Genomic DNA, 288358 nt, shown 5'->3' on the forward strand with positions numbered 1-288358 from the left:
CTCCTAAAAATATTGGCTTCCCAAGTACAACCAGGGTTAGACCAACACTAAACTGGTCTGAAACTGAGCTATAATGGACTGAAACCTGTTGTTGATCATGAGTAAAATGGGTAAATCAGACTTAAAAATGCCCACAATCCATAATTGCATTATGGAAGTTTATTTTAATAATTAATATTAAGTCTAAACTGACATCTTGAGTACCACCAGGAGAAGCCAAAGTACCACCTCCGGTGATAAAATACCACAGTTTGAGGACCACTAATTTATGACACATAAGGACATGCAAGTGGTTTTGTTCTTTTTGTTTTTTGTCAGGAGGTTCAGCGTCACCGGGAACAGAAGGTGCACTGTGCAGGCACATGACACAGCATACACCCGCGCACAAGCTGTGCCACGCAGTCTAGCCTTCAGTCTTCCCTGTTCTTTACCAAGACCCAGTGCCCACTGCATGAAGGAAATTACGTTTGTGTGAAGTCATTTAGGGGGGGGTGAATATATGGACCATGGGCAAGCAAGTTGCCTACTGTATATAGTCATTTTGAGAGAGGAGGATTGTGTGGATAACAATCACTGAATAGTACTGTAACTTGCAATGAATTGGCTGTGATGACAAACCAAAGGCCTTTGATCTTAGTTTATTCTTAGCTGATTTTGTACAGTGTTGAACTAGTTCTAGTGTTTTTGCAAACAGGAATCCCACTTAAAACATAGCCACAGATAAGGCTGGCTGCATGCCTTGTAGGTGTTGATGTTGTGAGTTTGTCCTTTATGTGTCAGTTTTCACACCTAACCTCATAAAGACAGGGATGGCAGTTAATCCACCACAATAGCGCAAATGTATGATGTAGGGGAAAAGAAAATACTTCTTGATATTTCTTGTGAATGGGCTGGAGGATAACCTTTGCTTGGCTGTCAGTTCATTATCTCTCCTCTCTAGATAGACGTTTGACAATTGGCTGCAATAAACAGTCTAACCTTGAAGAGCCTATTAAAACCTTGGCCTCAAATAACTGACTAACAGACAGCTGCAGCCACACTTAGGAGGAAGATTTCAAAGAGTAGCACTAATGCAATCTCACTAATCAATACGACTTCAAATATTTTGTGCCCTAAAAACATCCTTTTATTTTTACATATTAAATATTGTATCTTAACTGTTGGACCTTTTCTTGGAAATTTTAAAAATTATGTTGCGTCAGAAAATTCCAGTTGGAATTCTTGGTTTAGGTTGGGAGTTTCCACATGCTAATTGCTGTTCTGTGCCATGGCTTAATACTATCCAAATAGCTGCATGAGCTGCCTATCACATGAGGCAGATGAAAGTCTTCAGGCTATCAAAACTAAATAGTAGACCAAAACTGGAAATATTGATTTGTTCAGGAAAAGCACAGAAAACGTGGCAATCTCACATGCTTCAGTGATGATTTAGGCCTATACACGTAACAATTGAATTTTGCATCCCAATTTCATTGAGTTTTCTTTTAGCAGAAAACGATGACGCCAATCAGCCGGCGTAAATCCTCTTTTCACCTTCCTACACAGCATGTGCACTGTCTACCAGGTCAGAAGAGGTCGTGCCTCACCAAGATCACCCCACCTACAGCCTGGCTCATAGGGGGAGGGGGCACCTTACAGCATACCACCTTACCCATACCACATGTCCATAAGCATTTGTTCAAAATCCTCACGTGTGTGTTTTATAACGTCTTTGTAGTCATGTCCAAAATGCCTCACCTATAGACAGATAAAATGGATTAGGTGTGTCGTGATCACAACTTGTGTTTATATTGTCTCAGGTGTAGCATACAACCTCGACGAAAGCAGTATTGGGTTTCTTACCTGACAGGGGCAGGACGGCCTCCTCCAGCTATTGTTACCAGGCTGCTCTCATCACTAATTCATGTGGTAGAGCTCTGGATGGTTAGCTGGTCGAGCAGAGGGGACAGACATCACCGTCTCAGCCGCAAGAACAGTCCCACAAGGCCCCCTTCACCCATGCAGAACGGGGACCCAATGAGCCCGCAGGAGACCAAGCCATCCGGGGCCGCAGAGGATCCAAAGGCCCACAACCTGAACGCTGTGGAGCCTTCTGCGCCGCCGCTGCCGCCCCCCTCGCCCCCACCTCCGGGGCCCCCAGACTACCCCAGGCCCAGGCTCATCTTCCACACACAGCTGGCGCACGGCAGTCCCACAGGCCGCATCCATGGATTTACCAATGTCAAGGAATTGTACGCCAAGATAGCAGAAGTCTTCAACATATCGCCGTCAGAGGTATAAAACAACTGATGGTTGGTTTCATAATTGTTTGTATTTGGTTGTGTTACTCTATGGTTTGTTAAGAAAGTTTTGAGATTGATGAGCCAGAGAAGCAAGAAAAGGGGGGGGGTTACAGATATTGAGTAACCACATTTGTTTGATTGAATTGCATTATTTACACTGTTACAGTAGGCTATATACTGTAACTTGTAAAACTTTAAATTTAATGCAAATGTTACATAATTATTTTAGATTGGAAACAGCTTTTCTTCCAGTAATGGCACGACTCATTACAGCAAAGCCATAAATATTTGACATTGGCCTTATACACTTATCTTTAGTATTCTGAAGGACATATTGAGGCATTTTATCAAAGGCCGTTCATGCACACCATAGTACAGTCAAGTATACAATGGAGATTATGTTTGACTGAAATGTCAAGCTATAAATTAATATTGTAAATTCTCAAGTACTAGACATACAAAGTTGTTTACGTTTGCATGCATATAAGTAATCATAATCTTATTCTGTTTTCTTCTCAAGAGCTCAGTCTAACTGTTAATTACCCTCTTTCAACTCATCTACTGTATGTACTTTGAACATTGGGCTGTGCAATGAATTGAATTGAATCCAATGCAATTGAATTTACGGCAGATTGTTGCACTGTAAATAATATAAAGATTACTTACCTTAAAGGTGCATTATGCATTTTTTTGTGGAAAAAAAGGTTTATATTTGTGCGTATTTGGCCATGTAGTGACCCAGCGGCTGTATGAGTGATCAGTATGCCGTATTTACTTTCCATTGCAGTGATCTCTAGGACACTCCAGATCAGTTTTTTGGAAGGTTTTCACTGCTGACAGACCCTCTCACCAGAAAACCTTCCATACAATATATCCTGGAGCGTTGTAGAGACCACCGTGATCGAAAGAAAGGCACCATGCTGACCGCTCATCAACTTTTTTTTCTCACATATCAAGTTGCATAATGCATCTTTAAAGGTACAGAGAACTTTTTCCATACTGAGATTGATATGTTCTTACAGAGCTTAGACATGTTGATACGTACCTGTCTGGTCTTTGTGCGTGCCCGTGAAAGAGCACGGCAGCTTCTGACTTCACCCCTGTTTGGAGCTATAGGAAGATGCTGGGAGACGCTAAATGCAATCAGCATCTTTGGTCGCACAAAGACCAGACAGGTACGCATCAACTCGTCAAAGCTCAGGTAAGAACATATCTCAGTTTGTAAAAACGGTGGCCTGTTCCTTTTAAGGCAATGTGAAATAAAAATGTACTGTAATAATTTGACATAAAAAAAACAACAACTTGAGCAAACGTAAAGCAGTACTAAGTATCTTGTTTACCTTAATAAATCCTTTCCGTAGTGCCTCTGGGGGTAATACAAGCGTTAATGGGATGATTGGGGGTCTTTCATCTCCCCCTTGTGTCTCTGGCCAGAAAACCACAATTGCAACTTCGCCTGCACCGGGTCGGAGCCACCAATACACAGTAATAGAATCACGAAGAAGAGGCTAACAGGCGAACAAGCAAAGCTAACTGTGGGCTAGCACCACTTGAACAGTATTTACAGCCAAGTTTGAGTGAAAAAAAAGTATCTTGATTTGTAATTGTACATCCAATTGTCTTTTCTGTCAGCATAGTATTTACTCTCAGGGACGATTAATGAGTAAAAAAAACGAAACATGCTACGACACCTGCAGTGGTGCTGAGTTACTTAGTAGCAAATTGTATAGCCAGTTGCCTTATATTCTTTAGTTGACTCATTTATTTTATCTTTTTTTGGAGTTTTTTTTTAATTTTTATTTTTTTTGCAGTGTGTCTAAGCTGAGGTTTTACTATAAGATAAATTCATATTAAAAGAATTCATTGAAGATTGAGATTGATTGCTACTGAGCAGGAAATCTGCTTAGACGCTCTTTCACTTCTGGTACCAAAGATATTTGTTCACAGAGAAATTACTTTTTCATGTTTTTTCAAACTCATACTTTACTAGAAAACACAAAACATGCTTTAATCAGGCCTTTTGTAGAATGCTGAGAAGTATAGCCCTGGGGATTCCCATTATAAAAAAGATACACTCTGAAGAGGTATCTCACGTTCATGTTGACAGACATTTGTAACTACGCTAACAAAGACCTTGAACTCTTCTGATAGCGGAAATTCTTTCGCACAGATAACACATGAAGGACATCAAGTTTCCGGATTGGAAGAACTCTAAAACCTGATTACGGCCAAATACTTGACATAAAATACACATAGATATATTTAAGGTTATTAAAGGTTCAATTAAAGTCATTTTTATAATAGGCCTAAATGTGTATTTTAAAAAGATGTGCAAGTTGCCCAGTTCTAAAAGTTTTATGATGAGTTACAACAAAATGTCTGCTTAGAATGTTGCAGAATACTTTTTGTATTGCTGCCCTCTGCTGGTCAATATCTGGACCTACCTCCTCAGGACAGAAGAACCACTGCTGCTGCAAAAAATGTATAAATAAATAATGTTAAAAAAAGATTTTGCTCTGTATTTTGGAAAACTTTCAAACCCATTTGTTTCAAATACTTTATGGAACTCAGTCAATGACTGTCCTCATCATGTTCAACCTCTTTAGATCTTGTTTTGCACCCTCAACTCTCACAAAGTGGATATGCAGAAGTTGCTGGGTGGTCAGATTGGACTAGAGGACTTCATCTTTGCTCATGTTCGCGGGGAAACTAAGGAGGTGGAGGTCACCAAAACAGAAGATGCCCTGGGTCTTACGATCACAGACAATGGCGCCGGTTATGCCTTCATCAAGGTAAATGAGATTAATATATGTTGTGTCAGTTTGTTTCCATCTGTAAAAGCGTGTATTGTTTCTTCAGAGAATAAAAGAAGGGAGCACCATAGACCAACTGAAGACAGTGTGCGTAGGTGACCACATTGAGGCCATCAACGACCAGAGCATTGTCGGCTGTCGACACTATGAGGTGGCCAAGATGCTAAAAGAGCAACCCAGAGGAACACCCTTCACCCTGCGCCTGGTTGAACCCAAGAAGGCTTTTGGTGAGTGCAAGCTCTTCACTGTCAAAAAAAACAAAACCAATTTCAACCTTTCACATGTCTCCTATGACCTGCAACATCGCCATTTATATGCCTCCAGTATGTGTTAAGTTGGTCTTTATATGCACCACCTTTTGAAAAGGTTTAAAACACACAACCTTTGGAATTCAGCTCCTATGAACAGTGTGAAATGATCCAAAGTCAAGCTCAGATTAGTTTAGACATGGACACCAGGGTGTTACGACTTTTATGCACTAAATTTAGCAAGTATAATAATCAGGCAAGCATACACAAATGTATCTGTCAACTTCACTACAAATACAGTATGTGCAGAAACTGTAAACAGAAAGGTATAGGCTGAAGTCTACGTATGTGCCTTCCTCTACTTGAAAAAGCAAAACATGTTCTAAAACTTTGCCCTCTTCATTCAGCTAAACTAATAACAAAATAATTCTGGAGAAAGCATTGTATTCCTGGTAAAGTAATTCTAGAGAAAACATTGTATTCCTGGCAAAAGAGTGAATAACTGTGACTGTACACTGTTGCCGTCCGGTCATTTTGTAATTTTAGTACATTCCTGTTCTATTAAGTGCTTTGGATTACTTCGCTAGAAATTGTGCTGGTAAAATAAACTTGTCTTGCCTCGTTGATCGCAGAATTGTTCAGCTGGGACTCTGCACAAAACAGCTGTAGCTCTAAACAGAAACAGGAAACAACGATGAGAGAATTGGGACCTTCTATGATTTGCCAAGTCAAGTCGAGGAAAGATCATCCAAATATGGAAGTAGATAATTAATCAAGAGTGCTGTGGGTCTATGGCATCTTGTCATGAACCAGCCTCCAAACTCCAAATATTTATTCCAAGATGTGCCATACCAGTTGTGCTGTTGTCTCTCAGCGCTGCCACATTGTTGTTTGCTTTAACTCTTCCCATTGGAAAAGTTGCAGGTCGTTGTCTCAGAAGTTTATAATGCTCTGTGGGATAAAGTAAATATAATGTAGCCTGCAGTTGATTTACTGGGATACATTTCTTACATAACCTACAGCCATGTCCGCTTTTCCGGGAAAGCCTTATCAGAGCCTTGCCCTTTTCCCTTACGTACTGCAAGTGTTTTTACTGTCACCATCACAAATTATATGTGATACGTGGAACCAAAAAAGGAAGTCTGTTTAGTGGCCAAGCATATTTGATGAAGAGGAACAATAAAAATCTTGAAATGTTTATGCTATTTCTTTTTTTTAGCAAGGTTTTGGCAAGTATTTTATTTGTATTTATCCATTTTAATAACTCTCTTGGGAGATTTTCTGTGAACTGTTAAAATTGAGCTGCTTGACCTCCCTCATTGCCTTATAGCGGTGGAATTTCCCAAGAAAAAAAGCTGCATAGTTTTATTTTCAAGTTTCAAAGCTACATTGTCATTGTGCATTTATGGTTATAAAGTGTTCTGAAAGTTGTTTTTAGCCATTTGAGTTTGAAATTATCCATAGAGATTGTTTTAAAATTTTTTCTATCTTAAGTTTCTAAGAGCTGTACAGAGATCATGTTTGAATGGTATAAATTGAACATTACTCTTCGACCATTTAGGGAGGAACAAGCAAACAGAAGCTAAACAGTATTTTAGATTGGAAAATCGCCATGGTTGGATACAATCATGAGCTTTTTTAGTTGACAGAGCAGATATAGTTGTAGTTGGCAAGTTGTATTGATAGCCTAGTTATACCTGTATTATCCATGTAGTGGCATGTGAAGTAATAACAGTGTACTATAACAGCAAAGTCTTTTAATTTGTCTCCTCGGGTTACCTAATTGTGATTTACTTTTTTCTTGATCCTTGACTATTGGGCTGTTTCCGTATAATAACCACTGCTTCAAATGTGACTAGATATGATCGGCATGAGGACTAAAGCTCCCAAGTCGAGCGAGGGTAAGATGGTGAACGGGAAGGAGACGCTTCGCCTGCGGTCCAAGGGAGCAGCCACGGTCCAGGAAGTGGTAAGTTTCCCCCAGGTCAACGAACTTTATGGTGCATTGACACATTACAGGCTCGGCCTTTTATTTGGGTCATTACGCTTGGAACTATGTGCTGTATCCTCCATTTTGAATGCATCCTAAACTGAACTAAACACCTCCACTTGACTACTGGAAAACTTGAACCAACCTTGCACAGCATATCTGCTTCACATGTCACTAAATAATGTAAGACATACAGAATTTCACCTTGACAAACACAAGGCCCAGCAGCGCTCGTGACACCTAAAACAGACTTCGGTATAAAATAAATTGACACGGTGCAGGGCTATTTCAAAGTGCATATTGAGAGATTTAATATTTACAAAGCAAAGCCAAGTGGTAAATATTAAGAGGTGATGCAACATATTTGGCGAGCATGGACAAGGGAAAGTGTTTTGTCTCCATATTTGGAAAAGAAGTGTTAAACATTTGTGACTTTCCACCCAGCAGAGTGAGTTTGAAGAGCAGGCAACTAAGAAGGTGGATGACCTGTTGGAGAGCTACATGGGGATTCGAGACCTAGAGCTTGGTAAAACCCCACACTTTACAACTGTCAGTGATGGCACACTTTCTAGAAACATTTTTTTTTTCAATTCAAGTAGGGACAACACTAGAAGATACAATTCAAGTGGTGGCGTTGCAAAAGTACACACTTGAATCCCTGTAGATCAGGGCAACAAGGGGCCACATTCGTAACCTGGATTGAGTTAGAGGGCCGCGCCAATGACAACTTGAATTTTAATCGAATCTTAATTTTGCTCCATTTTCTCCCATTGCATAATGCACTAAATGATGTCTGGAACTCGCATGACAGTAATTGAAAATATTGCAATAAAAAAGAAAAACAGGTCTTAGTTGACAAAGTTTTTGAATATGAAAAATATACAGTAATTTGAGCCCACTCTGGCAGGGGGATGGTTATGGTGCCTCTGATGTATGCAAATCGGCATGGAAAATGTTAATGTCCCCCAGGAGAACAAGTAGCAGTTGTGAAAGTACAGTTTAGTAGCAGTTGTAGTTACTGTTGCTGAAAAACTGTGCACATTTTAACACATTTAACACTTGCCAAATCAATACTGCTTTACTGTAATTTACATACCATTTGAACATAGCAGGCATTCGTGTACTCATGTATCAGGGTCAAATCAGTTCCTACAAGATGAATTTAGGATAACAGTGATATTTAACCATAGTGGCCATAGTTTTTAATTTGACTGTATTTGTCTCTATAGCTACGACCATTGTGGAAGCTGGAAAAGACAAGAAGAACCCGGATGACTTTGCTGAGGCTCTGGATTCTGTGCTCGGTGACTTTGCTTTCCCAGATGTGTTTCTCTTCGATGTGTGGGGAGCTATCGGGGATGTCAAAAATGGCAGGATCTAAACTAAGGTTTGAGTGACACATTTGGGTTGATCCGCTTGAGACTGTAAAGTGTATTGTACCGTCTCAAATCTTTCCAGCTCGAAATACAGAACGATTCCCCTGCTGTTTTAAACTTGTGTTAGACTCAGGCAGGAACCCAGCCCTCGACTTCCCAAGATAATCATCAAACAACAAAGCCATTATGTTTGTTTGTTTTGCTACATCAATGTGTATCCTGAAGCAGAATGATTTCTCTTTCGATTTTTGCCATGAGAACATTTTTGTCTGTTTTTGATGTTGAAACCTTGCGATAATGTAAATAAAGTATATAACATGCAAAATAAAACAACATTTGGTTTACTTTCCCTTAAAATAATAAATACCCGACTGAATTATGATTCAGGACCTGACACATTTGATTTTATTTGTGGTTTTGCGGTTCTGTTGCACACGTTGCACATGGATGCTTAACAATCACAGAAGTCAACACTCGTGCTTCATAGCAAGAATGTCCCAGATTCGATCCCCGTTCGGGGGTTTCTGTGTGGAGTTTGCATGTCCTCCCGTGTCGTTTCCTCCCGATACGCCGCTTTCCTCTACCACTCAAAACACGTACAATAGGCCGGGTTGAATGATGTGTGTGCGTGACTGAATGGTGGTGGTCGAAGGGACCATTGGTGTGAAGTCGCACTACTGTCAGTCTGCCCCAGGGAAACTGTAGCCACACACGTAACTTACCACCACAGTGTGTTGGGTGAATGAAGTATAAATCCCCTTTGGGTGATTCGTGTCATGTGAAAATATGGCTAAACAAATAAGCTTCCATTCCAATATAAACAAGGTATGTGATTATGTTCAGTTTACAACAGCATTTTCATACACACAACGTTTTATGCATTCACTTTTACTCTTTTTTCCATAGAATGTACTTTAAAGTAGCAAGTAACACAAGACACATCAATGACATTGACATTGGGCTTCAGTCTTGTCTGGCTACTGTAAAGCCAGACAGGGTCAGTATTGCAAGAATATACAGCAAATACATATTTGTGCAAGTTCTACTTCAGTTTTCCATCATAACAAACGTTATAAAGTTATTTTCTGTTCTGTTTTGATTTGAAAACGTTTTGCTGCTCACCTGGAAAGACTTCCTTAATTACATGTTTACTTCTGGCTACTCTTTTATTATTGGTATTCATGGCTTGATTATATCATCTATAAAATAGGACGTTTTTGTCACCAATACAACAATAGTCATTGTGCTGCATTAGTCTCATTAATTGTGAGTGACACATCTGTGCCATAGATTTAGTCCATATCCTGCTGATTGTGTCCACTTCTTGTTGAAGACCTGGTGATGCTGCTGATTCTTCTGCTCAGAGACGGGTACATTGTTAGGATAGAGTTTCGGGACCAGTTGGGATAGATCCTCTTAAAAACCGCTCTTCGGAAGAGTATGTACACCCAGGGGTCGAGGATTTGGTTAAATGTGGCAAAGCGAATCCACAACAGTAGGTACTTGATCGCCAGTGGACCTCCAGACAGCACAGTTTGGGCAACAAAGATCTGGAAGAGGACAAAGAAAGAGGAAGAGCGTAAGGAATCAGGAACAGATGGAAAATGGAGGAGAAAAGGAAAATTATTTATTCATTCAACAAACCAGGACGTGCAGTTAAGTGTAAATTTCAAAAGACAGTATAGACAGTATATACAGGAAGTTGACAAGAGAAGCCAAAGAGTTTTGAATTGGCCAGTTGTACAAAATGTGTGTATTTAATAATTCAAGATAATTGTTACATTTCACTTCTGGGACACTGCTGGGCTAGGATTAGCGTATGTTGCATGCTTTATGTCAATGATGGAACCAGTGGTTCTCAACTGGTGGGGCACAAGTTTTCCACAGGGAAAATGTCTTTAAATGTCTATCAACTTAATGAAAACACTACATGTTGTTTTGATAACGACTTCAGCTTTTGTGGTTTATTTTTATATATTACAATTTTTATATATGATTAATATTCATTAAATTATATGTGTGGGAAAATTTAGTATTTTACCTTTATTAAAAATTCTATTCTGTACTAGTTGAGAAGCACTGATCTATACGACCAGCAAACTTCAAAAGGAACTTAACATTTTCATCATTGCACCTTTGTGAGGCGAGAATGCTGACCGATATTCCACCAAGTATTAAAATGGCAACACTTCATTTTTGCACTTTTCAGAAGCAGAGAATCAAATATGACATGACTTGTGCACAAAATAATGTCATAATTTAATCGTTCAATGGAAACTGTTGCCAAATATCATCAATGTTTTGTGTCTTTTACGTCTCTGCGTATGAAAATAGCGCTGTTAGATGCATAGTGGTAGAAACACAAATCAAACCATTATTAAACAAGCGATGAATTAAAATGAATTTTGCTGCATGCACCAAATTACAGTGAGTTCATGGCCAATTAACAAAGCCATATGAGGGAAACTTCAGCAGTCAAGTTGGCAATTGCCTATGACGGTGTCAGGGAGCAGCCAATCACAGCCTGGAGCCATGGGTCAGGAATTATGGCACGACACACTCAGCTGAATGCACTTGCCTCAGTTTGGGCCAATGACACATGATGTAAATCCAGGGGTCAAGAATCTGATTGCAGGTGGCCATTCGGAGGTAGAACAACAACCTTTCAGCAGGTACTGGATCTCCCATCACAGCACTGATCAAAGTAGCACCCTATGGCAAAGAGCGGCACAGCCCTACTAGAAATAATCTCCAACAGATGCCATGGCAAAGATAAAGGAAAGTATTCCTCTCATCTGGTGATATGTGATTTTCAAGAGGGAGTGATTTAAGTTATTTAGATCAGAGATGAAAGTGTCTTCCAAAGGAAAACCATTTGACACATTCTACATTGCCATGGACCCATCATTATTCAACATTACTCAACAGTCATCGGTGTTGCTGTACATGACTTAAACGGGTCACGGATCTCAGCGAAAATACATTTGGGGCATTTTCCGCTTAAAAGCACATTTCTTCTTATGTGCAGCTGCGGTCATCAGTTAAGGCTTCTTTCATCTTAACCATGTCCAGAGAACCTTCACTGAGCATTTGGCATTGCTAAGAGGAAATGGAGCAAGGAGATAAGAAACTGGAAGAAGGTGATTAGAGCCACAAAATACAAGTGCAGAAATACTGTGTGATAATGCAAAATTCTAAATCTTTATCAACTCATTTAAGCATGTTCTTCTCTGCTCTTGCTATTCCAACGAAAAATCCTTTGATCTATTTTGAGTAGCAGGTTTTGTCATAAAAAAATCAACTGAGACAAAATCTTACCAGTAGTGGACACCAGCAGACCGAAGCTATGACCATTATCAGAATAAGCTGCACCATCATCTCCACTTCATGATCTCGACGCCTTTGGCTGCCTCCGGGTCCACAGCACACCCTGATGAGGGTAACCACGCTCACAGTGTTCAGCAGAAACGAAATGATCAGGCTCAACAGCCCGACCAGGGAGAAGATCAGTGAGAAGATCTTATCAGACCCATGTGAGCTTATGTTGAAGAAACACCACGACCCTGGCATCTGCATGTGGTAGCTGCCAACTCCAACGATTGGTAGTAGAGAGATACAGCCTGCGATCATCCACACCATCAAAACCATGGAGATAGTTCTCATTTTGGGCATGGCTCGGGATCGAGAAAATGGGCAGTTGATTCCTATGAAGCGCTCAATGGCCATCGCTGCACCAAGCAGTAATGGACATAACCCGTAGAAGACCATAGACATCCCCATGAAGTTGCAGAAATGACAGCCGGGGTCCAATTGGCGCCAGTTGAAATGCGAGATATGGAAGGACACGACAATAGACCCGGTCACCAAAAGCCCAAGGAAATCTGTGACGACCAAACCTCCGAGGAAAACCAGGAAGAAGGAGCGTGACCGGCTTTGGACCTGTTTGAAGGACTGAAGGAGGACCACGAAGGCAATGAGGTTCGAGGTGAGTCCGAGAGCGCTGAAGATGGCGGAGTAGTATGCAGAGGCGATGGTGGGGTGGTACTTGAAGGGTGGGCTGTTGATGGAGTAGCACAGCGGGGTGGAGCCGTTGAGGTGGCGTTCTGAAGTGTTCATGGTGAAAGATGCAGGTATCTTCAACCTTCAAAACAAAAAAAGGAGATATGGATGCGTCAGTTTTGGTAATACAAACCAAAACCTTCAAAATGAACAACATGAAGAAACGATGATACAGGTGGTCTGGTTTGGACAGGGTTTCTGATTTTACTTTACGTGTGCGAGTAGAAATGTGTTGCAGGCTTGTCGGGCCTGGCTGAGCGAGTGTTTTGTGAGAGGGTTGAGGGGAGGCCATATCTTGCAGGAAATGCACTAGTGTACTGACAGGGGCTAACAGGAAGTGCACACTGCATTACAGCCTGATGGCCTCCCTTGTGATCGAGCTTCGTAAATGATGGCCATGGTCAGTGAGTTCATGTGGGAAATACATGTCCACCTTCGAGATTAATGAAACAATGTATCAGCTGCGACAGGAAACAGGAAGAAAATGTTTCTGAAAACAATAAAGTGAAAGAGAAAGTTGGAATCTCTATAACCTTTCTGATACAATGTCCTACTTTTCAGTTGATGATTAATAATACGGTTCATCCACAACATTTTACAAAAGAAAACTGCAAAGTGCTAAGCTTTGATTGACATGTTTGAATGGAAGCGTTTAGATCTGCAACTTGGCACTAAGTACACCATTATCATCATGTATCCTCTGGGGGCACAACAATTGATACTAAGTGGCAGCTAGGTTATGACCTTGAATGCATATACCATAAGCTGAAAATGTCAGTATTATTCACTATTATTCAAAATGCTCTGTGCACTAGAAGTGGTCCTCAACGTGTTTCTCAACCAAACCAAGAGGCAAAAAGAATTAGTTTTGTAGCAAATAAAAGGCAGGTTAAGCCATATACTTTACAATACTTCAAAATACATCAGTTCAGCAACCTGGAAAATTGTGTTAGCCTCATTCAGACATTTGCTTGTTTTGAAGGCTTAATTTACCAGATTAGGACACACAAATGAATATTGTGGATTTGTGCGTGTCATGCTTTTATTAATATACCCAAATCTTCGTTCATTTGATTTGTTTCTGCATCATTTTGTGAAATATATGTTTGAATAAATACTGTAGACTCTACATAATAAAGTACCCGATTAATTCCTGGTTTACATCATAAGTTCTACTCCTTTCTTTTCATTCAGGCATTACAAGGTTGTACATGATGTGATGATATCAATATCTGCCGTTAACAAGTGAGACTACACCAGCATTTCAAATACTTTTTTTTCTTTCTTTTTTTTCTGTTTTTTTGAAAAAAAAAAAAAAAAAATTCTTACCATTTAAGGAATCCTTAAAATCTGCACAGTTCCATCACAGGAGTCAATACTCCTTCTTCACCCCAAAACACAATAAGCAGAGATTTTGCCGGTACTGATTGTGGAGAGATTCTGTAGGAGATCACTTGAAGAATCCTGCACCCTCAGGTCCAGTCCCTTCTTGTTCTGTTTTTTCTCCTGAAATGTGCTTCCTTTTGCTCACTATGACCCTCCCCAAAGGAAAAGAGGGAGGGCACAACAGATGCTGCACACTACAGCCAGGAAAACATGCTTACTATGTGTTCAGATGCTGCACAAGATACTGAATAACTTTAATCACACATTGCCACCCTCAAATCTGAAAGTACAGTTAGTATAGACAACCTGCGCACAATAAACACATACATACCGGTATATGTAATTGATATTAAAACTGTCTGAACTTAATATCCATTTGAGCAGGTTATTGATGTCAATGCCTCCAACACAGTGATCCAAACCATCACTGCTACAGTTGTAAGCTATTGCAAAAGATAAATAAATGAATAAAAAGGTCAATATGAGACATTTCTTGAATACTAAATATGCTAAATATGTTGATTTTTAGTACGACACATGTTTTTGTGTGATCAAGAAAAAAAAACACCAACTGATTTGTCACAATGCGAGGGTATTTATCCTCCTACATCTCAGATTGAGTCAAATATTTATTTAGCCAGATGAGATGGCTGGAGGCAGGAGGCCGGAATGACGGGATGTGAGTAAATACAGTTTGCGTTTCAATTGAGCCTGTGGTCTTAGGGTCTGTTATTGCAATAGCAGATGTAAAAAACAAACATGCAATGCTGTTTTAAGAATATAGGCTTAATAAAAGGAATTAAAAGCAGCTGTTTCAGTTGTAATAGTGTTGGCAGTATAGTGCAAAGTGTGCCCTTTCTGATGTTACACACATCTGAGCTTCAGAACTTTGTTAGACTAAATTCTTTTCCCTCCTGCGAAACAGATGTGGGTTAACTGTTGCTTGCATGCTCGTCCATAAATCTCTGACAGCAGGGAAAAAATAGAACAGACTCATACACACAGGGCAGCAAATGCGCTTAGCAAATGTCCACTGCTGTGACAGACCACGGCTTCACCTCTCAGGGTGAGTCCTTGCACATTCTCCTTGAAAACCATGTATGTATGTATGCATGTACAGTGGGGAAAAAAAGCATTTGGTCAGTTTCACATAGACATTGTATTGGATTTTGGCCAAATATTTTTTTTCCCCACTGTATGTGTGTGTAACTCTGACAATAACGATTAGAATTTCTTAAAAGTAGATTTACTGGATTTCGCAGTGTCTGTCTTGCATCAGCTGACTTTTTTAAGGAGATGACTGATTACTGTCCCTACAGTACAACCAAGCAAAAGCACATTCTTCGTTCTTATATGGGCAGACTGTATGTAGGGAAAAAGATCACGTCATCTCCTGTTCCCATTTATTTATTCATTCACTAAAATGAAAATGATCAAAATATACAAATGTAAACAAAACAAAAGAAAACAAAACAAAATAAAGAAATAAATCACATGTTTTTTTTAAGATAAGATAAGCCTTTTCTGATCTCACAGTGAAGAAATTCTCTTGTTACATCAGTTCTCAAGAAAATAGAAAATGTGAAATGTGTGAACGATTAAATAGTAAATATATATACAATGACTGCCAAAAGCTTTTAGAGGGCAAAAAGTATAAACAAAACAAAACAAAACAAAAAATATGCTATAATAATAATAAAGTGACGCAGATAAAGTGACGCAGATACAGAGATTAGTGCCTGCAGTTTTGCAAAGAGGTTATTGCACATGTTACTTTACAGTGTTGTACAGTCTGACAGCAGTGGGGATGAAGCTCCTCTACAGTCCTGTGCAGTGGGTGGGAGGTGTTGTCCATGATGGAGGTGAGCTTGGCTAACACCCTCCTGTCCCTCACCTCCTCCATAGAGTCCAGTGGGCAGCCCAGGACGGAGCTGGTCCTCCTGACCAGCTTGTTTAGTCTGTTCTTGTCCCACTCTGTGCTGCTCGGGGCCCAGCACACGGGAGCGTAGTGGAGAGCAGAGGCCACCACAGAGTCACAAAAAGTCCTGAGCAGAGGCCTGCTCACTCCGAACGACCTCAGTCTCCTCAGAAAGTGGAGGCGACTTTGGCCCTTCTTGTACAGGGAGTTGGTGTTGTGGGACCAGTCCAGTTTATTGTTAAGGTGTACACTCAGGTACTTGAAACTGTCCACCTTCTAAATGTCCTCCCCCTGGATGTTCAGCGGTGTGTGCGGTAGTGTCTTCCTCCTGAAGTCGATCACCATCTCCTTCGTCTTACTGATGTTCAAGCACAGGTGGTTGCGCTCACACCAGTCCACAAAGTCCATGATAACCGATTGGTACTCCAGGTCGTTCCCCTCAGACACACATTCCACAATGGCTGAGTCATCAGAGAACTTCTGCAGATGGCAGCTGTTGTGTTATATGTGAAGTCCGACGTGTGGAAGGTGAAAAGAAACGGTGCGAGGACTGCACCCTGAGGGGCGCAGTGCTGCAGACTATCACCTCAGACTCACAGCTGCGCAGCCGCAGATAGTCGATGGTCCATGCAGCGAGATGTCCGTCCACTCCCGTGTCCTTCAGCTTCCCCCGCTGCTGCGCCGGTCTGATGGTGTTAAAAGCGCTGGAGAAGTCAATGAACATGACCCTCACAGCGCTCCCAGCGAGCTCCAGGTGGGTGGGTATATCTTTGCATAATTTGTCATTGCCAGGCATTTACCACCAAAAACTAAGGAAAAAAAGAGAGAAAATCAACAAATTGGGCACACCTTGCCCAATAATTATAGGGTGAAGAAGAGTTATATATATATATAAAAAAAATAAAAAACTCTTCCTCACCCTCCGCGGGCGGTTTCTTTCCTCTACCAGAGGCCTAGGAGCTTGAGGGTTCTGCGCAGTATCTTTGCTGTTCCTAGAACTGCACTTTTCTGGACCGAGATGTCTGATGTATTTCCTGAGATCTGCTGGAGCCACTCCTCCAGTTTGGGGGTCACTGCCCCGAGTGCCCCAACGACCACGGGCACCACTGATGCCTTCACCCTCCAGGTTTTCTCCAGCTCTTCTCTGAGCCCCTGGCCCCCTGGCATTTCTCTAGTTTCTCGTGTTCCTTTTTCCTGACGTTGAAGTCACTTGGTATTGCTATGTCGACCACAACGGCTCCTCTGCTCTTTGTCACCACCACAATGTCCGGTTCGTTCGCCATTACCATTCTGTCCGTCTCTATCTGGAAGTCCCACAAGATCTTGGCTCGGTCATTCTCGACCACCTTGGGAGGTGTTTCCCACTTTGACCTTGGGGTTTCCAGCCCATACGCTGCACAGATGTTCCTGTACACTATACCAGCCACTTCGTTATGGCGCTCCATGTAAGCTTTCCCTGCCAGCATCTTACACCCTGCAGTTCTGTGCTGGATTGTCTCATTGGCCTCTTTGCACAGTCTCCACCTGGGGTCTTGTCTGGTGTGGTAGATCTGGGCCTCTATTGCTCTGGTGCTCAAGGCCTGCTCCTGTGCAGCCATGATGAGTGCCTCTGTGCTGTCCTTTAGTCCGGCTCTGTCTAGCCATTGGTAGGATTTCTGTATATCCGCCACTTCAGTTATGTTTCGGTGGTACACGCCGTGTAGGGGCTTGTCCTCCCATGACGGGACCTCCAGCACCTCATCTTCTGTTCCCCATTGTCTGAGACATTCACTGAGCACGTCATCTGTCGGAGCCTTGTCCTTGATGTACTTATGGATCTTGGATGTTTCATCCTGGATAGTGGCTCTCACACTCACTAGTCCTCGGCCTCCTTCCTTACGGCTAGCGTACAGTCTCAGAGTGCTGGATTTGGGGTGGAACCCTCCGTGCATGGTTAGGAGCTTTTGCGTCTTAACATCTGTGGTCTGTATCTCATCCTTTGGCCAGCTTATTTTTCCTTTGGCATATCTGATTACTGGTAGGGCGTAGCTGTTTATTGCCCGGGACTTGTTCTTGCCATTGAGCTGGCGTCTTAGGACCTGCCTTACTCGTTGGAGGTATTTGGCCGTAGCTGCTTTCCTTGTCACCTCTTCGAGGTTGCCATTTGCTTGTGGGATTCCGAGGTACTTGTAACTGTCCTCAATGTCTGCTATTGTTCCTTCTGGGAGTGAGACCCCTTCTGTGTGGACTACCTTCCCTCTCATAGTCACCATCCGACCACACTTCTCTAGTCCGAATGACATCCCAATGTCTATATATATATAGACATTGGGATGCCTATATATATATATATATATATATATATATATATATATATATATAAAAAAAAAAAAAAACTCTTCCTCACCCTCCGCGGGCGGTCTCTCTTTTTCCTCCTGCTCGTGTCCTCTACCAGAGGCCTGGGAGCTTGAGGGTTCTGCGCAGTATCTTTGCTGTTCCTAGAACTGCACTTTTCTGGACTGAGATGTCTGATGTATTTCCTGGGATCTGCTGGAGCCACTCCTCCAGTTTGGGGGTCACTGCCCAGAGTGCAGTGATATATATATATATATATATATATATATATATATATATATATATATATATATATATATATATATATATATATATAATATATATATATATATATATTATATATATATATATATATATATAATATATATATATATATATATAATATATATATATATATATAAATTTAAATTTTTAACAGAGGATGTATCTAAATAGCACATGTGCAAATATTACAGTCATTTTCTGCATTTACAGTATTGTTGCATAATTGCACTCAGGAATGAAATAAATATCAAGTGAAATTGTCGATAGATAAATGACCACTATTGTGTAAGAGAACAGATAGCTTGGCAAAGTCAAAGTCAGTCTACCATTTTTCTCTCTAAAATTTCCGAGGGTGTTTGGACGTATAAAAGAAGTTTAAAAGCAAATGGACTGGGTTATCAGAGACAGGGCCGCTTTAACTTGCCCCGGGGCTAACCCTAGCTTTACTATAACGCCTGTTAAAGAAAAAGGAAAGAGAGTCCCTACCATTGAATGTTGTAGAGTTCGATTTTATCCAGTAGATGGCAGCAGTGCGCTTTGAAAACTTATGCTGTCTCTTGTTCCTATGAAGTCATGCCAAGATTTCATTCGGTCTGATATGATGCAGTGCGCAGAAAGCCTGACCGGATACGATCTTTAACGACTCTTCTCATGGTCCTATCGGTGTGCACAGTACAGCACAGTTCAATAGAAGTATACACGTGTCTACCCAATACCCACATGTTCCAAATTATTATTATTATTATTATTATTATTATTATTATTATTATTATTATTATTATTATTATTATTATTATTATTATTATTATTATTATTATTATTATTATTATTATTATTATTATTATTCATTTAACTTCCTTTGGTTCTCAAACTGCAGTAGCCCACGTACCACTGGTGGTATGTGGACTTCTTCAAGTGATAGGCTACTTAGGATCATCTGTACTTCTGTAACATTCATTTCATGAATGTTACTTTCATTTCATTCATCTGTAGCCATTTTCAGTCTCATTTTGGTCGTCAATCAGCTGTTTGGAACTCCACTACAGAGTTGTTTGATTAATCCATTTATTTGAGGCTCCATTTTAATTTATATCTAAATAGGCAGTCACGTGACGGAGAATGGTCTACATTTCAATCCAAGCATATTCAATTAAGGCTTTAGTAAAGCAATTGAAGGCACACTGCCAAACATTTTGGATTCTACTGTTGCCATCAATACAAAATATGCTCCTAATGACCAGCTCGACACAGAAAATGCTATTTTTTTTTGCAGTGGATGATCAAAGAATGGATTTGGATGAGGATTGCCTAACCTATTTAAATCTCATATTTGTCTGCCTTTTGTCAACATCTCCATGGAGACGAGCTGGAGACGTCCTCGCCCCTGTGTTGTTTTTTATGGTATTTATTGGGTGAAATGGTACTAAGATCAAATATTTACTTATGTAAAAAGCTTGAGAACCCCTGGTCTCCTATGTGACAAACCTCGCAACACAAAGCTCCTCCTGAAATCATTTACTATTCTGGCCGAGGTTGAGAACACGTGTAAATCTCTATAATAAAAGGCGGTCATAAACAGCAAGCTAATGGTCCATCATGAATATTTCACAGCCTTGAATACCACGCCGAAAATGACCTCTGGAAAACTTGAACAGGGAGCATCTTTCCACAGATAGGTTTGAAAGATAGGTCCTCAAAGTCCTCTCTATCTCTGGTTTGGCCCTCCTCTCTCTCTCTCTTTTGGTGTGATTGGATTGATTTGTCATTTGCAAGAGGGGGAAAAAAAAAAGAAGAGCTTTGGCCATGGGGCTGTGGATAATCCAATTTATCGCTTTGCCATTTATTACAAATTTCTGCGGCTTTCGGGTCCACTGTCACATCGATTCGTTGATTGCTTGCTTAGCTGGGTCCTAATGAGCTGCTGTCTGAATCACTGCATAATCACCGCCCTAATTCACTTCCTTTGCCCTTCCCTCGCACTCGCTCCGCTGGCTCGTCTCTATTAGGGAAGAAGACCGGACTGGAGACGACAATTAGAAACGCCATCCCTTTTTGGAAATGCTTGTCATATGCATATTCCCTCTTTATGTGCTTCAAAGTGTACATCTTGAAACGGTCCCCCCCTTGAGAACACACAGCAAAAGCAAATATCCCAGTGCACGATAACGGACACGCCTGTGTGGTATTTATCGAGTGTCTGAGCGAGCTATGGATGCAAGAGGAGGTGTTTGCAGAGAAGTTAAGAGAGCAAATGCAAAGGGGAAGCTAATCACGGCATCCATCGACAAAAGAGCCACATCTGCCTGTGCCTGGTCCTGAGTGACGGCTCCATGGTGCAAAATGAGTGGATGAAAACAACACATTTCATATAATTGTCTTCCCAATGCATGTAGTGCAAAAGTAGACTATATTGTGTCCAAACAGGATATACTTTGCCTTGTGTGCTTGGGAACAAATGTTGACTGTAGGCCTGGTATGATCAGAAAGGGGCAATAGCTGCCAAAGTATAGTAATAGTATGCATGCTTGTGTAACTATATAAAGTAGGTTACGTCCTGGTGTAGTTATATAACACAATTTACTTTGTTACCCTACTTTATCAATAGGCCCACTATTACTTGAGCAAATAAAACAAAACTCTTTCTGTTGATTAAATGCAAGAACCTAAAAACTACTCCTTAGAGCTTCTACCAACTTAAGTTCTGCGCCAACATACAAAAGAGACATTCAATTTATTTTGCATTTTATCTTCATCTTTTCTGATTATAATTTTGACTCACAGCTAAGCTAAGCCACACATGCCTTCTATTGTTCTGGCTAATGGAGAATAAAACTGATTAACTGCTAAGCTCTTCCCAGAAGACAGTGAAAGACTGTTGTGGAGCGGAGGGAGCTGCGCAGGAAGAGGAAGGAGGAGGTGGAGCTGACCAGTGCAGGACCCCACGCTCTGAAACAGGGACAAACCCAGGAGGAGCAGCACCATTTTTAGAGGAGACTGAAGGCAGCCAGCCAGGTTTCCTCTGGGTGCTACGGTTTGGTTGACACACAGCGGTGGCGCGGCTCAGTCGCAGCGGCTCAGGACTAACAACTGAACACTATTTCGTAGTACGCTTGTAAAATGAAAAATAAAGCACTTACTTACTTAATTAATTAATTGTTTGGATGACCACTTCATCCTTCTACATGAGTAATATGTTTTAATATGCTCTGCTGACCTTTTCCATTCTGATTGACCAAAGGGCTGGTTCATACTATATCAAAAAAGCAGCAAGTCACACATATCTCACACTGATCATGCATCTAAAACCCATCTCCATTGTTCGCAGCATTGTCCACCACGCCCAGTTCTTAAAATACAAAACTCATTGTGAGTGATCATTCACCGGGCAGCAGATAAAACAGTCACGTCATTTTCAGACAACATTTCTTTAATACAAAGTCAACATATCTACATACACAGTGGCTTTTAACCAATTCTTATTCAGTCCATAGTAACAGTTTGAGGGTGATAGTGCTTGGCCTCATACAAAGGAAAACTACCAAATTTGGGTTCTTTTTATCGCTTATGCTCGATATTTTATGTACCTTTTTGTCTCCATAAGCATTCACACATTTCACAGATTTTGTAGTTTTAAATGGTTTAGATTAGAACCTTTACATGAAAATAGCAACACATTGCACAAGCTTCCAAAAAAGATTTCCACTGTTTTGGCATTGGGACCAGCCTTTTTTTTTTTTTTTTTTTTAAGGATCCAAAAGTTCAGGTTTTGAGTTCATTTTTAAGGAAACATCCCACTGCATCGGAGAGAACATGCTCAGAATGATCAATTCTCAGCAGGTTTTGGTTGTCAGTCTTGTCTTGTCTCCTCTTGTTCATCGAGTCCTGATTTGAACTGCATCCCATAAAAATAAAAAATAAAAAACACGGTTGAACATAATCAGACAATAGAATTTCATACAATGTTCCAAAACATAAAATAATGACACGATGTGCATGTATGGTTCACACAGATAAGGCATTTGGACCTTTTGGGATCTGGATTATAGTGTCTCATTGGGAGATGTTTTATCCCAAATCTTGACCCATAGTTCACGCACCAATTCTCATCATGTGATTGAAATAATTTCTTTTACCAATATAGTAGGTCTTGTCTGAGAATTCAAAACGGCGCGCAACCAGGGTTAACTGCTTTCAAGGGAAATGAGAAAGAAAAGAAAAATGCAATTGTTTATCAAATGATTGGGAGCAGGCTTTTAGAGGAGTGTGTTCTGTTTGTAGAAAACAGGGAGTCCGAATCAATCATCGTGGGTCCATTTAAAAGAATGAGATCTCGAGGGTCAAATGGTACAAATACATATAATCTATATATTTGTTTATTTACAGGAATATTTCTAGATAGTTGTGGATTTCTAACCAAAAAAAAGGACATAAAAATCAACTGAAATCAGAGAAAAAAATGACGCCCTTAAGACACCTGTACACAATCATACAAAAGTACAGCATGTCGAGGAGGATGTAGAAAACAAATGACAGACCTGTTATGAGATTTTGGTTTATAGATATTTTTGTTTCTAACATAATAGAAGAAAAGGAAAAAAAACAAAAAACTAACTTCTACAAGTTAATAGTAATAAAGTGTAAAAATGGCATCTCCTTTTCAGCACGTTAAGAATAATATCACTTTCAATTTCACGCCAAAAACAAAAACATATCTTTAGAACTGGCAGCTATTTTAACATTGATGCGTTTTATACTAAAAGTTTGGATATATCTTTATATTTTGCTTTAAATATATATGCATGTGTGAGTGTGCAGTGTATATACATAATATAATATATATACATATGCACACATGCACACAGACATGCTATACTTAACATTTCTACAGTGAAAAAATAGAATGTCTTTTAACATAATATGAACAAATATGCATTTCTTTTATCTGGCTATAAAAACAAAAACAAAAAAACAAACAAACGTGATACATTATCTCTGTTAAAAAAAAAAGGACAGGAAAAAAAATATAAAATGTATTAAAGTATAATAAGTTGTCATAATACAACATTAATGTTCCATGATGTTACAACAACAATAAGGCTTTTTTGGAAATAAGAAGAGATAAAACACAGTTCTGTCCATCACTTGGATTTTTGCGCACACCCGTCACTCACAGAATCCGCACGCTCACGTCTCTCTGGCCAGAGCTCGTGGAAAAAAAACAACACACATTTTCACCATGGCGTTCGGGATGCAACCTGCTGCTGTTCTGGGGTCTTGGTTTTCAAGTTTGTATATTCTTTCTCAGAGGGGGTATGTGCAAGTGCCGAACATTATCACATAGACTCATTTACTTGAAACATGGCTGCCAGGTCTGGTCCTTCGCAGAGACGTTATTTAAAAAAAGAAGAAAAAAAAAAATAAAATAAAAAGACTTCTTTTCACGCACACTCACAAACAGATGATCCACGGCCTGTTTTTCGCTTTTACACTCGCTCTTGTATAGTTCGCTGTAACAGGCCTTTACCACTCTCTAAGAGTCTTTACAATGAAACAGATGAGTATAGAGAAGGCTTGGGGGGGCGGGGGGAACTCAGAGGTGCAGAATGTCTTGATGAGGATGCTTTTTCAGTCACTCGTGCTTTAGCGTTAAGCACAAGCCAAGTCACACATACAGCATACACAATAAGCAGCATGTTTGGTTTGACAGAAATTAATAATAATAATAAAAAAAAGAAGATACTGTACGTCCTTGTAAGACAAAGGGTTCCTAATGATGATGTTGGTCACTGTTAACAAGGAGGGCCAAGTCGTGTGGCCATCCTTGTCGTTGCTTCTCGTTCCACTGATTATGTCCTCTTAGATAGCAGACACCAAAGCCCCTGATGCACTTTCGAGAAGAGGAGTGATTGTAGAAATTATGGGACATGGCGCCGTCTCTCCCCGTCCTCTTGTCAGTTTCTGAACATCTTAGGACCTTAAATGTATATCATCAGTTCACTACTCTGTGTTAATCTGAGTGTATGGATAAGAAAGTGAGCGCTCCAAGCAAACAAAGAAGCTATGCAACTGACTAAAAGGAGATTCGCTTCCACTTCAAATGTTTGTTGTCTCAGCCCCTAGCCAACCAGTGCTTACTCAGGCAGCCATCATTTTAGTAGTTCTTCTGAATATCACTCACAAAAAAGTGCGTAATATAGAAAAGGCCATTTTCTACAACCAGGCATATCAAAAGGAACGAGAGAAAGTGACCTGGCTACATCCATCTGCACTGATTGATTTTGCTGTTAAACCTTCTCCTTCATGAACTGCTGCTTGTGTAACACGGGAGATATTTTTGAAAGGAGGAGATATCCACAGATGTTTACGTCCTCCACACTGAAAGAGTTGAGGTAAGGTAAAAGCACTCTGACACTTTGATCGATGCGCTGCCCCACAGTTTGAGCCTGGATCCTCTCCCGGTGAAGATTCTCTTTTTGATGGGTCATGTCCTCACTCCCTTACGAGAGGCCACTTAATCCAATTGTAAATCTGGTTGGTTGGGCGTTATATTTTGGAATCAAAATTTACAATGTGATCCATTTTGGTGTGTTGTTGTCTTCTTCTGCAGTCCGATTGTATAGTTTCTATGGCTCAGGATACTGTCGAGGGTGGGGTGGGGGAGTGACAAGATTCTGGTAGGGGTAGAGATGGCTTTTTACGTTGCATAGTGATCAAAGCTTCCTAAATACTCCAGAGCTGCGTGATAGCAGAATTGGTATTCATCCTTTAGGGAGAAACACAAAGAGAGAGGGGAAAATAGAGAAGATTAGCGGCAAATTAAAGCGATTTCAGAACTCATTACACTGCGTAAATTGTTTATATCATTTATTAGATAACTAAATAGGCTGATTATTTGTCTCAGTCATAGTGATTAATGTGTTTTGGGATCGTTACCTCAGTCTGCACCATGGCGGGCCTCTGTGTCCGGAGCATCTTCACTGTCTGGAAGATATCGACCACGCCTTCGTACCTCATCCGCTCCAACACAATGCTGAGGGTGATGAAGACTCCGGTTCTACCCACACCAGCGCTGCAAACATACAAACAGTCGATGCATTTTTTTTACGCCGTAACAAGTCTCCTGGCTAACACACAGTAGTATAAAACTGCAACGTGATACAGGCCGCGGAGTCTGTGGGGAGATGTTGGGGCTGGAAAAAAAGGACATGGATATGGAATGGTTCTTTAATGGCCTTGCTAAAACAGTTTATTATCCAGGTTTAGGGGTAGCATCTCACAGCAGTACTGAATTTAGTTAGATCATGCGGCAGTCTCAAACCTGGAAAAATGGAAAGCAATTAAAAAAAAGTTATGACAAAAAGAATTACAACTCTTCCAGCAGCTTATGTCTGTTGACAATGTGTGCGCCATGTGCTGGTATTCTTCCACCTTGATATGCGCCGAATGTCTCCCCAGTCACAAAACAAACCCTCAAGGACACAAGTGAGTAGCCGCGCACACACACACACACACACACACACCAAAACCATCGGCGCTAACAAGCAAGTAAACATTTAGTTCCATTAAGCCCCTCCCATGTGCTGAGACTCTGCCACCACCACCACCAGCACTGCTGCTGCCGCCGCGCTCTCCACAAATACAGCCTCCGAGACTTAGATCCTGAAATACTTTGAGAGCTGCCTCTCTAAGCTGCTTTGCTGTGAAATGACTTCCACTCCACCAATGGAACAATAATTGATGTGACAACAGATTTATTTGGACTTCTTCCAGCCTCTGATGCCATTTTGTCGGATGCAGAGTAAAAGCGGCGGCTGTGGGCACTTGAAAGAGGGTGCACATTACTAACATTGTGCCGATGGACACCACTGACGTACAATTGAGGAGAATCCCTATTGTGTGCTTAAAGTTACCATCAAAGGTGTACCACTTGTATACCTAATTTGAGTAAAAAAAAAAAAAAAAAGTGTATGCTACGACTGAGAGTAAGTATATTATGCTACTGGTTCTACTGGTTTCCCTGTAAGTGACAATTCACATTTAAAAAAGTAATAAAGTGCGTGTCTTCTCTGTAAAGTGTAAAGTACTCAATTCATTATGAAGAGAGTGAAATCACATTTTAAAATAATGCTCCTACCAATGTTGCTTTAGTGACTTCTTCTGTTTCAAATTCCTGATTTTCTCAGCACATGCAAAGGCAAAAGTCATTTTAAAACATTGTGAGTAAATTACCTGAGTATTAGTTCTTCCTACCACCAGCTATACACCTATTACTGCCGCTCCACTCCCAAAGCCTCTTCCTGGGAGTCACGCACACAGACTGCTCCTAAAGACCCTCTCGATCCCTTCTTTCTCCGCGTTCGCCTCTCACTCAAACATCAACTGCAAATCTCAATGTTCGCTGAGCCGCTGCAGACTGAGAGGATTTGGTGTTCCCATTCATAGGAACTAATCAGGCAATTAATGACAAAAAAGCATGTGGCTTTATTAGATAGTGGCTGAGGAGAGGGGGAGAGGAAATGCAAGGAGGGAAGTGTTGCTCCAGAGCGAGGGTCGGGATGTATGGATGGAGAGGATTAGGAAACAGACAGCGGAGTGACAGGCAGGGAGGGCAGATACCGAGGAGCAGAAAGGGAGGTATAAGCTCTACCACTGTCACTGACAAAGCCTGAAGGAAATGGATGACAACAGGGAGTGGCGCTAAGTGACACGTGATATAAGAAAAATTAAACACCCGCCGAGAAGAAAAAAAAAAAGAGAACTCCACAAAATAACACCTGCTCTTAATCCATCATACTAGAAATAACTTAATTAGGCAGAGAACCTGAATCAGTCTGCAAGTTCAAATGATATTGTGGTAATAATCCTCTTAACGACAAACCTAAAAAAAAAGCAGAAATCTCAGAGCGTGCCAGACACTTTAAAACATTTATGAAAAAGGCCTCCGTGCCTTTCATGATTGCTGTTAGTGTTACTAGTCTAGCTGCAGTAACTGACCTTGGAGAGCAGTGTGCATGTGGCGTAGTAAATGTACTATGTAGCTACAACTCATTATATTGCCTGTACAGGGAGGAATGTGCTTTACGCTTGGAATACCAACAATTTCAATGTTTAAACTACCTGATCCAGGGCAGCAACTTGAAGTGATGCTGTAGTGCTAATCTGCTTATGATACTTCAAAAAATCAAAAGGAACTTCACCTCCTTAGCTGTGCTACACACCGCTCGATAGAACATTGATTTAATAGGCTCAGCTGCTTCGCTCCCATTACTCCAGCAGTACCCTTGAACAATCTCTGACAACAACTTGAGTTTTAAGGAGAATGTTGCATCCAACAATGTAGTAGGGCGATACCGACTTACGTTGGAAGATGCTATAGCCAGACATGAATGCCCGATAAACAACACTAGCTATTTTGATGTCATTTTGTTATTATCTTATAAATTTCTTTCACTACAATATGTATATTGTTAACTAATAGATTTGGAGCAAAAAACTCAGACGTAGTGAACATTAAGTGCATATTTATCAATCACTGTACACTTAGGAATTTCTCACATTTCTAAATTGGTCATAAAATGTGGTCTGATCTTCATCAGAATCATAAGAATGAGTTAACAGTGTCTACTTTTCTGTAGTTGCAGATTAGACGCTCACAGCGATAAGGGTGAATCTTGGACCATTCCTCTTTCCAAAACTGCAGCAGTTCAGTGAAATTCAGGCGGTGTACTTACTTATTCCTCCCTGTCCTGTGAATGTTATGGCCAATAAAACAATGATAAAATGTAAATGTTTGGGTGGTATTAGTTTAAGCAGACACTGTTTACTTACTCATTCCTATGATTTTAATAAAGATCAGACCACATTTTATGACCAATTGAGGCAGAAATGTGAGAAATTCCACTGTTTTCTCATGAAGGTTCGCACTGTTTCACTTCATCATCTCATAAACCTAAACATGTACCTTAAATGGTGTAAAGGAACATATCTAAAACATAATCTGATCCTGATATGATGCTCCTGTTATCAAAGAAGCCTTTTCAGTCACAAGCCGCTCAATACAAACAAATGTAACCAACTGTGGTCTTTTGCACCCATTACTCTTGTACGGTCATTCTTTCAGCAATAATCACCCCTTTGCCTTTAAGATGGCTCTCTTCCTATTCTGCAGTAGCAGACATACAGGGGTGAGGAATAACTCAGTCTTATTGGAGCTTCCTTGACATGTCTTACAATCCCCGTAGGGCCCCTTAATAGCCGATGACATCATGGCTTTTTAACACACACGAAGATGAGGTGATGTTTGGTGAGGTCATGGCGCCGGTTGGGAACGGTTGGGGACTCCTGATGAAAAATTAATACAAAAAATATGCACTGTGGTAACTGAAAACTTTTGGGGAAACTCCTGAACCCAATTGCAAAGTTAGACATAGGAGGTATACATTGTCCCTGATTGCAACTACTTTAGTAATGGTTGAGTCCTGTTTACAACATATAAACCCTTGTTCAGGCCAAATTCAGTCAAAGATTTGATATACTAGTACAGGGGTGTCGAACTTGTTTGGGTCGAGGGCGAAAATGCTACATAAAGTCATTATGCACTCAGTTACTATTGTAGCCACAGCCGCTTGGGACAGACTGACCATTTACTGTGGCCATAATATGCTGTTTATATCCTAATCTCTTATGTCAGTGCCCTCTGCTGGACATACATGGAATTCTTTCCTTTTTAAAAAAAAATTAAGCTGCCCCCTAGTGGCTGAAGTGAGCAAACTGGTTATTTCGTTAAAAAGTCATAACTTCGCACAGGAATGGGCTAGAGACTTTTTTTTTTGACATGCTCAGGAGGAATTCATGCTCCTCAAAGGGCCACAATCATCTCGCCGCATGCGGCCCGCGGGCCGCGGGCCTTGACCTTGACACATGTGTACTAGTATAAGTAATACTGTTATAGACCAAAGATTTGGTGGTCTCCAGAAAGATGGTACTTGGTGTGAAGAGTTTCCAAAACACTGCTCTAGCATTTCCAAATACATATATCATGATAGTACCCACAAATAAGGAATAATCTATTTTGATTTGAATAATCTATCCTTACTCATAATCAATACTCATAGTTTATTCTGTTTTTTGCCCTTTTGTGATGCAAGTAAAACGTTCTGCTTTAACACTTTTCACAACTTGATAACTATTGTAGCGAGAGTTTTGGAAAAAAGACATCTTCTAGGCCCTCAAGCGCTGAACTTTTAAAGATTCTCCCAGTGGAATGGCGATTGCAATTTCAGTGTCCCTTTTCAAAACTTGCACCCTTTCTCATGTTTCACCCTTCCAACAAATAGAATTTGCAAATCGACGGGGCTTCAGTCAACCTGTTACTGGTTTTGACTTGAAACTATGCCTTTGAAAAATGGGAGCCTTTACAGACATGTTTATCTGCTGGCTGTTATAAAGTGTACGAGTGTGTGTGTGTCTGTGTGTGTACAGGAGACGAATACATTTCAAATCCTTCCATGTGTCTGCAATGCAAAAACAGCAATTCCTTTGAAGAAAAAGAGATGCCTTACTGGTGACCAATAACAAATACCATTTCCTCCACAAGGGTCCAGCTTGTCAAGATAATGATGAAGGTTACCTTGAAAGCGGCATTCTAAGCGCTAAAAATGCATCATGAGCACTGATCATAAAACCCCAAAAGAATGGCTGTATCATTTCATGTGCCGCCTCCTTGCAAATGCCAGGCCACATCTCGAGCCTTATCAATTATGGAGCAGATTGGCCTGTGGAGGTTGAGAGGTAGTGTTCGGCGCCGGCAAAAACATGGGAGGGGAATATCTGATTATGCTGGTGGGGCTGCACAGCGGGACGTGGTGCGGCAGGAAAACAGCCGCCACCTACACAAGTGTCTCCATCGTGTCCTCATGCATAACGCCTTACGGGGCCTCGGATGGTAGTTAAAAATATCCTCATAATGACTGCGGCATTTAAACTTTTAATGCCAAAGGTCCATGTCTTAAAGTTGGACTCTTGAAGCGCATAACGGCCTTAGCATGCAGTCTCACCTGCAGTGGACAGAGATTGGTCCGTCTTGTCCAAACTGTTCCTTGGTTTTGTGCACTTGACCAATGAAATCGATGAATCCCTCGCCAGATTTAGGGACACCTTGCTCTGGCCAGTCGGTGAACTGGAACTGCCGAACTGTCCGTGACTGCCCATCCTGTAGCACAAAATGGGTCAGATTAGAATACATTTAAAGAAATAAAACATGTGATATTACTAGTCCAGCACAAGGGTAAAGAATCATAACTCAATGGTGAAAATATCAAAGTCTGTAGCTTTCCAACGCAAAGCCTTTATTTACCTACTTTATAGACAAAAAGAAAAAACCCATTATCAATAAAAAAGGTAGAGCACCGTGCACTTTGTTTAGCTTCAAACTCTGTATCTACTTTGCCACTGCTGCTGTGTGCTTGTGAGCGAGGCACGAGTTAAAGCTAATCAATAGTGTATCTGCCGTGACAAGCGTCTTCTCCCAGACACCATGTTGAATAGGATAATCCTGCTATTGGATCGATGGCGCTACCTGATGGATGAGTGGAACGAGTTGAGCAAAGAGTCAGAAGGATGGCGCGCTAACAGAGCGATAGAGGGATGTTTCAAGTTGAAAACAAATTCCTGACAGACTGACAGGCCAGAAGGCAAAATGTCAGCTGCAACTGTTTATTTGAGTATTGATATTATTTAGCTGCTGAGAGCAAAGCGACATCAATACACAGATAAAAGCATTTGCTCACAACATGCACGGCAATACATTTTGTGTCTTGGGTTTCACACTTCAGAAAGGATGAGGGATTTTTGTTTTCAGGAAAATTCAATAGTAAATAAATAGAATTACCGTGCACATACAGGAGTTTTCCATTGTAGACAAAGGCTTTTATTTCAACCTTGTTATTAGTTCCACCCGTCTAAGTAGAGTAGCTTTTAGTATAATGACGAGTGAAAACCATAATAAGGTAAATCCTTCCTGACTACATAAGAATAAAGTCAGCATGTTGCTAAAGAAAGAGTTGCTGAAAAGGCCTCTTGACGTGATATGTGTTCAACAGTAAAACAACAGTGAGAGCCGCTTGAGAACCCTTGTCTATGATGCTGAAGAGTGCGTCATTCTGCAGAAAAGTAAATATCCCTCTCTCCAAAACAAACTTTACAATCAATGTATAGTTTTCTTTAGCATTCAATATTTTACTAAATTGTTTACAAAAATGTGCGCATTAAAAAAGAAATAAAAGAAATGCGAATAACACGGCGCTATACCATGTACTGTATGTACAGTATGTCAGAGGGTAGGCCAAACCAAAGAACTATGGGGATGGTTTGCAAACCTGCCGTCTCTTTGCCAGCTGTTGTGTTGTCATCTCAGCTCCTAAAGCCAAAATCTGTCACAGAACTGCACTTGACACTCACACAGATGTGGGTTTCAATAAGTCAGTCTCCAGCATGTGGTGACTGCTTTTGTCTCATGCTCGGTGTCCATGCCTGTAACATGACGCGCTGCATGTTGCCTTTCTTATTTACACATACATTTATTTTTGTCTCAGCGGGAGGGTAGAAAAAAAAAAAAGAACGGTCAAAGCAAAGACAAAAACAAAATCAACCATGCTAATTGAAGAAAGAGAAAAGCGGAAGAAAAAAAATTAACACACAACCTGAGGCCCTATGCTAGCGTGTCAAATTGTGTGATTAAATACGTGACTGGCTCGCTAGATGTGACAGTCGAGGCGTGGAGTTTATGCTATTACTGTGCAAAGGCATGTGATGTTCACCAAAACAACAACCAGTTTAACACACACACATGGAGCTATAGTGAGGCAGTTGAGGCCTATGTTTCATTCATTTTGGCATAACTGTTGCCTGGGCACTTGTGTTTCAGAAAAGCCTGTTAGCCACCCAAAAAGTTAAATGAACTAAGTAACTTGTTTACCTTAATAAATCCTTTTTGTAGGCCCTCTGGGGGTAATACAAGTGTCTCTGGGAAGAAAACCACGCTACAACTTTCCCTGCACCAGGTCGGAGGCGCAATACACACTATTAGAATCACAAGAAGCTAACAGGCTAACGGGCAAATCTAACTGCGGGCTAGCGCCACTTTAAACAGTATTTACAGCCAAGTTTGAGTGAAAAAAATGATCTCCATTGTGTAATTGGATGTACAATATCCCTCTCTCCCTTTGTCTTTTCTGTCAGCGTAGTATTTACTCTCACAGACAATTAATGAGTAAAAAACCATAACATGCTATGACACCTGCAGTGGCGCTTATGGCCTCTAGGGGCATGAGTTACTTTGTTCTGCTTTATCAAATGTATAATGAACATTTTTGTTTTGGTCATATTGATATTTCTGGCGATTAACAGGCTTTTCTGAAAGAGTAGGACCCAGAGAACATTCATACCAATTTTGGCGCTTGCGTCACAAACATAAAGTGATTTTTAAACTTATTTTTCATTAATCTGTCCCGCCTAAGAAAGCAGAGAATGTTTTTTCTAAAACTCTTTCAAATAGAGTTCAGAAATTCTCCATGTGCCGTTTCCTGTTCCTTTTTCCTCCCCCCCCCAGTACACCACTCGTATATACAGCTGTATAAAGTATGTGTGTTTATGGTGCTCATAAAATATTCAAAATTTCAAATGCACAAACAAGATTGCAAGAACAGAAAACTCAATAACCCCCGGTCTACGGAGAATGCATCGATTGGATACTTGTACTCAGCAGCTGTGTTCTTTCATACAGAGGAGGATGTTACAGCAAAATACATGACGTGTGTGTATGCGTATTGTGGATATATACCAAAGTTATGATGTTATCGGCCTAAAATATAAACCAGAAATTATACAAAACTGTGAAAAAGCGGTCTACTTCATCTTGGAGCATCATCTTACATCTCAGCACAGGGTTGTTTGAGCCACAGATCCATAAGGGCTCTACAGTTAAGTTCCCTCGGATTAGACTTATTTGTCCACCACAACCCACAAAAGCTGTCACTGGTTCACTGCTTTTCAGACCCTTTAGCACTCTTTTTTCCCCCCTTTTTACTGGCCGCGACAGTCGATCTGAGGCTAGCAGAGTGTTACAAGAAACTACCTCAGCAGTAGTTTTTAAAAATACAGTATGTGTATATTTTGGCTTTGTACAACATTGTATAATAACCATGCAGTAATAGAGCCTTACCCTTGCGTCTGTGACCTTGAACTCCCTTAGGATGTACTGGGGCATGTTGTATTCGGCCATGGGATCTACCACAAAGTACTGGTATCTGGCTGAGCGCTCTGCTGGCCAGTACTGGTGGCACTTTTCCTGCATGAGAAAAATGTTGGGGGAAAAAATAAGACAAAACGCTTTGACATTGACACTTAAGCTCCACATTGATTTTGCATTAAGCTGCACCCTTACCCTTCCCATCTCCCTCAGTTTGGTCAGCATTACTACGATTGTTGAGTTGTTCTCCCAGAGCATTCTCCAAAAGTCCTCTGTAGTCTCTGCGAGAGGGCCTTGTGTGGCAATGTAAGCCCTCTGTTGCCTGCAGAAACATAGCAGTTATGATATAGAAGTAGAGGAAGAAGATTACAATGTACAGTATAAACAGGAAAAATCAGTAACAAAAATGAAAAAAAGCAAGAAGTTCATTTTTTTTTTGCAATTTCGTACCGGTATCCATCAATAAAACTGGAATTGATGTAGTCCGAGCCTTCCAAGCCTCTGATAGGCTGTAAGCAGACACGTGTGGTTTCGTAGGGCATGATGTTAACCAGCCGATTCTTGAACTTGTTGCAGGGGAGGTTGGCACTGATGAAGCGCGACGTGTGGGCTTTGGAGTTGGCTAAACGCTGGAGGGAGAGAGATAGAAAGATTGTCAAAATAAGAGAACCGAAATGGCGGCACAGGAAAAGAAAAAAACCTTATAGAGAGCGTGGAATGAGAGGTGTGGAGGACGGAATAAGATGAAAAGGAAATGAAAAGGCTGAGAGTTAGACTGAATTGGAGAGAGTTGCTACAAAGAGGAATGCCGAAGCAGTGAAGATTGAATATCATTGCGGGTAAACATGGTCAAAACAATAGGAAACTCTATACTTCATAAGCAATCTTTGAGGCCTTGCTAGTATGCTTAAAACGACAGAGAAGATTTAACACAGCCAGACTAACAATGCTGCAGATCAAGCTGACGGAAAAGACGTCAAAAAGTGGGTCACCCGTGTCTTTGATAATGCTACTTCGATGCATAAAAGATACCAGAGAATCACACAGCTATGATCACAAAAGATATCAAAATTGCCTTATGATCAGAGTAAAATATGTGGCCTATGACAGAAGAATACGGAAGGTGTTAGTATTGCTTCTACATTATATAGAGTATTGCTCGAATTTTCAGGTTCGTATTTGGAGGCAAAACTAAGGTCAAGATTGAGCAGGATAGAAGGGCTAGAGAGTAACAACTTGCAACAGACCCTGCTGAAAATCGAGGTGGAAATACATATTTTATTTGAGATTGCGCGAGCAGAATTGGAATGAAATGCTGTATCAGTAACAACACATTTCCTATTCCCACAATCCCTTGCTAGTGTTCTCTCTTTGATCCATGTTTCACAAGGTGGCCTGGCAGCGCAAAAAAGCTGCACAATGAAACATTGCAACTGGGAACAAGGAACTGTGCCAAACCTGGCAACATCGACGCCGACATGGCAACTCATACAGTGCACCAGTCAAATGAGATTACACTTTAGTCTTTGTAACATGGGCTTGGTGTGTAAATGGAACAAAACAATCAATGCATTTAAAATGCAACGGAAGACAAGGGAAAGAAATTGACGTTACTCATGGTCAATAGTGGCGGCCCTCTACAGTAATTACATTTTTCTGATTCCCGTGCTCTTTGGAGTGTACATATCCTGAATGTTCTGCAACCTATGACAAAAATGCTGGCACAGTTAGGGGAGTATCATGAAAAAAAACTAAAATCTTTCCAGAGAAACCACAGGCCTTGTATGATCAGTGGGAATTGTTGTCACTAGAACTTTATATATTAGAACAATTTGACAACTTGTCAATACAAGCTAACATTGACTCAGAGTTGAAAGTGTCACATCGGGGAGCCTTTAAAAATAAAAATAAATTATTAATGCATCTAAATTATGAATGTCCCAGAAGCTCAGATGCCTTTTGTTCCTCTAATCTTGTTTGTGTATTCCACAAATGTCAGTAAGCGCTCGTTTGACAAAATGTTTCCTCTGTCCCAGCTGAACCGCATGTCCCAGCAGTCCCGACTTAACGCCGTACAACTCCGTTTTCCCACCTGAGATCGACAGTGCCCTCCCATCCGGTCCCCGTAGAGCCCCGTTCTGTCGGAGCGCTTCCTAAGTGCCACCTTAGCATACAGCCGTTCCTTTGTTCATTAGCCAAATGTCCCTCCCTCCACTTGCCCCGCCATCCACCTCCATTTGTCATCATCAAGTATTAATTACTTCGCTCCTCTATTCTCATTCACACACCTCTTTCACTATCCTCGCAGCGTGGACGTTATTAATCCCTGCTCTAAGTCTGAACGCCAGCTCAGCATTCTCCATGATACAGATGGTGCTTGAGATTCCATCACCGGTGTGCGCCAGTAAGTCCAAAAAAAAAGGTCAAAATACACCAGCACTATTATTGTTTCTTGGCAGGGGGCTGCCTTGATGAATGGCGATGGGAACATGACGGATGATTTTCAAAGTAGTGAGCACTTGTGCAGTCCAAGGTCAGCAGATACGAGCGAGAACGCTGAGGGTAAGGTGTGTTTAGAACTTGATGATTGTTGAGATATTTAATGGAGATCCATGTAAACATTTTGCATGGCTGTTTCTCTTCGCTAACTGCTTTGTCGGGATTTCTTTAGAAGCTAGCACACACTTCAAATCCACAGCGCTTCCAGCCAAAGTAAAATCCTTTGTCTTGTGCCCGCTAGATTTAACTCACTCTCAATGCTTAAGCATATTATTCTAAATCCTCAAAAAATGAACTTTCAGGCCAGTCATGAAAAGCTTTGATGATTCCATTTTTCTTTCAAGGCAAAAATACTATACAAATTGGAATGTGGTGTGAAATGATTGAAGTGGGGGCATGTTGGAATAAACAGGCTCTCTTTCTAGCACTGCTCTGTGATCTTATTACCTGGACAGCACAAAGGAATTGACAAATAGCACTAATGTAAATAAAGCTTCTTTAATCTATTTGCTTCTTACCTGTGGCAGAAAGGTAATACATCTTAAAGACAAGTGCTTTTATCTTAAATAGAGATTTAGGATTATTCTCTTTGATTACTTTGCTTGTTAGATCCTTTTTCTAGTATCAAAGTCTTTGTCCCTTACATGTTCACCTCCTGTATTTCAAGTACATTCAAATGAGCAATATCACGAGAAGCTCAGCTTTTGCTGCATAATATAGACATTATGATAATTTATATTGACATTATGCAACATAATGTTGTTATGGACATATTAGATGACCTTTGTTGAAATGTACCTTGAACTCTAACTCCATGCCAGTGACGTGCTCGCCACTCTCCACCTGGGCCAGCTTCTGGATGTAGGAGTAGAGGCTCCGCGCGGCGACCTCAGTGTTCCCGCAGGCCACTGCCTCCAGCAGTGCATCATGAATGAAGCTGTACTGGTCCTCAGTCTGCACCATGTAGTTTCTCTGTGAGCGCATTAGTGTCACATGACCATAAATGTCCACCGTTTTCTCATGCTTGATGCGCTCCAACATGGCGTCGATGACAATAAAGCAGCCAGTCCGACCCACACCCGCACTGTGGACAAAAAAACAAAATATTTGCAATTTAATATCTAGATTTTAGAGGCAGGGCTATGTAGGAACATGCAGTTACTATTACAGTGCCTAGTTTAACATATTACTGCGAGTCATTGGAAGATGACTTCCACTTCACTGCCACACATTTCCCCACAAAATGTTAAATCATCCACTGGCAACTGCTCAGACCTCAAAAGCTAAGCAGGACGGGCCTGGTTGGTACTTGGATGGGAGACCGTTTGGAAACACCAGGAAACCTGGGTGAATGTAGTGTGTGAGTGAGTGGTTGGAGGGGCCGATGGCGCAGACTGGTTGCCTCGCTTCCGTCAGTCTACCCCTGGGCAGCTGTGGCTACAAAAGTAGCTCACCACCACCAAGTATGGAGTAAATGAATAATGCAATGAAAAGCATCTTTGAGTGTCCAAAAAAGCGCTATATTAAACTGATGCATTTATTATTAGTAGTAGTATTCACTAATAACACACACAATAGCTTGAGATCTGTGTTTCAGTTCTCTTATAGCTGACTGGATATTAAAGTAATGCAAAGCTTGCACAGTAATTGTAAAGACAAATCCTTTTATGATTTGTTCTTATACTAATTTTGTAACAAGCCAGAATTTGAAATAGAAAATTAAACTAAATAGAGATGGAGACTGGTTGAAAGGACCAACAACAAAGACACCATGAAGAAAGTAAGCTATCAAATTTCACAGTTATCATCTTTTGTTTTGGAGCCACGGCAGCTGTGCTTTTACAAAAGGAAGGTTTCAATTTGAATAAGCCCTTTGAGGAAAGTTGCTTGTAAAAATAGGGAGAGTGAAAATAAGATAGAAGGGGATTACTGAGAGCCTTTTGACAATGAAAGTCGGAGGACAAAATATGCCTTGAAGAGATAGATGATGTGACCAACAAAAGAAAAGAAAAGGATGTCTGGAAGAATAGAAGCATGTGTTGGAATAATGTGTGTTGCATAATGTGTGGCAGCAAATTTTCCTTATGGGCATGCTCGCACAAACCCTTTGAGAGGAAAGGCCACTCTTTGAAGTGTAGGTTAGCCTTTATGTTTACCCTTAAGTCAGTCTACACCACAGCGGTGCATGCATGAGCCCTCAGAGCAGGGGAACTGTCCTACTTATAGACATAAACACAACACACTGTTAAGGCTTTGTTATAAAAGACACGCTGGTTAATGAATTGAGGGCTGACCTGCAGTGGGCAATGATAGGACCGGCATCGGGAGGGTTGCAGGTCTTCACCCTGCGGAGGAAGGCCAGGAACGGGGTGGGGTACTCGGGCACACCATGGTCAGGCCATGCTGTGAACTGGAACTGACGCACCTCACGCTTTTCACTTGAACCATTCTGGAGAGAGGAAAACGTTGATAGTTATTATATGAATTTAAGGTGGGATGTATAGTGAAAAGAAAAACAAACAAATATTAGTGGCTAAATTGTTGTGCAAAGGTTTGGCAGTGCATTTGGCAGTGGAAATAGAGCTGGACAATGCTCCAAAAAATTTATCAACATTTTTTTTCCACATATTGATTGTCTCACCCAAACTCCAAAACTAGAAGCTGTTTCTGCCAAAGAAATGTCAGTAAACCTGATGATTATAAACTCCCATGATGATAATTGAGATCGACCAAAGTGGAGATTGTGACTTCGAGTAAATTTCGATGAATTGCCCAGCCCTACTCGGAAGTAGTTCAGCTGCATATTAATCAATCCCTTTTCAAAATGTCAAGATCACTTTTTTAATGTATACTACAAGGGCACTTACATGTCAGCGCTATAACATTCCTTCAGCTATGGGAATTTCGAGATACATGCAACACCCACATTACACAGTGGTCTGTCAGCTCCCGTCTCCAACTCAACTCTTGAAGTATCAAAGATACATGCTAGAATCCAGAGGAAGAGGATAAGAGGAAAGAAAAAAATCTCTTGCATCTTTTGGTCGTCCTCTCTTTCCTCAGAAGATCGTCTAATGGAGGTACTGTTTGCATTTCAATGCAGAGCTGCTGCTGCTCTGACAGAAAGATTTTTTTTCCTTTCTGAATAAATGAATAAATGAGTGCAGTAATTAAGAGCAAACTGACCTAGTTCTTCTTTTCCCTTATATTTGGACATTCCCTGTTTTGGAGTTAAGGTGGAGGTTTGTTTAGAGTTGGTGCCCGGGTTGTGCCGTTCTTTCCTTAAATTTATAGATGAGAATCCTTCTGCTTGATTGCACATTGCACATGCGTGACATAGAGGGATATCATGGCTGCTGCTTCGCAAATGCACTATGTCTGTTTGTGCTGGAGATGTGTATTGAAAACAGGTCAGTTGGAATAAACAGCACTGGTGAAGGTAAAGAAGTGGGCACTGAGGAAAGGGCTAGATTCTGCTGAAAAGACACTCAATAGCCTTCAATGCCAACCAGATGGGTTTTTGCCTCGTTGGACCTCCGTGTTGACTTTGTATATGCTCCTATAAACTGTGCTTCATATGTAAAGCTTCCTGCAGCGTGAATATGTGAGTGTCTTTGCTGTGTTTGGGTGTGGGTTATTGTGTGAATGTGCGCGTATGGCCACAGAAGGCTGAGAGCAGTCTGCCAATTATGTATATTGAGTTTCTTTTCTGCTCACTTTACCTAAGTGCTCCTATTTGGCAGCCGCACATAAACAGATGATCTATTGAGGAGGGGGAAGGAGCTTGACAAGGTAAGAGACGAGGACCACAAGGACAGTGGCTAAGAGCGGTTGTCCGAGTACAGTAAAGCAGTATTCCAGTTACATATAGAGCAAACGCATCATGTTTATCGCCCTCTTAGTATCCAAAAGCATGTATATTTCATAATACAGCACATATAGATTAAGGCAGTGTTAATGCAGGTGTATGAGTCACTTTACCTTGTGCAAGGAGAATGTGCGAACGCAGAAAGTGGCCAACTCTATCGTATCCAGTAATGTCACTTGCGTCATGCCATACGTTTCTGTGCCCCTACTAGGCCAATACTGGTCACATTTAATCTGTAAGAAGAGGGGGAGAAAAGGTTAGTTTACTTCAGAGGATTCAAATAAGATTCAGAGACATGCTTTGAGTCATTCATGCATCTCCAGGCATGTTTGTAATGAGGGCAGCAACATTGTAACGCACAGGCCAACTTCCTTCCCTTAACCTCTTAACTCCCACCTGAACCGAACACAAGTGTGTTGAAAGTAAGCGCCAGAATAGAGATGAAAACGAGACGTAAAAAACCCCAACAAAAAGTAACATAAAATGGGAACAAAATTGCAACAGTTACAAAAAAAACTGACAAAAAATGTACAAAAAAGTGACAAAAAAAGAGAAAAAATGTACAAAAAAGTGACAAAAAATAACAAAAAAGTGATAAAAAAAAAGGGGCAAAATAATGACGCCTGACAATATAGTACCCCTTTTTATCGGCTTAGAAAATCGACATAATTTAATTTTGTGTGACTATACTTGAATCGTGTAACTACTCACGTAACCGTATTTGAATAGGGAAAACGTTGAAGAGCTTGGTCGCTTCTAACTTCACCCCCGTTCGGCCCCATAGGAGAGGAGGAGAGGCTAAACGCTAACAACATCTTTGGTCTTTGATCTTTGGACTGAGCGCACGCACAAAGACCAGAAAGGTACGCATCAACTCGTCTAAGCTTAGGTAAGAAAATATCTCAGTATGGAAAAACAGTGGCCTGTTCCTGGTGACTATTGTTGATGTAATGCAAGCTACCTGTAATCCTGTCAAATGGATGATTAACAAGCAAAGTGTAACAGTTTGGAAGACAGTTTTGTCCATATATTTCAGATAAGGTGAATTATCCAGGTCACAGGTTCGAGGTATACCCAGCGCTGCCTCACTAGTTCCCTAATGTTCTTAGGTCAGCCTTCAATATTCATGAGCTCTATCTTGAACAAACATGTTATTCCGAGCTTGGGAGCGCCTCCTCTTCCCAGCGAGGCGTCCAGTTCTACATTTGAAAGACAACACCTGCTTTTCCCTGTCTCTCCCTTAGCCCTGTCAGCGCACCTAATAAAGCCTCAGTCTATACGAGCAGTGACGGACCGGTGGACATGTGATGAGATGTGACAGCCAGTGAAGGAGACGTGCTCCTCTACCGGCTCTCGCTCCCATTTCCTGCTCGGTCTGACACTCAAGTTCAGCCGCGCGCTAATCCTGACGCCGTTTGACAGCTGGGGGGAGCGTTGGGGGGGGGGGGGGGGAGTGGAACGCGCGTGTCACGAGACGGCCTAGGTAAACAATCGAGGCGAGGCATCGGAGGCGAGGCGAAGATGAGCGGAGACAACTGGGGTGAATGAGCCTGATGTTGACACGCGTTGGCTTTGACACAAGGAGACCACACGCACAGCTTTTTGACACTCAGACAAGCTCAATATGGAAAGTAAAGGAATGTTTTGGCTGCGAAAGTAGGCGCGGAAGTCTTTTGGGGTTTTATTCGAGTAACTTTGGACACAATAGGGATTAAAAGTGGCGTGCTTGATCAATCAGATTCTGAATATATACTCATGATTAAAAATCGCGGTCTAATGTGACTTATGATCAGTGTTAATTTTGACAACATATTTTAATTTAGTTTTAGTCTTAGTCTTTTGACTAAAATGTAATTTAATTTTAGTCGAGCTTTAGTCAAAAAAATCATTTCAATTTTAGTCTAGTTTTAGTCGACTAAAATTGCAAGTAAATTTAGTCGACTAAATTTAAGACTAATTTAGTCGACTTTGCATTGATAATATTCATTATAATCATATTTAATCTTGTTCCTCTGCTTCATGTTTCTGCTCCACATGATAAAGCTCAGAGCTGATCCTTTAGCAGTGATTGTAAATGATCTGAGGCTTTTTCAGACGGTCAATAGAAGTTTGGATGATTTTAGTCTCTACTTTTCATTTTTATTTAGTCTTATTTTCGTCGACTAAAATATCTGGACATTTTAGTCATAGTTTTAGTCTCATGAACAACTTTTAATTTAGTTTTAGTCCAATTTTAGTCTTCAAAAATAACACTTTGACAAAAATTAAGACTAAATATTTTAGTCGACGAAATTAACATTGCTTATGATGACAATTTGTAAAGATCTACTGGGATGCTTCCTCAGTCATCCTTATCTTGAATTACACATTTTGAATAACTGCTTTGTTCCTACTGCCAGATTGATGTGGGAGGCTCTGACCGCAGGTATCTCTCTGTAGCACCATGCTCCTTTAAATAAAGTTTAGCCTACACAGTGCACCACCGTGCTTCTCACGCTCTGCAGGGAATGTGCAACAGCTTGTAGTTTCCGCTGCAAATAAGGACTGAAAAACACCAGCAGGTCCCTGAACGCCCTCACTTATGTGGTGTGTGTAGATTTAACAGTGCAAGCACCTTCTACTTTCAATCACGAGTCACTCAAAACTCAAAATCAATCACGTGCTGAAAATCTAATCTGATTAGTCAGCCAGTGAAGGCCAAGTGGGCTGTGGGAGACTCAATGTGAAGCTGAGCGTGTCTTAACTAGGCCTGTCACGACAACAAATTTGAGGTTCGATGTATCGGGGGAGGAAAGTATCGCGATAAACGATATCATTGACTCTAACGATTCGAGATACTGTCAACTCACAGGTATAAAAATGACAGTAAACCTTTGTTCTAACATGAAATATAATGTAACTCAATTCAAAAGAAAAAATAGGGGAGAAATGCTAAGAAATGTATAGACGATAAATATGGAGCCCAAAAATATATGTCATTTACCTACTATTTAAAGAACGATAAGTCGATATAGTAATTATCGTGACAGCCCTAGTCTTAAAGGGACTATACGGAGTTTAAATATGTTAAAATTAAGCATTTACCTCCCCCTACATGTTTCAACAATGTCCTAAGGTGTAGAATGAGCCCAGACATATTTACCACAACTGCCTCTAAAATCCTGCACTGTCACTCAAAAAGGTGTTAATTCGGGACCGAAGTGCCGTCATGCACGAACTTAATATAGAAGGTGCAGTTACATGTATGACCTGAGGTGGCAGTAGTGTGTACAAAATGGCTAACTTGCATCTAGCCCCTTTAAGGTTAATTTATTTAAAATGTATGCAAGAAATGTAGGATAAAGTGGTAGTTGAAAAGTGGGTGAAGGAAGTACAAATATTGAAAAAGCAAAACTAGAATTAACTAGAATGTCAAATGTTTTCCTTGTAGCAATACAAATTGTTAATTAGATTATAGATGAATGAGTGAACAGAATTTAAGAATAATATAAACTAAGGATAGAGTTTTGTTCATAGTTAAAAATATTTATATATATATAAATATTTCAAAAGGATGCTTTATTTTTGAGTATGTTCTATGGTACAGCAAAAACTAAGGACTGCACTACATCTACTATAAGCTATTACGTGACCACTATAGTGCACTAAACAGGGAATAGTGTGGACATTCGGACACAGCTTCTCCAGCATTAGTCTCTGCAGTGCCGTGTGTTGCTGCCTACCCGTGACTTCTCCTCCAGTTTGGTCATCATCACCACCGTGGCCGCCCTCTGCTCCCACACCATCCTCCAGAAGTCACCAAAGGTCTCAGGCAGAGGACCCTGGGTGGCAATGTAGGCGTTCTGCTTCCTGTATCCGTCAATGTAGTTGGCGTTGATGTAATCGCTGCCTGTGATCCCTGGTGAGCACAAAGCCGAGGGCAAATGTTTTTGATTTTGATTTTTTAATTAACACACATATCATTCTTGGTAAACTGACAGCATTTTGTTTGGCACCAGTCGTCCTAATAATTCCCACTACTCACACGCTTATCCTGGTCTCTAATCAAGGGAGGTGTAAAAATTCAAGATGGAAAATGATTTTTCACACCATTTTCTGTTAAAATGGGTGAAAATTGGCAATAGGAAATTTGTCAAAAATGAGACTGCCCAGAGAGGTTAGAGGGAAAGAGAGATGGTGTGATGGTGTCATTATGAACCACTTGTTTAAAAGTAAAACAGGGATATAATAATTATATACCGTAAAGTGCAATGTGTGTCTGAGAGCTTACACAAACATTACAAATACATTCAGACTGTCAATACGAGTGATCGCGATGTCGTCACGTTTGCATACAAAACGAGTTCACTTATTTAAAAATGTTTCTATCACAGGATGAAAAAGTCACTGATGCTCTTTGGATTTTACATACTATTTAGATTTCCGTCTTATTCCTTAAGCCTTTTGCTCCAAACCATTGTGAAACCCCATAGTTTATTGCACTAATTTGTGTCCTTATCACAGTGCACTCTGGTGAGGTCCTATCATGTTCCTCTCCTCCTCTGTGTGCCTCCGTTGCCTGTCGATTTGGCACAGCGTCTGTATCTGATTTAGCTCCACGGCTGGGGAGCGCTCACCGACCGGGGGACAGCGAGAACTAAATCAGCCTCAGCCGCTCAGCCGTTGCTCTGCTCCTGCCACCGCGCTCTGTCACACGCCCGCGGCTGCACCCCACGAACGAGGGACCATTCTGCTTTTTGGATCGACCAATGCGTGCGCAGATCCCGCCTACATGTAGCTATCAAAGTACCGCTTGCTATTCTTTAATGTGTCGAACGCACTTGCAAAAAGCCGGAATGCGCAGTTACTTGTAAAGGTTCTCTCTTGGTTCGCTGGTGATCAAAAGAGTACAAGCTTTTATTCCCATCATGTGGTCCAAAACTGTCATCGAGCTTTAATCTCAGAGAAAAAGTTAGCACTTAAGCTACAAAGCAAAGATCGTATGACTGCGCTGCAATGATTCTGAAAGGAATTCTGAGATCCGGTCAGTCATCGGGGATTTGGAGGTCAGGTCGGGACACCGCGGAAGAAAACAAGGCCGAGCGGATTTTGCCTTATGAGGTCCGGCATCAAACGGTTACTTGAACTTGTTCAAACCTTAAATGTGACATGCTGTGTGTTTTTTTTTTTTAAATAGAAACAAAACTCTGTAGCTTCTGATATGATAAGTTATGGTATTGACATCCACAACAGATTTCAGGATAACTCACAGGAGGATCGTTCTGTTGCGGGTGCTTTGGGAAAACAATAAAGTTCAAAGCTGGAGGAGTAAAATCAACAACTGTTCTGAATAATAATTAAAAAAAAAAGGCTACAGGTAGAATAAGTTGTTAGTGACAAAGTGATCCGGCTGGGTAAAAAGCCATCGCGTTGTCTATGTAAACAAGATAATGTGCGATTAGGGTTTGTCTAACAGAGAACATCTGACAGCGATAAGGCGCCACATCATCCGCCTTCATTTAAGCGAACTTCCACTCTTCTGCTCTCTTCCCGTCGAACGCAAGGGCTGCTGCCTCTGCGGCTTCATCTGCGCTTGCCCGCACGTCTCCCCCTGACTGACACTTCCTCACTCCGGCGACAAACAATGAAACACTTGACTGGGCTAATTTAAGAGAGAAGGAGAAGATGCATTGAGGACAACAAGCAAGGTGGAGAGGCAAAATGAGATAGCATGCAGGGGGACAGGGAAAAATAATTAAAGCTTGAATGGAAATAAGGAGGAAAGGAGAGAAAAGAAAGCCAAATGTAATTAAAACGGATACCACGTCTCGCATTCCGACTGCGGTGCCTTAGTCATAGCTAAGTGAACAGAGAATGGCGGAGTGCATGGATTGTTCTACTGCTGCGACTAATGGCAAAATCACTGCAGTGTAAAATAGAAATTTCAGACTTGATTAATTTATGTATTTATGGCCGTTTTTCTTCTTCTCCTCGGGATAATTTTGTTACGTGTGTTGTGGCGGCTCCCAAATTGGCCCGACTTGTGTGAAAAAGCTCGTCAAAGCACTCAAAGGGGGAGAACAGCGGAGTTGGGAATCAGGAATGCTATGTGCAGAAGCAGTGCCAGAACAATGTCATCGCTGAGGGGCTGACTACTGCTGACTGTGTCACTGGGGATTTAGGAATGACTGGGAGAGCTTGCGTGGATGCGGGATACTTAGTACAGTTCAGAGCTGGCCAGGAGGAGAACTCGGATTGTACACAAACGCCTGCAAGTTGTGGCTTCCCAAATATATAGGAGAAACACTTAAGTAGGGGTGGTTAAATTGACAACATGAAATCGATTTGTGAGCTGAGCCTGTGAGAGATTGTTATATCAAATTATCTTTGTTTCAAACACAAAAGGCGTGTCGCTTCCGCCTACTCCTCTCCGTCATTCTTCAAGTGAGAGGCAGGCTGATTTAACCAATTTCAGTGAAATGTGAGCTCTTACAGTAAGAAGAAGCAGATAAAAGCTATAAAAGTGAACATAGAATATGATCAAAATTTGACCTGCGTTCCATATTATATCCTGTCCCTATTATAGTCAGCATTTTAAGATTCACATTTTTTCCCCCACCTCTACGTCTATAAACGAGTCCAGCTCTGAAAGTACACGTTGTTTTGATCTGCGAATCCAGAAACCAGACATCACTGGAAACAGCCGCAGTGAACTGAATCTGAACCCCACTTAGTGTATATTTTATTCTTTTTGTGCATTATGGTGCAATGACTCAGACCCACCACCCGCTATTATGCTTCACTTCAGCAATTTTATCCACTCTGATTCAAACCCCATATATTCAACTTTCAAACTACCTCACCAATCATACATCGAATCATGCATTTCCACAAATAATTCTATAGGTCTTATTTACTGTATAATGTAGTTGGGGCTATGCTAAAGGAGCACAAGAGTCAAGTCCCCCCCTCGAAATCCTCTCTGGCTCAAAAAGTCAAAATCCTGTTAACTTTTCCTTTGACTTTGAATTACAAAAATTAAGAATTCAAAGAGGCAATGGACTTTAATCAGCTAGCTTTAGTATTATTAATGAAAGAAAATCCAAATACTAAGAAAATATGGTGAAATGCTTTTCCCCCCGTGAATTTTCCTAAGACTTAAGAATTTTTCAATGAGGAAACAAATGTAAAATGAACTTCTGGAATTAGAGCGAGTTTTGAAGAAGGACTGATGGATTACTCCTGTCACTGACTGTTGAGCTCCAAAAGAGAACACCTTTTATTCACTTCTGAATACTAACCATTGGTGAGGATATGGCCCAGTTTAAGTGCTTAAATATTATACACATATGCATCACTGTACATTTATTGAAATGTGGGAATCCCTGTTTTTCTGTTTGACGTGACAGTCTGGACAAAGCCCGCGTCACATCTATCCATAGGACGAGGCAGGCTCACTGGAAGCAGATAAGCAGCCCTTACCTTCAATGGGAGCCAGGATGACTCGTGAGTGGTCATAGGCGATGACGTTTGCGTAACGATTCTTTGGCTTGTTCACTTCCAGGTTGGAGTGCTCCCAGGTGAACTGCTGGCCTGGATCAATAGACTGACGGGGACAGAAAAAGAAAAGGAAGAATGAGGGATAGTTGTACCACATAATCAAAACTAATTTCCCCACTGAAAAAAGAAGCAAGGAATAGAAATGTTTTCAATAGTCAGATTAAACACATTGAACAGCTGTACACACAACTACATCAGGATCATTAATACATAGTGGCTAATGCATAACGGCTCAGAACAATATTGATGGAGGTGACTGCATTCTTTGCCTCGAGCGAAGAGAAAGGTGCACGCTCGCGCTGCAGCCGCCGTTTACAATCTAAGCATCACATATAAATATTCAGATCCCTTGTCAGGTTTATTTAGTATTCCATTACCAGTCATTGTTTGCTCATAGACGACTGGCAGTGCAGCCAGGGACTCGGAGGATATTAGCAGTTAGCGTAGCGGGGAGAGGGGCAGCTTGGAAAGAGGACATTAGAGCGAGATGAAGTCCAACTGGAAACCCGCGCGGACAATTTGCATGTAATCATTACAGCAATCAGGTCTTTCCCTCTGTTTAAGCCACTATCTATTTCCCCGTCTCCACAATCGCTTCCCCCTGTTCGCCTGTTTGGGTGCGCTTGTTTCTCTTATCGGTATCTCCGGATCATCTCTGTTTCAAAAGACGACATGCTCTTATTTCTCCCACACTATCTCATCTCTATCTGTCTCTGATGTTTGCACCACTTCTCTGCAGCACCATGGAACTACGATACTGCTTTCTCGGGGTTTGTATAGGAAACTTTGAAAGTGGGCCAAACCGGTATAATAGTAGACATACAGGAGGGCATTGTTTACTTAACTGGAAAATGTACCACCATTTTTAAAGGAACTAAATTATTGAAAGTGCTGTTGGTCATAGTACAATGTTGGAGGTAATAGTACATCAATTACAATACTCTCAAAATATACTAAAATACTTGCTTAATTTCACTCACTCAATTTTATAATTTAATCAGTTCTAGCACTTTTTCTTGATTTTTCTGATAATAATTGAGCTCTACTCCAAGACTACAGAGATGAAGTTCAAAATTGATTTTATCGAGGTTCAACATGAAATAGTATCCACCCAGGGAATGCACTTTTTTTTCTCCACAACTCCAAAAACTGCCAGAAAGTGTTTTGAAGCTCCTCCAATCTCACAGCCCTGGTTTGTGTGCGCAGCGAGATTGAGGTCACTTCTGGGAGACATCAGTCAGTCTGAAAATTAAGACCAGCGTATGAGTAATATTTGCACTGCGCGTGTAGTACCAAATTCTGCGGAATAACTTCGACCGGGAATAATTTTCAATTTGCTTGAATAATGCATCAATTTCTCCTGCTTGTGATGAGAGAGCGGGAGCCATCACGGAGCTTTGAGTGAAATGGCTGCTAACTGCTTGACATCTAATGAATATACGGCATGCCAGGTGAAACATTTCTCTTCTCTGTACCCATTGAGATAAGTGTGCGATATTTTCCAAATATATATATATGCGTATAGCCTATTATGTGACTGCATTCAGTACACACTTAATTCATCTGTTATAAAACTTTAAAAAGCCTTCCGAATCGTTTGTTAATTATTCATAAGCACCTAAAATGACGCAGTATGTGTTGCCGTAGTATACAGACGGCATCTCTGGTAACACCCACAAATGGCAACAGTCAAAGGGGAAAACTAAGAGACAAAAGAACACTTTCACCTATTACTACACCACTACTTTTAAAAATGCTGAATTATGGATGTATTTTCTATCAAATAAAGATACAGAGACATGGAGAGGAGCAAAGTGGTTCAACAGCCCATGAATACATAAATAATGGAGAATGCTAACCTTTGACGTTAGCGTCATACTACAAGCTAACAGCTAACTTCGAGTGCTGATTTTAAAGTTCTAGTGAACCAACTGCTCTGTAAAAAACATTCATAATGACTAAATTTTGACATGACTTAATTTGTAAAAACTGACGTCCCCTTGCTATGATGTGTTGCCATCTGTATCTCAATGTCTGGATCATATGGTTAGACATGGGTCAGAAACGGTAAGGGTAAGGTAATGTTTGCGAAATAACGACGTGAATCCCTACTTTTAAGATTCAAGATTCAGGATTTTTTATTTTATAAATGAACTATAAACTCATGATTGGGAATACTGTTTAAAGAGGCACTAGGCCGCAGTTGGCTTTGTCTGTTAGCCTGCTAGCGTCTTCTTCGTAATTCTACTAGTGTGTATTGGTTGCTCCGGTCCGGTGGCAGTCAAGTTGCAAGTGTGGTTTTCTGGCCAGAGACACCAGGGGGAGCTGACCCCCCAATCATCCCATTAACACTTGTACTACCCCCAGAGGGGGTAGTACGAAAAGGTTTTATTAAGGTACACAAGTTACTTAGTATTGCTTTAAAGAAGAAGAGTGATTTGTTTACCTTAAGAAATCCTTTTTGTAGTTCCTCTAATACAAGTGTTAATGGGATGATTGGGGGGGGGGGTCTTTCATCTCCCTGTCTCTGGCCAGAAAACCACAATTGCAACTTCCCTGCCTCCGGGTCGGAGGCGCAATACACACTAATAGAATTACGAAGAAGAAGCTAATAGGCTAGCGGGCAAAGCTAACTGCAGGCTAGTGCCTTGTAAATAGTGTTTACAGCTAAGTTTAAGTGAAAAAAAGAAAGATCTCCATTTTGTCATTGGACAATATCCCTCTCTCCCTTTGTCTTTTCTGTCAGTGTCGTATTTACTCTCACGGACAATTAATGAGTAAAAAACCCAACATGCTACGACGCCTGCAGTGGCGCTTATGGCCTCTAGGGGCATGAGTTACTTAGTTCTGCTTTAATAAATGTTTAAAAGTGTGTAGTTAATATGAAATGTTAACTCCATGAGACAGTAGAAGCCAGCCGTAACAACACTTTCCTACATTTCCTACATTGAGAAGCTTTGGATATACAGCATTCCAGGTAAGACAGCGGCTTCCTCGGGTTCGTGCGCTAGATTATCTTTCCTTCATCTCCTGGCTCCAGCTGTGATGCCCTCTCTATTCCCACTGAATCCTCATCATTAACCGCGCTCCCCTACCTCATCTTTCTCCCGCGCTCTCCTTCCTCTGTTGCTTCTTCACCACTCACGCCCCTCCGCATCCCCCACCCCCCCCATCTCCTCCATCACACCCTCACATCCCGCCTGCCTAAAAACCAATCAGTCAAAAAGCCCCGAAAGAACCGCGCTTGGCAAGCCGGGGCGCCTGGACGAGCAGCCATTCATCAAGAAAATAACAAAATTAAAATTACACTTCTCCGTTTAATTTGGTCATTTATTTTTCCTGGGGGTGCTGTGCTGGGGTGTGTGAAGGGTGCAGCTGTGGAAAAGAGTGAAAAGCGGGCCGAGCGGACGGTAAAGCACAAAGTAATTAGAAGTTGTAGTCGCGGCTAAGCACCAGCCGGGCATAGTCTTCTCTAGCGACGCACACTCGACGGATCAAGCTTGTCCATTTGCAATGTGGATTTATGAATTATAGATTGCAAAAGAAATATCGAATTGCTATGAGAAGTCGTTATGCGCCTGACCTGGAGGCATGATGGGAGCAATCTATGGGGCTGTGTAGCACGTCTCTACCTAAGGCCCGGTGCAGAGTGGAGCAAGACGACAGGCGGCGTGATTTAGGAATGGCAAACGCGGGATATTGCTTGTATGCAAACGAGAGCTGATTCAGCGCTCCTGATTTCTAATCAACTTGGGTGTCATTTATAATGCTGCAGTCTCAGAGCCAAGACAGCTCAGTTACCCCCCCCCCCCCAACTCCCGGCACACACGGGTATGCAAGTACACACACAGAAATACATGCAGAACAACACAAAATCTAGGCAGAATAAAATGATTTTTACTTTGGAGAGTGTCATCATTATGCGTGGTTGGCAGTATATTGCACACTACATGTTTTACTTTCCCATAAAAAGGTTATCGCTTTTCTTCGCTAATTCAAATTCAATGTTAGAAAGTGCCGATATTTCTTTGAAACGACAAACACTTAATCCTGCCTTCAATAAAATGACTTTTTTTTTTTGAAGTTTTAACAAGGCAATAACAAATAGGAGCAAATGTCCACTCCCATGGGCCAAGCTGCACTATGACCTTCCAATGAAAACACAATCATAGGAAAATCGATACTATGAGGCTGAAGGGGGAAAAAAAAAAAGTTTGACACTTTGACCTCCTCACCTCATACTCCTGGGAGAGTTTCAGGTTGTCATTGGCTTTGAGCAGCTCGGTGTGTTCAGCCAGCTCCGAGATGGGGATAGGAGGGTGGTTCATCATACCTGCTCCGCAAGAAGAGAGACAAACAAGTCAACATTATTAGCAAATGACTTTAAAAAATCAGGAAGCAGGTAGTGGTGATTAAGCTTGTGCACGTCATATACACTGCAAAAATGTGGTGGTGGTGTTACAGTGACCAGGCCAGAGCTCAAAACACTTTATTTGTCAAGCACATCTTGCACTGATTGCTTGGAAGTTCTTTTTTATGACCAAACCAAACAATGGCCACTGCGCCAAGAAGCATATTGACAAGCAAGAAAAGCCGCATAATTACATGTAGACTTGCACTATACAAAGCCCACGCTGTTAATCGTGTTCATACTAGAGTCGTAAATTGCTTCCCTAATTGCATAAAGCACACTTGTAAATTGCGTGAAGCCCTGACCTGACCTGGGCTCATGTGAGGAGGGAGGTGGCAAAATATTTGGGAACGTGAGCAGGCGCGACTGTTTCTGAGGTGTGTAAAAGCAAGCAAGCAAGCTGCTATTTGTGCCCTGTCCTAAATTCACAAAAGACACAGAATACGGTTTCTTAATATCCCGCAAAAAAAATACCATGATAAAAGCTGTTACCCATATTCACAACGTGCTGTTGTCGCTGTGCCACTGTAATCAACCCTGCTGTGCGCTCCAGTCCGCTAATCCATTTAGACGCATAATGCTGGGCCATGTAATGGAATATGCAGCGGCCATAGATTGGTGCTGTGTCCCTGCATGTGGCCGAGGCAATACTTTCACGCCTCCATATTTTCAGTGAGAGCGCTCTACCCCGCTGAGTGCGGCGGGTCACAGGTCAGCACAGCGTCAACATCTCTCCACAAAAAACTTGTCCAAGGCGTTAATTGAGCATGAGAATCAGCCTAATCATGTTAAAGGGCCTTAATTCCCCCCTTTCAAACAATGCTTAATATCACTTACAGTGTCAAGGGGGAAGCTTATGTTTTTGGCTGACTTTGTTGGGTACATAGGGGGTACCTGATCCTTTATGTTATGAATCCAAATTTGAACACCATATCTTTCAAATCATAAAATAGGACCAGTGCCAAAGGTTACACTTAGAATGTGAAGGATTTTGTCAATGTTTTGCATGACTAGTAGTAAACTTCCCATGCTGACGTCCTTTATTAGTAATGGCAATCTATTTTATAATATACCCGCAGCAATTACATGAAGATTAACAAAGATTACAATACAAATGAGATGCGTGGCGTGACATCTGCCACTAAATGAACGGGCACACAGAATTAAGAGAGTGCTTGTTAAGTTACGCAACGAGAGCGGATGCACTTTCATCATCTTGATGCTGTTTTCTCAATTAATGCTGTTTTTTCGGATGCTAATTAATCACTAATCCTTAACACAAAACAAAGAAAACCTTGCAAAATATGGGGACACATTCTATGCAGAAAGTGGTTTCTTTGCACTGTTTTTCTGGGAACTAACAAACCGTGGCGGTATTTGTGGCAGCTCTCGAGAAGTGTTATTAATCACTTCTGCAATGGGGATTCAGTAAGATAAGCAATGAGAAAAATGGCAAATTAAATTTCCTTGGCAGCTAGAAATTCAAAAGGAGAGGTATCAGAAGCTACGAGCAAAATCAAAAAGGTAAACTGTATGTAAATGGGGAAAGTCTTGGCTTCACCTTGAGACAGAATAAGAGCGGCGAGATCAAAGTGTGTTTGTGATATACTTTTGCGAATAAATTAATCACTTTCTATCAGGTGCTCTGAGCTGGTGTTTACACTGCCCGCTTTACTGTCTGCATGTTAAAGACCCTGAATAGCTAAGCACCTATAACAGGCCAAAGGGTTCACCTGCACAACATGGTTTAGACTGCAGAGTTGGATAAACATATCCGAAAGTTGCTTTGAAAATGTGACTTTAAAACGTTTCCTAATTGATTAGGGCTAAAAGTTGCTTTCTGAATTATGCGAGTGTTAACATTACCATCAATTTAAAATTAATACAAACTGAATATATTTTTCCGTCTGCACAAGATCAATATCTGCAGAGGAAAATGTTTGTTTATTGACCTATTTATTCTAATAAATCAAAAAAGAGCACGTGAACAAAACTGATTTCACTCTGAATTGATCTTAATTCTGTGTTTGTCTTTTCAAATGCCTTACACTGCGTCCCATGTCGAGCAAAGTTTTTCAAGGACACATTTCATGCCATCCAATGCTTCCCTGTGCTGTAATTGTTTTCAAAATCCCCCCCCTAACATCTGCATAAATTTCCACGTCCCAATCAGGAGCGTGATCAACGAATTCCACAAAACAAACTCCCATTTAATTACACATTTCCAATCTTCCTCTGTGCCTGGAAAATAGAGTGTAATGATTCCTCCTTGATAAGTCAAAGTAGACCCCCTTTTTACCCGTGGTATATTTGTGCTGTGTGCTGTATTTGCATATAAAAGAGAAAATTCAAGCGGGTAAGCACAAGGGGTGAGCCTGCGGTGGAGGGAAACCAGAATTTAGGGGATTTTGCAGCGAGCAGGGGAGAGGAGGTGATCAAATGTTGAGCCATTGTTTGCGGTAGCGCTAATTAATTTTGCTTGTTAGCGGCATGTGCACAAAGGATGTCATTAGTGGGAAGATGCAATGCTGAAGTGAGGGAGTAGGAGTGTGGGGTAACAATGGCTGCGTCTGATTTTCCTCCCTATAGCTCCTTCAGATCTCGTACTACAGTATACGGTGTTGCTAGGGCTGGGTGATATGCCGATAAATCTCACCCTAATATCAGATCCCTGTGGTGATTTAATGTTTTGGCGCAGCTCTACTTGCCCAAATAGTTCAATAAGAGAGTTCAATCATTTTGTATACAGTACATTGTGTACACAATTTTAATTGTTTTCAATTTGGACCCAGGTTTAACATCTTAACCAACTGAACTGAGGACATTTTCTCCACTTTGGCATTACCCGAAAAGCTTAGAAAAAAGCAAAAATATAGCGCCAAATACAAGAATGAAAACAAAATACCGCCTTTGCTATGCCCAATCCCGTCAGACCTTGGAAGCTAAGCGGGGAAGGGCCTGGCTGGTTCTTGGATGGGAGACCGTTTGGTAACACCGGGAAGCCTGGAGAATGTAGTGAGTGAGTGGTTGGTGGAGGTCGGAGGGGCTGATGGGGCAGACTGGTTGGCTCACTTCTGTCAGTCTACCCCAGGGCAGCTGTGGCTACAATAGTAGCTTACCACCACCGAGTATGGAGTGAGAGAATAATGCAATGTAAAGCGTCTTTGAGTGTCCAGAAAAGCGATATATGCAGATAATGCAGGACCGATGCATTATTATTATGATTAAAATAAAAATGCGGCAATCAAGTGACAAAACCGGGACAAAAATGCTACAAAAAAGGGTCAAAAACATGCCGGAAAAGCAGCAAAAATCTGCCATAAAGTAACAAATACGTGGTGAGAAAACACGACGAAAAAGCGATGAAAAAAAGCCACAAAAATGAGACAAAAACGCAAAAAAAAAAGTGGAAAAAAAATGTGCTGGAAAAGACGCTTACAAAATGACACTTTTGTAGGTCTCAGCTTTCAAATGAGGCACTACACTGTTGCTCTCCAGTTGAGAAGCTTTTAGATTTGGGTGAAGCCGAACTGGAGAAAATGCCCATGGTCAAGAGGTTAAGAGTAATACTAAAGTCACAGGATCATTACGGCACATTCTGCATTATCTGTACTGTCCAAGAGAAGCCATTGCAATATAAGTCAAGTTGATTGCATTGTCACCTTTGCTGACCCTCATTTTATTGTTGAAAATTGTGGCATATCGCAACACATTACGACATAAATGAACATAATCACAGGAGTCTTAAGGAAGGAAATTCAGACACAGCGAGTTCACCTATCCACCATTCTTAAATCAGGAGGTTAATTTGTACAGTGAGGATTAATGCCCAGGCTCTAGTGAACGACATCCAATTACAGGCAAAATAAAAGCAGGGTATTCCAACATCATAGTAATTAATTAGCGCTTCAAAGATATTGCTGCACCGTCTGAAAAAGTAAACAAATAGAGGCAAGCAGTGCCAAATAACACACAGTAACAAAATTGATTAAAAAAGGCCAAAAAGAGGGAGACTAACTTTCACCACTCAACTCTGCGTCACTTTGCGGACTGCTTAGACCAGAGTCTGTGAAGAGCAAAGAATATAGGCAAATGTAAAGCTGTAATGCAAAGGAAAAGGTAAATGAAGTAATAGCGTAAAAGCATGGGAAATCAATCCGATCCCTAACTGTTGATGAGAAAAGCTTAATTTACGTTGCACAGTCACCCGTGGGGCATCTACAGTCATACACACAATGGTTATAGAGGAATTGATTTGCCATCTTCAGGCTTCAATAAACAGCCTTTAGATCAGAAAGCCCCCCCCCCCCTCCCCTCGGATTGACTGAAGACAGGGACAGCGGGAGGGGGAAAACCAGCTTATGTTTCCTGCTGAAAACTAAACTCTCAAGGCGACCATTGTCTGCGGCTAAACGCTGAGCCATTGGGAGTGAGAGGTGTGGAAAACCATGTGCATTCTTATTTGACAGTCGAGGAGCCCGCGCTGATGGGAAGTCAAGGCTCCCAGGGAATAGACGGAGGTTCAAAGTCTGGCGTGCGGCGGAGGTGCGGGCGGGGAGTCCTCAGAGAAAGGAGCATGTGGAAAAAGACTTGGGTCTCCCCAGCTGTTCAAGCAGAAACAAACCAGATGTGACAGCTTTCAGCGCAAGAGGACAAGTGGGTGAAAGATGGTGGTACAAGAATCTCAAAGTAGGAGGGCAGGAATTGATGTGTTGTTATCTTTGGTTATATTTCATCATTAGAAGTGGGGGAAAAAAACAAGATTAACCTTACAGACATATTGTGACTCCTGCATCACGACACGCGATAAGTGGGCGGGCACTTTTGTCTGTGGCCCACCCTACGGTCCGGCTGTTTCTGTGCAGATCGTTGCATAATTTGCTCTGCTCCTTTTGAACACAAAGGAGGGGTGTCTGGCAGGCCAGGCAAACTTAAAGCAGTATTAAGTGACTTGTGCCCCTAGAGGCCATCAGCGCCACTGCGGGTGTCATGGCATTTTGCTGTTTTTTAACATATTGATTGTCCGAGAGTGTAAATTTTACGCTGACAGGAGAGACAATAGGGAGAGAGGGATATTGTACATCCAATTACTCAATGGAGATCTTTTTTTTTTCACTCTAACTTGGCTGTAAATACTGTTTAAGTGGCGCTAGCCCGCAGTTAGCTTTGCCCGTTAGCCTATTCGCTTCTTCTTCCTAATTAGATGAGTGTGTATTGGTGACTCCAACCCGGTGGCAGTGAAGTTGCAATTGTGGTTTTCTGGCCGGGGGGGATGAAAGACCCCCCCAATCATCCCATTAACACTTGTATTACCCCTAGAGAGACCACAAAAAGGATCTATTAAGACAAACACGTTACTTATTTCTGCTTTGCTGATGACTGCTTTACGTTTTTCCTGATGAATAAACAGAAAGTTAATGCACGGTGCCTTTGTGTAAAGTCTCCCTGACACTATCAGTATCTAAAATATTATTAAAAATCTCTTGGATTCCTACTGCAGTTGTTCATCAGCTAATTATTAAGCATTAAACTGGCTCTCTCACAATGTTCATATTCAGGAGGCAAGGGGGTATTGGGCGAGATGAGTGTGGTAGAAAATGAAGACGTCGAACAACCCCCTTCTCCCTAATTGATTTGTGACAATGACTAATTAAAGCTGGCGGGGGGCGCTCTGATGCACTGTCTCCAAATGTCACTCATCTCAGTGGGAGAGAGGTGCGGGTACGTCTGACTATGTTTATGTGTGTGTCCTCAGTGTGTGTGTCGGGGCCTGTTACAGTTGTTGCTGTAATGTGGGGTAACAAGTGTAAACGCAAGGGGAAGACGAGCAAGTGTCAATGGTTGTGTAATGTGCAACTGGCAAGTTTTACAAACACTCATAATATTATCACCTAAAGAGGTTGTGCAAGGGCAACACTCTGGACAAATACCACTTTTTAAAGGAGTTTATAAAAGTTTTTCGGGAGTGCAAAGCCAAAATTATGAGATGAAGCTGCTAAAAGCAAATGAAGGTAAGCTAACAGTGGACGTGCCACGCTAGCGAGTCAGCAGTAGGGTTGCCAAGGCCCGTGGAAATGGATTTTTGATGGGTATTTTTTGCAGGTTTTGTCAGTGCATCATGATTTTTTTTTTAAATGACAAAACCTCACATCCATCAGACCTGCACTTTCTATGTGAGAGAGTTCTGGATGTCTGCAGGTTTTGGATGGATTTGGCCGCCGATACCTGGCACTCCTGGTCGGCTGTCTGTCAAAATTGCCATTTACAATTGCAGTGTATGACGTTACAGCTGTACTGTAAATATAATTTAAGTAATGTGTGTCGTACCAAATAGAGCTGAGCCTCCACCCAGTAAAGAAAATAAGGAAGCGTCAAAAGAGTATTACTGAGAGATTGAGGTTAAAAGAAAAGTTTTGTTTTAATCTTTGAGTTTAAAAATTCACTTTTCTTCTTTTCCTTCAAAGCAATCATGTGGGTTTTCTCCGAATATATAAACCGTCAAAGCATAAATGTGAAGACAGAGCATTGAAAAATAGGCTGCCCTTACTGTTATTACCAGCTGTTCCACTTTCTCAGGTTTTTTAATGGCTACGCTCGAAGTAGACAGCATAAGATTGAAAATGGATTGGAGATAAAGTGAATGAAAGAGATGGCAAAATGGAGAGAGCTTTTGGCCGGGGATTGACAGTAAATGTCCAGTGAGTCGTGCTGCTTCATTACTGCGCCCCATTTGACAATTAAACCCCAGGCACCACTGCACATTACGACCGAATGAGCCACTTAGCGCCCCCAGGAGTTATCGGATGTCACTGTCAGGTCATCCTCAGACGTATGGGCTTTAAAGATCCAATATTATACTGTATTCAGTCTTTTAAAACTATGCTTATTGCCCCTTAGGCTTGATTTTTTAATGTAATTTAGCGTATGTGCATAAAGAATAACCTTATGTTTAATGATATTAAAACAAGCAGTTATACTAAAGGCACACTTCCTCCTTTTGCACACCAGTGACCAGGGTAGCAGTGAAAAAAAATGTAATTTACAAAAATGTGAATCTGAAATGGCAAACAGGTTAATTAATGTGGGGCAGGATCAGAAACAAGTTTAGTGAACACGTCTAGACTGTAAAACACTGAGGAAGATCATAGAAATCTCCAAGTCCTGTATGTTTTTGATGGGAATATAACGTATAATATGGTTGAATGTTTTTAAACAGTCAATTGTGCACGACGCAGGGCCTTAAAAACAAGCGCAATCTCCAAACCCTGACACATTAGGCACGCTCCGCTTGTTGGGATAAGCTAATCGCAAACATGTTGTCTCGTCGCGGAGGTCAGCATATGCCTGGCCGGACTGGAGAGGCTTTGGATAAGTGCACTGGGAGTAAAGCTCGTTTGAACAATGGCGGCTATTAGCTGATGGGAGGATGTTCACAAATGCTCACCGGCCCACTTAATTGGGCCAAAATTGTCCATTCAAATTAAATTCCCTGTGTGCGGAGATAACAACATCGCCCAATTCTGTGGAACAATGGCACGGCTGCTGAATGAGAAGTCGTATTGCATTGGATTGTTGAAGCAAAGGACATGGAATTTCTATTATTTAAAAAAAAAAAAAAGAGGATGGCTGTGTGCACGGTGCAAGTCAGAGAGACAAATACAGACAATGACCCTTTATAACCTTGTCATTAAAGAGGCACTCCACAAGCCCTGAATACCAAGCAGATGGCGACAGAAAATTGAACCACCGACAGAGGAATCCATTTGTGTACCCCCCCCTCCACTCTTTCTGTCTCTCCTCTCACTGACGCAAGAGTGTTTGGATTTTTTTTGTAAGGGCCTCTGTGGGCTTTTTGAGGAGGCTCACTTTTTGAAACTCAAGCCTTTTGATTGCTGGAGTGACTGGTCATGAATGACGGATAGATGGCTGACAGACATAGTAGACTCCGGGACAGCAGCGCGAGAGGCAAGAAGGGGAGAAAAGAAAACGACGACGCAAGAATGATAGATGTTGGGTGTGTTTATGTTTAACTACTACCAAAATTTGGGAGAATTCGTAAAATAACAAGGTTTAGTACAAAAAAGTTCACAGTTCATACCATATTCTCCGGACTATAAGTCGCTCCGGAGTATAGGTCGCACCAGCCACCCTAGTGCACCGTTGACAAGCCTCTCCCTGCAGCACGTTGCTCTAGCTGTAACCATCTAGCTTGTAGCCCACGATTAGCTGTTTTTGTTTTCTTCATTTCAGTAAGAATAGCCTCAGCTTTTCGCCAGTCCCTCAAAACTTCCTCACTTACTCAAAACTTTCTTTCTGCTACTCGATTACAGTTTTCGGCTTGTAATCTGCAGAATATGATTTTCTTTTTGGGGGCATTTGTGTTCACAGTACTGGTACACAAGCCTCGAGTGCCCTCTAGTGGCTGTCAGTATAAAAATAACAAACATGTGAAAATATACATTTTGATATATAAGTCACACCTGAGTATAAGTAGCACCCCCAGCCAAACTATGAAAAAAGTGCAACTTAAAGTCCGGAAAATACGGTATACCTTTTTCAGGTCAGCATTTATATTAACATTTTGGAAGCTCTGGGTCTGTTTATGGAGCAAATTATTGCCAAAATTACTGTCAAATTGGTATCTTGTAAGTCAGCAATATTATAACGACGCCCTCTGTAGTGAAGTTAAGATGTGTCAAAAGAAAAAGATCAGGTTTTGCTTGCCCCACTATCTCAAATGTAAAAAAAAAAAAAAGGACTTCCATTTGCCTTCGTTCCGCTTTCAGCCACTCTTTAGCTTGTTGGGAGGATAAGGAAAAAAGCCACTTGAAATCCACTCACAAATGAACCGCTATAAGAAGAGCGACAACCTAATCTGCCATCTCACCTCAAAGCAACCGTGGGGAAGTGCGATTTTCCAAACCTGACTTCAAACTCCCTAAACCACGGCATCTTTTGACCTTGCCGTAAAAAAAGCGCATCATCATTTACCGAGCAGCTGCCGAAAAAAAAAAAACATGGGAGTAATGGCTTGGAAAAGCAGACAAGAGAAAGATGTCAGCGCGGCTTTAGGTGGCGACGCCTCGGAGAACGAGGGTGGGATTGGATGTGCTCTGTTGTTAACACCTGGCTTTAGCCCGGATAAGCATCAGATGGAGGTGAGAGGGAAGGAACAGAGGCGCTCCAAAACGCGGGGTAAAAAAAAACCGTCTGGTCTAACCACCCCACCTTTTCAGTTTGCCCGGTTGAATGAGGAAAACACTTTAAACAGCAGAAAATGACCTCTAAAAGCAGAAAAATGTTAATCAGGAATGTAATTTGTAACCATTGCACGTGCCGGGTGGATTTAACTTCGTTGCATCATTTGGTGGTGTTAAAATCTATTTCTATGGATTATACATGCCATGTCGAAACCGATACGATCGAGAGAGTAGCTTTTACTTTAATAAAATATGAAGGGATCTTGAAGTCTTTTTTAAGCTCCTGCACCTAAGAGTTACGTGGCTGATGTAATGCATGAAAGCATTGTTTTTTTTTCCCCAGTCAACATTTACCATATCACCAGACAGATAGCAGAAATGAAGCTATAAAGTAAAGCTAACACATTTACAGAAGGAGTCTATACCATCAAAGCAGATTAGAATTGGGGGTCATATATATAAGCATACTTACTACATAGATTAGTCACCTAGATTATAGTGTCAAATTCATGTGCTAGCAAAATCCACATAGTTAGTCATATTAATGGAGGTACTGAAAGCATGCAGTGTGCTGGTTCATACCTGGAGTCTGGAAGTTGATTCGTCTCATCTCCACCGGATCTGTCGGATGGTGCGGGGTAATATCTGCGTTGTTCAGCAGACATTTTGTGCGAGGTTCTGATTCCTTTCGTTTACGGCTAAAAAAGAGTAAATAAATCAAAGAATGAAAAAGAGTTAGATGTGGAAAAACAGAGTCAAAGGCATATTCTTGATGGCTAACTTTGAGACCAGATCTGTCTGTAAACAAGAAACTAACTTGGAAGCCAAACCCTGTCAAACCCCCCCCCCCCCCTAATTAAATGCGTCTTTTTTGCTGAGCCAAGCGTTTTCTTTTACCCTTCACTGCAAAGTGCAATAAATCGCAGCTAAAGCTTACCTGTCAGGTTTGCTGTTTCCATAGAAAGCAATGGAAGTCAAATAAATGTATAAAGATGGCGAAAAGACAACACACAAGGAGAAAAGGGGAAAAGGGGAAGGCGAGAAGAGAGAGAAATCAATAGAGCGCAGTTTAAAATTCACAGGGGTCACTGCTGGGCTCGCAAAACGCACCGTAAGGCTCATTGGCGATGGGAGGTGTAAGTATGTAGTGTGTGTTACAATGCAGTGTCAATGAATAGTGAAGGTAAGCTTCGATTTAAGTCGATGCTTTTTCTATTAAGGTGTTTGTCTGTCAGTGAATGTGTGCATGGGTACTGAGGGCGGGGGCTGCAGATACAGATGGGAAAGGGCAAAGTCAGGGCCAAGGGCAGACCCGGGAAACACTATTCACCAGGGAGAGATGGGGCGAGTGAGGTGGAGAGAAAGACAAGAGAGAAAAAGATCCAAGGAGAGATGTTACTCTCCCTAACCACCGTCAAGAAGGTAAGGCAAGGTCAGACAGTGCGGGATCAACTGACACCCTTGAGCTACACTTGGGTTATCCACACCAGCCATGGCCCCCATGCTCTGGGGTCTGCCCTGGAATGTAGGGCCACCTCTGACTGCAACTTGGACTACTAAATGTTTTGACTAAAGGCACATACAACTCATGTGTTACGGAGTAGTCTACATAATCAGACAGTATAGAATATGCCCTACTTGGTATAAAACAGACATTTTTAAGCTTTAAGCAGCTTTTGATCAACACCTCGGAAAAAAAAAAATCTCTGTCTCTCTTTCTCCAACCCCCTCACTTCCCACAAGCATCCTTTTAGCAGAAAATCACTTTCATTTTATACATAGCGTATAAACATGCAACTTCCCTTGTTGATATTTATGAATAATAAAAGTCTGGCTGCTTTCACACAACTTCCCAAAACACCAAGTAAATAACACAAAAATAACGTTAAAAAAGTAACAAACACAAGCCAATGTTGGAATGGCCTGTGATGGATGTAAAACAGAAATTAAAAGAGTCTCTCAGAGAGAAGCAGCACTGTTCAATTTAACATAAAGAAAAGACCGGCTGCTTGAGCATTTTCTGCCAATCCTATTATGCAAAACACTCGAGGCTCGAGAAGCCTTTTGAAAAACGCACAGTGCTTGAATTGGAGCAAGGTGGTGCTGAAACTGTGAGTGTATAAACATATGCTCTCCAGTTTATTTGAGTCTAACCTATTCTAGGGCTGATGCTGAAGTCATTGTGAAATCTGCACCAAAACAAAGCACAGTAATGCGGCCCGATTTACTTATTTCCTCTGAGAGACTAGTGTGAAAGCATTCAGCAAAAACATGCATTTTATATATTCCATTAGATTCAATATCCCCCATAATGATATAATAAGAACCCCATTTACACCAATTTAACAACATTTTATTATTTATGTAACAGGCCTAAAGATTATGAGATAACTCACTTCTTATACAGGAGAATAGCAATGACGATGCAGATGATGAAGACCACGGCCAGGACGGGGCCCACCACCCAGATGAGCCCGTCTCCTCCCGTCTCCACAGGGAGAGGATCTACGTGGCTCTCTGGAGTCATCACTGTGTCAGTGTAAGGGCTGGTTGCAAACATTTTCTGAAATAACAAGTTGATAACGGGTATTTGGTTACATTTTTCAAACACGCTCGCCTCATCTACAAATCCCTCCATGGTTTGGCTCCTTGCCCTGTGGAGTTTATAACACCGTTCTTTGAAGGGTGCATAAGCTGGAATAGTTTTCCAATCATTATTCACAAGTTTCTCATATTTACAGTATTTTTAAAGAAAGCTAAAAAAAAAAATGTTAAAAGTTATGTTACCATTTGTTGAAAAGGCTGCAAAGTGTTACATTGGGGAAGTTTAAAATTGATAAAAACTGCCTGGGTTGGTTGTAAATAGTGTATATATATTCTAAGACTGTTTCTGTATTTTGCATTGCTGTAGTTTTATATGTATGAGGACAACAGTTAGAAATGCATCTGTACTGAGAGTTAATCAATGTGCCCTGTCCTCTCCAAATAAACCAAGTAAGTAAATTCAATTCAGCTTAAAATGTTCCTAAACAACAGCATACACATGCAAGAGAAATGACTAACTAGCCTCTAAATGAAGTTAAATATCTAATTGAGCAAATGGCCATTGAGCTTGGCATGATGTAGGAACTTACTCCAGAAGTGGCATTGAGTTCAGCCAACAGGAAGAAGACGTACTCCTGCGCAGACTCCAGGGGCTTGTTCTCACAGCTGCTGTGGCGATGTTCCGAGCCCACAGTGAAGCTGGAGGGCAGCTGTCTGAAGCACGCAGTGATGTACGGCTTATTCTGGTCCAGTTGGGCCAACTGACGCCGTGTCCGCCGTTTGAGGGTCACCTCCCGCAGCAGCTGAGAGAGGAGCAATAAAACAAACGCTTTAATTAAATCATACATACACTATTAATTTTAAACATGTAATTTATAGCAGACCAAAAGGTTTATTAGGCTTTAAATTGCCTTTACTGAGCTGAGACTAAGGAAAACAAATTGCTGGTCTGTCGGAGCCTGTAGACAATAAAAGCTGCAAACAATTTGGCAAAATTCCACGCAGAGTTCCATCCCCACTGCACCACCCAACCGCTGCCGCTCACTGCAGACAGAGGCGGGCGCGCAGCAGAGGGGTTTCTCTGTAATCCCAAATCCAATGGGGATGCTAGCTGTTGATCTGCTGCTCAAGGTGACCTCGAGCGACGAAGAGTGGGAAGACTGTGTAATTCTCCCCACTGCATGCTTCAGGGGACAAATTAGCATAGCTGAGAAGTACTTATGTGAGCCCCTGTCTTCAACAACACAATTTCTCAGCTGCCATCAAAACAAGTGCCTTTAGGAATTCCGTTTTTTTTATTCAATGATTTTAGAAAAACAGACAGCATACCTCTTCTATGTCCATCTCGTCTGGATTCTTCAGGTTTTTGACAGTTCCTGATGTCCGTTTCAAGGGGACAACAACTACATAGAAAATTCTACAAACACAACAAAAGGTCAAATGTCCATTCATGTGAGAGAATGTTGAAAATGATGCAACACTGACTTGATATCTTTGCTCTCCACTGGTGGGAAGGACATCGTCAGCATGTTGTCGGGTTCGGCATAGATGTCCAGTTTGGGTTTCTTCAGGATCAGAGGTGCAGTCCTGGCCACCACGCGGTGTCTGGGACCTCCATCTGCGCTCTCCTGACAGGTCACCCTGAACTCATAGGTGCTGTTGGGTCTGAGGCCAGTCACCAGGACCCTCATCTGCCTGGCATCCACATCCATTTTTTGGCGATTGTACTCGATCTAAAGCAAGAAAGTGGTTACAAACAGGGCCACTCTATTCAGATGGAAGAACAAAACATGACTTGAAAAACTTACAGTGCATTTATATGGGGATCTGCTATTGGAAAACTTCCATGAAAGCACTACAGTGGTCTTGGTTGCCCACTTGACTGTAAAATTCTTTGGGACATCTGTTGAACAGAAAACATGAATAATGTGGAAAACATTTTGTTAGTGAAAATGCAGTTTTCCATTTGAACAGACTGTAAAGTTAATTAAAAAAAACAAAACAGTTTTTAAATAAGATGCTGTTCCCCTGCGAGGTTCCTCTGGGTTGGAGTGGTGTAACCCGTGAGCTGTGATTGGCTGTGAGAAGGGCTTTTGGTTAAGACACACAGCACGTAAGACTCATGGATGACAAACCCATGGAGCAGAAGGGCGTGACCACTGGTCAGCGGGCGTGGACAGTGCCAACCCATCTCACCTCATCCCACAAGCTATGCCTGCCATTAACAACTGGCATATGTCCATCTTAACCTTGTTTCTCTTTTTACTGATTCGGGTTGCCACTGCCAACGTGCTGCCAACTGGGCAAAGAGACAGACCAAAGACACAGCATGCTAACAGTCCTCAGCAGTGCATCAGGGGGATGCCATGCCACAAGCTGTCCCTTAGAGGAACAAGGGGAGGAGTAACAAGGAATCAGGGAGGGGGTAAAGGTGGGAAGAATATCTCAAAATCAAAACAAACAACCATTGTCTGCGCTCGTATGTTCCAGAGCTCCTTTCACAAACGTCCTACCTGGTGTTTACTGGGATGGATAACTGGGTGAGGGCTCAGGGCTGCTAGAATGACTGGACGTCTGACCAAACAGCACTTACCTCAAACTTCTTCCTCATATAAACAGGCTGACTAGACTGACTGACTGACTTGGTGTTACCTGGTTTGGGTTAGTGGTGTGAGTATCCCACGGCAAACATAGTTATCAATTCAGTTTCCTGCTCTTGAAGTGAAGTGAAGGTGGTTGAAGGAGGGGGTGGGGCAGATTTCATTTTGTGATTTAGTGTTTTATCCAATTTCCAACCCCCTGTCAACCAGACTGGAAGAGAAACAGCAAGCCCTACCTGTTGGGTCAAAGGCCACCGTCCGATACTGCATAGGGGGGCTGTAGGGCCCCGGACCTACACTGGTGTGAGCACGTATTTTCACATCATACGCTGAGTTGGGTTTGAGACTGTTGAGTATATAGCTGGACAGATTGGGAGGGAGGTGAAGTTCTCTTGGTGCTTCTCCAGTCCCAGCCTCTTTATAGGCCAAGGTGTACTCAGTGATGACCCCGTTCCTCTCCGCCAGCACTGGGGGGGACCAGGACACTTGCACCGAGCAGCATGTCACGTTGGATCCCTCATTTATCTGAGGATAACCTCCAGGTGAATTCTCCGGGACATTAAGTTCCTTCACAGCCTCATCTCCGAAGCCCCCCCTGCTCTTGGCTGAGATTTTGAACACGTAGGCAGCCCCTCGGTGAATATTGCCAACTGAGTACTCTCGTTCTTGAGCGGCAAATTCAAGTGTGGCCAGAGGGGAGACATCTTTCCGTCCAAACTGGAGCCGGTATCCTTGTAAGTCCATTCCATTTGTCAGGTCGGGGGGGTCCCAGCGAACTAAAGCAGATGTCGGGGAGCCTTGAGCCACTGAGAGATAGGGTGGCCCTGGCACTGTAAGAAAACAACAAAGAAATACATAAATAGGTATAAAGTGCAGCTGCAAAATATTTATGAGAAAAGAAAATGCATTATTTGATAACTTAAAAAGACTTGACAAAACAGTCAAGACTCTAAAAAATAGGCTAAAATTGAAGAAGGTGACTATATGCATTTTTAAAGTTACCATGTGTTTTTGTTTTAGGCTGTGTTACCAAAATGGGAGATGAAAGATCTCTTCAATTCTGCAATATTTTTCGTCTTCTTGTTATATGGCTTGGTTCACCTAATATTGCGATCACAATAACACAAATTTGTCTTTGTTAACTTGGATCTGGCCTTTCAAACTTTAGATTTCTTCTCTGGCCATTAAGATTGATAATAAATAAAGTAAGTCCTTGAGTAAAAGGATAAAGGTATACTATCATTTCTAAAATACAAGATAAAGTCACACAAATAAAGCAATCACAGCGCAGAGACTACATCTAAACACTTTCAACAATCCAGCACAGGTTTGCTTGTGTTGCCTCAGCTTGGCAGCACCTCCTTAGAGCCTCTAAATTCTTGAGTGATCACTGCACCCATTACAATTTCATGATTCATATACGGAACAGCCAAAATAATTTCAGTAGAGCAAGGCATTACTAAAACTTTCAGCTGAGAACAGAGGCGCTCTCCGCTCAAAGAGTCATTGCGTGCTATAAAATGGATGATCTACACTTGGGGTCTAGACACCATTCTTCAGAGTGGCCCAGTTTTCGCCGTGCTTTATGGATGACAAACGTCTCATCCTAACCCACCATTTAAGGCCCATCAAAGTGATAGAAGCCGCAGCGCTTACAGGGAGCTTTTAGTTCTCAAGTTGCCGTCAAGGCGTTGTGAGAGATGAGAGTGGCTGATCCACACTTGAGACCAATCTCTCTGTAAATAGATTGAATCTGGGCCCACATATAAACAGCGTGATGCTGGAGGTAACTGGCAAATGTAATCAAAGTTGTGATCTGACAAACACAGGGATGAGTTAATCCAACAAACAGACTAATGGTGCGCCGGAGCGGGGTATAGGCAGTCCACTTAGAGATTGTGTTTTGTGCTTTCCTCACGGGGAGTGGATTAAAGTTTCCGATACTGGTTTGCAATTTCAAGAAAAAAAAACGTTTGTTGTTTTTCATGTTGCACGTTTATTTAAGTCCAGGCCCCTTTGCTGGATTCTGATCATTTCAGCACTCAAAATGCTTCCAGACCAGATTATTTCTTTCACAATGATCATGGCTATTTTTTAGTTTTTATACATGATCTCCCCGTTTGTGAGGAGCTTACATTATATTAAATAGAGATGGACCGATCCAGCTTTTTTGCTACCAATACCGATACTGGGGTTTGAGTATCTGCCAATATCCCATATCAACCGATACCAAGAGCTTTTCTTAAAAGTGTCTTTCTCAGAGTGAAAAATGTTATAGTCATGTTACAGATCAATTATCCATTATATCTATTGATAATCTCTTGAAATAAACATTAAACAAGGATCACTGGACTTTTCTACACCAATTGGGTATACGACAGGCTTTAGGTTACATTAATATAAAAAACTCACATGAAGTGATCATTACAAATATGTGAAATCAGTTAACACTTGGCTTCAGCAGTGGTTATGATATTTTATAAGGCTACTTTAGGTATTTCTATCATAGTTTCTGAACCAGCCTTTGATTAAAAACACATTTGCGGGGGTTAAAACGTACTCAATGGTTGAATTCTCGAGGTTCTTAGCTTTACAATGATATGCAGCATGCCCATATTCACTTAGGTTTAGGTGGTAAAAGTTGTGTTTTTAAGGCGGTAAAAGCCAAAACTGGTATCGGTTCAGTATCAGAAATGTGTAACCGATACCCGATATCATATTTTTCTCCAGTATCGGCTCCGATATCCGATATCAGTATCATATCAATGCATTCCTAATATTAAACATATTAAGGTAGACAAAGTGATAAACAATAAGGCTAACATGTCTCTAAGTATCAAAACAAAAGCCAAAACAAACCCTAACATAGAGCCTTAAATGATAGAAGTTATGCTTTGCTTCAAACCCATATTTGCTGGCATACTGACGTTTAAGGGCTTGGATATATTTCCTTTGTGTTGCAGACGCAGGATGTTCGAACATGGTCATCTCCAGCAGTCGCACTCATTTCCTTTCCCTAATGCGTTGCTTCTCCCAACAGGAACACAGAAGTGTGTTTGTGTGAACGCCTCTGTTAATGGGATAGCGGGGGAGAGACGGATGCTCCTAATACTCCGCAGCAGCGTACTATAGCTCAGCTTGGTGTCATTTAAAAGCCCAGTCTGGCCCGGCGTTCACGGCTCATCAAGGAAATCTAACCTGGGATAATGATACCGTGGCCCCCCCGCATGCGCTCTCGTGTGCCTACGTTTTGACATTTCAAATTTCCTCGACCGGCTCCTGAATGAAGTCGTCACAGCTTACGTTGCTCTACCCTTTTGAGTCATCCTAAAGAGAGATCTGGTAAAGCTCTAGTGTAAAGCAGTATTTCTGTTTCATTAATTTCCATATCCAGTTTTGTTTTGTTTAGGACTGGGTAACGTTAAACGATACCAGTCGTATCGAAAAAGAAGGTTTAGGTACTATTGGTATCGAAAAAAATAAAGCATTGAAAGCAGGTACCGAAAAGAAATATAACATTTTACATTCAATTTTTGATGCTGTTGGTCAACAACATAAAAAAAAATAAAAAAATAAAACACATAACAAAACATAACAAAACAAAACAAAAAAAACAATTGTAAAAGAAGAAAGAAATGGGGAAAAACTAGAAGAGCAACTGGGGTAAAATTGGGAGAAAAAAATAAAAAATTGGGAGAAAAAAATGTAGGTAAAATTTTTTAAATTTCGGTAAAATTAGGGAAAAGCACATGGAGGAATGTGAAAAACGTGATTTTTTGGGTTTTAAAATGTAGTTAAAGGAAGTTTCTTGGTTGTTTCAACTAAAAAAAAAATGATACAAATGAAAAAGAAATTAAATGGAAGGAAAATTAACATTATTAGCCTGTTTTATGGTTCTATAGGACAAATATTTTAGTAGTGATATCGGAAAAATATTGTTAAATAACCGGTACTGAATAAAATTAAGCAATACCCAGCCCTAGTTTTGATTTTACCTGATGCCGCAAGACTCAAACAGGCAGCATGGAAGTGTATGCACTGGTTGAGCATAAAAATGAGCAATGAAAAAGGTGACTAGGGTCAAGGGGCAATCTCCCTGACAAAAGACGTGCACACAAATACACGTAAATAGTGGGAAGAGTCTCTTGTGTGTTGCTGTGTGTACATGACTGCCATTGGGCTTCTCGGTGATCATCTCCCTCTTGACCTATATTTCTCCAACTTCCCTGCCCTTCAACCAGATACCCAATTTCATTTCCTGCTCTCCTCTTTGGCCCCACTCCTCTTTTTCCTCTTTCCAAGGTCCGTTTCAGGGTCAGCCCCAGTTCAATCCCTCCTTGTGGACCTCCCGGCACGTTTCTCATCAGGCCGCACTATTAGCGGCCCGATGTTGACACTCATTCAGACTGATAGGGAGGGGGGGAATAAATCCTGTAGGGTTTTCCTTCTTATTTCCGGTCTTTCAGAGAACATTCACAAAAAATGTTATTACCTTTGTGCATTTGTGGAAAGGGAACATTTTTTAATTGAGTGTCTGCCTCAGGATTTTTTTTTTCTTTTTAGCGTCCAAGCCAATACAGAAACAAGCCAAAAGTTTATGACAAACTATTGAGTAAAGAGTCCTAACCAGTCAGCCACCGTGAATCCCTGACTGTGCTTCTGAGCATTTTACGCTGTTAAAATATAACAAACAAATCTTCTGTTGTTTAGCTTGATTGAGGCAACGCTAATTATTTCAGATAAAGTCGGACTTTGAGCCACTTCAAAGCGTAACTGTTTAATCTATAGTTTTTGCAGAACTTACTCACGGCTGAGAAAAATGGTCATTGATTTGTCAAGATGTGCAACAGACTTGTTTTCAGACAAACATTTCGAGCCTTTGTCAACTTTTGTAACAACAGCGTGCATGTTTTTTTTCTTTTACTGCCACATTGTAAGGACCACATAAAGTACTTTTAAAGCTGGTCTTTTCTTCCACACGACAATAACACTTGCAATGACAGAATGGATGTTGTTGTAGTTTAAAAAAAAAAAAAAAAGTAAGATAGCTTCTTTTGGGTTAGCGCGTGATGAATTCAGCCAAAAGACATGCCGCGACGCCAAAAAATGAAAAGACTCTGGGAATTGATGTGAATCGACTTCTGTGCAGCACAAAAAACGGCGCTGCCTTTATCGAGATGTTTTGTATTGAAGTGGCTTCTTTATTTTGGCAAAAAAAAAAGAAACAAAACGCTGACGTCACGGCGTCTGGAGGCTCTTCCGTCTGTGAATAGCTTGTTGCATAAGTTGTTTGAGCTTCTCTTTTAGCTGTTCAGTGATGCGGCGTTCGCTTTATTTTCTGCTGTTTCAAAATGTACCAGTCGGTGACACGGTTCCCACCAAAATGTAGAAGAGTCTTAAATGGAAATTTGGATTACAGCCATGTTAGTGTTGTTAAAGACATTCATTCAATGCGTACGTAGTGCTTATTATAAATGTAATGTAGTGTCATTCTTTCTCATGTTATTAGTGTAAACAGTACTCTTTGTACTATTTGTGTTTAGTTTTTGGTCACTCATCTCACTGTGAGTCCACAAAGGAAAGAAGCTATTTTTTGCAGGTATATTATTTCAATTGTCCCATCATCTAAGGGTGTGTTGGTCAACTAAATAATGAATGAGACTCACTCACAGTTACTCGATACTTAAAGCCGCATTATGAAACTTTTATGTGGAAAAAAAAAGTTGACATTTGTGCGTATTGACCTTGAAGTGACTCAGTAGATGTGTGGGTGGTCGCTCCAACGCTCCAGGATCAATTGTTTTGCAGGTTTTCTGGTGAGAGGCTCCGTCAGCAGTGAAAACCTTCCAAACAACTGATCCTTGAGCATTGTAGAGACCACTGTGATGAAAAGTAAAGGTGTCATGCTAACCACTTATACAGCCACATAAAAGTTGCATAATGCACGTACTTTATTGCTTTTACACTAATTTACTGATATTCAAATCCATATATATATGCCCACACAATAACAATAAATAGTTGGGGTTGTTCGTTGGGGTTTCATAAAATAAACATCAAACGTGAGGAATACTGACCGGCCCCCTTGGTCACCACCAGTTTGGGTTTGCTTCGCGCCCCGTCGCCTTTGGTGGTGTAGGCGGCCACAGTGATGGAGTACGTGGTGTCCGGCTTTAGTCCTCCAATGACCATTTCCTTAGCGACAACAGAGAGGGGGGGTGGACAAAAACAGGAGAATGTCAATATGTGTGTTGTGGAATTTGTTACGACCTCCCATTCATGCATCTCAAACTGCGCACTCCCCCCAGTGTTAACCTCAGCGAGGAGTGTCTCCAGGTTCTCTCATCTTGAGGCATGCATAACCCTTTCCCCCCCCGTCTGCATGTGGTGCAGGAGGGATGAGGTATGTAAATTGAACTACCCCTAACCTAACTCTTCAGCGCAATTTCATTCAGCCCTAATCAGCATCTTAACTTTGTGATAAATGCATGCTGAATATATCCAAGCCATTCAAAGGTATTTTTTTTTTCTAAATTGCCATTAAGTTCCCTGAGTTCTTTTCAAAGAGAGGCTTCGGATCAATTCTAATGAATCTTTCAAAGGGGCAGGTCTGAATGAATTCACAATGAGCTTTTTAACAAGCGGGTTGGCAGACAGGTGGCCTGCGAGGAAGTACTTATAGCTTAGAAGCTAAATGAGCAATATTTTCTGTCAGGCAACTGAGATGGCTTTTGTCTAATGCAGAGACACATTAGATTTAGCCGCTTTGCATGAGAATTAAGCCTTGATTTACTGCCTTGCGACTGCCTTGCTATCAAATCCACATAATAGTTCATTACCTCCTTAAAGAAAACCCATGCAACAGACATTACACCTTACACAATTCCAGATAAAAAAAAAAAGTATGCAAACGAAAATTACTATGTCAATCTATGTCACCACACAGGAAATTAAATCATGTTTAAAAAAAAAAAAAGACACCAATCACTGCACCAGAGCACAAGACAAAACACAGTTTATTAACACACAGCAGGACACGAGTAGCATTAGCATTCCAAGCACAGCGGGCAGTGGATATTGCATCAGCCACCGTTTTAAGCTAACGGTTATAGAGAGTTCTTTTTTCATTAGCCCCTATAATGATGGTTTGGCCTCACGTCTCAGAGCAATGTTGTTATTCAATCCGCTGAATAAGTCTCGTGCAAATTGGGAGTGGACTGGAATGGTCGGACAATGTTGATGCAATAGCCGCTGTTTGTACCGACTGAGGTACACAGAGCACTCAGACGAGAAGTTGTACTCACATATTCAGCTGTATCGTCCGTTTCCCACTAACCCACCACACCAAAGAGAAGAGTGTAGCGAGAGAGCGGTGATTTTAAAAGAGAGAGAGAGAGAAGGAAGAAACAGGACTGTGAGGCTTTAGGGAGTGGAAATAAGCCATTGACTTTGGTTAGGGCACAGGAAGAGAAGCCATTTGCAGCTTATGTTATATAGGGAAACAAGGGCGGGGCATTTGCAAGATGGTGTGCTTATGTTTTAAAAATGCACCAATATATCTCTCAACAATGCCGAAATTCATGCCTTGAAAGAGGTAGTTTTCTGCTTTTAAAATACAGCATGCTACTGCTTCTTCTGGTGTTGCTCCATGAAAGCTACAATTTCCATGTGGATGATTGCCACTGTGGACAGTCTCCTGCTTTTCATCCGGTATACCATGCGTAATTGCGTATTCGTACATATATACCAAGTTTAGTAAAATAGGGGGAAAAAAGCACATCACGGCTTCTAAAGGTGTCAGCTGTAATCTGGTCAAGGCTTTCACACGTATCTACAGACTGTGGAAGCTATAATTATGTTCAACCTTTTCTGTTTGGTGCATGGACACAATCAGACTTTTATAAGGCTGATGTCGCCATGAAGCCTGGGTCTGGGATGCTAATAAAAAACCACACAGTCAAAAGAGGCAGCAGAAGATGAGTGAAGCTTTCATTACAGTTCCTGTTGTGGGCTGTGGTGGAAAATAATATGAACGCAATAGAAATGAAATACAACAGGGAAGGCCCCCTATATTGTGGCCAACAATACATGTATAGCCGCAGAGCCACAACAAGGACAACTTTTGATTATCTGAGCTGCAAAATGGACTGAGCGGATGTTTTACAGGCAACTGCATGGGTATATACTTTCCTAAACAATTATACAAATGCAGACCCTTTTGGGTTGTTTTAAGGCAATAGTCCCCAGCCTGGAAGGGGCGGACCCATCTGGGCAGAGGGTCAGGTTGTAAGTGATATAATTTGAGCATTTTAAATGGTTAATAAGAATTAAATATGACTGAGAACAGAGTACAGGTGCATCTGTTTGAAATGAACACTTATGACTGAGTACAAATTTGCTTTATTAATCGTATGTATGTCCTTTAAACTACTATATCAACAAATGCAACCACCTTTTGAAAGTGATGTGAGGAAATTCCTCTACAAAAAAATTCTACAAAAAGGGTGTTATGTTCTATGTGGATAGGTCCAGTAATGTTAACCATAAACTGAGACAAAACGTCTACAACAAGAAGGTCACACTGTAGCAGAGAATTGTGGAAGTTATTTGTTATTTACACCATGAAAGGCTATAATATTATACTGCTTTTGCAAGTGTTTTTGTTGAAATGAGAAAACCAAAGCAGAGTGATCATACCTGGGCATCAGCCAGCATCACATCCTTGATAAGTGGAAGTCCCCGAGACTCTCCATTTTCCACACGCACATAGTGCACCTGGTAGCCCCGGATCTGACCGTGCTGTTTCCCAGGTATCAGTGAACGCCACATGACTTTTAATGCAGTGGAGTTCAACACTTCCACTTCCACTCTCCTTGGAGGAGCCCCCGGTACTGAAGGCAAAAGAGAGAGAGAAAAAAGTATTGTTTACTTGAACGAAAGCCCATCTTTTCTGGATCATACACTTCGTTTATACACAAAATCTGGCTTCAGCTATATCTACCTCCCAGCTTAACACTTTTTTATGTTGAAAATGTCACTTTAAATTGCCCAAGCTATTGTCAGTGCGTTAAGCCAGTAGGCAGTTTTATAAAAATCTTCAGGACTTAAGCTTGTCACTACACTGGACTCACCATGCATCATTGTCAGAGGATCTTTGAAATGCTGTGGTAATGGATGTGAAATGGATTGTGGCAAATACCAGCCAATGTCAGACATCTGTCCAGCTGCCACCTGCGCCGTGACAAACTTACATTTATACTTGTCACTTGAGCCATCAGCGGTTTTCTCTGTGATTTTGCTTTTTGATCAAATAGCTCATGTTTCATGCTCAAGTAGTAGAGTAGTTTGCAAATATTGGACTATTTGACTAACAGGTTATGAAATAACAATACTGGCCTGGCATGACAATGACCATAACTGTTTGAAAAGTATAAGTGCAAGTCATACTCAACTCAATTGTATTCACTTTCTTTATGCAAAGGTAAAAATTCAGCTTGGAAAACCGACATTTACAGTGAACATAACAAATGGGAACCGGAGATTTTAGCCAATCTCTGATGTTTAACTTTTTAAGGAGAGTCAATTGATTTGTTCAGGAAAACAATATGCCTCTTAACTTGCACTCCACAGATGACTTAAGTATGACCTTGCGGTGTACCACGCAGATAAATGTGGTTGGTATACCCTTAAAGCCGATAAATCAATGTTAAGTGCAGGCTCTGGTAAATGAGATTTGGCTCTGTTTAACAACAGTGTGCTTGATTTCCCTGGTGCACCATGAGGACCTTTGATTTGATCATTTACAGGCTCTACAAATGTGATTCGTAAAATATTTGGCTTCTGGAGTGCTACCATTACCAGTCAGTAATGAGCTTTTCCAAGCAAGAAGAACAAGGATTCAGCGAGGACAAAATAGGCTGATGAACCGGACTAAAACCAGGTCTAAATCTAGTTCAAGCATTCGTGTACATACTTATGAACATATGCATGACTTTTGGTTTATTTTTTGCATTTTCACACAAGCTTGAATTATGACTTATAGCTATTATTTTAACAGAGCAATGATATTATTTAACCAATGAACCTGTACGGACTTATAAGTATATTATGTTTTGAGCGTGCTACATTACCATCCTCATCGGTGCGGCAGACCAGGGGCTCACTCTCCGGGCCGGCCCCCACTGCAGTGAGCGCCGACACGCCGACGCTGTACTGGGTCCACTTCTCCAGGCGCTGCAGCAGGACCTGCTCCTCGGCCGCCGACACCGTGGCCTCCTCCAGCGCCTCGCCATCCTCACCAGCCCCACCTTCTGCCCCGCCCACCACCTGGTAGCGCACCTTATATCCCGCCAGCTCACCGTTCTGACTCTTCAACGGTGGCGGGCGCCAACTTACCAGCAGGGTGGTGGAGCTGGCACTGCTGCACTTAATGTCTTGAGGGGGGGCGGAGGGCTCTGGTGAAGTGGACAGGGTGAAGGGGAGGATAAGGCAGGGAGGGGGGGTTCAAGGTAGGAGAGACCATGGGAGAGGGGACAGGGAGGAAGGAGGAAGTGAAAAACAAAAATAAAAGATGGGAGAGATAAAGAAAATGACCCAAAGGAAAATTTCAAAACAAAAATCATAAATAAAAGCTCAGGACAAACGAATAAACTGGAAAAACAAAATCAAAGGCAAAACAAAAGCAGTCAGACGAATGTTAAAATTATGAATCATGAAAAGTGGCTCTAAGTATAGTAATAATAAATCAAGGCATTCCTAAGAAATAAGCGACTCTTTTAATTAAATGATCTTTTAATTAAATGATCTGTGACTAATTCAAACTGACCAGGATAGACTCAAATAGTGTTTGAATCATGTCATCAGTGAGGGCTGTAGTAAACCTGAAAATACATAACTAGCCAGCCATAATCCAGCAATCTGCATTAACTGCATGAAAGCAAATACAGAACACGATGACCTGGGATTACAGGCTTACATTTTTCCCCCTGTACTGCCACATCGTTGTCTGCAGGAGACTTCATAAAAGATGAGATCACAAGTATTATGACCACCAAATTGTAAAATATGCATCAGTTTAAACGGAAAAACTTAATCCTTGAGACTTTTTCAGCACTATTTTCATTTACTCCATACATACAATAAGTACAGCCAAAATGGTGTCCGTATAGCCAGCCATAAGTCTTTTCTCAAACCGTCCCTTTCCCTAAGCGTGTTCTAAAGCTGCACATTTGTAAACCTACTAAATCAAACTCGCCCTAATCTCCGACACAGCGTGTACTCGGTCGAAGAGCGCGCTGTGCAAGGAGCGAACATATACTTTCTTATAGTGTTGTAGGGGTATAAAGATATACACTACATCTCTATTTTAAAATCTTTTTTGCCCATCTTGTTGTGGTAAGCCTTGTTCATTATTACATTATGTTACATGAGGGTAAAATACCACAAACATACAATTTGAAATCATAATATACATACAGCAAAAATTAAAAAAGGAATGGTTTATATAGCAGAAATGATCGAAAAATAAATAAATGGCAACATTAAGAATTGAAAACAATAAAAGGGAAAATATTACATTGAAGAAACAGAAATTAAAAATGACACTGAAAAGGTAAAATAAACAAAGTCACAAGCATTGTCTGCACTATACGTACCTGGCTCCCAAAACACAACATTTATAGACTTTCTTACCGCCAGCACCCGACTACACCAACATGTAGCCGGTGAGACTTAACACTATCCCTCCCATGGCGATTCAAATGCTAGGATTTCTGAGAAGACTCATTTGTTCGAAATATGATTGGAATCAATAGCTTTGGGCCATCTCAGTGAGGGAGAGTGTTAGCTCCGTGCTGAAGCCAGGACTGTTTTAATTCTCATGTATCATTTGGGCCAGAGGGTCCACAAGACTGTGAGAGGAGAAGCCATCTGAAATCCTTCTTTTGCCATGTCCCGCATATTCTTTCTCAAATCATTTCTTTGTATGAATCCCATTTCATTGCACCGCGCGGTTAACCTGGTGCCACTTTCCAGACTGTTGTGCAAGACCCCGAAAGCTTGTGTTGCGAGATTCATCAAAGTTTAACGACACAGCCCCGACTCTGCTTTCAGAAAACGGACAAAAATAAACAAAACCCAAAGACAGGCGTCCTCCCACTGCACACATCAAATAGAACAGGACCTAGAGGCCGATGCCAAAAGCACTTTCTGTGTCCAATGTGCTTATTTACTTATGTTCTTAGTGGATTTCCAGCCCTTTCCAGCTCCATATTGTATTCACAAGCCCTCTACGTCAAAAGTGATCTCCCACTTTTCAATCTTGCCGCAAAAAAAGAAGAAGGGGGGGGCAGCGGATGTGACAGCGGCCAGGCTATCATTGTGCACAGGCCTTCCTATAACCGATAACAGTTTTAGGTCTTAAGATTTAATAAACTGCATATCCCATAATGCTCGCTGGATGGATTAGGGACCCTAGAACTATACACGGCATAAAAGAAGAGGAGACTCAGCTAATACGGCACTCGAATTCTTTTGAAACTTCCCTGAAAGAATCGCGCCAAATGCTTTATGACAAATAATTAGTCATGTCGGCACCCGTTGACTTTCAAGTGTGTTGCGGCTCCGCTTGTGAAAAGGCAGCAATGTCAAGCTGCAGTACCATATAATCATTATAAAAGGCGAATTTAACACATCTCAGCTCAATAGTAATTACTTGTAGACGCACTGAAATGCAGTGCTTGGTGTCAACTGATAAAAAATAAAAAAAAGACAATGCTTTCGATTGCGGTATTTTCACTTTTTTGTACGGGACAAAATGACAGACTGTTGGTATTTGCAGATCATTATGGAATTAATCCTCTCCAGCTCCAAATGGCCACGCTAGGGCTCACACAGATATTCCAATACATCTAAAACCTCTCGCAATTACAGTAAGTGGGGGGGAGCTAAACTGCTTGTTTGGCTAAATACAGCGGATTTAGAATCTGCCACTTTAATTTGAGAGATAGCTCTTGACTGCGCTTGTGGCAGGTTTAAGGTATAATCTAAATGTGTAACAAAGCCTGACAATCCGAGGGGCCTGGCTTATAGCTCATTGCAAAAGCATGAAATTAATTGTGACGCTATGAAATGGGATTCTTATCTGCGACTCTCGGTGCAGAGGAGTCGGCTGTAACACCCACCGCTAAGGGTCTATCTGAGGCCTTTGTGAAAAATGTCAGATCGGCTCTTCGCTCTCTGATTGCGGACACAATCTGGCCACGTCTGAACGAAAACTGCGTCTCAACCTGCCCAGGACCGAAGCAGCTTTACCCACAAGACCGTGCTTCTGAAAAGGAGAGCCACTCGCGGGCTACGTCACCGACCAGAACTGAAGAAAATCCAATGTAATGACAGAGGCGCTTTCTTTTCTCTCTCCCAGTAAACGTTTGCCTTCACTCACGTCGGGGTAAATAAGGACTCAAATGGAGCCGAGATTGTTGCTGCAGTTAATTTTTATGACGCCGACGCCAAGTGGCTCCCCTGACAATAGCCTTGGGTAATGCTGCTTTTGGACCGAGCGCATACTCCCAATGATCTGTGGACATTTTGAACTGCACGTAATGGCCAACATAGAACATAGCTAAAATCGTACTTTTCCGATCTGTCTGACGTTGTGGCACAGGGATTCAGCCAGCCATACAATGCAGATCAATAAAGTAGGGATCAATAAAGTTGCGGGCCAAAACAAATGATTTGAATTTTAAATCGAAGCATAGGCCTGTCACGATAACAAATTTGAAGTTCAATATATTTGAGGCAGGAAAGTATCGCGATAAACGATATTATTGACTCTAACGATACGAGATACTGTCAACTCTCAGGCATGAAAACGGTAAACCTTTGTTCTAAAGTGCATCATCAAATCCTAAAACACCACACAAGCTGCAATAAACATGAAATATAATGTAACTACATTTGCTTCAGTTAGAAATCAAAGTCAAAAAGGGGTGGAATGCTAATAAATTTACAGACGATAAATATCAAGCCCAAAAAATGTATCGTTTATCCGTTATCTATTGAATGATAAGTCAATATAGTAGTTATCGTGACAGCCCTATATAATGGTTGTAAACAAGTATAAAAGTTTGATGTCATCTTTTTCATTAAGGCGAGGCTTATGGCAGACTGAATACCCTGCTCCAAAGGCAATCACTTACCTGCGGGCTTCCAACAGATTCAGTTAGTTATTGTATTGTGAGAAAGGTCGACTGAGTGACTGAGTGACTGAGTGGCAACCGATGCGGAGAACACTTAAACAACCAGGAAATCAACATGAGAGCACATTAGTGATTTCTATGTATTCAAAAATGTGTTGGACTCTCCCGTCTAGAAGTGAAAGTACCACAAGTTGCACTCGTGTAACTCTGGAGCGGTGGGAGACTTGGATTCCTCGGTGAACCCAACAGGACTCAAAAGACAAGCAGCAGGCCAAGTATTTCAAGGGATGCCAGTATTCTTTCATATATTTCAGAGAGAAATACAGAAATTAATAAATAAATCTAACTTTTTTTTTTCTTTTTTTTTTGCTGAACATAAAAAGGAAAAGGACACAAAGTGAGCAAGGTGATGCCAAGCCATTCCAAGGACAGCGTTTGTTCCATTGCGCAGGGGAGGGGGAATGAGTGGCAAAAGCAGAGAGTTGAAAAGAGATGATGTAAGAGGAGGAGTGCAGCGGTGCATCCAGTCCAGTCAGCGCACCGCTAAAAGATCAAATGCAACAGTGATAGGGATGCGCACGACAACCGAGAGTATCGGCAGGTGATTCGCACGCACACACAAACACACACACACACACACACACCCGCACACACACTCCAGAGACGCCAAGACAGAATGGGAGCTGGAGGAAACATGCCCGCGTTTTGAGTTCGACTGTGCAGTTAGTGAAACACTTTTTCAGGCCCAAAGGACACAACAAAAAGGTGTTGCATGCAAGTTTGCTCATTGCCGCTGCCGGCCCGTCGGAGCAGCCGTCAGAATGAGACACAAAAATCAACACGGGAAAACGGAAATGGACTGTGACGCGGTTGTTCCGAGAGCCGCCACAGTGCAGTTGTTGGGGCGGCAGTCGACAAGTTGCACTGGAAACGAAACATTTGTTAAAAGGTGTGTCCGCCAAGGCCCCCTTTTGGAATCACTCAAACAAAGCAGCAACGATAAAACATACATTAATAACGGAAGATTGAAAGTGGAATGAACTTGTGACACTTTTCTGAAGAGGGCCTTGGCAGCTCAGGTGAAAAAACTCTTTTGTGCCATATCAGAAAGAAAGTGAACTCGGTGTTGACAAGAAAATAATCATAATTTTAAAGGTTTATGGGGAAAGAAAAAAAGCAACTGCCAAGATCGTTTTTTTGACTTTGCTATACTGGCAAAAGTTTAAGTACAAATCTACATGTGTGTCCATGGTAACGAAATGACCTTCATCTTAAAACCATACACAACATAAGCATCACGATTTATGATTTTTAAGCCTTGAGAAAAAAAGCAATAATCGATAAGATATAAAATAGTCATTTCCACAACAACCCTGAAAGTCACTCAGCAAATAATTGTTAGTGTACACAGAGCACACAAGTGAAGATGAATAAAAAAAGACTACATACTGGCTTGCAAGGTCCTCTGAGTAATGTCATTGGTAAAAGCTCCAATGCCTTTGTTAGAGATTGCTGCCAGGGAGAAGTGGTACTCCGAATTGGGCCGCAGACCTTCCACAACAAATGAAGACGTGGGTCCGAAGGTTTTCACCATCTGTCAGGTGAGGAAGAAGGTCAAATGTTGGAGAAGGTTTCAAAAGTTGCAGATTTCAAATAAGCAAATACCTGAGTTCCTGAGCCGCCTTCCCTGTAGTGGAGCTTGTAGCTGATGATGCCTTCTTTCTCATAAGCCGGCTCCCAGGTGAGTTCAATGCTGGTGTCCGACACAGCACCGATCTGGAATTTGGACGGCTGACCGGGAACTTTAGTGGACGAAAAAAAAAAAAAAATCACAAGTTATTCTAGTACTTTTTTGGTTCCTCCTGTTGTGTGCAGTGGGCAAATGGGGTCAAAGTGTCTTCACCGGTTACGTGTTCAAGCTAGAAACCCCTCTGATTCCTAACTGGCAACCTCATTAAACTCCCTCTGCTACTTAGTAAAATATCTTTAAAAAACTACAATAAAATATCAGGCAGAGCACAGCAGCGCTTTGGCCTTCGATGATTCACAGAGTCTCTCTTGCACTATTATTACGCAGACATGCACTATGTGTCATTGCCATATAACAAGCATTAACGTCAAGAGCCATCTGGTTTAAGAGCTGCTTATACTTATTTTGTAAAGCAACGCTGGCAAACAATCATTTTGAACTGTTTATTTTGCGGGCCTGGCTAAGAAACAAAATATCCTTCAAGCATATTTCAAGGCCCTGCACAGAACTTTTTTTTTTTTATATTGTAGAAGCAGACAATTGCAAAAAAATAAAGAAAAAACGAGACAGAATTGGGATGTTAAAAAGACATTAGGAGGTAAAGAATGCGCATTGACAACAACAGTTTAAACAGTCTTTCACTGTTTCACTATAAACATAAAGTCAGGTACAGATATTATAATTGACGAAACAATGCTGCTGTAGTATTATTACCTCCTTGCAGCACTTTGACATGAATGGGCTCTGAGAAGGGCCCATCCCCGACAGAGGTAAACGCCAGGACTTTAATGGTGTAAGTCTCTTGGGGTACCAGGCTCTGTATCGTGGTGATGATGCTGTCCTGCACATTATGGATCTGCCACAGGTGAATGGGCTGGGAGTCATCCATGGTGTAATACACTCTATAGCCCTTGATTTGTCCATTAGGCTCTTCCGGCTCTTCCCAGCGCACCATCATCGTGTTCTGGGATATAATCTGCGCTTGGATGTTCCGCGGTGGGCTGGCGGGGGCTTGTTCGCCCGTTCTCGTCTCGACAGGCTCGCTGGGGGGACCTTGGCCGATCGTGTTGACGGCGGACACGCGGATCTCGTACTCGGTGTTGGGGTAGAGGCCGCCAATGCTGTAGCGTGTGGTGGTGATGTCGTCCACCGTCTCGTACTTGCTGTCTGGGGACTTGGCGCGGTACTGGATGATGTAGTAAGTGACAGGGTCCGGGTTGCCAGAGTCCCAGGTGATGGTGACGCTGGTGGCAGTGGTTTCTGTGACTACGGGCGTGCCTGGGGGCTTGGGCAGAGCTGTGAGAAGAAGGGCAGAAAAATACTTACTTTCTAAGTTAAGTACAAGAATCACATGCTATCCAAAATATGTTTATAGAGGATTAGCTTGTTTCATACCAGCATTTTTTTATTCAATGCCATTTGTAGAATAAACCCTCAGGACAGTTTTTGTTTTCTTACATTTGACAGTGATCTGAGCCACTGCTTCGATGATGCCCAGGCTGCTCATGGCTACACAGGTGTAGTTGGCTGACTCACGGACGCTGCTCAGCTCCAGAACATTCCTGCCCACAGGCATCTCATCCTCCGGAGTCAGGTCCTCCGAGTTAAGCATCCATTTGACATAAGGCATGGGCGACCCCACTGCCACACACGTAATGTTCACACTGCCACCGGGCATAATCTCCTGACTGGTCGGTGGAATGGAGAAGCGAGGCGGCACCCGGCGGACTGAAGGCATGAGGAAGGGGAAGAGGTTGACAAGGGAATCAAAAAGAGAGAAAGAGAGGTAACAAAAGAGACAGATGAAAATGGACCCTCTTAATTATTGCAAAAGGTCCAACATGGTAAATGTGGTACTAAACACAAATTAACAAAAGTATTCAAAACATAAAAATATACAAATAATGAGAAAGAACTAAACTAACAGAACTGCTTCAACAACAATATAGATTAACAATTAAGCAACGATTCATAGCAACAAGGTTCCATTGACCAATATTTGACCCATCACAGCACAATTAAAGACACAAAAATCTATTATGAGTTTCTCATCTTTGAACCGCTACCATGTTTGGCTACAGTGCAAGCTGATGACCATGTAAAAGAGCAGCCATGTGATTAGTATCACATTAGGCCAATGAGGCAACCTGGAACTTCCTGTCCTCTCTGGCACTCATGCCAAATAGGAAGTCCACCATTACAGGCTTCTCCCTTAGCACAGGAAGTGTAGGGTTACAGGACTATTGACAATCTCTGCAGGAGAACACTTGTGTATTCTTGACACCTGTCTCTATCTACAACCTGTTTATCTTAAAGATGAGAAACTTTAATCAGATTTTTGTGGTTTAGGGTAGATCCACTGGACAAAGCCTTATTAAGATCTGACACGGTTCCATTGATAGATGCAGCTATCAGTTTCACAGACAGCATGCATAAATAGACCGAGGTAAATTAGGAGTAAATGATAACAAAATCAGATATAAAAATTGAGATAAAATGCATAGAGGAATATAACTGAAGGGTCGCTAGCATGCCCAGACAAAAGACGACTGGAGAGAAGAGAAGTAGACAAGACTAAGGAGCATTTGAGGAGAGGATAGAGGGAGAAGTTGAGAGTAACAGGGAGAGAGAGGGGAAGGTTTGGAGGAGGGTAACGGAGGGGTAACCCGCTTCAGTACTGTGTAAACAATATTGTTTCTTCAGCTAATGTGACAAAATGTGATGGGCACATTGTCACATCGCAGTCCCACTTAACACAAAATCAATACTGAGGAACAAGGTGTGTGCCTAAAACTAAAGATATATTTGTTGTAGCTAAAAGACAATACTGTAACATTGTGTTGAGTCAAGAAAAGCAGATATCCAGACAAGAAGAAAAAGAAGCATAGAGAATGAGAGGAGAATGAAATCCCTACAGGAGGACAGTGCGCAGGGAGTTTATCACTTATGAACTGGAGCTGGCTTTGAGTGAGAGGGGTTTGGGAATGACTCTGAGACTGAAAGGGTAGTAGAAACTAGTGTGCAGTTATACTGTCAATGTATACCGGTGTCTAAGTATGAGTGTGCGTGTGTACAGTATGCAAGAGTGTGGAACACATGAACATGGGCTGGCAAAAACACTGTAAATGGAATGGATCCCAGCAAACACTTTTTGGTTAGGAATATTACTCAAATTTGACTGACTAAAACATCCTAAAAACACCAGAGTATAAAAATGGCTATATGTGATCTAACATCACAAGCATCATCTCTATACACCATACCAATGTTTTTAGGGTATTTCAGCGTTTGACCACTTCAATGTTGAAGCCAAGGCCCCAGAGTGGCATTTAAAATAAAAAAGAAGGTACTTGGCGGAGACTACATTTTTCCAATTCATTGTTATGTATATTATTATTGTTATATTGTTTGTTGGGGACATACAAACAAAGTAGAATACATGACGGACATTAACAAAGAAATGGAAAAGCTGACTTTGGAGACAAAAAGACAGGACTGGGGCGAGAGAAGCACATGAGGCAGGAGAGACTCAAGCAGCAAGACAGAAGAAAGAGCTGAAGCCGACAGACAATGACAGATGGGCAGGCGACATACTGTACAGTACGCAAAAGGGAGAGGGGGAGGAGGGAGGAGGAAGGCATTAGTGGGGAGAGAATAAGGAGAATATGATTCTCAAACCAAACCAAGAAAACAAAGTAACCATGGCTCAAAGTGGTTTGGAGGTCTCACACACTGGGGCTTAAAATCAAGAACTGACCACACCTGCCCTCCAGCCCACCTGAAGCATTACACCTGGATACATGTTAGTATGGGAATGCTCAGGTGGGCGGGTGTGAGGCGCCTGGGACGTGGATAAGAACTGAAGGGGTTGGGTCAGACGGGGACTGAAAGGAGCATTCCAAAATACACCGTGTCGATCCAAATGGGATTCAGACGATCGTTGCATGGGACAGTCTGACTCTTTCCAATAAAATAAACGGCACAAATATCACCCACCCACACTGTGGGAGGCTAGGACTATCATCTTATCACGACAGGCTATGTCCATGATAAATTACATCTATGTCTACTTTAATGCATAATGTTAATTAGGAGAAATGTGGACCCAATCAACCTTCCCTCCCTTTATGCTCAAACTACTTTGCTTTAGATCAAAAGATACATGTTTACCATTCACTCTGGACATGAGGAACATAAGGATCTGTCTTTTTCTAAAGCTTATTAACTGTTGAATATTAAAAAATAGTCAAAGACCTCAGCCTTCCATGACTGTGAGGCGCATGGTAGTCCGGCATTAGCATTAAATATAATGCTTCCAGGTCTAATTGCCCAGTCATGCAGTCTCAATGGAGAATCCATTGAATAAAAATTCTGAAAAAATAGTTTCGGATGGGGCCTCAAAAATGTGTCTTTGGTGTTTTGATTTATGAAAAGAAAAAATGGCTTTCTAAAGAACAAAGTGAAAGGGCAGCCCATTCCTCACACAGACATGCATGGGTGTGGCTATGGCATGAGTGACATATACAGGTGCGCCTCCATCCTCTTGGGCAGCCACCAGAAAACCAATACAGTCCCAAATGTCACCCAAGCCCATCCAAGCATGCCATCCATTCCCAATATAGCATTGTTCCAGACACACAAAATTAAATGAAACCAAATTAATAAAACTGAACAGATCCACAAAAAGTACTATGTCTGAACAGCAAGGACAGTACCAGGGTGCAGCTGAGTTCAACAAAGACATTTGCATCAATACTATTAGATGTTTTCCACAGTAGTTTGTCTCTGTATCGCTTTTCTTACTAGTTTTAGAAACTAGTATCCTCAGGGCAGACCATGTCTGTTTTGGGGGTTAATGTTCATTATGCAGTGTGGCTAAATGTACTGTTTTCTCCCTGGGGCTCTTGTTGGCCTATGGACCGGGACTGTGTTGGTTGACTGAATGAGGTTTCCCCACAGAAACATCTCTAGCTTCACCTTTGGCTATCTGCATGGGCAGCAAAAAACAACAACAACCAAATCCTCAGAGGACTTCCTGCTCTAGTGGTCAACCTTTAAGGTAATGAGCCATTACACCAAACCGTTACACTGTTTAACAAAAGGGCAGCCCAGTTATGGGCTTATGTTCACTGATTGTATCTGTAAGCATGTGTGTCTGAATGATAGAGAGAAGCTCAAAGGCCAAGGTCACTTAATCCTTAATTATTTAATGCAAAATTCAGTAACTTTGACAGCAAACAGGACTGCTGTTCTAAATATGTCTTGCAACCACGTCCGCGAGCAGCTTACACTGTCATACGCTACTGTATATTACAACCTATATCAAAACAAAACAAAAAAAAGAATCCCAATTGCATGGACATGCTCCTCATTCACAGAGACCAGGAGCTCAGCCGGCCCATTTGAATTTGACAAAAAAACAAAAACAAATGAGTAGCTTTCATTTGGAATAATAATAACTAATCTTGTTCCAAGCCCCAATGTGGAGAGAAAGACAAGAAGCCTTACAGTGGACGGGGTGAAAGCAGTCGAGAGAGAACGCCAGAGTACTGCTCTAACTCTAGTAGTGGGCGGTGTAGTGGAGGGATTTGTGCCAAAAACAGAGGTCAGAAGGTGGACATTATCGGCCATTTTGGTGAGGCAGTGGTTTTCTGCCCCAAAATGAAGGGGAAGCCAAAATAATGTGCAGCCTTTAGTGTCACCTTGAAGCTGAGATTACACCCTCTTGCTGCCTCAGACCCAGGCCCAGAATGGAGATGCTTTAGTTACACTTGCCGGATGAGGCCTTAAGCATTTACATAGAAGCCGCAGGGGTTGCCCCGTATTAACATACCTTGCCTGCACCAATCCTAAACAGTCACTATGGGTGGCTCATCAAAATGGAAATTATTACTTTGAGGAAACTGACAGGAATCATGGTGGGGTGTTTGATAATAAAAGACTGTGGATCGAGGGCAAATCATTGTGTGTCACTTTTGTTTTGTTGTAGAGGTAGGCAACAATAGACTAAATAATACTGCATGTGTGCCCCACACTGTGGTTATCCCTCCTGTGTAATATTGACCAGATTGTAGAAAGGACAATAACGCAAATTATAGTTTGTTTGTTTTTTGAATGGAAAAATACTTCTACAAACGTTTACAGACTTTTGATGGGATGCTAAAAGATTCAGTTGAGACAAACATCTAATAGAGATGGCAGGAGATTGCTTTGGCCAGTAAGAACATAAGGTGTAATCTAGCTTTCTTTCCCAACGTTACACACAAATGCATAGCAGAACATGCAAGCCCATTCAGAACCAGGCAGATAACGTTAGGAGGGCAACCATGCACATGCACCGACACAGCCAAGTCTTTCTGCATCAGCTGAAGGCTTTCCACATGGTCTTTAGTGGATCTCACTGATGCATTTAGAAAATTCTAGATTGGGTACGGAAGATTAAGAAAATTATCAACTAAACAGCAGATATGATTTGATCTAAATGAGGTATTAAAACTGTAGGAACATGAATATTTATCTCATTGTTCCTTTAAGAATTTCTATAATATACTATCTGTGGGAAGTAGGCTTGGTGAATAATACATTTCAATTTGTTTGAGTGTCGTTGCTGCCGTGGAATGTAAACAGCAGTCACTCTAAAGAAAGCTATGGTCTCTGGTTTTACCATTAAAGCATTTTCTGAGCACTCACTAAGCAACAGCAAATTCAATGTTGACGCCGTTATATTGTTATTGATCCACAAGGCACTGTAAATGGCGTCCCTTAATGGTTGCTTGAAATCACCGTGGAACCCAATCAGGCCCAATCAGGTCTAATTTTGACAGTAATGGATGGCTATAAACAAGATGGCAGGAACACTGGCTGTACGCACACTTAATACGTCATTCGGCATAGGCATGTTCACTCCGAGACTCAAGAAGCAGGGCAGCAGTTGAAAGAATTGTAACATAAATGACACAAACAAATGAATCACAGGAAGACAAACGGAGAACATTTAGGGGATGAAAAATAAAAGGAAAAAACAAAAACCCAAAACAAAAGCAAAACAACACACAAAACCGCACTATAACCACAACATAAAAAAGTAAAAGACTGAGTTGGGGGAAACGCTTGTTGAGAAACCAAGGAAGGAGTAAAAAACAAAACAAAAATGACAACAGAGTCTAACAACCAAATAACGGGGAGTGGCAGAAAAGGAAAAGGATCAGCACGGCCACATAGAATCTTGTACAGGCATGCGAGCGCAGTTACAGTTTCCCACCATGCACCAGGCGTGGTCATTTCCAACATGCTGGGTTTCCATTTTACATGCAAGAAAAGCCTTTTTTTTGGTGCAGAAGCAATACCAAAGGATGCAAAACGAGAAAAGGCCCCACAATGCAAACAGAAAATTAAAAGTATAACAAAACCCGAGCTAAGCGGGTTTGATTTCATCATTTCTTCCTTGGACCAAACTCAAAAAAAAAAAAATAGATATTTTAAAAAATAAATAAAAAAAATCTTTGCATAATCATTAATTATTATTACTATTTTTTGGATTAGAATTTTGAATTGTTAATGAATTTAGTGTTAAAACAGCTACTTTTTTTTCCTTTTTTTTTTTTCAAACATGTTGATTGATCTCTTTTTCAAATGTGGGTTAAAAAAAGTAAAAAAGAAAAAACACACCAACCTTCTCGAAGCTCTGAGGGATGTAAAGGGGTTGATGCAGAACACAATGACATGAGGAGAAGAGAAAAATAGGGGAAACACAGAGAGAGTAAAAAAAGCCACCTCAAGGTGTTTAGCTGCTGCTGCCTTTCCCTACAGCTAAAAATGCTTTTCTCCACCTGGCCCTCGCCCTGACTACCAGTGACACCCGAACTTGAAAGTACACTTGCCTACCCCCCCCTCCCCATTTTTAAATAAACTTTTGTAAGCAAAACAATTGGATTCACCCCGGTGGCCCCCGCTAGGAGAGGCACCACCGGCGCCAAATCGAGTGTACCATAGTCATAATTCAAAAAAATTTCACAAGCTTTATAGCCTTTTTAAAAGCCACACGGAGAGGCTCCTGTGGTGGCTGCATTTGCTTTTGTTAGAGAAGAATAAACCAAATAAAGAAGGAAAATAAAGAAAAAAATAATGAGAGATAGAAAAGAAAAAAGACACAGTTTGGGCTGAATTTAGCAGCTGCGGTTTATTCTTAAGGCAGTTCCAGTCAATGTGGCCAATCAGACGTGCAAGCCATTATGGTTTAGAATCCCAAATTAAGGCGTAATTTAGCGGGGGGGCGACTTTTTTCCGGGGTGTCGTACCGCAGCTGCTAAGCTCAAGTGCAATTTGCTCCGTGAACAAAAACATAGTCAACATCAAAGTTTCAAGAATTGATTGACAAAAGTTAAACTGAAAACAGACAAAGGTTGACACCATCGAGGCATAACAGGTGTGTCACATCGTGTGTAAGTCCCTAATGGGCAGTCATGACCCTGGTGAGCCCCCTTTTTCCAAAGCATGCTGATGGAGCCAGTGTTCATGGAGATTGCATGAATTGTTGGACATGATATCAAGCTGGCGTGTGCTAGATTTTTTTTTAAAAAGAAGAAAAAAAAAAAAAAAATAAATAAAAAAAAAAAAAACAATCCCTGTGCTGTGTCTTAGCGTTCCCATTATGCGTAGTTAATGGCTGTAGAATGCTCGGCTGAGAATGCTTTCATGATATTATATGAGCCGATAGTTATGCTCGATGTTAAGTATGGCTGCATTAGCGAGAAGACAGACTATAGCCTTGAGGAAAAATGCTCCCAACAAAACAGCCTAATCTTGACGAATCATTTCATACCTTCGTCTCGCACTGATTTGCTTCTCTAAGCTGCTGCTTCTTAGGCAATGATAATGGCAATAATAATGAAAAAGCAGCTCCCTGACCCATTTTACAATGTCAGAGAACTGAATAATTTATTGGGAACAAAGTTATTTGGTACACAGCAGAGGGAACAAACTGACTAGATACCGTAGCATCTTTATTTAATATGCGCAATATAAATAATACATGTCGAAAATGCATCTGCTTCAATTTATTACAGCTCCCTCAACAGGGCCTCATTGTCATTTGGCATTAGAGGTACGGCTTTTGTCTTTATTGGCCATTTCCTACTAAACTGGATGGGTTTCATGACTTTCGTTGTTGTTGCTTTTAGGATGTTGACTTGGGCCAAAATTGCAAGTGACAGTAAAAAGCTTTTAGCAAAAATACCCCCCCTCCCCCCCCAGAGCAGAAACAGGGAAACTGTATAGATATATGCTCCAAGACACTTCAAGAAAAAAAGGATCAGGTCTTTTGAGATTGCACGCAACAAACCATGTTAGAAAATATAAACAGTTTCCTTTCACATCACCACAATGTAGTCCTTCCCCTCCCCCCAAACATTTCTATGGGGCGGGGTTAGGATTTTGATTGATAGCACCAATACCTTGCCTCTCAATCAAAATCCAAGACTTACCGTTCTCTTTCAGCACCTGCAAAAACTAGTCATATTAACGTGGATCGTCCCAACTCTTTTTTGGGATTCGGTAGCTTACGGAAGGGGAGCACACAATTACAGATAAAAAAACGGTGTCTTGCAACCCATAAGGTAAAGACATACGGCTTGTTGTGCTACACATTTCCTTCCAAGTGAGTTGGGGCCGGCATTAAAAGACACAAAATGGAGCATAACATCATAACAGAGAAGAACATTAGTTGGTCAATTATATGTTTTTACATGTGGCAATTTTCAGTGCATATAAAATTACATTTATGGGCAGGCAATGCTATGCTAAAATGTTGAAATCTTACTTGGGTATTTTGCAAAAATACATTGTGTGGAAATACAGCTGGCCTATAATGGAAGCAGTTATAATTTGTTAAGCTCAACAGTAATGGCGTACACTAAAGCTGAGCGGCAAGTGATATTTTTTACGTCAGGATGGGTGGATGTTTAGATCTGTTTGTCCTGGCTCTGCGGCCGGGTTGCTTCCTACCTCGCACATAAAGGTTAGCAGGGGACGAGTAGCGCACGCCTTCCACATTAGACGCCACGCACTCGTACTTCCCCTGGTCCGTCTCCTCACTGTTCTCGATCTGCAAGGCACCTGCAGAAAGAAAATCATCCGACACACACAGAGAAAGAGAGAGAGAGAGAGAGACATATTAGTGCCGAAGCATGGAAGAGTCATTGATGGCAATCTTAAATACATTCGGGACATTGTGAGAATGCTATGAACAAAGAAAAAATATTCCATAATGCACAAAGTACACCCGAATTGGCAGGACATCCATTTCAGTGAAAAAAAAAAAAAAAATCTGTTACAGTACAGTTCTATATCACCACATTTCCAAAACGTGTTCCTCCATCATCAACTACGTATAATTTGGGATGTGCTACAAAGGTCATACTAAAGCCATATTAGTCTGTGTAGAGAGCCTTTCATTGCAAAGAACAAATCATTGTTTGTGTACAACCTCATGACTCTGAATGAGATACAGGAAAATCTTAAAGAGATTTTCAGCTTCCATGTTAAAATCTCAGTGCTGAGGGCTACGGGGATGGGTGTGCCAGAGGTGCATGTACGGGCGCCCGATCAGTCCTCGTTAGTGCTTTGTTGACGGCTCTTCCTGATGATATCATTAGGGCGTTGGCTCAGCAGACAGACTGCAGCCCGGGTCTGCCTGACAAACAGTACACCAGTGCTCGTTAGCGTTTAGCCAGTGAGCATCAATACAGCCGCAGCCTGCAATGTTTTATAATACACCATAACCTAATTCATCACATCAGACGCCCACAGAACAATAATGTACAGGGATACTGCGCTGGAACACAGCTCTAATAATGCTGCTGCTCTATATGCGCGACAAATGAGTGCATTCACTTCCCTTAATTAAACTGAAAATGGAAGTCATGCATCCACCTTAGGGTTTTGAGATGCAGTATAGACTCCTATTTCATTCTTCAGCTCAGATCATTGGCTGAGCCCAGGGGAGCTGGATTTCTGGCATGGAGCTTATGAAGCAAATGAAAACGTCTACCTGCCGAGTGCAGGTGGCAGAGGCTGCTCTGTGCGTTTTGCAGAGATGTGATTTGGATCTGTTTGATGTGTGCTTGGAACAGCAAATGCCAGGCTGATGGCAGGTGGGTTGGAATGTGCTCAGACGACTGGAGCCTCAGCACCGTGGAGACCACAGAGGAAGGTGTGTGTGAAGTTCAACTCCAGGTGGACGCTCCAGAACGCACTGCCAGCAGCTCGTCAGCGCAACTCCCTGTTCACAGTTGTAAAAATGCTGCCTGAACAAGACTGACAAGAGTATAGTACTTTTATTGCTTTGTGAAACTACTTTAAGTCACCTACCACTGCCATAAAGTTTTCCAGCTGTTTGTGGATGGCTAAATACAAAAATGAATGAATATATAAAGATATTCAAAGTAAAGCATATATAAAGAGCAGATTTACTCTGTTGCTGACCTCAGCTCTTATTCAAGGACACTTTAACAGGACACCAGGATGAAAACGGTGACATGAGCTGCTATGGGAACTGAGACAAAATCTCACAGACTGCCCATTTGTAAACTGTGTGACGCCACCATTTCCCAGACATTTATAGGTCAGACAAACAGAGTGCCGTCTTCCTTTGGAATGTTTTATTTTACAAACCAGCATGCCTAATTTCTATCCATCATCCAAATAAAGTTCTTTTATAAAAAACATTGCTTCCATGTGGACCGATTACTCCAGTTTTCCCGCAAAATGACCCTTTCATCCAACCAAACACTCTGAGCCCCTAATCTCCTCAGTTGGCCTCCCTTGGCCGTCTAGCCGCACTTGGACAGCCATCATCCATTCGATAAAGAAGGTGGTAATGGGCACTAGGCGTGGACATTAGTCGCAGCCCAGACAGCTGTCCTGGTTAACAGCGCAGCACGCCTCAGGCTCATCTGCTGAGGAGGTCTGTATAGTACCACTGGGTCAAAGACAACAGGAATTCACCAAATGAATACTCTTGAAGGGCAATTCAATTTCTCCCAAAGACAGAGTTGTGTCCCGGCGTTGGACTTCTGTTTATGCAATTATTTTTAGCTGATAACACCATCGTTAAGACAGGACTCATAGAGATATGGTGAAAAGATGATAATTGAGAAAGAGCCCAACAAAGGGAGGACCGGCAGATTTAACTTGACTTCCTCTCCACTTCAATTCTATAATTTCGCATTCAAAACACATTTTGGATGATTTGTTTAAGCGCACGATTTGTTTTGCTATTGAATTCTTTTGAAAATCTCTCAGATGAATTTGTGGAAAAGAGACAGCCTAATCAAAGAGTTTAGGCCAGTGGAGCTGAAGAGACGCAGCAAAACAGAGGGACTGACGAGGGGACAACCGAAAAGCGGGCGGGGGCCGGCGTGGATGATTGATTCAGAAAGAGCTCCAAGCTGTGGTCTCCCCAACCCTCATCACTGCACTGTAGCCGCTTTGCTGTGCGTACCCCCCAGTCCCATTTGTGTAATTCAATTAATGTGCTCCAGCCAGCCTTGATTGATTTGTTTAGGCGATCAACAAAATGGCTGGCCAAATCCCCCCTTCTCCCTCCTCTTCCCTGTTGCTGCCCAGCGCCGTGCTGTCCTTTTTCATCATTTTATCACTCATTTCCTCGTCTCTTTATTTGTTTCACATTCCTCACTGCGTGTGGAAACCCGACTATTATCTGGCGGTACAGTAAGGGGTAGAAATAATTAATTGCTTAACTCCGACTGAGGTGGGAAAAGTCGCATGAGGACAAGTGGACAGAAGTTTTTGTAACTAACAAACAGCGAGCCAGAGTAAACTTGTGACATCCATATCCAGACCTGGCCTTTCCTAGCTCGATCCTTCTGCTGTCACACGAGCACCCTCTGCCACTACCCCAAGGTCATCATAGTGCCGTGGCACAGCAGGGGGGCCCACGTGTGTTGTCGCTGTTGTCAGCGCCCATCTGGTGCCTTGTAACGCTCCCGTGAAATCAGTAATGAGGCAGGTAGGGAGTCAAGACACTTTTCACCCGATAACTGAAACTTTAGTGTAGCTAGCCAAGATTTGGGTGATTACCGTATTTTCCGGACTATAAGTCGAAGTATGAGTCGGGTGCGACTTAGACTTAGGTGCGACATATATATCAAAATATAAAATTTCATATTCGTTGTTTTCACACTGACCACTTGAGGGCGCTCTAGGCTTGTGTACCAGTATCTGCTAAGAATGAACACAAATGCCCGAAAAGAGGTTACCCTTACTGCAATGAAGAAAACAAAAAAAAGCTAATCGTGGGTTAAAAGTTAAATGGCCACAGTGAGAGGAACGAGTTCGCAAATGTACGTGCTGCCGGGAGAGGCTTGTCAATGGTGCACCAGGGTGGCTGGTGCAACTTATACTTCGGAGTGACTTATAGTCCGGAAAAAACGGTAGCTTTGCGCTGACACTTTTTAATGTATGGCATGAGCACTAACCACTGTGCCGCCCAATTACCAGGAGGTTGGAATTCGATCCAGACAAACCTCCAACAAGTGACTCCTGCACTGCTCCATTTCTCTTTTGGATTAGATTCGGAAGACTTTTAGAACCCTACCGATGCAAATCCAATTCTAGGCTTTTTGAACATTGGAGGACCACAAGACACTTGAGAAACACAAAACAGCGCTAACCACTCTGCCAACATGCACTCTACTCGAGGTTTGACTCAATGTGTTTCGCTGCAGAGAAAACTTGATCTCAATTATATTCCCATTTCCCCGTGTCTCTCTATTCAAAAGCACTGTAGTCCGACGTGGTGCGTAAAAAATCACCATTTTCGGGCCGCTTATCTCATTATGCAAATGCAGAGTTCATAAGTCATGGCCGCTTTCATTTGACACAATGTGATTTATGAGATCTTATTCGCCGAAAGCCAATCCGTAAGGGGATGGCTTAAGCCTCCTTACAGATGAGATGTATAAATACAATCTGCAGTATTTAAGTGGCTGATGATGGAGGAACCCGTCATTGTCAGATATTTATAGATTGCAGGCTTCCCTCGCACTGTGAACCTTACGGGGAAATCATGTTAAACAATGCACTTACCTGTACAACATAGCCCTAAATATGAAATTAAAAGGTTCTGATCGCTCTTCTTCCTGAACTATTTGCTTTCAATGCAATTTACTAATGCAAAGTTGTTGTTTCGTTATATCTACTGTATATAAATATATTTATATAAAAATATATATATAATCCAGACAAATACCATATAATTGCTACATTTCATTCAGACTCTTTTGCAAATGGGGCTGTGGGATCACACTATCTCATCCCCCCCTTCCAGACTCCATCTAAATGTCAGCAGCATAAAGCAAACAGCAGCCTTGTAATAGTCACCACCCCCCTTTTCCTTCCCCAGTGCGTTCAACAGCCCTATCACCGTGCCATAAGCACCCATTGAGCGAGGTAAAGGCAGTAGAACACAGAAGAGCGACAGTGGTGGACGAAATGGCACATTAAGGGTGACAGAGGACACAGAAATGTCAAACACATGAGATCACACAGACAGAATGTGCTGATAACACCGGGCAAAGACACAAATGAATTATTGATGGCGGCGCGTCGGGAAAAAGATTTATCACTCGTTTGTTCCGTTTAAAGGGAAAGTTGATTTGATGTTTTAGAATGCGTGGTTATGTTTGGTTAGGCAAACAGTTTAAATGGACCCTTTTTTTTTCTTTTTCTTTTAAATCCAATGTTATTTATTCTTACAGCTTACCTTTAATTGGGGTACCCTCTGGAGAAGACACAAAGATGAAGACACAGCATTAGTTTAGTTAAAAGTAATGAGTGATTAGTTGGGGGGGGAGGGTGGGTGTGCTTTCGCTAAAAGGTTGGATAATCGGAATGAGATTAGGAAAGTATTAGGCTTTCAAAGAAGTGGAGAGTTTTTGAGGAAATTTGTACCTCCCATTATTAGTATGACAAAAAGGAACTAATACTTGGACGAATAGTGAATAGCCCTGCAGTCTCAAAAGCAAACAGTGATGCACATCACAGTATGTTGCCGAACTCTTCCTAAAGAAAAACCCAGCTTGAATCGTTTCCCTTACCTCCAAACACTTAACTTAAAGGTTGCTTAAACTACATACCCCAAACTGATAGTTGCCGTGATTAAGATAATAAGATTTATTCAAGCTTAACACACTGGTAAGAGCATTGTTACCTCTAACCAGGGGGATCTGAAAGAGCTCTGGCCTCGGCGCCACATGGTTTGTATAAGCCATTTCCGAGCCAACTGACCTTGAATAATAGGTCAATAAAACAGTTAACGGTTGCCACCATTCTATAAACCGGCTATCTTTGCAGAATAAACTCGCTCAAGGACGGCACTGAGAGCAAGAGGAGTTTCAGGGTATGCCTTCGGGTAGCTTAAAGTGAAATCCAACACATTGAAGTTGTTATTTATGAAACATGTCGTGAAGCATCTTAACTGTGAGACAGACTCTTCACTCCCTGGTCGTCCACCCCCAGTTCTTTCCATTGTGTCAAGTCACTGTTTGTTTCTCTACTCTTGTTTATGACATGCTTATATCAGGTTACAAGCTTTGACCACGAGCCAAAAACCACATTAAGCTCAGTCGAAAAACATTGAGCTGATTTCCACCAGGCAACGAATGGTGGGCTGTTGAGATGAAGTGGTTCTATCATGTAAATTGTACTCCTACAGGCATGTTTAGAGTGGGCAGAGAAATCATCTCTAAAAGTGCAACGCCAAATCCTTTTTCACTTGCCCGCTTATTCGCCTTTCCTAGATTCAAATGTGTACCCTGTTTGAACAAGCCTGGAGGCAAAGGCATACGGGTCAAATAACCAAAGCAACCCGTCCACTTTGTATGGGTACAACTTAGAAGGCGTCCTGAAAGGTCTGCTTTGTTGGGTTTTCAATAATTCATTCAACAATTTGAAAAGCTAGAGTGGAATCTTTTGAACAGAGATGCCCAGCTAGGAAGCAGTCCCAAAAGTGTCATTGGATAAACCTTTGCCAAATATGTGCTCAGTATCATAGATGATGCATCTTATATGGTGACTATCTTACAAAATACTATTAGCTAACTGAAACTGTTGGAATAATTTAAATGCAATAAGCCAATGATTTAATACTATGCCAACAATGGAATAAAATTGCTGAGGCAAAAATGTAGAAACTTTTTTTCTTTTTTTTACCTAGAATGTGAAAGTTTAGATCAAAATGACTACGACACACTAGATGTTTTTGGCAGTTTTATGAGAAATCAAAACAAACACCTGAACAAATCAGACTGAAACTGTAATTGTGCCCCCCTACAGATTGAGATGAAAACTACTGTTACTATGATTACAGCAGTACTAAGTAACTACTAAGTTTACCTTAATGAATCCTTTTTGTAGTCCCTCTGGGGGGTAATACAAGTGTTGATGGGATGATTTGGAGGGTTTTCATCTGCCCCTGGTGTCTTTAGCCAGAAAACCACAATTGCAGCTTTCCTGCACCGGGTCGGTGTCACCAATACACACTAGTGGAATCACGAAGAAGAAGCTAACAGGCTAACGGGCAAAGCTAACTGTGGGCTAGCGCCACTCACACAATATTTAAAGCCAAGTTTGAGTGAAAAAAAATATCTCCATTGTGTAATTGGATGTACAATATCCCTCTCTCCCTTTGTCTTTTCTGTCAGCGTTGTATTGACTCTCAAGGACAATTAATGAGTAAAAAACACCTGCAGTGGTGCTTATAGCCTCTAGGGGCATGAGTTACTTTGTACTGCTTTAATGTTATGCATCAGACCAAGTAGAACTGGACCAGTTTTCTGTTTAAGCAGTTTCAACATGGTGCTGAAACTGCTCTCCAATAACCTCATCATAATCACTGACATTTTTGTCTTATTACATTAACACTTTGTAAAAAAAACTATTCCGTTATTAGTCATAATGTTACTGCATTGTTACATGATCAGTTCCTACACATGAAGCGCAATACTCCAGCCGGGTGCTCTCCTAAACAGACACTTATCCATTTAAGTATGTAGGTCGTATCTATTTTGACATTGTTTTCCCTTGTCATACCAACAGGTGGGAGGTACTGCTTTTAGGTTCTGTCTGGTTTGACATGCACCAATGAATCAATAAGCACTGGAAACAAATATGAGCAAACAGTATCAGTAACAATATATATAATAATTAATAGCATTTACAGGTAGAATTTATGTTGCAATATTTATGTTGATGAAGGGTAATTGAAGAAACCAGACAAAACTGTGTCATCTGAGTAATTTTTCCAACCATTTTTAACAGTCGTAAAATCAGGAACAGTATTTCACAAAGACACAAGGACAAGGGGCTGTGGGCAGGTTTTGTTAAAAGTGTTAGCTTAGATTAGAGGCTGCAGGAAGCTCTTGGTTTATTGAATTTTAGATGGGTTTTAGTGGGGGGAGGGGTGGTTATACGTTAAGGTTAGTTTAGGTTTAGGTCAGACTAAGGTTAGGCTAAGGTTAGGCTAAGGTTAGACTAAGGTTAATAAAGCAGGTTAAGCAGGGACAAAGTCACACATTGAAAACAGGCAGATCTGAGTGTATTTTAAAAGATGAGTTCAAAATAATAAAAATGAACAAAAATACAAGATGAAAGTCATGATCCTATGTGCTATCAGTGTCCTGTCATGTCTTTCCCTCTCCTGCGGTCACCACGGCAAATGATCTCCTAATGTGGGACTGGCACAGTAGAGTTTTGCCCGTTTTGGATGGATTTATAATAGCTTTCTAAAGACCTGAGATTACCCACATCTTTTCAGTCAGCAGAGGCCAGACGGTATCAAAATACAATGTCAAATCCACCTGTGTGGGGCACTCAGCCTAGTGACCATAAGCCCCTCTTTGGTCGGCCAGAGGTTGATCAGCTTACGGTGACAATGACCTGACAATACCTCCACAGGCCACTGACCTCCTCACATTATCAAATACAGCATTATTCCCTGCACCGAAAGCCCCAGCTGTTTTGTCCGACAAGCCTCCAAATATATTAAAAATGTGACTGAAGGACATCGCTGGTCTGGCTCACGGCAATCTGGAGCGAGTGGTTACCCATCTGTGTGCGGGGCAGACGGGGTAGCGTGATTGGCTCGGTGTCAGAGTGTGGCCACCGCTCGGAGGGCGGCTGGCTGACCTTCTACGCGCTGCAGACACTCATCTTAGAGCCTGCTGGGGTCACAGCAGGACCAGTATCAACCTGGATGTTATTGACACATCCATAGAGGTTCCAGCCCACCCCCCACTGCCTTGCTTTGATGCTAGGAATAATTTGACAGGATTGATTTCTGTCTCATTTAAGATAAAGTGCGTAAGGGTATAAATAAAACTGGAAAAAAAAAAAAGATGCATATAAAGGCCAGGATAAAACACAGTATAATCTTAGTTAAGATATGCCCCTCCTATCTGCTCGGTGTCTCTGAGGCGTGTGCTTAATCAGTTGTGGCTGACAAGGCCAGCGAGGGCTTGGGGTCTGCAGCCACAGGGACTGGGGTAGAAATGTCAGGCTCCCTCCACACCTCCAGAGGAGCTCCTCAGGGGACTACTGCGCAAATATCACTGCCCCCGCAAGCACAGCACGCGCTGGCACATAAGTAAGCAGTCAGCCAGCCTGGCCCCTATCTAACGGCTGGATGATGATGGATTTAAAACATGCTAATGTTGTCTTTTGTCTCCGGGGAAGGCTTAGATCAGTAGGTTATACTGTATTAGAAGCACATAGGAAAAGTCACAGAAGGTGCATGGCCATTTGTATGCAGTAAAGGAAGCCTTCTCCCAAATGCCATTCGCGTGTCACTCCTGAAGTCCCCTTGATGTAGCTAACCTATCAATCTCCACTACTCCCTTCAGCATTGGAAAGTGTGTCAGAGATAAATAGGGAGATGATATTCTCAAAACAGTGTACAAATTCACTTCGATCGGGAGCTTATATTTTGGGAATTTCAGCAAAACTGACACGACATGAGAGTGGGACGTCTATTGACTAAAGAATGCTGAGATTATTGTATCTCCATAAATCACACCTAACAAGCGCTACATCCAAGGCACAAGAACAAAAATGCAACCTCCCCAAAGTAATACTGCCTAACAGAAGCCCAGGTATTGAAACAGGGAAAAGCAATTTCCTTTTCTCTGCACTACGTACACATAATATGAACTAAAAGTATCACATTTTCATCCCAGTTCCAAGCTCAGAGGGGGTAGAGAATGTGGCCAAATGTAAAACCTCCAGGAGAGGCATAGCTTTAGATTCAGCAAGATGTGGAGCAATCCAGGAAAAAAAAGAAATCTGAAGTGAAAATATTCAACGCAGCCAATCATAGACCTTTCCGCTGACCAGTATTTTGCACTTTTACCTGGAATGAACTCATGATTCGTAGAAAGCTATCCGTTGTGAAAAGCAAGGACTAACTTTGTCCAAAAATGACCCGTTGCTTGCACTATGTAGCTCTGAAAGGCCTTCCAAATACAGGAGGATAGGCTCTGTGAGGAAATAATTGTCTTGGAGTCAAACAGAGTCCAATTATTTTCCTCAAAGCTAGACGTCTGGCAGTGAGATGCAGGGCACGGAAGTCTAAAATGTGGATACAGGTATAGGTAATATTAAATAAAGGAAATATTCAATGGAGCAAACACATGAATGCTGATTAATAAAGTATGCGGACAACCGCTTCCTAGTTTCCCTGTAAACTATTTAGCCTTGAATCACCTTCCCGCAAAGTTTTAAAGTATGTTGTATTTTGAGACAGCATGTTCCAAAAAAAACTAAACAAAAAGAAAGATGCAGAACAGAACACAATGAAAAACAAGCAAATAAAACGAAAAGTATTGAATGGGGATGAGGGCAAGGAGAGAGCATGGGATACATGCATTTTTTTCTTTTTTGGAAAGTAGTTGAAAAATGCCATCTGCTTCAAGGAGAGTGGGTGGGCTCGCTGGGCTAAAGCAAGAGACTTACCAATGGTTTCTGCAAATGAAAGTACAAGAGAATAATTCAGTTTAAACTTGTATAACCTTTAATTTACATTTCGCGCGAGTGTGTAGTGCATATTAGCAATGTTTTAATTGACTTATAGAGAGTTTGAGGTCGGTTAATTTGTGTTATCCATTCTGGCCGAGTGAAATGTCTTTGAATACTCTGATGCGATTTGAAAAAACGCATCAGGGTTTCCGACATATTAAGACACATGAACACATAGAAAGGATACAGTAGAACAAAACCAGGACAGAAACATAGACAGGCGAAATCACCAAAAGACAGCGAGCCTATGCCCGAGGTTCTCCAGAAACACCACACAAGATAAACAATTATTAAAGTGGTAAGTGCCCACTGGAGGTCAGTAGCAAACAATAATTCGGTGAGGTCTGGCCTGTTTTGTGATAACAAATTAAACAAAAGTCATTAGAGTTTTTCAAATAGTGACAAGTTGGATTGACCTAAAATATCTAGTCCTTATTGCCCCGGGCCGCTCCAAGCTCGGCTCCTAATTAGCTCCATAATTAGACTCTCTGCCATGCTAGGCCTCTCAGTGGGGTTGGATCAATGGGAACAAGACAACATATCCACTACTGAGCTATGTCACCAGAATATAGACTTTGCATTCATTGTCTGCTATGACACACTGGCCCGGCCGCTGTGAATCATTTGATCTGGCCTCTTGATCGCGCACTATGTCATAAGTAATCAATTGCACCATTCTATCCCCCTTCAGTTTGAGAAGACGACTATATCTCTGAGTAATGATGATGCCATACGAATGAGTGCCGATGGGGCTTACCTGAACGTAGCTGCTTGATTCGCCCATTACTGGAACTTGGGTCAATGGGCAGGAAGTCCTTGTACCAGGTGATCTCCGGGTCAGGGTTGCCACTGGCTGCGCACAGCATGGTCGCAGTCCGAGTCCGCTCCACCACTTTGAGTTGGGGGCCCATGTCGATGTTTGGGAAACCCTGGGGCAGCAGATCCTCTGAAAGAAAGAAAAAAAGATATTGTAATTTTGTTTTCGAAAACCCAGTCATATCATATGTGTGGAGAATATAGTACACTGGGAGGTAGGGTTACAGACAGGACAATAATTGATACATGAAAAAAGTAGACACTGCAATTAATGATCCTTTTCTAAGAACCAGTATCAGAGCAAGGCACTCTATCAGAAACCGCTTAGCTAAGAATTCACAGTCCTTCCGTAGCCTCTATAGCATAAAATAGAATCTAATCGTTTCCATAACAGAAGATGATGTTTCTATAAATACTCCCTGGCCGCTAATCTCCGCAGCGCCTGCACACTTATTTCACAGTTAAGATATGAGAGCGTGTACTGTATATTATGAACATTGTTCCCCCCAATCAGGCCCTCGTGAGACTGGCACTCACAGGGCAATTAGTACAATGGGTCAAAAGCGCCTGACCCAGCTGGCGAGCGCAGCCAGAGTGAGTCACTGAGATGATCAGATCTGGGGAGGGTGGGGGGGGGGAACTACCCGCGGCTCTAAAATGCATCACAAGCCCAAGGTCAGCGAGGCTCTCAGAAGATTGACTGACTAAGAAGCTGGCCAGTGGCACCGTTTAGGTCACCCTTTATCTGCGGAGCGGCTGACCTCATGTCCACCCAGCAGACACGGCCGGAGCATTGTTGTCACCCTGGGAGTGCTATATTAAGGGTAATTAGAGCAATAATTGCAGATTTGGCTAGAGAATTGCAGGGATGTGATAACAAGGTCAGAGACTTGATTGCTGGGAAAAAGTTGGAATCTAGACTTCACAACAACAACATCGTAGGGATAGTGTATGTTCAGACGCTCACGCCATTTTACAATATTTGCAGTTTTGGTTAATCTAAAAGCACAGAAAAAGGAGGAAGTGACCTGGGGGCCTGTTTGATTGCATCTGAAGTAACAAAAAGTGACACGGTTGCAAAGCGCAATAAATATTTCATAGCGAGCTTCAAAGAAATGGTATTTGCCGTGTTTTATGCTCTGCACTGTCTCCTCTTTATCGAATATTCATAATCACCCCCCTGTATGATCGCTTAGCAACCCGGCCCACAGCTGAGGAAAGACAAACCGCCCATTCATTTAGAAAAGCATGATCGCACTGTGTTACACCCGGACATTTAGCATCTGCGTAAACAACACAAACCAATAGGTGTGAGTGGATTGAATCTTAAAAAAAGAAAAGAAAAAGAAGCTTACATTTTCTGTATCTCTTTCATTTCGGGCTATTAGCGCAACGTGACGGACATGGACCTCAATAGCAAAGGTCAAAACCCATGCGCAATAAGCGGCTTCCTTTCTGACAAACAAAAGTGTGCCAGGCGATAGCGGTGAATGAAGAGCTAGTAAAAGCCTTTAAAGATAATACAAGGGGTTGATGCTATCTGCAAAAGCTGCTCCGACCTGATACAGCGCCAATGGTTTCCTGAATAAATGGGAACTACGCCGGTTACTTACTTCTACAAGAATAGACTCTGATACCATCTCTTTCCCCCTGAAGCTTACAGGCTCCGTCGATAAAGGCGCCCATGCAAAAATAAATAGATCACTCATCGGGGGAGTGTTACTTCAGGGTTAGCTATAGCCTGTCGTTGGAAGCAGAGGAGGCGAGCAATGACATGAAGCTGATAGGATCCCAGGAATTCCCAAAGGGCCGCTTCCCACATAATGCTGTAGCAATTGCTTTTGTGAGGTGGACCGGGCCATCGCTGCAATGACAAATCTTTACAGGGCCAAGAAGAATTGTGGTGTGGGTGTGTGTGTGTGTGAGACGGCGTTGGTCAATAATGTCTGGGTATATTTTGCTAGAAGCTGATTTAGTTACTTTGGTCAATTGGAAGTGACATTCACACATAAAGAAATTACTGTGGGGTTAAAAGTATATTGTGTCAGTGCCAGGTCTAATGGAGACGTTGGAAAGGGCATCAGATTTATAGATTCCATATTACGCTTTATTCAGGCATTTTGAAACATCATTTGGACATCTTTGCCTTGATGTTCTTTTTGCAATTAACATCAAATAAGGTGTGTGTCTCAAAAACAACACAGGATTTCAGATATTTTCAAATGTAGTGATACAAAATGCAGGCTTCATGGAAAACCCAGTTGGACATACAGTATGTAGTATGTTTTTTCATGAATATATCATTATGGTATGACATAAAAATGCCATGCCTTAAAAAAAAGACAGATTAGCATAGAAAAGAAAGTCAAACACCCAATGACCCTGGCTAATTAAAAAGTTGATCTGAAGGACAATTTTAACCTTCCTACAGATCCTACAGTTGGGCCACCTTGTTTTCTTAAGAGCTCTCAAAAGCCTGCAGGTGCAACCCCTTGAAGCAGAAACTGAATAAATCCTAAAAATCCTTGTTTAGAATGAAGACGAGCTACCAAAGGGCTTTCAAAGAGGTGAAAGGTTAGCGTCACAGCAGTGCAAAGGACATTCATTGTGTCCAAGTTACAATTAATGGCTTTACTTTTACATAAAACTAATGATTTAGTGATCGGGATGTGATGTAATGCCTGCTGTAAGATGTAGTCCACCTTATATATTCAGATTTTTTGCAATTATCTTTGAGTGGTTTTATTGTTATTTTTATCTACCCCGATCATTGTCCATTTAAACCATGACATTTAATATTATTGCACAAGTCAGTGGCAGCTGCAAAGCTTTGAATCAGTCCCCGGTTAGTTATCAGCTAATGTCCTCATGTCAGCTGTTGTTCCCAGCTTTCAATTGTTTGGGTATACCCATTATATTTCAGTGGTTATTTAATCATTAACTGGTGGCTAAAGCACAAAACTACCATCAGCTTCAATTGTGCTTTTAGCGTGGGCATGAAGGAGAAAGAATTTATTTTGACGCCAGACATACTGCTTTGTATTCCTTTATTATAAAGCGATGGGGACAGTAAAAGGCACTTTAGAGTGCACAATGCTCTATACACCCATATGTAGGATTAATGCCTATAGAACAGCCAGAGCACTTATGCGCTGTCATTTCCAGCTTTTACAATCTTCATGCAACTTTTATAAACCGGAGGAAAACAGTTTCCTTGAGTATCATTGTTAGTTGTGCGCGTTGGCCAAATTGCTTCACATTGCATTGGTTAAATTGCTTTCGCGAGGCATGTATCCATCCATTTTCATTCATTTTTGACAACACTCTTGACAGTGCCACTTCTCCAAACACATCCATTATCTCCTGCACTGGAAGGAAGTGCTACAGTACAGATAGCAAGTCTTCCTGAGAGCTCCACTGATGCCATGGGATGCTCTGCCGTCCCCCGCACACACTATTACTGGTATTATTTCACTTACTGAAATGATTTAATTTCATCAGCTGCATAATCAGGTTAACTGATTACCCAGCAACCACGGCTTAGGTTTTAAACAGGACTGTGCGTTAATACCACAGGGAGGGCTGTGGGAGTAGGAGAGAAATAGGAGGTAAAGTGGAATACGCGGAGTAATAATAACACTAGCCATCAGACAAAATAATAAGACTACCTGCCTAATATAAGGGATCATATATAAAATTGAGTGTATGTCTGACTAATATGCTAACCCATATAGTAAAATACCCTGTGCAGTCCTTTACCTTCATTGGCTTCTTCAGGAACTTTAGTAACCGCAGCATGTCAAGCCTTAGCTTCACCAACCGCACCAACTTCCCTAAGACCATTTGGTACAAGCAAGGAATCCCCCAAAAGAGCAGTGGTTTTGAAATGCACTGGGCAAGTTGACTATAGCCATCACTGTATGCTTCTCACATCCCGAGAATCAGCTTTGGGGATTATATGTTCACTTTACTTACTTTACACAACCTGGCGCCACCACGCCACTATCTGTGTTCACTTCTCTTCAGCAAGTAATATGATATAACAGTAAGCCTGCTCTGTGTATAGGAAACCATGAAATTCTTTAACTTAAAGTGTTACTGCAAAATGAGCACTAATGGGGACACTGAGCCGGACACTGCTGCTTCAAAAGCCTTCCCAGCACTACTTAAATTCAGCAAAATAACTTGAAAGCAGAGCAATGCCCCGGAGAAATTGCTTGAAGAATGCACTAAGAAAGACAGGTGAACATTGACACAGAAAGATGGAGGGACAAAGAAGGATGGCGACACAAGGGGAAATCTAATCACGGCGTCTGTGGCCCCGGCCCCGATAGCAAGCCCGCGCCAGAGAGGCATCTCAGGCTGAATAATGGTTATTATAGAGCCCGCACTCAACCCTTACTCCCCTGTGTCTGTGTTCCAGGAAAGTTGGTCCAGTCCACCCCACATTGGTATTCTCCACATCGAGCGCAGCCAGCCACCAAGGACATTTACATCCAAATCTCAAGAAATAAAAGCTAAGCAAAACAGTCTGTGGGAGAAAATGAAGCAAGATGGGTGCAGGGCTCTGTCAATACTGCAGCAACGGTTTGGTCAAAAGGGACAGTATTTTTTGTGTATTCAATAAATCTTCAATATTCTGGTTGATTCATTATTTAAAGTTTTAGCATTGTACTGTTGATGGAACAACAGCGCATAGGCAGACAAAATATATTGAACGTTAAAGCACATTTCTTTTACTACTTAATTTTCCAATATTATGCACCATTCTCTATTGTTGCTAAGCGGAAACATGTCTACTGTTTTACCGCGTGCATGAATTCAAACAGTCCAAACAGTCCGAGCTTTAACAAAACAACATGCTGACTTCAAGCTGCCTCCCTGATAGAGTGAGCCACCACGACAGACGCATCATAGACAAGACCAAGGAGTAATTGTCTAGAACAGTGCCAACGGTCCCCTGCTAGTGCCGCGAAGAGGTGGAGTGAAGAAGACAAAACATAAAAGCGGGCGGAAGAATGTGTTTATCCGACTGCGCCAGTGGAAGTTTATTGAGTCTTATCTTTTTTTTTCTTTCTCTTTTTTCCGTCCCTGTCTTACTTGTCAGGCTCCTGAGGCGTGCGGGGTGAGACAGGAGAACTCCAGGGGAGAAAGGAGATGAGGCCAAGGCCATTAAAGGAAGTGTCCCACTGTAGACTGCAGACGTCGACTCGGCTTCAGTGTGTAGGAGACTTTGTTATAGGAGTGGGCCTTTGTTGTATGTGTTCCAAAAGGGAGGGTGTACATGACCGCCTTGTTAAATGACAATAGACAAAAAATAGACAATATGTGTGGAGGTTTGTTTAACATAAAGCAATAACTTAATTTGTAGAAAGTAATTTAGTATGTAATGCTAAATTTTGAACAGTAGTCCTTCCTTTAGTTCTAACTTTTGTTTTCATCCAGCTGTCCAAATTTTAATCCTCTGTCAGCCAACAATAACAAAATATCAGGTTGCATGTTATGCGGCACCCCTAATATATGTTTGTGACTAAGCCAGATATGGTGAAATATTAATGTGTTATCAAAGACGTGTTTGGGCAGCGCTCTGAGAACAAGTGGCATAATTGCGTGTCACAGCTAATTAATGATGGCATTGATGAGAAAGTGTTTCAGGAGGAGTCCCGACAGCTCATTCAGCCACAGCACAGATCAGGTTTAGCGCTCACAGCGAGCCATCCGCAGAATGTTAAGACAGCCAATTCAATTCAAGTGCAATTAATGGGGAAAAAAAAAACTTAATTGAAGTTTAATGTGGAGTTAATCGCAAAACTTAACACATTGAAAATAGTTTTTTTTTTTTCAGATTCGGAGCAACGTTTTGATGGTAGGCAGAGAACAGAAGCAGCAATTTTGGCATCATTTTCCTCTGAAAAGCTATGTTTGACAAAAATGTTGGATTGCAATCGCTTTCTTTTTGTCATTTAAAGACACCTGCACAAAAGGGAAGAAAATTGATATAGTACATTGTGTTACTGGAAGAAAACAACTTCTGTTTGGCTGTCAAAACTGAATGGTCTGTTTTACACAAAAGAGTGAATTTGAATTCGAATCATTTTGATAAGACTGTGATGGGAAATGTGTTCACTTTCAAGGCCTGGACAGCTGTTGCATGGTTTTACGGACAGTGCCATGTTCCGTAAGTGCATTGAAATACTGTACAATACATCTATACATTCTATCCATCCATCCATACGTCCACCCATCCTTCCTTCCTTCCTTCCTTCCTTCCATCCATCCATCCATCCATCCATCCATCCATCCATCCATCCATCCATCCATCCATCCATCCATCCATCCATCCATCCATATCCATCCATCCATCCATCCATCCATCCATCCATCCATCCATCCATCCATCCATCCATCCATCCAACCATCCATCCATCCATCCTTCCATTTTCTGCCATGTAGAAATCAACTCGCCACAGGGCAGCTGTAGTGAATGACCAACCTAAAGAGCTATAAATATTTAAGATGGTACTATTTTCAAATGCGTTTGCGGTTACTGTGGTTCCACTGGACCACACAGTTCATCTGATGCTTTCCTTTGCCCCCTGCTCTGTATGTTTTACAATACTTCCTCTTACAAGCTCAACTTTGTTTCCACAGGTGTGGCGGGCTCTGTACTTGTGGGGCAAGTCATCTCAACTCTGTCAATCCTGCTGGGCCCGGCCTGACCTCTGCGTTGTTCGTCTCCGGTCACCTGGGTTTGGGCTTCATGAATATTCAGGAAGCTTCTGGTCTGGGCTGTATCCCATCGCTCGTCTTTATGCATGAGATGGGCCACTCCAAAGGTCGTCATTCACACACTTTCTACCGCCTTTTTCCCAATTCTAATTTTCGCACTTAAGTACAGAGCCCATCTCTCCAATGGTCTGGTGTGAAATTGACATATTATACAGGTGAACTGTTAAACTTTTAGCTATACAATTATCTCATAAAAAAAAGCCTTTTCTTTCTTTCATTGAAAGGAAATACTGAAAGAAGGCAAGCCATGCACCCAAAGCTAGACTTCTTCCAAGCAATATAGTAAAAAATATAGTATAAATATAGAATTCAGACAAACCCATTTCAAGGGCAGAGAACAAAAAGGTAAAGTGAAGAAAAACCCTAATCCGAACTTTCCAGAAATTTTCACACCACATAATTTTTGTATATATCTATCTAGAAGACATGTTTTCCCCCATTACCCCATCTTTTTCCTCTTTTTTTATGCTCAATATCATCTGTGAATGGCTGTCTAAAGTGTCCGGATTGCACTATTCAAGCCGGCATTATATGAAATTGATGGCGGAGGGTTCAGGATGCGGCCACCCCTAACGGCAAGCTTCTCTGACTTATCCCACTCAGCCCGCACCACCTCGTCTCCTCCGCCTGGCTTCCTCCTTCTGCTTTACCACAAGGCTTTTGTTCCCCTCCATCCTCAGCCTCCAATCACACATGATTACTGCATTACAGCTCTCCAGGATCAAAGGATTCCGAGGCCATAAACTCTCATCTGAGTGAATTTTCTCCTCCACTGAACTTTTTTTTTCTTTCTTTCTTTCTTTCTTTCTCCGAGACAGACCGGAGTATGGAAACGACAAGACAACACTCCAGGAGGCATACAAATTGCAATATATGCCAGAGTAGGGCATGCAAAGGGAAGAACAGACAAAAGGTTCTCCAGAGGCGTATTTTTCAAAAGTGGAAAAAGTGGTGAAGTCACAGAAGGACAGAGAAAGAGCTCCCCACAGAGAAACTTCTTAAGCCTGCAATAAGGGTTTGGGGCCACAAGGGCCATCCACATGAAGAAAACAGAACTATTGATCTGTTTTCTGTGCTAGTCCGGAGACATATTTGACCAATAAAACTCCACAGCTCTGACCACTTTTCACAGTCTTAAATGTTTCATTAGCTGCCTTGCATGATGATCATTTATATTGTTTTTGAGGTACGAAACCATGATACCCCAACAGCAGGAGCAAAAGTCAAATATTGAAATATTGCCCAATGTTGGATGTTGGACTGATGGGAGCTGAGATTCAACAATCAACCTTTTGATCAGAGGCAAATGCTCTAGATATATCAGTTTGGAACTCTTGCTACAGAACACTGACTTCAAAATGCTTATTTTGAAGGACAAAATCAGAATAATGGATAGTCAGGTTTAAATTCATGGTTTTATTTATCAAATGCATTTTATTTATCTTGTTCCGTGTTTGAATGGGGATGGCAAAGGAGTCAGTGGAACTAACTTTTGGAGATTTCGGAACAAACTCTAGAGGCGCAAGCAGACAAAATGCATTAAAACTAGTGGTGGGCCGTTATCGGCGTTAATGTGCTGCGTTAACGCGAGACTCTTATCGGGCAATAAAAAAAATATCGCCGTTAATCAATTCTCAAAGCTGGGTTGGGAGCTGGGTCTATACTCTGCAAGCTATGATGACTTTCACCGTGATATTTTATGGTCAGCACACATTAAACGACTATTATGCCCAATTTCGGACACACAGGAGAAACGTGAGTGAATATTGCGTCTCCAAAGCGAACACACAGAAGCAGCGGCCAATGACAGAGTGAAAAAAACACCGCAGCGCCTCCCTCTTACAGCGACATGAACAACTCATTTCATGGCCACAGCCCCACACGAAACAGCCCCACACGAAACAGCCCCACATGAAACAGCGCAACTTTATCACCAAAAGTTCACCAGAGCCACCTTTTCAGCTACATTTCAACCGCGAGCAGAGTTTAACCGCAGCACTTACGGAGTTTGGAGACGAACTTTACAGCTACTTTTCTCCGAGTCCGTTAGCTTCTCTTTCTCCGCTCCCCTCCGCCTCGCGGCTCAGACCCGTTTCCTTTTCTCATCAAATCCAAGAAATACGTCCCGCAGCTCAACGTCTCCATTTTGACAGAACTATCGCCAGGTTGAAGCTCGTAGTAGCTGTAGCTGCAGCAGCATGAACTGCGTTGTTGTGACAGTGATCATGTGACACTGTTGACCAATCAGGAGACGCGCACATGTTTCCCACGCTAACAAACAGAGGCTTGTTTTTCTGATCTGGTAAGATGGCCCACATTACCCCTAAATAAATACTTGGGGACTCCTGCCACAACTGTCCCATGCGAGCGACTTTTTTCTTTAGCAGGTCATAGTGTTCATCAGGACCTCTTATGTAGTCGGCCTACAGTTCAAAATTAATGTTTTACTGAATAAACAGTTAGTAAACACAAGTGCATCTTCTTGAACATGAATTATTTTCATCACCAATTATCATAGTAGAACGTTCTCAAGCAGTTTGTGATGCATTTTGGAAACAGGAGATGAGCCCCTGGTCTAACGCACTAGCTGACTTGAGAAACAAAGACTTACTTTTAGTTATTATTTGGGTAGCACACATATTCTGAATGGCTTCGGCAGAATTCAAGCGAGCCATTTTAATCTAGATTAATCTAGATTAATTCCAAAATTAATCTAGATTAATCTAGATTTAAAAAAATAATCTATGCCCACCTCTAATTAAAACTAAGAAGCTGATGCAGAGAGGACACCCTCCCCCCCCACAAGAAAATATATTATGTTTTCACCAGTGTCTTGCCTTAAGCAAATATACAACAATTTGTTTTGATTCATTACAAATGTTCAGCAACACGAATTCTACCTGAAAGTGTAATAAAACGCAAGACTACAACTCACAGGCATCTACCAAGATCTATTTATTTTCTCACTCAGCTACTTAGTTCAGACGGGGAGGGGGGGCAAAGGTCGCTTCCAAGTCATGAATACCAAAGGGAAAGCCGTAGAGTCTGCCGCTGATCCAGACTTATCCTGAACTTGTCTCATTATTTCTTTACCTGCCTCGGAGCGCCATCTCTGCTGTATACACACAAATAGCAGTCTTTAACCCCGTCACTTGCCTTCACGTCAAACTCACTCGCATTCTCCCGAGCGCACACCTAGTCATGTTTCGCCATGTGTCTTATACATTTTTTATCTGCTGTCCCGGTTTCACCTCTGTCTGTAAATAAAACAAGCTCAAGTGAGTATACAACCAGCGCAAACCCATTAACCCAAACAGCCGTGCAATTGCTCTGCAGGAGATAGGACTTTGAATTAAACATGTCTATGTCTGTGAAGGCTCTCAATCATCCAAGCGCGCTCCACAGCAACCCGAGGTTCTCAAGTGCCAATCTACAGTAGGTTATTTGGCTGATGACGTTTGACCTCTCAATCAGGAGGCTTTGTAAAGTAAGAACTTATAGATGAGAGAAATCACTACTTTTAACATTTTACCACCCACTTTAAAGAGACCAGATGCAAGTTGATTGTTTTGTGCTCACTACTGCCACCTCAGGTCATATGCGTAACTGCAATCTTTTTATTAAGTTCGTGCATAACAGCACTTTGGACCTGAAGTAACAACTTTTTGAGTGACAGTGCAGGATTTTAGAGGCAGTTGTGGTGAACAGGTCTGGGTTCATCCGACACATTAGGACATGGCTGGAACATGTAGGGGGATGAAAATACTTAGTTTGAACATTTTAAAACCCCGTATAGTCCCTTTAACAAAGCACGTTTTCTCTAGTTCGGCTTTGCTCAAATCTAAAAAAGACTGGACTGGAGCATGCAGCCTATAGGCCAGTGTAACGCCTCATATCTTTCTTGTGTTGTTGCTGTGTCGTCATCACTTTTTTTCACTCTTTTTTATCACATTTTTGTCACTTTAATGTTGCTCTTTTGTTGCTTTTGTATTGCGTTTTTTTGTCACTTTTTGCCACTTTTTCTTTGAGCGCTCGTCACTTTTGTGTTGCACTTTCATCGTTTTTTTTGTTGCTCCTTTGTCACTTGTTCTTTTGTGGCTTTTTGTCAATTTTTGTGGAGTTTTTGTTACTTTTAATCGCTCTTTTGCTACTCTTTTGTCACTTGCTCTTTTGTGGCTCTTTTGGTGCTTTTTCTTCTGGTTTTTGTCGCTTTTTTTCAAGAAGCTTTCAGATTTGAGTAATGCCAAACTGCAGAAAATGTGCTCAATTCAGGTTAAGAAGCTAAAGACTCTTTTATCATGCAAATATATGTGGAGAGATATAAATAATCCTGCATGTATAATTCATTTGAAACCTAAGTTACTATGAAAATGTTTATGTTGTTTTTTCCTGATGATAATATGAGAAAATTGTCTCTATTTGCAAACGTAATAGCATTTCTCTGTGTGTAATGGCTGTATAAGGATGTACAATTAAATTTCACCATTACCCACTCTTGCAGAAGCAGCAAATTAGCAGACAGGCTGATCAAACAGTCGGCCCGCCACGCACCGCTAGTCCCTGGATAACAGCGGGTACGCCTGGTAAACCTGACTGGCACAATGTTGCGCTAAAGCAGATGGAGCCTCCGGTCTAGTTAAAGCCAGCATTTCGAACAGTGAAGTATGGCTCCCAGGCAGCTCATACCCCCGAACAGTGCATATGTGTGCGTTTAAATTAGGCAATCGCAAGTGATGGCAGACAGACAAGGTACTTCTGAGCGGTTCCATATGGAGCGGGGTGAGGGAGAAGTTTTCAGGTTGCCACTGCGAAAAGGTTAAAGCTGGGTCTAGGTAGCTTTCTTTCTAATTGGAAGCCTTAAACTAAAAAAAAAAGGCAACATCAAAACGGACTCATATGAACTTGTTTTTACACCAATTAGACGTTGACACAAAAAAAGGGGAAAAAAAAAAAGGATTTCCTCAAACCATTTTTATAATGCGACACATACTTACAGACAAGACACATTTGTTCATAATGGCTACATTTTCCGAAGGATGTTTAAAGCAGTGCTAAGTAACTCGTGCCCCTAGAGGCCATAAGCGCCACTGCAGGTGTCGTAGCATGTTGCGTTTTTTTACTCATTAATTGTCCGTGAGAGTAAATACTACACTGACAGAAAAGACAAAGGGAGAGAGGGATATTGTACATCCAATTACACAATGGAGATATTTTTTTCATTCAAACTTGGCTGTATTACTGTTTAAGTGGCGCTAGCCCACAGTTAGCTTTGCACGTTAGCATGTTAGCTTCTTCTTTGTGATTCCATTAGTGTGCCTTGGTGACTCCGACCCGGTGGCAGCGAAGTTGCAAGTTTGGCTTTCTGGCCAGAGACACCAGGGGGAGATGAAAGACCCCCCACTCATCCCATTAGCACTTGTATTACCCCCAGAGGGACTACGAAAAGGATTAAGGTAAACGAGTTACTTAGTACTGCTTTAAAAACCTGAATAAAGAAATACAAAACCTCATGTTGAATTAGCCGCCTTGCAACAGGAGAAAAGAGGAGATTTGCAACCAGTAACCTCCTTGCTGAGGCGCAGTAGGAGGCACTAACCACTCTACCCCAAGTGTTTTACTCATAATGAAAAAAGAAGAAAAATATACCTCAAGCTTTGACAGTTTCCCCCCTGTCTGTTTTCTCAAGGGGGAGTTTTATTTACAATAATCACAAAGCTCAAACTCTACAGTCCAAATGACAAGCACCCAGAGATATGTCTCCCACCGTCTCCCTTCCGCATGGCACCATGACAGTATCTTAGTGGAATATTTGCTTCCCTCTTGACACTTGTCTGGAGTAAAAAAAAAAAAGAAAAGAAAAGGAAATTACTGAAAACCAACTGCGAGACGCGCATTGTGTCGGATCTCAGGAGTGTATACGTGCCGGCTTGTCAGGGGCTCTCCAAGGACTCTCTGAGGACTGTGCGCAAGTCCTAGAGCAGCCAGATGGCCCCCCTCTTAGGTATTCAGGCGAGGCAGTGAAGCAACAGTCAAGGAGTCACTGCCAGCAAAACACACGCACGCCACAGACACAGGGTGGGTCCGCGCTCGGAATAGGACATGTCATAATTCAGCCGTACCGTGGAGGGTGTCAACGACTTGAGGTGAAAAAATATTTTTGATGAAGCTTGAAACTTGTATAATTGGGATGATTATGTAATTTTGGCTCTCATGCTTCTCCAGGGCCCGCATAAATGAAGAGGTTTGAGGCAGAATGTGGTTGGAATTTACGGTGCATGAAGTCCTCAGGCAGTGGTTCAAGTGGTGGAGCTTTGAAACCTACCTTTAGCATATCAGGACAAGCTTTATGACAACTTCTGGAAAAATAAATAAATAAATAAAAAATGTTCCTGTTACTGTTATGTTGATACAAGTATAGACCATAAGGTTGACAATCAAAAACTACCAAAAGAGTTTAGAAAGTCGTTTTGGGCACATACCTCAAAATAATCCCTAGAATTTACCACCAACTGCAGTATAAATAAGGGATTCAGTGGAATACACTGGATTTAATTGTCTAGAAATACTGCATAAATATTTCAGTGTAGTATGTTGTTCATGTCATTAATAATTAACTGCAGCTTCTTGAAATCAGAAGGGTAAAAAAAAAGCTTTCCATTCAGCAATAATGCGTATTGTGCTCCTAATTAAATTAATGTCACTATCTTTTGCATATGGACAACCATGCAAGCGTAACATGGAAGCACACACCATGACATCTGGACTAACTCCGCAGTATGTCACTTCCAATTATCGGCTCTTTTTCCCGTCCGCCTGTCTTTTGCTGCACATGTGCCGTGGCTTTTCCAGCCAAGTCACCCATCCTCGTGTCCTATTTTCCGCATCTCCCAGTCCCAAACCACAACTCCTGTTTACTGCCGATGCCTCCCTAGTGCCTCGTCCCATATCCCATAATCCTTTGCCCCTGTTCCAAGAAGCCATGTCTGCCTTTTGTCCTCTTCACCTGTTCCACATTGCCTTTTCCCCCACCGCTGCCTCACCAGTCACCACCCGATTCTTTCATCTATTGTCAATTATCTTTTCCACTTCCAGTTCTACATCTACGTCACTCAAATGCTCTGTTTCACCAGCTGATGTCATGAGGTGGTCCCATTGGTCTCCACGCAGTGCTCCACTGTGTTTTTACAGTGCATACACCTTTATCTGATCAGTATTGCATCCAAATTGTTTTCACTACAGTGGCTAATAGCTTACTTTTAACATCCCAAACATTTGCATTCCTTTAGGTTATGAAACATGAAATACCAACGCTACTATACGCACTGAAGCACTGTACATTGCCAGAATAATATGACTTTTTCCACTGAGAAATTGATATTCTCTACTCCCTATGCTCTAAAATACTTAGTGCACACTACACATTTATACACATTTACATTTAGCATTGAGTTGCCCCTGATTTTCCTGGTCCCCTCCAAGTTTTCCTGGTCCCCTCCAATTTAGTTTGCTGCAATTTCCTGACACCGTTTTCCGATAACAGGTTAAAGCCGCAGGCTTGACCTCATTAAGAATGGAAAACACTGGCTTCTTTGGCTGCGCAGCTCAGCTAGCCCATAGCCCTTCATCGTTGCATTCTGGGATTCTTTGCGCTGTGCGGGGTCTTGTCTGGGCAGGAGAGCCGCTGTCTTGCTCGGGGCTCAAGGGGGAAGCTTGTCGGCTCATTCCAATAACTTTTCATTTTGCTTTATCTCCTGTGGGCTGCCCTCTGCCTGGCCATGTGCACTTTCACTCTCGCGAGTAAGTGTCCAGTTTGCTTCTCTTTTTGCTTATTTTTTGAAAGCAGTATAGTATTTGTCTAAAATCATGATTGACTTAGGCACCAAGGCGAGGAGCTTAAAGGTACATTTCAAACATTTGGGAGCACAATATATTGATCAAATTAAATGTTTTTATGTTTGTAAAGCAAAATTTGTTTCATTGGTAGGACTAAAATCTCATCATTGATCTTTCTTATTTAGGTTAAGATGCATAGGTTTGCAACTTTGGGCCTTAGGTAGTGCATCTAGGTAGAGTCAAAAGTTATACAAGGAAAATCAGGTAAAGGAAACATCTGCATTTATAGTTACATTTTTGATATCTTAAACTCTCAATAAATAAACAACTTTTATTCATGTCCACTGATCAGACTGTACTCACTGAACAGCTCCTGCATCCAAAGCTATCAATATAGTTCATCTCTATATGACACCTCAGGCTCCCATCACCCAAGGCTCCAAACTGGTGTTTGTAGGCACACGGGTGTTTTTTTGTAGCTAACAATAACTACAACCTCACAATGCAGTTCCAGGCTTTCAATCTCTTGTCCAAACCCCCCCACTGCGTCCACTCACAAACACTCTCCCCGGTTCACCCCTCTCGCCCCCCCTCTGCTCTGCTGCCTGTGGATGTGAAAACGAGTGTGCCTCCTGCCAGCCAGTCAGCCAGCCAGCAGCCTCATCCAGCACTAGAGACATGGCAGATGACAGAAACGGGCGGAGAACAAAAATACACGGACTATTTGGAGTGTGTATGGGGGAGATAGAAGCATATAGAGAAAACAATAGGAAAAGAAGGCGGGTAGAGCATGTCCAGCTACAGCAGTCAGTCAAGAAAACAAATAATACAGGTGGCATAGACTTAGAAACTTTCAATAGCAGCCACGCTGTTTTGAATAGTTTCATAGACTTTTTGCGCACGGTCTCCGCAGAATACAGATACATTTATATATACTTTTTGGTATAGAAGTGTGAAAGTATCCTATACTGTGGATGAAGTAGTAGCAGCAGCCATGGTATTTGTAGCAATAATGGCAATATTAGAATTAGGGGTTAGTAGTAGTAGTAGTAGTAGTAGTAGTAGTAGTAGTAGTAGTAGTAGTAGTAGTAGCAGTCCCATTTAGGGATAGTTTATTGGTGTTGTAGTTTCTAATCACAAGCATTGAGTAGGATCAATACTACCATACACTACCAGGATATTCTAGCATTATATGGAGGGAATACCTTAAGAATATGAAGTTGTGCACAAAAATATTTGTAATCTCTATCATCTGTAGCTTTTCTTTTGTTGTTTTTTGCTCCTTATTGTGTGTCCTGTCCTGTCTGTAAACATCAATGACTATGCTTGTTACAACTAAAAGAGTATTTTTTCCATGGTCTTAAAAGGTTAGAAAAGTGTTCTGCTCCAGCATCATTTGCATAGACGATTAAAGACACAAAAAATAGGCTGTTGCTTTCAAAAAGAGAAAAGATCATCATTCGGAATGATTGGTATGACCCAAGTCTCTGTAGAAACCACTTACACAAATCTCATAATAGTCACTGATTTCATATCGACATTTTTGAACCACTCTGGACGTGTTTCAGTGACCGCCCAATTTTATCCATTCATGCTCCAATGGGTTTTCATCACGACTAAATAGAGGTCTGGAGATCTGACATGAATGGACCCTTGATTAAATAGATAGTGCGATGATGTCTGCTTCAAATGTTTAAGCGTAGACGGCGAAGCGTACGTCAAAGGGCAAAGGGTAAAAATATAGGAGCGCAGTCGTCATGAAGCGGCGGAACAGCGGAAGTCCACTTGAATGACTGACTTGGCTGCAGGCCTTTTGCCCGGCGTTTCATAACGCGGCACTCACCTCGAATGATGGACAGCTTGGCGTTGACGGTGATCTCGCCTTCGCTGTTCTCAGCCACACATTCGTAAATGTTCTCATCTCGCGGTGCCCGCAGAGGCTGGATTCTCAGCACCGCGCCGGCTCCTTCGTCGAACTCTATTGTCTAAGGAACAAAAAACAACCAAATTAATAGGCAGTTTTAATGTATATACAGTAGCTGGAATGTAGATTGTAAAGTCCTACATCCAATGGAGTTAAACACAATAGACGCGTTTTTCAATTGCATTGTGTTCTCTCTGCTTTTATGATTTTGTGTCCAAAGATCTAAGTTAAACGCATCAGTATTTGAACCTAAGTTATAAATAATTGGATTACTTTTGTCAGTTCCTTTATATCCTTCATTTATTTAATTTTAGAGACACTGTATTTGGTTTCCTTTCGCTACTGCATAAACCAAAAAAAAAGCTGCGGTAGTGTAGCAATCTCTCTTTTTTCTTGTGCATTATGCAAATGCTTGAGCAATGACTTAATCACAAGTTTCTTTTAGAGGCAAACCTGTATTCAAATCATAGAAGTTATTTAAACCACATTTTTTTTAAAGTCATAGCACAAACAATCTCCAAAATCCCTGTGAAATGCCTCTGCAACAGTAATTTCCCTCTGCACTACATCTCGGCTGCCATATCTGGGTGATGCATTGGCTTTTTCTCCTTTTCATCTTGTTTTTATCTGTAATTATGCCCTTTGTTCTCTACTGAGCCCTTTGTTGTGAACCTTGTTGCAAACAATTCTTATAAACAAAACGAGTCTTGCCTTCAGAAGCCAAGCACATCGACTGAATGCTGAGCAGGGCAGCGCGGCACTGAAAGCACCGACGCTAATGATTACATTTAAGCGCACAGATAATAATGGTCTTTATGGCTCAACCGGTCCTTGAGCCAGAATTTTAAACAATGTCAACCGGATGCTGACTAGAATTAAGATGTTGGAGGTTTTAGGGCATACTTTAGGACACACTTAAAGAGCTATAGTAAAAAAAAAAAAAGTTCTTCCTCCCAAAGCAACCAGGGCAAATATAGCTCACCCTGATGTGAACAGCTTGTGTATTTGGCTTTGGTTTTTAAGTCTGGTCTTAAAGTCAGGTTCATGGCGTATACTCAGCTCTGACCCCTTGTGGCTGTATGAGGAAAGCAATTTTGGTGAAGGTGTAAAGCTACACATCGGGACATTCCAGGTTGTACTGTAGATTGCTATAGATACAGACGGCATCTCGTCATAGAAGGGGGCGTGGCCTTGCCGAGGGGGGAAAAATAATCTTTCCTTCTTTTTAGCCTTTTTCTGGTGAAATATAAACTTATTTATCACATACAAATAAAGTCAAGTCTAAATCGGGTCCATATGGATATTTATTCACAGCAGATTGTTCAGTAGTCATACCAAGCACTAGTTAGCGATAGCATTAGCACAACGCTAACATGTAGCATCATGTTAGCATTCTCAGTTTTTTTTATGTAGGCTATCTATGGGCTGTTGAACCTCTTTGCTCCTCTCTGTCTTTTTATCTTTATTTAGTAAAAATGTTGGTCATAATTCAGCATTTGTTAAAGCTGTTGTTGAATAATTAGAGAAAGTTTAGATTTTTCTCAAAATTGTTTTCCCCCTTAACTGTTTTGAAACAAGACCATATATGGGCGAACCATATATGGGCGATCCCAGAGATGCCGTCTCTATGCCCCAAGCAGCAAAAAAATCTTGTTTAATCTCCTAATCGATACAGACGGCAACGTGTCATACTGGGGGGCGTGGCTTAGCCGAGGGGGACGGAAGTATGTATTGAGGAAACACAATTTTTCACTCTTTTAAGCAATTGTCTGATGTTTTTTTTTTTTTCCAGATTTTTCTCCTCTTTGTTTCCCTCTCAACTGCTTCAAACATGACCATGGGCGATTCCAGACATGGCGTCTGTATCTATAATTTAGCTAGACACGGTAACGCTAGTGTTCCAGAGAGTTATGAAAATAGAGGACATAATGTTCTGCATTTAAAGCCTGACGTTTGGCCACTTACAGGCATTGAGTTGTCTTGTGTACGATGTATAAATAAACATGCCTTGCCTTATGGTTAAAGCAAAGCCGTAACATCTCCATGGAGACAAGCTAGTGATGTCCTGCACCCAACAAAGTTACAAGTTCTGAGGAGAGTGATGAAATGATAGCCTGCATGTTTCTCTAAATATTATTCAGTGTGGCCAGTAACTAGAACCTCATTTGTGTTACATATATTTACAATATTCCGTGGGTTTATCATTGTGATGGAGTGGGCACTACTACACTACTACTTTATTTTTTGACATTGACATTGATATTTCATTATCATTATTGTTATCATCAACCCATAGTTGGTCAGTCTACTCACAAACCCTTTTCATCTCCTAAGAGCATCCCACTACTGAAGGATTTCCCGTGTGTTCTCTCCTCTCAAAGACTGACTTTGGAGATACAAGTGCAAGTCTGGAGTGGCCCCGCTGCTTCCAGTCTCAGGGCTGTGCTGCTAATTAGACTAAAAACACTGTGGAGCTCAGCATCATGATCAATATCAAAGCAGCTGTCTAGAGGCTAGTGCAAAGGGAAAAACTACTTCAAAAACTCCCCTTACAATTTTTTTTTTATTTTTTTTATTTCGGCTAAATGGAGGAAGGAGATCGTCCGTTCTGGCACGATTCTTCACGCCCTTGGCTTTGTTTCCCACTTAGCATGCAGCAGTAAAAAGTGTACAAACACAGCTTGTCTTTTTTATTTTGCCCTCTGTTGAGATGCGACTTGTCCCCCGTAGATGTTGTCACTTTTACTGTTTGTGCTTTGTGAGCCCCCTCGGTTTTAGGAGTCTACCCACTGCGCCGTGCGCTTGCCCATTCATGTCTATTTCAGGGCATGGTGTGTGGATGCTAATGAAAGCAACTTTTTAATTAAGAGACACTAAGCATCAATCAAGACTTTTGGTGATGCCATCTGGGACGCCTGCCGAGAAGCCGACAACAAACATCATGAATAAGGCGCGTTCACACTGACTGAGAGATGTGCATGTGAAAACACGGTATGCAGCGGCACTTTGAGTTTGTCAAGAGCGGAGACATTGTGGATGGTTACAGACTTCTTGTTGGGAGAACGTTAAGGCAAGCTGTATAAAAAAAAATAAGTGGGAAATGGAGTATGATATCTCGGTTGTGTAGGTTCGCAGGAATCCCCTTCTTGCTCTTGCAGACAAATCTAAGATTCACTAAAACAGAAGCTAAAGAGAAGTCATGGTTTGAGAGAAGAGTAAGGAGGCCATTTTGGTGAAAAAGCACGGTGCTAACCTGAACCGAGCTGGGGCCGCGAGTCGCCGTTTATCTCCGCTATACAATGGGCTCCTCAGAATGGAACCTAATGGCTTTGATCTGTCTCGGCCCAGACCAAATACTTTTTTTTTCATTTGTTTTGTTTTGAGTGTAAACAAGAAATATGTTATGGCAGCCCTGACTCCTCCACACAAGAGGAGAGGATTTAAATAGCTTGTTTGTTACCCAGTCTTGCATTTGACTTCAAAAGCGAAGAAGCCTCTAAAGATGGAGGGGAATATGTCGTCAACTCAATCAACCATAATCCAAAAACTCTACTATGGTATAATATATAGAGCTTGCATATTACTCCATCAACTTGGACAAAATACACGTTAGAGATTAAGGCGAGACACTGCAGGTGAATAGGGAAGAAATGTATATTTACAGATATCAATGTGAAACTTTTGCTGTAGATTAACTGGCATAAATGTGAGAAAAAAATACATTGCAAGTTTTCTGTCATTTTATCTTTTCATATAAGAACAAGGTGTTTTATGCCTAAAAATGCCCCAAATTTCCCATTTTTTCGGCGACGAAATCTGAATAATGGATAGAGCTACATTCAAATGTATGGTTTCATTTTATTGATGAATGAGTTGCCAAGACTTTCTCAGTGGGGATTTTGGATTTCTTGTTTAGTTTTAAAATAAGCTGTTTTTTAGTGGAAAAAATTGTAAAAATTTAATTTTCGCCTTATTTTTTGACATTCAAAACTCAATAAATGGGGCTAGGGATTAAGTAATAAAAAATCCCTCTGAAAAAATCTTCCAAATATTGTTCAGTCCAAGGCTGGAAAATTTGAAGTCTTTAGGTCCGACTGACGTGGACATAGTGTCGCCACAATGACAGAAAAATGTGTTTTGAGAAAAAGGGCCTTGAAATTGCGTTCTCCCATATAAGTCTATGGTCAAACATTGCATCAGCGCAATATTTAAACATGTTATTGTGAAGATTAGTCATATTTTCTGTTTCTGGGTGAAAGCTTGTATGTTCAGAGACTAATTTGGCCCAAACCCTGAAAACTGAAAAAATTTAGTTTTGCCTGTAGTGTCTCCCCTTAAGGAAAACTGATTAATCCGGCCGAATAACTCATGACTGTTGCAATAGCCTCTGAGATAAAGCTTCCAGTCAGTCTGTTTTTACAATATACACTTTCTAAATTTGAATTGTCAGTAGTATAGTTTGCTTCGGAGCTCGAACTCACCTCTATGCGCTGGGAGTTGACTTTCTTGCCTTTCTTGTTCCAGCTAACCCTGGGCTTGGGGTCGCCCGTTGCCTGGCACACGAAGGAGACCACGCCCCCTGAGACGCCAATCTGGTCAACAGGAACTTTAGTGAAGCGTGGTGGTGCTGAGGGAGGAAAGAGAAAAACGACATTATCCATAAGATGAATGCACGGAGCCAAGTCAGCCTCTTCTCGGGACAAATTAAAGGGTGTAATTACATTTCTGAAAGGACAGGCCTTTTTTCGAACGGCCGCATCCACACAACATTCTTGCACGGCTTTAGAATGTCACACAATAGCACGCTAACTCATCTCACGCCTTTAATCTTCAGCTATAACTCATTCGTGCTCCACGCCGCCGAGCCTCGCCATTTGACAGTTCACCAGCAAACCAAATAAACAACCACAAAGTCATTGGAGATACCGTAGAGTGGCAGATAATTAAACGGACTGGTGAATGCATGCGGAAGATTTGACACTTGGCAATTACAGAAACTACAAAGCACCGAGCACTGAAAAGAAAAGTTTTTATCGAAGTCTGTATATGCATCTCATAAAAAGCCCAGCTAGCCATCTTAGTACGAGCAAAAAGTTAGAGTTAAAAATCATAATAGGCAGTTAAAAACACATTGTCCTCAAGTCTGCTACTGATTGTCCCATAGAGACACTTCAAGGCAACAGGGAAAGTCCAGTGACCCTTAAGGATTACCCCGTTGCAAAACTCCACATAACGTGATCTCACTTGGCACTCGTCGTCCCACCAAGAGGTCAGGCGTTTCCGTAAATTAAAGCATGCTTTACCAATGGCCTTCCAATAAACTATTTCTTAGCAATAGGGCTGAAACAGCCACAAGCGGAGGTCTCCTGAGCATCTTGTTAAATGTGAATCATACAGATATGCGGGCATGATCAAACGGCCAGCACATTCCGTCAAATGAATAATTAAGAATGCATCGGCCGACACCGGTCTCCAGGCACAGCTAAACACATGTGTTATAGACTTCCTGCCTTCATTATCTGAGTGGGTACTTTACAGCGAGGAGCAGAAATACCAGGAGACAAGATAACATAAAATAAAAAGGCTCTCCAAACTGCCTCCGGAACGGAAAGAAACAACACATAAAGTTCGTTTGGAATAGTTGGATAGTTGTTTTTTTTTAATATATAGCATTACAACAGCTTGCAATAGAAATGTGTGGTTAAGAAAAATGGGGAAAATAACACAATCAAGTGTCTTTTGGAACCAACACGGATAATGGTGAGGGGCTATGTTTATATATTGGCCAATCACGTTGTAGAAAATATCGATTTTGCCATTCTGATGACCAGTCCATTGTAATCATGCCAACTAAGTATTCTTGTTTCCTCTCAGCTCTCTTCAGACAATAAAATATCAGCTACCTGCTACATTCAGTAGTTTGCATATAAATATGGCTCTGCATAATACCTTTTCCATTTTCCTGTGTGAAATGTCAATTTTATTCACTATTAAGAACGTTTGTGATGAATGTCACAAATATGACGAAGAGGAACATAAAGACTGGGGCCAGTGGCAATTTTACTTTGATTGGTTTTATCTTGGCTTACCATTTAGCTTCTCTATTCTCATCCACTTTCAGTGATTTCAGAGTTACAATAAGAAGGATGCGCTGCTATGGCCAGTGAGCCATAGCGTCTATCAGGCTGTAACTCCTGACATGGCCACAGTTTTTACAAAAACAAATTATTATTGTTTTTTTATTTCATTTATTTCAGGCAAATATTGAAACTCAAGATGTTATCAAAAGGAACACTGCACAGTATGAAAGAATGAGGCACCGGATGGAAGGGAGGATGAGGAGTGATGTGATAACATGAGACAAGGATTTAAATATTTGATCCAATCGCACAACTCAATGTTTGCTTTCACATACTATAGTTGTGTTCAAGGGCTGCAACACTATTCACAAACAAATTCAAATGGCAATTTTGTTTAGTAGTAAAAATACCTTTGGCAAACAACAAAATATGCTGTCTTCATGAGGTCGTAATATGTGTAAAAGTTCCAAAGAAAAATAACCTGAAATGATTGTTTTTCTTTAATTAGTTTAGCCGTTCATACTTTAGTCTCCTTTTTCTAAAATGCTCCTGGACCTGTTTGGATGTATTCTGTGATTTGAATCTTGACTTTCAATTGCAAATCTAATTGCTTTCCTTATTTGTCAGATACAAACAAAATTGTGCATTTCCAAACTTTGAGCCCTTATTTATACTAATACAGTAATGATGTTAACACCTAGTCGCACCTCTCTAAGATTCATACATGGTTAATATTGACTAAGATCCTTGTTCAAGATCTAGACAAGGCCTCCCAGAAACTTCACCGTGGACAAAGCTCCTTATCAACTTTCATCTATCTTTAAGCTTGATAATACTTAGTTAGGAATAGTTTGTGAATCCAGACGTTGATTATTACATTACAAAATGCACTACATCCCTTAAAACTTATTGTCAAAGTTAAATGTATTGTTTGGTGTTGCACAATGCACAAAACATAAGTAAAAACGATTTCACTTTAGGGATATAATTCATAAACCAACATAAGAACGGTGGCCCTCGAGCCTTCATGAGTTGTGTGTGTGTGCGTGTAGGTGTGTGTATGTGTGTGTGTGTGTGTGTGGGCCACGTCCTAAGATAACACCCCTGACTGCCTAATACAGAGCAATTACTACAGGTTTGCTGTGTGTGATTGTCTGAACTATAATTAACCTTTTATTCAATTTTCTTGAGCACTGCGCCTCTGGGCTGCTGCTGCCAGCTAGAGTTAATGTTAAACTCGGCTTTTTTTGCTTGAGTTTGAACCTTGCCAAGTAGCTGGTAATTGCACCTTAGATGAGGTTGAATAGTGTCGGCATTTAAGCTGTTTAGGCTTTTTTCAAGTAATGAGTGATGGCATGGATCACACCATAAATTCAACAGATAGAGAGGGTTCAGACTGTGTCACGCATTAATCATCATTCAAAGGCTATTGTTGATGAGTACCTTCAGGGAAAACAAGAATGGAAATGCTTTTGTGACTTTGAATAGGGCAGGAACATATTGTATAATGTAATAGAACATCGAAACTTTTAGGAACTGCCTACAGCTCAACAACCTAATTGTATTTTTCCATTATCACTAAAGGTATAGCCAATATTCAACAGCTAATTTTCGACTCTTGGTGGAGTGTGTCAGCAGACTATTTCCTCAGCATTACAGCCTCTACAAAAAAAAAAATCATTCTGTGCCTATAAAGGTGACTTTATTAAAAAAGAAGAAAAGAATAAAACACTTTCAACTGTCCTTTCCCTATACTCAGTGTATGCTAACGGAAGCACAAAACTTTAAGGGTTTGATTCCCAGCGGCGTCACCTCTTCTAAAAATGTCTACCCCTCACTCGCTGTAAGGAAGGTTGTGGGAAGGAAAGTCTCTTCTGGTTCCGTATGCATTTATTTGACCAAAAGATGACATTGAGAGGACGACACATCCGTTTTGTCCCTTCCACTAAAGTCCCCCAGTATTCCCCACGGCTTTCCTCAAACGGACATAGGTACGGCGCTGGCCAGATAAGCGCAAACAAGACCCTCCGCTATCAGCTTTTTGGAGGAAGGGGATGAGGTCCGAGCTAAAATAACCAGCAACGGGAGAGCCGGGCTATCTCACAAGTCACCGAGAATAGATCCGACACAAACGCGAATGGCAGCTGAGAGGAACAGAAAGCGACACGTTTGTTTTTTTGTCGCTTATACGCTAACCACCTGCTAGCGCCCGTACCTCTGCTTTAGCACGATAACATGGCACCGGACACACCCCGAGCCCATGTGTGCGCAAAGTAGTGGGAGGTGGGAATATGAGACGGATCCATTTACGGGATTTTTACTGTTGTTGTGCGCCCATAGGAGAAAGGGGTGGGGGGGTGATGGGGGCCGCGCTAGCTTTATGACTAATACGGTAATTGACGGGGCGAAAAGCTTCCATGGTCATAAATAGGAGCCATTATGTGCTGAATTAGCAAAGTGGGAGACAAAATGACGCACGGCCATTCTGTGATTTGGCGAGAAAGGCAGAGCATGGGGAAAGGGGCACTTGCAATCCATCTTACTACAAATGGGTATCTTTGTGAGCACATAGATGTATATTTTTTTCATTCTTTTCGATATTGTTTTTTTTTTTCCTAGCAGTGCTTGAATATTTTATGCTATTAAAGGTACCACTCCACGCTAACTAATTTCCACTCTGCTTGTCATTATAAGGCTGCTCAAGCAGGTATGTAGATGAGAATCCCATCAAAGTAAGTGCATTTTTCTGGCATATTTTCATCCCGCTCACGGTGGCTGCATTACCATGATTCTGTGCACTTCTCGGAGCCGTTTGCATCATTTTATTTGAACCAATCTTTCGCCATTTGGGGATGTTTACACAGGGCTTGGAACTAATATACAAACAGCATGTCACTGATTTAAGAAAGTTGATTTGCTAAAGTGAATCTCGACTTACATTAAATCAAATTTGCACATTAGTCAAACAGAAGCCACATGATGCGACTGGCCTCGAGGCTTACAAAACAATTTAGTAACGCCAAAGTGTCTGCTGTTTTACATGGAGAGAACCAACAGCAGAGACGAACAACATTAACTCAGCGGCTCATGTACAATCTGGGGATGTTTTCAAAAACATCGACTTGTAGTTTTCACATTTATTCAAGCCTAAATGGGTAGTTAAGTGGCACACTGAACACACAATCAAAGAGTTATGCATTTTGGAGAGAAGTGTGTTGGCGAAAGTACATGGAGTGCTAGTACATTTGTAGTAGAGTAGTAGCTGCTGCATGAAGTAAGTGACTGTAGAAATAGTAGAAGTAAATTTATATAAGTATTTAAATATGCAAGTCGCTGAATATTTAGTCAAGTGTAAATTGATGGTTAAGTATAAACATGAATACTGTATATACTAGTAATTGTATACATACACTATGATAATCAAGTCACAATATGAACATTTAGGTTTTTAATACTTTAACTGGTCTGAGAATGAGAAACGTCATCAGTATTAATTAAGTGGAAGTCCAAATAAACCTACCAGTTGTTCATGGTAGAGGATGAACAACTATCTCGACTGAACTTTACTCACAGATAGCCAGCGGGAGTGTACATAGACTGAAATGTGCACTCAAGCGCATGCATTGAACGACAGAGCACACAAAGCTACACACACCCCTCTCCTCACACATACACATACACACATACACAAACGCACATGCACGCGCACGCGCACACACACACACACACACACACACACACACCCCGCAGGCCTAAATAACCAAGCCCCATCAATCAGGACCAATTCTCACTAGCTGCCTGGGCAAGCACCATCACTATGGTAACTGGGCCTTAACTCTAAACCCTGTCTCGTTTTGTCTTGTCTGGAGGTTTTCACACGCAATCAGCGCCAATACCGACCAGAAGATGGTTGCAAAATTCCCCAAACAGTGGAAGAAAGAGGAAAAGAACTCAGCTGGGATACACAGCAGAGACATAAAACAAAGCTGGTCATTCTCTTTCGAGAAAAGTCGATGGGGGTTGGAGGTAGTTTTTGTTTAGGGTCAACTGTTTTATTCAGTGCCAGTGCGTTGTTGCATTGTGGGGGAAAAAAAGCACTGTCAGTTAAGATAAAATCCTAATCAGTGCAGCAGCTGCGGGTTTGGGTCAGAGCCCCAGTCTTATGTAAGCCTCACCTCGAGTGGGCAAGCTAAAGGGTTAATGGAACAGTTGCTTTTCCAATTAAAGTAAAAGGAAGAAAGGCTAATTGGGAATAGCTCGTGGGGCACTGGGGGCAGAAAGTACTTCTGGACATAATGATTTATCATGCTATTGTGAGAGTCGTTTTTTCTCCCTGTTTAGTTTTTGGTCAGGAGTGCTTCAGTCTTGCATGGCAGATAACAGTATTACCATGCAGTCTTACAAAGAAGACAATAATTCATCGGGTCAGGTTTCTTTATGTGTTTAAATAAGGATCACTGTTTGTCTCCAAGGATGTATAGACAATTATTTCCATTCCAGTCCATTCCAGGTGATCCTGATAATTGTGTTGATTAATGGAAAAGCATTCAGCAACACTTTATGATGTTCGTGCATTTCATTTCCACTGCATATTTCAAAAAGGAGTCGTGGGTTGCTGGAGTCTTGCCCGGCAAACTAGGCAGAGCGGTGCGCTAAACACTACCTATAGATCAGATTATACACAGTACATTCACAACGTTTCCAACCGCCCAAAAAAAACTTCCCGTGCCGCTTTGAAGCTTGCTTGCAAATGAGCATACTACTTTTAAAACATTTACAGCATTCTTTCATCATCCAGTCAGCCACTTCTGCATTCATAAGAAACTTTCCGAGCTCACACTTTGCAGAGCACAGGGGACGTGCGGCAGGATGTGGGAGCTCCCAATGAAGTGGGGTAAGTCCTCGAGTGCTCCTATCCTGAGGTGAGAAACTTTGTCCAACCACTTTGCCACCACAAAGAGGTACACACGGGTAATATGCACAAATTGGTCCCATTGAAACCACAATTGAAGGCGGAGGAGGGGGAGGAAATGTGAAAAAAGACGCATCATTCTTTAGCCCTTTGGAAATAAATAGACCCGATTCCTCAGAGACGGTAAGGAAATTAAGTTTTGGAGAGTGTGATTTAGCAAAAACATTCTAAAGAGCGATGGCAGGGGTGGGTAACAACATGCATGCAGGCAAATATTAATATGAAAAAGCAATGACACAAAACACACGGACGGCACAGTTGCGCATTCAAAAAATAAGAAGTGCTTGACTTGGCAGAAAATTTTAGGAATGCTTTTGCAGAAGGGGGCCTTAAATCAATCCCGCAGCCGTCTCCTGCGGTGCTGTGTTTAATTCCTTTCTAGTGGAAGGAAAATAATATAGTGGGATAGCACCTTTCAATCAATTGTATTGTTCTGTCAAATTGGGTTCATAGGACATCGCTCAAATCGCTGAGGCATGGCGCCAAGAGGAGACTGGGAGCGTGAGATGAGAGGGGGGCAAAAAAAAACACCCTTTGAAAATAGGTTGATCAATTGTGCTGGATGAAGAAAATTACTTTTCAGGTTAAAAAAGGTGTAGTTGGTTAGCATTGATAGCATTTGGCGGGCGTTTTGACTAGTGTGAAGAAATTGCAAGGTCTTCTGATGTAAAGATCACAAATTGTCTGTTATTGAGTGTTTTCCCATTATACGTATGAGTAAATAAAGAACATTTGCCTTTTGAGAGCGGGGTTTAGAGGTTTATGAATTTGGCAGGGCTTTAAAGGATACAGGACGGCTGAACTAAAAAAGCAACAGTTGGAAAAGTCCAAAGCAAAAAAAAAAACAAAAAAAAAGTTGGAGATGCAGAGAACACACAAACAAAGTAATGGCTCCTCTAAGGGGCTTCATATTTCTCCCAAATGGCATCTTCAAAGGAATATAAATAATTGAACACCCTTAGCCCATCACTGTGAGTATATGACCAATTACCGCTGTGAGGACTGCGCCGAGAATGTCGCTGTGTGTACTGCAAACGGCTGAATGGAAGAAAAATAAAACAAGGCACGGAAAAAGACTTTTTTCTATATGTGAAAGATAAATATATGGTCAGGTATAGGGAAGGGGGGAAAAAAAACACTTGAATTGCCTCTCACAAGTCACTCGAAACAGCGGTGTTAAGCGTTTTAAAATTAGCATTGTACTGTACTATTACGAGTACTTTCTCCTCCACTGAGTCATGATGCGAAGCTGTACGGGCCACCTGGACATGGCAGATTTTTTTTTAAGTGCCTCGAAAAAGTTCTATTCAATATCATCTCGCAACAGACACCGTTTCTTTAATTGTTTTTCATTTTTGTTCAAACGGCCCACGTGACAGCTTCCAAATCCAATATCCGACTGTAAAATCCTTTATTGTAGTGGCCCGCAGTGCACCATTTGCTCATTATTGGTCTATTGTCACACTGTGTTTGTCAGTCGGAGTATGAGGCAGCTTTGTTGGCTTGACTAAATATTAATTTCCATTTTTATCGCGTTTGTGTTGTCTCCGGCCGTACACAATGCATATTTACTCATTTTTTAAAATATATTCTTATTATGCACGCTATCATGCAAGATAAGCCCGTCGGCCAAAGGAGCTTCTAACAAACCATAACATTTGAATATCGCACATAAATACCATCATTATCTGTGTTTTGCTTGCAAAATAAACTTGTCTGTCATGTTTTACGGGTATGCAAGGACAAATAATGCAGATCCATAACCCAAAGCGTAGATTGCATGGGTCCTGCACAGCATCCATGTGTTAACCATTTGCACACTGAGATGAGATTCATGCCAACATACATATTCAAATGAGCAAAACAGGGAGCATGCGTTATTATGGTCAGGGCAGGCGCGATTTATTGAGCCATCTCTCTTTCTCTTTTGATTAAAACTGTCTCCTTCTGCCAGTGATTTATGAGCATGAATGGAGTATTGTGATGGAGAGGTAGAGAGAAAGGGGTGACATCATGCTAGAAGCTGCAAAAAGGCTGCTGGAACACGGGGAGGTGGGTGCGCATTGTGTTTTTTGAGGGAAGGGAAAAGGAAAAAAAAAAGTGTTTGCACAAGGTGGGGGTTGGTGGCAGCTTTTTTTTTTTTTTTTGCGCCGTCTCTCGGTCCAGCAGGTGGGAGGCGATATCATTGGGCGCTGGCACCACTGGGCTGTCTGCGTGTTTGGGTGTTGTTGGAGCTCGTGGGTGTGGAAGACAATAACAAAGGGAAAGAGTAAATGAAGTGCATAGATTTTGCAAAATAACAGGGGCCAAAGCTGCGTGGGATCCGAGCAAGCACGAGGCTATTTGAGGACGCAACAGATTCAAATTTAGTTCAGTGAATGGACAAGTTTTTGAATAAAATATACTTCTGTTTCATTTGGGTATATCATTTTGAACACAAACAGATTGATGTTTTAAATTGATATTTTAAAGCCACACTGAGGAATTTTCCATGATATATGCTGCTGTCACAAAATGCAGAAACGTGTATTGCATGTGGGGAGGTCAGAACACAGCATAAGACAGTCAAACAGAGTGAGAGATAATGCACAATCCCAAAGATCTTATGAACAGGAAGAGCATGCGTAGATGGGAGACAGATGGGGAGAGAGATCCCCGCTGTGGGAGAGAAGACAGAGGAGCTAATCTCCATCAAAAAATGAAGCTGACAATTAAGTCGGAATGTTATTTAAACCGGGGGAGCAAATGGCATTGTCACATGGTGGGGTGACTGAGCTCCAGCTGGGGAAATCAAGATTTTGTGCGGAGGATTCCATATCTTTGTGATGATTCCTAATCTACAATATATATACAAGTAAAAATAAACTATAATCCAAATACAGAACAGTATACAGTATACAGTTCCATTCTTTTTAGTAGCTAATACAGTTAGTCTCCCCACAAGGGCTGTGGCAAAGAGCAAAAGATCCATCAATGTAAATATTTCTTCTCCTTTCTCACTGTACAGGTTCAAGGGTTGCACATATGAATATGCTCAATACTAATTCTACCTTTATGCAAATCTCTAAACAGCTGCTGTATTCCCTGTATACGGTGCGGCTGAATATATGAATTCATTTCAAAATGACCGTCCCAAGTTCAAGGCAAGTACAGAGTTTATTCGGGGACTGGCACTTAACGCTGTCCCATTTCTCCTCCTACACTATTGCCATTTTAAGACTTACAAATGGCCACCACTTTACCTGTAATAAAGGTGCATTTAACTTTGCCTGTTTGATTTGTGCTCAAGGGCAAAGCAGTGAGGACGCAGAGGTATATTGTTGAAGTGACAGAAATATACCGCCAAAGTCACATTCCCCTCCTCTATGTAGATGTGTATATTAACTATAGAGGATTTGCATACAACACAACATCCGTGTGGCATATGTTGGGGAAATCATTAAAAACTACCACGCATCAAAAAGGGGCAAGTAGGCTGAGGATCTTTACATATATGCCAACGGCTCTCCGGGATTTACAAACAGCGGAACCCAAGGGGGAAGCCGCCCCACATCGCCATCATTCTTTCCCTATCTCTCCGCAGAGCCTTCCTCTTTGTTCCATCTCCCTAATGCTACTCTAAGCCCATCTTAACGGGGAAATGGTCCAGAACAAATCCTACGCAGGAGTTGACAGGGCGGGATAAGAGACTACCAGCGGCTCCCCGTGCTTCTATATCAATTCGGTAATAAAAGATGATGAATGGGGTCTGACTCCACACCGGTGAATATTTGGTTGTAAAATGAAAAAATCCATTTAAACTGATTGGTAAAGCTTATGGTGTTGTGCAATAGATAGCGTGGCCGGTTATGTTCCGAATTACATAAGTGGAAGCGCTTTAGCTGCGTTGATAATAGCGGAATACTGTCATAAATTCTACAACCACGAGTACTGTACAACGTTCACCCAGGCGTCTTGTCTTAATTCTGAAACGTTGTACCTTGAGAAACTATGTACCGTATTGTCTGGACTGTAAGTCGCTCCGGAGTATAAGTCGCACCAGCCAAAAAAATGCATAATGAAGAAGAAAAAAGCATATATAAGTCGCTCCGGAGTATAAGTCGCACCAGCCTTGGCAACTACCTGGGCACGGAGGAGTAACTGCACCGTTGACAAGCCTCTCCCGGCAGCACGTTATTCAAGCTCCCATTTGCTAACTTGATTCATTTTTTTTGTTTATTTCACTGCAGTAAGAGTATATAATTTGATATATAAGTCGCACCTCAGTATAACAGTATAAGTCGCACCCCCAGCCAAATTATGGAAAAAGTGTGACTCATGGTCCGGAAAATACGGTACATTCACTCAGTCTTCAGGTGGCTCAGCTAATCTTGTGTTATGAAAACAATACAACTGGACATGTTGGGTGTGTCTGTCTTCAAAAACTGCCATGGGGAAGTGAAACGTTGGTGTCTTTCTAAATAAAAGTCCGGTCATTTTCTTTTTTCGCAAAATTGAGTTATCAAAATGGAGAGAGTCTGTTTGTCTATGCTTGACTGTGCTTCTGATAGAGCCCAGAGAAAGAGACACTGATATCTAAAGCCTGTTGCTGGACACTTACATAAGGCCTGGGAGCTGGTGAGCAGCAGGGATAGCAGCAGAGTGATGACCGGCAGCAGGACTGGCAGGGAGAGGCGAGGGTCTCCGGTGTTAGCCATCCTGACTCCAGAGAGGGGAGGAGGGGGGGGGGGCAGGGAGAGAGGGCGGGGCGGGGCGGAGGATCAACCTGGCCCCGACCAAACAGGGAGGGCGGAGGCTTCACACAGGATGGCTCAGTACTCTGTGAAAAGAAACAAACGTACAATGTTTAGCCAATGGAATAAACAAGAACTTATGGCAGTAAGTTAGGTAATGAACAACAACAAAAGATCTTTAGAGTGTAGCATTTCATATTTCAGTCTCCCCACAAATGATAATGCTTCGGAACTTAAAATGGGTGCTATGAAGTGAATATGTTCTTAAAACGTTTCTGTTTTATTGTGCAGTGTTTGCTATGACATAGACTTGACTTGTCTAGATGCTAAATACTGATTGATTCACTCTTATAGTTTAACGGTACTGTATAACCTTAGATTTTTTCTTAATTTCATAAACTCGATAAAAACATTTAGTAGGGCAGGGTGATATGGCCTAAAATCTCTATCACGATGCAAAAAAGAAATATGGCTATAACGATATATTTGACGATTAAATTGAGAAAATACCTATTGAGAAGATTAATGCAAAGATATTTCATTCTTTTTTTTTATGCTGCTCTGATGGAACTGAGCGTAGCATAAATTATATCGTGTCCACAGTGATATAAAAATTACAATGATGTAAAAAATGATATTGCGATAACAATATGCGACACCCCTAACATTTAGTGAGGCTTTCAACCCCCCTCCTTACAAAGAAAGCTTATTATTTCTCAGAGATACAGTAAACTGTATCTCACAAAACTGAAAGTAAAAAAAAGTGGGTCTTGAATGCGCCGGTATTGACTATCGCTTGAACAATAGACACTTTGTTTTGTGGGTCACATACTGGAGGCGAGGTGTTGTCTGCAAAACTGCAAAAAGCCACATCACAAAAGGGTATAACGGGGCAAAGTAACATGATCGCGCCTGCTGGGTTCAACCTCTGTGTCGGCGAGCATCTGCCAAGCCTCCGTGTCCTTGAGCAAGACACTGAGCACGCTCCCTTTAGGGCTAAGCGGCGCCCATGAGAGGCACAAGGGTGAGCGTGTAGAAGTGAGATTAATTACCTGCACCCTGGGTGGTTAACAGGGTGCCGCAATACAAACTGAGCAGACAGGCAGCACTTTGTCATAAAGCAGACTCCTTTGTGAGGGGGGAACATGGAGGTTAAAGATAATATTGTGTCAACACCGGGTTTACAAATGGGATCTATAAAAAGGAGCACTTCTGAAATGTCCCTGAACATTTCATATTAAATCCTCACCTGCAAACTTAAAGAGAGCTGCTTTTCAACAGAGAAGCAGTAATACAAGCGGCTGACAGACGACTCCTGTCTCCATAACAGTTAATAGCAGGCATAAGACTCTGTCATGGGTTGACACTAGGACAAAGCATAACTTGCTTGATGCAAAAAGGAAAAAAAAAATGTGTAGTGTACATCCAAATGGATTCACTCATGTGTTTGGCTATGCTGTGATACCTGTGCCAGGTCTGTGTGTAGTGCTGTGACACTACCACAGAAAACCCTCCAGGCCAGAAAAACACACCTTAAAGGGATATTTCAGGTTTTTTACATAGGGCCTCTTTTCCTAGTTATCCAGAGTGTCCAGAGTCGAGTGGCGCTAGGCTAGTGCAAGGCTAGCGCATTTCTATGGTATCAGCTAGCCTGCATTAAAAACAGTCTGACCCGCTCCACAGAGCACCTGAGGCAAATCACTTATAACGCCAGACTAACCATATAAATGTCTGTGTCGATAGAATAATTTGAACCATTTTGCATTTAAAATAACTTATATTTGAACAGCATCAGCTTTGTGGTTGTATAAGCTACGCAGCGGCGGAGTGATCTGCTAGAAAATAGTCCCTCAAAATGCGATTCATGTGATGCAAGGTCAGGTATATTCCAAAAAAATATTCTATCGACACAGACATTTATATGGTTAGTGTGGCGTTATAAGTGATTTGCCTCAGGTGCACTGTGGAGCGGGTCAGACTGTTTTTAATGCAGGCTAGCTGATACCATAGAAATGCGCTAGCCTTGCACTAGCCTAGCGCCACGAAACTCTTCAAATATAAGAACTGCATGAATTTAAAAAAACAATTATCTCCAGAAATCAGCAACACTCTGGATAACTAGGAAATGAGGCCCTGTGTCAAAAATCCTGAAATATCCCTTTAATCTAAAAATGCAGATGAACCTAAGTACCAAAGTTTGAGAAACACTGCTCTGTTAACATCAACGATATAAATAGAGCAGGAAATAGCAAGGTCATATTTGCAAGTGCTCGACAATTTTGTTCATAATGGCCATGATACAGCTTCCCCGCATAACTGTGCCTGAATCATATCTTCAGTTTTTTGGGGGGGAAACAAACACTGGAATCCTCATCGAAATGACTTACGCAGAGGATATTATTCGGTTGCCGTCTGATTTCGCTGAGCACAGACCCACTGTGTTTTGGAGAGCAGAATAAAGCAAAAAATCTTGTTTGAAAAATGTCTTTAAAAAAAAAAAAAAAAAAAAGGAAAAGGCAGAAATTCTCATCCACGTGCCAGACACACTTTCCACCGGGATACAAAGAGGTTGATCAACAATAGATCTTTTGACTGATGCCGTACAAGAAAAGAGTGGGCGTCTTTCAAAAGCGCTGCTCATCTTTCAACACACAATGCGCAAAACACGACCAACATGTGCGCCCTTGACTCCCCATTTTCTATTTCTAAGCTTGAACCTGGGGGCTGGGTGATGTAATGCGCAGTATCAAATAATCTATGGGACTTGTGAATGATGCCCCCATTGTCTGCGAGTGTAAACATGGGTGTAGGTAGGGGTAATCTTTCCATGCCTGCGGGGAATAGCCACCGCCGCATGCCTAGGTTATGATTTATGGTCCGACGCCTCGGGCCAAGCATTTCTATCTCTACCTCTGGTTGCTATACAAACTTCACAACACAATTACAAGCGCTATTGTTGTTAAGACAGGCAGCTTCAGCACACATAACCAATGGCTACGTGTGGGCTACCGGTTAACTATTGATTCACCGTCCAACATGCCATGAAGACCGCATTCTTTAGAAATACCACCGCAAGCTTGAGCATAAGCACTGGGATGAAAGCCGATGTGCCATTTGTTTTTAACCTAAAGGTGAATATTGCATTACACACTGTAGTTAGCACCTTAATGAGGATCTGTCGAGCTAAAAGCATTGTTTTACTACAGAATAATAAAAAACAAAACCATGGAGAATTTGGCATTCTGCTGCTGCAAACTGAGAGGCCAATCGATTGATAATCCCTTATTACCCCTACAGCAAATGGGAACAACCGATGGTCAGTTTCCCCTGCTTTTAAGGCAATTTGATGACCACAATACCAGAATTATACAGATGGCCGGAACGGCGGGAAATCAGGAAAGCACATTCCCAAGCTTTGCTACACTACGTTCATGTTTATTTGGTCACGGTAAAATGTCATCTCACATGAAGATGGCACAAAACCGTTGCAGGATTCATTCCACATCCACGAATACTGTATGTCTAAAGGGTTAAAATTCCCATTTAAGCATACTGGATGAATTGGTCCATCAGCATACTTGGCAGCACAGAAGCATCCATTTTGCAATTTTCACACAGACATTCTACGCGTTTTTTTTAATTTGATTTTGATTACGGTGGCTGCGCGCGAACACGCACAACACTGTTTTATAATAACGGCTCCTACTGTTACTTGCATAGCACTTAGCCCTCGCACAAAGGTAATTTTTAAACATTTTAACACCTCCATTTGGCGTTTAAGAGTGTGATCATTTGGAGCCTATACTCATTTACTCATCCTGCCGTATAATTTATAGGTTCTGTATATGACGCTGGCGGTGCTAGCAGGGGTGTCTGCACGCAAGGCAGAGGGTATATACGATGAGACACGCCATGGCGGTAAAACTAGAATATAGCAACCATCTGTTGTCGAATCCCGAACTTTATTGATCCCATGTGTCATTGCAAAACCCTTTTTTTTTTTGCCGGTTTTCCCACACTTCTCAACTGACACTTTTTGTATTTATAGAATCAAGATTGTCAGCTCTAAGCAAATAACGATGAAAACATGTACATTTCTACTCCGCTCCTGATCAAAGCTCATCATTCAAATCCGCCATTACTGTTTCCTTCGCTCACATACGTTCTAACCTGTCTTTCATATCCTCTTCTCCTCCTCTTCCCTCCCTTCCCGCGTCAAACTCATGCATACTAAACTATGCTTGCATTGCAGATGTTTGGTGGGGAATCACATGAATTTGCATGGAACTGCAGGACTATTATGTAAATGGGCCCACCGTGTGTGTGTGTGTGTGTGTAGCTACCTCTTTTATTGCTCAATCCTCAGAGATCTGTGTCGGAGGAATGTGAAATTCAGTGTACCTGTCATTAGGCGCCACATGGGACAGCCCGGGCGGGAAAAAAGACGGCCCGCGTAAACAGAAACATATGTGTTTCAAAGATGCGGCTTAGAATAATGCCTCTCCGGCTCCGTTGTCTTAAGTGAAGGTTGTTTGCGTAGGCAGGCAGCAGGACTTGCACCGCTCTGACCTCATTAAGGGACCTGAGATTGCGCTGCCCTGGCAACCTCTCCTTGGAAGTCGCTTTCCCATGAGCCTTTGCCCTCCGCTGTTCCCAACCTTCCCCAACCCCAGAAATGGCGCGTGACACCTCAGAGCCACCTTGTGTCTGCCATCTGCTATCCCCACGAGAGCCACACAACCTTTAGCCAGGGTCTCCTGAACTAAAGGGAAAATCTAGTTAAAATGCTAAAAAAAAAAAGTAGTGTAAAGTTAACTACAAAGTCAAATGGAAATTGTTTGAAAGGTCACATATGTTTTGATGGTTTTATGCAGTAAAATCATACTCTAACAGGTCTTTATATAAGAAAAAGGACTATATATAAAACTAAGAGGGACTAATGCATTGTTGTAGCGGCGGTAGTTGTCGCGCCCCAACCCGGAAAGACCATGCAAAGTTTTTTTTCTCCTTTAATGCATCTAAAAAATCTGCACCAAAGTGGCTTTTAGCGCGGACTTCAATTTAGGAACACACAAAACTCCTCAACCACTTTTTTTCTCCCCAGCAAACAGCCGGCAGTTTGCAAAGCCCGTACTTTCCGTGCGCCGGGGTTGAGTGCACAGCAGCTGAGAGCACTGGGTCATGCAGAAGGGCTGAGCGGATTGGCAGCCGGGAGACAGGATCGCGGCGCTGCCCTCCTAAATGCTGGTTTTATTGCACGGCCATTTTGTTTACCACTGAGGAGTGACATAGCTGTCCACAATGACCCTCTCACAAACTTCGCAGACAAACCTTTTTCTTTTGGCTTCCCCCCACCGGTTCAGTCGCCCTCTGGCAAAAAATAAAGGGCAAGGGTGACCAAGTTAAAGATAACCACAGCTTAAAAGTGTAGTGAGGGTGCAGGATTCAGTATTACTTTGAGAAACTACTAAAGCCAAAGCCAGAATGAAATAAAAAACTGTATGCATATGAATTGTACCATTGGAAGCCAGGGAAGTGATTGCTGGTTGAGAAAGACCTTGACGATGAAAGGCAATTGATAGTGGAGATAATGGCTGGTGGCTTACAGCATGGAGAAAGGTAAAGGCGAGGGGGTGGCGGTGGATGACATCAGTTCTTGGACCCCCGCCAACTGAATCAGACAGGCTACACTACAGCGACCGGCCAGCGGCTCGAATGCCCTTTAAAAAGTGCCACATGAGGAGAGAGCGCGGTGTTTTTGAAGGACAGCTGTGACTCAGAAGGAGGAAAGAAAAAAAAAAAGAAAAAAAAAGTGAAATTCATTCTGGAAATGGGATGTGCATGGGAAGGGAATGAGATTATTCTAAGTGAGAGGAGAGGAGGCAGAGGAGGAGAGAGCTGGCAGTCCAGGGTGTTTAGAAAAATGTCTCCAAAACTCCTCGGTGTAATTGGCAGGAGTCAGCGTGTAACATTTGCTGTGTGGTTGCAGAACTTTTTTTCCGTTCCAAAATAACGGGATGCACACCACTCGGGAAAAACTGTGACACCTACACATGAAAATGGATGTTGACGACACTCATGACTAAAACGCAGTGAGCCTACCCACTGACCTTACCTCAAACTGCAAACGTGGAAAGCATACATTTGATATTTAACAAGAAAGGCATTACCATAGCGATATAAGTATAACCTACTTGTTAAAGCAGTACTAAGTAACTTGTTTACCTTAATAAATCATTTTCGTAGTCCCTCTGGGGTAATAATAATTTCTATCCCTTTCTGTGTGGAGTTTGCATGTTCTCCCTGTATCAGCGTAGGTTTCCTCCGGGTACTCCGGTTTCCCCTTCCACTAAAAACATGTACAATAGGTGAATCCTCCAGTCAGGTGTTTCTGACCATCAGCCTGGCTGCACATCATGGAGATGGGTCCCCACACGCCGGCCCATGCTGGCAGCTCACTGCTCCTACAGGTCGCCCCCAGCGGCATTTAGGATGGGTCAAATGCAGAGAATGAATTTCCCTGCCACCGGGTAGGGCCACCAATACACATTAATGGAACCACAAAGAAGAAGCTAACAGGCTAACTGGAAAAGTTAACTGCGAGCTAGCACCACTTAAACAGTATTTACAGCCATTTTTGAGTGAAAAAAATTGTCTCCATTGTGTAATTGGATGTACAATATTCCTCTCACCCTTTGTCTTTTCTGTCTGTGTAGTATTTACTCTCACGGACAATTAATTGCAAAAAAACTTAGTCCTGCTTTAAAATCTTAGCATTAAAATTAGTTTGACATTAGTTTGATATAATTAATTGTTTCTAAACTTTGTTTTCGGGAACTCTCAATGCTGCTGGGCAACCTCCCAGGAGCAGTGGGTGACAACAGTAACCGGAAAACATTATCTTGATCTAAAGTTAGGTTTGGTCACTGGTGGTTCAGATAAATTATAGTGCATGTTTTCAGGTTAAAGGGAAACCAAGAGCAAACCCACCATATATGAAGTTTAGTCACACATCTTGCATGATAGAATTTCCTTTGTATTAAGTTTACTTAACGTCCATCTGTATAATTAAGTTCTTGTATAAATAGCACATAAAGAGGTTAGTTTTCAGCCTTGGATTTCCATGCAAAACCTTTACCCCGTGACGAGGATGACTGAGGAGGATACCTGAATGGTTGCGAATTAAATATCATATTACCAAAAAAATGTAATTGAAAATGCATTATGATTAATTGTCTTAGAAAATAAATATGTTCAGCGTTGGTTATGGTAGTTTTCACCATCCCGAATTGTTAGAGAATAAAATTAAATGGCTATTTATCAAACTGGGTCATGCTGTACAGTCGTACTATCTTTGTCGTAGCCTTGACTATGGTGCTCAGGCGCCAACCCTCAGCCACTGAATGTTTGCTTGTGTATCAGTGGGACACGCGACAGAGGGTATTTATCCCTCTTCTGTGGAATCATAGACAGACTTAAATGCTAAGACTAGCGCAATGTCTCCAGTCCATGTCTCCGGGTCCCGCACTAATGGTAAATATACTAGACATCCAGACTCCTGCTTATTTTTCACCTATCCTCTCAGACACCATTGTTTACTCTCTAACACGAATAGGTGACAGTCTAGACCCGACCAAAGGGCCATAATTAACATTACTCCAGTCACTCACGACACACATCAAAAGTAAACTTTTGAAAGAAACATTTTAACTTGAGAAGTGTAGCACTGACTGAATGCAAAAACATGGTTCTGTTAAAGCAATTAGTTCTGTGCAAGTGCATGTGATGGTTTGTGGGCTGGAGGTTAGGGGAGTGCCTGTACCCTTGTCAATCACACTGCACGGCAAAGAGCTCAGACAGATGGCCAAGTGGAACTACACTCTGTCTTTCAGCCTGTCAGCCCAGCCATCGCCGTCCTCCAACCAGAAGCAGCACTTGTACTAAAAGCCTGGGAAAGACAACTGTTCTTTAGAGCCACAAAGAGCCTGGGGAACAGACAGGAGCAAATGGGACACTCTGGCCACCTCCGCCAACTAGAAACCAAAGAAATGCTCTCTAAAAGGGTGGTGGGAATAGAAAACCACCAAGTCGAACAAGCAAAAGATACATGTGAAAGACATTGGAACACAACAGAACTATATTGCTCCAAAAACCTGATGGTATCTCACACAAAATGGCATATACTGCTGGTAAATTGGTGATGAGATGAGATAAAAAGAAGGGGGATGACCAAGTTAAAGAGGCGAAAGAAAGAACTTTTACCATATTCTGTCTGTGTTTGTGATCATGTACTTAAACGAATACATCTCAATGAAAAACATAGTTCATTCTGTTCCTGGAAAAGGAGATTGGAAAAATCCAAAGTCCTCACTGATAAAGATCCAGAAAAGAAAGAAACAGCCCTCTGTTCCATTGGCTTCATGTGACCCGTGGAGTGCTTGGCCATTGGCGGGAGAGTTCTGGGTAAAACAGTGTATTCAGTAGGAGGTCATAAAATGTCTTTATCCATATTAACATATTCCACCAAAAAAACTATTGAGGCACAGAGCTGGTATTGTCAGCTGGCCTTACGTCCCGCCCGCTCACTGGTATAAAGCCTGTTTGTGTGGCAGACAGTCGGTGATTGTGGGCTAGGGCTATGCCATGAAGAACGAGGCAAGTTGAATCCCTCAAACACGAACACAAGCAGTAATTTTATGCATTTCAAACACACAGTCATAAATGAATGACCAAGAAGGTGATAACAAAAGTAGTTCAGTAACCAGTCAAAACGTGAGCACATACTAATCAAAAGTTTAATTTAATTTAGTGTGACGATGCAGCTCCTCCTGGAACCGACACCTTATCAGGATGGAGGGGTTTGAGCACCCGCTTTATCCTAGGGGGCTTTGTGCTCCTTAGGGTAGGGTCTCCCATGGTGAACAGGTCCTAGCTGGTGGTATCCAGGCAGCTTAGACTGCTGGCCCTGCTGCGACACGGCAATGGATAAGCAGAGGTAGATATATGGATGTTGATGACGCAGAATTCTGAGCACTGTGAAATGAGTCAAACTTCATTCGAATTGCAGTCTACACACTATGATTCATCTCAATTATCAACAATTTTTGGTCAAAAGGTCTACCAGCTAATCCTGTGGCAGCTTGTTTGGACTTTGGAACAATACAGTGGAACCTTTTTTTGCTTTTTTGTTCTTTTTTTCCCGCATAAGCTGAAGTTTACTCAAAATGTCCATCTTTTCTGTAATCATGAACCATATTACTATTGACTGCTTATTCAGGTTGCATTTTTTTCTTTCTTTCCTTCTTCTGTAACTTTGACACTGTTCTTGAGAGTGAATTTCACAGGGCGTGCATAGGCAGTGTAGATGGGGGTTTGAAGAGTGATGGAGCAGAGTTGTAAGGTCAAAGTTGAGAGGTCAGACAGCTGGGAAACCTCTTTAAATCTTCCTCTCCTTTTTGTACGCAGGCATTCTTCTCCCAGCGGGCAGTCGCTGGCCAGCTAACTTTGCCTAACTAGAGACATGTGTAAAGGCAGTTTTCACACTGTGAGTCATTCCATTGTATAAAAAAAAGTATTTTCAGGAAGCTAATTATACAAAACAACAACGGTCTGGCATGGATAGGATTTTGAGCGGGTTGCTGGGTTGTTTGTTTTTAGCATGCGGCATACCCACGCTGGTTTTAAGTGGCGCAAGTGGAGAGAGCTGTGGGTTTTCAAGTCTGTAACTAAAGTGCTTGAATAGATCGTCTGTCTCATTGTCATTCATTCCCCCTTATGTGTTTGTTATTCCTCTGTTTGCGACACCCATGCTGCGTATTGTCGTGCTTTGGAGCCATGAGCACCCAGGGTGAGGGAGACAGACAGAGTCCTCTCCTGCTGACAGTTAAAAGGAATGCGACATGCTTGCCCAGTCAGGGAGATCGCGGACACTAGATTTATGCACACCGAGCGAGTTGAACTGTAAATACGATTACAGCAGCAGCAAACAGCAAACTTGGTGTAACCGCGCCGAGACTTATCGATCCATGGTTGTCTGATGAGAAGTCTGTGGCTTTGGAAGAGTTATTACAGAGAAGCAAAAGGTCAGGTGAAAATAAAACAACGCACACACACACACAGCTCAAGAAATGTTTTTGATGTCTCTGCAAATTGTGAATAAAGTGGGTTTTGTATAAAGAAAGTGTATTCATTTGCTTCCGAGAGGCTGAGGCTGTGAATCTTGCTTGGACTTACTGTTCTGTGCAGTCTGTACTGTTTTCTGTAACAACAGCAGGCTGTGATTTTGCGTTGGTCTCCACCAGAGACAAAGGTTCACCCAAAAATGATTTGTCCACAATCACACATTGGTCTGGCTTATTCATCAAACTTCAAAACAAATATTCTGTTATGTGAATGTTAACTGCACTTTTTCTTAACATTTTCTTCTGTGTATTCTCAAATGTACTTGTACTTGTACTTATGCCAAGCACAAGGACAGTCACCTAAACTGCTCAACTGGTTTGCCACAGCCAAGAAATGAGTAAATGAGTAGCCCAAGAGCTCTTTGGCAGATATAGGGGATAGCATTTCTGCGGTCGCACAGAATCAGCAGTTCACAGCTTAGACTAAATCTTAAGCCGGGGATTAAACCAGCAAAACTTTCACTGATTTACACTACGCGGCCGCTGGGGGAGAGAATCCGGCACAGTCTTGGCGAAGGACTCCGCAACAAGCCCCTCCGCTTCAAGTGGTTTTCCTATTGTAATCTAATTACGCACGACAACGGTTTTGCATGGTAATCCAAGGCTGAAGTCAGGTCTCAAGACAGATTATCCATTGTTGTGGACATGTTTGATGAGGTTAGTCATGGCTTAGCCACATGTACTGCCTTTGTGTTCTTGGGTAATGGCCGAAATTCCCCTTGTTTGCCAGTTGTTCGTCTTGTGATTCCCCTTTGATGACAGGCCATGAGGTAAACAAAGAAGTGTTCCAAGAGCAAAGCAGTTCTCAAGAGAGATGTGCTATTGTTCTTTTGGAATAAGATATTTTTATTTCATTTTCTGGAATTGCTTGGCCAACATAACCAATCCAGACTGAATTTACTGGGACTGGGTGGTATTGCTTGTACCATTTTAAACAGTATTTCTAATAAGGGAAAAGGTGGCAAGAACATGCTACAGAGATTCATTACCCCAAAAATTAATTGTGAGAAAATAACTGCTATGGATAAACAAAGAAGAAGAGGCAGCCGGGGTAATTACATCCCAGTCAGACTACGCTACCAAACTGCTCATCTTCTTGGCATCATCTGCACTGGCGTCTATTCAAACAAGAAGACATTTTTCCAGTTAGATTATTTCCTTTTCTTCTCGCTGAACGATGACTCGCTTCACATTATTTGTATCTTTCGTTTTTCTTCATTGGATTGAAAAAAAAAAAAAAAAAAAAAACACTGCTATTTTTTTTTCTTTCTTCTGCTTCTTTTCAAAAGCCTCTGTGCCTTGAAACACATGCAGGCTGGAATCCAAAGCCCCTAGTCACAGAAAAGGGAAAAGGCCCGGTGGAGAGTCATGATTCGGTGGCAGAGGAAAGGAGGAAGGGGGGGACGGGGAGGATAAGGTAGAGGAGTCGAGGAAATGAGTGTCAGGAGGAAGATTTTTCAGACACTTGGCCAGACGCTGAATAAGCCAATAAGCTCAGAGTGGCAATAAGGCTGCTGATTGAAAGCCTTATTCAATTTAAAGTGTGAACAGTCAATAGAAAGGAAGTGTAAGGTTGGATGATGTTTCTGTGGCATATAGACATAAATTCAGACATAATAAATGTATATGAAGTAAGTAGACAGATAACACAAGTTGAACTGGAAAAAATGGTATGCATAGAATTAAACGTATGAAACGTTAAACAATTAACAACAAAAAACGCATAAGAACTATTGCATTGTCCATTACATTTCAGTAAATTGAACACCTAATTTAAGTGACAGTACTAACAAATCCCACACAACCAAGCGCACATAATACAGTTATGCCTTCTGTGCATATTTACATGTCACTAATGGTTTGTTTAAATCGTTCACACGCTTGATTTGCATCATGGGACATGTTTTTTTTTTTTAATGAATGCACGTGTATGTATGTGACAAACTGCCACGCGAATCCCTCCTCAGCCTCATGGACATGTGCGGCAGTGTCAGTGCGCCTGTATGCTCACTTTAGGCAAGTATGATATGCAACCTGCCACTCCGGTACACCTCAAGCTGTTCAGCTGTCGTCAGGCTCTCTCAGCGAGAAGCAGGCTGCTCCATCTGGTCAGCCTCCACCCCCTCCTCTCCGCCTCCCTCTTCCCCGTCTTCCCCCGAGACTCTGAGCGTATTTGTACAGTGCAGGATGTGTGTATGATGCCAATGCACACTACTAAAGTCCCAGGGTTATGCAATGTTAGTGAGTACTTAACACCTGGCCACTTATCCTACTGTGCACTCAAGTACAGTCATTCGCACGCTCGGGCGCAAAGTGCGCTGTAAAATTAATCAACATTCTATTACCGGTTCATCCCTCATTTCGGGCCGGTGTTTGCAGCTATCTGAGCAAGAAAGCCTCCGAGGCAAATTAGCTACAGTAAACAAATGAAAGCACACAGTCGACAAGAGCATTCCGCATAGACCACCTGCATATGAATGGTGTTCAGCCAAAAGGTTCGCTATGTTATGTCATGCACGGCCACACTGCTGTCAGTCCGAAAACTAGAGGCTTTAGGCAGTGTAATCTCAGGACAGTGGCCACTTAGTCAAACGGCAGGGCAGACGTAGGGACACACACCAACAGGCAATTATTCACTCATCAGTCTTCAACTTGTAACATTGAGGTCACTGGAGCCTGGAGCCAGATCTTTCATCTGAGCAATGAAGGGCCTTGAGCAGTCTAGTTCTAAGACACGTAACTATTAACTTTCACCGATGGAAATCTATACACGACTATTACTTTTATAGCAAACCGAGGGCATGCAGAATAACTGGGCTAACCACTCCACCAACACATACAGGAAATGACTCATAGAGAAGCTAAAGCTTTGACTGTCCAGTCGAAGATAAAGCTTCTCTACAAGGGATACTCCCTGGATGAATGAGAGCCTACACAAAGTAAATGACTCGTTCGTCACAGCTCTTGTAATACAGTCAAAACTTCATTTAATGGTCCTTTATTAAGGCTTTTAGTTTACACCTCTTAGCCTTGGAATTTTTGTGGTATAAAGTAAATATACGCATCAAGAAAATAGCCTATGATTTATGATATTTTAAAATGCCATCAAACTAAACACCAGTCGGAGGTGCACAATTGAAATTTACCCCCAAAATGATGTATCGACAAAAATGCAGCCCATGAAAGAGAGTTTGGCCACGGAAAGGAGTAAAAAAAAGTGTGATAACAGTGTGGATGGAAATCTTCATGTGACTTTTACCGGAGTGTGGGCTAGCTAGAAACAAAACACCACTAACCCGGATATGAGGACATAACATGATAAACGACAAAAAAGTCGAGTTTTGTGTGATAGTCCTCACCCTGGATACGGACTGTTCACCCCTCTCCCGTCAGGCAGGAGACTACGGTCTATCCAGACCCATAAATCCCGCCACTTGAACAGTTTTTTCCCCTCCACCATCAGACTCATGAACAAAAACAAGACCCAATAACTTAGTTACAGACTCATGCATGTAATCTGTTCTATTGCACTATGTGGTATGTCCACACTTAGATCTTCTGCTATCAATCTATGCACCTGCACATCTGTAACTATAATAATTGTTGTCGTCTTATCATATTATATTTTTTATAATTTATTTTAATATTCTTTATGCATGCCCTTATAGCCTTATAGTTTTATATTTGTATCTAAATTCTGTGTTATATGTTCTATGTTGCGCGATTGCACCGAGAAACATTCCTAGTTTGTGAACATCAAACAAAAATGACTCTGATTCTGATATTGGCTAAGCACAAGACAAGATTATCAAGTGTCAAAATCTGTGAACAAATGGACATTTAGATGAAAGGAACAATCTTAATGTGATAATCACTCCATGCTCCCCATGTTAAACTCGGCCATCGTTTAAAAGCATGCGGTGTTTGTCACTAACAAGGTCTCCCGGGGCCGCAGCAGCGGTCTTTTGGGATTCCAGTGGAGCGTGTATCCAGGTCGACTCATGAATGAACCAAAAGCAACAACAACAGCAGCGGCGGCGGCGGCAGTGGCAGCAGCTATATGTGGCATTTTCCAGAGCGGTGTGGGCGGGTGTGTGGGTGAGAGTGCACGAGTGAAAAAGTGCGCCCGTGCTTGTGCGGGGGTCAGACGACTTCAGAGCACCTGGCTGCCATCGCCCTGCACCGTGGAAATGTGAACCAGCTGCCCACTCGCGACTCGTCATCCCACAACAGCGGGCTCATTGTCCTTCTGTCCCACACATGCTTTTCAAATTCGGTGCAACTTTTAAGTTTTAGAAAACTTCTGTGAGTACTTTTGCAAGGACTAAGATTTGTTTTGTTGTTTTTTTTTTTTGTACTGTGGGCAGGGACAGTGTGACAATAGAAAGTAGTCGGACTGTTCGGGGGAGGTAGCGCCTTTAGGTAGTTAACACTCATTCGGAAGCTCGCAAAAGCAGAACATTGTTTTGATTACGCAATGAATCAGTCACATTGTAAATATGCGTGTACTTCTGCCAGAGATGGTCAAATTAAGAGGAAAATCGATAAAGGGACGAGAGAAATATTTTTGTGTATTATTGCGTTTAGTGTCTGGGAGTCTAGCCCCGATATTCTCCTGTACATTACAACAACAATATGTCTTCATTGTTTGGAGACTTGCTTTGTTTAAGATGTTTCGCGTTGTTTTGAGGCGTTTTGCAAAGTGCCAGGACGGACCGGGTGAAACAACAAAGTGACTTGTCTCGCAACGCGCCGGTGTCAACAGACATCACGCTAATTTCAAACGGCTAAATTCAGCTGGGCGGAGCGTCGCGCTAAAACAGGCAAACAAAGGTCCACCGGCAGCGGGCGAATGGGCGCTAAAAGCAAACACCGAGGGGGATCCGCGCATCGCTGCTATTTGCTATCATCATTAACAACCGCAGACCCCCGGTCTGCGACGAGGATGGAGGGAGTAAAAGGGTGAGAGGGTAGGGGCAGCGGTGGGCTACGATCAAATGACACCCTGACATTTGAGGCCGAAACAAACCAATCGATGGTGATTAAATTATTCATCTGTCTGTTTACTGTGGAAATGGAGGGTTTGGAGGATACGGCCAGAGGGAGGGGAGCGAGGGGAGGGGCAGAAGTGGATTGGTTACAGAGAACCACTAAAAACAGCATGAAATTCTTAATTTTGTTTGACCAAGTACATCATCTTTATATGGATGTTACAACATACTGCAAAAGTCGTGATTTTAGAGGAAAAATGAAAAACCAAATCAATCTTTTGAGCTTAAAAACAAGTCCCTTCATCAAAAACTGGAGTAGTATTTCACATCGATCACGTAGTTTTGAGTAATCCTGTTTAAAGCAGCACTAGGTAACTTATGCCTCTAGAGGCCATAAGTGCCACTGCAGGTGTCGTAGGATCTTTTTTTTTTCACTAAAACTAGGCTGTAAATACTGTTTAAGTGTTCATCACAATGCCCTGGAGTTGCTCACATGCAGTTTGCAGAAACTGGAAGCTTGTTTTTGTGTGACATTCCTGCTGCTGCCTGAAGAGGGAGCCCTGATTCATATGTCTCAGTCATTCATATCCTTACCTAGACATTATTTTAATTTATATAACACATAATACCAATGCTGAGAGACCCAAAAAACATATTGTAAAGCCTCATTATACATGTGCTCACTGTGCTCTTTATGCATTTCACATGTGAACAATTGGTCAAAAACATCTGCATCTTCGCCGTTACAAGGAAGGCAACAATTACACTAGTAGTAGGCCTAAAAGTGGCAGTGACTAGTAAACAGTGTTAGAAATAGAGGTAGTGAAGAATCCAGTTATTTCCATAAAAGCCCAATATGGCCGCCACTTTCTCCTCCTTGTGCCGGCTGCATTCCACAGGAGGGAATGGACGGTCCAGCTTTGTGTGACATTTTAATGAGCGTGCGCGGGACACGGCCTCTTAAAAGGGTGATGTTGGGCACACACGCATGCGCCGTGACACAAACACACATACATACTAATGCAGATGGCCACAAAGAGCCACTGTGTCACTGCATGCACACAACACTACACACGCCACGCAGGAATACAAAGTGCCTCACATGCTGGATCGCGTCACATGGGACCAATCCTACAGCGCAAAGCGAGAATATAACACGCGATTGTTCAAATGAGCCGCAGTCCTGGACATTCATAGTCATTTGAATCCTAAGTAGATGAAAAATCCGTCATTATGGGCGGATCAATATTGAAGGGACTATACAGAGTTTAAAAATGTTAAAACTAAGTATCTTCCTCCCCCTACATGTTCCAGCCATGTCCTAAGGTGTAGAATGAGCTCAGACCTGTTCTGCCTCTAAAATCCTGCACTGTCACTCAAAAAGGTGTTAATTCGGGAACGAAGTGCCGTCATGCACGAGTTTAATATAGAAGCTGCAGCTACACGTATGACCTGAGGTGGCAGTAGTGGGTATACAATGGCTTACTTGCATCTAGCCCCTTTAATAAAAAATAAAAAACATGAATTGCTAGATTGTAAAGAAGAGAATAGACTCATATATTATTTACTTATATATGCAAATGCTAAACATTATCTTGGCTCTTTTGAGAAAACATGAGTCCTATTAAATGTTTCACAAGCCCTATGGGAAAGGAATTGAACGATGCTATTTGCAAAGTGAAAAGAAGAACAACAGAATTCTCATTCAAAGCTTCGAATCATGCCTTATGTTGCGTCTAAATCATCGGCACCTTACGTCCCGGTGTGTGTGCGCAGTTACCCTCAGCCGCGGCCGATTATATTAACCTTTTAGTGGAGCCATATGCATATAGTGTGTGTGAGGGGAAGACGGGGGTAGACGGAGAAAGAGCTAGCGCTGCAGTGTGTCGCCCATGGGTTGAATTAATGAAATTGTAGGCATCTGCATGGCTGCACATTTTGACTGGGGCCTGGGAAAGAGAACAGAGGAGAGAGAGAATAGAAGTGAGGGAGCAACGATTGAGGAGGTTGAGCAGGCGCAGCCACACGCGTTAGCGCTGAGAGCCTCACGTCTTCAGCTCCCCAGTCCTAACCTTCAATTAACCTTCTTTGTGAATAGAGGCGCAGTGTGTGAGCGGAGTGTGTGATTGCGCATACGTGCCGCCACATTCCCCCCGATGGCCCTCCAATATGTGTGTGTTCGGAGGCATCTGCTTTCATTCAGCCTAAAATCAATTTTTTACCTTAACCCAAGTCCGCCCTCTCCCTCTCCACCCCACCCCACCCCACCCTCCTCCGTTTGCTCCTCAAGCTTCATTGAAATTCACAACACCGAAAACACACAGTTCTTTATTAGTTTAGACCTGCTAACTCTCCACTTCCAGCGTGAAAGCACACACAGCTGGCACACTCATTGAATATATGAAGCGAAAACTGCTCTTGATGTTTTAACACATATTTGGACGCCGTAATGAAACTGGATTGTGTGGTAAAGAATAAAACACTTGAAATGTAAAATGCAAATTCCTTCCAAAGTATCTTGTAAATGTGGACGTCGGCGAAAGCGCAAAAACGAGCTTTCTTTAGTTGGCAAGCTCTTGAATCTCAACAATCATCTTAAAAAAAGAATAAAAATCAATGTTCCTATTGAAGTAAGAATTGCTGTTTCAAAATGGCGGAGATTATGATCGATCTAACACAGTTGTCTCGATCCATACCGAAAAAAATAAAAAATCTTTTATATTATAAAGGACTCTTTGTTAACGTCATTTTTGTGCTCCTTTGATTCAGCTTTTGCCCAGTATGGCATGTTCTACTCTTTCCCCGGCTTAAACTAATGTTAAACCTGATCCTGCTGTCTCTGAATGCGCTGCCAGACATTGCGGTTTTGAAAGAATGCTGAATTTGAACTTTCCGAGCGTGTGCAATCCGGAGCAGGTGAAAAGTCGAACTCCCAAAACTCCCGGCTTCTCCAAATCAAACACTTTTGCTTTGGGTTGTTGGTGCTTCTCCCCACAATAATATATATACAACAGTACTCTGCCCTGTTGCTGCGCTCTTTGCTACCTCATGATTCAAGGCCAAGGACTAAAAATAGCTCCAAGTTGTAGCCTGCTGGAATAAAGTCTGCGTGTGTGTTGCGTTGGGGGCCAGCTGCTCAAAGGGGGAGTTGAATAGGAGCTGATGAGGGTCATGTAAACAGTGAACATCTGTGAAAGCCTATTCATACTGTATAAAAAAATAAATAAAAAAAAGTATAGTAGGCTTTAGTTTGTGTCACTAAGCCGACCACGCCCCAGGTTTTTTTTTCTTTTTTTTTTTTCCGACACGCTCTCTCTTACCCTCTTCTCGCTTCTATGTTAAGACCAGACCTGGCTCGCCCACCCCCTGCCTCCCACCCCCCCCACTCAACATTCCTCTCAGACTGGAGTAGAGCAGGGCCCCCTCAATGACTTCCTGACCGCCCCCTACACTATACACTATACACTATACACGTACGTCATAGTAATGCGTCCAAATGAGCGGGGTATTTATAGAACGGTGAGTAAAGCGTGTGTGTGGGTACATAGTCATTACAGCATTTAAAGCAGTGCCTTTTCATGCATGGCCGAGTCCACTCACAGACATCACAGTACAAGTGAACACGGAGGCGCAGACCGGTGTTCAAAGGGTATAACAGAGTGTGTGCATGTAGCGACAAGTGGAAGAATGGCTTTAGGTCAACAAGCCGATAGTGGGTTGTGTCTTGGGAACTGTACGCCGGAAGGTGGGCAACAAGTGTGTGTGTGGAGGGGGTGGGGGTGAATGCCAAACAGAGCATGGCACAGTCATTCAGCTTTTGTTTTAAAATGTATAGAAAGAATTTGGTCAAATATAGTGTAAAAGTATGTGTCTTGCTTAGAGTTTTTGCTCTGGTATAAAATGTGTAACAACTACAACACCAGTTTACTACATGAAATGTTTGTGTAAAGCTACTGTTGAAAAGTGATATCAAAAATTTAATCACTTCAGTGAATATTTTATATCTAAACACTAACCCAATACTTCTTTTAGTAGATGTTGAAAATACAACCACTGTTCATACAGATAGAATGTCCACACTGCACATTTTATAAACCTTCGGGAGTGTTTGTCCAGGTGGCCAGATTGAGTCCGCATACAAAAAAACACACACAGTGGGATTGAGACGGAAAATGAAAATTGACAAGAGAGACACTGTGAAATCTCAACACAAGCGCACAAAGTGTACACTGTCATTTCAGATCGGCCATGCCTCATACTCTTCCACTGCTGCTGCTGCTGCCACGGCTGCGAATCAAAGATTCATGAAGAGCTAACAATTTAGACTACACAGCCAATGTCCGACCTCCTCTGCCACCACTCGTCCACTGCTTTATATCCAAGAAGCGATGGAAGAATGGCAGCAGCACATCTAAAAGAGACTTGGAATAACAATGTGCCGCAGGTCGCATGTACAAAGCCGCTTTTTACATCAATAACATGGGGCTGTGATTTCACATCCACTTTTGGCAGGTCTAAGATTTTGTTTGCTTTAAAGTGATAGTCTGTAAGATTAGTTAGTGAGGAGAGAGTGAGGGGGAAATTTGAAAGTAAACAATGAAGTTCCTCCCCTCTTGGTTGGACCAGAAAGCCACTGATAGTTCGCAAAAGGAGAAGAGCGAGAACAAACTTCCAAAAGTAAACGATCAAGCTCCTCCCCCTTCCCGCCCGATTGGACCTGACAGGCCGGTTCACAGGAACGCTTGTCTCATTGGTCAAAATGATAGCCCAGGGATTCGGATTAGTTGATATTACTAATATTACTTATGTTACCTCAAATTTCAGATCCAGACGCTCTATTATATGTATCTATTAAATTTGTAAAACATTTAAACTTACAAACTATCACTTTACGGCACTGGGTAAGAATTCTGATTCACCTAAGTGCCCCAGAACACAATCGGGTCCATGAAAGGATTTTTACTAGAGATGCACCGATCCAGCTTTTTTGCAACAGATACTGTTACCAATACTGGGTTTTGAGTATCTGCCAATATCCGATATGATACCGAGAGATTTTCTTAAAAGTGGCTTTTTCTGAGTGAATTTTTTTTTATTGACTCTTTTCTCCATTTTAAGATCAATAACGTCATATCTTATTGTCATGATGCTACAGATCAATTATATTTATTGATAAACTAGTGGATAAACAAGGATCACTGCATATTTCTACCCTTGGGTATATGACAGGCTATAGGTTACTGTACATTAATATAAACAACTCACATGAAGTGATCTGATCACTACAAAGTTTAGGTATTTCTATCATAGTTTCTGACCCAGCCTTGATTAGTTTCCATTAGCATTAGCATGCTCCCACTAGCTTTAGCATGCTATTGCTGGCGCGGCATTTTGCGCGCAGATCAAAAATACATTTGTTGGTATCGGTTCAGTATCGGATATTTGTAGCCGAAGTATCGTCTCCGATATCTGAAACCAGTATCGGATAGGTGCAGCCCTAATTTTTACTTTACTTAGATCAAATGAATAATAGGTTACTGGTCAGTAGGGCCACACAATATGAGAAATCAAGACCAAAACAAGCCTGAAACGTAGCTCAATAAATGTCTTCCCTTTTCCTATGTTAGTGAAAAATAACCTCAGTGGTTTTGCATTATATTGAAACTTCTTGCAATAGTTTTGTCACCTAAGTTGTACCACAGAACAAAACCTGATTTGGCTCAATATTAGTATGAATCAACTGCCTGCAATCAACCATAACCACGTTTGAAGAATCCCGGATCTAAATTGCTGCGAACTGGCACAAGAAAAGAACCATAGTGAGAAGCGATGGACTTTACATAACTTCCAAAACCCTTAAAAAGATGCAGTACATTCTCATTTGCAAGACCGAGAGGAAGCCATCTGCAGGATTCCTCCCACACACGGCTGCCGTTGGTCCAAATCAACACTGAAAATCACTTGCACAGCCGATCCCTCACTATAATGAAGCTGCAACATGAGCCGAGAGATGCGCGGCACAGTAGTATCCAGCATTTGGTGTCATTTAGGTGAACATTCCTTTGGCTGGTGTCATCAAACTGCATTCTCCGTACTATATTTTCCACAAGAGCGCAATCCATGTAAGAAGAAGAAGGAAAAAAAAAAAAGGTATGCTAGTGATCGCAGAGGCCAAAGGGAGGAGAGAGAGCTGTCTGTGTGGAATGCAAAAAGAAAAAGGAAAAACACAGCTTGAGGAGAACAAAAACATGAAGCAGAAGTGGAGAAAGAAAATCAATACCTTGCTTCAAATGAGGCCAACAAGGAAGGTGCAATTATGTTAAATGCCTTTGCACAGCATCCAGCCTTGGAAATTCTCAGTAAGAAGATACCGGTGTCATATTGGAGATAAAAAAAACTTTGTTAAAAAAAAAGGATGGAATGCATGACTGGAGTTTGAAGGAGAGGTTGTTGTTGTTGTTTTTTTTACCTTTGAGTACTTTGTATCAACATACGTAAAAAGAGCAAACACGTTGATTTCATTATACAGAGAAATGCAGGGCAGCGAATTATTTGCAACCGAGCAGAAATCAGTGTCTGATTGGTCGCAAATCGAAACAATTACAATCATTTAAGAATATCTTTTGCAAACTATAGCATTCTGTATCTATTGGGGCGTTTGCTCTATACACACTGCTAACCATAAGACCTCACAACATGCTTTGTGTTTCTTGTACAGGTAGTTTAGTAGCTCATATTTCAGTTTTCTATCAAAAGTTAAAGCAATCGCGTATTTTTTTTTTTTCCATAATAGTGCAACTCTATAAGTAACTGAGACACAACGTGGGCTTCTATATTCTGAGGTATGTCCTGGAATAAATCCGTGAACAAAACACTGAAATCTCTCCTCCCGTCGGATCGGCAGTGGACCAGGATAAATGCACCTCAAACAGTCAATATCCTGTGAGAATCTTCTCATCTAAATAAAGGAAATATGAGAGTAATATCTATGGCCCAGAGGGACTGAGGCAGCAGGATCTGCCAGCCTGGAAGCAGTGCAGAACTAACTATATGCTCTGTATTGTGTAGGATTTGGACGTATCCCAGTTTAGCCGCACAAAGCTCAGAATAGAGCTAAACTAAACATCTCGCTGGGGTGTGGTTTCTTTATATACTCAGTGATGGTTCGGAATACGAGCTGACAAAGCGTGTGAATCCAAATGGTGCCAAAATCTCTCAAATCGAAATCAGACAATCAAATAGAGATTGCAAATTGTAATGGGCGCAATTATAAAAATCATTACAGCTGCACCTATTATGGGAATGTATTGTAAAACACACAATACTTTGTCTCCATGGGGTTTTATTCAATTTGCTCACCATTCCACCTTCATATGTTCTGAACTGCACCTGATCTGTGTTCGTCTTTTTCCAGTTTCAGTTCACTCGCTTAAATGTTGATGCTCATTGCACATGTTTAAAATCCCCGTTACATTTGAACACACAGACCCGCTATGTGGGGCAGCAGTGAAGGAGACGCGTTTTGCTCAGAGCGTAGCAGCATAAGCCAGTTTTATACGTGGTAAATTAAATGATGCAAGGGTGTTACACTTAAGGTTAACTTTTAAAACTCTGCCACCATGTCGCACTAAAAATTCCTGTCCAGGGCAACCCCCAATTCGCAACAGCTGTTTGCACCACGCACCTTCAAAAAGGTTTCCTCGAGAAGTCATAAACAGCAATGTCACAATGTTAATCCAATCATTGGTGTCCTTTGAAGGGCTCACTTCAGCAGCGTAAAATCTCTGTTTGTCAAAACAGTGGGCTGCTGTGAAATCCGAGCTGACTTGTGAAGGGCATCCTGTAACGGTCCTCGCCTGAGTGCTGCTAGAAGTCGTGGAGGCAGGCAATGAAATATGGGGCAAGATTTATAAAACTACTTTACCCACGGTGCTTAAATTATCAGTATCCAAAACACAGGAGGAGTAAAGGGGGAAAAGAAGATAAGCGTATCAAATAAAAACTGGGTTGACATTTTGCTGACAGGTACCGCAGAAATCAGAGTTAGCTTCAAAAAGCCGTTGTTTCATTTGTTTCGGGATGCCAAATCATGTGCAGGGTTGCGCTGCATGAGAAAAGAGCAAAGCAAGATAAAGCAGCCGACATAAACACATACCCCTGCAATTATTTCTGCAAGAGAAATGAACAGATTTTGCATATTTATTCAGCAAAAGACTTTGAACGGGATCAAAGCATGGCCATTATAGTCCAAAGGCGACCTCGGAGTTGGGCGTGTGCTAAAAGATACAAGCCATGCCTCTGCTCTATATAGCTACCCAGCAGATCACCTGTCGCCGTTATCAGCTGATACTATTTTCATCGGTGGCCTTTTCACCCACCGCAGAGGTCACAAAGGCAGCAACTGCAGCCAGGCCGGGGTAAGCGCTACAGCAGCGCTAAGGGACCGACTGGGTGTCAGACATATTAGCCTGGATTTTAGGGACTGTTGCTGTATGGCTGTCTCGAGTGAGAGGCCTAGGACAGCTTGGTTTAATAAGAGGAAAGAACATGTTGGGGAGGAGCAGAGGGGGCATGGAGTCGCGTCCTTGCAGTGCGTTCACTTCACTCCCCCGCGCTACAATATGCTGATGTGTCAATCTGACACAAGTACACAATTGCCCACCGGCAAAGTTGAACATCATTAAAATCTGATGAGGCCAGCACCAAATGGCGTTCAATATATTAGTCCTGTCGACCTGGCTGCTTCTTTTAGCTAACTGGCTGGCATGCATCACCCTTAATAATATTTCCTATGACTCTCCCCTGCCTCGTAAGTTCTAATTCTCCTCATACGCACATTTGTTCAACTTTGCCGCGCTATACCCTGCAGTCTGCTTCTTGACTCTCACTTGTATGTTCCCTCTTTCGTCTTCCTCCTCCCACACGCACACACATCCTTTGCCGTCTCCAGCGCCCTTCATCCCGGCCGCCTGTCTCAATGCCCAGTGTGCATGTGCCCACGCCGCCCGCACCAACAGGTCAAGTGCGTGCAATCGCCTCAGCTAACGACATGCAACCAACTCAGATCAAGCGAGATCATGGACTCGGGATAAAAATACCCCATGCATTTGGACGCCCGTCAGAGCCAAAGTGCAAATTGACTTCGCAGAGGGGTCACAATGGAGTGCACTGATGCTGGTGGGCAAGGAATTGAACTCTCTCAACATCTCAATCAGATCAGCTCTTATCTGTGTCAAGATGGAGCAGAGGATGATTGAAGATTTGTATGCTTGCACGCTGAAGGGCACAACGTCCTCTGTTTATTAATATTGTTAGTCAAATAAATAAGGCTTTACTGGTGAAGGAGACCACGATCCTGAGGATTGATGGTTCAGTCTCCACTTCCAACAACACATACCACTGATCTAACCATGAGAAAGACACTCAAATATATTGGAAATAGTGGAAATCATAGCCTAATCCTAACACACTGAGACAGTATACATAATGTGTGTGGCAACAGGCGACACAGCAGTGGTTTAGTGGTGAAGGCACCCTCCTCTGTTTACAAGCCTCTGTGCCAGAGCTCACTTTATCCAATACAGAGAGAAGCAAAGAACATGGTCGAATTACAATGATTTACTGACTGAATATTCCAAGGACCTTCTCTAGGCTAATAGCCACAAACACTTTCTATGAAAGCAACTGAGTTTACCATTATCAAACTAAGCTTGTTTTAAATAATATGACACCATTATTCATAGTCTAATCTCTCCGTTCTCTACATTGCACTCATCAGCACTAGAGGACAGGATTGTATATTCAATATTGGAATGTAAATTAGAAGCAGATTTTAAACACTTCATTTTAGCAGAGCAGCTGCCAAGACTCTTGCTAAGCATTCTCCAAATGCCCATCTTAAACTGTAAACCGCAGGGGTCAGAGCGATCTAACCATGGCCATACACGCGGCTGACCCTCTGCAAATTCCATCTCATGACCAAAAGCAAAACCTTTGACCACCTTCAAAATGCGTCGGCAGGCCTCTTTCTTAGATACACAGACACACAGAAAGGCGACTCTGCAGGCTGTTAAAATAATAAATGCACCAAATCATACTTTACAGCCGATAGACACCTCAGGTACAGATTACCGGGGCAAATTCACAACAGACACACATTTTGCAACTAAACGCAAAGGAAAGGAGAGATGGAAGAAAATTGTGTGTGAAATTCCTGCTTTGAAGTGAGTGACGCACTTGGGAAAGGGGGAGAATAGCTGACTTCAAAGAACAGACCAGGTTCCTGAAGGTTCCTCCTGGCTTCTTTTTCTCTGACAATACATCTTCAGCAACACTCCTAAAGCGCTGAAGGTTGATTGTCAGCGCACACAGGAGGACCTTTGCCATAATTGTTACACAATTTCATTTAAGCAGGTTAAATTCGGTCAGTGTTCATGGAAAAAGCTGAGACACCAAGTACCATCTCTTGTCCCTTCAAGGTTATTTTCTTACCCATGATCCCAAACAGCCCTTTAGAGTAAATGTCATCCCCCGGCAAGTCTGTAAAAGGCTCCAGACAAACACAGCCTCCCTGTGATTTACAATGAAGGGGCCCCACTTCATTATTAACGGCAAAGGTTCACAGCTTGCTCTGGCTAATCATTACCTCTATATCTATACGAGAAGGTTCATCACATGCGGTCCTCTACATTGTTAGTGATGATCAATAAGAGGTTGTGATTGACAGTAAAATCTGTCTATGTAACACTCTTTTTAGAAGTACACATCGTTGGAATGAGACAGTGACACTGAGACTCAGAGGGCAGGATTTCACCCGGAGCTCCCTCTGCAGGCAGCAGTTGGAAGGCACAGTATGAATACACTTTGAGCGCAAAACTGCTCAGAGCAGATCCAACGCTGGATATGGGCAGTTTTGTGTTTTATCTACGACACAGTATAATCCAGGAAATACAGATCGGAGCACTTCAGTAGTAGAGGAAAGGACCAAAGGGACGAGGAACCAATGTTATAACATAATTAAAAGCTCCAAAAAGTCAGTCGAACTTGCATGATATGTCTCCTTTGAACCAGTTCATCTAAGCACCTAGTTACTCCAAACAAGGTCACCAAATAGACAGATAAATGATGTTGCTGGCAAAAAGATTGGGCTACAGTCTGGCCAATCAGCGACATCTCTCCTGGTCGCATTCCAAGTCCTGGCACAGGTCTGCGCCGTGGCAGTTGGCAAGCGAAGGTAACGGCCATCAAGGCGGCTGCAGAATGCGAAGCACCCCTGCGCGCTGGAAAGACAGTTTGGCCGCGTTTGAAAAAAGCCACAAAACCCCAATCTGCTCCTTCCTGCTTTTGCCCTTATGGTACGTCCCTGGAGGGCGTCGGTTCAAATTCATTAGGGCTCCTTTATCTCCATGAAAAAAGGAGGACCCTCAGCTCTCCATCTACCTCCTGTTTCCAATCTCCTTCCTGTCTGCTCCCCCAGCCACTTCCAACAGCGCACCCCTTGCATTTATTGTTCCGCTCTTTCTTTTATTTGCCTCAGCACTAAGCTCGGGGTAAAGCGGGGGGCAAAGAGAAACCCAGACATGACTTATTCTCCCCATTTTTAACCCCTTATCCACCCCGTTGAGAATACATATTGGGTGCAGTAGGGAGACAAATGTCAGAGACTCTGCCTTGAGGGGGCTGGCAGATGGATTTTTTTACCAGCCACTTCACCACTTAACCCTGGGTAAAAGGCAGACTCCAAGCTAAGTCTAGACTCGCCTCACCCTCCATTAACTTGACTTGTGTGAGACTTAACTGTTATGCACATTGGGGAAGAAAAAAAGAGGGCTTTCCAGCGCATAATGACAAGATTTTCGGCAGATGGTGTCTTTAGCTGAAGGACAAGATGTAGTGATGGAGATAGTGTGTAATTACATGAACATTTCACCATACGCTTCACTTTGGTTCCCTCGCATGTTATCGGCACCATTGTCATCAGAGCGTAGTAGTACTTGTAATCCCAATGTGAATGATGACCATTAGTAAGCAGTTTCTTAGCCAGTAGAATATCATTGGCAATTAACATGCACTGCCCCAACCAAATAAACCAATAAATAAAAAAATCACAATACTTTTAGCAATTAGGAATTTCATCAAAATTGTGCAGCCCTAGCGCGTAGTATGTAATTTTTTATCTGCTCCCACAGATCCCGCTTGGTGGCTTTAGGCTGCAGTGTAATCAAAGACACACTGACGTCCCACTGTGTCAACACAATCTCCTGCTGCATCGACACCAAACAGGCTGATACAGATAACATGGCTATTTATTTACTTTGGAGAAACCATTTAGACGTACTGTGCGTCACCACTCTCCTTTAGTAACATGGCGACGATTCCATTCTCGAAAACAAAAAGTAATACCGTGTTACTTTACTCAGCGTGTGTTTGGGTATAATTTGGGGTCTATTACACAAAGCTGAAATGTGTGCCATCATTATTCTGCCATGCATCTAATCCTTAAACAAAGGGGGGACAGCAGAGGAAGGGCACCCTCCGCCCTCTGTTAATGTTAATCTGCCCAAACATGGCTCCTATCGCTGATTGCCATGTTGTCATTCTGCCCCCAGCCTCCACTGCCTTTTAATCAGGATTATCTTCGCTGACACCAAGACTTTAAAGTTAATTAGGGGTCTAGCCCCTGCAAGTGCCAGACCTATTTGGGAAATGCGCAGATTACTTTCTCATTTTGTGCCACAAAACTTGAAGCAAAGGTAGACTACAAGCAACGGCGGCTGTATTTGGGAGCCTATGGTTGGTGGAGTACACTTACATGCAGATACTCACACAGGTCCTGTTATAACAATCAGACTACAATGTAATGAAGAGCGTCTTATTGTGATCAGTTCGGGCAGTAATATCAATTACTGTCAATTTAAACACAACTGTCAACTTCTATATTGAATTTCTTCAGTATTGAGCACTTTTCTGTCTGAGAGCTTGAGATGCAAAGTGCAAACGCAAAGAAGAAAAGATTTTGTCCCCCGGTGCCGGCTTTTCTTTTGTTTCATTTGCACCGTCCTTTAATTTTGCAGCAAGGCAGGAGTGTGTATTTTTTGTTACACACTGGGATGAAAAGCATGCTGTTTTAAAAGGTACTAGGGCTTCCAAAGAAATTATTACCGCACACATTTTTATAGTAGAGCCTCTTGGAAGGCAATTTTGGGAGAAGGGAGATTTATAATGAAATAACTGACTTCATAAACTTTTGAGAAGCTTTTTAGCAGATGAATCATGATAAATCTGCCAACGTCCAAGTTTGATTAAAGGTTGATGTGGGAAGATTTGCTTTGGTCATTCAAGAGGACAGAAAAAGCCATAAGTAAAGACAGACCTAGACTGAACAACATTGCTCGACAGCTGTCAATCACTTGTTCTATAAATGAAGCCCTGGCGAAGCCTGCAAAAATCAATATGTCACCGCTGAAACGGAAATGGAGTTGTTCACCAACAGAAACAGCAGCACTGCACCCTTAAGTTGAATGTTAAATGAATACATTTCTCTTGATCTTGAAGCAAGTGCTTACAGTAACCTGGCTGAGGACAGATTGATATCACAGTGCAAATAATATTAGCATTGTAATATCAGTCAAGGGTGGCTCCGGTTTAAAGCGTTTGTGAAGAAGACGGACTTTTATGTTATTTGTAACTGTTAGTAAAAATGAAACTGTCTGAAAAACACAGTATAAAACCTGCTCACTCATACTGCTACATGATAGGTCAAAACCACTAGTGGATTCAAGCCATGGAACTATAATATTAGGCTGACAGGCAGGTACTGTAGTTATACTTCTTCGTAGCCCAGGCCTGCTCTGCTCTAAGTTACCAGCCCCCATCCTCAGGCCCATCTTCGTCCTCCTTCACTCTCCTTATTCTTGCCAACAACAGTGCACTCTTGGCTGCTTTTTACACAGTTTTATCTCAATCACTACTTCCCAGAGGCCTGAATTTAGCAGCAAGTATTGCGCACAATCACTTCTACCCATCAATTATCTGTCTACCCCTCTTTAGTTGCCCACTTCCTATTCTCTCCACTCGATGATGACAACAACATGCCCCCCCGGTCTTGCCTTGCCTCCCCCGCCGGTGGTCTTGTACGTACACGTTTTATTGTGGCAGTCACCTAGAGCTCCCCTCAGGCCGCACAAGAGTTACTCCCAGCCCCCCCCCCCCCCCCCCCTCGCTTGGAAGCGCCTCCGCCTCCTACGACCAGATGTCCCCCCGAAAAGTTTGGGTGAGCGAGTAACAAAAGCAAAAGGGGGCACTGGGTGAAGGGGGGTGTAAGGATTATTTGAATAGGCCCAGCCATCTTGCCCGAAGGCTCTCTCCTCTGTTCGCACAATAAGCACCACAGGATTAACAGCTTTTAACACACATATAGAGGCAAAATCACACACACCTATTCTATTCACTGTTTTTCACCAAAGCTACATGGCCCGCTGTGAATCAGGCTGTTTTGTGAGTGCAGTAAGACCAATGACCTGTTACAAAATCAAATTTGAATAACTCCCATCAACACATAGAAAATGAAAGTGGCACACACAGTTTTATGAAAAAGTACGCGTTTCCCCCTTAGAACTTCATTCATTTCATTTTTCATTTATTTATTCATTTGAGCAGAAAAAGTATATCAACATTTTACAGAAAGAAAAAATACAAAACAAGACTTTGTGCTCAAAAGGAGTAGGAAGAAGTTCAAAGAACTTATAGTAAACCTACCCCTTATCTCTCATTCAAGTAATCATCACATAAACTTTCCACTATACTCATGCAAGAAACCGATGCATGAGTCTGTGCTTACATATTGATATAAATCGTTTATGATCGTACGAAATGTCAAAGAATTTCATCATTTACAGTCTACCAAATATACCATATGGTACATAAGAGTTATACATCAGAAAATAAAAGAAACAAATGTTTTGTTTTTGTTATTGCACTAGCCTAGTAGTACCGTAGTACACTTTTATTTCATGGCCAATTCTTTTAGCACTATCCCATCTTTTTGTTTTAATAATATCTTAAAGTTGGCTATGCAGTGAATCAAAATTGCATCAAAAGGCCTTGTCTGTTTATAAATGATACTAGTAAAAGCTATACTGTATACAAGACAGGCTATTCATTAAGTATTCCCCACTCTCTTGCTCATTTCACAATTTTGAATGATTATCATGATATACATAGATAGTACTCCACAATACATCTTCTAAAATGGCACAAATGGAAGTTGCACTGATACGTCACATGACCCTCCACACAGGTCATCTGTTTCACCCCACATCTTTTCCGATGTGTTTTTTATGGCCTTAAAACGCTTTCATCCGCTTGAATTATTGTCAACTATAAGAAATGTTCTTGGATTCCACATCCTCGCATCACACAGATGGCTCAACAGGCTGCTGTGAACCACTGACGCAGGCTGCATGCGCCGGCTCTAAATGAGCCGCAGCCTGTTCGGACCCTTCAGGCAGAAGAATGGGATTTTGACCCCCACCCACCAGTCCTCCCATCACCGTGAGCCTGAGACCTCACTGGGGTCAAATTGCCAGGGCGCAGGGGGGCTCGCCTTCCTGCCAGACCCGGTTTACTAAAAGGGAGGGAGCAGACGCCTCGAGGGGGACGGCTGTGCATCAATCTTCGGGACGCCAGCTGGTGATGAAGCGCACTTAGACAGACACTGCTAACAGTATGGGCACCCGAAGGAGACGCAGACAGGAAGCCAGAAGGACAAGCTAAAAATTATCTAAGTGCAATTTTTCAGGCGATTACAAGTACAGATTACAATTAAAGAGATTAACTTTATTTAAATGAAGATCAAGAAAGGGCAAATTTACACTTTAGAGAGGCCAGAAATAGAAAATCTTTGTAGAAGTGAGAACTACTTGAGCAGGTTTCATAACACCAAACTGGAAGATATTGGTAGAGAATTATTGCACTACCTATATAATAGCATCTACTATTCAAATGATGATTTGATCACAATTTTCCCGCTAGCCCTACGAGAAATAACTGAAATTGTGTAAATTGCATCTCAAAGAGCTTCCGGCCCGAAGAAACCTGAGTGTTCATATCAGTACAGTGGTTGAAGTAATTGCTCAAGTGTGACATTTTTTTTATGGGAGTGACTGAGGGAGTAGAAGGCATCAACACGTGGCCCCGGCTCCTGCGCAGCGTCAAAAGCAGATTACTGTCACTTCATCAGAAGGAGCTGGAGCGAATCATTTCGGTAAGAACCTTGAGGTACCAGGGGAGCGCGCACAGGAGGCTGGGGAGGTGGCAGCGGGTCGGACAATTCCCAAAAGGCTCCCACAAACACTAAGGCAGGGATTACAATGTTTGGCGAGGGCTAGCGTTCTATTCTGTACACAGAGCAGGTAGGGCAGAAGGAAAAGACTTCTAAAACTTGTTTAGTCTTATATTTTAGCTGGGTTTTTAGACAATAGGCTTAGATTTGTGTAAAATACAGCTGAGATCGCCATGGCAACGTTTGGCCTTTCTGAGTCAGCCTTCGAGAGTCCAGATGCCCTTCGAGGTGGAAGCCTCTTATTTTTCCTTGTTTGAGATAGGCACAAATATTTAAGAGAATTTGCTACTAAATGGATATTAACTTTTTGTCAACGTATTCTCACCACATTACTAATATTGCTTGTTGCAATTACCTATAGTGAGTCTTGGCTTGCCTGGCATCTCAATATCTGAAGTGGCCAAAGGACTGTTGACTCAAAACAAACAAATTAAGTAGGCCCATAAGTAAAGTGTAAGCAAACCCCAGACAGAGTTGACAGTTGGAGAGAGCAGCATATACTTCATCCCAGCCAGCCACCAATCGATGCTTGGGAGTTCACACACCTTATCTTAGCTTTGTCTTATCTACCCACCTCTACAGCAGTCTCATCTCTGCCCGGGAAACCAGTGCTTGTTTTGGAGCGCTGAGCTTTTTTTTTTTCTTTTTCTTTTTTTTTGTGGAGTTCTGGGAGTTGGCAAGCAAATACAACTTTATTTAGACTGCCCCCGATGGGTCACAACCTCGCCTATTTGCATCCAACGAGGTCCAATGAGGGCATGTAGAACTCCAAGGACTATAGCATCTGCAAGTGAGTGGTCGTTCAATAGTTCATCTTCCTGTCAGCCTGATCGTGTTTCTTCCCTATGGCCATGGGTTAGTCACAGGGAAAGGAGATGACACACACACACACACACACACACGCACACGAGCGTCGAGTAAATGCAAATATTGTGAATGTTTGGTTTTGTTGTCTTCAAAAACCTGCTTTTACTTCTTGTCTGGCAATTTTATTCTTAAGTACGTTCCTAAACGATAATAAGCATGTCCCTACGCTCAAAAGCTCTAGTCTGGATCCAGCTGCAGCCACAAAAGTGAGTACACGGTGAGCATCGGTGTCAGACTTGAATGCAAAGTTTGCTTTTGACCTTGGATAATAGTTTCGACACAGAAAAGGGAGTCGTGTTGTAAGACTTGCATTTTCTACACTAGATATTTGACTGTACACAGACTTTCATTTGGAATACCCCTCAAAGAATGTAATAAAAAATAACTATTTTGATTGAAAAAGTAGAGTAAGATATAGAAAAACATTAAGAGCTGTCTTCCCCCCCCCCCCCCAATGAATCCTCTCGGTTGTCGGCATTATGATGGTGTTACTCTTTGTGTCTTTGTGCGTCACTCAGTGTAGGAGGAACCCAGAGATCGCACAATATTTTTGTAATGGATGCGATACAGAATGAACTATTAATTGCGCCTGAATAGCATCTGGAGCCTTGAGTTTTTACCTGTCTACCGAGTTCCGTGAAACAAATACGAGTAAAGGAAAAACGGCTAATCCACTAATGAAAGGAAGAAGGAGGGGGGGGGAGACACTTTATAAGACACAGTACCTCCTGTTTTCGCAGCCAGACTAATTGCACCTTGTGTGTCTGGAAGAGCACTGATTTACCACTTGGAGCAAATTAAAATGAATAAACACAATTAGCTGGGAGTGCAACAGTGGCTCGGCAACTCACATTCCTCTCTTTTTCACTGCGATGACAGTCACTTCTGAGCAGCTGTTATTAACTGCACGCTCGCGTCAAGTGCAATGCAACTAATTGCGCGACACTTGATGCTACTAAAACACTCCTAATTTGAGACTGAACAGGGTACTGGGTGATTCAAATAAAGAGGGAGCTTTGAACTGTTGGTTTGAACTCAAGAGTGGAAAACAGAGCGCTGAGAAAAGGTTATGTAGGCTTGAACACATGTTAATAGGTCAAAATGTATTTAATAGTGATAATCCAGATGTTTGTAGGCATCAAATGAGGTTTTAGACTTAACAGTGATTGTTTTGAGGACTGAAAAGGATAATTGACCCTGAACTATAAGATGCTTAACGTGATTGTCTGCAAGTTTGCAAAGTGGGGAGAGATAGAGTGGAATTTGAAAGTAAATTATCAAAATTCCTACCCTTTTTAACCAAAAAACCCTTCTTAGTTTGCAAAATGAGGAGAGCAGGAACAGAATTTTCAAATGTAAACGATCAAGCTCCTCCCACTCCCCTCCTGATTGGACCTGACAGGCTGGTTCACAGGAAAAGCTCATCGCATTGGTCAGCGCGGGAGGATACTAGACTCTGATTAGTTGCCGAGATCCGGGAAGGAGGGATTTTACAAAAAATAATATATATATTATTACTTACTTTACATCAAAAGTAAAGTAATAAATGGTTGCTTTTGCACATCTTTCTATTCTAAAACATTTAAACTTCCAGACTATCACTTTAATGGAAGCAAATTCAGTAATGCGTTTATTGAATTGGTAAAATATAAAATAAAACGCAGACACCGCCATCCTTTTATGCTGTCACAAGCACCAGCTCCGGCTACCCAGAGGGGATGAAGCAAAAACTATAACGGCAGGGGAAATGAATTTCAAAACCCCAAGGAAGTCCTTAAACAAGCCTGTAGTTGGCGTTTGCATGGGGAACAAATGGCAAAAGAAAGAAAAAGCATCATATCCGGGGCGCAATTCAATTAGCTTCTCTCCAAGAGTAGAGAGTGGTGCTCCAGGGAGAAATCTAAAGTTGGGCCCAATAAAAGAAGTTTTGAAGGGTGTAATGTTCCCAGTGCCCCCTTCTCCTCTGCTGCTCATTTCCTCCGCTTACAAGCTCGCCACTCACAAATGCATCGATCAGTCATTTTGTACGGACAAAATAATTTGATCAAATAAAGTCGCACCTTGACTGTTGCCGCGGTGACAGATGCTGGTCACGCCCGGCCTGCTGTGCCTGCCAGCTTATCCTTGGCATTTTCATTGCCTTTTGTCTTTTTTCCTTCCCACTTAGCTGACAGTGATCAGAGGTGATAAATTGTTCAATTAAAGCCACATTAAGAAGCCAGAACACAGTTGATGTGCCGCCTCCTGGTGTACGGCTGTCCAATTACTCTGAAGGACAAGACTTCTACTGGCTCCTGACAGTCAACATGTGACTCTCATCATAAGACAAATGGCTTTATTTATACAAGCCAGCAGGGGGGGTTGATACAGAAAAGCAAGATAGATGGAATTGAATTAAGAACATGTAAATTGCCATTAACAATGCAAATTCACATTGCAAAGAGAGCTAGGCTGTCCTGTGGGGTGAACCCTTTGACTTTCCATCTCTGTTTAAACATCTGCATCGTGTTAAAGTGGAGAGTAACAACTGTGTTTATTCCAGTGCTGTTTGGCGACTGCCGTGAGTGAAGCGTATTGCTCCACTGATCTTTTTTTGGCCGGCAGTTGCTTGGATATTGTGGAGGGTCAGGTAGAGGAGGGGTAGGCCTATCAATGAAACAGAGAGCACAGTTAAAGGGACCATACCTAACTTTGAACCTTTTCAGTCAAAATGTGACGCAATTGTATTTTTTTTTACCGTCACGGCCGTCCTTAAAAGATAAACCCATTTCGTCACAGATTGACTATTTGGGTTGACCAGACACTACATCAACAAATCATAATATGGCGCATCAGGCTGATTTTTTTCCACAAACGACTACTTTCACAACATACTTTTAAAGGGGCAAAACATTATTTTACCTTACAAAAAGAAAAGAAAAATCAGGTATAGCTCCTTTAAGAATCATATCAAAGCGCTTCTTCTGTTTGCAACGAAAACAGTGTAGCCTTAAAGGAATAGTTCACCATTTTTCCATACTGAGTTATGTTCTTACCTGAGCTTAGACAAGTTGATGCGTACCTGTCTGATCTTTGTGCGTGCCCATGGAAGAGTTTGGTCGCTTCTAACTTCACCCCATTTGGAGCTATAGGAATACACTGGGAGATGCCAATGCTAAAAACATCTTTGGTCTTTCTGTGTGACTGAGGGCACACAGTTCTTTCATACAGTGATATGTTCTTACCTGAGCTTAGACGAGTCGATACGTACCTGTCTGATCTTTGTGCTTGCTAGTGGAGGAGCATGGTAGCTTCCAACTTCACCCCGTTTGGAGCTATAGGAATACATTGGGAGAGGCCAAATGCCAACAACATCTTTGGTCGTTTTGCATGACTGAGGGCACACACAAAGACCAGACAGGTACGTATCAACTCGTCTGAGCTCAGGTTAGAACATATCTCAGTATGGAAAAACGGTGAACTATTCCTTTAAGTCACATTTGAACAACAGTCACCGTGCGCCAAATGTTGCTTTACAAAATCGAGCAGGCTTGTGGAACGCAACTCATCCAAGAGAGTAGCTTAACGAATGCAACTGCAAAAGTTGACCACAGGCAAACGATTGGTTGGATGAAACAAGTGGGAGCGACCGTAATGCGTAGCCTGCAGCGCTGAAAACTCTCCACAGCCTGTATTCAACATAGGAGGTCGCGCCGTCGCAAAAGTTTTCAATCACTGCGTTGTTTATCTTACGTCTCGCGGAGCCAATGTTTGTGCGGCGTTTCTGCCACTTTCTCACCAAAGCTGACCCAGAACGATCCATTCAAAAAAACTCACCACTTAACTCCAAAGCCGCCAGTGTTTCTTTTTTGTGTGTGTTTTTTTGTTTTTTTACAGTTCTCAGTGCCATTTTACGCGAAGACACCCCGTGGATAAAGCGGTCCAGATTTACGAAATAGAAATGTTGAACACATGTTGATGGTTAAAATGCTTTAGCTGTAACACACAAAGCACAAACAATGATGTAGAATGGGGAAAACTTACCGTTTGCTCGATGCGTGAAAGTCCAAAAGCGAACCCCCCTGTGTTTGACGGGGTTCACGCTTTTATCCTCGAAGTTAACGGCGCGTATTCCGACAGAAAAAGCAGTTCCTTCATCCCAACATGTACAAAAAGCAATATTCCATTTCCCTCGCCGGCATATAAGTCAGTTGTTATTGGGAAAAGGCACGTAAAAAAGTCATATTATTCCCGGTGTGCGCTTGTATTCCTTTCCCCACATCACACGCTCCACGCCAAGAAGCTCCGCGGTGAAAGAAAAAATCAAATACCGCGTAATAATCCGCGCGCGATACGGGGACGCACGGGGCACCGAGCGTACACCTCTTTATTGGTGCCTCGTTATCTTCGCGTCCCAGGTTTAGATTTCTTTCTTCCCAAATGCACCTCGTACCGACTGGGGGTGGGGAGACACACAGGCAGATGCCCCCTCCTTCTCCCTTCCCAACTCTCTCACACATACGCACACACACACACACAGCAGCAGAGCAGGGGGGGGGGGGGGGGGGGGGGGGAACGAGATCAGTGCTGCGTTCAGAAGCCTTCGGTGAAAACAACACTGAAGACGCACTGGGTTATTACGCCTACTGACACAGGTATAAAAGAGTAACAGCTGAGTGAGGAGCAGTTCCAAACGCAAGTAAGTTATTCATTATGTAATTGAAATTAGTTGGATTGTTACCAACGTTCTGTTAATGGTTCATTGTTATGCAACACTGTAAATGTTGTAGGCAAGACAACAATGACAAACTGACCACTATCCTTTTTGCAGGATTTGTGAAGTAGTCAGCATTACAACAATTGGAACTTTTTTATGTAGTCTTGCAATTATAATTAATAATGATACATAATCTTGCACATAGATTTGCAAATTGCACATGGGTAAATCTAGTGGTCTTCAATTGACCATACCGGCATTTAGTATACATCTTTACAATACAATAAGTAAGAAAACAAAAAGGTATGTTTCTGTACTTAACTTTGTCCAATCATGTGTTTTCCAGCAGAAGTCAAATGTCTGATTGGCTGGTGACGCTTGAATGTGAGGAGTGACAGCTGGTGTCCAGCTTCGAGGAGAGACACACAGTGGAGACACATCAATCAAGTGACCCCCACTCTGTTGTTTGCCTGGAGCATGCTGCTAACAAAGGAGGTTACACTGCTCAACTGTGTGTTTGACTCTTTGCTAGGTATAAGTTAGAAACAGTGAAAGTTAGCAGTTTATTTGTGAACGAGCAGCTAATTATATTCGTTTTGAAGTTGGTAACTTTCTGACCCTCTCGACCCAGCCAACTTTTGCAGATCTCCAGCAGAGATTGCTGGAGAATTTTGGGTCATTGCAACCATCTTTTTTGACAGATTCCTATTTCCAGCTGATGGAACACATCCATTTCCTCTGAAATTCCTAATTATGCCCAGATGTTTTTCTTTTTTTACTTGAAATAGTTCTTCTTTCTTGGAACGCGTGTTTACTGAAAAACACTCTGTACACACTGTATTAATAAGAAATTATCTTAAGATGGGTGATGTTATGATGTGCTTTTCAAAAGTTTAATGCAAGTAAATGACACTAATGTGTTTTTTTTTTTTTTTGCCCTCTAGCTAAAAGATGTAGACCAGTACATTGTGACTGTCCCCTTTTACAGCATACAGGCACTAATGAATGAGGATCGGCTGTAGTAAAAAGTCCTGTCTTAGCTGTGTGCTGGCAGCGAGCCACCCTGCAGCACCAGCAGTCCTCCACTGCCCTCTCTCTGCTCTGTGCTTAAAACCCAGTGTGACATGTAGCACGCCATAAAGAGCTGTAAAAGTGCGCAAGAGGACCAGTGCGCACCACAGACGATCTAATCAATTTAACCATGGAGTAAAAAACGTGCAAAGAATCCTCCCACGGCTTCTTACTCACACTACAGCCCTTTATTTAATCAGGCTGCTAAATCTTAGCCGCTACCCAGAGCTCTCACTGCGGTTCCCCTGGTGGCGAGGGCCTTAACATGGTAAATTTCACTCGAGTAGGGAAATGCGCACAGTGGCAGAGGACAGTGCTTTGGAAGGATAAAAAGAGCACTTACGGCCTGACATGTGCAATCCATAACAGAATAATGAGACTGTGCCACAAAGGAGCCTTCATCCTTCCACCGGATAGCTTTGGAGTATGCGCACTTTCGTTTGGCTTGGGAGTGTGCGTAAGTGCCGTGTGTATATTCAGGGAGTGGACGAAGTGGCGAGTGCTCAGGGGGTAAGCGTTTAATTGTTGGGATCCTGTTGCAGAATGATGCTACAGCATGTTCTGTCTGATGCATGCTCCAAATGTTCAAGGAATGCTGCTCACTGAACTGGCCGTCTGTAATGCACTACTGTCTGAGATGTGAACAAAGGGTTTGGATTATTCGTAGACTGATTATTAGCTACTGTATGAGTTGATGAGTTTGTGTTGTGGTTTTGAAGACATGCTGGCCCCAAAATAGTCCTGAAATTATATCCAGTCTACTTATGTAAATCAGTAGTTACAGAAACACTTTGACAGGTTTCAGGTATTTTTTAGGGGCTAATTTGTATCTGTTGTCCCACACTTGCAAACTCAAACACACTCTCATTCATCCTGGCCTATTATACATGTTTTTTTAGTGGTAGGGGAAACCGGAGGAAACCTACGCAGGCACGGGGAGCCAATGCAAACTCCACACAGAAAGCCTGAGACCAGGTATCTGGGAAACAGGCAAAAACAGTTACTGGAACACATCCAATAAATATCATTCAGGGACTGCTGGTGTCAATGGGCTACATGGGCTAAGGTGCTAGGGTGTTATGGTATACGTTATTGTTCAAGCAGAGACATTTTTCCCTCTGCGTTTGACCCATCCTTTGATTGCACAGGGCCAATCTGTACGAACAGTGCAGTGCTGGGACCCATCTCCAAGATGACGATCCAGGCTGATGGTCAGAATCACCTGGCAGGAGGATTAACCTATTGTGTATGTTTCTGGGTGATAGAGGTAGAGCTACTAGGACTTGATGTTTCAATCCCTAATTTGAGTCACTACTCTTGGTCATGGTCTAGAACTAGGTGTTTTGATGGGTAGATGCTTCACTGGGGTCATCAGGTGGGTGCCCTCCTTCCTTGATGTTTCGTTGATGAGCCCACAACATCTCCAGAGGGCTCAACAGTGATACCCAGCGTCCCAGGTACACTCCCCTCAGCTTCTAACCCACCTGTTTCATCTAACAGCCCAGGTACTATCTTTCCTTTTAATCCACAGCCAATTGCTGCTTTTTTCCGCTACTGCAGACAAGGACTTGATGGCATGTCGGAGTGATGACAAGACATTTTTGTTCTCTGATGTTAAACAGCGCTGTGGGTTCTGACCAGCAGCAACAAATGTCATAAGCTGCAAATGTCCTTTAGCTGTAGGAAACTGGAGCACTCGGAGGAAACCATACAGACACAGAGAGAGAAACATGCAAACTCCACACAGACAGGCCCGCATGCCCGGCCCGAGAATCAAACCCGGGACCTTCTTGCTGTAAGGCGCAAACCGCTCAGCCACTACCCAAATTGTATTGGTAATTTTAAAGTTGTTTCGCAGCTAGTGGCCTATCATTGTGGTTGCATACATCTGATAATGATTTTTGTCGCTAAGAATACTAATCCTGACTCCGAGTCACACACATACACACACTCAAACAGGCAGATTTAAGTCCCGCCTCCTGCACATACACACATAGCCCGGCAGCCAATATCAGAGGATGCACAGCAGTCTTGAGACCTACGTTAGGCACATGCAGGGGCTTTGCTGACTCTCATTGGTCACATTCCCTCACACGCGGCCTCTCAAATCACTGAAGAGAAACTTTCCAACACCACTAGATTATACAGATATTGTTTGTTAATTGACGACCCTTTGCAAAAGCTCTTTGGCAACGCAAAGTTGGCAACAAGTTGGCAACACAAGATGAAGTCGGGAAGCTCCTTGAGTTTGTGGAGTTTCAAAGAGCACTAGAAAGAAGGCGACAGCCCCACCTAGAGTTTACATCATAAGCCACCGCCACTGGCAACATGTATATCATCTCAAATCTGTCCTGGATTCTTCAAAATATTTCCTCAATCCGCAAAAAAATTAAGAGAAAATGAAAAGAAAATGGAGAAAAGCGTTGCCCAAAAACGGGAGAGCAAATGAAGCATTGAGTATATTCAAATATATGATCTGCTTTAATGACAGGGTAATTAAAACATGGCAATCGTGAATGGTGTAATTATAACACTATTAAAGCTTGCTTTTACTGTAAGTTGCAGCCATAATCAAACTGGAGGCAGTAAGAAATAAATTGGTAATGAGGCCATTTTAGTGTGTACAAATCAAGATGAGTGCAATTTAAGTGATTTTTTTTTTTCCACATTTTTTCCTTATTGCCTGACAACTCCCCTCCGTTCGTCTCTGTCACCCGTAGGGGCTGAGACACAATCACCTCGGATAGCGGCGGGCCATCGCTCACCCTGTCCCTGGAGGCGACAGTCCACTTACTGCCAGCCCGTGCTCAAATGGAGGGCATTTCATCACCCACCAAAAACACAATTAAGGACCAGCGCACCCGTACTCCCCAGCTCGGGAAGTGCCACCTCCCGCCACAAGTTCAGTCACTTCAGAAGCGTGCCAACGTTTCAGATATTTACTCTGCTGTGACAGAGGTTTGAGCGAGCCAGGAAATCTTGTCTTTTGGAAGAATTTAATGCTTCATTTTAAAGGGATATTTCAGGATTTTTGACACAGGGTATCATTTCCTAGTTATCCAGATTGTTGTTGATTTCTGGAGATATTTTTTTCTTAAATTCCTGCAGTTCTTATATTTGAAGAGCTTAGTGGCGCTAGGCTAGTGCATGTCTATGGTATCAGCTAGCCTGCCTTAAAAACAGTCTGACCCGCTCCACAGTGCACCTGAGGCAAATCACTAATAACGGCAGACGAACCATATAAATGTCTGTGTTAATAGAATCATTATAACTGTTTTGCATTTATATTTGAGCAGCATCATCTTCGTGGTTGTAAGCTACGCAGCGGCGGATTGATCTAAAAGAAAATAGTCCCTCAAAATGCGGTAATTCATGTGATACAAGGTCAGTTATATTAAAAAAAAAAAAAAAAAGATTCTATCGACACAGACATTTATATGGTTAATCTGGCGTTATAAGTGATTTACCTCAGGTGCACTGTGGAGCGGGTCAGACTGTTTTTAATGCAGGCTAGCTGATACCATAGACATGCACTAGCCTAGCGCCACTAAGCTCTTCAAATATAAGGACTGCATGAATTACACAAAAAAAATATCTCCAGAAGTCAACAACACTCTGGATAACTAGGAAATGTGGCCCAATGTCAAAAATCCTGAAATATCCCTTTAAAGTACATTCAGATTTCGCGAAGCCTGGTATTCGGTCCTCACGGAAAGTCTTTCTTTATATTTTACCTTTTTTTAACCAGGTACACACATACTGCTAGACCGGTCCGATTCTGAATACACACTTCCAGCACAAATTCAAAATGGCCACTGCAGCCGAGGGTGTTGTGGTGATGGGTGATTCTCCTGGTGCATGAGCGGACGCAGAGCGCTGGCTATTAGAGTGCACCAGTGCTGCCTCTTATCTCCCAACACGATAGAGATCTACAGAGCTGCAGAGAGATTATGAATTCATTACCTTGATACACAAGTGAGCTGGTGGATAGACACCAGTTTGAGGGAGGAGATGGGCTCAGGCTTGAGGTATGGCACAGACTGAAATGCAGAGAATTACATGGCGCTGGATAAATCTGTCAATTTGGTTTCAGGCTTTTTACAAGTCCTCGGATGTTGTGCTAAATAAGGATTTCTAGTGGTTGTTCTGTATTATATCTGCTAAAACTAAAATACAGGCAATTTGCTTAATGGAAAGAGCTTTAGATAACATCCACACACTAATCTTGCAGTTAAATCCAGTACTAATACGTGTAATATTACTGGGGGGGAAAATGGGGAAAAAAGTTCAAGCAGTTTTTATTATTGTCTACAAAGTGTAAGGCTTTGTCACTGCTGCTTTGGAAACATCATTTTCGTTCATTTATATTACCACACGCAATCACTCTGCTGTATACTTTCCTCTCTCACTAGCATTTCTCTTAAAACAGCCAAGTCTGAAAATGGCTTTTCTCGGAAAGTGCTCTCCCTGCAGCTCTGTTGAACTGGCACGACTTTTGAAAGCAGGTTAAGAAGTGATACTAAATAAACCAAAGATATTTCAGGAAAACACAGGGAGCAAGTGGTAGACACGGTAGACAGCGTTGAATCCAAAGGTATGTGCAAAACAGCAACAGAAAGAATGGCAACGTTTTGACATTTTCTAATTTTATTATTATTATTTTTTTTTTTTTAGCTCTGTTATAGCCTGGTTTTCAAATTTCTTTTTCTCATACGGACTGCCGGTGGGTTTGTATGTTCTTCCTGACTGCTCAAGCACATGTCCCTTTTCAGGTCATACCATTATGCACATGCTTTAGTGGACACTCTGGCTTCTCGTCCTTTCGGGCAGTTTTCCATGCGCACGGCGTGCTTGTATATGTGTTTTCCCCGTGCATGAGGGAGTCAAAAGGAGGAAGGCCATAATAATGAGTGATGCCAGAGGTGCTTTTCCCTCTCCCACCCTTTTCCAATGGCTCGCTGGCTCACTAATGGTCTCCTTGGTGGCTTGGCTGACCGACTTGCTTGGCTCTCCATGCTTCGGTATTCCTTATTTGGCCATGCGGGTGAAGACGGGGCGAGAAGGAATGGGGCAGGTAGAGGCGCTGTGGATGAGCCTCTGTTTACATGTCGGGTCAAGGGGTCAGAACACCAGAGTGCTAGCACAGAAAGCTTATAGACAGTAAGGGAGTATTGTCCTTCACAGCTATCATGGGGGATTTATTAGGATAGATCCAGCATGAAAGTGTTGGATGGAGGCTATGGACTCTAGTGCACCCCTGGTAAAGAGATAGCCTCCACAGGTAATTTCCAACACACTCTTTCTTTAGCCCTTCTTGCACTAAGGCCCTGGACAGTGGAGGGGAGTCGGTAGAAAGGAAATTAAAGGCAACCATCCTTATAGTTTTGCTCTTGTCCGCTTGACTGGCTGCGCGCTCGCCTGCTCGCCTCGCCTTGGCTTTACTTGTGTTCCCTGGGCAATGTTTATGCTGTGCCCGGGCCCAGGACAGAATAGATTCGCCCACACAGCACTGTGCTCTCAACCAGAACTTAAATAGGTCTGGCAAGTCCGAGCCGCACTCCCATTCACGCGCACTCCTCTGGATTAAGCCCTCTGGCCCGGGGGCAGAGCAGCAATGACTGCATTAGGCCTAAGATAGCATCTCCCCCCACCATACCCCCAAAATGCACACCATACAGTAGTTTATAGGATGTGATCAACATTCAGGAAGTAGGCAGAAAACACTGATATAATTTATATGGTCACACTGATGCCCAGAGATCTTGGCAGCATTACAAACTATTACATCCAGTCTTCAAGGCCCCAATACTGCTTTTGAATGTGATTCAAGAGAACATTCACAAAAGCGTTCTAACATTGAAATGAAGTAGTCTCACAAAACATCTAAATGGAAAGTTTTTGGAAAGTTTTTGAATGCAAACTAGCAAACACTATAAAGACTAAGGAAGAATGAGGCATCACACCCCAATATGTAATTCAGGATATTTGCATGAGACCACAGGTGTAGCAAAAGCCCAACATGATGCATTAAAAGTACTTCTCTACAGACTCCATCATTATGCAAAAAATATTCCACAACTGCATGATTCTTGGGGAGGGGAGATTAAAGCACCTTTTTGTAAGCCATCTTAATAAAAGTGTTTGCGCTCATACTTGCCTTTGTTTCAAGGTTTGCTAAGAAATCTGTTCATTTTCGGACTCTGGGCGTGCATCTGGATAACAGTGTTCTGCCATGCTAAATCCACTGTGCACTTCGCAGCGACTGGAGCAATTTTAGGTCGCACGGAATATAATTATAACAATTAACATCTGCCAGGGCCTTCTCTTTCCAGCTTGTTGAGTGCGCGCAGGTTCAACAGGCTGGTGGGGGCCGGTGTAGGGGGGGGGGGGGGTCAGCATGTGCCATCTCTGCACCACCATTTCAACAGGTCACCGCGGCCTCATCACTCCAGCTCAATATGACAAATCCAGCTGTTGGGAGCCCCCCGGCAGAGCTCTGTGTATCAGACATCTGCTCTCATGGCCTAGCGCTGCAGGTGGGCAGCAACCACTGTGCCACTATAGTCAGTCATCGGGTACTGCATTGACCCTATTCTCAGGGCCAAATTAGAGATTTATTTTTTTAAATGATCATACTTCTCTGTCAGATGGGGCAAAAGAGATAACTATGAACACAGGTTATACTGCAGAAAGAAACAACATCCAAAATATGTTAGCTCCGAAGAACCTCATAATTGTCATATAGAATTGAAGAAGCCTCTTGCATGATGAGTGAAATGCCTTTCTTTCAGAACAACCCACTTTGTAAGATCATGCACAAGTACATGCAATAGCCTAGCTCTGATAAAAAAAAATAAGCTGAGTTCATACAGCCGCAGTTAAAACAAGGGTTGGTTTCAATTAAGAGTGGCTTTGAATATTCACAAAGATTTAGATCTCCAAATGCTGCGCAAAGCACCAAAATAAATGATCACTTAGGCAGATTCACGGAGAGTTCAAGTACGTGTGGAGACCTTTTCATTCTGCTGCTGTGCATCGCAGCGGCGCCGTGAATGTAAATTCATTTAGAGGGGAGCCACTCGAAGCATTACACCTACAGTACATATGAATGAGTTTTCGTACTCCAGCTGTGAATCCATACAGCAAATAAACTGCTGCTGTATGTTTACAAGACACCGGTGAAGTGCTGATTTGTCTTGTTTATTTTACAATCGTTTGGCTTGAAAAAAGAAAACCAAAGGCGTCGCGTCCAGTTAAAGGAACAGGCCACCATTTTTACACACTGAGATATGTTCTTGCCTGAGCTTAGATGCATGCCTGTCTGGTCTTTGTGCGTGCCCTCAGTCACGCAAAACGACCAAAGATGTTGTTAGCATTTGGCCTCTCCCAATGTATTCCTATAGCTCCAAACGGGGTGAAGTTAGAAGCGACCAAGCTCTTCCACGGGCACGCACAAAGACCAGACAGGTACGTATCAACTCATCTAAGCTCAGGTAAGAACATATCACAGTATGGAAAAACGATGGCCAGTTCCTTTAAATGGTCTAATCTGTCAATGGCTTTTGATATATGAAGCTGCTCCTATTTATTTATGGATGAAATATTAAAAACTATTATTATCATTATTTATTGAAACAGGGACAATGTACAGAACCATTAGTCTTTACAAGAGGAGATGATTTGTACCAGATTTAGCTCAGTAGCTATTTTCCATCCGCAGTCCCTGGACAGAGGTGAACATAAAGCATTACAATTACAATCTATAAATCCAATCTACAATAAAATCACTGTATAAAATACGTTCTTTGCTTTTCCTAAAAGTGTACACACACAAAAAAAACTAAACAGTCTCTATAGTTTACAGTACATTCATTAATGCTGACACGACTGATGATCTAAAATGTACATTTTCAAATTTCGAGTAAAACTATTAAAATCCACAGACAGTTTCAGACTGTCTGGAAGTTCGTCCCACTGTTTAATGGAGCGAAACGAGAAGGCACACTGTGCAAAGGCGGAAGATCTTTTTGGTATGACACAGTTTTTATTTGCAGTGGATCGAGTAGTTCTTGTATTTTGCTCAGAACAAAGTCTGACAAAGTTCTTCAGTGGTGGTGGAGCTGCGTTATTGGTGATTTTGAATATAGTTCTTAGATTATTGTATAAAAAATCTTATTTATGCAAATGTTATTTTCTATACATAATGCACCAACATTGATGCATTGTACATCCTGATTGGATGTAACATTATTTAAAATCATATCTGTAGGTTGGTGACCCTCGCTGAGGACCAGCACAGCAAGAGAAGGCTCAGGGAGCATTGAGCTTAAGAGAAATGTTTTGGCCTTTTTCAAAGCCAAAGTAAATTCTAGTCAAGAGATTTTAGGCATTTCTTGAAGGCAATTAAAATTAGATTTGCGATTAATTTGTTAATTCTTTTAATCGATTCCTGGCCCTAATAATAATTAATAATTTATTTGACGTATAAAAAAATATAAACATAAGAATCACTGCAACACCTCATGAAATTTGCTGCACCTACTCTTTTGTAAATATGTTATCTGTCATGGGCGTGGCTTTGGCAATTAAAGTTCGAGCATATTGTTCGCAAACTGAAATTGATTATTTAGTGGCTTAGTGGCAGTAATATGCAGTTATAGCTGTGTCCACTTTTTGTTGGTGTTCATGAGACCCCCCTTGAAATGACCAGGACCCCCCATTGCCCCCCTAATCAAAATTGTCTGGAGCCGCCTCTGGACACTACATGTTAATGAACTCATATTTTCATCCGTTGTCCTTTAAAATCAGCATTTAATGTATTGATTACAGGCGTGGGAGGTTAAATATAGATTTGTTAAGATATCATGCCTTCAGTTTGTGAAGTTATTTTTGGGTGCGATTGGGTGGGGCCAGGTGGGGTGCTGTAATTCTGTGGATAGACAGGTGGGGGAGCCCTCGTGTCTGTGGAAGCTGGCCAAGACAGTTTTTGGACTGTGAAAAATGTATAATGCCATACTCATACTCAAGAACACACTAAGACCAATGCTGCTTTCTTAATATTGATTAATATTGATATTTCTTAACCGCAGCTTTCATAATAATATATCTTCCAAAATGACTATTTGTTAAACTTAAAACAAACACTGTATTTTACCACTTGTACTTTTCCCTGCCATTATTTCAATAGCCTCATCACACGTGCTAAGTGAAAGTAATTTTAAGTATATATATATGCTCACAGTACAGATGGAGGGTTGCAGGCAGTGTACGGTGTAAATGGGGGTTCGAGTGCAGTGTGAAACTTATCTCTCTAACAAGGCGGGGTGCCATATTGTGTGATTTCTAACAAAAGAGGAATAAGCCTGGAAGGTGTGAGAGCAGGTATGCGGGGAACAACACCGCTGAACTCAATAAGCAAAGTTTGGGAAGAAAGTGATTCTGAGCAGGAAACTCTTCTAAAATGGCAGCACACTGGGTGGAAGATTCCCACACTTACCGCTGGGATGTTTTCAACACGACGTTAGCTTCATGTCTTCTTCTGCTGCGGCTGCTGCTGCTGCTACTGTGGATTCTCTTCTATTCCGTCCTTTCCTTGTAACTGGTTCGCCCGTACCTTTTAAAGACAGAAAAAGGGGCACAGAGAGGGAGAGAAGAAAGGAGAGAGAAGAAAGAGAAAGATTAATGAAAAGGACTAGTAAATGAACTGCCTCCTCAAGTGGTGGGAGGGGGAATTGCTTTGGTTGGGGCTGTATGCGTGGCCTCTGTGACCACGGGATGGCAGGCAGAGTGGAGGCTCTCTGCTGATTGCCGGAGAGCTCTAGAGTGCAAATCTGCATGAAAACCCTTCTGGCTTTTTTTTTTCTTTTTTGATCATTGGCTGCTTCACATCTCTAATGAGCATGGGCCAGGAGTGTGGGTGGACTTGCCCAGTGTAGTGTGATTGCAAGTTGGATATTCAGCCCCGCACATATTGTTATGGAAGTCATGGCAGCTTGGGGATGAATGCTGTGTGGTAGAATATCAATGTAATTTCATTTCTGACTGTCACAAACAAATCGTCATTTTTGGAGCTCCTAATATTGCCTATGTTTTTGCTTAACTCGTAAAGTGTAATCTCTGTCTGTCTATTCAACAGGCCATGTCTGTAGACCCATTCGATAGCAGTCAATACTGCTAGTGAGGGCAGGAGCGCTGGGCGGCTCTGATCCACCCTGAGGAGCCTCCTCAGAGCGGCGCGAAGGTTATCTGCTGTGAAAGGTCAGGGAGGAGCATCATTACTCTGCTCTCCGAACCATCCGCCAACATAATCAAATGAATATCATTGATGATAAACACCACAGGGAGCGATTGATCACACGCTAGGTCTGGCGCACACCTCACAACATGCCATAGCACAGAATAGGCTCAGATTTGATGATTGTTTTAACGTTAAAAAAGTTAATAAATTATTTCTCAACACTGAAATCTCAAGTGCTTTGAGGTCCCTGAAAAAGACATTCTGCATCATAACCCACTGAATAGAAATATTCTGTGCTTTTACTTGCAGTGCAGTAACAGCCCACAGGGGGCACAGTTTGGAAAAACCTCCTGATTAGTTGTGGTCACTCCTTCAGTTTGCATTAAATGTGTAAAGGTATAAGCTGGAATGCATTATAAAATAGTCTACTAGTATACACCATTGACATCTCCCCTACTGCCATCTTTCCCAGCATGCTCCAGGGCATCTTACCTCAATAGCAATGATAAGCGCAATCGATTATTCTGACAAACCATTGGGGTCAGGGCAGCCCATATTAGCCAATCAGTGTAAACTAACAGGCCTGAGAGAGATCCCCTGTTATCAGAGGTGAGAGGACGTGTGGACACCCGCCAGGACTCTACTGCCTCGGGACCTCACACTCAACAGACGTATGAGACTCTGATGGGAGATGGTGGACCTATGTACTGGAAAGACACAATCCTGATCATGGAGGATCAAATAAGTCATGCGGTGGTTATCAAAATGCTAATCTTAAAGCTGTCATCATGCTGGAAAAGTAGAGCACATGAGGACTGCACATATCTTCATATCAAATATTCAAATCTTTATGAATATGAAAAGTATTTTACCAATGAGAAAAATGCTAAATGCACGCTATGTGCAATCTGCAAAGTATACATTATTATTTCATCAACAATGAGCTTTTTGTAATTCTTTTATTTCAGGTAAGATTTCAGTATCTTATTTTCAGGGGAGATCACATATTTTTAGTAATAGGGAAAACCCGAGCGCCCGGAGGAAGTCTGCGAAGACACTGGGAATCACACACTCAAACCCAGAGAGCTTCTTCCTGTGAAGTCAGAGCCGCAGACCGCTGTGCCACCATGCCACCTAACTATAGCTGGCTCACAGCTTTTAAAACTTCAGTTTGGTGATGTTTACCTTCCAACAAAGTTTTATCCAAAAAGTTCATCTTAAGCAACTTGCATCAGTTTGGTTGCCATGAATCACTGCTGACATATATCCAATGACTGTGTGTTTGGTTGAGACACAGGGAGGGAGAGGGAGAGAGAGAGAGAGAGAGAGAGAGAGAGAGAGAGAGAGAGGGAGAGAGAGAGAGAGAGAGAGAGAGAGAGGGAGAGAGGGAGGGAGAGAGAGAGAGAGAGAGAGAGAGAGAGAGAGAGAGAGAGAGAGAGAGAGAGAGAGAAAGAGCCTCTCCCTCCTCCCACTCGCCTGGCTGCCAAGACGAGCGCGGGGGAATTTGTTTAATGTACAGCACTTATTCACTGCACACACGCTGTTGCACTACCGCTTCCTCCCCCCGTCGCATGAGACACTCCCTCTGCTGGGCTCGCCGCCATTAATCAACGCGCATGAAGAGTTTGCTGAAAAAACCCAACTGGAAGCCTAGGTAAGTCAAAAAGTGGGCCCTGGCAAAAAGGAAATAAATAAAGTTAAAAAAAAATGCAATTTACTCACAGGTGAGGAACTTGCCCGTCTGCCAGAGCAGCTCGGAGACATGGTTCAATACAGTTGGTTCACTCATGCGAACGCTAGTACTGGTTTGTTTTCTCATGACCCCCGCTACATATTGGCATTGGGTCCAGTGGCCGTGCTGCCGTGCTGAGACAGATGGCCAAGCATCATGGTGCATGGCAAATTGGGATACAAAAAACATGCACAAAAACCACACTGTATTTTTATTTCTTTTTTTTCCCCCCCCAGCAACGTGACCGCATTGGGAGCCAGTTAGAACGCAAGAAAAAAGATGGAACGACGGCTATAAATAAAAACATCAAATTGAAAAGGAGGCTCTCTGAAAAATACATTTCGACCTTCACGTGATGATGTCAATAGTGCTGTAGCTTTTTTCTTCTCCGATGTTGCCATGGTAGCTCGCTGTATTCCCCTGTCCTGCCTTCACCTAGCCTTAAACAACCCCGCCACACCTGCTCGTAGAAAAATATATATATTCCCCCAAAAAAATATTGAAAAGGTTGCAGTTATCAACTTTTAGTACCGAACTAATACTCACTATAGCTTGCCAGTAACTCCTGAGAAAGAAACTGTCGCAAGATCAGGGCAGGGTTCCCAAAGACACTACACTTTGCAGCAGTCGCCCACCGCTTCTGACGAGTTGCCTTTGCAGTATGATAATTGGATCAAATGGTGTAACTATATTTGGATAATATAGCGATATGTCAAAGAAAGGTGACAGATAAAAAGAGCAAAAGCAGAAGAAGACTAAATTCTACAGGAAACACAGTATGGAGCTGGAAACCGCTTTCTGGAAATTGATATGGACAGTCATATCACCCAATCATTCTCAGCCAATCACGGGAGGTGTCGAAAAGGATAAGTGGATTCAGTTACAAATACCCTTCATTTGATATTTTAGGTGTGAAAGAGTGCATCGTTTTACTGGGACCGTCCGTGTCAATGCACAGCCCAATTTGTGTAAAAAGCTTTAACATCACTCTTATTTCCTTCTTTTCAAGACATTTTTTTCTTCCAAATCTTGGCCCCCGATGGTTCTTTTTTTTTTTTTTTTTTTTCTATACAAAGAAGTTGGTGGCAGCCTTTTGTGCACCAAGTATCTTTGAAGTCACACACAATTTAAAATCGGCTGACAGAAAAATTTCAATCTAGCGCGGATGTCAAAGGGCGTCAGATTGTGAAGGCATCAGCAATTGAGTGCTCTCCTGATAATGTCGATAGAAGAAAAAAAAAGAGTCACTTTTGATGTTAAAGTGGCTCTGCAAAAATGGAAATGCAATGAAAGGAAACCGCTTCCCTTTTAACTGCAGCAGCCGGATAGGGATTGCACCCTCAGCTGGTATTTTTTGCATGACTACATTTGGCAATATCTTGAGCCCTGGGGTATTTTCTCGACATATACCTGTTTTACTTTATATTGTAACAAATATCAGGATGCCCAAAACGAGTCGAAAAGGGTTTAGGATAAACAAGCAGCAACACTTACTCTTTCCAGATAATTAATGTAAATCACTGTCAACCTACTTCATCTCACTACATCTTCTTATAAGTCCTTCTATTTATTCTCTTGCGGAGGATCCATTTCGTTCGCAGGTGGCAATACAGTATAAAAGACTCAATACAAGTTGCACACAATTGGACTTTCATGGACGACAGAATCAGGGTGGCAGTTCCCTTCTGTGCACTTTTGTTCACTGACCTTATTACTCTCCTATTGGCTTTCTATTCCTGTACCCGGTGCGTTGTAAGAGCACCTCCACTTCACCTCTCGACATCCTCAGTCCAAAGCACCCAGCAGCCACTGTTTTCATTAGCAAGACCTGTCCGCCCTGACGTGTCAAAAAGGTTTTGTTAATTTGCATACTTTTTTTGACAGATGCAGCATTACATAGGCTATTTGGAGTCGGGTGTACACTGCACAATTTTGGCCGTCTGCAATGAAAAAGCTAGTCGCAGAGTGAGCCATCCTCTACTGCAAATAGGATCTCTGTCAGTGTCCTGTCAACACCGCATCGCCACCAGAGTCATGAGCAACAGAGGCCAGGCCTGAGCGGAGGCTGACTCTGCATTTTACAGGACTTTCCCTGCACTTTTCCATGAAAAAAAACACTGCTAGCGTGCGGCCCGCCCAGTCAAGAAAAAAAAAAGAGATGGGGTTAGAATCGATCTCACGGACTTGTGGCTATGAGCCCGGCACTCTACCTATGAAGCTAAATGAGCTGAGCAATGACCCGTTATGGACCGGTCCATGTTCATATGTTCGCAGAAAACAGGGAGTAGCGGCTTTACGGGCTATATTTATTGTATCATTTTATAATTAGGGCAAATTCGCCTGGGTGCCTCACCTAAACACATTACTTCTGTAGCTTGATATTCGCTACGCTAAACTTTGGTCATAGCTATGATTGTCTCTTTGAACCATTGCACAGTGGAGACGATTGCAGGCTCACGACTGATTTTACAATCCCCATGTTGTGCAATGTGACATCTAAAAAACTTATTATACAACAAAAAAATCGCAGTGTGCACCAGCCAAACGGCTTTGGATCCCCATGTATTTAAATTTTAGAACAAATTTAGATGTTTAAAGAAGATATGGAAATTTCAGGACATTCATAATTTTTTCTTGTACATTTTGAACACCGGCGGCGACTGAAGTAACGATCTACACGCTGGGAGCACTAACCACTCTGCCGCTGTACGCCACTGTATTCAATTAGTCAAACCTGCCACTCCGACATGGCCCGGCATTCTCCTGCTCGCTAAATCAGCCCGTCTGACAGCACCCAGGTCGATATAAATATTAATACCTCCATAAATAATGTTATTGTAGGCCTAGTGTTAATGCTTCATGATAGGCCGGGCATGATAAAATAGAGCTGTGCGTGGAGGTGCCGGGGTTTAACAGACAGAGAGATAGACAGGCTAAATCCCTCCTGTGCGTGGTGTCCTTCCGTACGGGGCGCCGGTGACATTGCGTTGGAAAGGCGCCGAGGTGGCCACAGCTGTGTTCCCAAGCTCAAGCGGGGAGGGGCACGGTGAGGTCAGAGCGACTGTACGAGTGTGTACGGAGGGGATATTGTTGGTGGGTGCAAAACGAGACAGACTGGATGAAGAGGATTAATTATGATAAATCATTTCGCAACTAGTTTACGGTTGATAGCGGCGTTGCAATCTGCAGTATAGAGCGCTGTAGACTCGTGTGTATCCGGAGAGGTCTGTGGTTGAGTAGAAGAATGACTTTGCTGTTTCATGACAATGGGCCATATTTCACGCAGACAGCAAACATATCACTATAACGTCTTTATGTGCTGGCTGCAAATCTCCGGATTAGCTATTGGCAGGAGAGAGATGGCCCCCATCAAATAGAGATGTTGTGTGCAGGGAGACAGCTTGTTAATGTGACCTTGTGGCCAAAACAAAGACATCGGTCATCACTGGATCCAAACGTCAAGCAATGAGCAGTGAAATTCAACTTCTGGCCAAATGTAATGTTGTGCTTTGTGAGAGCATGGTTCCAGCGTTGTAGTTCAGTTTGTAAGGTCTAAGCCAGGGGTTTCCAAGTAGATTTCCCCGGGGGCCAAAATATATCGTGAGTGTATTGCCAGGGTCCATAAACTAAAGCTCCAGTAAAATATGTTTTGATTGGGAAACTACAATTGAGGAAACTTTTTTTAATTAATGGATAATGAGTCGGACTGTCGCCTCTAAAAAACGGCTTACACTTGTATTGCACTTAACAAGCCTGTGTTGCAAATTTGTGCGACACTGTAGTCACTATGTATTCATCCACAATAGGTGGTGGTAAGGTACTAATGTAGCCACAGCCACCCTGAGGCAGACTGTCCCATTTACCACGTGGCTATAATGTGTTGTTTATATCCAGATTCGTTATGTCAGTGCCCTCTGCTGGACACGTGTGGCATTCTTTACTTTCTTTCTTTAAGCTGCCCCCTTGTGGCTGGAGTGAGCATTCTGGTTATTTCCTTAAAGTGGCTGGATGCAAGTTGGCCATTTTATACTCACTACTGCCACCTCAGGCCATATGTGTAACTGCACCTTCTATATCAAGCTCGTGCATGACGGCAATTCGGGTCGAAGTGACACCTTTTTGAGTAACAGGAGTGCAGGATTTTAGAGGCAGTTGTGGTGAACAGGTCTGGGCTCATTCTACACATTAGGACATGGCTGGAACATGTAGGGGGAGGAAAATACTTAATTCTAACATTTTTAAACTCCCTATAGTCCCTTTAAATATGCATTACTCCGCAGTCCACACAGGAATGGGCTAGAGACTCTCTTTTTTTCTGACATACTCAGGAATCTATGCTCTACAAGGGGCCAGATTGAATCATCTCGCGGGCTGGATGTGGCCCGCGGGCCGCCTGTTGGAGACCCCGGTCTAAGCCATCTCAAAGAAGACACATTTTCAGGTTGATCCCAGCATGTGACAAGTCATGTCCACCTGTCTCGCTTATCTGTTTTTTGTAAATCAAACCAAACAATTTAACCTAAATTCAAGTCAAGCACTGAACAAATCATTGACTGCGTGGTTGTAGAAGAGCTCACTAATTCACAGGAGCACAGGCTCATTCGCATGCTCCTCCAAACAATGAAAATCCCAGGATGCAGCGTATGCCAAGTTCAAAGTGTGAACATTATAGACCCAAATCCTTATATGAACCCTCTCACGTCTTTGCCGTAATGTAATGTGCGCCTTGAGCTCTTGTACACTCTCAATCCATATCCTGAGGCGCTTGCATTGCGAACAAAGCAATTAAAAAAACAACACACTGCAATCATTAAATAATGATAACAGTATCATTACACATTTTCAGGATGTGCAGTATTGGTGGAGAAAGAGAATTTTCTAGCTGCTTGTAGCATCAGCTTAAATTTTTTTATTTTATTTTAGTTTGTCTCCTTTGCGAGGGCTCAAAACTCTCTGTTTCACCAGTTTATTGTTGAGTGGCTTTTCCAGGAAACACGGAAGATGCTCAGCTTTGACTACGATGCATGTCATCAGCTTATTTATTTTTTGGTTTATTTGGTCGGGACAGTGCATGTTAATGAACATACATGGGCCAGTCTACGTAAAAAACAAGACATGAAAGAGCCTTTGAGAGCGCCTTACGAGAATGACTCTAGACATGTCAGACAGTAGCAAAGGACCATGGGTTTTGTAAAGCTGGGATCATCCGTGCTAATCCACTCTCATTAAGATGAACTGTATGATAGTGTGCCCTTCTTACATAACCCAACCCCCCATTTTTGTACACGCGCTTTCTGCCCTACCCACTGACAAGCCCCCCCCCCCTCCCCCGCTCCAGCTTTACCATCGGAAAAGTGGCAGCTTTGACAGCGGTTTTAATGAATGACTTCGGACTGTTGTGTGAACAGAGGGCCGGCCGCACCTGTCGCAAACAATCAGGGTGTGTTTAATTATATCAGACAAAAGGTTTTTGCTCAACTCCAGGCAGGTAATGCGGATCATTGATTTTTATTAATGGGGTGGTGCCAGTTTGTACAGGGACCAAGTGTGTGAATGAAAAAAACGAGGGGGAAGGCATAGATTGATGCAAGAGTTTGTCAATATTCGGAGGCTGTTGTACAGGCTACTCTCAAAATCAAACCCAGAAACCGATAAAAACAAATCTTTACCACACTTGTGCTGGTGCTTGATTAAAACTATTTTTATTTTACCATCGGAGACACGGCTTCCTCAATACTTGCTGTTTATCTGATCTATAGCTCAAAAGTCAGAAGCTTGCATGAGTCCATACACGAGGGTATTTTTCCCCCCACAAGCATATTGAACTGGGCTACACATCTACAGCCCAACTACTGTTTATGGTACAAGCGTGGTTCAATACAGGCCATCTTTTTTCACAGTATTGATCATAAACCATTTCAGAACATTATCATCGTGACACTCTGGAATCAAATCCTACCACCGGATGTTTTTCCCGCTCTCGTTTCCCCGTCCTATAGACCCAAAAGAATGATCTTGCTTATACAGACACACTCTTTCACCTCCTCCACAGAGATCCATCCCGCACTCAGCAAGTGCTTTCCAACTTCAGTCACTCTGAACGAGGCGCACATTAGGGCGACGGAGCAGGCAAATGACTTTACACTGGTACAAATGCAGAATGACTCGGAGACTGAGCAAACTTGGAATCAATAATTCAGGCGCTTCTTCTGTCGGGAGCCGGGATCGTCCCGTTCTCACAGCGTTTTAACTCGGACTTTTGCGCGTAAATAGATTGTACCCCCTCAGCACTCTTCTGCATCAGCGAGAAGGTCACCGCGGTGAAAGGAGTCTACCTACAAAAATCCCTTGGGCGAGACGAAAACGCCACACGGATACTTCCTTCTCCGCCATTCCAAAATAACTCTCCCTCTCTCTCCCTCTCCGTGGGGATCTTAAATAAATAACAGATCTGCTATCCGCCAAAGAAGTGATCTCTGTTCTCCTGCACAGATTAAAAATTTAGGCCCATTTAGGTTGGTGCCCGCTGTAACTGGAAGCCGTGCGGTTGCGAGAGGGAGATATCCAAGCGGAGTAAGTGTCACCCTGGTACTTGGTAGCGATGCCTCTATCTGCCACGGACCCGGCATCCGACGGTCTGCGGCCTTAATGTAGGAAAGAATATTGTGTGGTGAAAAGATATGGGTATTAGGGAGTCATTTGTAAAACTCCTCAACCACTATGTTACTCTTCGTTAGTAATTTGGTATTTGCACAATCCCTATTCCTCCCCTCTTCTCTACTCCTCCCCTCGCCCCACCTTCAAAACAAACCTCTGGGTCCGAGATGTCAGGACGTGTCACTATTGATATGACGTTCATGACCGAATGAACTCTTTTTTTAGGGCACTTTGAAAAGAACGGTTCAACGCTGACCCGTCACCTAGGACATGTTTGCCATGGGAGACCCTACCAGGGGCACGAAGCCCCCGACAACATAGCTCCCAGGATCATTCGGGCGCTAAAACACCTCCACCACATTAAGGTGGCGGGTCAGACAAAGAGCGGTTCAGAGGTCCCTTATGAGAGACCAACAGGCCCGGTTAGAACCATGAGGCCGTCCTTCTGTGGACCCACCACCTGCAGGAGGAGCCATAAGGGGGCAGTGTGTCTCGTCCCGCTTTTCACCTTCACCCTGTGTAGCCCTGTCGAAAGAAGTCTTAATTTGGACCGACGAAACGAAAAATTCTGCTTAACTTCACAGTTGGTGCTTATTTTTTTTACCAATTTCATAACGTTTGAGGATATAAGAATTTGAACTGAACCCGTTATTGACCCACATCCCACACAGCTTCAGCCCGTCAGTTTGGAGGTGGCAATTCAGATTCCAAGAGATCCCCGGCCCATGTAGGTTGCCACCCGCTGGAAGTGAAAGAAGTGAAGTTGAGATAACCCAAGCGGAGTATCACCCTGTTTCGGGAGTGACGGCTCTATTCGCTGTGGGCCCTGCATCCGGCAGCGTGAAGCCTTGGCGTACGAGAGAACATCACGCAACTAAAAGGTCATGAGCTTGATCACACGGTCTTGTTTTTTTTGTTTTTTTTTACCCCAAGTCCCGCGTCAAAGTGACAAGGCATCAAACTCCCCGCTCGCACCAGTGAATCACTCCAGACGACATGAAGCTAAAGCCAAAATGTAATATGTGCCACTTCAAAGGGCCAACTTTAAAGATGACAAAATGTGTGCCCGTATTTATTTAGCAGCCAGGATATCCTCCCACTCTTCAAAGTCACGCGCACACAAGCTCATGAAGTTCAAACAGTCAGCTTAGTCATGTGAAAATGATGTGCTTGGGCATCTTGTTTGACTTTGTTGGTGACAAAATTCAGGCATGTATTTACACGTATGGGCTTTACATAAACACGCAAATAGCAGATGATGGCAGGGTTGACTTTTAAATAGCACAATTGTACTGCAATTTCCCAATGATCTATCTGCTGGTCAGGGCAGCGCAGATGGCAGAGAACAGGGACGACTCCAAAGTGTAAAAGCGTAGCTCCAAAAAAGATATCAAGCAACTCACTCACAGGGATATTGTATTTGCTGTGATGAAATAGAAAAAAAAACCTTTCCTTAGAGGGAGCACGCTGACATACTCCGTGCACAAGGTGAAGCCAACAGGAAGTTAATTAAGCAGTGAAAAACTAGTAAAGAAAAGGTGATATAATGGAGCCGACCTCACGATGAACCAATGGTAAGTGCTTTGTCATTTGACCTTCATTAACATCCTCCATTTAACTGTTGCACTTCAGTGATAGATCAGAAAATGACAACTGTTGTGCTCACGTGTGCCCAGTCGAAATCGGCGGCGCATGCAATAAGCAGACGCTGCAGCTTTTAATGACATTGTCAGAAAGAGTTTGCAAAACCGCAAGCGTTTGGACATGAATCCACCGGCTTTGTGAGACCATTACGTTCGACCACGCTTCCCGCCGTCTCTACTAAATGAAGCGGCGCGATAACAGTGCACCACCTTTAGCCTCACACAGGAGATAACTACGGCGAGATCCAAAAGGAGGGGGGAAAAGAAAATAGTTCTCTGCTCTCCTCTGCTGGAGCATTGCTGGATTAACCTAATCAGAAGATTAATCAGACTCGAAACACCAGAGGCAGCGCCGGTGGCCTCTTTATCCGAGTGCGGCGGGCGCACGGGCAGGCAGCAGATCTGGGCTTTCGGTAGCGGGGAGATTCTGTTCCCACAACCCCTCTCTCTTGAGCCCCGCGCTTGCCAAAAGACCTCAGAGGCATGCGGGGAATTAGGCGCTCCCAGTTCGCCTCGATAGTCTGGTCTCCCTCCTGTGCACATCTCATCTCGTTCAGACAAGAGCTTAAAAGTTCTCTGGCAGCGAATCATGCCAGGAAGAAGTGTTAGCCTGAAACTATAGGTCAGAAAATGTGACTGTTTTGGATGGTGGGTATATCCCTTGTGCTGAAGCGATTATGTTTATCTGGCTAAGTAGGTCTTCTGTATCAAGTATAGTGCAGTCAAAGACCACTGCAAATGGGACAGTCCATGAGCCTAATGATGCTGTAATGACCAGTCGCTGAGTCTTTGCATCTATGGGCCTTCGATGGAAAAAAGCAACTAGACAACTAAGATTCACCGAGGCACCAGATGAGGGATTGAACCATCAGCCCCGCCACTGAAACACTCAAGAGCTGACCACAGTGTGCACAGGAAAAGTCTATGGACTCGTGCCGCAACGATCCAGCATTTCAAGCTTTCTCTTGTAACACGCACGCTGAAACTTGTAACAAGATTGACGCCATTTTGAAGCAGTCCAGACATGAAAGCGTAACGCGGTGTCATCACCTCCCATTTGGTTTGCCTCGTAAGCCCTGAATTATTCCTCTCCTCCCGACGTGAACTCCTGACGACCACGCTCCAAACCGTTGATCTCTCAGTATCATCCAGTATTTAAGTGCCGTCCTCCTCCTCCTCCTCGCGGGGACGCTCCTCGGGCAGCCATGATCTGATTGCGCCGAGTAAACGGGTGGAAATTAGTTGTGTGTTTGTCTGACCTCTTAATAAAAAGGATCAAAACAAGAGAGAAAAGGCCGGGGGTTTCGTTTTTTCTTTAAAAGCCGTGCAGTCCCCACATATTTGAAAGCCGTCCACGGGAAACTTGGCAGACGGAGAAAACAAGTGATTTGCAATCAATTTGTGTCGTCCAAATGGATAACTGAAAATAAGCGCTCGCCCATCTGCTTGAATGATTGTGCAACTATTATCACTACTTGGATTAGGAAAGAAGAATTTAAATCTATTCTTACTTTAATACAATGTTTTATATAATGTACATGTTTTGGCAGTATTTCCTTTGCACATGTGTCCAAGTAATTGGGAAAAGTGTGTACCTTAGCATGTGCAATTTGCAGGTTGTCATACATTTTGTCCAACTATGGGACTCACGCAAATTCGAATTGTTGGTGGGTCTCTATCATTGCTAATAGCAGGAAACAGAGGAGATAAAGCAGCCCGTAGTGTGAACAGAGAGGGCAGCATCGATCCTAGCTCCTGGTCCTAGCCGGGTCATTGATTGGAGGATACAGCTGTGATACTTGGCACACCTTACAGTCTCCAACAGCAAGCGGAACAGCCAACAAGCCAGTCTTTGCACCCTTTTACCTACTTATCAGCTCACCCGGAAGAGACATGGAAGGGGCAAAGAGGAACAAGAACTGTCCACAGATAATTACGTGGGGAATCTCATTTCTCAAAAGCAAGAGGCTATCCCAAGAGGCGTTGTTTTTGTCCCGCAAGCAGTAATCATTAGGTTGGATAGAAGGAAGAGTTCAAAACGGCAAGCGGAGCCTAGCAACGGAAGCTCAAACCCTTGGGGAGGCCACAAAAATGGACAAACCGTGAAGAGACTACGATGACTACGGGTGGGTGGATGGATGGATGGATGGATGGATGGATGGATGGATGGATGGATGGATGGATGGATGGATGGATGGATGGATGGATGGATGGATGGATGGATGGATGGATGGATGGATGGATGGATGGATGGATGGATGGATGGATGGATGGATGGATGGATGGATGGATGGATGGATGGATGGATGGATGGATGGATGGATGGATGGATGGATGGATGGATGGATGGATGGATAGATAGATAGATAGATAGATAGATAGATAGATAGATAGATAGATAGATAGATAGATAGATAGATAGATAGATAGATAGATGATCGTGGTACATGGTCAAAGATATCAATAATCTTGGCAAGTGACCAAAACTGAAAAATAAAGACATAGCTGAAAGTAAAAACCTCTATTGCTAGTGATAACAAAAATCCACCTTTGAGAACCACTTATCCAGAGAAAAGACAGTCCTTATGTACTTAAGATAGATTGACCAATAGATCAAAAAAACACGTAAGCCTGTAGTAGATGACAGGGCCTGAGTACCAATAGTGAACCCCACTCCATATTTCAGCTGGCTTTCGGGATCTAATCCACAAATTGGAGGAACTGGAGGAAACTATGCTGAAATTCTTCCAGTAGGTCACCCAAATATAGCTGTACCATTGATTTTAAAAAAAACAACAAAAAAAACAAAGGGAAACATGTCTGACGAGATCTTGGTTAAGCTAAATGCAGACATCAAAGATCAACTTGCACTTTCCTGCAAATCTCTCCTACTCACTGGTCCATTTAAGCCGCCTATTTAAAGGTGTTGTATATACGCTAGAGTTCAATACGTATATGTCCCCTTGAAAGGAACGTGAGAGTGTTAAAAGCACTTAAAAACAAGTCTCTGAAGGTTAGCGCTAATAGCTCCCGGATCAGCCAGTGTTTCATCTTGGCCACATTGTCTCCAAATTCAATACGGGCCCTTCAAAGAATCTGTGGCTGAGCTCTTGTGTTTATTTATGCCCCAATGCCAGACAGCGGTTTACTGAATCCGGCCAATCCCTGCCAGAATAAGACATCAGAAGGAGCTGATGCGGCCCAAATTTTTTGCTGAACTGTCTGTCAACGCGCGGCCTAGTTTTGTTATTGATTGGGCCCGATTCTGGGATGCTCCTGATAAGGGCTTTGACAAATGGGCTGCACTTGTCCTTTGTCAATACAACCAATATGCGCCGACGTCCTCTACCTGTATTAGATTGTATTATGTGATAGACAGAGTCACATCCAGGCTGAGGCGGGAGGGAGGAAAGAGGAAAAAAATAAATGAATAGAAATTTACACAAGGATTTCATAAACTTTTTTGTTTTGATGTGGTGCCGTATATTCCCTATTTCACATCAAAGCTATATGCATGCAAAACGTAACACATCCGATTCTAGTGAGAACTGATGATAATTCAAGCCGATAAGATGAATCACATCATATGGGAGTACCCAGCAACTATCAAGCCTTACATTACAGTCTTGTGTGACCTTTTGCTAGCTGCCAACTAGTGACCGAAGGCAGAAACAGCACCAGTAAAGGGGACATGCTAATGATATGTGCGGATATCGCCCCCGAGCCCTCTTTAGCACTGTGTGAAGGGAGTTCATCGCTCTCATGTCCCGCTGGTGGCTCGGCCTTTGCATGTGTGTGATCGTGAATGTACATGTGCGCGAGCGGGAGCAAGGGGGACAGAAATAGTCTTTGTCACCGGCGCACAGCGGGAAACTTTTCGTACAAAGCGTCCAACAAGCCTGGACCGAGACATGCTGGTGTGTGCCAATGAGCGGCTCAGAACACTGTGGAAGCTGTGCTCTATGTGCTCAGTCATTCAGTGGAACGCCATGTTTTTAGATATATACAGAAAACCGCCTGTAAGAAACGACTACGAGCCTCAACAGCAATAGAAAAAAAAAATGCATGTGACTTTGGCTTAGGTGGTAGATTGGAAATCTTTAGAGAGTCTACACTTGCAAAATCATCAATCACTTTTTGAGCTTTGTTATAAAGTTGTATCCTGATCATAAACACAACATCTGTTGTGGCGTTTTCTTTCATCCGTTTCTACAAATCTTCTTCTCTCAAAATGCCAGCTCACACACCAAAGTTTTTGAATCAGAATCTTTCACCAGACTTGTTCTGTCCATGGTCAAACCCAGTGCAGATCAGCATGTTTGCCCGTTGCTATTGGTGACCGGTCATTCAGTTTGAACCACTTCCTTGCACCTTCGAAGGTGTACTACAATAAATAAAAAGCCTGAATAATAAATAATATTGGACCTTGAGACCAGAAGATTGGCGGTTCAATCCCTGTGTAGAATGAGAGCTTGGTAGAGGTTGGAGAAGTTGTTGGCAAAGTGTTGCAGAGCCAAAGGTGAAGTGGATTGCTTGGATATGTAAGATATCATTAAATTTGACGTACTCTGGTTTTTCTTTGGCTCTTTATTTGCTATAAAATTACACCTTTGAGCAACTGTGACAACTCAGCATCTCTCATGGGACTAAATATGATCCTCAAAATGTCTACTAGTGTAAAAGTCATATATTTACACAAGTAAAAGCCAGGACATAATAATACGTCGTAGTGCAATACTGTGTAGACGTTACTTTAAGCAGGTTTATTCAGGATGTTGATTTGATCAGATGTCCTTCCTTGTCAACTGTCAACACCACTATGACTAGTAATATTATAAAGCTTAATGCTAATTGCTAGTACCGCTTTTACAATTGCACACATTGTTGTTGATATTACTACTATTATATGGACCTTCCAAGGTCAAAAATACGTTCAATACTGAATGCAATATATTTGCGTTATTTCTTCAATATATTCTCCAACTGTGTCAAAGCGTCTGAAAGCAGCAGCTCAATATGAAATGATATAGTGACTGGGTGGAAAAGCGATCTGAGGGTGAGGGAAGCAGCAACAGATAAGAGGATTACTCCATTGTGATCTACCTCTGGGGCTGTTACCCCCGAGCACACACAGGCGCTCAGCACAGGGCGAGACCTTGGCTTTTTTCCCCCCGCGTTTCCTGCATACATCATCTGAGAATTACATGACGTGTCCCCAACTACAGAGGGCAACGGACGTTAGAATAGGGCCAGGGATGGGACACTCCGAATGGGCTACAATTACAGCTCAAATCTCGGATCAAGTTTCTCCGTTGTTAAATGTCAATGTCATATTTTAAATAAAATGTCTCAATGCCTCTGCTAAAAAAAAAAGCACATTCTTCTTTCTTTCTAACACACTGTTCTGGGTCACAAAAATGTATTCAGTGCCTAAAAAGTGCAAACTGATTCTCAATTGAATGAGCCAAGTGCAACACTTCACCCAATGTGTTACCATATGTGAAGGGCCACTCTACAGCAACAGTCAAATTATTATTTTTTCATATAGTTCCAGATCCTAATTAATTTGCCCATCTGCTCCTACAAAGTGGAAAAGTAAGTTCAACGGATATAACACAGAACCCAAAATGTCAAAGCATAATATTCTGATTTGTACATAAAAAGACGAAACTCCGAAATCTCATACTATTAGCTGAACATTTTCTATTCATTCTATTCTCCCCGGCGTCTGGACCGATGTAAATGGGTATCGGGAGATCCTCTAAAAAGCTCGTGCCACATGGAAATCAGGTTTTGAGTGGGAGGTCTAGCCGGGGCTCACACTTGATTTTAACAAAGACATCAAGTGAGTGTTTGTGTCTGCACGTCAGAAGTGAAGCGATAATTACTGTCATTCAGGCAGAAAGCTCATAGCACAGGCGGGAATTAGTGTACGTTGGTGGCCCAGTGTGTCTCTGCGAACGAGAGGGGGGGGGAAAAAAACTGACACCAGCTGTCTCGTCCATGATTTTTACAGATTACCACTACTTTCATTTTACTCTTTATACACTGTGGGGCGTGGTGCTACGTTTTTTAAGACAAATGCTACTGATAAAACCCGTGGCAGCAGATTCATTTAAGACACACTTTAAAAACCGCCAAGTTGACCAAAGTGCTACAAGATAAAACAATAAAACCTCCTATACAAGAGATACAGATGACAATTTTTTGGCAGTCTAATAGCATATTTATCACAAACAATAAAATCAAGCCAAAATCGGGTTCATATAGATGTTTTTTCACAGTAAATTGTTCATTAGAAGCGGAAAACGGCGCTCATTAGCTAACGTAGCATGAAGCTAATGTTATCTTCACTAGCTTCCTGGTTAGCTTCGTCTGTTTGTTATGTAAGTAAAGTATTGTAAGTATTTATGGACCGTTGAACCATTTTGCTCCTCCCCATGTCTCTGTCTCTTTGCTTAGCAGAAAATTACATTCATAATTCAGCATTTTTTTTAAAGTAGTGGTGGAGAAATGGGAGAAAGTTCAGTTCTTTCTCTTTATTTCCCCCATATGACTGGTTCAAACATGACCATATATGGAAAGGCAAGTTTATTTGTAGCACGATTCATGCGCAAGGCAATTCAAAGTGCTTCACTGTTGCACAAAATTACAAGAAAGCAGATGAAATCAATAAAACATCAACATAAAAAATGTAATAATTAATTGATTCATTAATATGGACAATTCCAAACATGCCGTCTGTATCGATTGTTGAAGCCCCAAAACTTTTTTATTTATTTATTTTTTGCAGTGACTCATCTTTGACTCAACTTTTTTTTGAGAAAGGTGGAACTCATGGTGCAACAAAATTACCAAGGGGGTCAGTCACAAATCAAGATGTAAAGGGAAAAAGGGCCAGAGCGGGGAGTTCAACATCTGGATTCTGGTTGAATATTTACCAGCCAAGCTTCAACAGTAAATTCCTAGACTATAGATTTGATTCGGTTTCTCTACCCAGTCCAGTGAAGTGAAAACCTCCAATAAGGATTGGTGCATATATTGTCTTGTTACATTAGCAGTTGTGTGGGCTCCTAACTGCCCCCTCAACTACTGTATTATTAACTCAGTGCGCATAGGATTGTGGTATAATTTGAATGCTGTGGGGCAGGCAGCGGTTCATTCTGAAATAATTAAAGCGCAATCCTCGTCATCAGTGCGTGTCCTCAGGCCTTTCGACTACCTTGATCATTACGGTTACAAGACATCTTATATGCAAACGGAGGGTGAAGACTTCCGTGTGGTGATAACACTGCTTTTGCCTTTCCAAACTAAATAAGAGAAGTGTTCTGCTTTACCAACTGGCTGGGCGAGAGGGCAGCAGCGGTGATTTGCATATAGAACGCATATCTGTTATTCTGAAGATAAATCTGTTAAAATAAAAACATGTTTGCAAATATTGTGGTTGTGTGATGTCAAAAGCAGGAATGCACAAGTAACTCCGGACAACAACAAAAATGGAACAAACATTTAGCACAACAGTCTAATGGTTAACACTGGCACTTTGTTGGCCTCAGACAGTTTTCTAAAATGGCATGCTGAACAAGCTTTCTTTTTTCTTCTCAGCTTAAACTGTATAATTTGAACAACTTCATCCTTGTTTTTTCTTTGTACAACAACTTAAAATTAAGAAATGCCGCAGGATGCAATGGCGTGTTCCAGGGACTTGGTAACTGGTATTATTCCCACTTGAAAATTACGACTTATGTCCTCAGAGCGTTCCAGGTGATTAAACTTGCATGTAAATGAAAGGCTAATGCTAACAGTTAGCTAATAAGATGCTAACATTACATGGATGTTTCTCTCCAAACATTATATTGAAGGCTATGACCAAAAGTAGTGTTCCCTTCACTGGTGCAGTGGTTTTGTTAAAGTTGTATCATTAGCTGCGTCCACTGGGGGCCGCCATTACTGTCTTCATTTCGCGTCCGAACTCGGAGCTCTCGGGAGGTCTCCGAGTTCGTATTACGAGTTTGTGCGACGTTCCAAGGCACTTTTCCTAGTCAGAAGTCGGAAATTTTCCAGTTACCAGTTGCCTGAAACGCATCATATACATATACAATACAATATTTAGTTAGTTATACGAAACACAAGCAGAGGGAGCAAACTTCCTGTTGCTATGGTGAAAAGTTGAAAAACTTAGGTTGAACCACTACAAACGCCTTCAGAGGCAAAAATAACTATGAAGAAACAAGCAAAATTCCACACAAAAAATAAAACACTACACCAGATATTTCTTAAATGAGAATATCACATTATAGTTTGATTCAAATGGCTCATAAATGGCTCCCTGCTCTTTAACCCCCTTTCAAACCGAACTGTTAAATAAAGCCTATATGTTTAAATGGTTAAGAATGGATTTGAATACATTTAATTACATTCGCTCCATTGGAGGGTAGATCATTAAATGGATATTCGTATCATTTTCAAAAATGTATTGGGATTATTATGGATAAAATACATAACTAATTTCATCCCTTCAGGCTGATAACATCTGTTAGCTTAGCCACAGACCCAGCATGAACCCATTCTGACCTAAAGCCTAATAGCAGATTAACCCTCTGACCCTGAATGCTGCCACTTGATTGTACTGGGTAAGCACTGGTGTGGGACGGTGGATGACAAGGTTAAAGGATCATTGGACATGAAGGGCCAGAGGCATGACTTTTGGTGAAAGTGCACAACCTTTAGCCAGCACAAGTGAATGAACGCAGCCATTTAAGTCGTTTCATGATTGTGGCAAATTAAGCTGATTATCTACAATAAGTCTTGACAAATGGAGAAGATGAATGAGGAGCGTTTACTTAAGAGTTAAGTCTTGACCCAAGAATATTAGGTAACTGCGTTGTTAAGAAACATTGAAATGGGTTGTTCCCGAACGATTCTTTTAAATGAATTTCTTGGAACATATAGATCCCAATAACAGTCATGCTTTTGTTCTGTATGCCCAAACTGACTATTTTGTATTTTCCTGCATCAAAAGACCAAGCCCTGCCTCAAAATCTACAGAAGGGTCCCCAGACGCAGAACTTTGGCGGCACACAGGTCATGACAGGTTTCCCCAGTATGTAAGAGTGTGTGCCCTGATGCGAAAATGAAGCAAACCTCGAGCCTGCAGGTGAATATGGCGTGTGAGACCATCCATTTCACAAGAACATATAACATTGGCAACAACAAAAAAGTGTATTTTTCTATCTTCACTGGGATCAACTTACCAAAAGTGCTTTCAAAATAACCACTACTAAGAAAACCTTCATAGTAACTCCATTCACACTCTCACTAGAATGAAATGAGCATTTAATTGACTGGACAATGGTTTGAATGGGCCCTATTTAAGTGTAGAAATCAGATCTCTAATTTCAATAGATAACCGCGGTTCACGGAGCTATTTGTGGGAGAATGTGCGAAAGGTGATTTAAGAAGGTTATTTGCCTTTGTACTTGGAAATAACCCATCATCACAAAGACACTAGACCTCGGCTGCATTTTTGCCTCGCTGTGAAAAGCAGTGTAGCCGTTCATAATGTGGGAAATAGGTTCCCCGTCTGCTTGGCTCTGGAATGGAGAAGTGAATGATATGAAGGCGGCAGGTGAGAGGTACACACAGCTCAGCTCATAGTCCGTCATATGTGCAAGTGAAGTCTGTCATCTGTGCGAGGGGGGAAAAGCACCATGATGGCCGATCCGCTCAAAGCGTTGGGGGGGGAAAACGGAATTTCCTTTCTTTTCTTTTACAAGCCTGGTCACCTGTGCCCTCGGGTGGCTCTCCTGCTGCCGCCTTTTATTCATTAGCGCACAGTATAGACAGGCCGGCACGCGACCGCCCGCCACACATACACACACAAAGGCATTTGCAATTTCTCTCCAAAGCCGCAGCAGCGCTAACACACGGAACGCTCACTGTCCAAAAGTCAATATTTTCTGAAAGATGGCCTCCCCCGAGAACTGGCAGCCCGGCAATCTTACGGGCTCCCCCCATTGCAATGAAAGGGCCTGTGATTGCATTCGACCGTAGCCCTCACAAAGATGTCGTACATCAAATGCCAACAGATAAAAAGCCATCCGCGAAGAGTTAATCAGCAGAGTAGCTTTCAGGGCCATGCGGCAATTTGTCTCAATATCATGAAAAGACGACTCATAAAAAGCGGCAGTATAAATAAATACATGAGCCGAAAACACAAACTTCTTTCTTTTTTTTCATTTTTTTTTTTTTTTTTCATATCGCGCCGGCTGCTGTTTGGATGCAGGCTTTATGGCATTGTTCACCAATATTTCCTGACCTTGGAATGATTGGATGTTTGGCAGCACCCCGACACCTCCATCTTCCTACTCATGTGGCTGATTCAGTTGTGTATTGCGAACATGATCAATTTGCATTCTGACTCACGCTGGAAATGCCGCGCGCAAGAGGCTGTTTAAGCATTTTGCATACAATTTAGCCAGATAGCTTACAGGGATTGTTGGTGTTTTATAGCAAGGCTTCGTTTTTCGAAATAAAGCTTAGTCATAGTTGCTGTTCACTCTATCGGAGAACTTGTAACTTAAGTTAAACTCGATCAAAATCTATCAGAAGGACCATTTGATATTAAAGAGGGGGTATTATGCTTTTTTCAATCACATAGCACCAGTCTATATCACACTACAATGATGACGAAACCTTCTGTCGGTCTGTAAATGCAGTAAATTAGAATAACTGCCTTGTATAAAATTGCTCTCTCAAAATGGCTGTAGTGAATGTCTTGAAATAGGCCTCTGTCTCTTTAAGAACGTTTGACCCTTTCCGACACGCCCCCCTCCACACGCTGTCTGTGGCATCAGTGGGGAGGGGGTTCTGCTGAGGAGCAGTGGTTGGTTACTCGGCTGGTGACCAAAGCTCGGAGGCGTCTCCAGGAGGTGGGGGCGTTCCTAGGAGGACTCAGGCAAACCTATCCCTAAAATGGCTGCCATCAGAGATTTTACAGATTACTCAAAAATACGTGAATGTGCCAAGGCAACACTTCAGGCATGTTTTTAATGAGGGAATGACATAATAACATGATGGAAAGCTTGAAAAAGTCGATTTTGCATAATACCCCCCCTTTAACACTGGCAAACATTACCTATAAGATCGCCAATTACGCCAATTTTGTGAATATGCCTTATGTGAATAAACAAAGCCACGTCTTTCAGTGTCATCTTGTCACACAGTTAGGCCTGTCACGATAACAAGTTTGCCATATTGAGGCAGGAAAGTATCGCGCTAAACGATATTATTGATTCTAACAATACTAGATACGGTCAACTCCTTTGTTCTAAAAGTGCATGTGACCGGTGGACTTCTGCGTTGTGTAGTTTATGCAGTTTGGGATGTGTTAAGAAGCCACGAGACACAGCGGTAACTTTTGGAGGCGGTCTCCTTTTTACTCTGGCAAAAAATATATACAAAAATACAATCAGCAAGTGCCGCTAACAAGATCCAGCCCAAACTAAAGGGGCGAAGACAATGGACAATATTAGCATCTCCCCGCATTTCTTCACATGAGTAAATTAAAACATCGGGGTATGGATGAAGCTCAATATCGACGTAAATACAAATTAAATATGTTCCCAGAAGAAAATAAATGCAAAATATTGACAAAAGGACTCTTAAAACATTGGATTACAATGGATGACTGACCTCTTCCCAATATCAGATTTGCAAAGGGAAGAGGCAGGGGTCAAACCCAGAATATATACAGGGGCATCTCAAAAGTCAACGAAGAAGAAACGAAAACATAGAAGAAGTGGCTGGAGGACCAAGTCTGCACAGTGTATCAAATGCCAGGTATGGACAAAATTCAAGTAAACAAAAGGACAATTTTGTGTAATTATACCGTTATTACTTATGAACGGGTTACACATAACCATGTCCTAAAATTCCACAAGCTGCAATAAAGACGAAATATAATGTAACTTCATTTGCTTCAGTTCAAAATCAAACTTTTCTAAAGAAAAATGGGGGGAAAAATGCTAAGAAATGTACAGACGATATATATCGAGCCCAAAAATGTATTGTTTATCTGTTATTTATTGAACAATGAGTCGATGTAGTAATTATCGTGACAGCCCTTACATGCAGTACTGGTAAATAACAGTCACAGCTAGCCCCAGAGACACAGGTTTGAGTCCATGCTCCCATTGTTTGCCTTATGTTCCAGCTCTATTACATAAAAATGATCAGCAAAAAGACATACCCCTCCCTCAGTTTGGTGAATTTCTCTTTTTTCGGTGGGCATGTGCATAACTGGGGCTTAAAAACACTCTTTTGGCTTCCACAACATTGACATCATTCACACAACAAAACAAGCTTTCACTTTCAGCTTAAACCATGCTACCAAATGACGCCGAAACACAACTCCACATGTGTTTTGGATGAGGGAACTCAAGATTACAATACAACATTGCTCAATTATCATACATTTAGGACAAGACAAATTCCTAAGTCTGTTGCAGAGCACTAATACATTAACAGCAAACATTTTCCAGACATAACCTTTGCATAACCCTGCCCTGACAACTTTCTGATAACTTTTATGATCAAACTTCCACTAAGTGCCACTCCGCGCTACCTTCCCGGCACTCAGCGTGTGGTTGGTATGCGTCGCACACTGCTGCCCCGTTTGAGCATCTCTTTGGAGCGCTCGATCCAACTTGGCAGTGGGCAGCCTCAATTATGTCCAAGGCTGAAGCATCCTGGGGGTAAAATTCTTTATGTGTACCTCGAAACTCCAGACAGCTGTTCCTTTGGCTTTCAGGGCACGTTGACCCAGACACTCAGCATAAATTGTGTCAGCCCGTATCGACCGAAGCGTCCGTCAACGGCCATTTAGCTTTAAAATTAAGGCAAGGCACAATGTCATTAGGCTTTTAGTGTACTCAAGCTCCCACAACAGACAGCGGACGAGGCTAAACCTACAAGGCAGAGGGAGACTGTGTAAAAGCGTTTCGACGTAATCGCAGTAGTAGTCAAAAATCAGGAAGCCATTTCATTCCTTTCAGAAAGCATCAGCCAAAAATGGTCGAAAATCTAAAAGTGCTGCAAAGATGGAAAGGGGTAATATTTTGGTTCATGTCGCATTGAAATCTTTTCAATCATGAATAAAAAATGACCGGGTCAGGAACTCAGGAATGATTGTCTTTTGTTGCCAACACCTGATATGTTATTATCAGCAAGTTTCCACCTAATCACAAAAAGCACTTGAAGAAATGGAATACCTTAAATGTTTACACCCAACTCCAACTATTCACTATTATTTACAACTTAATGTTTACAACTACTGCCAGGGGTTCTCGGTCCAAGGTTAGCAGAATTATAACATCTAAACGAACACACCAGACGCATACATTGACAAACAAATGTGCAGCTCTGTCACAAATACATTCTTCCATTCCAAAACAAGAACAACCTCTCCCGTCGTTTTTTTTCCCCTCAGTCTTTTCCCTCCACTTCACGGAAGATAGTGCTCTTTCTGCATTATTAATCACTCGACAATATCAAGCAACAGGTTGTGCAAAGAATCCACAAGGGAAGGTCAGACGAGAGCATCAGCACACACAAAAAAAGACAAGAAAAAAAACCTGAATGTGTGCCCTTTGTGCCTCGGTAAATTGTCTTTTTACCACTTCATTGAAAACAGGCGCGGTGAAGAAGATTTTCCACATTTGGACCCAAAAAAAAAAAAAAAAATGCAATTTGTTCTCCCGGAGCAAACAAGTGTGTGCCGGAAAAACAGATGTATCTTTGGTTGTAAGGTAAGGGCTCTAATAAGTCACATTGATTGACTAACAGAGCATATAACAACAGAGGGCACTCAGCATTATGTCTTATAGATTTTCTGTCCGTTTTTGAGTGGGAAATGCAATTGCTGTGGATACTGCTTTTATCAGGATCCGCTTTCCAGTCAATTCAAAGTGCAAGTCGCAACATTTAGGCTCACACTTGCTTCATGGTTTTATTAGAATGGGAGCAATGTGTATGTCTAAAAATTCTCATAAGGGAAACTCAAAGGAATAGACCACTGTTTTTTCCATACTGAGACATGTTCTTACCTGAGCTTAGATGAGTTGATGCGTACCTGTCTGGTCTTTGCATGTGCGCTCAGTCACACACAAAGACCAAAGTTGTTGCAGTTAGCCTCGCCTCCTCTCCTCTACGGGGCTAAATGGGTAGTTAGAAGTTAGAAGCGACCAAGCTCTTCTATGTTTTTTCCTATTTAAAAACGGTTATGTGAGAAGTTGTCAGGCTTGGTCCCATAGAGGAGAGGAGGAGAGGCTAAATGCTGACAGCATCTTTGGTCTTTTTGGAGCGACTGAGCACAGGCACTAAGACCGGACAGGTACGCATCAACTTGTCTAAGCTCAGGTAAGAACATATCTCAGTATGGAAAAAAAACGATGGCCGGTTCCTTTAAACACTAACAATAAAGATATATATAAACCCTAAAATTGTCGGGATTGCCATTTATCCCATGTGCAAAAAGCAATTTAGGTGAAAAAAAAAAAACAGAGGCTTTAACATCTCGCTCACTCGCACCAACCTTTGTGTGATCACACGCTCGCCGCTCGAGCCGGGAGATGTATGGGCTGAAGGGAAAGCGGGGAAGTCCCAGAGGGGGCTCGGGCCTGTCCAGAGGTTACAGCCTTTCCCATGGAATCCCGACAGAGCGACGAGTCATCCATCAGAGCTCAACCAGCACTACAAGAGGCAAGGGATTCAAAAAGCAGGATGATTAATGCGCTGTGTGTGTGTGCGTGTGAGTGTGTGTGGCCATTTCTCAGGACATGTGCGCTCAAATGCAGGAGGGAATGTGCCTGGATACCTCTAAAAGCAAAAACGTGGTTAAAAAGATGCCCATGCTTGCATCCGTGGACCTTGGGTAGATGTGCACCGGAGTTAAGACGAGCAGATTCAGCAATGGGCTTTACGCACATGAGCATAATTGGGATAATAGCGAGAGAGGAAGGAAAGTTAGTTATCGTAGTTACCCTGAAACTATAGGCTGAAGAGACAGACAAATGAACATTCCCATATTTGTTATTACAAACTATATACTTTCTCTTGTAAATAATTGGCTACTGATCTAACTGCAACAGATAAACATTAGCTCGTTTTGTTATAAAGCTAAAACAAAGCACTTGTTCCCCATTAAATTAGCGGTGAAACCCGATGAATGAAATAGAAACGAGTTAATAACAAAATGGGTGTTTAGACCACTGTTAATTACAACCTGAAATGTGACTATTGTTAAGGAGGTAGATTCACAAAAGCTCTAGGTGCAGCAATTATATTCTCCACAGCTGGAAAAAAAAAAAGGCTACAAATCCCAATAACCAAGCAATACAAACAATATTACGAGAGAAAATTGAAATCATCTCCCTAAATCCGATCCTGTTAGAACACGGCATAATATTGTGATGCAGCGTTCGGCAATTGGTATCACATTAGTTACACCGCAACTACCATTTAATCTCCAAAATAGATCAATTTTGCATTGACTAAGACTCAGGCGCCTGTCAAAGGAGCGCTCTCCCCTTGCACGTCAATCAGAGTGCCCTGTTTTGTGGCTGAATGAATACAATAGGCCCGTCCAGCGCAGTGAAAAGGACAGGGTAGTTTGGCCATTAGGAGCCGCACACTCGAGTGGATTCATTTTTGTCTGGCCACAAAGGATGCGGCTGAGCTCATAAGCCGCACATTAATATGACCACAGATCAATGGGGTTGTGAAGAGTCTGAGGTATTGTTGACGTAGGGTGGATTTACCACACTGGAAGATCTGGTTTGTGCTGACTTGATTGTCTCGCTACTTCAAGCCACATTTGCACTATCCTCTCAAAGGTAGGGAATATCTTTTTTAACGGTAGCATGGGAGAAATATTCAGTGCTACAGTGCCTATAAAGCACCTCTTTGCAATTTTCTGGTCGAACATTTTCAACTCGTACTCCTTATTTTCACAGCCCCGCAAAATCCGAAGGTCTGGTTTCCTGAGTGGTTGGCGTTCTGGCCTCACAGCCTAAAAGTGCGGGGTTTGATGCTCAGATAGTGTGCGGTCTTTCTGGATGCAACAGTTCTCCCCACCGACCGATATTCTAATCCTCCAGGTGAAGTCTGCATCCTTTTCAATTTCTTTTCTCAAAGTACTAAATTATGATTTTAAAATAACAACAAAGTATAATGTTTACTACAAATGTGTGGACTAAATTGACTATGTGCATAACTTCAAATCATAACAACGCCGCCGAAGAAGTGACTTCCTGTTTCGATCCAGCACACCAAAATGAAAGCACCATCTTATTAATTAGTTCAGCAGTTCATTAGTTATTTCTTTCTGCCTAACTATTCACAAACAAAACACTTAAAATGTGTGTATTCAATTAGATTCTTGTAATGTTGCAAGTACCTGCTGAACAAATCAATGAGACGAGCTGTGTGCTTTTATTTTGGCGTGCTGGATCGAAACAGTCCTTCTGTGGACTCACCACCTGCAGGAGGAGCCACAAGGGGCAGGTGCAGTGTGATCTGGGTCCAACAGCTGCCCCCACGACCCGGCAACGGACAAGTGGAAGACGATGGATGGATGGATGGATGGATGGATGGATGGATGGATGGATGGATGGATGGATGGATGGTTGGATGGATGGATGGATGGATGGATGGATGGATGGATGGATGGATGGATGGATGGATGGATGGATGGATGGATGGATGGATGGATGGATGGATGGATGGATGGATGGATGGTTGGATGGATGGATGGATGGATGGATGGATGGATGGATGGATGGATGGATGGATGGATGGATGGATGGATGGATGGATGGATGGAAAGAAACAGGAAGTCACTTCTTGGGCAGCGTTGTTATGATTTTAAGTTATGCATAGAGACAATTAGCCAGGATTAAAACTTTATCACTACGTTGTCACTACGTAGCCAAAGAAAGAGAGACACATGTCTCTAAAACCACAGTAAGAGATAAGATAAGATGGAACTTTATTGATCTCACAGATGGAGAAATTGCATTCGATGAGAGAGCATCCGGCAGCAGCACCCATTCAGTGCGCACCACTCTTTTTTTTTCTTTGGTGAAAGATCGTTGTGTCGCGGCCGCCATCTTCACTGTTTTGGTCACAGGAGGAGCACTGGTTGATGGGAAATCCGTAGACGATGACCACGGCGGTGGAGCTGTTGCGCAGTAGTCCATATAATATCTGTAGTCCAAACCAAAACTAGATCAAGATCTGGAGATGGGTCCCCAGGCATTGCACTGTGCACACTCTATGATCCTGACTGGTTGCCACTGCAGCATTGAAAGAAGGATCAAAAATGACATTTCCCAAAGGATACAACAGATTGTAAACCATGGCACTGTTTTATACTAGTAACCTATTAGAAATACACTATTACTTGAGTCCAAGGATTATATAAGTTGTTTATTGAGCAAGTAAAGAAGTACAACATTTATTTACTTAACCAGGATAGTACCACTGAGATCAATACTCTCTTTTTCAGGGGAGTCCTGGCCCCAGAGGGGAATCTATTGTACATGTTTTTAGTGGTAGGGGAAACCGGAGTACCCGGAGGAAACCTACGCAGACACGGGGAGAACATGCAAACTCCACACAGAAAGGCCCCGTCCAGTTGGGAATCGAACCCGGGACCTTCTTGCTGTGAAGCACGAGCGCTAACCGCTGCGCCACCGTGCCGTCCATCATTTCATGGCCAATATGAAAGAAAAAGTGTACATCACTGACCTATGGCTCTTCCTATATACAAATCAACCACTTACTTTGTTATTATTATATTTTAACATTCTAATTTGAAAAGTTCCATGCCATCAACATCGTCGTTTGTGTTTGTTGTTAAAAATTGCCAATTACATTTCACAGTTGCTGATTGGACAAGGACCTACAGTTTACCAACAGCACCAAAACTTTAATTGATTCATCTGCCATGGCTCCCGAACATACAAGCAGCAAAACAACTTTCCTTTGTGATAATGGGGAGAAGTTAATTCAAGGTTAAAGCGCTAAAACTATGCTAATTACAGTGAAAAAACCGTGACTCACTTTGCAATTACAATTAAGTGGTAACGTGATATAAACTCGTGCAATTTCAAATGTTTGTTAAAGGTTTCCCCGGCATTAACAGCACCGACGTGCAAATGCCCAAATCAATCACACTAATGTACCTGTAATTGCAGATACAGTGAGTATTCATTATTGCGCGACACTTTTGAAGAAATAACCTGTCAATCAAGCGACAGAGCGACGCTGCCGTTCTCCTCTCTCTTCCGCTCTTCGGCCCGGGGGATATTTATTTACAAGAAACTGCCTCCGCTTGTTACTTCACATCGGGGCATCGGATTGGCGAGCGTTTTGAGACGGCATCGAGTTTGACAAGCCATAAAGAGTAAGCGGAAAAGAGAAAATCCATCGGTGCCCGAGTCGAAAGGAAGGTTTTTAGGAAGCGCTCGGTCGGGCCTGCCTGTCCCGTAGTGGGCGGGACGTTGCTGGCCCCGGGCCCCGCACTATCACTCAGGCTGATGTATAGGTCCACGGGGTCCAAATGAAACCTGTCACAACAAGGGTAATGATGTCAGAGTCACTATAGCTCACTGCCGGGGAGCCACGACGGGGAGGGGACGGAGGAGGAGGGGGGGTGTGGGGGGACGGCCTAGGGAGAAGGAGGACGTCCAGGGATGGGGACAGGGGTGAGGGAGGGAGAAGGGAGAAGGGAGAGGGATGAGGACAGTCTTGAAATCGAACACTTGCAAACGGTTAGAGACTGAACTGGTAATTCTTGAAAGTGACGCCACTGACCATTTTCAAACCAAAGAACCACTTCAGAAATGATTGGGCTTTTTTAAGTAACATCAATTAATGGTGAATTGGTACTTAAGTGGAAACAAATGAGGTCTGAACCAGTATTTCCCAGGAAAACATTGACGCACATACTCTTGATTGTTCAAGTATCTCGGGGTCTTGTTCACGAGTGAGGGACGGATGGAGCGTGAGATCGACAGACGGATCGGCGCGGCGTCAGCAGTGATGCGGTCGCTGTATTGGTCTGTCGTGGTGAAGAGGGAGCTGAGTCGGAGGGCAAAGCTCTCGATTTACCGATCGATCTACATTCCCACCCTCACCTATGGTCATGAGATTTGGGTAATGACCGAAAGGACAAGATCGTGAATACACGCGGCCGAAATGAGTTTCCTTTGCAGGGTGGCTGGGCGCACCCTCCGAGATCGGGTGAGGAGCTCAGTTACCCGGGAGGAGCTCGGAGTAGAGTCGCTGCTCCTTCACGTCGAAAGGAGCCAGTTGAGGTGGCTAGGGCATCTGTTCCGGATGCCTCCTGGTCGCCTCTCGCGGGAGGTGTTCCAGGCATGTCCTAGTGGGACAAGGCCTCGTGGAAGACCCAGGACACGCTGGTGGGACTATGTCTCCGAGCTGGCCTGGTGTCGCCTCGGGGTCCCCCCAGAACAGCTGGAGGAGGTGTGTGTGGATCGGGAATTCTGGGCATCTCTGCTGAGACTGCTGCCCCGCGACCCGGCCCCAGATAAAGCGGAAGAAAATGGATGGATGGATGGATGGACATACTCTTGATTCAAGGACACTGAGCAAACCAGATAGTTCACAATTCTGCTACTCGTGTTCAGCCAACATTTCTGTGCCCGTCTCAAATCCGGATCATTGTCGTGCGCTCCATCAGTACGACGGACATCTCGCTTGGTGTTTAGTGAGGCCATCGTCAGTGGTTTCATTCGCTGATCTCACACTGGATGAATGTGATTACACTTTCCGAAGAACTTCCTAAGGACTTTGGCTTCCCTTCTCAACATTCGACCTGACTGGTTGTGACTCGTGCCCTTGCCCCGAATCACTAACTCATCAGTATTGTGTGCAGCCAAACTTTTAACTGTCATCCCCGGTGACTGTGCAGACGCGCCGTGAGAACGGGGCTGATGTCACCCCACGCACTCATACAGTAGCCCTCGCCGCCTGCATGTTAATCAGTGTCCTCTGTGTCTCTCCCCTTGGTATTTCCAGATTGCCTCTTTACATGGTCGGACCGGTGATAGCTCACGCCATCCCCAAGCCCCTCTCGTTCTCCCCTGTATCATTGACATCATCCTCCTCCTCCTCCTCTCGGCGTGCCCCTCCCCTAACCCACAACTCTCGGGCAATCTCTCCGCATCGCCAAGACTCGGGAGCGCACTAATGGATTGAAAGTCATGGTGGAAGAAGCAACAGTCATTTAAAGATTAATGTCAGGCCTGGTATTTTGAAGGGCAGTCACAGTGAGCGTGCATGAGTGTGTGTGTGTGTGTGTGTGTGTGCGTGTGCGTCCAAGGGAGGAAGAGTCGGCTAAGAAGCGCCTTCATTATCAGCCATTAGGCATAGACTCAGAAAGAGGATGCAACATAGAGACGCACTGCATTACTAAGGCTGAGCTGGCTGGCCTTTACTGGCATGTATCAAAGTGCCTGTCGCTGTCTTCCATAAAACTATATACAGCAACAACAGCAAAAAAAACAACAGGCACTTTTGTGAAATAAAAGTTCAGTTGGTTTACTGAGACGGAGACGGAGAAAAATGTACATTTAGTGCTGATTTTCATCCGTTTCTTTGGGAATTTTTACGGTACAGCATAAAATCCGTGGACATACGATCCTCGTTTTCTTTCTTGCGACATGCGAAAATGCAAGTTGGTTCATGTCGTCAGCTTGGTTGGAAAACATTATGCCACTGTCATGTGAGAATGCTGAGATGCGACAATGGAATCCAGCCCTTGCTCCAAAAAGTAGTTTCAATTCAAGGAGATCAACTTTTGTTATACAGTTAGTCCAATAATGAAGGTATTTTTTTTCCCGGTTTGAACACACGTGATACTGTCTGGCACTTCCTACTTTCTAACATACCTTCTACTCTAAAATCACGTCTATGAAATGATCCGAAATAAAAGGAACACAACCAAACATTCTGGTGATCTTTATTAGACTTGTATCTCCAGCAGCAATACGGTATTTGTGACATTTCCTTTTTTTTGTGCATTGAGATGAATGTCCTCTTTGCAGCCAATGCCACTTTCTCAATGCGTTTTGTTCAACATTTCAGCTGCTCTTCTGTAAAATAGTTGAACGTTCTTGTGACAAGGGCTGCACTCAGTTACTAGAAAAAGAGAGTGCTTCTACCAGAGACACCACTCAATGGACGTTCAAAAGTACAGCTATTAGTCATGTCAGCCTTGACTGGCCGCTCATCTCACCAGCTTATTTCCGTTAAATCTATTATCTTCCAATTATCTACCTCCTAAATCACGTTCTAAGTTACTTTTATAGATATGCATGTCACTTTCCGTGCAGATTGATGAGATGTATTGAAAGAGACATGAACACGGATTTTATCTTGTGGTCCGTCAGAAAGATCTTCAACAGCTAAATATGTAAAACTAGAAGCTTGACTGAAATCCCACTCTCCATCTATCTATAGATGGATGACACGCTTCCAAAAGCAAATACGAGAATTTGGGCATCCATAAACCTCAAACACACACAGTGGTCATCCTGCTGGTATGGTACTGTATAATGATCTAATGACCCGCCATAATCCAAGGACGGCAAGCCGCGCCCCCAATAGGAATTAATTGTTCTTATATATCTTGTGCAATACTGTATTTTCCTCACAAATCAATGTTAGATAATCATTAAATAAACATATAAAGCAAAAGTTATGATCAGTGTTTATTTTTTTTTAACATATTCAGATATTTCTAGATTTTATAGGAGATAAATATTGAAAGAAATGCTCACAAGCCACTTTTGGGTCCCAACCCATCAGCTGAGAATCACGTTGAGATCTGACATTAAATCAAATGCAGAGAGAGCTTCCCCTATAGGGACCATAAAGACAGCCAGCTTGATGCTTGATGTTACCAGGGGGCTATACACGATACACTGAATCAAATGGCCATATGAACTCTTGCCAAGTGCCATGACTGACCCTTTGGGCAGCCCTGCCAAGACACAGAGCATATCAACCCAAATATAAGTGACAGCTTGTAGTACGCGCATTGTCTGATAGCTCAAATGCATCTATACTAAATGCATTTGCGGAAGAAAAAAAAGGTAACCACTTGTGAAGCCTCGGTCCCTCTGCATCTCGGGCAAATCAATGAGAGGAGATTATTTATTCCCTCATACAACTGATTGTTCTAATTTGTATACTCAAGTGGAAATGCCCACTGGACTTCCGATGCAAATGCAACCTGACAATTGCAGGCTCCCGCAAAATCGCCCTCTCTTTGTTCGAAATTGCCACTGCTTCAAATGCCTGCATATTTTCACATCACAAAAAAACAGAACTACCACGAGGCAGAGTGCTAAATATTTAATGTGCATGTCTGATGGCCATAATCGCTTTTCAGGACAATAACACAAACAATCGGTGGGGAAGAAACACTGCCGTGGACAGAATGCCTGGGGGAGAAGGGAACAAGGAGAAAGCACTCAAAGTCATAAAATATAGAAAACAGGTGACTATCAGTGCTAGGTTTGACTGGTGGTTGACCCCAGCACAGTATGGAAGGTCCGGACACAATGCACTTAAGAGCAGCTTCGGAGAAACATCGAGAAAGACACATACTTGAGAATGTCACAAATGTACATTTTTTAGCAAGGACTGTGTCAGGTCTGGATCTGAAGATTTCACAGAGCGACCCCCGAGTCTAGAACACAGCCCTTAAACCTTAAAGGTTACTCGTGAGTCAAGTGCAGAGTCTCTGTGTCTCAGGACTAATGGTGCGTTCCATTTGGACTGAAGTCAGAATTTCAGACCTCCGAGTGGGAATTTTAAACTGGAACGCCCATGAAGTCTGATTTCCCACTGGGAAAGTTGGAGGATCCACACAAGCCCGGAGTTGCTTAAAACAACATGACGACGCACAGTGTGAGCAGTGAATAAAAACACTCGACTCCAATATCTTTTTACTTTTCTTGCATTCTCAACTCTTTGGTTATCCATTACTGCCTGCTCGCTGTCTGACACTATAAGCTCTGGCACTGGATTTGAGCCTCCATGATAAAAAAAAAAAAATGGACTGTTTGCTTTGCGCTGCTAATGTTGCTAACGTCTGCACTCTCTGAATGATTTGTAACATTATTTAATAGGTTATGAATCTAACCACAGAGTTTAGGTTTCTGGAATCATTAATCAAGGCCATATTTTCTCAGGTCTCGTAGCATGTTGCGTTTTTTTTTAACTTATTAATTGTCTGTGAGAGTAAATACTACGCTGATAAAAAAAAAAGACAAAGGGAGAGAGGGATATTGTACAATTACACAATGGAGATTTTTTTTTTTTTCACTCAAACTTGGCTATAAATACTGTGTAAGTGGTGCTAGCCCACAGTTAGCTTTGCCCGCTAGCCTGTTAGCTTCTTCTTTGTGATTCTATTAGTGTGTATTGGGGCCACCAAAGTTGCAATTGTGTTTTTCTGCCAGATACACCAGGGGGAGATAAAAGACCCCCCAATCATCCCATTATCACTTGTATTACCCCCAGAGGGACTATGGAAAGGATTTATTAAGGTAAACAAGTACTGCAACTAAGTACTGTAATTTACTACATTTGTTTTATTGTTTATTGTTTTAATTTCTGACTGACAACTGGAACACTGGAACTCAGACAACAACATGAAAAAAATGGAACGCAGCATAACCCTCTGATCTACGCAGTACTTTACTAGAATACATACTTCTTCTCTATCCATCACTGAAAGTACTCCCCTCCAACGTGCTGTTTAAATTTGAACGGAGAAACTTTATCCAACTATTGATTTCATTTGGGCCAGATTTTCATCATCTAATTATGGCCGAATACCAAACTGTCATGTCGAGAGCCATCTACAGTCTTTTGCACTTGTCAGTCGTGAAGAAATACCTAGGCCCTACATACGAGAATCTGTAGGACAGTGAAGTGTGTCTTGCTCACATTGGGCGAAGAAGCAGAAAATTGTACAGAAGTGTCAGTCAAACAAAAAATGTCATGCACTGTGGAACGTAGGATGGAAAGGGTTTTCCGATTACAATTTGATTTGAGAGTGCTGTCAGTGATGTAAAGGGGCAGACGTCAGGGGAATGCATGGTAGAAGTGAGAGGACTGCTCAACGTATTGGCACTACAAATAAAATACTGCACACAAAGTTATTAACAAAGGGATTATGTGGAAAAAATGGCACTCAATAACAACAATTTCACTATTCACTATTCGGGGCGGTAATAAAGCTTGCGGTCTGAATAAAGAATTGTCTACTGTGTTGCTATATTGGGGGCTCTAAGTAAAAGACTTGCGTTTTATTTGTGTTATTGAGCAAGTAAATGAAGCAACATTTACAAATACCACCCCACTTTCTTGTATTCTCTGCAATGGAAGCACAGAAAACGTTGGAAAGTAGCTCCACACTCTTTGGAGAATTATAAGGAAGACATGCAAAGAGTCTCACAGGCAATGCGGAGATGTAAATAGGCCTGGACAGTGAAGAGGGGGCCAGAGGCGAAGAGCGCGGGCTATGAGCAGGGGAAGTCGTGCTATGGGGGGCTGGCATAGAGACTTGGGAAGAGAGAAAGTGAGTAAGTACTGTATGTGGAGGAATTTGATGGACACGGAACAGGAGAGAAAAAAATGGACTAAACTGACATGAAACAAGGGCATGCCGCCGAACAGCCTAAAAGCTCCTTCCCTTTTGTCAATTAGAGCGGCACTTACAGAACGCGTGCGGAAGGATAATGGCGAGGGAAGGATGTAGTTGAGCTGCCGTGGCGGAGAGGTCAGGCCTTATCTCACCCTGTCTGTCTGTCGACTGCTTCTCTCTGCAGCGCTTCAGAACCGGCTGCCAGCTGCATTTAGGTCTGCGCCGACTCCCAGGCAAAGGCTACACAAATGTTGTTTTTTGAACAGAGCAGAGGGATTTATACAGGGATATGCAGTGTGATATTGGTAGCCTGTGTTAATTGTTTTTTAATTTGGAGAATTTTTACAAAACTTTGACTGAGAATTTGGTACAGAAGACGGACTAGATGAAACAAGCTAAAAGGTTGGCGGTTTGATCTCGTCTTTAGGTCTCTGTGAAAGCATTATTTCATTATGTGTGATTTGCATTGCGTGAAATGCCTTTGTAACTTTGATGGGAGTGGGGCATCTCCAGCTTGTCTCCATACTACTTTGCTTTGACTGTAGATAACCAAACATAGCTGCATTCGGCTTGGCAACATATACACCTAGAATTGTCCGTAGTACAGCTTCAGGTATTAAAATCCTAAAATAAAAGTTGCCCAACATCGAAGAGTCTGTTAGATTTCAGCACTGTAATCCACACCACTTGATAATATCTTCTAAGCCAACAAGACAATAACTGCGATCCAGCTAACTCTAGTTCGTAAACATAGCAGGGTTCAAAGGGCACCGGCTTTGACATGGGAAGAAAACACACTTTCTTTCTCACAGAAGATGAATCAAAGTGATAAACTCGACAGCTGTGGAAGAAAAATGTAGACTTGTAGTGGGGTCTGACTGATTTATACGGCAGCGATGGCTGGGAGGCGTCGGCGGACCCATTCCTGGAAAACTGGGACTGGTTCAGAATGGGAAAGTATAGCGCGAGATAAGTCCACAAAAAGAGTACGGATGGTGGTCGTAGAATAGAAATCAAGGTAGGCTCAGTGCTCATTAGCTCTCCCGCCACAAACAATGCCACAGAGCAGTGCACCTCCCAAGGACATGAATTAAACAGGAAGCCCAGCCGCTCGGAGGAAAGCCGCCCTGCCAGCACTTAGCCAGGCCCCATAAACAAGCAGCAAGCATTTGTCACTTCCTCCTCACCCGACAAAGCGACAGCAGAAATAAATTACCTTTAAGTAGACCCCGTGTTCCCCCATTGCCTTTGGAACCCATCTTTACTTTAGCGCGGAGCCAACCAAAACAGCATGCAAACATGTCCTCGAAAGCAAATCACCTTTTCATAATAGATCATGACTCTCTGCAATAGTGATGACAGTGGGAAAATGGGATGTAGTAAGTGAAAAGTAATGCTCAACCAATGGCGGGAAAAGCTGCGGCGACGGGAAAGCACCATCTTGGCATCAGGGGTTCGCGGGATCGGGTTCTCTCCCCACACTAAAAGAAATGATCAGTGGTCTTCACTTGAAAGAATCTTGGAAACCGATTGCCTTGAAAAAGTCAAGCTAATGTGGCTTATCATTTACAAGTCTCGATAACTCACTTGTTTCCAGTATTGTTAACTCACTTGGTTCCAGTATTAATAACTCACCTGTTTCTAGCAATGCTAACTCACTAATGTCCAGTAATGTTAACTCAATTGTATCAAGTACTGTTAACTCACTAATTTAGTACTGTTAACTCACTTGTTTCCAGTATTAATAACTCACCTGTTTCCAGTAATGTTAACTTAATTGTATCAAGTAATGTTAACTCATTTTTTTCCAGTTTGTCAACTCACTTGTTTCCTGTATGTTAACTCACTTATTTCCAGAACTGTTAACTCACTTATTTTCAGTATTGTTAACTCTAAAATATTTCCAGTATTGTTAACTCACTGTTTCCTATATGATAACTCACAAATGTCCAGTACTGTTCAATTGAGCATTTTTATTGCTGAATACTTACATATTTCAACTTAGTGCTACTCCATTAAATACATTCTTGTAACTAAAAAAAAATCCAGGAAACTGATTGCCTTAAAAATACTGTAAAGACAACTGGAAGATACTGAGGAAGACTTTCCTTGTTGCCTTTCACCATAAACTGCCCTGTCCTCTCTAATATAGAGCCTTCAGGCCCAAAATATCAGTTGAGAAAAAAACAAAACAAGAAGAATGGAGATGGCTATAGGGTCTGTCTACAAAAGATGCACTTTGGTTCAATGAAAGTCCACAAACACAAAAAGGCCCCCACAGCAGCTTGCTGGTTTAACAGGCTAATTAATACTAAGATAATTGTCTAAAATGTTTCACTCCCTTCTTCTTCTATCTGTTGAAGAAATTGCAAAGAAATTGTGCAACCCAGTGCTTCGTGGTGGTACAGTGCAACTTGGGGTTTAGTTTCAGGTTGATCCTGGCATCCAGATTTTAAATAAGACAACCTTTTAGTGAGTTGTACATTGCTATAAAGGAGAATCCAGGAATATTTTGATGCCAGAAAGTACATGAAAGCGTCCAAAATAACACACTTTATTCACAAATGCGAATCGACGTTCTGTCAATGTCGTTACGCATTCCTTTTTGGCGCGCTTTCAGAAACCTTCAATAAAAGGAAGGGGAAAAAAATGGCACACAGGAGCTTCAAATTCCAGAGACAGGAGTCAGGGGATGTTTGCACAGACACATCCCGCTCTACATTGATCATCCTTTACACGGTCGGACAGGGAGCACAAAGCAGAGACACCTGGATGGAGCCACCACTGGGACCACCCATGCCTGATTTGCAACTTGTTTCCGATCCCTACGCAATCTGCATCTTGTAAAACATCTCCCGCTTGCAACATAAATGAACATACAAGAATGTCTTTTTCTTTGGCTTAATTTGCCCGACCCTCTTCGCTGTATTCCCCATTGTATTGTAGAGAACACTCAGTTAGCGTTAAGGGCTCGCCTGGCATCCGGCCATTACAGCGGGCTGCCATTGAGTCAATCTCCAGAGAAAACACAGGTTTGTTAATCAAGCGAAGGAAAAACAATTACTAGAATCCAATAATCGATGGGGGTGGACTAACAATAAATCCTTACCGACTCCTTCACGCGAAAGACAAGAATGGGGGGGAAATAGGCTCCCCTCTAATTAAAGCCAAACGTGACGCTATGCTATCGCTACCTAATAGCAATGCCACTACGCTATTTAGCTCATCTGATTAGGCTGTTTGACACAAGCACAGTCTAATAGCTATTACAAAGTCTCTTTTTTTCCAGAATCATTGCTCAACAGCTGGTAGTGAGCAAGCCCGCGAGGTTAATTCTCTCTGAATAAGACTACTGGCAATGAGTGCTTACAGTGTGGGCTTCCAGTAGCTACGGAGATTGTGTATAAAATGTCTGTGCTAATAATGATATGTAGATAGATGCAGAGGGACATCTAAAATGGCTACCACAGCTATAAACTGAAATACATTAAGAGGTTGAATGAAAAGCAAAGCGAGTGAAATGTTTTTGGAATAAGCCCATTATGTAAAAAAGCAAGAGGTCAAAAAGTACTCGATTTCGCTAAAATGCTAAAATGAAGGTTAAAATGTTTTTAATGACGCCGGTTGTCGTTCGCTGAATCCGAAATCCGGATCTAGAGGCGGACAGGGATAGAAAGGCATAATAGGTTTCTGGGAATTATAGCAAAAGGGGAGAGCCTTTCCTGGTGAATCAGGTGAGACAAATCTAGTAAGGTTCAGAGTCTTACGCATATGAAAGCAGCTAAAAACTGTATTTACTTAGATGAGGAGTCAAACAGTTCTCAAGGTTTGATTATGCAATCTTGCAAGCAAGGGGTCGTGTGCTTCTGACCACTGGAAATGGTAAAAGGACTCTTGACTGGGAGTCAAATATTGAATCTGTTCATCACAAAGAGCCATATCATATTTAAACATCCCACCTCTAAGTTAATATTACATTACATTTTGGATGCATGTGTTGGGTGAAGCGGACAGGCATTCCCACTTAGCACAATGGCAACAATAAGTCTGCAGTGATCAATAACCCTTCATGACTTGCTTTAAAAGGGTCCCATCCTCGAGCCTCTTCCTATCCATCTCTTCCGGCCTTATTTCCAGTTAGCCCTTCCTGTCTCATCTATAATTCTAACTCTTTTCTCCCCTCTTCACTCTCCCTGTGCACCTCCCTAATCACATTCGGCTCAATTTAACTCTATTTTCTGCAATTTATGTGCAGTATCTGACTATTTCTCTTGTTCTCTGCGTTTCATAGAATTATCAACTTTCAATTTTCATCTCCTGTCAGCTGTTTTCTTTGTATTATCTCTGTGCGTACACGGACCGTGAACATTTAACACAGATGAGCTCCACATCAAGTAAATGGCACATACTGCAGACATATTGCAACATCTAACACAAAAATATACTACATGATTCACCAACCCAGATATTTGCAGGGATGTTCTCACCACTTTCAGTATATGCTCTTACTACGAGAACATTTGGATCTAAAATTGCATTGGATTGCCATGGATGTTGTATGAGATTAAATAGGTTCCTCGGTAAACAGAAGGTTGTACTTCACGTACTTCACATTGTGGCTCAAGAAAATATATCCCTCCATCCACAAAAAGTATCTTGAAAACTGGTGAAAACTCGCTGAATTGAGACTGTTTACCATTTACCATACCATCTATTGTGATTCCATGTTTTGGAATCACAATAGATCTTTAACACTTTAGTTGCTAAAGTCCTATATTATAGCAATTATACCAATGTAAGTTTAAAAAAAAAAAATATTGTTTCAATTACAAATAATTCTTTTGCCTTGGATAGAGAGAGCAAACCTTACAAGGCTTTAGCATCCTCACACCTGTGCCTCTTCTATTTCACCTTACAGTTCTCTGTCCATTGGCTCTATGGACCCCCTACAGCCCACCGCTCACAGGTTTCCCAGGGCACATTGTTGCATCCCGGCGGAAGCTTGCACAGCATTCTGCCATAAATAATTGAAGAGGCCCCACACGGCCAGGCACGCACAGTCTAAATGGATTATTCTGGGGGAGATCAATGCTGGCCTGTGAGGGTTTTATTAGAGGCTGCAGTTGAAGCATACAAGGCCATTGCCAATGCTCCCAACTCTCTGTCTTAATTCCATGTGCTTGATGCTGTTGTACGACACGGTAGCTTTACCTTCAACCATCCACCGAGGCCCCCCACCCCCGGTCTTAATGGGCACTGGATCACTCTAAATTAAACATAAATGGCTGTCCAGAACAATACATGAAAGATTTATGGTCTGCGATGCTAGGTCAGTAGTAAACAGTCTACAGTGTCTAGTTAACCATGTCGAGATGCTAAGTGACCAATGACATCGGTTCCCACTTCCTGGCACCGTGGGTGCAAGCTGTGGAGAAATGGGGGATGGGCCAACTCCTCCTTGACCTTCAAGAGTTACAGCGCTGGAGGGCAGTTGATGGCTGCAAGTGCAATTAAACCCACAGCAAGCCACCGTCCCCGGAGATTTACATCTGTCTCCTCCAGCAAGAAATGGAACCTACTCCGTCTGAAAAGGACTTATGTTCGTACAAGCCAGACAGTCACATTTCTTCTGCAATATGTATGAATGTCTATAGGTATAAAGATTTGTTTTCTATTTCTTTAAAATAAAAGGTAGCCTACGAAAAACATTAGTAGAGCGCAATATAAAACACATCATCTTTTGAGCGGTTACAACAAAATATATTTGCGTTCATATTGTTTGCTTTTTCAAATTTGAATGCTCCTGATGAGATTGAAATGCACACTATGCTATATGAGCTGTATATTGATTGCAATACAAAAAGAAAATCACAAAAGTGGAGGATTGTCATTCTCTGTCATTTATTATGTGTTCAAATTTGGGCCAATGAGCCACTTTGTTCCTCTGTATGTGTAGTTCCCAAAGAAACCATCTATATCTATATGAGAAATATATACTATACCTGTATATTAAAAACAAAAACATCATTGTTATCGTATGGTGGTGGTGGCTGAATTCGATGGTACTTCTGTTTTGTACTCTTGGCATATGCACTCAAAGCAGCTACCAGGAGTGCAATTACCCTTGAGTAAAGAGCTGTTGAGCTCTAACATGCTGATCTAAATTGAACTGTGTGACTGTGACAAGTTTCTCTTTTGCTGCTGACACAGAGCGGCTGCTACAAGTTTCCAACTTCACAACAAATTTTCACACTTCAACCGTTACAAACCGTTATGACCAATAGTTCAAAACATACATACTGTACGTACATACACACATACAGTTTGTAAATTATGCAGTTGTTGTTGGTAGCAGGTAGCAGGAGCAGTTGTTAAGCATGTATCCCTGAACTAAATAAACAATGTGCCTAGGAAACACATCTTTATCATAATTAGATTGATCTGGTTTCTTGGTCTACGTCGCGCTTCAGTAGTAACTTAAGTCTGAGTGTGAGAAAAATATTGTATGCTTATTAATTATCACAGTTCAATCAGTCCTACTTTATGTATTGTTTGCTCACCTTACTTCTCATCCAGTTTCATAAGGGAAGTGAAACTGAGTACATGACTGATGGAAATGAACATGTTTCTGAGCAGACAATCTGTAATCACGCCAATCCTTCGATAAGCTATGTGTTGATTCTGTTTGCTTGAGAGGGAGTTGCATCTCTGATTGTAAACTGCTCACTCCTTGCAAGTAAAAGCGCTGAAAGACATCTCAAGTCTGCTGTGGTTTCTGAGTTTGTTCTTATTCATATTAGGAGTATTTTGATTCTGACACTGAGCTGTACTGAACGTTAGGGCTGTGCTCAATATATTGGACCGACGATATATCGTAACGGAGAACGAGACGATACATGAATCGATGCACCTGTACGTATAGTGATACACAAATATGTTTGTCCAACCATAGTCTTTATTCAGAATGAATATCACAACATGCAACTACTCCAATGAAAGGCTTAAATTGCATAGTAAAAATAAATTTAGCATAAAAAAAGCACTAAATTTTGTGCACCTGGAAGATCCTGGAAGATTTTTTCTTAAAATTGCGCTACATATCGTGTCGTGAACTCTCTATCGGGATACGTATCGTATTGTGAAGTTGTTGGCATTAACCAGCCCTACCCTATGTCATAATTCATTGATCAGGGAAGAATATGAGGCCTACTGTCTTTGACATGAGCACATGAGGCTTTCAGTTCATCTTGCAAATGCCCTGATATTCCTCAGAAAGACAAACTGTGACAAAGCTTCTCTCTTACATCTCACAATCTACCAAGAAAATATGTACACATCAAAGCCATTAGAGTGTCAGTCCCTCGCCTTGGACCAGGTCAGAATGTTAAAAAAAAAGAGTGAATAGTGCATTCTGTGTCCTCATTCTAGCTGTCATGAATCCCTCTAAAAAGCACATACGATCTGACGCAACAGCACAATCCTGGTGAGATACAAGGACACTCATTCATGTTTAAATATTGCACAGCCCATTTGCATCAGGATTTGACAACCATATGGTGTTTGACAAAATGTACATATGGCATGGGTGAGCAGTATGTTGTTGGAAAGGAATGGCTCAAACTCTGCAATTGATTACAGGGTACATTATATTTGCAAAATCAATCTTCAAAGTATTTAATGGATAAACATGAAGAATCTGCGTAGTACTGCATGTGCACTTAACTCACTGCTGACTCTAATTTGGCTTCTGTTGCCACACCGTGATGTCATCCACATACCCCCTCTAGAATTTAGTGCACTAACCTTTATAGGAGGAATAGTATGTTAATACCACAACTTGCACATTTATAACATTGTATGATCAAAACAGTCACACAAATCTTGCCGTTCTTCTGAAGGCAAAAACTATACCCTATCCAGCTGGTCTGGTGCACATAGAATATGCTCTACTTAAGCAGTACTTTTTACCATTTGACTTCCATATCCATATTTTATGTGCTATGGTTCCTTTTTACAAGCGGCAGTCATCCACACTTTCCACTAATGATTTGACCACACGCTTGGCTCGCTTGCCGTCTCGGTGCCGCATTGGACTTATGGCTTATCTTGTTAATGTATTAAAAGTATATGTGCATATGTAATTAACATTGAAGTATGGCCTGACTCACATGCATGCATTTATTTTCGTTGGCCAGGCTGCTGACAGGTGATGAAGAGGTAGAGCTGCAGGGGGAGGAAAAACTGAACTCGAGCTTGCCATCCCATCACCCATCTTACATGCCAAGATGTGCTCCGATTGATTTCTAGTTAGGATGCACGGTGTGGAAAAGGGTATAGTGTTCAAAAATCTGTTCAAGTAGTTGATATGATCCATTTTTACTTGAAACCATGCCACAACCACTAAAACCCATTATCAGATTTTAGAAAAGAGACATTAATAGAAGTGAAATACAGTCTGTCGTCATATGATGTCTGACATACTCCATCTACCTAAGTCAGTTTGGCCCTGATCCAAGGCAGAACTACCCGACACACTGGATTCACTACATCCATACAGCCCGCCCCCAAACTCGGACTGGTCCGATCAGAAAAGTCCAGCAGGGAAGTCAATCTCTATGGAGCAGTATCAGACAGCTTGTACTGAATACATGGAGGAATTCAAGTTGGCTAGCCAGGCAGTCCCTAAGCCACAAAAAACAGGACTGACTGTATTAGAAAAGGGGTTTTCAAAACACTTGTTGATCTGCTGCCAAGTCCTTAGAGAAAAACTCCTGATGGGACACTGAAACAAAAGCTCTGAGAAAACACCAGTCTTTCAATCTGATGCAAAAATTGCCAAATGTGTCTGCCTTTCAACACAAATTGCCATCGTATAGGTCTGAGTCCTCTGTTAGCGTGCATTTCCTCTGTTCTTGGGCTTTGATTGCCCCGCGGGATATAAATAGGGCTGTTTAAACAATCCTCTGAGCATGTCCAACATGGGTACTTGATCGTGCTGTGAACAATGCAGCGTGCGGGGGAACGCTTCATAAAACGTATCCAGGCCATTAGGTTTGAGGGAAAGACTCCAATAATGGCCGTCCTTCTGCATGTCTGGAGTGAAGACAGCATTAAATGGGGAGTGAGTGATTCTCGCCTGGGCAGGTTGGCGTTAACACACAGGGAGGCGCATCCCAAAACCACGGGTATAGTCGCATTAGGAATGTCCGTTGTCTTTTTCGGCCGCCCAAAATGGGAAAGTCCACTCTGCATCTAATGTTTTTATCGATTCAAGTGAAATGTTATGTTGTTCTAAATGTACAATAGATCCGAAACAGCGGACCTAAGGAAGACAATACAGGTAGAGAACAGATCCACACAACAAACCCAAAATATTCCGAGCGAATAGCCTTAACATATCTACATTCCAGAAGAAAAACATAGGTGCGATGATATTACAACATGACGGAAAACAAAGCGGTGAATGTTGGACCTTATAGGCGTATCGTGCCGTGCTCCTCAGATAGGCTTTTCAATGGGTAACAGGCTGACTCAACAAGGGGGTGTGGTGTTGTTGATGTGGGGTGGGGGTCCGTCCAAATTTCTGAAGTGATGGAGCATAACGGGGAATTGCAATCCACAGCAACATCATAAATTTGATTACATTACATTGCAGCGCGAGCCTGTAAGCCATTTGTAGGCACCATAAAAAAGCTATAACTAAGTTACCACGGGTACAGAGAAAAATGAATAAAGCCATTTTCTTTTAACAACCGGGGCGCAGGCGAGATATTGTTCTCTCCCCTTTCTCTCTCTTTTCTCGCTGGCTTTTATGAGCTGTGCATGGATGCGGGCTAAACTCACTGAGGGGTGCGATTGAGAGAGAAGAAACACACAACTAGATTAGTTAGAAAACTATAGGGATCGATAGAAATGAAACTCACGGATTCCCTGTTTACTCCAGCTGAATTTAAGTAGCCTCATAAAACAAGTACACTGGGGGTATTCGCTCACATGAACAGAACATCTTTCTCATAGCCAGTTTCAAGGCAGGGTGTAGCACAGTGCACGCACACAGAGCGGGGGAAACTTCTGTCTTCTGTGTTCTTCTATGTTTCTCACAACTCGGGAGAGCGGGGCTGACGGAGTGGCGCACATCGACGCCCGATCTGCAAACTCCCGATTCGGCTCGGCGGGGGTGCATACGCCGACCCAAAATGTAGGGCTCTGAAAACTCTGTCTTTATCGCTTCACAAATCGGGGAGTGAGAACTGCGATATGCCTGGGGAAAATAACCTGATCGATACCGCCGCGCGCGTGAAGGTCCGTTTTTACTTTACAAGGCGCTCGTCAACGCATCCGCTCCATCACATGCCCAATCAAACATTCTTTACGCGCAGAGGTTCGCACTTCTAAACACACCTCCGCGCCACACGCAGCATCTCCACGAGCGCCCAAAAAAAAAGCAGCCGGTGAGAATTGAGCTGATAAGAGAGAAAAGGCTTTGCTTTATTTTGGGAAATCTCAACGGGGAGGGGGAGTGGGGGGACAACTGGAATGGAGAACGTGCACCTACGCGTTTTTTTTCTTTCTTTCTTTCTTTTTTTCTTTTTTTTTTGTGTGTCGTTCTAGAGTGATGGGAATCTGCGATGCTGTGCGATGAGCGGAGCTATAGGAGCTGCCTTATCCTGCGTCTCTCCCGCAGAGTCCGGGACCACAAAGCGTGGTTCATTACAGCAACAAAAAATCCTCGTGGCGCCGTTTATGCGAGATAAATGTGCCCCGTTAATGGACAAACGATAACATCTTTGATTGGGGGGGGGGGTGAAAGTAGCGGAAAGTGACAGCAGCAGCGGCGGCGGCGGGGGTATGCGCTTACCGTTGAGGAGTTGCTCGTTCTTTCTCCACCTTTTGAAACCCCTCACGTCTTCATGGTGAAAACATAGAATAATCCCCCGCGTTAAGCGTCTGCGTCCTGGGTGCAAGTCCGGCGAGAGCGCCCCGGGAAAAGCAGCGGCGCGCCTCCTGAGATTGTTTCGGTGCAATTTTTTTTTCAAATTATTATTTCTTTTTTTTTTTTTAATCCAGCCGTGGAGCGCAGGTTGCTCGGGACGCGTCTGGCACAGCTCAGAGGAGGAGGACCTCACTCAGCTCCCTCAACAGCAGCAGCCACCACCGCCGTGCGCAATTGGAGAGAGCGGAGCGGCGTGTGCGTGCGTGCGTGCGCGCGCATGTGTGTGTGAGTGTGTCTGCGAAGGGGAAGCTGAGAGAATGATGTCATGCGTCCGGCTCTCTCTCTCTCTCCAAACGGGCACTCAACTCACGAATCTCTCCATCTATCACCGTGTCTTTTGGAAATAGTGTGATTTTTAGACAAAGATCATGAACTTTGCATTTGTAATCAATTTAAAAAAGAAAAAAAAAATCTCTCCATGTTTCAAATAGCAGATATTGAAAACTCAACACAGTTCATGTTTTTATTGTTCACAAAGTGATCTTCGTTACATCAAAACCAACGATCCTTTGTCAGAGCGCACAATAGGCAGGATATTTTTTTTACAGTGCGGTCCAAGACGTGATGAAGTCATGCCGCTTTTATCCGCCTACTTTCAAGGTGTTGTCCAGTGGCGTCAGTGCACCAGAGCCCGGGAGGAGCAGGGCGGCAAGACTGGAAGAAAGAAAGCACCAATGCGCGCCATGCAGTGTGCATCAGCGCCCTCCCTCTCCAGCCCGTCTTAAAGATAAAGGCGTGCCACATCTCACTTTGTGCTTATCGGATGCACCACAGAAGATGGGCTTGGATAAAGAACGAGGCAGTGTCCTTCTGTGCGCTGTAGCCCATGGTCAGGTTTTTCTTTTTTACTAACCTGAGGTTACACATTTTCCACAAATGGCTACATATAGCCTAATTGACTGTAGAGCCTAATTGACTTTAGAAGTATGGTGGTGCTCTCTTTTGAATTTGGTATAATAATATTATTATTATACCAAATAATATTAATATTAATATATATTAATATTAATGCAAGAAGGTTTCAGAATTAGAATAACTATTGATCAGTGGATTTTTTATTATTATTATTATTTTTTTTTTTTTTGTTACAGACAAAATCTTGACCAGTAAGAAAGTACAAAAAACAAGTTCTGAGGATATTACTGTGCTGACGTCAAAGTGCTCCTAAGGTGTTATTACGTCTTACAATATAGTACCCCTTTTTATCCGCTTAGCAAATCAACATTTTGTGTGACTTGGAACTTGGAACAACTCATGTAGCCGTTTTTAAATAAGGAAAACATGGAAGAGCTTGGTCTCTTCTAACTTCACCGGCGTTTGACCCCATAAGGTGTCTTTCCACATGCAGGCGCGTCAGCCGAAGGGCTGTTTCACCCACTTTGTCGAGCTTTTCCATATCAAAGGCCAGTGCAAACCGCTCTGACCAGGTATATGTTTTACGACCGACCTCTGGTTGTGGCCAAAGCGCGCTAACCTGCGTCTGATGTGACATGAACAGACTGCTGACCTTCCGATTGACAACAAGAGAGTGGACATCCCTCACAATTGACACGCAGGTCATACGGATTTATATTTCACAACATCTGTTCTAAAAGGCGATTTTGCCGACATTAGCATTTAGCTGATTTTAGCCCGGCTTTAGCTGGTGTTAGCATAACATTTGCATGCTTACCTTCAAAGTTGTGTTTAGCGGTTTCTTTTCTGTTTTAGTACAGCTTGGCACCTGAAAGATTCCATAACTCCCACCAGAAGGCAGCATTTTCCACATTTGTTCTCATCGAGGCTGACAAAAATTTAAGGACGATGTGTACAGCGTGCTCCTCTGTGGGGGCGCAGCCCACAACAACTGTGTCTGTGTGTGCATGGTGGAAACAGAAAAGTGTGGTGGGTAGAGTCGATATGTGCACGTAGATTGTGTCGTCGCGCTATGTGAAACGATGGCTATAGAGGAGAGGAGGAGAGGACTGAGTGCACGTGTAAAGACCAGACAGTTACTCATCAACTCGTCTAAGATCAGGCAAGAACCTCAGTATGGACAAACGGTGGCCTGTTCCTTTCAAATAGGCTTCACACTCTAAACCCAAAAGATCAAAACCCAGGACTTAAAAACACCCCTTATGCACACAATATTCAATAAAATGTTTTAGACCAATGTTTAGCGAATCAAGAACAATAAAAAGCATACGATTAATACTATGCAAAGGTTTCCTTGCTATACTTGAACGTTACGAGCAACAACAACAAAAAGAAGTAAAAGGCATGCTACACTATCGTCTAAATCAAATGGATCAATTGTAAATTTTAAACAGAAGAGAAAGGCCCACAGAGTTTGTCCCTTGCAGGGATTCTGATAAATAATAGTATTTCACTTTCTGTTCCCAGTGTGGCAGATCTGCACAATAGTTGTAATTTAAACAGCAAGTGGGCTTATTTAGTGAATAATGAATTAAACACAGTGCTGCTGGGGCTGTCATTATAGAGATTTAAGGCAACCACTATAATTATCCACAAGTATAGGCCAGGAGGAAGACAAGACACAACTAAAACAGCACCATTTGTGTATTTCAAGAGTTTACATGTTTTAAATCAGCAGAAGTAACAAAAACAAAATACTTTTATGATTTAATACAGGGAAATTCATTCTCTGCACTTGACCCATCCTCAGTGCCACTGGGGCGACCTGTAGAAGTGAGCAGCCACACAAAAAGGCCCCGTCCAGGTGAGCTACCGTCCCGCCTTTTTACTCCACTTTACTTCACTCTAAGGTTTCCTGACAGGTGAGTGATTTGTTTTCATATTGAAATGGGGTGCAAAGAGTTCAAAATCACCTGCCCTTTAAATCCCGATAAAGGTATTCTTAGAAATAAATAACAAATAAGATAATTGAAAACGCATTGGAAGGGATAATTTTATATTTTATATTTGTGATTCACTTCTGTTCTGTTGGTCTTGATCAGTGGTGGTCAAAGCGCAGATATGCCCGTTGCTCTGTTCATTTTTTAGTATTTCAGTATTGAAACAAAACATCATCTTAAGTGTGGTGAATGGTAACATTGCAGCTTCAAAAGTGAAAAGATTGTGCCTGAAACTACCATCTGTACGGCAACGAAGTGGGGACAAACCTGGTTGTGCCACTGACAGTACATCTCCAGACTGCAACCCACTGTTCTCGTTTACATCATAAGGCTTTTAAACGGACAAAACACAGAGACAACTTCATATATTTTAGTTTTGACCTTTATAAAATGTAGTGGAGTAGAAAGTCTTGAGGGCTTATCCATGTGCAGTGTGTTAGTGAATCCACAACATTTTTCACTGTAACGCTAACAGTAGCAAAAGTGGCGGGAGTAGCGATTATCACCTGATCATACACAAAGGGAAAATAGCAGTAATTTGAGGTCATAGCTAAATATTTGTACCTCTGTGTCAAGGAAGTACTCCATTCATTCTAGGCACACCCCTTCTCCTCCTTTCTTCTCTATCGACCACTGCTTTTTTTTTTATCTTGTTGGCCAAGCTGGCTTTGTTCCTCTGACCTCTCTTTTCTCTCTTTTCCTTAATGTACACCGCTGTGTGTGGGAAAATGCTCCAACCAGAGAGCAGGACAAGGGCTTTAATTAGCCGAGGAGTGGGCCTCTGTCACCTTGTACCGAGCACCTGCAATCAAGGGCCAGGCAAGAGGAAAGAGAGTCGGACAAGGCCACCCATTGATTGGCCGCTTCAGAAGTGTGAGCCGACATTAGGCGTTTAAAGAGCTGCGACTTCATTTAGGGATAAAGATAATGCACCGGAGAGCAATTTACTCAAGGGAATAGAGGTACAATTCTATTTTATTCCAACACAATGGGTAAATCAAGTCCCCGGACAGGAGTAATGGAAGTCACGTAATGCAATATTAATGATACAAGGATAGATACGGTAAATTAGCTTTTAGGGATCTAATACTGGTAATAGTAATTTTGCAGAATCTCAGTGGAGTAGTCAAAACATAATTTGTAGCGCGGCAAAACAGCAGCAGAATGTCTTTAGTGCGATATAAAACAATTAGGGCTTAGTTTTGTTATGTTCTATTATTATTAGAATTAGAGTAAACACCCAATCAGCTAGTTTCTTTCAACGCACTGAAAGCAGAGGCCTATTAAATTGGCTCTACTCTAAACTTCCAAGCACCAGTACCTCCCGTCCCTTTCATTTCTCTTTTATAATTAGCCTAGACTATTCAAATAAATGTATCTTTAAAGGATTTTTATAAAGTGGACAGTTTCCTGGTATATGGTCACTTATGGAGGATGTAAATACTTCACCGGATGACACATCTCTGGAATAGAAGGTTGCCGAGTTTTTTTGTTTTTCTTGGTTTCACCTGGCCTAAAATCCCATAGTAATTGCATGAAGTGGCTGCTTTCCCTGCACTCCATTCCTAGAGTGCATAAGGGAAACAAAGCAGTCGCTTCACAGAAAGATGTTTACACAGTGTGCAATGTCGATAGTGGGAATCTATCTGTCAATGAGGTTAAACTGTCTATGTTTTATTAAATAAATACTCAAGGCTGGTATTGACACTGAAAACATCTGGTTTCAAGTTACAATAATGGCCAAGACAAGTACAGGCATCGGGTACAGGTTTGACTTCTTCACCAAACATAATTTACATTTCCACAAGTGGTACCGTTTGGTAATGACTGACCAAAAAAAGCTTTAATGCATAGAGACCAGTAATGAACTTGTAAAGGAAACTCGTTTTTGGAATAATCATCATAACAGAGATTGTCTGACCACACTTTGGACATTTCAGTTTTTGCAGCATAATCATCGTTTCTGAGCTCCTGCTATGCATCAACGCTGTCTGTATTTGAAGCAAGCCCGAAGATGTAAACAAGAGACTTTGGAGAAAAGAAGTGATCATTAAAGCCAAGAGTGAGAGAGAATATTAAAGAGCTGTCTGAATCAAAAACACTTTTTAAGCTCAGCCTTTTAATAACCTCCGGCCATATTGGATCTTCACATTGATTCTTTAATTTATAGTGATCGAAATGCTGGCAGGATGACAGTAGACGGGAGGAAGAGCAAAGTTACTTAAGGTTAATGTTTTACTCAATTTACATTTATGTACTTGTGTACACTGTGTGTTTGTTTGAAATGCCTTACTAAACATTTTCGCCATATAAAGGGACAGTGAGCTACTCCACTCGGTACTCCTGATCTGGACTAGTCAAAATTTAGAGTAACGTTATACTCTCTGTTGCTGAGGCTATCCTGGAGTGGAATACTAAACATGTAAATTACAATGAGTTTGCTCAATTCTGCTCTCCATTCTGTTTTAATCAACTATACATTCACTTCATTTGCATACAGTGTATTGTGACGGAGATGAAGCGGTAGCGACTTAAAGAAGAACTAACCAACTTGTTTTCCTTAATACATCTTTTTCATAGTCCCTCTGGGGGTAATACAAGTGTTAATGGGATGATTGGGGGGGGTCTTTCATCTCCCCCTGGTGTCTCTGGCCAGAAAACCACCCTTGCAACTTCCTTGCCTCCGGGTTGAAGACGCAATACACACTAATTGAAGAAGAAGCTAACTGGCTAACGGGCAAAGCTAACTGTGGGCTAGAGCCACAGTTAGTTTGTCACTCAGCCAAGTTTGAGTGACAAAAATGATCTCCATTGTGTCATTGGGTTGTGGCACAATGTGCAATATCCCTGCAGTGGCGCTTATGGCCAATAGGGGCGTGAGTTACTTAGTTCTGCTTTAACCTAGCTTGTCATTGGGGATTTAGTAAGTTCAGAAACATAATAAGCCTAATTCCCCATTTTTTTCACAGAATGATCTTGAAATTATTTTTGCCAATGGTTCAGATTTTCAACCAGGAAATAATACATAGATGGCTATGAAGAAAACTATGCAGAAAGTACAGATAAAGCATGACTCTAGTAGGAGTGGTTTATTTTGCTTTATGTATAAGATAAGATTAAACACAGAAACCATAGATACAGCGCTAGTTACTATGGAAATAGTTGATACTGTGCTGGCGAGAGGGGGCTCTTGTGTGGATGCTATTCCTGGGCTATGATTCTAATATCATTTTGGAAAACAGAATGGAAATATTAGGGATAAACTGTCATTATCAGTACATGATTTTATACATGTTTGAGGGACAAAGGAAGGGGTTTATAAACGACTAGAGACAGCAGTCGATCTCACCACATTCAGGGCAAACATGGGCTGCCTCTTTCTGTAATAGAACATGTTCTTCTGAGACCTGAGCTTATGCTCTCCTCCGTCATACTTTTAGGACAGTATGGCATGAGCAACTCTAACTTTAGTTCATGGAGGGAGAGCGCTTCGGGGTAACATGACAGTGTGAAGTCGTGACAACAGAAATAGCAGCGGCACTTGTACGAATCGTCTATAACGCGAGCTAGTAATGCTCGGCTGGTAAGGTGCTGCTGCTGCTGCTGCTGCCGCTGCCGTACATTGGAAGCCATTGGGTACCACTTGGCTCATTAAACCCAAGTATTGAGGGGATGAGTGGGCGTGTGACTTTATGACACAACAAGACTTTGATGCTGTGATAGATAGCGTGGTAGAAAGCTGCTCCCACTGCTCCCACTGCTCAGCCTCTTGTCATATACTGTACACCCAGCCTGGCACATTGTCCCCCCCTGTACGCTAACTTTTGCACTCCCTCCTCCATTATTTGCCGTTTTTTTGCTTGCTTCTCTCATTCCCTCTTCTCACTTGCACCATGGCTCCTTGCAGGGATATCTATAGCAACAACCTGACAGGACACTGGTCTGGCGAAGGTGGGAACATCTTGTATAGGGAGAAAAAATTGAAGAGCCAGCGAGGGATTTTTAAATCGTTAGACCTGCTGTGGTGGATGGTTTGGAATGAAGTCGTCAAAATGGCATCTTAGAGGATCATTTGGATTGGAATACAGTATGAATGAGCAATACACTCCCACAGAAGAGCGCAGTATTTGGTCAGGTCTATCCGGGGAATTATGCATGATTTTTCTGTGTGGATTGCATCGGTCATAAATATTTGACATTTTATGCATATTCCACTGCTGTTGTGCAGCCGTTATGCCCACTAGAACTGGTTTTCCTCACTTATTTTCTAGTATGTTTGACGCCACAGAATAATAAGTTATGTTTTTCGTTGGATTTGGCTATTTGTTGCCTTGCTCGGGGGCCAGTTCCAAATCCCTGACCCAGTTCGGCACCGTGAGGACAGAAAGGGCAGAAAGACTTTTCCGACAGTCCATTATCACCAGCCTTCACCTGAGAGCTCCAAACTTCTCAGTCACCTCCTCCTCCTCCTCCTTTCTCTCCCTGCATCTCTCGCTCTCACTTACTCCCCCCTCTCTCACACCGGTGCATGATCCAATCTGACTTAACCTTGGTGAGGTGCACCACCTCCAACGATAACAGTCCACTGTCACAAGTAGAGACCATCAGCCTGGAGGAGACGATGCCTATTAGAGTGAAATACGCTCAACAGATCGGACGCATCGGAGCTTCAGCCGCATATTCACAGCACTCCGAAAGGAAGCAGAAAAAAAAAAAAACACTGGGTGGATTATATTTAATGAGTTTTGAGAACATTTTGCATACTGTGATCACCTTGGGTTAGGTGTTCGGGAGATTACTTAATGAGTGAAACCCATTGAGACACTATGTTCCTTAGCTGGTATGGGACATGCAAGTTTATATATTCACTTCATTTAAATATAATTACAATTAGCTTACTTTAAGAGGGGCATGTTAAAATGCTGTTTTAACCTCTTAAAGCAGCACTAAGTAACTCATGCCCCTAGAGGCCACAAGCGCCACTGCAGGTGTCGTAGCATGCTATGGTTTTTTACTCATTATTTGAGTAAATACTGAAAGGACTGTGACAGAAAGGACAAGGGACAGAGGGATATTGTACATCTAATGACATAATGGACGTAATTGTTTTCACTCAAGTTAGCTTTGCCCGTCCATTAGTGTGTATTGGTGACACCTACCCGGTGGCAGGGAAGTTGCAATTGACACCAGGACACCAGGGGGAGATGAAAGACCCCCCAATCATCCCATTAACACTTGCATTACCCCTAGAGGGCTACGGAAAGGATTTATTAAAGGAACAGGCCACCGTTTTTACATACTGAAATATGTTCTTACCTGAGCTTAGACGAGTTGATACGTACCTGTCTGGTCTTTGTGCGTGCCCTCAGTCACGCAAAATGACCAAAGAGGTTGTTAGCATTTGGCCTCTCCCATTGTTTTCCTATAGCTCCAAATGAGGGTGAAGTTGGAAGCTACAACGCTCTTCCATGGGCACGCACAAAGACCAGACAGGTACGCATCAACTCGTCTAAGTTCAGGTAAGAACATATCTCAGTATGGAGGAACTTTGTGCCCTCAGTCACGTAAAAACAACCAAAGATGTTGTTAGCATTTGGCCTCTCCCTGTATATTCTAGAAGCAACCACGCTCTTCCACGGGCACGGACACAGACCAGACAGGTACGTCTCAGTATGGAAAAACAGTGGACAATTCCTTTAAGGTAAACAAGTTACTTAGTACTGTTCTCACCCCCGCCTGAACCAAGCACATTTTCTCTAGTTCGACTTTACCCAAAAGAGTAACAAAAACGCAGCAAACGGGTGCGAGACAAAAGTGACGAATAAGCAAAGAAAAAAGAAAAAAGCAAGAAAACTTTAGCAAAAACACCGCGAAACGGGCGATAAAAACACAACAAACAACGGACAGTTTCGTAGGTCTTAGCTTTCAAATGAGGCGTTACTCTGGCCTAAAGGCTGTGAGTTCCAGTCGAGAAGCCGTTGGATCTGGGTAAAACTGAACTGGAGAAAATGTGCTCGGTTAAGACGAACTGTTTTCGATCAACATTACATTTTCTAACCAACAAGGTGTGAGACACTGATAAAGATGTGTTTGACATTTGACTTACATTATAGTTCCAGGCTGAAGAAAGTCTCTGGGAGGAGGACGCCTGCTGCTTCTGCGACTTGACTCTGGTACAGCAGAAGAAGATATGTGGATATTAGTTGTTACAATGGGTGAATATACATGTGAAACGGAGACCAAGTTTCACTATGAAATGAAGAAAGTAGAACTCGTTCCAGTCGGTAGAGTAAGGTCGTTTAGGTGCCACACATAGTTTCAGCTGCTCTGTAAAACACACTGATAGGATCCATTTAGTCTTTGATTACATTTTACATAATTAATGCCATTCACACATGCTTTATCTTCAGTCTTTGAAACAATGGGCCCCCCTCTCGCTCGGCATTCCACCTGTGTACTGTAATTCCAAGTCTGACATTTACTAATGAGAGGGGACGGGCAGTTATTCAAGGGATTTATTAACAGATGAAATTCTGGGACATTGAAAATTAAATAGATCCCCCTTAGCAGGTAAGGTAATTAAAAGTTAATGGAAATTTGGTGGGAGCGCGGATGCGGCGGCAGTTGTCAGATGGAATACATTACAACACATAATAATTCACTAAGGGACATGAAAGGTCACAGCAGAGGCGTAAGGAGGTGGCAGCTCGCACAATCAGAAGGAGATCTGTGATGGGAGGAGCACACTGGATAACCCGCTGATACACTCTGACACAGGCTGTACTCAATATATGCAGGTGCCACACACTCATGAATACATGTTTAACTTATGGCCTTTTATCCACGCTCACTGTATAATTTTTGACATCTTCGAGTGGATGAATGTATGTTCTTACTTTCCATTTTCACGTTTTAGAAAATACTGTATATTGATCTCATCTCATGCTATGGTTACTCCTTTTTCTGGTCACCTCACAGATATGTGATGAGTTTGTCACAATAGAAAGTTCTACCCAAGTCGCTCCTTCATTTGGAGCCTACATGAGGATATGATTTGTTTTACTTTTTGAGTATTTTCTGGCACTGCTGTACAAACCCACACCTAGAGTAGCCTTGGCCAAACTTTCATCTCTTTTTCAATGGCACGTGGGAACTTCTGGTTTTGTCAGTAATTCACATTCTCTTTTGCATTCATGTTTGAAAAAATAATTGTAAAAGCATTCAAAGATATCATAGCTCAGTCAGCCATGGGGTACAATTGCCCTTAGAGGTTTTTGCAGCAAACCTTTTCAATTCAAAAGATTGTGATAGAGCTGAAGTTGCACATAACAGAGGCTGGGACTCTGGCTCTTCTTAGCTTGCTGAGAAAATAGAGACGCGGATTACTTTTCTTGACCAGTGATGTAGTGTGCATGGTCCAGGAGAGCTTCTCTGTGACGTGCACACCCAGGAACTTAGCGCTGGTACCTGGGATCCCCCTGCCTTTATTCAGTCACAGGAAGTTCCCCATCTCCTCTCCCCAGAGTCAAAACACTGATATTGTGCCTGTGTCACCCGCAATCATCATTGAGCCAGCACCAAACACAGAAAAATAAAGTTGATGGTGTCTGTCTGACATAAGCCCCGTTCAGATCCTCAACCCCTGATTTGAAGGAAAAGCTCAACAGAAAGTAGCGCAATTGTGGAACATCCCTTTGGGCGCTCTCAAAATCACCCAGGAATGGTTCAGCTGTACATCTAATGGTGAAGCAGGTGAAGGACGGTCCCGGAGGAGGTGATTTGGGGTGAACCTTGACTTCAATATTTGACAGGCTACCACTGAGTTCACAAACGGGAGCCCCAATTTACTTTACTTTGGTCGGCTTCATGAGCTCAAACCTTCCTTTTTTCAAGAGAGCTAAATAAAGGGCAATCTCTCTATGCTTTTTGTGTGTGTGTGTGTGTGTGTGTGTGTACATATAGCGTTCAGGAAACCATTTGTAAATATGACTATGGACAGAACGGATACAATGCTGATGATAATGAGCAGGTTATGAACCCCGGTTTTCTATTTCAATAGATAGATATCAAATGTTTCCGGCGCTTTTGGCCCAGATCAAATTGCTCGCTCGCCAGCCTGCAGGGATGCAGTTGTGGTGAGAAAGAAGTGCCAGCAGAGGCCTATTATCCGTGGCGTCTGCAATGTTGATATGGGGCTATTTAACTTGAGCTTCTCCCACCGCCTCTATCTGTCTTCATCTGTCTCACTCGGTCTGTGCTTCCCAGCGTTTGTGTTTGTGTCAACAATCATTAATCATGGGTGCTACAACAAATGCTCTGGGACACTTTTGAGTTCGGCGCGATTTGACAGGTGCACGGATTGAACATACACACCCTATACGGCTAACGCTAAAGGTACGTTTAGCAATCCAGTCGGAAAAAAAAGCATTTTTGAATGGATGCAATCTTTACAAACATGTTCATAAATGCACGTGTTAATTTGTCAGTGTGCTCTAAATCGTCATTGAATTGTGCACTGTGCTGATCTGAATTTTATTAGATTCTTTTTTGACACAGGTTGCTGCTAACTAAATTACTGGAGGTGTAGCAATATTGGCCTTACTGTATGTGCTGAACCTTGTTATTTGCATTCACGCTGCGGGTTTCAATATTAAAATTCAGGTGGCGACATTCCACAAGTGACAATAAAACATATATAAGCAGCGGGCATTCTTATTTCTATGCAAGTCAAAACAAGAGGGCCATATAAATAATGCAAATGACCTCAAGACGTCACCCAAATGCAAATGATAATGGTTGCTAGGTAACAGAGGCTGGTTAGCGATGGCACACTAGGAGCTGAAGACACACTTGTTGTTGGTAGAACATCCTCACAGTGACAAGCAACTTTACCCGGACCACAAAAGCGAGGACGCAATTACCAAAGGTGGAGCTGTCCGGCTGCCGCACCAAAAGACGGGCCCGCAAATCAGCACATCGTGTTCCACAATACGGGATTGAAGGCTGGAAATCGAATATATTTGATCAGTGGCTTTCGATGACATGCATATTGAACCGCCTCGAAAGCTCTCAGGCTGTCTATGACACAACCTGAGACAAAAGGGTTAATGTCCATGTCATGTTGACCGATACTGGGGGTTCCCTTTTCAGGTCAGGAACCCCACAATGACCAAGTGAACAATTCGAGACCCCCACTGTGAAAACAGATTTAAACATTTTGTAAAGTGTATTTACATTTCTTACTTTTTGTTCTTTAAGTCTCACTCAATTTACAGATTGATGCTGTTTTCAGTAGACAGTTACATGACACTTTCAATATGTTTTAGAAAATAAATATCCTTTTTTATGGAAGAAGTTCTTTCATTTATGTGAACACGACTTTACACAAACATGCTCTCTGCATGCAGGCCTTATAAAGCTCGGAATCCAATGTTAAAATTGTTTCCTGAGAACTAAAACTAAAAACAAAAACAAGTAGAGAAAAGAGGCGCAAAACAACCCCATTAGCTGCCGGGTCATTCTGGTAATTACAGATAACAGAGAGTCGTGTCCAAATACTTTTTTGCAAGTGAATAGTGCTTAAATCCATTGGTTTATTTTTTATTTTATTTTATTTATTTTATGGTTTATTTGGTAGGGACAGTGCAAGTTAATGAACAAGCCACACCAGATTGTAGCCTTAGGCTAATTTTATTATTATATAATGCATCCCTTTTCTCCAGAACCATGCGCACTATTATGAATGGCAAAACTCTATTCACTTATATTTCTCAGAACAGATAAATCGGTTTTAATCCTTCTAGTGCCATGAATCACCCCATAAAATGTCAACAGCTTCTCTCAGTCATCCTTTGCCAGCCCTATGCTGATGTGTAACTCCAAGGCAGTGCTCTTTCTCTTTCTCTGTAGACCACTAAAGTGAAGCACACGGCAAAGCACATTAGAGCATCCTCCTCTAAAAGTCCTGTTTCTCTCCTCCTCACCTCATTGGTTCAGGGAGGCAATGGCTGCAAAGCAAGGCCACATGTTTTATCTCATCCTTGCCACAGGCCATTATTCTCTAGGTGCCTCTTATATACAACATAAAGTGTTTGTGTCACGTCAAGAAAACACAGGTTAAAGCAGAAGTGGCTGACTCTTCCTCCGTGGCGGCAGTTCATGGGCTAAAGCAGACAAGCTAAAACGGACAGAGTGGAAAGAGTAGGCGAGGTCAATAGGATCAAACATACAGTATGGAAAGTTTGAGAACCTGTTCAAAGGAGGCCCTGGGATCTGGCGGTTACGTGGTGTCAATACAGTTTGCAGAATAGGATAGAAAAAGTAGCACAAATGTTTCTCAGTTAACACACAGGGCGCCCCACATTTGAGGTAGGTGGTAGGGTAAATCTGAACTTGCAATATTGATTTCAGGTTTGAGCGTAAAAGGAATAAATGTTTACTTTTGTGTGTTTATTATGATGATAAGGCTGCCATCTGGGATCATCACAGAGGTCAATAGGAACAGAAAACTACTGTGTGGTCTCTACAGCCTGCCTTTGCTAACTTTAGTAAAACTTTAACAAAGCATTACAAACAAGCCGTCATTTCTTTTTTACTGCCTTGGGAGCGTCACACCAGTCTGCCATATCAAGCTTGTCACTCTGCAGCAGACGTCCCGCCCTCGTCCGTGAAGGCCACATAGGACTAGCATACCTGGACACCTTTTACACTGGCACACTGCAACTTTTAGGACTGTATCTCTGGAGATCTCCACAGCGAACACAAAGCCAAGCTGCAAATCCTCCAAAGTGAACAACCGGGCTCTTTTCTTTGAGACTGTGTGAGACATATCTGACAAGGCGGAGGATTTGCTCAGGCTCTTCCCCAGATATTGGATGCCTGTGTCGAAAACTCTTTCATCCTGAGCTACGGCGCTAAGCAGCATTATCATAGCACTGTATTTGAGCTGATCTGATAGAGAGAGGGGGGGAGAGGGAGAGAGAGAGAGGGAGGCAGAGAATGAGAGGGGAGGATGACGGGAATGCAAGCCCACCGGGTTGCGAACCTGTCAGGGTTAGAGTTCACACAGCGGATGAAAAATGAGCAAGGGATTACAGTGTAGATGCAGAGTAGGCGGGTGACTGAGAGCGGGGCACGTGACGGTTATGGTTTTGATGTCTATAAAAGGCTGTTATCAGGGTCATAAAGCCAACCAGGATCAATGAAAACACAAAAGTGCCAGGCATGACAGTGCTCTTGCATCACGTGGATGGACAATGCTGGAGATGATGATGATGATGATGCAAGCAGTGAAATAGTTTTTTTATGGGACCAAAATAGGGATTCTTAAATTAGAGCAGACTTATAATCTGACTTTTAGCAACAAAACAAAAAAAATCTGGTTAAGAAAAAATAATTGATGAAAATGATTATAAATAACAATAAATATTGATTAACACCTTCACCTCCCCTAACTGTCGAGCTCACCAGAGCATCAGGTCCAGTGGGCGTGTCACCGATGGGAGAAAATCCATTGTAGTCTGTGGTCAGCCCATGGTGCCTACAGCTGGATTTCGACAGCTGGAGCAGACCGGTCTGGGTCACTTGAGACGAGCTCCTTTTGAGGAGGGACATCCCTGTTTCGAGTGCCTTTAGGAGAAAGCATCATGGAGCGGTCAGGAATTAACCAACAGGAGGCGCTGTGGAGCTATGCACATGTAAATTAACATTGCAAATACGCCGTGTCGAATTGTAGCCATGAGCTAGTTTCCATCCGTTGTCCCCCCACTTGCACTCTCACACACACTCTCTCTTAATCTGGCCAATTGTACATGTTTTTAGTGGGGGGGGAAACTGGAGTACCCAGAGGGAACCTTCACAGACACGAGGAGAACATACAAACTCCACACAGAAAGGCCCCGTCTGCGTGAGTGCTAACCAAACCCCAGTGTTCATGCAGGTTAATGCAGAGTGAGAACTACCTCCTGATAATAGCCAAGTTTTATATTCATTTCACCTTGCTGTCCCTCTTTACAGCATTTATACAACTCAAAAGGAAATGCCATGGATTATAGTGTAGATGGTTTCGAAATGTTTCCAAACAAGAGATGCATCGTCTTATACGATTGGCTCATATGACCCATTGCCCAGGTCGGAAAAAGTTGGTGTTAATAAGCTAGCTTTGCATTGTTAACATTCAACATTTAGCACGATGTATAGTTACCATTCTCACAGAATCCGACACAAAAAAACGACCGCCAATCGACAAAACAGGTAAGCATTTGGTTAAAAATGTAAAGTATGTGCTTTTCTAAAGGTATGTGCACACCTAATCGGACGAATTGTGCTACCGCTTCTATTTGGTCGCTTGAAAGGCTTGGAATTAGACGTTCATATGTGTTGACTTTAAACTCTGTGTTGTTGCTGAAAGCACTAAGATGTGAATGAAAATAGTTTCCTGATTCTTTGCTTGTGCTTTGGTGACAGTGGAATAGTTTTACTACCTTTCTCTGACACTTGACCTTTAACGCAAACCTCGCCACTTTCATCCCTCCTGCCTCTCCCGGATATCATCTCAATATGTGTGGGTTTGGAGTGTCCGTTAACCAGCGATCATGTCATGATAAAATCCCCTTTAAAATATATTTTTAATCCAGTGCATTCTTCATTGCATCTGCGCCGGTGTTTTCAAATTTACTGAAGCGTATAATTCCTCTCATCTGTATGCCTGGGCTGATCGTCATAAAGCTTTTCCTCCTCTTTTCAGACAGTCTTTTCGTTTCACTTGTCTCTTTATGACGTAGTAGAGGTGGTTATGTTGCTCCAAATTCAGATGATTTATACAATTTTCTTGAATGTGAACAGCTCTGAACAGCTGAACATAGCCACTCAAAACACTGTAGTTTAATGCATGTTACCACATGTTACCACACATTTCCACACGTGTGTAGGCACCTTTAGGGTTGGGATTCAGATTTAGGGTTGGAATTGGAGGCTTGATGTTGGACCATATTAGGGCTTGTGTTTAGTGTGCACTCGTAGCGAAGACAGTAAAAGAGCTTCAGATGCTCTCGAGTATCAACACTGAATCAGCACTGGGAACTAAGTCGCAAACATCTACCTGACATACTGAGTTAGTATATCTATTACAAACATCTTTTATAATTCTCGTAATCCACATTACATCACTACATAAAACCACACAGTAGGAGCTATAAACCAACACACAAGCCCCACTCGTCCTATCTGTGATCCAGACTTACGGCCCAGTCATTGATAGCACACAATATGATGTCCATCAAAGCTCTATGGAGACACAGGGACTTCCATTATGTGTGTTTGGGCTATCACCACAGTCTATTTTACAGCTCACTAGCTTTGGATGAACCCATAAAATTACTGCTGGCCTCGGACTGGTAAACCTGGCACAAGCAATGCGCCGCTCTGCAAACTTATATAAATTCATGACTCCTGTCCCTGTCAGGAGAAAACAGGGCCCTCTTGGCTGCATTATTCACATGCTGCTTATCAATTTAAAGCTCAAAGGAGGACGTGTTATGGAATGGACATAAATGTGGTTAAAAACATATCATTAACAAGATAAATAAGTGCTAAATAGCAAATGCAAGCTGGAAAATGGAATATATCCCTTTGTGGGCGTGTTGCCTTTGAAATTGCTTGTATTGCAGAATTAAGGCTATAATTTACACTCTAAATAGTTGCTGCAGTATTTTATAAGCAAAGGAAATACAAATGAAAAGCAAGATAACATTAAAACTCATTCTCATTTTCTATTATTCTGAATAGAGAATGAGGTTTACACAAAATGTAGGCTCTCTCTCTTGCCTTTTTCTTTGAACGGCATTTGTAGTTTCTGTGCTCCACATTGTTTCACTGGATACTTTTGTGCATCTTTGCCGTGTTTTTTAAGGGTTCAGTGGACCTACAAATGTCTTCTTTTGAAACACTGAAGAGGCATCAAGAGCCCCCCACACCTGCAGCGCAGTGGAGGCGTCACAAGAGGTGCTACAGGAAACAAAAAAGGAACAAATGAGGAGATTTAAAATGAGGTTTGAGGAGATTTGTCCTCGGAGGTCGGAACTCGGAGCGAGGAAACTCGTTTCTTCCGAGTTCCAGCGATCCAGTTGTCAAGTCGGAAATTTTAATCATCATCAAAGAATCATTTAATAATAATTTAATAATATTACAAATCATTAAAGAGACTAGATGCAAGTTGGTCGTTTTATACTCACTACTGCCACCTCAGGTCTTCCGTGTAACTGCAGTCTCTATATTAAGCTCATGCATGACGGCACTTCGGACCCGAAATAACAACTTTTTGAGTGACGTTGCAGGATTTTAGAGGCAGTTGTGGTGAATAGGCCTGGGCTCATTCTACCCATTAGGACATGTTTTAGTTTTAACATTTCTAAACTCCGAATAGTCCCTTTAAGAGAGTGACCGTGAGGTACGAAAGCAATAAGTATCTCAAAGCAAACTGTCCATTTTATATCCTCAGCGGCTCAACTCATGCACAAAGAGCTAAGTGACAGACAACGAGCAGCAAAGGTGGACAACTAGTAGAGCGGTTAAGCTTCATAAAAATGCACAATTGTGCGTTTTTATGAAGAAAGCATGAAAGTTTTATCACATATTATACATAATTAAATATATATATAATATATATATATATATATAATATATATATATATATATATATATATATATATATATATATACATGTATATTTTTTTAAATATGTATATGTATGTATGTATATATTACATAATAATAACGAAAAAGTACCTTTATTGCTTTTTTCTCCAAAAATGACATTAACTCACTGGAGAAATATAATCCCACTGATCAAATTTGCATTATTGCTTACTATAAATCCTCAGTCCATTAAAGAGAGGCAAAAACATTTAAATGAACAATACAATAGAGCCCACCCCCATATGCTGGCAAGCTTCAAGGAGGACAAGCTAATAGTATGTGTTAATAAAATTAGTGATGCACTGATTTTTTGCTTAAACGCATTATAAACATGTTATATCAGTGATTCTGTAACAGTATTTCTCAAACTAAAATGCAAACACTAGTTGCCAATAATAGCCTATTTCACTAGTTTAGGTGTGACTCAGTCAGAGTTTCTGTCGCAGCCTTGACTGATTGAAGCCAGCATTAGCACGCACACTACAGTATTTTTACTTTAAATAACACATCTGTTTGAGTTGGCTTTCAATCAGAGTTGAGCTGAACTTTGCACTTAAACGTTTATCTGTTTATATCTGTTTATCTTGATGCCACAGAAAAGAATAATTTTCGATCTATACCTAATCTGTCATTCTTGGGAATGTTTTTGCCGTGTTTCAGTCGAGCTTTAGACCCTGTCACAGTACTGAGACAGCCTCTAATGACTAATTACATCAGGCTGAATACAGATGCAGACACGTTCACAGCTTTAGTTCTGCTGGACCCCTATGTTCCATCACAATTACGCAAATGATGCTCAGATCTATTTTTTAACTGACAGCGGGTGAACGTGGGCCTGTAGTTTCACTGTATCATTGTATTAAACAGATTAGTGTGTGGATGCAAAATAACTTTCTCCAGCTGAATACAGATATATTAAGTCCATTACATCAGCGGCCTATTACCACCTCAAAAACATTGCTAAAATAAGAAACTAGTGTCTAAACCTGATTTGGAGAGATTAATTCATGCATTTGTCTCCAGTCGGTCAGACTATTGTAACGGCTGCTCACAGGCCTTTCCAAACGAGCTGTTAGACGACTGCAGTTTATCCAAAATGCTGCTGCTCGAGTCCTGACCAGAGACAGGAAATACGACACATATATATTTTTATGCGTTGTACTGATTTAGTTTTATTATGTTTTTATTGTGTTTATGGTGTTGCTGTGAGGCACATTGAGTTGCTTGTGCACGAAATGGGACGGCACAGTTAGCGCCTCCACTTCACAGCTGGAAGGTCCCGGGTTCAATTCCCACCAGGACGGGGGCCTTTCTGTGTGGGGTTTCCATGTTCTCCCCGTGTCTGCATAGGTTTCCTCCGGGTACTCCGGTTTCCCCTACCACTAAAAACATGTGCAATAGGTGAATCCTCCAGTCAGGTGATTCTGACCATCAGCCTGGCTCCACATCATGGAGATGGGTCCCCGGGCGCGGCACTGCTGTCGCCCACTGCTCCTTACAGGTCGCCCCAGTGGCATCGAAGCATGGGTTAAATGCAGAGGACACATTTCCCTACGGGGACAATAAAGTAAACAAACAAACAAACAAACAAACAAATGTGTTGTACAAATAAATTTGCCTTGCCTTGCCTATAATTGTATTTTATGGCGTTAAAGTGTGCCATGATGCTTAGTTGAACGTCAGTAAAGTTGTTATTAAAGAGTAAAACAGCATTGTGGTCAGGTCTAGCTTATGGAATTTGATTCTATCGGATTCCTTGCCCCTCAAAATGTAGGTTTTGACAATAAGATCAAAACTAGAGGTCAATTAGAAGCTAAAAAATTGAGAAAATAAGTTTTACGGTGGCCATTTTGAATAATCCAAGATGGCTGCCCTCAGAGGTCAAAGCCAGCTTACCTCCACATCTGAAATTAATGCATATAATATGTAATAACACTGGTAGAAATGTTATTCTTTCTTCACAAAGTGCACAATTTTTATGCTTAACCGCTCTACTAAACTAAAGTGTTAAGAACACAAGAAATCTCAAAATATTTTAGTGGGTTGTTTTTGTTTACTGCTAACACCGTGCGCCGCCATGTTGTTTTCCCCAACTTGGAGCTTGTGAGGATCAACCGACTTTCACAGTGGGAAATCCGACACAGTGGGGCGTTCCTGTTGAAATTTCCCACTGGGAAGTCAGAAATTCCGAGTTCCGAGTACAAATGGAACGCACCAATAGAACCGTGTGGGGCGGAGGGAGCTGCGCAGGAGGAAGAAGAAGGAGGAGGTGAAAGAGCTGACCAGTGCAGCACATCACACTGGGACAGGGACAAACCCAGGAGACGGTGCACCGTTTCAGGGATGCACTGAAAGCAGCCAGCCGGATTTCCTCCAGGTGCTCCGGTTTCCCCCTATTCCTCAGTCGCAGCGGATAACCCAACACCTGAACACAATTTTGTTTTCCAGTTGTACAATGACATATAAAGCTCTTACTTACTTCACTTTTGGCATGTGTAACTGTCTATAAATAACATAACATTCAATCTACTCTTTCAAGTGCGGATCATTCGTGTGGGCTGCATCAAGAAGGGCATCTGCTCTAACACTTAAATGCTCAAAAGAATAATATATATACAGTATATACAGTGTTGCGCGTCGGCCAAGGGGTTTGGTTGCGGCACACGTTCAGGGCAATGAGCCAGAATGTTTCTCCCCGCGCTTCACTCAGTTTCACGCTACGCTGTTCTGCCCAATAAAGTCTACGGGCCAAAAAAAAAAAAGTATGAAAAAAAAAAGTATATTACCAATTAAAGATTTCACAGCAGTTGGCACATTTTATAGCACTTTTCCTGCCAAATGGAGACCCACAATTATCGGAAATGATGATCACCAACACAAATAAATTGTTGAGAGTTGCCTGTTAGTGTCTGGTGTGAGTGCACATACCGACTAAGGTATAATTAGATTGGAAAACATGTCAAAACGGGGTCGCCGCAAATCATTTTCCCATTTCTCTCATCTCGCTCATGAGGACAGCACAGTGAGAAAAAGTTTCAGCTCAAAAAATGGAACTTGCACAATGGCAGTTAATAATCGCTTGACATTACCTGCCTTGAAAATACTTTTAAAAAATAAACAACAAAAAAAAAACAAATCTGTGAGCAAGTGGCGTTTGTGAGATGCTTCTTCTTAATTAACTTGTCCTGATGACAATTGAAATTCCAATTATTGTCAACTGTATGCCAACGGCCGTCAACAATACAATTTAGTCAGATTTCTTAGAGCGTCTTTCAAAGAATGTTTTGATCAATTAACCTTTGAGTATTTTGACAAAGATGCTGAAAACAACAAGTGTGACTGTGGGTGCATTTCATCAATGTTTTTGAAAACTATGTATCTTTTGCAATGGCATAATATGAATGGAATTACAAAGAACCCTGACGATGTGACAGTATTCTTGTAATATCTAAAAAAGTAGATGATCAAAATACTTTTTAATATAAATCTAATTTCTCTGTATTGTTTTTTGTTTCTTTTTTTGTCAACTTAAAGGGGCTGGATGCAAGTTGGCCATTGTATACTCACTACTGCCACCTCAGGCCATATGTGTAACTGCACCTTCTATATTAAGCTCGTGCATGACGGCAATTCGGGCCGAAGTGACACCTTTTTGAGTGCAGTGCAGGATTTTAGAGGCAGTTGTGGTGAACAGGTCTGGGCTCATTCTACACATTAGGACATGGCTGGAACATGTAGGGGGAGGAAAATACTTAATTTTAACATGTTTAAACTCCCTATAGTCCCTTTAACCTCACAATAAATAAATATTGCTTGTTGCTTTAAGTTTATTGTCCCCATAGGAAAACTTATCCTCTGCACTTTTTGAGGACGACCTGTCAAGAGCAATGTGTGATCCGGAAGCACCAGTCTTAGATGTTCTAGTCCAGTAGTTGTAATGTGTTCTTCATGTTAGTGGGACATAATTCCTTGTGTATTGTAATAACAACAGCGTTGACAAGTGCGTGCATCATCCTCCAGCATTCACCTGTAACCCGCCGGAGAGGTAGTACTGCCTCCTGCTTTTAGAATTTCTATATTATTTGCCCTGGGCACACCCTAGACACCCCACGACTTCAGAGCTATGCACAAACACAAAGAAACGCTCAGGCCAATCTTTCAATTCAAGCCTTACTCACAATATTAACAAGAGTGCATAGGGCTTACAGGGACCGGACCGGATTAGTTGTGCAAATGAGGGAGCAACTAAAAGTAAAATGAGGAAAAATGGAGAGAGTCATAGGAGAGAGAGGTCATGTTTCTCTTTTTTTTTCTCTTTCTTTCTTTCAGAACATGTAAACTCCACTTAGAAAGGCCCCCCCAGGTGGGAATCGAACCTGGGACCTTCTTTCTGTGAGGCATGAGTGATAACCACCGCCCCGATGGAGCATGAGAGACATTAAGTTAAGTTTAACATGGACTGGACCAGCGAATATCTTTGTGATTAAAGTTAATACATAAGAAAACGCTGTTACCGTCGTTGACCCATTTGTTGTAGAGGAAACTGTCTGGAGCAGTGGCGACCGACACAAGGAAAGCAAACTTGGACCTTTTTATTGCAGGGTGAGAGTGCTCACCATTATTTCATCAACACATTAATCACAGACTAAAGCAAGAATCCATAATTAGCATAACATTAACATTGCTTTCAAACTGCACAAGTTGGAGGGTTGAGACCAGGATTCAGACTCGACAAACACACAAATTAATAAAAGTAAGTGAATGTTTTTCTTGTTTAGCTTCAGACCAGATCGCAAGCAGTACCAAAAGAAACTCATTAGCAGCAATGGCGCATTCTAAAGTGATCCATTTAGTCTGACAAGAAACTGTCTACACACCAAGAAGGAGGTGAAACTGGCTACGTACGTACACACTTGTGCAGTCATCTTCAGTCTCTGTGGGGTAAATGACTCACTTCACTGTCCCTTACACAAAGATTTAAGGAAAGTTTGTCACCAGCGTCATACTTTGTCTTCACTAAAAACTTGTGCTCACGACATAGCAGTGACACAATTAGAATTCATGGCTACAAGGCACCGAATGCTCGTGATGTTCAATGCAGTACCTGAGTCAGGTGTCTTAAGCCCTATCTGCCAATATGAGCTAAAGAGACCTCTGAGCTGCTGAATCAGCAACAACTTGACAAGCTGTCAAGGTGGCTACAATCGCTCAAATCGATAGGGACTATGGCTTCTTTTTCCAAAGCAATAAACTAGCATTATCTCTCTAATTACGTAAGGGGTAAGGTAACACATTTTGAAGTTTTTGTCATTGAAAGTTGAGATTTAATATGGATGTGGTTCCATCATCTGTATTTCCACAAGACTTGCAGCAGCCTCCAGCACTGACTGTGATTCTATTTCTGGCAGACAGGTTGTGCATTGAGGCTCACATGGTTGTTGAAGTCAGCAAGAACCAACTTCCTCATACCTCCTCTATTGGAGTCAGAGGAAGCCAGTGGTCTCGGTTCAAGACAAGTGGCAAGTGAAGAGGGTGGGTGTATGTTATGACAATTACTCGCGATAGCATGGCGTGAGAGGGTTTGGTGGGCACTGGTGTAGTGACTAGTCGTAGGTTTGGTACATGCAGGCAAGTATGGTGAGTGGTGAGGGGGAGGAATCTTTCAAATCCCACTCCAGGTAGAGTAGTGTAGAGAAGGAGACGGGAAGAAATAAAAGTTTGCAGATTTTGAGAAAATACAGTTCTAGACTTTTTTTTCTTTTTTCCTTTTTTTTAAGAACAGCCACACAGAATGTTCTCACCTCAATGCAATGAAGGATTAGGTCGATAAGAGTCTGAGGTTAGGGTCCAGAAATTCATCGCTGTTTGATTCATATGGGTTTTTAGCAGTGGTGGGCGGCTGAGTAGTCGGGAGAGTCAAGGTGTTTCCTCGTGGGACACTTTTGGGCTGCCAGGAAAAAAATATTGATCAATTACAGACTCTCACAGTTGGGCTTTTATAGGTCACTAGGTATTTAAGAGGGCTGCAGTAAGTAGTCTGAACTACATTTTTATGTAAATCTACCAAATAATGACAGAGGTACTGAAATTAGAAAGAATAAAATACAACTCTGGCATCGAGTAACTTTTTGCAACAGCGAATAACCATTTGGCGCACTGGGTCAAGCTCGATTAAACATACATTTATAGAAAGGGTTCGGTGTATAAATGACATCGCTTGTCTCATAGTCCTGCAATTTTCCAAGCTAACCTTTCACTGGCAGTGTTGCTGTCAATTTATAGCAATGACTCCGTTGTTCAGTTCCGTCTTAAAGATGACATACCACGGATGCTCACAAATGAACTGCACATGTTCCACATCAGTCCATTGTACGGCCTTTCATGTCCCAGTGTGGCTCCATTACACCTCAGCCTGCAGGTGCCACAGGGGTCACGCAGAGGTCAGAGAGCATCACGGTTCTGGAGCTGTGATAAGATCATTGCTCAACTGTGGAGCTGGCCAACAGCAGCTGGGGCATGCCAAGTCTGAGGGCAGATACTCGAAGACATAAACAAACACAAACTAAACAAAGAAAAAAACACAATGCACAAGTATTTAACAGTTCTAATGACAAACTAACAGTGCATGTCGAGGACACGAACATAAATTTCAGAATAAACGGAATTCATTCACTGACCTTTATCTCATGGAGACCCACACTGGCACTAAATTGGACCTGGTTCGGGACAGGTGCTGGGGAAATGCCAAAATACCAACAAACAACAAAATTGACACATCAACAACTTTAACATCACGCAGACTATGTTGGTGATTGTGAATGAATAATCAGCACAATTGTTATCAGTAAAATCAGTGTTCGATTTGAGCATATTGACCTCATGGGGACACAGACAATTGACTCTGTGCATGACGTCAGAATCAAGCTAACGTTAGCGCCACAGCCCATACAGTGATTTCCGGTTCAGGTCCGGCACGCCAGAATAAAAGCACCGTCTCATTTATTAGTTCAACTTTCTTCGCATTTAATCTCTCAACTGAAAGAATAATATTTTTGGGGAGATTTGGCCCATCCTCGCTCTGCATTTTTTGCCCCTTTGCCCCATGGATCGGTGATAACATGGAACCTTTCTAAGGTCTGTTGTTTTTGTACAAGAGGTCAAATGCTAACTTTAGCTCTGCTGCTAGCGCAAATGTCTAAACTTTAAGCTATCGCTGTATACGTTTGTTAAGTATGATTGAGAAAAAAAACATAAAAAACTCTTTAAAACAACCATCAATATTTCTGAAACTCAACGGAGAGTTACTGAACCTACTTATTTCTCAGACTCATTAGCCAAAAAACGCCGCACCTCCAGCACCGCACATCTGCAGACCCGGGACTAGAGCTGTGACGTCACCATTTAACAAACGTATTAGCCTACTTGTTTATTCATGCATCTTTCCAATTATTTAAGTGCTTATCGAGTTTATCCTTTCAAATCCACTGTCTATCTGCTCACGCTGCAACAAGTGGAAACCTGGCTCTGAAAAGACTTGTCCTTATTGTAAAAATGCTGCTTAGCGTCCCCTCGTTTTTATCGTTGTCACTGAATAAAGTCAGAGCGGACGTTAGCGTTACAGTGGCAGTTAACATTTGTGTGTTTAATTATATTCTTGTAATGTAGCAAGTACCTGCTGAACTACTGAATGAGACAATCTGTGTGCTTTTATTCTGGTGCGCTGGATCGAAACTGGAAATCACTGTGTGGGCTGTGAAGCTACTGCTTGATTTTAACGTTATGCACAGAGTCAATTATATAAGACTCAGCCTTTTTCTGTTTGTGACACTAAACATCTATAAATCAAGTGCACAGTACAATGCACAGCCGGGCACTGGAACTTGGCATTGGCGAGAACATTTTTACTACAAACTAATTTTCCTCAATACTCCAGTTTTCTCTCTGACTGCTCCTGCTCTGAGGCACAATCAGCCGCTCTAATCCAATGCCTTCCATTGAGTGCTGTTTCCTCCTCGTTGTTTGGCCTGTAGCGCACACTCGCTCCGCTAGCTGTTGTTGTGCTCAGAAACCCCCTCGCGGTCACGCAGCACAACGATAGAAAGGAAAGAGAGAGACAGACATCCCCCGGCTCCACTCTGAAGATATCCTTATTCCATGTTCTTTGCCTTGAACAAGACAAGCAGCTTTTAAAGCCATTGTTTGGGAGTTGTCATTGGGGAAAAAGCAGCTGCTTTTGGACACGAGCTATTTCGAGAAACAAATCTGAATATTTGAGTGGGATCTTTTGAGGGAGTTGTGTGATAACTATCAATAGCATCACATCTGTATTTGAAGATCTCATAATTTGTTCTCATCAGTGTGGAGAATGACGACCAGACATCAATGAAGTATTAAAAAAACAGCGAATTAGAAAATGGTGCGATATATATATATATATATATATATATAATTATATACAGTATCTAAAGGTAAAGCTGCCCTATATGGGAAGAACTGGCTTCATTCCAGCCAAACCTTCTGGGTAGTTCTTGAATCACAGTAAATATGAGTCCTTGCTTCTGTCCTGATGCTGGGAGAATCAATTTTATAATGTGATGGCATTTTATTTATAGGATTAGGCCACTGTTTCAAAACACTGCGATAAGTTCTTACCTTAGTTTAGATGAGTTCATGTGTAGCTGTCTGGTCTTTACACATGTGCTCAGTCACGTAAACAGACCACAGACGGCGTTAGCATAGCCTCTACCCTTCTCATCTACTGTATGGATCCAAACGGAGGTAAAGTTAGAAGTGACCGAGCTCTTCCACGTTCTCCCTATTTAAATATGGTTATATGAGCCTGTACATGATCCAAGTATCGTCACACAAAATTAAACATATTGATTTTCTAAGCGGATAAAAAGGGGAACTATATTACAAGGCGTGGTAATATTACTCTGCCTTGCAATATAGTGGCATAGGCATAGTGATATTACTAGCAATATAGTTCCCTTTTTATCCGCTTAGCAAAAATGTTCAAGATTGTGTGACTATACTTGGATCGTGTACAGGCTCATGCAACCATATTTAAATAGGGAAAACGTGGAAGAGCTCGGTCGCTGCTAACTTCACCTCCGTTTGGATCCATAGATGAGAAGTGGAGACGCTACATGCTAACGCCGTCTGTGCTCTGTTTATGTGACTGAGGGCGCGGGTAAAGACCAGACAGCTACATATCAACTCGTCTAAGCTAAGGCAAGAACATATCTCAGTATTTATAAACGGTGGCCTATTCCTTTAACAATACATTAGCTTCAGTTTGCAAGCATGTCTCAGTCCACTGTCCCGATTTAAAACAGTAGCTGAGTTCTACAAAGAATCGGTGTGCCATGGTCGGGATTTTAGTTGGAAGCTTTGGCCCCTATTGTTCTGTCTGAGACCTGACATTGTCCTAGTTTAATCCAGGTTTAGATGTAATCAAGAAGTAGCTTGATCCAGACTTATTCTATAAACAAAAGAATGTGTTTTAATTTCTGGAACCCCCACACACAATCTCACCCAGCGATCACCATCATCATTATCATCTCACCTTTAATACTTAATTGCACCTTCTGTAGTGCCGTGGTTCTTGCTAGTGAATAACTTGAGTGAGAACTACTCAATGTTCTGGCGCCGGCATTTTTCAGCCGTAATTAGCACATAAGTATAATTGCGACATTACAATCGCACAAATAATAACGAACACTTTTCAAGCAGACAAGGCATAATAATCTTCCAATTTATTCATTTATAAAACACCACAGTTGCCATTAGGTCCTCCACTCTCCTCTAGGGCTCTTGAAGGAAGCCCCACTTCATTATGAAATGCGCGTCATTTCAGCAGGATAGTACACGAATCTGAATCTGTGTAGTAATAAATGCACTTTCAGACCGACGATAAACAGGACGTGCGGCGGAGGCTGCGCACGACATGTTATTGCTGCTCCCACAACTTCACACTCTGAAAATAGCCTGGTGTTCTTCCGCCGAGCCTCCCACCGCACTGGCCCGTGAATCCGAACGGTGAAGAGGGAAGTGGCTGGTGGCGCCGTGCAGCATGTCTAAGAATACAGCAGGCTGTAGTTTTAAAGCAGACATGGCTTAATTAACTTCGTTGACGTGTTTAAAGCAGTACTAAGTAACATGTTTACCTTAATAAATCCTTTTCGTAGTCCCTGTGGGGGTAGTACAAGTGTTTATGGGATGATTGGAGGGTCTTTCATCTCCCCCTGGTGTCTCTGGACAGAAAACCATGTTTGCAACTTGACTGCCACTGGTCCGGAGAAAGCAATACACACTAATGGAATCACGAAGAAGAAGCTAACAGGCTAACGGGCAAAGCTAACTGCGGGCTAGCGTCACTTTAAACAGTATTTACAGCAAAGTTTGAGTGAATTTTTTTTTTTCCATTGTATAATTGAATGCACAGTAACCCTCTCTCCCTTCGCCTTTCCTGTCAGCGTAGTAACAATTAATAAGTTAAAAATGGCCTCTAGGGGGAAGAGTTACTTAGTACTGCTTTAACCTTTTGAGACACTTTTGAGATAGGCAGAATCAAACCCCGGACCTGCACGCTTCATATGTAGAAGATAAATAAACATTCTCACGAGAACAAGCACGTAAAGCCAAGATAAACAAGCAAAAATAAAAACAAACCAATGAGAGAGTCGATGTAAGAGGCTTACAGTTGGTTAGGAAGCGCAGCACTCCGCGATGCACACTGCCCTAAGTAAGACACTGCACAGGAGCATTCATACACATCTCCATAGTCGATAACAGGCATTCCACCGACCTCTTTTTTCATTTTTTCACAGTGAAAGAAAAGCCAGATTTCATGTCCCCAATAAGCAATCTTTGTGTATTGCCGGTACATGAGCGGTGGGTGAGCCGTGTTTGACATTCAGGGAAATGGAGAGCATGTTGAGTGAGGGCTGCAATAATTGCCCTTGAACGAACGTGAATGTTGACATGCGGCAGGAGAGTGCGCGGCCCACTGAACCATGTAAAGATCCTGCCAGCGGCCTCCGAGCACCACACTCATAATTACATTCTCCCTTCATCAAGATCCGGCACTTTTGGGCACAGCGGAGGTGGCGAGTGGCAGCGTCCACAAAAGAACGGGACAGAAATTCTAAGACAGATTGCAGCTGTAGAAAGTTCACGCACCGCTGGACTCAATTATAAACTGGCCCCACCGAATCCGGCTCCGACCGAACGGGGATGTAAATCGTGTTTACTGTAGCCTTGTTGAGCAAACAGCACTTAAAGGGTTGTTACGCCGCATGCGATTCATCATCCTGTCCACAAAACCATCACCTACAGCCAGCTACCAGTAATTACATCTCTGTTCGTTTTGCATGTGATGGATCGATCAATTTCCATATTCTGAATGGGTGTTTATGTTATGATTAATACAAACTCGCAAGCCTAAAGAATATACCGCAGTGTCACTTTAATCATTTGAAAATGCAGAGGACCGTTGGAAAATTCTTCCAAATCTTCTGTGTGCTGTTTGAGTGATAATGAAAGTCAAAGCTTGGCCTGTCAAACGAGAAAACATTAAAATATATGAAAATAAATACAAAGCCAGAAACCAATCAAAGGTTAGAAATACTTAGGAGTCCAATCTCAAACAGCCACAAGTGCAATACAAGTGGAGACAAAACTGAGTTAAGCATGACGGTTACTTCAGTTCAAACGCAATCTCGAAGCCAAGCAAAAATATATATAAATTAGTACAATAAAGATATGCTTGCTGTATGAGAATAAATGCTTAGGCGTTTGTAGTACTGTATATTCTTAAACGCAAATCTTTTCTTCCCCCCATTCTAACCAAAATAATCCTCATATTGGTGCCATTGTGTGGCAGTCTATTCCCTGCCTGGGAGTTCATATTTGGTGCGCGCTCCATTGTTGTATGTGTCATCATCACTGCTTTCCTTTGCACATTTCATTAGTGCTCTTCAGCTAATCCACTAATTACCCACACATTCTCCAACAGTAAGAGACATCATCACCGCGCATCATTCCAGGCCCGCTCTCTTACCATGACAAGATAATGTGCCTCAATTATTAAAAAAAGGAAAAAAGAAAAAACAATTAGATTCCTCACAGAGTCAAACCGAGGCAGTCCTCACAGCGATAATTATCTCACTTCAGTCTTGAAACTATGTTTTTATTCACACATAATTCAGACTGCTTTTTACTTATTTGTATAAACAAGAAACAGGGAGAGCACATGAAGCAGAGAGTGGACGTCTTGGCCGACCCTAATTATTATAAATAAGTTTGGATAAAAAACAGAAAAATGAGTCTGATATACTGCAATCATGCTTCACTTTAGAATTCAATTAATTGCATAATTAAAAAGTATTTGTTTTCTTTCTTTGAGAAAAGACACAAAGCAAACCATAATATGCATGTGCAATTAATTTGCTTTCCCCTATTTCAAGTCTATACACGCTGAATGGCAGATGAAACGACGCATGTGGAATCAAAGGACCAATCTCATCAGAAGTGATACCTCAGAAACACTGGGAAAGAGACTTGTTAATAAAGAGCCTACTGGACTGTTGTGGGTGTACAATACAGCTGGCAGCTGCTTCCTCACAATATGGCCATCCAAGGACTCTTATCTCTCTACTTCAAAACAGTCAATTAATGGGAATGACTGCGTGTGATATTGGAAACGGCACAGATGCTCAAGGCACAGATAACAAACAGGAAATGCACAGAACAATAGTCGGTTTGTGTACAGTTGATATCGAGTAGCCATGCAACCATGACTTTATCTTTGTTATATATTATGAATGAGGAAGTTTGAAGCTGAATTGCTGGAACTGAGATAGTGCACATACCACCACATTCTCCAGACCGTTAAATTTAAAATGGTTTATACGGAAACCAATGCAACGCCAATGGGAAACACAAGGCAGTCAGCTCCAAACAAACTGCTTTTTATGGACTTCTGAGGCTCAAAAGCATTTTAGGCATAGTTGTAATATCACAATTTAAATATGTGCTTGTTGTTGAGCCCCCTACACCTGCAGCACAGTGGGGGTGTCACAAGAGGAGCTGCAAGAAACAAAAAAGGGACAAACTAGGAGGTATCCGGGTGAGACTCACAGCTAAGCCACACATGCCTTCTATTGTTCTGGCTAATGGACGCTCACTGGACAATAAAACAGGGTAACTGCTAATCCCTCTCAGAAGATGGTGAAAAACTGTTGCGGGGCAGAGGAAGGAGGAGATGCAGCTGACCAGTGCAGGACACCACGCTCTGAAGCATGGATAAGCCCAGGAAGGAGGCGCTGCAATGTTTTAGAGGATCCGAGGAGACTGAAGGCCGTCAGCCAAGTTTCCTCTGGGTGCTACGGTTTCCTCACCCTCCAAAAACACGCCCGTCAGGTTTACCCACAGTGGCGGCGCGGCTCAGTCGCAGGGGCTCAGGACTAACAGCCGAACACTATTTCGTTGTACACTTGTACAATGACAAATAAAGCACTTACTTACTTATTTGTGAGTAAGAAATACAGCTGAGCATTTAACAAACTTTTCTTTCTTTTCTCTGTTTAGACACACTATGGCGGACGCTGTCAAGTGACACAATCCAATATCAAATTCCCCTGTTGGATATTTAATTATTGCATCCTACAGTCTAATACTAACCAATGGCACATGAATGTTTTACCTGCTTCGTCCCATTTGAGTCCCGAAACTACAGCTGTGTGTCCTTGTCGTTTGGTTTTCATGGCGGCACTGGTCTGAAGTGATTTTAGATTTTGCTCCATTAACCTAATTGCTGACGACAACAACAACAACAACAGTGAAAGTGTGCACGTGCCAGCGCCCCTCAGATGCCAGCGCTGTGGAAGCAAAGCAGCTGAAGTGAAGAGTGCACCAGAGCCAACAGATCCCATCGGTGCATTGTACCCGACTGACCCCCTCCAAAAGAATCTAAACTCAAACAAATGTGGAAAATATCTATGGAGGACAATCATAAACAAACACACTCAGGTTTTTAGTGTGGCTATAATGCTTTGTGCCCATATTAGGTAGCAATTTCAACCCCATCTTGATCACCTGTCTCACACTTTCTGGCCTATCGTACATGTGATCAATGGTCGGGGGAAACCGAAGCCCCCGGAGGAAACCGCAGAAAGACCCCGCCAGGCCATTCTTCCTGTGAGGCGGTGGTGCTCGCTGCTGTTTCCGTGCGGCACCGAGCCTCTGACCAGCCGCCCTGTTCTCTGCCGCATGACGGATGAATGGCGCGCGCTCACATCATTGACCGAGCCTGTGTGCATGATGCATCGGCGGTGCTTGCTTCATGTACACGCGCTCCACGCAGGACCCTCCGGAGAGAGAGGCCGAGAGAGAGGCAGACCCTGGAAAATAATGTCAAGTGGTGCCATAACGTTATCGATGGCACCGCGCTAACCCCAAGCACCTGTTAGAAGTCAGGGTCATCTCAAAGGCGCGCCATTGTGTGAGAGCCGGCACATCCTTTAAACGAACCACCCGGCTGTTTCGAGAGGGCCAGGGGTCTGCTGCCATATGCAGGACTGATGGATGCAGATTGATTTCGGCACATTTGCTTTTAGGAGTTTGCTGCACCCTTTTTTTTCTTACTTTTTATCTTTTTAATACTTACCTTTGTGCTCTGGATAGCAGGTAAACATCACTGATATTGAGATAGGCATTGTGGCTTATTTCTTTATAATATACAGTGTGTCAAAATATGGAAAGGAAAACATGAGGCGCGTACAAGGGACATACTTCAAAAGCTACTAATACTACAATGAGCATGCCACAAACAAGAGCGACTAAAAAGGGAAATATGCATAGGTCCACTGTGACTGAAGCTCTGATGCGACTGTCTCTGTGTTTCATTATCAATATCATTCAGTAGAGGGACTTTGGGAAAGTAAAACAATGAATCAAGCTCGAGACTTTTGCCGCACTCCCATGAGCCTTTGCTCTGGCACAGCGAAGGTCATGCGCAAGCAGCTGGGACAGTCTAACAGCTGGGAACTTGAACCTCCACAGACTCCCAGAGACCCCAGATGTTCCTCTACCTCTGCCTTTCCTCGGGTCTATTCTATCGCTCATGTACAATCTGTACCTCCCTGCACAGTGCAGACAAAAAACGGGCCTAGAGCGGTGCTCCAAAACTAAAATGCTTGTTTTCGCCAATTACTCTTCTCCCTTTGGCCCCCGTATCCCAGATGTAGCCAATCTTGTGAGAAGATGTCAAAATTATGCAAATGATATTAGTGAGAGTGAAGAGCTGCTGAGTGGAAAACTGTCATGTTGATTTGTGCTTGTTTATATTGCTGTGTTTTTGAGAGCCCAGTGTTTAGACTGTTTAAATCCTAAATCTTTTGCACAAAGTCAATCAGCATAAACTTGCTTGAGTGTCTGGCTCTGAAAAATGTTGGCAATGTTATAGTTAAAAGAGCATTAAGACAGTTAGTGACACAGCCCGCCTGGAAAAACAACAACATTTGTCAAGAGAAGCTAAACTTTTCAAAAGTTATTTGAGCAAATGTTCATAGATACCTTGATACCACTGCAAGCACAACGACAACTTCTCCAATATTAAGGCTACCACTCAATTTGGCTACTTCTGTGCTATCTATTACTGCTACAACCTATAAAGATACCTTTATTGACGCAGCAACAAGAATGTCTTCCATGGATGCAGGGCTCTGTCCAAAGTGACTGCTCCTACTGGGTGGTCAGTCAGACGTGTTGTGATGGCCTCTGAAAGGGAATCGATGATGAGAGTGTTGGGTTAGCTAAGGTCTCTCTGACTTAGACACAGTAGGATACAAAACAGACATGACCTGACATGAAAAAACAAAAAAGTAGTATTTGCATATTAGAAGAAGCTGAATAAGTGTGGATTCCCGCATGGAGTCCGCAGTGACAAATGGGAAGATGCTAAGAACTGTCTGAGCTGATCATGTCATGAACAGTATAACCTACCAATTCTCATCCTTGTCTATTAGTATGCGGCAACGTGAAGGGCGACCAGTGTTTTTTTTATTTTTTTTATCCAACTTATCTGTAACTTTCTTTTCAATTCATCGTCACAATTTTGCTTATCCACTGTGCACCCCCTGACCTCCTCGCTTGGTCCTCACATATACTTTGCACCCGGCACTACCTGCTCCGAACACCTGTGGAGAATTTATCAATCTCTCCATCCGCTATCACATTCAGTGCTTTGAAAAGGTTGGACATCCGCAGTGGGGGGTTGTCAGGCCTAATCAGCTGCTAGTGGGTGGTGTTGGCGGGCATACACCATACTGACGCCTAATGGGACAAGGCGAGCTTTGTGAGCGAGGATAGAAGAAGCGATGCCCAATTCAAACAGGAGGGGGGGGGGGGGAATAAATATAAGAAAAAAGCTTCAAGGTTAGCGCAATTTAGTGCGGCGCATTCAAGAGTTGGATGCTTTGGTCAAGTTGCCAGGAAGGCCATCATGGTGCCAACTTTGTCCAACTTGGGTCGGAACCCAAAAGTGTTTGGCAAGACAATCGACATTGATTATTGAGAAATTGTTCTGCTAGTTTTGAATTCTCAGAGCTTGAAACAAATGGACAAGTATATGGCATACCTATTCGCCTACATAATACGCGTGGGAGTGTGTTACTTGGATACGCGATAAATATATAAAAGTAATAAAGTGACTGTAGTATTTCATAAGCAGTTAAATCATGTGCCTCCTTTATAAGCAGATGTATAGACGTTTATGACTGCCGTGGGAAGATACAACGAAGACACTGTGCTTATCAATTGAACGATCAAATTCTGTTTATATCTGTTATAAAAGTTATAAGAAGAAAATCTTGGAAAAGTTTGAAAACGTTTTTTTTTTCTCCTTCCTCTGATGTCAGGACAAAGCCCAACATCTGTCTTTCTGAGTTTCCGAGGTCCAGTAAATGCATAAGTTCTTGGCACAACATGAGCGCGTGGTGAGAAATCTTACAGTGCCTCAACATACAACGCTTTGATACAAGATTATTGCTTTCAATTCTTCAGGACCATTGCCGCCGGCAGCTCGATGAAACACCTTCAGCCCAGTATGAAAAATGTATTGCTTTTTGTAGTATTTTTCAAGTTTACAATTCAGATACAAAAGTGTGTTTTCTAAAGATGGCTGAAAAGAAATCAATGGATGTTTGACTGAGATGGAGGAGAGTGAGAAAAGAGAGAAGGTAAAATTCAATCCACCGGAGTTGAAGATGAAAGAGACCCTGTACCTAATTTTCGCCTGTTTTTAAACCCCAAACGTCAAAAAAAAGAAAGAAAAAAAAGTGATTCCTCACAGGGATACGTCACTCGGTAGAGATCACAACATTAGCCTGTTTCAAGCTAATCGTTTTTAGCATTGGTGCAAATTCGGGGGTTTACCATCGCCCATCACGCTTTTTCTGCAAATATAACACAATATAAAGCAGGATTGTACTCAACCAGCAATAAAAAAAAATATATATGCACAGTCCATTTGAGGTTGTCTTTGGCGTATGGGAATAAAGGGTCAGAGAAGATTTATAGGGAAGATAGATATACCAAAGACGTTCAAAGAATTAAAATAAGGGTAAAAACTCTATTACAAGCCACTGCAACTGCTTTAAGAAGAACTAAGTAACTTGTTTACCTTATTAAATCCTTTTCGTTGTCCCTCTGGGGGGGATTCAAGTGTTGATGGGATGATTGGGGCCTGAGGTACTTTGAAAATAGTTAACCCAAACATAAAACCAGGATAAAACCAAAGGACACGCAGATACGGATTTGTAAAAATGGGAGACAGAGACAGTGCTTTTAAAACATGTCATTAAAAGTTTATTCAAAAAGGACCAGGGATTCACTATCAAAAAGTATTTATTTCTATTGCTAAAATTGATATTAAAATGGCCAATATTAAAAGTGCAAATCACAAATAAAACCTTGCAGCCCCTGGGCCAGAACCAAAGGGAATCTGTAACACAAATAAAAGTTAGAAAATAACCAAACATGAATGGCTTGAGAGGGGGTACAAAACGGAAAGTGCTCGCCACAAACACACACACACTAAATCACAAAAATCCAAAGTGCAAAACAGAGAAAACGGGCCAAATCCCCCACCCAAGCACATCCAAGCAAGGAACGAAAATGCAAAAATAAACTCAAATTCAACAAAAATAAAACAAACTCTAAACAAAACAGTAGCAGGCTAAAATCTGCAATTAAAATGGAAACAAACGTTAAAACCAAACACAATGAATGTAAACAAAATATTAAAACGCTTGTCCCACCTTAAACTGCTCTAAAAACGGGGGGAAATAGCCGCCAGCGGAGTACGTTAAAAAGCTCTAAAACCAGAAAGATAAATGAACATTAAAATACTAAAACCGAGGGGAGAAGTTAAAAACACACCTGTCACCAGCCAGCAGCCGTGGAGAATGAGTGCCAGGCGCGGGGGAGATTTAAAGAGGCGGCTTCCGCCATTAGGCAGGAAGCGGCCTCACCAAATATTTTCGGGAGGGAGCCCCCTACTGTCCGCTACACAAGTCTATGGTAACTAATAGCCTGCATTAAAAACCTCTTCAAAATCATTGGGTTGTCCTCCAAACGTTGCCATATCTGATTTGTAGAAAGCTCCTTTGTGAATTCCACGTGTATAATGCCGGCCGCAGGTAAACAAACTACTGTAGACCCGGTAACCCAGCAGATCACTCCACCGCTGCGTAGCTTACAACCAGGAAGCTGCTCAAATATAAGTTCTTTAAAATGTAAAATGGATATATTTCAAAAAATATTATTGGTAGTCTGGTGTTATAAGTGATTTGCCTCAGGTGCACTGTGCTCAGACTGTTTTTAACGCAGGCTACTAGTTACCATAGACATGCACTAGCCTAGCACTAGCCTAGCACCACTAAACTATTCAAATATAAGGACTGCATGAATTTAAAAAATATAATAATAATAATCTCCAGAAATGAACAACACTCTAGGAAATGAGGCCCTATGTTAAAAATCCTGAAAATATCCCTTTAAGTCATTTCTTGCTATATCATTTCAAAACAAATGGGAAAAATCCCTGTCTTCTTTTTAAGCTTCGTGCTGGCATGTGATGAGTAATCTAGCTTTGACATAAAATAGGCCTTTAAACCCAACACATTTTCAGAGGCGCCACCCTAAAGTCGTGTGTCAAGCTATTTGGACGAGCTTAGACATTTTAAATTTACCAACAGCATGGGGAATCAAATATAGTCTAGACACCTGAAAGCGAGAGAGAAAGAGAGAGTTATGACAAGTAAAAGGGCTTGAGATGTGACAGGGCAGAACACTAACGGGTAGAATCACAAATTAGAAAAAAAATTGCGGACGTTTGCTTGTCAAAAAGGTCCCTGAAAGTTAAAAGTTGTTTGATGGAAGTGTAGGTTTGTCACAGATGGATGGCTAAAAGGAATCCGAAGAAAGAGGTGAGTGTGGGAAGCGGAATGGAAGAGCAAGCATGAATGGCTGCCTGGATAACAGACGTGATATAACAGACAGGTGCTTCTCTTTGCAGGGGCTAGAGAGACTTTTACAAAGATGGAAAGGTGCTTTCGATGCAATTGCTCATTTTCAACCAAAGGGGGGGTGGGGGAGCGTTTCCAGGGACACACAGAAATGACAAGATTTGGCGTGACAACATTTTAAAGTCATTAGTGTCCTTGCAGCTGCACTAATCAAGATTTTATGTAAAAACTTCGTAGCATAAATCACCAGCATTGCAGAGGATACCCATTAAATCCACTTATTGGGGGGAAAAACGTCATTCCACTGATTAGCTTCGACTGGGAGATGATATTTATTTGTGCGTTGTGTACACTTGTGTGACTGCAGGGAGGGAGAAAAAAAGACAAGAACTAATCAAAAATTGAGTTCAGATTTACCTTGTTTTGAAGCAGCTGGCTAAATAAACGACAGGCCCACATCACTGGGTGGTCCACAGTGGCTTCACATTTATGTAGATTCCATGTTTCATATATCTTTAGTGGATTATGGTCACTTTATCATCACATTTCTGTCGAAATGTGGAAATAGAAAGCTGTGATGAAGGCTGTTTTTCTTTTTTTTACCTTAAGCATGTTCAACTAAAAAGCATCAGGGTTTCCCACTAATGCACTAGTTTGTACTAAAAAAAAAGCTGTACCCTGTGTATACTGACCAGAAATTATTCTTTTCATAGCAGCAAATAGCCAAAAATAGTTATTATTTGTTTAAACGTATCTAAATAAAAAGAAAAATCTCACTGGGGCGCTCTCTCCCACCACAGTCCCCTTGAAATCTGTAGGAAACACTGTGAGCATAGTTAACATTTTATTTTATTTGCTGAATTTAATACAATAGAGGTGAAGTTATATATCTGACCTCTACCGAGTGCGGCCCAGTTGTTTGTATAATTATCTGTTTGTGGCCCTCAGTGAAAAAAGTTTGGAAACCACTGTTTTAGAAGAATTCTGGCTTCTATCTGATGGAGTTCAATGGCATAGATCCCCTCGTGCCTCACAGCTCTTAGGTTCCGGGGTTGATTCCCACCTGGACGGGGTCTTTCTGTGTGGAGTGTGCATGTTCTCCCCGTGTCTGGTTAATGGTAAAAAACATGTGCTATAGGTTAATTCTCCAGCCAGGTGTTTCTGACCACCAGCCTAGCTCCACATCATGGAGATGGGTCCCCAGTGCCCATGCTGACAGCTCACTGCTCCTCCAGGTCGCCCAGCGACATTGAGGATGGGTCAAATGCAGAGAACAGATTTCTCTACAGAGATGGATAAAGTACAACTTAATTCTGTTGGGTTACTTGCTTCAATCACACGAGTTTAGAAAATCTCATTCTCACAATACGAGAAAAAAAAGTGATATTGGACAATTTGATTATTGCAATATACTCATGCTATTTACACAACCATTTCAACCTGGTTCTGAATTTTCCTGGTTCTGTATTTTCCTCCCCCTCTGCAATCATGAGGTGTGAAGAACAACTGGAGACAATGGCGTGGATTAAGAAAGATATTTACTGTGGTGAAGAGTATAGGACATGTTCACAACGAACAACGATAGACATGGGTTTTTTATCCTAGTATGCAAATGAGGTATGTTCATGGCGTATCCTTAAACATGATAGGCTGGCCCAAATTCTAAGTATTCTAAGTTATTCTCTGTGAGGTTAGTTGAGACAGACCGTCTGTCTGTGAGGCCCCGTATCAGTCACTGTCATGGTGACAGGACAGCTATGTGTGAGGCCTTAAGATAGAAAAACACATTCCTCGTCCTATAGGTTACAAATACCTCCCATGTAGTGTAGGAAGAATATACGTCATACTCCTAACTGAACACACTGGGATACTTATTCACTTATAATATAATTTGAACATAGCAATGTTAAAATTATGACTTCACCCTCCGTGTTCCAGCTCTGTCCTAATGTGTAGAATGAGCCCAGACCTGTTCACCACAACTGACTCTAAAATCCTGCACTGTCACTCAAAAAGGTGTCACTTCGGGTCCGAATTGCCGTCATGCACGAGCTTAATATAGAAGGTGCAGTTACACATATGACCTGAGGTGGCAGTAGTGAGCATAAAATAGCAAATTTGCATCTAGCCCCTTTAAGCTGTTAGCCAAAAAAGTGTACATTTCAATCAGATGGAAGACCTGTGATTTTGTGATATACTATGACTGCAATACTTCTTTATTTGTTATGTGGAAATGGAGTTACAGGTAAATACAGAAATACGGGGGCCCCCTAACTGATTTTTGTTCAGGTTTGCCACAAAGCTACGAACGACTCTGTCTGAGGCTGCTGGATCTAGAACTGATGATAAGAGAGCATGACGGAAAGTCATTTTACGCTTGGTCCAATAATATAACACATCACTCCTGGGACCAGTATAGCTCGTACAGATGTGGCCATATAAAACATCTGGCAGGGAATTATTAAATGGGAGTTACAAGATCATGTGGAAATAAGGGGCTTAATGTCATGATTGCTTTATGAAAATATGGAGATTTCCAATTACATATGACAGCAGTAATGTAGAATAGTTTTGGTAAAGTGCTCATTTGCTCATTTTACTTTCAAGTTGACCCCATCGCAATTCTGTCTCCCAGAGGATGCCAACCTCAAGGACTTGTTCTTTTCAACCGGATTAGTCTTTTTCTAGTTGTTCACCGTGAAGCGCTGAATAAAACACCACCAAGTGTTTTAACAGATTACATTAAAAGCTTGGATTCCCCAATAATTCTGTAATCAGTGCCTAAATTATGTTCATCGTGGTTTGTTCATTTCACAGCATCCATGGGCCCCTGGCAGGCTGCATGGGGAGCTCTCTGTAACTTTAACTCCTCTATGCCAACAGCCATTATATAGTCTGCGTATGGACAACGGAAATCTCACAGTTCAGCGGGTGCTTCAATGCCATCCATAAAAACATTTGCTTTATTTGAAAGTGTGCAGAACTCAAAGATGAAGCCATTATTTGCATTTTGAAATAATCTTTTATGTACATTTTACAGTGGGTCAGTGGGTTAAAAACATATTTATCCTACGGCGACATCTTGTAATCATTTTATATGGTAGCCTGAGTGCAGAAAGAGTTTACCCTCCATACAAAAGCCATTTCAATGTAAAAGCATGGAGTGTAATATAATTTCATATTAATGGCAGGCAGCACTAAATTGTGTTCAGTTTTGTTTTCAATAGAAAAAATATTTCCAATACTGACCCTCTTCACAACTTCACATGAAATACTGTGCTCAATAACTGTAAGATACGATTTGGATATTTTTACTAGAGATGCACCGATCCAACTTTTTTGCTACTGATGCCGATACTGGGTTTTGAGTATCTGCCGATAGCCAATATTTACCGATACCAAGAGACTTTCTTATAAGTACCTTTCTCTGAGTGAAAAATTGAATTGACTCTTTTCTCCATTTTAAGATCAATAAAGTCATATTTTAATGTTTTCATCAATTATCAATTATATCTATTGATAAACTCTTGGATATAAGTATCACTGGACTTTTCTACACTAATTCTCCTGGGGTATATGACAGGCTTTAGGTCACATAAATAACTCACATGACGTGATCTGATCGTTACAAATATGTTAGATCAGTTACTTCAAAAAAACTAAAACACAAACACTTGGCTTCAGCAGTGGTTATTTTATTTTATAAGGCTACTTTTGGTAATTCTATCATATTTTCAGACCCAGCCTTGATTAGTTTTCATTAGCATTAGCATACACCTGCTAACTTTAGCATGCTATAGAGTTCGGGAACGTGACGTCATATCGCTAAGCATTATGGGATTAGCAGCAATTGCAAACTAATGAAGATTTTAGAAGTTACAATACTGGAGTTATTGTTCACATTAAAACACTTGGACACCACAGTGAGTTAGATGTATTTACCAGCAGTAACTCAGCAGCTAACGGAGCTGTTCCACGGCTATTTTCTCCACTTTATAAACTGTTTTTAGCTAATGTTAGTCAATGGAAATGTATGCTAATAGGTGCAAAGATGGCCGATCTCCATGGTAACTGTAGACTTTCCCGAACTCTATTACTAGCGCTGCATTTTGCACGCCGATCAAAAATAGATTTGCGGAGGTTAAAAGCTGTGTTTTTGAGGCATTGGGAGCCCATATCATATTTTTTCCAGTATCGACTCAGATATCCGATACCAGTATCAGATCAGTGCATCCTTACTTGAGGTCTTTACAAACTCTGGCTGCTGTAGCTGGCTGTTCTGCTCTACATACAAAAGTCCATGGTACATCAGCACATCGCATATGAAAACAAGTCGAGCATCTCCATCTTCTGGGGAAGTGGGATGAGAGGAGTGGGGGGATGACGAATTATTAGCAAAACTGCTCAGATTTTTACGTAGAGCAAACTCCCGTGAATAAAGGAGCTTCCATGGACTCAGCATTACAGCACCGCGACAGCATTCCCTGTACGGGTTGGAAAAGTGACCTGTAAAGCAGCACCTCGCATTAGCCGTCTGGGCCCCGTCTGAACGTCAATGCTCGTAAAAAGCTTCCAAGATCAAAAAAAGTCGGTACCTATTTTACAAGATGAGGTTTAAAGTAAGAGCATATTTACCATCTCGAGGGAGTGGGACTCTTTACGGCGTCTGCAGCGATATCTGTCAACACGCTGAAGGGACCCTACAAGGCATCCTTTGGGACCCCTCAGGTGCACAAAACCAAATTCTCCCTGTCATCTCTGTATACTAATTATTCCCCTTGTTTTTATTGCACGTTTTGTTAGGCCTGTAACATGTGTCGGACAGCTTATTTCTCGCCGTTTCTCCGCACCTGCCTGACGGCTTAAGGTTGTGAAGCTGCACCACCTGTCTGTTCTAGTTGTGCTCCGGTAACAAGATGAAAAGCAGATTTTGCATGTAGCCGCCTGTTTGTGTTTTTTGTGAGTTTTTGTTTTTCTCTCTCTCTCTCTCGTTACATCTATTTGGTGTTGCTGCAGGGTGTCATGGAAAAACACGTTTTGTTTACCGACTTGCGTAGTGCGGGTCATAAAAGATGCAAGGTGTTTTGAGAGATCCGTCAAACGCGGATTATGAACAGCCTTTACTTGGAGCTGGGTCAGGTCCATATGACACTATTTAGTCACGTTTCACAATAAGTAGTGATTAATGCTGCCTGTACAGAAGCCTACGGATGCTCCAAGCCATGCAAAATGAAAAACAGTGTTTTCCTCATATATAAAGCACATTACCTTCCACCATTATCGGGCATATAAAGAAAGTAGTGTTTTTTTTTACATTGATAATTCATATTCACAATCCACACTCTAGTTTCACTGATATTGATTTAAATCATTACTTAATGAAATAAATCTGTTTTTGTAAACTAATTCTACATTTGCTTCTGAAAAAAATGATATAATAGAATAATCATTTCCTTGACATATAACATTTTAAATTATACACACTTTCTATAGTGTAATTGGACATTGTAGAGAAATGGAGGCTTTATTTTGTTTGTTAGCTCTGAGATGCATTTGAGTACATACATATCCGGTCTTTGGACTTTGACACTTCACCTTGGCCTGGTGGGATGTGGAGTCCATGTTCTAGGAACAAAGCGGATTATCCAGCAATGGTAGTAGCATCATTAACAGTAAAGCAGGCTACACGTTTGGCAGCATCATGCTGCACAGTGGCACGGTGGTTAGCGCTCTCGCAGCTTTGGAGAATGAGTCGAATGCAAAAGATTAATTTTCCTACATACGCCATTGTGCACTTGATCAAAATAAAGAGATGGTAAGATATATAAAAGCATCTAAATCTCCTGAAAATGAAAAGAAGAGTATATGCAAGCAGCAGGTTCTGTAATGAAAAAAAGTATTAATATCTCAAATACAATAAGACTGTGAAGTAACGCCGACTGTAACAAGTGAATTTCTCCTTTGTGAGATTAATAAAGGTTTATCTTATCTTATCTTATCTTAAAATATTGTGCAAAACACTCACATATGAGGTACTGATGGGGAAGGTTACCAAGATATAGAAGCCATACAGCTGTCCACAATGTGTTGGCAAGCTCTTGTCATAGGTTAATAATGGCTACTTACACAGCTCATCCAATCGGATGGTTTATTTTGGATAGTGGGAAAAGGACTTTAAGCCACAAGCTTCAAGTTCTACTCTGTCCTGTATAGCACATTTAAACAACAAAAACGTTTCCAAAGTGTGGCATATAAATAAAACAACTAAACAAATGCAATACAAATTAAACAAAAATAAAGTTCAACAACAAGTTTAATATCACCAAGTAGACCCTTTAGTGAGTCACTGAACAGCCTAAAAATAGTGTTGAAAAATGTCTGTCTTAGTGCATGCTATAGGGCTCTACAACAGCACTTGAGGCAGATGAGGTGTGTTAAAAATAGAGCCATTGATTTGGATCCTGTGCCCCAACTTTTTAAAGTTTTAGTGAAGTATGGTAAGTTTCCAAGTGCAGGAAGAACTGGAAGTGACAACATGTCCGCATTACAGGCACTGCGCTTAAGGCAGAGACACCAGTCCTTTTGATCCGAACTTATGATACATTCAAGGCAAAAAACACATGAATTTAAGATAATCCTGCCATCAAGAGAGAGTGAGGATGAACCTATAACCAGCAAGAAACACAGATGATTTGTAGCGCAGTTGGAAGGCGCTACCAATTTCCTTTGTAGTGCCTTCCAAAGGCCAAAAGGTGCATTTTCAGAGCAAAAACAAGAGTCCCAAACATAATTACAACAGCAATAAATAAAACACAAATGTACATTAAAAGCACGTTCCACGGCTTGGGGCCTCCAAACTTTTTGTAATTGGACTTGTGAGCAACCAGTGTGGTGTGCTCTGAGGAGCGCAGAGTAGAGAACATTTTATTGTTTATGGTTAGGGTTAGAATAATAATAAATAAATGGTTGAAAGCTTAAATAAAGGAGTGGAGATGCAGTCAGTTGAAAGTTTGACCACACTGACCGCTGATACATGTGCGTACTTGCTGTATACATGAATACAGCTTGGACATCCCTGCTCTAGGGGTTTTCAACCTAGTATTCTGGTTGCACTTTCAATATAAGGTTATGGTGCTTTATTTGTCCTCTGCATTTGACCCATCCTTCGACGCCGCTGGGGTGACCGGTAAGGAGCAATGAGCGGTGGGCAGTACCGCACCCGGGGACCCATTTCCAGATTTGGAGCTAGGCTGCTGGTCAGAAACTTTTAAAACGTTCACTTTCAGTTTGGTTGCTTGTACTGAGAACCGAACACCCTCGACAGTAGCTACAGTAGAGTGAAAACAAAAGATACCTGCATGGCTACTGTCAACTAGGTGATAACAGATAGATTCTTCGTAGTGGATGCAATATTACAAGAAATGATCAGAATGAGTGCTGTAAAAATATCCTATAGTTACACCGTATTGTGCAACACATGCTGCATGGCACATAAGCACTTTGCTCATCTCAGCTTTGTGAGATCAACTCCCGGCTTCAACACTTTGCTGAATGTCTTATTTGTCCTTTCTAATACAGCCTACGCCGGGGTCCAAAAAAACATAATGGGACAGTTGAAGGTGTATCCTGAGGTGCAGTCCACATTGTGGAAACTTGGTAAATACTTTTATTTAGCATAATAATGTCTTCTAAACTTTATAAGTTATCAGACTAAAGTAGTTTCCTAACTTTTTGAATGGATGAGCGCAGTATGTAAAACAATGAGTCATTTTATCCAATCTTGTCACCTCCGCCCACAGTGACATGATGGGAAGTTCTGTTTTTAGCAGCAGCAGACATGTCAAATAATAATGACAGAGAGTTGGTCCCAGGTGAATAGGATTGTGCTGACTTCACAGTGACTGCACCCCCGTATACACTCTCATATAAGCTCAGTGATTTATATGTATAGGTGACAGTGTGTCAGACAGACTGGACACTTTGGGCCTGACAGTGTACATGACAAGGGTATAGTGAGGAGTTTATTTTAGTCACACAGTCAAAATAGTGTATTTCTCACAGTGATTAGATGTTACTAAGTGTAGCAACATCATAAATATGATGTAAAATAATGTGAAAATAGTGTCTCCTGCCCCTCAACCACTCTCTTCCAAATTCAATTGAATGAATCTTCATCTTAGATTATGCATCAGGGAAGACAAACAAATTGGTGGATTAACTACGACATTCTGTATATTCAGGCAGTCAGCTGACCTCATTAAGGAAATAATGATGCTGAACACGTTAATTATCCAAAAGAAGATTTTCACAATCAAATAGAAAATGCTTTTATTTTCCTTTTTCACTGAAAAAAAGCTACATTGACAAGTGCAATGTTGCGGCCTCAGGCTCCCTACTTTTTGTACATTTGTTTGTGCTTAAACTTTTTTCCACCATGTAAATTCGCTGCAGTGGTCCTGGTATGGGGTTGGTGGACTATGCTGGAAGTCCTGGCTGGTGATTGGGTGCTTGGATCTGAAGCTGTGTGCTTGGTGGGGCAGCTCTACACCTGGCTATCTCACTAAAGCCACCTGTGCGAGCACTCCTATAAAAGGGCCACACCTCGGAGCATTCAGGGCTACTGGTCTTAGGATGCCATTCTGTGTCCAGTCGTTGTTTGTCGTAAAAGGCACAGAGTTTAAAAATGTTAAAATTAAGTATTTTCCTTCCCCCACATGTTCCAGCAATGTCCTAATGTGTAGAATGAGCCCAGACCTGTTCACCACAACTGCCTCTAAAATCCTGCACCGTCACTCAAAAAGGCTGATAATTCGGGTCGAAGTGCTTAATATAGAATCTGCAGTTACGCTTAAGACCTGAGGTGGCAGTAGTGAGTTTAAAAATGTCCAACTTGCATCTAGTCCCATTAACTTTTGTGTGTCCAGGGACTCTCGTTTTGTTAGTTAAGTTGCGTCACTTTTTGGATTGCTCACTTTATGTGACGTGGGATTAAGTGACATTCACTGTGTTAAGTCATGCAAGAAGTGTTCGATCATCCCAGTTCAGTCGACAATACTATAAAATCTCTACTACAACAGAAGTGCTGAAGCTCTGAAATGTGTTAACATGTGCTGTATATAAAACATGATTATTTTTAAAACAGAAGAGATGGCTGCGTTTGTGTATCAAAAACAAGAAAAGTGTGTATAGCGTACTGGGGAAAATGGGTTGCTTGAATAAAAAATAAAATCATACATTTGAAGGCAATGTTGTGGTCACTCCCTGTAGTTTCTGTTTCTGTTCTTTTTTTGGTTTGTTTTGTTTAGTTGGCTTACATTTCTGAATAATATTGCGCTCACGTCTTCTCTAGACTCATAGAATGAACAGTGTTCTCAAATAAACACAATAATGAGTCGAATGTACTGTATGTCTGCTTGATACATGAAAACAAAATGGTTTCCTCTTCGAGTACGAATATTGAATACATTGTTTAAATATGTTCAAACGGTTTGAACTGAACATTATGCACTGCGTTCATTCCAAATGGGCTCTTTAAGTGAAACACCGAGCAACAAATCCCGCCTTTGCTTACAGTATCGACTGACCTAATCATGTTCTAAACTTTCAGCCGTGCCTCGCCCCTTTTACCTAAATCTGAGTCCCATTTCCTGTGAATATTTTATGGAATGTAATTGAACGGAGCGGTGGCGGCGCATTAAAATTAATGTCATGTTTGTGTCGGCTGCATATTTTCACCCAAATGATTGTAATGGAAATGATCATGTGCCTGAGCCTGCATATAAAGAGGGGAGCCGCTCCTCGCCTAAGTGTCTGGGATGCTAATAGGAAGATATTTTATGGCCTTAGACACAAACTGCAGCGGGGTTTATAGGTGGCATGGCTGAGAACATTGCGGCATAAAAAAAAAACACCGCGGTGAAACTCGGAGAGAGGCAATAGTGGCTGCGCGTTTGCAGACTTGTGCAGCAAAACAAAATGAGTGATGGATTATAGCGTATCCTTCCGAGGACATAAATGACAAGGATTTGATGATGGGAGGAAAAACTCAGTCTGCTCTTGCTTGTTGTGCTCTTCAAAAGTGTCTGACAGGTAATCAGCATAAAACTATTAAAGTGTAATAAATAACATTAGTGATAGGTTTGAGTTGTTACTTTTACCCACTGCAAGGTATGCGGTTCTAGAAGGGTTCATAGGGTCAAAAGAAAAATCCAAAATGCGCAAATGAATCATTATTAGAACGGAAGCGTAAATAGAAGACTATGTGTAAATGACTCTTTGAACAAGGTGAAAGACTGGAGCAGGTCAGACTGCTAATGCAAAGGAAGACTTTCCAGGCAGTAGTCAGCATATAGGTGGATTGGAGTGGGTGTGATGTGGCGCCAGGCCTTGGTACATGTCAGGACAATTCTGAACATGCAGTGGCCTGTCCAGAATTTTGCTGGGTGGCCCTAACAACACCGCACCAGTCTTGGCACGATGTTACATTTTAGCCCCGCAAGATATGTTTTCAGAATTTCAGCTCCAAACACTTTAAATTCCACCGTAACATGAATCCACTATAGTGTAGCGGATCAATCCCGCCATAGTACTGCGGTGAGTGGGTGGTTATTACATTTGCCGACAACAACAGGCACTTTAATTGATAATTGTGAACAACATGCCAACGAGAATGGTGCCATGTACATATTTACAAACGACACACCGACGCCATACTACTTTACTATCTGAGCAGTTTGTTTAATTTACACTGGCTGCGTTTACATGGTTAGAGAAATCAGATAACGCAATAATCAGATCCGATGCGTTTAAATTCTCTTCAGAAATCAGGGAATCCAAAACTCCGGGTTCTACATGAGCTAGTGCAGATTTAGATTTTTAGAGCAACTGAAATATCTCCCTGCCCCTCCCTTCAGTCAGGCCCACCTGCAGAGCCAGGTAGAGAATGACTGCGCCTCCATATTTGGACTTGGAGTCAAACTGTCCATGTGGCAGCAGCTTCTTGTGCTTGGAGTAGCCGAGTGGATGCAGCTCAGGTTTAGTAGCTCAAAAGTCTAGGTTCAAACTCAGTCAGCCAGGTTTTATTATCTTTAGGAATTGTAGTCAAGTAAAGTCAAATTCAAATAGCACAAATTGTGCTTCAATTTCTATTAAAAATGTAGCAGTGAAGTGAGGGGAGCAGTGATTTAAACAGTAAATAATCATAGCTGGCACTCGAACTTACAACCCTGAGAATGTAAGAAGTAATATTTTGAATATATGCAGCGTCTTAACCACTCGACTGTTGGAAACACACTGTACTTTCTCTACAAACAAATTATACATTTATTTCATGGATAACTTTTGTGTTTTTTAATTCTTTTTTTTTTCAAATCCAAAATACTTTCAGTCTTTTGAACTTTGTGATGTTAGTTTGGACTCGTGGCTGTATTTTACTGGTTAGTTTATGCACACGTGTGAAAAATCAGAAAGAAATCCGACAATATGAATGTCAGAGAATGTATATCAGATTATGCTCTTTACACACCACGTCCAGATCATGGTCAGATGTTTGGTCTCCATGTGAACGTAGCCACTGTTTTTATGCTTTGTTCTGATTGTTAAAGCAGTACTAAGTAACTCTTGCCCCTAGAGGCCAGAAGCGCAACTGCAGGTGTCGTAGTAAGTTGTGATTTTTTTGACTTATTAATTGTCCGTGAGAGTGAATACTACGCTGACAGAAAAGACAAAGGGAGAGAAGGATATTGTACATCCAATTACACAATGGATTTTTTTTTTTTTTCTCAAACTTGACTGTAAATACTGTTTAAGTGGCAGTAGCCTGCAGTTAGCTTTGCCCGTTAGCCTGTTAGCTTCTTGTAGTGGTTGCTCCGGTCCGGTGGCAGTCAAGTTGCGATTGTGGTTTTCTGGCCAGAGACACCAGGGGGAGATGAAAGACCCTCCAGTCATCCCATCAACACTTGTATTACCCCCAGAGGGACTACGGAAAGGATGTATTAAATTAGCATCACTTTTGCACAGTATATTAACTCTGAAGAAAAGCACATGTCGTATAGCAAAGATACTGTTTGTTTGGAAGTGATAAACATCTATGGGATAGCTGAGAAATCCCTCCCGCAGAAGGACATCACCATGCTAATTGTCTTTCCACTGAGACAACGGAAAACTTTAGCTCAAAGTGGGGAGGCATGTTCAGCAATGACAACCATATGGCGGCTATTATTGAACGAGTACACTGTAGCGGCTCATTTAACACAAAGCCAACACAGTCCTCCGTCATGGTGCTAACAGGGGTTGCCCTCCTGTGGCATTGTGGGTAAAAAAAAAAAAAACAGGACGACATTACTGCAGAAGGCATCTGCTGGCATGGTGCTCTATCAAGAGCGAACACAGCAGATGGGGAAATCAAGTCAGTAGAAGTCAAAAGGCTGAAGTGACTGACAAACACCCAAAATGTCAAAACACGAATGAACTCATCGTTCTGGGGCCCGCGAGTGTCAGACAGTAAGGAAACAGTTTGGTCTAAATTCTTTAGAGTAAGGAGGAAGTAAAAATTTGTGATGTAGCCAAAATTAGGTCGCATCCTTGTTAGGTGTACTTGCAGTCATTGTGGTGTCTAAAAAGTTAAAATGGATTAATTATATAGGAGAAACAGTGATGGAGTGTGGAAAAGGCCTAGTGCCAGTTTAACAAGGGCCAAAATTGTGGGTGAAAAACAAAACAAAACAAGATCAAAGCATTTTATCAAAGCATTTTGAAAATTGCAGTTCTTGTAGTGCCGCTGAGCATTGCAGTCTACTCCACTGAAAATTAATAATTTAAGGGGAGACACTACAGGCAAAACTCAATTTTTTCAGTTTTCAGGTTTTGGGCCAAATTGTTCTCTGAACATACAACCTTTCACCCGGAAACAGAAAATATGCCTAATCTTCAAAAGAACATGTTTAAATATTGCGCTGATTCAATGTTCCCCCATAGACTTATATGGGAGAACGCAATTTCTCAAAACACATTTTTCTGTCATTGTGGCGACGCTATGTCCACGTCAGTCGGACCCAAAGACTTCAAATGTTCCAGCCTTGGACTGAACAATATTTGGAAGATTTTTTCAGAGGGATTTTTAATTATTTAATCCCTAGCCCCATTTATTGAGTTTTGAATGTCAAAAAATGAGGCGAAAATTTAATTTTTACACATTTTTTTTTACACACTAAAAAACAGCTTATTTTAAAACTAAGCAAAAATATACAAAATCCCCTCTGAGAAAGTCTTGGCAACTCATTCATCAATAAAATGAAACCATAAATCTGAATGTAGCTCTATCCATTATTCAGATTTCGTCGCCGAAAGATGAGAAATTTGGGGCATTTTTAGGCATAAAACACCTTGTTCTTATATGAAAAGATAAAATGACAGAAAACTTGCGATGTATTTTTTTCTCACATTTATGCCAGTGATCTACAGCAAAAGCTTCACATTGATATCTGTAAATTAAAAAAAAAATCCCTATTCACCTGCAGTGTCTCGCCTTAAAGTTTGACAGCAAATTAGTTATGACCCCAGCATTATCAAATACGTATATATGTATGTTGACTTTAAATGTGAAACTGCACAGTCCTCACCTCACCTCGGTTTGTCCTGCAGTGGAGTGTGCACAGACCAAAGTAAAAAATTCATGACATTCTTCATGGATGTTGCTCCACCGGACTCTTCACTACACACAGTCTGAAGTCTGGTCATGCAGCATGTTTCACATTCTGACCACTCTTCAAGGGACTCCTCTTATGGCCAATGAGCGTCAAACTCAACCGCTATAAAAGCCTAGAAACGAGGTGAATAATGTATGGCAACATACTGTGGCTGGACCCGCGCCCCGCTGTACAGGACTAATCTTCACCATTATTACCATCTATGTAATTAATGTTATTATCATTTTCAACTATAACTTTGCCTATTGTTTGTCGACCGATGGAACTGCCCAGGTTTCATGAAACGCTTGCTTTAAAATCCATTTGTGGCTGGACGGACAGTAGACAGAAAAAAAGAAAAGCCAGTCGCATCTAATTATGTGTTTTATTACAATTTATTTTAACTTCATGATATAAAAAAAAAAAAAAAGATGAGAAGCACTTTTATTTCCACTACATAGGTTTGCTTCTCTTTTGGTCTGATGAAATAAAATAAAAAAAGAGTTTGGACAGTTCGGTTTGGGAGTTGGCCGGGATCTTGGGCCCGAAAAAAAAAAAAAAAAACATAGAGGGTGGCCATACCGCCTTTGCTCTGCCCAATCCCGTCAGACCTTGGAAGCTAAGCAGGGAAGGGCCTGGTCTGTACTTGGATGTTACCAAACGGAGACCGTATGGTAACACCAGGAAGCCACGCGAATGTAGTGAGTGAGTGAGTGGTTGGTGGTGGTCGGAGGGGCCGATGGCGCAGAGTGGTTGCCTCGCTTCCGTCAGTCTACCTCAGGGCAGCTGTGGCTACAATAGTAGCTTACCACCACGGAGTATGGAGTGAACGAATAGTGCAATGTAAAGCGTCTTTGAGTGTCCAGAAAAGCGCTCTATAAAACCAGTGCATTATTATTATTATTTCTAGTAAAATAAAATGAGGGTACTGTTTTCTGGAATACTCCAAAATACAGATACAGATAAAGCAGTAAAAAAAAAAAACATGTACAATAAGCTAAACGCACGGTTGGGTAACTTTGCTAGAGATCTGAAGGTGGGTCCTCGGGCGCTGCACTTTGGTCGCCCACAGCTCGTAACCGGCTATACCACAGGGACCGTCCAGTGATGCCTTACCTCACCAAGCGTTAAATTCAAATTCACTTTTGAAATCGTTCACAATGCACCTAATTTCCCCCGGATCTTTGCATGATCTGATTTCTTCCATTTCTGAGAGACAGAAAACGTAAGGTTGACTCTTTCCGCAGGCGAAGACGCGCTACTAATTATCTGCTCTTCAAAGACAATGAGAAAACCCACAGACTGAAAGGCAATAGGGCTCGAGCATATTATTCCACTCTATTGCACTTTGAACCCTTGAGCCAATGCGCACTCAAGCATGCGCCCCGTCTGTGATGAGAAAAGGAGCCCGTTTCTACCTACACCCGGCGTATAGTAATTGATAGCTCTTGTAGGATATTAGTCCATTAAAGTTAAATAATTCGAAGTGCCCCGAGTTGATTACATTAAAGCTTCCGATCTATTCATATGCCATAGATTAGGTTTTTGTGTCATCTGGAAATATCTAACTGTTGGTATTTCCATGTGAGATTAGGCAGAAGGGTATCTCGGAGATCAGTTTGCGCCGGGGTACAAAAGTCGGAGATGCACGCCGGCATACAAATATTTCATTTATACCGAGCCTTCAGAGATGCAAATACAAGCAATCAAGCGGAAAAGGGTATAGAGATGGTTTCCCGCGAGGCCATGCGAGCAATTATGCAACATTTTAGATCAACTGTTTGTCATCACACATGGGTGGGTTCAGCGCACCGTCCCAGATGAGCCAAAAGCAGCCGCCCGCGCAGGTTAATGCATATTCGGGGAGCATGGTAAAGGGCACCACGCGCAGTAACCTTTATGCATCGTGGCCTATAAAAACTGGAAATTATAGAAATTATAAATATTTATCTCCCGACGGTGTAGTCTATTGTATATTTATTTTACAGTGGCACACAAACATGACAGTGCGTACTAAAGTGGGGCAAAAACCAAGTGCAGTCGAGATTTGCAGAAACAGGGTGATTTGAACATTTGAGGTGGACAAAATGCAAGTAAGGAAGAAAACTGGGCAAGAAATTGGTAAGTTTGAGAAGCAAGTGTACACTTTGGGGCAATAATGTGGCTTTCGAAACATTTTCAATCCTTTGTATCTGGCTCATTTATAAATATAAAAATTAACATTGTGTTGTTTTGATGGTAAAATGGTCTCAACTCATCGAGCGCTTCTCTACCTTCATTTGGCCCAAAGTCTTTACAGCAAGGAACCAGTCACCCATTCACACTCTCGTTCATACACCAATGTGCGCAGACACTGGAGGCAAGGAGGGTGAAGTGTCTTGCCCAAGGACACAACGGCAGGTCTGGGATTCGAAACCCCAGACCTTCCGAAGATAAAGATTGATAATATGGTGTTTTTTTTTTTTTTTAATGCAAGGTATAATTATTAATAGTGAACGTCTGTCTTGTATCCATGACAACTTTTTAAAGGATCCCTCAAAGGCGCGCAGTCAGAAATAGGAGCAGTAGATTTGAATATATAAATCTATACGCACAATTCTGATGGTAAATCAGGTGCTCCACGTCCACAAAATAGCATGTGCTCATTTTAGGAACTACTCGCAATTCAGCCCTGGCTTTAAAGGAATAGGCCACCGTTTTTACATACTGAGATATGTTCTTACCTTAGCTTTGACGAGTTCTTTAGGACCTGTCTGATCTTCACCCGTGCCTTCAATCACGTAAACACAGCGCAGACAGCGTTAGCATTTAGCCTCTCCCTCTCTCCACTATAGCTCCAAAACAGGTCAAGATAGAAGCTACCAAGTTCTTCCACGTTTTCCCTATTTAAATATGGTTACGTGAAGTGTTACACTACAAAGTATAATTACACAAAATTAAACAATGTGGATTTTCTAAGCGGATAAATGGGGGGACTATATTGTAAGGCGTAGTAATACCAGGAGTAGTTTGGCACCCGCACAGTAAAGTGAAGATTACTGCGCAGTAAAGTGAAGATTACTGCACGGATTTCGAACTACTCCTGGTATTATTACGCCTGTCGCGGAAGCCCCCTTACTTGCCCCCTTACTTGTGTGATCATTATATTTGACAACAAGAGCGAGAATGTCCACAATCAACTCCATCAACCCAGTCCAGTTTCCACCGGAAATGACTTCTTTTTTTTTTTAAGGTCTGTTCACAGTGTTGGCTGGGTATGGCTATGATTGAGTTTCCCAGAATCACACTAAATTTTACATTTGTCAAAAAGGCTAAAAAAAAAAACGACACGCGCAAAACAGATGAAAAGGAAATTGCCATTTTCAATAATTTATTAGATGAAATGAAGGCTCACACGTCTGACTGCTGACCTTCAGAAGTGGTCACACATTCTTACTCCGCTGAAACCACGCAGCGAAAAGCCCTCTGGATCTTCTAATGATCAGGCTAATCAGGTGGCGAAATGTTTTTTAAATAAGCCGCCTAATTTATTCAAATATTCCAGGCACATTCTTCATTTCATTTGAAATAATGAGAGACAAGGAGAGAGGAGCCGGCGCAGCAGCACAGAGACAGAGGCTGGTGGAAGAATCAGAGAAGACTAAATGTAATTTGTCAGCCAATTCAGACAGCCAACACAGAAATGAGAATTAACATAGAACGTGGAGAACTGCTCTTTAATTGGACAGGGCCACTTTTGACATTTTCAAGATAAACTTCAGAGCGATGATGGGCCAAAATGTGCCGTAACTATCAATGATGCTCCGCCAGCAGACATGCATTTTGATTTCCATTACTGAACATTTCATTCATTTGGCTGCTTGGATATTATCTAATCGCTATTTTCCAGGTCGTGCCTTTGTAGTTGAAAATGAATACTTTGTACTTCACGACATTTCAGATCATATGTACTTTCTATTACGCAATATTGGAGGAAAATTAAATCAGAAACCTCAGAAACCTCACTGTAGATGCAGTTAAGTAGTTATGATCTTCCGAAAGATCAGGATGATAAAGTCAGGAAAATGCCAGCAGCATATTCAGTCTCTTCTGTTTGACCTGGTTAGAAAAAATCTCAAAAATCTTCTCTCTGTTACTTTATTTTAAGCACATTTAAATGTGGGTACTTCAAGTATTATTTTGTCTCCTCTTTTCCATAACTGAAACTGTTTTTTTCCCACTTGTCCAGTCTCTTGACAGTTCTTCAGCGGCTTTTCCTGCTCTATACCAAAATCTTTTTTTCCCTGCATCAAATAAGAAACATATAGCCAACAGAGTAAGGGCTGTCTGAAAACACATCTCATTGGACGACTGTGTTTTAGAGCCTCCCGTCTGTAGCATGCAGGCACAGCATAGGAAATAATGGCGCCTCAGCAAAAGAGAAAGAGAGCAACTTGCGATTCACAAACACCACCAAATCACTGGAGGAAGGGCCCGAACAAACAAAGGTTGTCAGATCGTGAGACGAGCAACTTCAGCTGAGTAAGTGGTCCTCGGAGGAGCATTCTTGTTCTGTAGTGAATGTGTCAACATGCAAACTAACCAAGGTGCCCTTTAATACTGTGTGCATATTCTCTGAGCAAAAAGCAAAAATACATCTATGTATCTTAGACATCAGTTTAATGAATTATTCAGAGTTTTCCGAACACAAGATTATTATTAAAGACAACAGAGAAAGACTTGTTTTATTGTTTTTGTATACGATTGTATGCGCAGCGCCTCGGAAATGTTTGGAGTTAATGAAATGCTGCACTAAAAAGCAGCATTGGCTGATTCAGTGCTAATTCATCAGCACCCAAGTGGACAGAGACTTGCCCTTTGCTCGTCTGCTGAAAAGAGTCACAGCAGCTTAAAAGGGGCTAAAACAATTGCTGCTTACCACTGAAGTGAAGGAAATGTGGGTGCTGAAACGATCAGAAGGTGCAGTATTACTACAGGCCCATTATTTCATGCCATAATAGTTAGTCAACAATATGCTGAGCTGCAATAATGCCGTGTTATGAGATCTGTCATTTTGAATTCAAGGGTTTGGAGAGTGAAAAGAAGCGTCTCTGTCTCACCGGAGGAGACGGCCGTCACAGCGACCTCTCTGCGACTTGGATTGCTTGCACGCTCACAAAATTATGTCACATCTATGTCTCGGAGTTGTGTCAGCAACATTTCGGAGACATCCAAGTTGCGTTTTTCAGTTATGGAGTTGTCTCCATAGCTTCTCTGTGGCGTCATCGTTACGTCTCTTTAAGATCTCCTCGGTGTCCGACAGGTCTCGGAGACACTGCAGGGATGTCAGAGAAGCATCTCACAGGTTGCGGACAACAGATAGTGTCCGTGACATCACCACAACTGCTTGAGGCTCTGCTGAAATCGAGCATGTTTTTACCGCAACTCCCTGGTGACTCGCCTGATTTCCAGAGACGTCTCGGAGACATGTCTGTGACAAGTGGCGAGCCTACAGGAGAGTGAGACGGGCCCTTTAGTTCACAGTGACAGTTCAAAAAAAGGACACTTTGTTGTAATAGTGGCGGGGGTGCAAAAGCTTATCCCGGTAAAGTCAGGGGGCACAAATGCTATGAGCCAGTCAAAGAGCAAAATTGTGCAATCATATTTGAAGAGAATGTAAGAGAGGACTGGACGTGCTATTTCAATCGCCAATGTCCTGCACTTGATTGTTAAATAGAACGGAAAGTGAACTCTGTGTCTTGGGCTACTTTGGATATTTGAGTTAGAGAGATCCATTTTTTTTTTTTTTTTTTTTTCATTTGTAATTGAAAAAGAAATGGTGTGACAAAGAGAAAACATTTTTGCTTTGCTATTAAGCTACTAATAACGTTGTTAAACTAAGTGAACAGATATGTTATACAAATTTTTGAAAAAATGTACATTTATTGCATTTATTATGACAAATAACTAAACTAAAAATGCTTTATTGTAGAAATAACATAATCACTGCTGCATAAACTGTACTCATACATATCTCTGGCTGCTACAACTGTTAATGCCACGACAGCTATTACTAATCTGAACCCAGTTCTTTCAATTCTTTAAAACATGCTTATTTGTGTGCTGTGTTTGCTCCATTTTTCCTTGTAATGGTCTTTCAACCTGGATAGACTCAAACAGACAAAAGCAGCGATCAGACCCCGGCGGTAGACATCCATGTATGAAAGTCAGTATGGATGAACAGCTTGTAGTTAGGGATGTCTTCCCTGGAGCCTGGACACTGGTGGTGGTATGGAAGACCCGTGAAGATGCAGCAGATAGAAGCCGTGGATGGAAGAGGCAGAGAGGGGTGGAGGCGGGGCAGAGGTGGGTCGCCATGAAACCATGATTGCTGGGGCCTAAAAGCAGGACTGAGGGCGATGATTGGCTGCTACGGAGGTGCGGCTCTTACGCTGATGGCTGAAGTGGAGGTGTGGCCCTCTCGGAAGCGATCATCGGCTGGAAGTATGTGATGCTGAAATTAGTCTCCCAGGTTGAATTAACGTCTAGGCTTCATTCTATGTCCTGGGATGCTAAATGTAAGCTTTTAGGTCAGGCTTCAAAAAGCCAAACTATACAGCTAAACATGACATTCAGTGATTTTTAATGTAGTGCAAAGATATTGTCATTATGCTATGTGTGGCTATTATGCTGTAATTTATAATGTAAGATTTCAATGCACAAAGCAGATGACCATATATAATATGTAAATTCCTTTTAAAGCAGTAGGAAACTGATTGGTAACCTCTGGAAATGACAGTGCCCCCTATTTAGATTGTTCCTTCATGCTGTACTAAAATGTTTATCTTTTACATTTATATGTAAGGGAGTAGTGTGGTCCATGCAAAGCCCATCATGTTCCACAGTCTACAAAAAGCTCATCAGCATGCGCTTCTGTGCACACAGTGTGCTAGTCTTAAAATGGCATGTCACTCAGAGAAATGCCAACAACATCATAGAACAATTCATGCATACTGTATATGTAATTTCCCTTAAAGACGTCTCCACTTATATAGTAAAATAAGCATGATAAATGCTCATTGGAGGAAAGGGAATCGCGCATATAGTGAGAGCAGCTGTGAAGATCTCTGGTGACCCAATCCCCTTCGTTTAGGACATTTAATCCACCGGTGTCGCCCGGGAAGCATTGCAGGTGATCCCAAGCACCCATTAGAAGCACAGTCTCAGTCTCTGCAGTGTGCTGCTGAGGAACACGCTCATCCACCAGGCTGTCACCAGGAAGCTAAACTCGCTCCCAAATTGTCCAACCCTCGTCATGACTGTGGCTTGACTGATTGGTTTACTCTGTGCCTGTAGACAAAATTTAATTGGAAGGAGCAGAGCTTTCCCGACATCACGAGAGTGTAACTCCAAATAAAAAGTGAATGCCAGGTGGTAACGGGGGCACGGATTACTGCAACTGTTTTAATACATGTGATACCTGCGGACTCTGCGTGATCCGACTGCGGAGCTCAGAGCATCAGAGTGAAAATACCATTAGTGCTTTTAATTAGAGCAGCGATGGCAGGGCAGTCTATTGTGAACAGGTCTATTGGGTAATTTGTGCCATCCATAAATTGCTTCATTTACAATATCCCCTGAATGCCCCTGACAGTGCGTCATCAGTGGGTTGTGATTTTCCAGTTTGTAGAAGCTTA

The 288358-nt window shown here is 42.1% G+C and overlaps 3 protein-coding genes and 1 long non-coding RNA gene across 9 annotated transcripts; 1 reads left to right on the forward strand and 3 right to left on the reverse strand.

Annotated features, from left to right (window-relative positions):
* Positions 1 to 1998: 1998 nt before the first annotated feature.
* gipc3 (GIPC PDZ domain containing family, member 3) lies at positions 1999 to 8907 on the forward strand (the record flags this gene model as incomplete). Its single annotated transcript, XM_079574390.1, has 6 exons — positions 1999 to 2274; positions 4889 to 5074; positions 5142 to 5322; positions 7203 to 7312; positions 7778 to 7859; positions 8563 to 8907. The coding sequence occupies 6 exons, from the start codon at positions 1999 to 2001 to the stop codon at positions 8712 to 8714; spliced, it is 987 nt and encodes a 328-aa protein (XP_079430516.1). The 3' UTR covers positions 8715 to 8907.
* Positions 8908 to 9686: 779 nt separating this feature from the next.
* On the reverse strand, positions 9687 to 14244 carry tbxa2r (thromboxane A2 receptor). Its single transcript, XM_079575069.1, has 3 exons — positions 14098 to 14244; positions 12028 to 12850; positions 9687 to 10259 (listed from the first exon to the last, which is right to left on the reverse strand). Exons 2-3 carry the CDS (start codon positions 12823 to 12825, stop codon positions 10002 to 10004), a joined length of 1056 nt encoding a protein of 351 aa, XP_079431195.1. The 5' UTR covers positions 12826 to 12850; positions 14098 to 14244; the 3' UTR covers positions 9687 to 10001.
* Positions 14245 to 22307: 8063 nt separating this feature from the next.
* ptprsa (protein tyrosine phosphatase receptor type Sa) lies at positions 22308 to 230119 on the reverse strand. 6 transcript variants are annotated; one of them, XM_079575486.1, is made up of 35 exons: positions 229782 to 230119; positions 208772 to 208929; positions 183406 to 183522; positions 135629 to 135847; positions 124458 to 124603; positions 119896 to 120037; positions 103372 to 103560; positions 92529 to 92639; positions 83985 to 84254; positions 83241 to 83822; positions 82442 to 82578; positions 82226 to 82370; positions 76709 to 77032; positions 75276 to 75469; positions 73883 to 73909; positions 72656 to 72773; positions 66815 to 67408; positions 65787 to 65881; positions 65464 to 65711; positions 65308 to 65395; positions 64569 to 64781; positions 63831 to 63997; positions 62017 to 62132; positions 52059 to 52156; positions 47746 to 47869; positions 44007 to 44182; positions 40398 to 40517; positions 38711 to 38865; positions 37215 to 37500; positions 34368 to 34546; positions 34113 to 34239; positions 33891 to 34016; positions 30727 to 30881; positions 25604 to 25739; positions 22308 to 25433 (listed from the first exon to the last, which is right to left on the reverse strand). In XM_079575486.1, the coding sequence occupies exons 4-35, from the start codon at positions 135723 to 135725 to the stop codon at positions 25365 to 25367; spliced, it is 5754 nt and encodes a 1917-aa protein (XP_079431612.1). In that variant the 5' UTR covers positions 135726 to 135847; positions 183406 to 183522; positions 208772 to 208929; positions 229782 to 230119; the 3' UTR covers positions 22308 to 25364. The 6 variants fall into 6 exon arrangements, with proteins under 6 accessions (XP_079431612.1, XP_079431611.1, XP_079431614.1 ...); XM_079575485.1 differs by lacking the exon at positions 208772 to 208929; XM_079575488.1 differs by lacking the exons at positions 73883 to 73909; positions 208772 to 208929.
* Positions 230120 to 244266: 14147 nt separating this feature from the next.
* LOC306977298 lies at positions 244267 to 254010 on the reverse strand. Its single transcript, XR_013793828.1, has 3 exons — positions 253954 to 254010; positions 253267 to 253412; positions 244267 to 244399 (listed from the first exon to the last, which is right to left on the reverse strand). It is a non-coding gene; the product is annotated as an uncharacterized lncRNA (long non-coding RNA).
* Positions 254011 to 288358: the final 34348 nt, after the last annotated feature.

Source organism: Gobius niger (assembly GCF_951799975.1).
Source record: "Gobius niger genome assembly, chromosome: 17".
In the NCBI taxonomy this organism is placed as follows: domain Eukaryota; kingdom Metazoa; phylum Chordata; class Actinopteri; order Gobiiformes; family Gobiidae; genus Gobius; species Gobius niger.

Coding starts and splice junctions, on each gene's coding strand:
- ptprsa (XM_079575485.1), bottom strand. CDS start 135,725: ATGGCTAACACCGGAGACCCTCGCCTCTCCCTGCCAGTCCTGCTGCCG. Junction 67,409..72,655: donor GGTGGTGACCAAGGGGGCCG/GTCAGTATTCCT, acceptor GTTTTCTTACAG/TGCCAGGGCCACCCTATCTC. Junction 64,782..65,307: donor ACGAGATGGACATAGAAGAG/GTATGCTGTCTG, acceptor CTCCTCTCTCAG/CTGCTGCGGGAGGTGACCCT.
- tbxa2r (XM_079575069.1), bottom strand. CDS start 12,825: ATGAACACTTCAGAACGCCACCTCAACGGCTCCACCCCGCTGTGCTAC. Junction 10,260..12,027: donor TCTGCTGGTGTCCACTACTG/GTAAGATTTTGT, acceptor GTCCTCTTCCAG/ATCTTTGTTGCCCAAACTGT.